The sequence below is a fragment of the Coturnix japonica genome, chromosome 24 (assembly GCF_054131305.1).
Source record: "Coturnix japonica strain WE chromosome 24, WE-NBRP24, whole genome shotgun sequence".
Classification (NCBI taxonomy): Eukaryota; Metazoa; Chordata; class Aves; order Galliformes; family Phasianidae; genus Coturnix; species Coturnix japonica.
The window spans coordinates 8,229,928-8,473,720 of NC_140686.1; the positions used below are offsets into that span (position 1 = coordinate 8,229,928).

Here is a 243,793-nt window from a genome sequence, read left to right on the forward strand (position 1 = left end):
ATCCGCCCCGTTCATGGTGCGGGCGGCAGGGGGGGATGCAGCCCCACAGAAACACACGGAGGTTCCGATTTGGGGCGGTTCGTTCCTATAGGGTGGGGGCGGGGGATGCGGGGACGGATGGATGGATGGGGGTGACGGGGGGTGCGGGGGGCGGAGACACCGGGATGGGGAGAGGGATGGGAGGGGGGGGGAATGGGGAGGGGGGGGAGAGAGAGAGAAGGGGGGGGAGAAAAAAACAGGGGAAAAAGGGGAGAAAATGGGAAAATTGAGAAAAAGAAAATGAGAAAATGGGAAAAAGAGGGAAAAAATGGGGAAAAGAAAGGAAAAAGGATAAAGAGAACTGGGGAAATGAAAGGAGAAAGAGAAACCCAGGCAGGACAGCAGCACCTCAAATACAGCAATGGGAAACTCCATCAATAGGGGAACATCCATCAATGGGAACATCCATCAATGGGAACATCCAACAGCGGGAACCTCCATCAATGGGAATCTCCATCAGTGGGAACATCCATCAATGGGGGATCCTCGATCAATGGGGGAACCTCCAACAGTGGGAATCTCTATCAATGGGAACCTGCATCAATGGGAACGTTCAACAGTGGGGGAACCTCTTTCAATGGGAACCTCCATCAATGGGAACATCCATCAATGGGAACATCCATCAGTAGGAACATCCATAAATGGGGGAACCTCCATCAATGGGAACGTCCATCAATGGGAACATCCATCAGTAGGAACCTCCATAAATGGGGGAACCTCCATCAATGGGAACGTCCATCAATGGGGGAACCTCAACATTGGGAACCTCCAACAGTGGGAATCTCTATCAATGGAGGAATCTCCATCAATGGGAACATTCAACAGTGGGGGAACCTCTTTCAATGGGGACATCCATCAATGGGAACATCCATCAATGGGGACATCCATCAATGGGGGAACCTCCAACAGTGGGAATCTCTATCAATGGGAACCTGCATCAATGGGAACCTCCACTGCAGAGAAAACCCAGTGACAGGAGAAACGTCCATAACAGGGAAACCTCCATCATGGGGAAACCCCAGTTATGGGGAAACCGATGGAGGAACGTCCATCGTGGTGAGAGCCCGTTGTGAAGAAACCTCCGAGATGGGGAACCGGCATGATGGGGAACCTCCATCAATGGGAACATCATCAATGGGAACCTCCATCAATGGGAACATCCATCAATGGGAACCTCCATCAATGGGAACCTCCATCAATGGGAACCTCCATCAATGGGAACATCCATCAATGGGAACCTCCATCAATGGGAACCTCCATCAACGGGAACATCCATCAATGGGAACCTCCATCAATGGGAACCTCCATCAACGGGAACATCCATCAATGGGGGAAGCTCCGTGATGGGGATCCTCCATCAGCAGGGCAGGCTCCATCAGGGATCAAATCCCCACTGTAGGACAAACCTTCACTGGGGAGGAACCTCCCTCAGTGGGGAACCCTCCATAGAACCACAGAATTACCCAGGTTGGAAAAGACCTCGGAGATCATCGGGAGGATGTTCCCATCACGGGGCAGCCCCTGTCACAAAGGAAACCCCCATTGTGGGGGATCCTGTGCAGAGGGGCGGCCCCTATAGGGCAGCATCAGCAGGGGGCTCCTCCTCGCACACTCGCTGCTCTTTCCCCCCCCAGCCGCTCTCCCCCCTGCCGCACCCCGCGCTCCCGCTGCCGTCCCGCGCCTCTTGAGCAATAACGCTGGGATTAATAAAGCCGCCGAGCCCGCCCCTAATGGACTCCAGCTGCAAAAACATTCCCCGCATTCAGAGGCTGCTCTGTCTCCGGAGCTGCCGAGCGCTGCTCAGCCCCGGCCGAATTCCTGCCCCGGCCCCCGCGCCCTCCGCCCCGCGGGACAGCTGGGCAGGAAGAGCCGGCAGGGATGGGGGGGGGGGATGGGGAGGGGGGGGGATGGGGGGGGTGCTGGGTGCTGCAGCACTGATGGGTGCGGGGAGGGGGTGGGGTGCTGGGCCATCCAGCCCATGTCCAACTGTACAGTGCCCATGAATCCTGTGTCCATCCAGCCCATGTCCACCCAGTGCCGACCCATCCATCCATAGCCACCCACCCACCTGTGTCCATCTGTCCATATCCAGCCATCCATATCCAGCCATCCATATCCAGCCATCCATATGCATCCATCCATATCCATCCATCCATATCCATCCATCCCATGTCCATCCATCCATATCCATCCATCCCATATCCATCCATCCATCCATCCATCCATCCATCCATCCATCCATCCATATCCATCCATATCCAGCCATCCATCTATATCCATCCATCCCATATCCATCCATCCATCCCATGTCCACCCAGTGCCTACCCATCCACCTATAGCCATCCATCCACCTGTCCATCCATCCATCCCTGTCCACCCATCCATCCATATCCATCCATCCCATATCCATCCATCCCATATCCATCCATCTCATATCCATACATCTATATTCATCCATCCCATGTCCATCCATCCATATCCATCCATCCCACATTCATCCATCCATATCCATCCATCCATCCCATGTCGACTCAATGCCTACCCATCCATCTATAGCCATCCGTCCACCCGTGTCCATCCATCCCATGTCCATCCATCCCATGTCCATCCATCCCATATCCATCCATCCATATCCATCCATATCTATCTATCCATCCATATCTATCCATCCCATATCCACCCATCCCATGTCCATCCATCCTTATCCATCCATCTCATATCCATCCATCCATATTCATCCATCCAACCCACATCCATCCATCCATCCACCCATCCATATCCATCCATCCCATATCCATCCATCCCATATCCATCCATCCCATATCCATCCATCTGTCCCACCTCCCCCATGTCTATCACCCCATACCTGCCTGTCCCACGCCCCCCGTTCCAATCCATCCCACCACTCCTGGACACACAGGATGGAGGTGACACGCTGAGCCCCCGCCCCTGCCCACCCACCCCACGTCCACCCACACAGCCCCCCATAACAGCCCGCCCCGCTCCCCTGCCCGGCCACATCCCGCCCAGCCGCCCCGGCAGCACTGAGCGCCCGCTCTGAACGCGGGGTCCCTCCGGGAGCCCCCATCCCGTATTCTCACACGTCCCGCCCCGCTCACAGCGCTGGGGGGGGGGATTGATGCGAAACCCCACCGGACCCCACCGTGTTTCCCCCCCGTAGCACGTCACGCAGCGGGGCACAGAGCTCGGCCCCTCACGGTGGGGCCCCTCCAGCTCCGACAGCTCCGACCCGCCGGGACGCCCGGCCCCCCCCCCCCCTCCCCCTCAGCTCATCGCTGGAAAATCCAGCCGGATCCAAGGAGCTTTTCCTTTCCAAACTGCTGGAGACGCGCGGCGCTGCCGTAACCCCTTCGGCTCCTTCCTGCCCCGAACCCCGCTCGGTTTATACCGGCGCCGTGTGAGCTGCCGCCTGTCCCGGGGCCGGGGATGGAAGGTCACAGTCCGGCTGAGCCGCACAGCGCAGCTCAGCACGAAGTTCTGTCCCGGCCCCAACACGGCGATGAGTCACAGCACGGCCCCATCCCGCACACCGACAGCACGGCCCCATCCCGCACACCGACAGCACGGCCCCCATCCCGCACACCGACAGCACGGCCCCCATCCCGCACACCGACAGCACGGCCCCATCCCGCACACCGACAGCACGACTCGCACCCAGCCGGGATCCCCCGCTCGTCCCCCGGCTCCCGCAGCCCCAACAGCCCCAACAGCCCTAATAACAGCCCTAATAACAGCCCTAATAACAGCCCTAACAAACAGCCCCGATCCTGCCCCAAACGCAGCTCTTTCCTCGGGGCCGACGCTGCGCCCCGCGGCGCGGATTCCTGGGCTGCAATGAGGGCTGGTCCTGGTCTCCTTTCTCTCCCCCCATCTTTCTGCTCACGCTCTTTGTTTGCAGCAGGACGGGCCGCTCAGCCCCCAGCGCCGTCCCAGCGCCGTCCCAGCGCCGTCCCAGCGCCCTGCTCGACGTGATGGAAATAAAACAGAGCGGCGCGGAGCACAGCGGAGCTTGTTTCACTCTCTGTATTTAAGGCGCAGCTGCCGGGTCGGGTCCGACGCGTCGTTCCGGCGGCAGAGCGGCCCCGAACGCGGCCGGGATCCGGGAGGAGCCGGGAAACGCAGCGGCACAAACGGCGCTTCCTCCTCCCTCGGGTCCCCGCTCCGTCCCACCGGCACTGCGGGAACGGGCCGGCACCGCACCCGGCTCCCCGCTTTGGGATCCGCTTCCCCTCTTTTTAAATAGAAATATATAATTAAATTTACAAGTGCTATTTACAGGTTTAATTACAAAACAACCAACAATAATAACTCGAGAGAGAGAGAGAGAGAGAGAGAAAGAGAGAAAGAAAGAGCTGGGGGGGTGCAGGGCAGCCCTCGTCCTGCAGGGCCGGGCTCACACCGTGGTCTCTCCCTGCCGGCTGTTGGTCAGCCTGGTGTAGAACTTCCTCCACGAGTGCAGCGTTTTGCCCGACCAGATCCAGAAGCCCGACGTGATGCCCACGATCAGGGTCATGAGGTACTTGATCATGTAGACGGTGAAGTCCGGCGTCATGCGGGGCGTGAAGTGCAGCGGGCAGGGGATGGCCAGGCTCTTGCAGTGCTGGCTGATCCAGCTGCGCTCCCAGTGCTGGCGGAAGGCCTGCTCGTAGAAGTAGCAGGCGATGACGATGGTGGCCGGCACGGTGTAGAGCACGCTGAACACCCCGATGCGAACCATCAGCCGCTCCAGCTTCTCCGTCTTGGTGCCGCCGTGCTTCATGATGGTGCGGATGCGGAACAGGGAGACGAAGCCGGCCAGCAGGAAGGAGGTGCCGATGAAGAGGTAGACGAAGAGCGGCGCCAGCACGAAGCCCCGCAGCGGGTCGATGCCGTTGAGCCCCACGAAGCAGACGCCGCTCAGCAGGTCGCCGTCGATCTGCCCCATGGCCAGGATGGTGATGGTCTTGACGGCCGGCACGGCCCAGGCGGCCAGGTGGAAGTACTGCGAGTTGGCCTCGATGGCCTCGTGGCCCCACTTCATGCCGGCGGCCAGGAACCAGGTGAGGGACAGGATGACCCACCAGATGGAGCTGGCCATGCTGAAGAAGTAGAGCATCATGAAGAGGATGGTGCAGCCCTCCTTCTTGGTGCCCTGCACCACCGTGCGGTAGCCGTCCTCCTGGAAGCGCTCGTTGCACACCACGCGCTCCTGCAGCACGAAGCCGGCGATGTAGGCCACCGACACCATGGTGTAGCAGCCCGACAGGAAGATGATGGGCCGCTCGGGGTAGCGGAAGCGCTGCATGTCCACCAGGTACGTGGTGACGGTGAAGAAGGTGGAGGCGCAGCACAGCACCGACCAGACCAGGATCCAGACGCGGGCGAAGCGGATCTCGTCCTCGTTGAAGAACATGTGGCCGTCGGGCCGGGAGGGCTCGCAGGGCGCCGCACAGTCCTTCTCGCCCAGGAACTTGTAGTTGAGGTAGCCGGGCACCTTGAGCGCCCGCGGGCAGTGGAAGGGCCGCTCCGGGGTGGCGTAGCGCGGCGCTCCGGGGGTGCCGTGAGCGGCGGGCGGCGCGATGCTGGTGAGCAGGGAGGCCGAGGAGCCGCCGTCCTCCGAGTGGTTCTGCCCCACGCAGATCTGCTCGGCTCCGTGACGGGGGAAGTTCTCGCAGCGCAGCCGCTCCGGCCACTGGAAGCCGAACTTGTTCATCAGCGCCTCGCAGCCCTGCCGGGCGCGCTCGCAGATGGAGCGGCAGGGCGGGATGGCCTGCTCCAGCACCGTGCACACCGGGGCGTACATGGAGCACAGGAAGAACTTGAGCTCCAGCGAGCACTGCACCTTCACCAGCGGGTAGAACTGGTGCACCTCCAGCCCCGCGTCCTCCTGGTTGGTGTGGCCCAGCAGGTTGGGCATGATGGTCTGGTTGTAGGCGATGTCGGTGCACAGCGGGATGGAGATGGGCTGGCAGAAGCCGTGGTCGGGCACGGAGATGCCCTTCTCTCCGTGCGGCTGCCCCCGGCTCGGCGCGGCGCTCAGCCCGGCCAGCAGCACGGCCAGGGCGGGCAGCGCGCCGGGGGGGGCCCGCATGGCGCCGGGGGGGTCCGCGCTCCGCCCCGCGCCCCTGTGCTCGCCGAGCCCCGCTCCCAGCGCGGCCCTATCGCGCCCTATCGCGGCCCTATCGCGCCCTATCGCGCGGTATCGCGCCGTATCGCGCCCGGAGCCGCCGCCGCGCTCCCACCCGCCGCCTTTGTGCGGGGCGCCGCCGCGGCCCCGCCGGGAGGAGCGGCCCCCCCCGCCCCGCCCCCCGCCCCGCCAATCGCAGCCCGACCCGCGCACGCCCCGCCCCCCCCTGCGGGCCCCCCCGACCCCCCCCAACCCCCCACCCCGCCCCGGGGGCTCCGCGCCCCTCCCCGACCCCCCCAGAAAAACTTTTCGGCGCTGCCCAACTTCTCCCCGTCCCTCCCCCGCATCCCCGGCCGGACCCTCCCGGGCGGAGCTTTGGGCACCGAGCGACTTTTACGGCGACTTTCTCGAGTGCCCCCCCCCCCTTTTATCCCTCTCCCCCCGCACAGCACCGCTCGGAGCCCCGCTGTGCACGGACCCCCCCGTACGGAACCGCTCCGTGGGACGGGGACACCCCGAGCCCAAAGCGGAGCTGTGCGGGGTGCTGACGTCGGGGGGGGATGCTCAGCCCCGGGGGGGCACGGCGGCCCTTGGCGGCAGCTCTGCCCCCCGCCCCCTCCCCGTTGCCGTCAGCTCGGCTGTAGCCGCGCGCAGCAGCCCCGCTCGAAGGGCCCCAGCGCCTTTCACGGCGTAATTGAAACCATCGCGCGGCTGCGGGGCGGGGGGAGGGGCGGGGGGGCGGCGGGCAGAGCGGAACCCCGCGGCCCCGCCCGGGACCCCCGGTGCTGTCCCCGCGGCGGGGGCGGTTGGGACCCGGCCGGGCCGGGCCGGCTCTCGGGGTCCGCTCTCGGGACGGGCAGCCCGCAGCCCCAACCCGCACCGGCGCTGGGGTTGAGCCGCGTTGGGATGGGGGGGAGCATCCGTGTCTGTGCCCCCCTCCCTCCTCCCGGCGCCGGGGGCAGCTCCGGGCACGCGCGGGGACGGACCGAGCCCCCACGGGGACCGCGGGGCGTGGGGACAGCGGGACGTGCCGGCTGAGCGCGGGGTGACCCGGAGCGGGGGTGGAAACCGCGATGGGCAGCGCCGGGAGCTGCGGGACGGCGGGGGGACGGGGAGCTGCGGCGGGAGCCCCGGGGCTCGGGAAGGGCCCCCCGGCCCCGGCTTTGTTTCACACTTAAGAGCCGCTAATTAAAAGCAGGAGCTCGCGGGGCCGCCGGGGGGAGGAAGGGGGGGGGGGGCGGGGGGACATCGGAGCCGACACGTGTCCTGCGTGAGCTGCACACACACGTGTGACCGCCTACGGGGCGGCACCGGGACCCCGAGGGGGGTCGGTGGGGATAAAGGGGGGCGGGGGGAAGGGGGGGCTGCCCTCGGCGCACGGTGACCCCGTGCCGGGGGGGGCTCCCCGAGCGTGTCGGACACGGCCCCGGCAGCGGCCGGCATTGAGCGGAGCGGCGCAATGAAAGGGCGGCTTAAGGGCGTCCCGCTGCGCCACGCGGGGCTGCGCCGTCGGCTGGGCCGCGTGCCGCCGTGCGGGAACGGCCGGGGGGGCTGCGGGGGGAGCGACGTGCGGGGGGAGCCGTGGGGCGGCGGGGCGATGGGGAGATGGGGAGGTGCGGCCGTGGGGAGATGGGGCCGTGGGGCGATGGGGCGATGGGGCCGTGGGGCCTCAGTCCCCGGCCACGCGCCGCCGGGCGCAGCTGTCGCTGTCAGTGCGCGGTATTTTTAGAGCGGGTGAGCGGCGGGGGGGGCTGCGACCCCGTGTGCGGAGCTTTGCGCTCACAGCCGCCCCGCACAGACCGGATCTGTCGGCCCGGGGTCCGTCTGCGGGGCCGAGCGGGGCCCCCGGAGCTGCCGTCCCAACACCCCCCCAAACTTCGGGGTGTCGGCGCCGTGCGAGCTGGGAGCCCCGCGGTACAGCCCGGCCCGCATTACAGCCCTGTCCACATTACAGCCCTGTCCCCATTACAGCCCTGTCCGCAGTACAGCCCTGTCCACATTACAGCCCGGTCCGTATTACAGCCCTGTCCACATTACAGCCCGGTCCCCATTACAGCCCTGTCCCCATTACAGCCCGGTCCGTTCCAGCCGTGCCGGGGGTCCGTGCCAGCGCCATGTGACGGGCGGTGCCGGCAGTGCCGCTATTTATACCTGTCCCCTGTCAGTGCTCAGCGCTGCGTGACCCCGCCGGGACCCCCCGTCCTCTTCCCGGGGGGGCAAACAGCCCCCGGGGCTCACGGAGCGCCTGGCACCGTAAGGGCGGCCCGCAGCAAGATGAGCCCGTGCCCTGTAATGGCATAAACCCACCTGGAGCACAAGGCTCAGGGCTGTGCCCATAGGGGACACTGAGCCATCCCTGTGTCCATAGGGGACACTGAGCCATCCCTGTGTCCATAGGGGACACTGAGCCATCCCTGTGCCCATAGGGGACACTGAGCCATCCCTGTGCCCATAGGGGACACTGAGCCATCCCTGTGTCCATAGGGGACACTGAGCCATCCCTGTGCCCATAGGGGACACTGAGCCATCCCTGTGCCCATAGGGGACACTGAGCCATCCCTGTGTCCATAGGGGACACTGAGCCATCCCTGTGTCCATAGGGGACACTGAGCCATCCCTATGCCCAAAGGGGACACTGAGCCATCCCTGTGCCCATAGGGGACACTGAGCCATCCCTGTGGCTGCTGGAGGCACAGACTGACCCCTGTGCCAGGGCTGGCACTGCAGTGTCCCCATGCCCAATGGTGGCACGGAGCTGTGCCCAATGGGGACACTGTGCCCTTACCCAGTGTGGACACAGAGCTGTGCCCAGCAGGAACATTGAGCAGTTCCCATTTGTGACCCTAGTGCTGGGGCAGAGCCTACAGCCTGGCAAGTACCAGCATCCAGAGAGCATCCCCATGGGGCACAGCACGCCCCCATGGGGCACAACACAACACATCCCTATAGGGCCCAACACAACACACCCCCATGGGGTACAACACAACACACCCCCATGGGGTACAACACACCACATCCCATAGGGTACAACACACAACACCCCCATAGGGCACAACAGAGCACAGACCCATGGGGCACACCACATCCCATAGGGCACAACACATCCCTATGAGGCACAACACACCACAGCCCCATAGGGCACAACACACCATATCCCATAGGGCACAACACACTCCCATGGGGCACAACACACCACATCCCTATAGGGCCCAACACAACACACCCCCATGGTGTACAACACAAAACCCCATAGGGCACAACACAACACAACCCCCATGGGGTACAACACACTCCAATAGGGCACAACATACCACATCCCCATGGGGCACAACACACAACATCCCCATAAGGCACAACACAACACATCCCCATAGGGCACAACACAACACATCCCATAGGGCACAACACAACACAACCCCCATGGGGCACAACACAACACATCCCCATAAGGCACAACACAACACATCCCATAGGGCACAACACACAACACCCCCATAGGGCACAACACAGCCCCATAGGGCACAACACAACCACATAGGGCACAACACAACCCCATAGGCACAACACAGCACAGACCCATGGGGCACAACACACCACATCCAATAGGGCAAAACACAACCACATAGGGTACAACACAACACACCCCCATGGGGCACAGCAGGGGCTGCTCCTTGCTGCCCCCCAACCACCCCCTCCCCACACAGAGCAGAGGGGCCCAGGCAGCTGCAGGAAGGGGCCCCACGCACCGGGCAGCAGCACAGACCCCTGATCACACACGTGTGTAAAACACACGGAGCTTGGGGGGCTGTGCTGTGTTATAGGGCTGTGCTGTGTTATGGGGCTGTGCTGTGTTATGGGGCTGTGCTGTGTTATGGGGGCTGTGCTGTGTTATGGGGCTGTGCTGTGCTATGGGGCTGTGCTGTGTTATGGGGCTGTGCTGTGTTATGGGGCTGTGCTGTGTTATGGGGGCTGTGCTGTGTTATGGGGCTGTGCTGTGCTATGGGGCTGTGCTGTGTTATGGGGCTGTGCTGTGTTATGGGGGCTGTGCTGTGTTATGGGGGCTGTGCTGTGTTATGGGGCTGTGCTGTGTTATGGGGGGGCTGTGCTGTGTTATGGGGCTGTGCTGTGCTATGGGGGGGCTGTGCTGTGCTATGGGGCTGTGCTGTGCTATGGGGCTGTGCTGTGTTATGGGGGCTGTGCTGTGTTATGGGGCTGTGCTGTGCTATGGGGGCTGTGCTGTGTTATGGGGCTGTGCTGTGTTATGGGGGCTGTGCTGTGTTATGGGGCTGTGCTGTGTTATGGGGCTGTGCTGTGTTATGGGGCTGTGCTGTGTTATGGGGCTGTGCTATACCCTGTGCCCCTGTAGGGCCCAACACATCCCTCACCCCACAGCTGCTTTGCCTGGCCCTGTCCTGGCAGCCCCACACATGGTAGCAGGCTGGGGGCCACGTTGTGCTGGGGGTTCCATGGGGTGGGTGGGGGTCCCACAACACTGTGGGGGTCCCAAGGAGTGGGTGGGAGTCCGAAGGTGTGGGGGTCCCACAGTACTATGGGGATCCAGTGGTGTGGGTGGGGGTCCCATGATGTGGGTGGGGGTCCCGCAGCGCCCCCCGGTGCCCGGCACGCAGCGCTGCCCGCAGCACGAGCGCCCTCTGGTGGGCGGACTCACGGGCGGACGCGTTGTGTGCGGGGAGCAGCGCGGTCCATATAGGGCCCGGTGCTCCTCAGTACCTTTAGCAGGTCCATATAGGGCCCGGTGCTCCTCAGTACCTTTATCAGGTCCATATAGGGCCCGGTGCTCCTCAGTACCTTTATCAGGTCCATATAGGGCCCGGTGCTCCTCAGTACCTTTATCAGGTCCATATAGGGCCCGGTGCTCCTCAATACCTTTATCAGGTCCATATAGGGCCTGCTGCTCCTCAATACCTTTAGCAGGTCCATATAGGGCCCGGTGCTCCTCAGTACCTTTAGCAGGTCCATATAGGGCCCGGTGCTCCTCAATACCTTTATCAGGTCCATATAGGGCCCGGTGCTCCTCAATACCTTTATCAGGGTCTATATAGGGCCCAGTGCTCCTCAATACCTTTATCAGGTCCATATAGGGCCCGGTGCTCCTCAATACCTTTAGCAGGTCCATATAGGGCCCAGTGCTCCTCAGTACCTTTAGCAGGTCCATATAGGGCCCGGTGCTCCTCAATACCTTTAGCAGGTCCATATAGGGCCTGGTGCTCCTCAATACCTTTAGCAGGTCCATATAGGGCCCTGTTCTCCTCAGTACCTTTATCAGGTCCATATAGGGCCCGGTGCTCCTCAGTACCTTTAGCAGGTCCATATAGTGCCCGGTGCTCCTCAGTACCTTTAGCAGGTCCATATAGGGCCCTGTTCTCCTCAGTACCTTTATCAGGTCCATATAGTGCCCGGTGCTCCTCAATACCTTTAGCAGGTCCATATAGGGCCCACACTGCAGGCCCCACAGGGACGGCCGGGCCGCGGAGAGGCAGCAGAGCAGGCCGGATCGCCCTCAGCGCCATGGAGGGCCCTGCCTGCGGTACGCCGAGGCCCTGCAGATGCTCTGTATCGTACAGATGCTCTGTATATCATTTAGATGCTGTGTATATCATTTAGATGCTCTGTATAATGCCGTATAAGTCTCTGTGTTGGGGGTCGGCTGTTCGGCCCGGAGCTGCGCCGTGAAGGCCGCGACCCCCCCAGTCACCGCCATCACCACAGCGCCTCAGGAGAGGACTGCAGGCCCCTCACAGCGAGCTCGCCCTCCTATTGGCTCGCACTGCCATCACTCAAGAGATCGGCGCGGTTCCATTGGCTCTCCCGAGAGGGCGGGAAGCTTAGCGCCCTCCCCGTGCCCCCTGGGTCGCGGCCTCGTTCCAGCCGGCTGTGCGCATGCGCGAGGCACGCAGCTTCAGCGCTCGGGCCCGATGCGCGCTGCGCATGCGCAGAGCTGAGGGGAGGGGGGAGGAGGAGGAGGAGCGGGGGGGGGCGGTGCGGGGCCGGGCCGCAAAATGGCCGACAGGTTCTCCCGCTTCAACGAGGACAGGGACTTCCAGGTAACGGCTGCGGAGCCCCGGGGCGGCACTGCGGGTCGGGGGGGGTCGGGTTGGGGTTGGGTTGGCGTTGGGTTGGGGTGGAGGTGCCGTTGGATGCGGCCGCCCGCAGCTCTTGGGGCCGGACGGGTGTTAGGCCTTGGGAGCGGGTGGGCCCGGTGCGTTGTGTGGGGGGTGATGGAACCGACGGGACCGGGCGGGGAGCAACGGGTCCGTGTGTGAGGAACGGGGGGAAACGGCGACTGTAGAGCGGGATGGGAGCGGGGATGGGGGGGAAAGGCCGCGGGGCGGGGGGAGCTGGGGGTGGGAACGGGCTGGAGGGGACGGCAATGGGAAACGGCTGGGAGAGGGGAGAGGGGAGATGGGCTGAGAGCTGGGAGGAGCCGATGGATGGGAACATGGACGGGGTGGAACGGGGGGGGGGGGGGAACCGGCACGGGGGGTGGAACTGCGGGGGTTAAAGGACCCTCCGAACCAAGGCGGCCCGTGAGCGCTGCCGGCCAGAGCAGGAACCCGATGGGTTCAATGAGAGCGAGTGGGGCGCTGCACCTGCACGGAACGAGCACGGCGATGCGGGAGGGGCCGGGAAGGACCAGGGGGGCACGGAGCTGCGGGGTGTGCGGTGGGACCGGAGGGGAGGGGAGTGATCCTTCATTATGCTCTGCAATGGGGAGGGCACATCGGGGATGTCAGCTACTGTTATGGGCTGCGAGGCTGAGATCGTCTGGAGACACAGCGATGGGGGCTGCAAGGCAATGGGGTCTGCAAGGCAATGGGGGCTGCAGGGCGATGGGGGCTGCAGGGCGATGGGGGCTGTGAGCATCTCCTGCTGGGGAACAATGAGCAACCTGGGGCCGTTGAGCCCGGAGAACAGAAGGCTGGGAGGGGAGCTGGGCGCTGCTGGATACACCCTGAGCCCCACAGTGTGAGCACGGATCCCTGCTGCAGCCCCACACATGGGGTCAGTTATTAAACACCTTGTGATTAGCGCCGACACGATGTGGTTCTGCCTGTGTGTTCCTGTTCCGGGCAGGCAGATGTTGGGTTTGGATTCTTCTGGTGGTGATTTGCTTTTGAAGCTCACATTGGGAGCACTGCAGAGTGTGGAAATGGGCGGCTGTGGGCCGTGTATTGCACAACGTGTGCGCACGTGGGCTCTGCTCTCCTTGTTTTCGTCCCTTTGCAGGGCAGCGTGGCTTCACAGCCAGCAATGGGAGCAGCAGAACCTGCTCCTGTGTCACTGTGTGATGTCAGAGGGAAGGGAGACAATGTCAGACAATGGCTGAGCGCTGCCCTGCTGTGCTGTGCTGAGTGCAGGGTGAGGGCTGGGCTGGGCACGGCGCTCTGCTGTGCTTGTGTGGGTCAGCCCAGGGCCTGCCTTGTGCTGTAATAAGCTGAGTCCTCTGTGCTATTATATCTGCGAGTTCCCGAGTGAGAGGAGGGGTTTATTTTGTGTACGGAGCTTTCCTTTGGGGGAAGAGACCCAGAGAGAGACGGAGCACGGAGGGCAGCAGTGATGAATTATAGAGGAGCTGCTCAGGTGTCTGCATGGAGCCCTGCTGCTGTGGGTCGCTGTGCTGGGGGGGCCCTGCTGTTCCTTCCTCTCTGTTGGTTGCTCCTGGAGGTTCGTTCTGACTCTGTTTCCCTGTGTTCAGACCGAGGTTGCTGGAGATGGAGCCCAGGAGCTGCTGTGCTCAGCGTGGCACCAACACGGTCATGGATGCAAAGCACCGCTCAGAGCTGGGGGACAATCTGGTTCTGTTGGTGTGAAGTCGTTGCTTTCCATGCAGGTTCCCTTTGTGGGGTGTTTAGAAAAGCTTTTTCATCCCATTTATAGCACCTTCATTGCAGGCTGTGGTGGGTGGGATTGCTTGGTCGTTAGGCCGGGCTCTGCCATTGAGCTCGGATGGGGCTGGGGTGCAGAGGAGCCGCGTTGTTTGCAGTCCGCTCGTGGTCTGGTGATCTCAGTGGAGCCAAAGGACACAGAGCAACGAGAAGGGAGAGAAACAAAAGGTCAGGAGTGCAGCGAGCGGGTCAGGGATCCGGCTGTGGGGAGGAGAAGCAGATGCCTTTGGATTAATGATGCGGTGAAAGGAAGCGAAAACAGCCCTTGGAGCTGCTCTGCTGCTGTCCCGTGTTTCTTAGAGCTGGGGGGGGGGGGTCTGGGTTGTGGGGGGCTGGGCAGCACGGAGCTGTAGGGAGCTGTTTGGGTTCCTGGCTGCTGCAGGGAGGTGGGTACAGGTCGGGGCTGAGGGCTGCACGTGGCTCTGTGCGTTAGGGTGAAACCAGCAGCAAAGCAGGAGGGGTCTGGGGGGGGGCAGAGCTGGGTCTGGGGGGGGGCAGAGCTGGGTCTGGGGGGGGGCAGAGCTGGGTCTGGGGGGGGGCAGAGCTGGGTCTGGGGGGGGCAGAGCTGGGTTGGGGGGCAGAGGGGTCAGCTGGGGGATGGGGGAGGTGTGACTGCAGCCAGAGCAGCACAGCGGGGCTGCTTTGCCTGCCGCTGTCTGATGCTGTAGCGGTATCGTGCTGTGTCTGTGTGCTGCTCTCCTGGTGGCACTGAGCCTCGTTGTCCAGCTGTGCTGCTGCAGCTCTGTGCTGGCTGTGTGAGCAGAGCAGCACGCAGCGCATGCTAGGAGCTGCATTGGGGTCCGTGCAGGGCTCTGTGCCCCACATTGCACCAGCACAGGTCCCTGTTGGGGTTTGTCACGGCGATGTGTAGCTGTGCTGGCCTGCAGGCAGCTCTGTGTGTTCACAGCACTGTGTGCACTTGGGTTCTGCTGTTTGGCTGCACAGAGCTGGAGGTGCAGGAACGTGCCCAGCACGGCCCGGTGCTGCTGTTGGAGCTGGGGGGGCTGTGGAGCCTCAGAGCTGCCCGCCCTGCAATTAAGGGCCCTTCTGTCAAAAGCTGCCCATTGAAATTCCCATCCGCCGGTAATTGCTTTTGTTGTATCACTGGAGAGGTTTGCTCTTGAAGCACTCGGATGTAATTGCTGTGTTGCTGTGTTTTTCTGCCCTGTGGTTTCGTTCAGAGGTGTGCGGTGCCCGCAGGGCTGGAGGATCCTGGTGCATTGAGCTCAGCAGTGAGGGTTTGACTGTGCCCGTGTTAGTGCAGGCTGCCCAGCTCCCATCGCACCCTGTGCTGTATTACCTCCCTTCTCGGAACCTGGCGTTGTCCAGCAGAGCTGAGGGCAGGATGGAGCCCCGTGGGAGCACATTGCTCCAGGACGCATCGTATCCCGTGCATTGATGGATGCTGGAGGAGCCCCGCGGAGCTGTGCAGTGTGGGAGCAGGGCTCTGTGCATCGGCCTTGCTTTGGAGCTGCTCCATGGCACACAGCTGTGTGCTGCACCTCCCCAAGGAGCCACACGCTGCCCATGGCTGTGCTGGAATGCTGTAAGAGAAGAGTTGTGCAGGGCAGGACTGTGGCACCATGGATGTGCTGCTGGGCTGTGCCCTGCCTGGCTCCTCACATCACTGCTGGCTCTATGGGCCTCTTTGGCCCCTTCCTTTGTTAGTGGTGGCCGTGAGCAGGGCTGTGTGTGCACAGCAGCCGGAGCAGAGGCTCCTTTTGGTGCTCAGCAGCCCTGATTTGTGATGGTTTTGTTTCACCTTTGTTCCGGGTTGTTCCCTTCACTCAGAGCTTTGCTCTGCACAGTGGTGCAGGTCGGAGCTCTGGCATTACCTTCTCAGTGCTCCCAGCCGTGTCCTGCAGGATCGCGGTGTGTTCTCACTACATTCGGGGTTTAATTCATGGTTAGATCGGAGCATCTTCCCCTGCTGCATTGTCTCAGTGCAGGGGGCACAAAATGGCTCCGTTTAAGCGCCGGGTCGGAGCGCAGCACACAGCAGATGGAGCCGCCCCCATCCAGCTCCGGGAGGGATGCAAATACATCAAGTCCAGCCCTATGGATAGCAATGGGAGTGCTGGCTCTCACACAAGCTGAGTTTGCTTCTGGGGCTGCTTTGCAATCGACTTGGATGAGGTTCAGCCTTTGGCATCGCTTCCGGGAGGGGACTCTTTTGTTTTTGTTAGCAAGGCCTGCAATGGGCCAGGCAGGCTTTGGAGCTGAGCCTCAGTGCCTTCCGATGGAGCCTCGGTGCCTTCCGATGGAGCCTCGGTGCCTTCCGATGGAGCCTCGGTGCCTTCCGATGGAGCCTCAGTGCCTTCCAATGGAGCCTCAGTGCCTTCCAATGGAGCAGGCAGGGAGGTTGGGTGGCCCCAGAGGTGACCCTGCTGGCAGGCAGCGCTGGCTGCAGGCAGCAAGTCGTGCTGGGAAGTCAGAAAGGAGAAAAGCCAGCACAGTTTGTAGTGCTGATCTGAATGCTCTGCAGATTGCGTCCCTGGGTGTGACATTCTGCTGTGAGGGGCTGCAGGACAGCCGGTGTTTGGGTACGAGCACCAAATCCTGTTCTCTTGGCTCTGGGTGTCCAGGGACTGTGGGGGCTGCCCTGTGCTCTGCCGGCTGCACTCAGCTGGCAGCAACATCTCACGTTGGATCTGTGCATTCCTTGCAGCAGAAGGAAGGCAGCAGAGTGCTGCTGTGCTCAGCGGTGGCGCTGCGAGCTCCTGCTCGGGCTGGTGGCAGCGCTGGGCTGGGAGGGGCTGGGGGCACTGGTGGGTGTGGGGCAGCCCTGGCTGTGATGCTGGTGCAGCGCTGGTTGCTGGGGATGCAGCGTGAACATCTGTGAGCAAAAGCAGCTGCCGTGTTTGTGGTGTCAGGAATTTACAGCTTCGGACAGGCCATAATGGAGGTGGTTGTCCTGAAATGGCTGCTGCTTCCATCCCGCTTTGTGCACAGTGCAGTGGGATGGGAGAGCTGCAGCCTGCTGTGTTGTGCTGCTGTGCCGGTACCGGGCCGTGGTGCTGTGCTGGTTCCCAGCTGTCGGTTATTTATTGTGCTGGCAAAACATACCAAATGAACTCATGCCCAAACCTGGATCACAAAATGAGAGCTGTGGGTTGAGTCCATATTCTGTGCTATAGAGCTGACTGTCCTCTTCTCACCCAGGGCAACCACTTTGACCAGTATGAAGAAGGGCACCTGGAGATAGAGCAGGCGTCCCTGGACAAGCCCATCGAATCGGTAAGGCTGAGCTCCCAGCACCAGCACCCACCTGCCCCGTGCTGGGCCCCGGGCGCGTTGCTGTGGGCAGGAGGGGGCTCCTGAGGGGGCTGCCATGGCAGGGCGAGCTGCATGCGGAGCTTGTGTGTGCCAGGGCTGCCAGCAGCACCCCCCGGCTGTAGGTACCGCTGCCACTGAGTTCGGTGCTCCTTCAGAACTGCCTTCATGCACTCAGAGCCGGTGGGATTTTTAATGTTTTTGCCAGTCAGTTTAGTTGTCACACAGACCCGAAGGGATAGTGGAGCAGGGAGCATTCCGATCCTCTTCAGTCTTTGTTTTTTGGCTCCTGATGGGTTGGGGTGGCAGGATGGCACCTGGCAGCACGGCTGTGTCAGGGTAGCAGCACAGCTTCCCTATGGGGCACGGCTGTGTCAGGGTAGCAGCACAGCTTCCCTATTGAACACGGCTGTGTCAGGGTAGCAGCACAGCTTCCCCACGGTGCCGGAGCTGTGTTGAGGATTTCCAAGTGTTGCTTTTGTGGCTTGTTTTTTTCCCCTTCCTCACGTGCAGAGCACGGGCAGCACATGGGGCAGCTCAGCTCTGGGGACTTTTCCCTTTTCCAGCTTTTTGGAGCTTTTTCAGTCCCGTCTGTGCCCGCTGTGGCCGCAGGGCTGTGCTCAGCTGCAGGCGTCCAGCTTCAGCCCTGCAGCCTCAGCAGCAGCAGAGGAGGAGACGTGGTGAAGGCAGATCCCCTCAAACCTTCCCACTCCCACTTAGCAAAGGAAGCTGCTGAAGTTCCTCCGTGCCCACTTAGAAGCCGTTGGGTGTTAGCAGAGCTCGGTGTGTCCTCCTGGTGTGTAGGTGCTGTTGTGTGTGTGTTTGTGTGCGTGTTGGGATGTTTACCAGAATTTACACAACTTGGGGTGTTCGACGTTTTTCTTCCGCAGCAGTTGGTCCATAGTAGCTAAGCAGCCCCGGTCTGGTTTGTATTGCACGGTCTGCCTTTTTTAATTTCTTCTCTAGGGTTTCCTTTCCCCTTTCTGATTTCTGTTCTTCTGGTCCAGTGAACACTGCATATAGTACCTCCTGTCCTCTGTGCTGGCATGATGCTAGATCTAGGCATGGCAGTAATCGATGACGCATGAGATAATGCTGCAGAGATGGGAGCTTGTATTCAGCGTTGTCCTGAATACCTCCGTCGTGCATCGTGGCCTGGGGGTCTCATTGAACTGCTGAGATAGAGCTGAAGGAAGCGCTCATGACACAGCACTGACAGAGCGGAGCAGATGAGCAGCCTGCAGTGCAGGGAGCAGCCGAGCTTTGGAGCTCTGAGCACAGCTGGGGGCAGGAGGGATCCCACTGCACCCCCGGGAGCTGCTGCCTGCACAGGGAGCACATGGAGCATGTGGGGCACCTGCAGGCACAGCCCTTTGTCACCCAGGGTTTGGTGAGCGAGGAGCTGCAGCAGTAAGGACACAATGGAATGGCAGCTGGTATTTAAGGGCTGTGCTGGGAGTGGGAGGTGGGCTGGGCGGCCATTGAGGGTCCCTTCCAACTGCAGCAGTTCTGGGGCTCTGTGCTGCTGTCTGATTCACAGCTCGGGGTAGCTTTAATGCTCAGTTTGGCCTTGTGCTTAAACTGTGCTCCATGCGAGGGCAGAGGACAAGGCAGAGGGTGCTGGGCCCAGTGCTGCACACCAGCACCTGCTGCTGCTCTGTGCCTTCACGGCTGTGCCCTTGGCCTTGTGAGCAGGCCTGGCTCTGCAGGGTGCCCTCACACACAGCACACCTCCATCTTCATGTTGTCTTCATTCAGAACGCTGCTGGTTCTTGGGAGACAACCTGCAGGTGGGAAACAAGAATAACCCTTCAGGTTTCCTGCTGCCAGTGGAAGTGTTTCCCACCCTCTTAATGACCCACGTGCTGTAGGTAGTGAGTTATGGCTGGGGAGGGGGGGGTTCCCCCCACCAAACACAGAGCACACCCAGAGCAATGGGGAGATCCATCTCTGCAGCATTATCTGTTGAGAGGTGCTGACCGTACTGCTACAGCATGCAACTCGGAGGTGGCTGGAAACACGAGGTCTGGGAGTCTACAGATCCTTACAACGCTGAGACACCTCCTCAATGTGCTCGCGGCCTTTGGTTCCGTGCAGCCCTGCTTTGTCTGGGCCGCAGACCGGTGTGAGTCCCAGCACAGCACACACATGGCAGCAGGGCCCGAGCTGGGAGATGCGCTCAGCCTCAGCCAGGAGCTGCTTCCCATTCTCAAATTGAAAGTATTTCCTATCAATGGAATAACTCCTTGCAGCTGCATGAGCCTCCCCCACAAGTGACAGCGCCCTTTGTGCTGCTCTGACAGACCCTGGCAGTGTCAGCACGGCCAATGCTGCCTGTCCATAGCTGCAGAGCCCTCGTGCAGCATCTCAGCTCACAGCGGGGCCGTGTTGGCTGTGACACACTCAGTGTGTGCTGAGCTCAGGTGCTCAGAGGGCAGCAGTGACCTGTGGCACCTCTCATAGAGCCCGTATTTCCCCATTGTGGAAGGTGGCTCTCCTTGTCCCCATCCCAGCGCTGGGGTGAGCATCCATCCAGCAGCACGCTGCCCTCCATGCTGCCCCCTGCTCACACGGAGCCGAGCTGCCCGGCCGTGCCCCGCAGGCTGCAGCGCCCGCTGCCTTTGGTTGCACCCTGTACAGATCTGTGGACTCCACTGGTTCCAAAGTGTAACTGGGAGAGCTGCTGGTTTGACATTTAGCAGCAGCCACGTGTGGACAGTGCTATAAATAACGTGCTTCTTGAAGCTGAATGGTGTAGCATTACTATTTGGCTTTTCTCTCTGGTCTTCATTGTGTCATCTGTAGTGAGCTCTAGGTTTTGTTTTGGGACTCTTTTCAACCTCTCGTTTGCATGGGTTCACCCCGTAGCATCCACCCCTCGCTTCTGGTCCCCGCATACACAGTCAGCACAGCTTACAGCCCACTCAAGAGGCTCATGGCTCCCTGAGCTGTACGGAGAGGATCCGAGCGCTGTGGGCCGTGTGCTCACATGGCAGCCCTGCACCGGGCACGGCTGGTTCCGGTTCTGTCTCCATGCAGCCCCATCTGCTCCCAGCCGAGCCTGTCCCGCCTCCAGCAGCACCGAACCCGTCCAGTTCCCAACAGATGGTTCTGCTGGTGCCTTTCCCTGTGCTGGGGGCAGGGCTGTGCTGTCACACGGGGTCACGGAGCTGGGTTCCAGGTGGGCTGGGCGGCCAGACCGAGCACGGAGCTCACACCTGTGTGCAAAGTTCCCATCCACACATGGAAACAAAGGCCCCAGCGCTCCTCACCTGCACAGATATCACTGCCAGCGGTGGGACACCAGCCCCAAAGCAGCAGAGTGAGCACGTGGAGCTGCCCTGTGCCCAGCAGCTGTGCACAACTCAATATGGAGGATCTCAGCTCTCTATGCCAGCAGGAGCTCACGGTGAGAGGGGCACCGTGCCCACGTGGGAGCCCACCCTGCACACAGCTGGGTGCTGTGGGTGCTGAGCACAACGTGGGGCAGCACAGGAGAGGCCCCACTGAGCAGCCCCCATCCCGGCCCAGCAGGGCGGCCATGCTCTTGAGTGGCGCTGTAAGAGCGGTGCTAATGTGTACAACCCTCTAAATGGTTCCTCCCTGCCCTTAACATCCGTCCCCCCTCACTGTGTCGGTCACAACACGCCGCTCTTGAATCTCCCAGCTGGTCTTGACTTGTTGACTTTCTTTTCTGCTTTCACTCTTCTTTAATAAATACATGACTTGCGAGCAGTGAATTGAAAACAAAGCAAAAGAAAAAAAAAAAAAACGACCATTAGTGATGGGACAGTTTCTTACTTTGTGTTACATTTAACTGTTCTTTTGACAGCCCAGTTTTTAAAGCCAGGTTCGTATGGAAATGCTTTCACTCCACTTGCACTGCTTTTGGAATAGCGTACCGCTCCATCTGTCGTTCCCTTGGTGCCTCGCCGTGCAGTCAGCACAATGTCTCATCCCCGCTCTGTGCCCCGGTGCTGCTCCCCATGGGGTGCTGGGTGCCCCCATTCAAAGCCAACCCTCCATTGCTGCAGTGCTTCCCCAGCCGATCGGCTCCATCCGGGCAGATGAGACATTATGCTTATTGTCCCCCTCCATGCACTAATGGTTCCTCGCTGTTAATTACCGCTAGGCCTGTTTCATTCTAACACCTTAGTGTTCCGGTTAGTTTCCATGTGAGATGCATCACCCAGTCTGTGCTTGAGCTCATTTGATTTAACGGATTTCTTTATTTTGGTTTTACTAACCTCACTGTTTTTTCAGTTGAATATTGGCTGCATGCTGGTTTATATCTCTATATCCATATCTAAAACCCAATCAAGTGTAGCCTGGATTGTGCTCTGATTGCGTTTGGTTTTAGTGGTGGGCAGTGCTGCACTGACAGCTCTGGGTTCTCTAAATCCTGACACGCAAACCAAGCGACTAAACGCAGCGTAGGCCTCCGCCAGCCTCCTAACGGTGCTGTCTAGGTGATGGATTCGATTGTCTCGTAGCCTGATTTGATGCTTTTTACTCTCAATTTTGACCGTACACCTCGTTCTCCCCCATTGCTTTCTGTTCTTTTTGGTTGTCGTGGTTGTTTTCCCTTCCCCGTGACACACACGTTGCCCCACACACCATCAGGCAGCGGCCGAGCCCGGCCCTGCAGCAATTCCAGCCAGCAATTTTTGCCATTGGTCTCTCCCTTTCCTCGGGCACACGTTGCCTCCTCAGTAGCATTTTTTTTGCATGCGTATCTATGTAGAAAATCTCTCGTTCATCACATGTTGCAGCGGCGGCGGGCAGGATCAATTACTGGAATATTTTTGGTTTGTTCTCTCTGTTCTGTCTGTCAGGATAATATCGGACACCGCTTACTGCAGAAGCATGGCTGGAAGCTGGGCCAGGGTCTGGGCAAGTCGCTGCAGGGTAAGTGCTGCCGTGGGCTCCCACAGACACCTCCAATGTCCGCTCTACGTGACCTGATTTCCATCGCCGTGGCCAAACGGAGGCACTGCTGCGTTTCTCGTGGGGATGGAGCAGCTCTGGAGCATGTGGGGCCTCAATAGGGCCATGTGGGGCTGCAATGGGGCTGTGTGGGGCCACAGTGGGGCTGTGTGGGGCAATGTGGGGCTGTGTGCCCACAGCCTGCTGGCAGCTGGGGCCGCCCGGCTCCTCGCTGTTCCCTTAGCTGTAGTCTGAAGAGCTGGTGCCCTGTGAGCAGCCCTCCTGCCCCCAGCAGCCCTGCAGAGTGTGTCTGTGCTGTGTGGGGCTGCTGGAGGGCTGGGGGGCTGTGTGTGCCCTGGGGATGCACTCAGCTCTCCAGCTGAAGCACTCTGACCTTTCGGACAGGGCTGCACTGGTGGTTGATGCTTCTTGCTGGGTTCCATTTGGAGTTCTGCAGTTCATGCATGGCCTTCCTACTGTCCCGGTGCCTCCTGGAGCTCGGGGCTGTAGCTGTTGCCCCTCAGCATTGTGCAGTGGTGTTGCAGTGTTCCTCACTGCTTCCTCCTCTGGGTGTCCCTTTGTTGCTGTGTGTGGGAAAGCTGGGCCCAGCACAACAGCTGCCATGACCCCCGGGCTCTGTGGGGGTGAGGGGCAGCTGTGGGGTCTTGCTGCTGTGCCCTTCTGCTTCACAGCATAGAGTGGGTTGTGTTGGGGGGCCTTGATGGTCACCTAGTTCCAGCCCTGCTGCAGCAGGATGCTGAGGAGCTCCCTGCTGGCACTGAGCAGCGTGCAGCACCGCTGGGCATCGCTCTGCGGGTGCTTCATTCATTGTGCTGTGGCTTTGCTGCCTGAATCGTCTCCAAACCCATCTACAAACTGAAGAGAGGAAGCCGTGGCACCAGTTTGATCTGTGATCCAGGAGTCTGAGGGCACCTGGTGTGTGCTGAGGGCAGGGGAGCAGAGCAGGAAGATCTTCCTTCTATTTGTATTCATCCGAACATCCAGTGGAGGTGGAGAGGTGAGGACACAGAGCTGCTGTGCTGTGAGCACCGTGCTGGAGCCTGCAGGATGTCTGATAGCACACAGCTCACAGCCCTTTGGATTGCTGCAAACCAGAATACTTTACCTGGCATCCTGTATTTGGCAGCAGTGCTTTGCAGCCAGCCCTCAGAGCTCAACTTGGTTTGCATGCATTGAGGTCACCCCCACCTCCTTTCCATGTAGCTGACCTGAACAAAGCAGCTGCTGACTTGCAGCGTTACGAAGCCATTCCCCATAGCTGGGGCTCCCTCCCTCATTTCAATGCACCTGGAGTCACACTGCAGCACAGTGCCTTGGCAGTGAGGGGTTGTGCACCCGCAGCGGGGCTGGCTGCAGGAGGGGCAGCTATGGGAGAGACCTGCTGGTTTCCTTCCATCCCAGCAGGGAGCACTGAGCAGACGAGCTGTGCTTGGCAGTGCTGGGCCATGTCCCTTCCATAGCTCTCTCTCAGGAGCTATTTGCCCCCATTGCCCCCCCGTGGTTTCTCAGCCCACCTGCCGGGTCTCTGGGGCCGTATCACAGAGGTGAAGCACATCCCGGTGCTGTGTGTGACCCTGCGGGGTGCTGGGGGTGATCCAGCAGGGCTGGCTGGGCTCAATGGCTCAGGGCTCACATTGCAGAGGTGTCAGCGCTGGCTCCGGCAGCAGCTTCCAAATGGCCGGCAGCGCATCCAGCCCCTTGTTCCTCCATTTGGTGAATGCTCTGATCTCACAGAGATGTTTGAGGCCCTGGGAACACTGAGAAAAACAGCACGAGGGAATGAGGAGTTGTGTGTTCATTGCCGGGCTCTGAAGCTCTGTGATGTGTGAGGATGCTCTGTGCTCTGTGATGTGCGTGGAAGAAAAGGAGAAGAACGGGCTGCACCATTAGTAAGTATTGGGAGGTTTGGCAGCCACGTGCAAGAAATGGATGGAAACACGATGTTATCTGCAAAGCCTGCAGTGAGTGCAGGGATCTGAGCTGGGCACAGACAGACTGTGCTGCTGAGTGGAGCATGGGGCAGGGCAGAGGGTTGGGCAGCAGAGGGGGATCCACACGCAGGGTGCAGGGCAGCACGGTGCCCCTGCTGTGTGTGCAGCCCCTTCATACCGATGAAGCTCCCGGTGCAGTTTGTGCACAGTTGGGATCTGCTCCCTGGGGCTCTGCTTCTCTCTGGGCGTTCCAGGCCTGGTCTGAAGCTCGTGTTTGTCTGTGACCCTTCCAGAAGCAGAGATAAACAGGATGAGCTCAGCAGTGCTGCTCCCAGAGGCCGCGGGATGAGAGGCCGCCTTGTTCTGTGCTGCCTTGTTCTGCTGTGCTGCCTTGTTCTGCTGTGCTGCCTTGTTTTCCATCAGCTCAGGGCTGGGAAGGATCGTTGCTGTGGGCCAGCAGGGAGCGTGCCAGGGCTGCCTGTCAGCTGCACTCACTGCTCTCCTTGTGATGAGCTGCAGCCGGATCTGCAGCTCCGTGCACAGCAGGCCCAGCAGAGCTTGCACAACCCTTGTGAAAGGTGGCTCTGTAAGTGGGGATGGTGCTGAGTGCCGTCCTGCCCCACTGTGTGCTCCTATGGGGTGCTCCTATGGGGCGCTGCTCCCCTGTTGCTGTGCTGCACGCACTGTGCAGCCAGGGCTGCGCTGCTCCATGTGCTCGGTTATGGGGCGCAGTGTGGGGCACCGCGGCTGCTCCTCGGTGGCCGCTGTGCTGCACTGTGGTTGTGCTGAGCCCAGGGATGCACACAGGGGTCCTGCTGTGCTCCCCACGTCCCCCCAGGTTTGGTTGTGCCACCCCACAGCACACGGTGCCGGCCCGGCCCCATGGCGCGGTGATGGGGTGGAGGGGTTTGGAAGCCGCCCGCTGCGGTGTCCCACCTCCCTGCCTGTTTCCTGCCCCAGTGGTTTGTGCCTAACAAATGGTGTTTCTTTTTTACAGCGTTATGATCCTGGACTTGTTGTGGTGATGGTAAACTTAGCAGTGGTAATTTTTAATTTTCAGACTGAATTCCTCCTTTGTCATCAGTGCACCAATTTGTTAGGCTTACTTTCTCTGTTGTAGCCATCATCCTTCTGCTTGGTCTTTCATTTTCCTTTCCTTTCTTTCCGCACACGTGTCTGATCCTCGTTCATTTGAAGGGTATCTCTAAGAAGGGACGTTTCTGTTTGTGTTAGAACTGCCCCAATCAGTTCCAAAGTCCAATTTCTAATACTGTCCAATTGATTCTCCCCACTGTGGGCACCAGCACTTGCTACTGCAATTTACCAAGCGATGTTGGAGCAGCTCTGCCGGCCTTACAAGGCTAAAGCAGCTCCGTGCTGTTTGTATGCGGGGCTTTGCCGGGCTCCCTGAGCTCTCTGTTATTGGAGAAATGAACCCAAATCGGACCCAAATCGAAGCTGTGCTGCAGAGCGGGGGCACGCGTGGCCCCAGCCGTTGTAAAGCGACGCTGTGCTTAGGAAGCCATTTATCAGCTGGCTTTAATTTGGTCCTTTGGCTAAAAATGGCGCTCACTGCTTCCTGCCTTATACCATTGGGCCAAGGAGAAACGCTTCCAAATGGGGAATAAAGCAGCCAAAAGGCGAGCGGGATCCCAAGGCACCGCTCTGCAATGGGTTAATGACCCACGTGGGATCGATATCCACTGAATATCCATTGTGCAGCCACAAGCAGAGCCATTGCAGCATGGGGCTGAGCCCGTGCCCTGCACCCATCCCTGCCACCCCAGCCCTCGGTGCCCTGCAGCGCTGTGGGCCGGGGGGGCGCGCGGATCTCAGAGCCCAAAGGTATAAGTGTGTTTATGTGTGTAACAGCGGGTTCAGCCCGGGGCTGCAGGGGCTGTTCTGTCACCCAGGTGCCACTCGGAGCAGGTAAGTGCTGGGTTTACATCGCTGGGATGTAACGTGTCCAAAAGGGTCCAAAGATCCAAATCAGTTGAACTCTAAAGCTGTGGTAGGAAAGTGCTTGCGTGCCCCATTTTGCTTTGTTTGGCTGGTTATGAGCGGATTAAAGATACGTTGAAAAATAATAATAATAATAATAATAATAATAAAACCCCAACCCCGACAAAATCCGCAGCATAGTTTGATCAGTTCCAAGTCAATTCTCTTCGCTGGCGGCTCCTGCCACAGCCTGCAGCCATGGGCACATGGGGGGAAAGGGGGGAAAGGGGGAAATGGGGTCTGTGCTCTGAGATGAACTGAGTGGGGGCACAGCGGGGACTGGGGGAACTGGAAGCACAGGGACACACATAGAGACACACACACACTCATGCAGACATATAGACACACACATAAACACACACAGTCACACACATGGACACATATAGACACACAGACACACACACATAGACACACAGACACATAGACACACACACACACACAGACACACTCATGCAGACATAGACGCAGACACACACATGGACACACACGCTCGCATAGACACACAGAGACACATAGACACACATCGACACACTCATGCAGACATATGGACACACACATGGACACACACACCTACACACACACAGACATACACACTCATACAGTCACACACACAGACTCAGACACACACACATTCACGTAGACACACAGACACATAGACACATACATAGACACACTCATGCAGACACAGACAAATGCACACATAGACACACACAGACACACAAAGACACACACTCATAAAGTCTCACACAGACTCAGACACTCATACACACACACACACACACACTTATACATACCCACTCATACACACACACACTCACATAGACACACAGAGACACAGACACACATAGACACACTCATGCAGACATGGACACACACAGAGACACAGACACACACATAGACACACACATACTCACATAGACACACACAGTCACACACACAGACTCACACTCACACTCATACACACAGACACACTCATACACAATCACACACACACATACACTCACACATATACTCATACACACACACATACCCACTCACACACACAGACACGCACACACACACACACACGCACACTTATGCACTCACACACACACACACACATATTCATACACACCCACTTATACACACACACACACACACATTCATACACACCCACTCATACACACACACACACACACACATTCATACACACCCACTCATACACACACATACACACACCCACTCATACACACACATTCATACACACCCACTCATACACACACACACACACATACACACACACTCATACACACACACACACACACTCACTCACACTCACTGGTTGGGTGCTGATCTCGAGGCAGTTTCTCAGCGCTGCCCATGGTGCAGAGCTGCTCCATGCTGTGTGCGGCCCGGCTGGCTGCAGGCTGTGGGAAGGGCCGGTGTTTGGTTCACTGTAGCTTTCTGGTCTCTGCACTCCAAGGCAAGATCTCTAACCACCCAAACCCAATGTGTCGAGCGAGCCGTGGGCACGGAGCAGCCGCTGACCAACTGTGTGTGTTCCTGTTGCAGGGAGGACGGATCCCATCCCAATTGTCGTCAAGTATGATGTCATGGGCATGGGGCGCATGGAGATGGAGGTGAGGCTGATGTGTGGGGCAGGATGGGGCTGGGGCTCAACGTCCCTCTGAAGGTCTGTGGGACAAACGGCTGCTTTTCATGGGGTTCATTTCATGTCTTCTCTGTTTTAAACAGCTGGACTACGCCGAGGATGCCACTGAGCGGAGGCGAGTGCTGGAAGTGGAGAAGGAAGACACCGAGGAGCTGAGGCAGAAATACAAGGTACAGAGCTGGATGCTGGAACCTCAGCAGGAACCCACTGCTCTCATTCCCTGCTGTCACTGGGGTGGTTCATGTATTAACAAGAGGCTGCTCACACGCTGCCTGTGTCTCTGTTTTGTGCTGCAGTGAGCATCGAGGTGTGCTTTGGTTCTGCACCCAGCACTGCTGGCTCTGCTGCCTTGTGAGCACTGAGAGCAGTGGTGGCTTCCTGCTGTATTTGTTCACTCACTGCTGTAATGATTGTACTGGTAATGACCGCTGTAATGATTGTATTGGTAATGGCTGCTGTAATGATTGATCCCTCTGGGGCTGAGTGATGGTACAGAAACCTTCTGGCACGTTTCAGGGCTGCCATGGCCGTTACCAGCAGAGTGAGGCAGCTCAGTGCATCCCAGAGGAGCTGTGGATCTGCTGCCCACAACTGCTCCGTCATCCCCTGCCCCCTTTGGGCACTGATAACTGAGGGCTGCGGTCGCTGCTCCACCACAGGATGAGCAGCAGATCCTGCCTGGGTGCAGGAACAGCCACAGCCAGCAGGGCAGCACAGTGACCATCCTGCTTGGCTCCTTTCCTTAACTGCCTTCGTGGGGACCTGCGGCAGCCCCACACCCCCATGTACAGCCCCACATACAGCCCCACATCCGCATGCACAGCCCCACACCCCCACATGCAGCCCCACACTGCCATGCGCAGCCCCACACCCTCATACACAGCCCCACACCCCCATGCACAGCCCCACACCGCCATGCACAGCCCCATGCACAACCCCACACCCCCACGTGCTGGCAGTTCTTAGTTAACACGGGCTCTCTGCAGTAGATGGACACAGGAGCTTATATCCTTTATTTCAAAGCTGAGTTGTTGTAAGGCAGTAACACCCACCTGCTGGCAGCTGGATGCTTTAGGCTTTTCCCCCCTGGGTGCTGCAGTCTCTTTGCACAGCTCTGGCCCTGCAGAGCACACCATGGCAGTGCTGTTCATTGCCACTGAGGCACTAAACCAGGAGATTCACCGTGTTCTTTGGACACAACCTCATCACATCAGAGGCAGAAAGCTTCCTACGTGCATTTCTCTCTCCATCTCCTCCTGTCTATGGCAGGAATGTCCCTTCACTTGGTGTCTGTGAGCACCTCCTGCCTCCAAGGAGTCATTCCAGCTGCTCTCTGGGATGTTCAACGTGTGACTTGTCTTCATGTTACAGGATTATGTGGACAAGGAGAAGGCGATCGCCAAAGCTTTGGAGGAGCTCAGGGCCAACTTCTACTGTGAGCTGTGCGATAAGCAGTACCAGAAGCACCAGGAGTTTGACAACCACATCAACTCGTACGACCACGCTCACAAGCAGGTAAATGGAGCCCAGCACTCAGTGCTGCTCGCTCCGTGCTCCCTGCAGCCGCCTCCTTTGCACTTCACACTCTGGATTCCCCCCATGTGCTCGTTGTAATCACACCCCAGGAGCAGCCCTGTGTCCAGCCTTGTGCCCCCATCCCTTTGGAAACAACCAAACAACAAGCACACAAACAGGAGGGAGCAGCAGCCGCTGCTGGTGGGAGGCTCCGTGTTGGGTGATGGGAGGTGCAGGATGCTGGTAAAGGGGGGTTGAGCTCCTCCTGACCTGGGTGTGGATGGCTCCTGCTTCATGTCTGCTTTAACAGCAGCACGGCTTTGGAGTCTGGTCATCTGCTGCATTTCAGAGCGTTGGGAGACCAGGAAATGAGGGATGGATGAAAAGGGGGAGAGTCCAAAGTCTGTGAAGTTGTGTTCTGAATCTGCAGCGCTGCCTGCTGCCCCCAGCTGGGATGAAGCACAGCAGAGCTCACTGTGCTGCAGTGGGTAACAGGGGTCTGTGTTGGCCTCGTCCCTTTGGCCACATGGAGCAGGGTGTGATCTCACAGCAGGGAGCTGCACTGTGCTCAGATGGGGGTAACAGTGCTCAGAGGAAACGTGGTGCTCCTGGTGACAGGTGTGAGCACTGTGATGGTTGGAGCATTGATGGTTGGAGCATTGATGGTTGGAGCATTGATGGTTGGAACATCGATGGTTGGAGCATTGATGGTTGGAGCATTGATGGTTGGAGCACTGATGGTTGGAGCACTGATGGTTGGAGCATTGATGGTTGGAGCATTGATGGTTGGAGCATTGATGGTTGGAGCAGTGATGGTTGGAGCACTGATGGTTGGAGCATTGATGGTTGGAGCACTGATGGTTGGAGCATTGATGGCTGCTGGAGGAGTTGCTGGATCTGACCAAATGGAAGCGAAGCAGCAGCTTTAAAATGGGAGTGTAGCATTACAGGGCGTGGATTTGTAACGTGGATCTGGTGGTTCCAAATAGATTCAGCTGGGGCTGTTAACAGATGTCCAGCAGGGTGATGTGTGTGAGCTGCGATGTGCTGTGCTCTGGTCATGGCCTGCTCCTGCTTAACGGGGTGGGAGATTATGGGGTTGGTATGAGGTGAAGGAGGAGAAACAAACTGTCCCTCGGTGGTGTAGGAGGTTCAGGTGTGTCTGTGTGATGGCAGCACCCCAGTCACTGTGTTATGGAGGGGCCTGCAGGCTGGGGGGGTCAGCTGGACCTGCGGGGAGGTGGGCGCCATGGGGATCCCATAGGTCACCCAGTGTTCCTTCCTAGTTGTGCAGGGATTAAACAAAGAGAAGATGCTGCTTTGCTCATGGAAAGGGCTTGTCCAGCTCCTGGTGGCGCTGTGCTGTGTCTGGACGCAGCAGCACCCAGAGGTGAGGGAGGTGAATGGGCCGTAGTGGGGCTGTGCCACCCGCTGTGTGAGCTGGAGCCGCCCCTTCCTGGCACTGTGGGGCTGGGGGTGCTGCTCAGCAATGTCCCGCTGCCCCACAGACAGCTCTGCCCCCACATCCCCGTCTTCCCCCCAGTTATAAAGATGCTGTCTTGTATTCCAGGAAAGAACTCGGGATTATTGCGAAACAGGGACCATAGGTAAGTGAGTCCTGATCCCTGTGGGTTCGTTTGGACCAACCTCCGTTGCTCCCACACCGAGCAGTGCTGGGGAGCTGCTGCTCCTCTGCTTCCCAACACGCTGCTCTGGGGGCACTGGGTGCTGCCTGAGCCCCCTCTGCACCACGGCTGGGTCTGAAAAGCAGCAATCGGAGGGAAAAGGGGCAGAGGGGCAAAGGGAAGGAACTGCGAGGTGACCCCACAGCTGTGGGAGTCTCTCCTGCTGCTGCTGCTGTTGGGGTCTTTGTCTGTAGGATCCATTTCTGGTGCTGAGAGCTGTAGGGAAGCAGCGCTGTGCTGCCAGCACCGTCACCGGCAGAGTGAGTTCTGCTTTGTGCAGAGCTTTGTGAGCACTCACAGGGGCAGGAGCTGGGAGCACCTGCACCAAACCTGGTGTCCAGGACAGCAGCAGTGTCTGCTCACAGCATGGGCCACGTGTCAGCATCGTGGGGCTGAATGAGGGCTGTGGAGTCTTAGCAGGGAAGAAGTGGCATAAAGCCCCAGCTCCCTGCTGCTTCCTCTGCTGCTTCCTCTGCTCCTCTCACTTGGTTTGTGACTGTGCAAACACCCATGGCCAGGAGTGAGCCGTGCTTGTGTTTGCACTGTGTGAAGGTACCAGGCAGAGGTTGCCATCACTGGGGCTTGTGCTGCAGTTCCCTCCCAGAAGCAGCAAAGAGTGAGGGGTATGGGGTGAGAAATGCCTTTATGTAGTGAGGGGTATGGAGTGGGAAATGCTTTTATTTAATGAGGGATATGGAGTGAGAAGTGCTTTCCTTTAGTGATGTTGGCAGAGGTGTGGAGGAGTGATGCTGTGCTGGCTGTGCTGCCCTGTGAGCTGCTCCCACTGCAGCCTGCACTGACAGCTCAAGGCAGCTCAGCAGGGTGGGCTGCAGCTCTGAGCAGTGCAGGAGCACAAGGAGCGGCTTTATTCCCTCTGCACTCCATCCTCTTACACAGTCTCCTTTCCTTTCCACCTGTTGCTGAGATGAACTGTTGGCTGTTGGGCCTGAACCTGCAAAGTGATGTGCATTGAGCAGTGACGCCGCTGTGATAGCAGCCCAGCAGCAAGCTGTGGTGTGTGCTCAGCCCTTCCCTGTTTCTGCCCCTTTACACCCATGATACCCCTGCAGTGCTGTGTGAGCTGGGGAGGAGCTGCATGGTCACAGCGCTGTGTGCAGCACAGCCCAGCCCAGCAGCACCACATCCACACTGAGAGCTGAGCAGCCGCAGGTCAGAGCCTGCTCCTTTCAGCTCAGCTGTTCTCCTGGTGAGACCTGGGCTCCTGGGAGATTCATTGCAGAGGAGGCTGGAAGTGCTGTTTTTAAAAGCAGCCAAGGGCTCGGGGTGGCAGAGCTGTGCCCAGTGCCGCGCTGTGTCCATGGGCTCCTCAGCTGAAGCAGCTGCAGCGTGTCCTGCTGTGCTCAGCCACACTCTGTGCCTCAGAGCCAGTCTGCCTCCTCAGGGACGTGGTGCCTTCCAGGAGAGATGGCTCTGCTCCTCAAACCCTGCAGCAGCACCAGGGGGTGCATTGGGGTGGATAGGAGAGGGCAGCCCTGACGTATTGGGGGTGGTTAGAAACACAGCCCTGATGCATTGGGGTGGTTAGAAACACAGCCCTGATGCACTGGGGGCGGTTAGAAACACAGCCCTGATGCTGCTGAAGGGACAGGAGTGCTGAGTGCTGCTGAGCACAGGGTGTGATGCTCCATGGCGCAGGGCTCTGCTCTGCAGGCAGCACTGCAATGCTGTGCCGCGGTGCTGGTCCTGGATGGGGCTGTGGGTGAAGGGCAGCACATGGTGCGATCCCAGGAGTGATGGGATCTGGGGGATGAGAACAGTGAACGCTCAGCCCGGATTAGGGGGAGTTTCTTGAGGGTCAGTCTGTGTTAAATGCGGTTTAGCTGCATGCGTTCCTCCATGTTCTCCCTGCTGTAAGGCTGCACCTGCTGCTCCTCTGGCTGCATCAGGGACAGCAGTGGGCATGGCTGCAGTTAACAGCTCTGCTGCTCCTTGCACTGAGTCGCTGCTTCCAGGTACGCGCTGGGAGCAGTCAGTGAAGGAACGAGACATTCCTTGTTCCATCTGTTCCACGGGTGCTGTCCCATGGAGGCAATGCAGTGCAGTGCAGCTGTTGAGATTCTGCATCTCCACGTTGCCCAGCGAGGTCCTTGTGCCCCCTGCTGCAGTGCAGGTCCCAGCTCAGCGTGGTGCAGCCGGGCATGCTGTGTCCGTGCAGCGCAGTGAGAAATGCTCAGTGCTGCGTGCAGCGCAGCAGGCTCCTGTCTGCAGTCACATGGCAGCGAGCTGCTGCCTCGTGCTTTGTGCTGGGAGCTGCAGCTGGAGGGCAGTGCTCGGTGCCAGTCCTGCTCGGAGAGAGGTCAGCACCCCCTGCCCGCAGCCTGTCTGCAGCACAGCATTGCTCAGCTCATGGTCTGCAGCACAGCACTGCTCAGCTCATTGCAGCACAGCATTGCTCAGCTCATTGCAGCACAGCATTGCTCAGTTCATTGTCTGCAGCACAGCACTGCTCAGCTAATCCTGTCTGCAGCACAGCACTGCTCAGTTCATTGCAGCACAGCATTGCTTAGCTCATGGTCTGTAGCGCAGCACTGCTCAGCTCATTGCAGCACAGCACTGCTCAGCTCATCCTGTCTGCAGCACAGCATTGCTTAGCTCATTGTCTGCAGCACAGCACTGCTCAGTTCATTCTGCAGCACAGCACTGCTCAGCTCATTGCAGCACAGCACTGCTCAGTTCATTGCAGCACAGCACTGCTCAGCTAATCCTGTCTGCAGCACAGCACTGCTCAGTTCATTGCAGCACAGCACTGCTCAGTTCATTCTGCAGCACAGCACTGCTCAGTTCATTCTGCAGCACAGCACTGCTCAGCTAATCCTGTCTGCAGCACAGCACTGCTCAGCTCATTGCAGCACAGCACTGCTCAGCTCATTGTCTGCAGCACAGCACTGCTCAGTTCATTGCAGCACAGCACTGCTCAGCCCATTCCTCTGCAAGGAATCCACCACCCCACACCCTGCAGACCCTGCAGCCCTCGCTCTGTCACTGGGTGGGATCATTTTGTGTGTGTGTGTGTGTGTGTGTATATACACCCCATGTATCAGCCCCATGGCTGTGCTGCCTGGCTCCCGCTCGTAGCTTGCAGCCATTGCACCAGCAGCTCCCTCATAACACTTGCTTCCTGTTTCTTCTCTCTTCCACCCTCGTTATATCTTCACTTTCTTTTTCTCTTTGTGACGGGACACTGTCAGACGATGTATTGAAAGCAAACCCTTCTAATTTCGGAACCCAGATCACACGAGTGAGTTCCTTTCGGCCGCTGTCTGTAGCTGTTTTCTTTGTCTGTCCTTCCCTCTGGTTTTGGTGAAGCTCAGCCATGTTTAGTGACTGCAATTAGGTGAGAGAATCCTCTGTCTTGTCCAATATCCCCTTTTCACAAAGCAATGTTCTCTTTACATTGGCCTTGCTAATTCCCAGGGCTGGCACACTGGGTTCGCCAGCTCCGTCCTGCTCTGATGCTGTTGGTCTTTGAGACCCTTTGTGAAATAGCTGACAGGTGGGAAACATCAACACTTATACATGGTGAAATTGGGCCTTTTGAGAGATCGTACACAGAAACCCTGAACAGAACAGAGGGGATCTGAGTGCTTAGGGTGGCAGGTGTCTTTCTTGGCAGCTTTCTTTATGTTCTGAATAGTGCCCAGCTTGGGAGCTGTTGCCCACGTTGGAGGCAGAGCAGCGGCCTCCTCTGTCCCACTGCTTCCAACCAGGACCTGCTTCAATTGTTCAGTTGCTGTTAAAATGGTGCAGCCGGGTCCCCTCCGTGATGGCTGACGTTCCTTGGCTCTGGGTTCCTTGTTGGGGGTCTCAGGGGCTCGTAGTGTTCCTGCCCCGCAGCCCTGGCATTGACCTGCAGCCTTTGTTTCCCTGATGACCTGGGAGCTGCAGCCCGGAGCACGGGGCGCTGTTTGTGCTGTGTTGGATTGTTTCTTTGCTCACTGGGATCACTTGCATGGGGTTTTTGGCACCTTCTCCAATGTAACCTGTACATTGCTTTTGTATGACGTAACACCCGGGTGATTTCCACACCAGCTCCCTCTCCGTCCCCCACCCGTGCGCTGTTCGTGCTCTACGTTTGCAGCCCTTTCTTTTTATTATCGCTTCTGTTTTTTTCCCTTCCAGAATTTGCTTGTTGCTTTGAAAGCAGCTGCTCTGTGCCATTAAGGAGAGCAGGTTGTGCTGGCTGGGAGCACGTGGGCAGGCATGAAGCCGTAGCCCAGCTGACCGGCTGCTGCTCTCCTCTCCTCTCTGCTGCTGGGGCGGCATCGTGCCCGGTGCCGTGTTGGGGGCTGATATTGTTCCTCTAATCCCTGCCCGCTTTCTTTTGTCCCAGAGGTTGAAGGATCTCAAGCAAAGGGAGTTTGCTCGTAACGTCTCCTCGAGGTCACGGAAGGATGAGAGGAAGCAGGAGAGGGCCCTGCGGCGCCTGCACGAGCTGGCTGAGCAGCGGAGGCAGCCGGAGTGGTGAGTGGGGCTGTCCTGCTTGGGCTGCTCTGAGTGATGGAGAGCTGAGGTTCAGCGCTGTGCTGAGCTACTGGCAGGAGGGAATGTGCTGAGTTTTTGCTCCTTTGTGTTACCCAGCAGCCATTATTGCCTGCTGTCGTGTGATGGTGTCAAAGCATTCAGATGAGTGTATGGCATGGGAGTACCTGGGAGAGGTGAAGTGTGACTTTGGATGTACGAGGACAGGCTGAGAGAGGTGGGGCTGTTCAACCTGGAGAAGTGAAGGCTCTGGGGAGACCTTACAGCCCTTCCAGGACCCAAAGGGAGCCTGCAGGAAAGCTGGGGAGGGACTTTTTAGAAGGGCATGTAGAGACAGGACCAGGGGAAATTACTTTAAAGTGGGTGAGTGTGGGTTTAGACCAGATATTAGAAAGAAGTTCTTAACTGTGAGGGCGGTGCAACACTGGAACATGTTGCCCTGTGAGGTGTGTGGGTGCCCCCTGGAAGCACTGAAGGTTGGATGGGGCTGTGAGCAACTTGGTGTAGAGGCAGGTGGGTCCATAGCAGGGGGTTGGAACCAGGTGATCTTAAGGGTCCCTTGAGCCCAAACATGCAGCCATCAACATTTTCTCTTGTTCCCGCAGCGCTCCGGGAAGCGGCCCCATGTTCAGAACCACCACCGTGGCTGTGGATGAGGAAGGTGGGGACGACGACGACGCTGCGGCCAACAGCAGCTCGTTCACCCCGTCGTGGGGTGCAGGAGGGGAGATGGGCACAGACAGGGGCTTCCTAAATGTGGGGCAGGTTGGTGGCAGCGCCGTGCCAGGCCAGGCACCGCTGCAGGCAGCACAAGCCGTCAGCTTTGGCATGAAGGGTGCACTGGGAACCCCGCTGCAGAAGATCGGTGTGTCCTTCTCCTTTGCCAAGAAGACTCCAGTGAAGCTGGAGACCATCGCGTCGGTGTTCAAGGACCACGTGGATGAATCGAGTTCTGCCGATGGAGCAAAAGCTGATGAGAAAGGGTCCTCGGATGGAGGGGGGCTGCAGAAAGCCGGAGAGGGAGAAAGCACCAACAGCTCGGATGGCAAGGGAGAGGATGACGACCACGACAAGGACAGTGGGTCTCTGGCCACCACGCTGTCTAAGCTGAAAAAGATGCGGCGAGAGGACGGGCCGACGGCAGTTGAACCAGAATATTACCATTATATCCCCCCGGCCCACTGCAAAGTAAAGCCCAACTTCCAGTTCCTGCTCTTCATGAAGTCCACAGAACAAACGGAAGCTGAAAACGTGAACAAAAAAAATGCAAATGAAATGAGAAAGGGAAATTCCCCCAAACCCAAACCCAGCAAACATGCAGAGAAGGCGGCTGAGAGCGCAGTGCAGCCCAAGGAGCAGAGCGCACCTGAAAGCAGTGTGCAACAGGGCAAGGCAGAGCAGAAGGAAGAGATAGAGGATGTGAGTGCACAGGAGAACAAGGACCTGGCAGAGAGCAGCCTGCCTGAGCCAGGAGTGCCCGGCGATGCCGCCCAGCCTGCCCCGAGCTGTAGGGATGTCCCAGAGGGGCCCAGGCCGCCCCCGGGGCCCTTCATTCCGGTTCTGAGTAAGGACGAGAGCACCACTCTGCAGTGGCCTTCGGAGCTGATGATATTTACCAAGGCAGAGCCGTCTGTTTCCTACAGCTGCAATCCTCTGTACTTTGATTTCAAGCTCTCCCGCAACAAAGATGCCAAAGGGAAAGGGGCTGAGAAGTGCAAGGATACAGGTGGGATGTGCAGGGAGAACATCCAGAGCGCAGAGCTCGGGGAGGGGAGCAAAGCCAAGGAGCCCGACAGCGTAACCGACAGCTCCGGGGGAGCAGAGAGCAGATCGATGTGCCAGGGCCGGCAGGAGGGCAGCCTGCAGGACAGGGACGAGGAGGAGGGTGAAGGTGATGAGAGCGGGAGGAGTGGGAGCGGCCGGGGTAAAACCGGGAAATCCCACAAACACAAAAAGAAAAAGAAGCACAAAAAGTCCAGCAGACACAAACGGAAACACAAGGAGGAGCCCGAGGAGAAGAGCCGCAGAACTGACATGGGAGAGGAGAAACCCAGGAAGAGGAGGCGGCACCGGCACAAAAAGGTGAAGTCTTCCCTTTGTAGCGAGTCGGGGCGGGCGCTGCGGGCTGAGCTGCCCGAGGACTGTGGCCATGGCCCAAAGAAGCAGCAGCGCAGCTCGCAGGACTCGCAGCGGAAATCACTGTCGGCAGAGGAGGGCAGCAGCAGCGGCAGGAAGGACGACAGCGGCGCCTCGTGCCCCGAGCGCGGCCCCAAGAAGCGCAGGGCTGCACGACGCCGCTGCCTACAGCGCCGCAGCCGCAGGAGCAGCGCGGACGAGGAGGACAGTGACGAGGGCTCTGGGGGGAAGCGCTCGCGGGACAGCGACGACTACGGGTCGGGCAGCGAGCGCTCGCGGAGCCGCTCTGCATCGGGGCGCGGGCACTCGTCGCGGCGATCATACTCCAGCAGCTCTGATGCCTCGAGTGAGCGCAGCCGCTACAGCCGCCGCAGGAGCTACAGCGACAGCTACAGCGACTACAGCCAACGGTCACGGTGCTCCAAGCGCTCACAGGACTCGGAGGATGATTCTGACTACAACAGGTCGAAGCGACGCAAGTACTCGTCATCGGAAGATTACAGCTCCAGTAGGAGCCGCTCCAGGAGCCGCAGCAGGAGATCGAGGACGCGCAGCCGGGGCCGCACACGGAGCAGCAGCTGCAGCCGCAGCCGCAGCAAGAGGAGGAGCCGCAGCATGACGGGGCGCAGCTGGAAGCGCAGCCGCAGCTACAGCCGCGGGCGCAGCACCAGGAGCCACTCGCAGCGCTCGGTGTCCAGGAAGGGCTCGAGGGGCCACGACAGCCCCGAGGAGAGGAGGTCAGGCAGGAGGGACTTCATCAGGTCCAAGATCTACCGCTCCCAGTCGCCGCATTACTTCCGAGCAGTGCGGGGCGAAGGGGCCGTGAAGAAGGAGGATGGCAAAGCGGAGGAGAGCAGGGGGTCCCAGAACAGCAGCTCGGGCACCAGCCGCACATCGGAGGGGGACTGCAGCCCCGAGGAGAGGAACTCGGTTACCGCCAAACTGCTGCTGGAGAAGGTGCAGTCCCGCAAGGTGGAGAAGAAGCCCTGTGTCACTGATGAGGTGCTGCCGGGGGCCGGCAAGGTGGGCATCAAGCTGAAGGACCCCCCGCAGGGCTACTTCGGCCCCAAGCTGCCGCCTTCCCTGGGCAACAAACCCGTGCTGCCCTTAATCGGGAAACTGCCGACGGTGCGGAAACCCAATGCCAGGAGGTACGAGGAGAGCGCGGAGCGCGGCGAGGAGCTGTCGGACTCGGACGGGGTGGAGGACGCGGTGCCGGGTGGGCAACCATTGCCGGGGGACCCGACCGTGGAGGAGCCAAAGCGGGAGGAGGAGCTGCCCGCTGTGCCCATGGAGGCGCCGGCGCTGCCCGAGTGCTTTGGCTCCGGGGACCTGGTGCTGCCGCACGCCTTCCTGGCTGCCCCGGGTGATGCTGAAGCACTGGAGCCCATGGATGGCAGCGGGCAGCCCGTGCCCGTGGAGGCTGCCATGATGCCGCTGGTCCCCGACGTGGAGCACTTCCCCGGGTACGTGCCGCAGGGCGCCGAGCCCGGCATGGAGGGGGAGCGCGACGGCGGGGAGGACTCATCGCTGGCACCGCTGGAGAGTCAGCCCATCACCTTCACACCCGAGGAGATGGAGAAGTACAGCAAGCTGCAGCAGGCGGCGCAGCAGCACATCCAGCAGCAGCTCCTGGCCAAGCAGGTCAAGGCTTTCCCCGCGTCGGCCGCTCTGGCCCCGGCGGCTCCTGCCCTGCAGCCCATACACATCCCGCAGCCCGCGGCCGCCTCGGCCACGTCCATCACCACGGTGCAGCACGCCATCCTGCAGCACCACGCCGCCGCTGCTGCCGCTGCCATCGGCATCCACCCACACCCCCACCCGCAGCCCCTGGCCCAGGTGCACCACATCCCGCAGCCCCACCTGGCGCCCATCTCCCTGTCCCACCTCACCCACTCCATCATCCCGGGTCACCCCGCCACCTTCCTCACCAGCCACCCCATCCACATCATCCCGGCCTCCGCCATCCATCCCGCTCCCTTCACCTTCCACCCCGTTCCCCATGCTCTCTACCCGACGCTCCTCGCCCCACGTCCCGCTGCCGCCGCCGCCGCCACCGCGCTGCACCTGCACCCCCTGCTGCACCCCATCTTCTCAGGGCAGGACCTGCAGCACCCCCCGAGTCACGGCACATGAAGGGCGGCCGTGGGGGGAACGGTGTCTGTTGTGCTCGGGGTGAAGCTGAGCAGGTGGAAGCTGAGGATGGGATTCACGTTCACCTCGAGCAGCCAAAGAAACACGGAGGGGTCGCACGTGTGGGGCGCTGTGACGGGACCGACAATGGGACGTTGTGGGACCCCCATGGGCTCAATGCATCGACTGGTGGCACCCCCAGAGGCCTCTGATGGGGCAGTGTTCAGTGGGCTCCAGTGGGACGCTGCAGTGGGACCTGTCTCCAATTGGGCTCTGGGGGGTCCCTAGAGGACATGGAATGGGCTCCAGTGGGACACCGGGTGGCTCCTGCGGTGGGCTGTGAGATGACATCGGGTTGGACCCCAGGGGGACCCCAATGGGCTCCAGTTGGACTTCAGTGGGACACCCAGTGAGCTCCAATGGGACTCCACTGGGATCCAATGGGACATCCAATGGGACTTCATGGGCTTCAGTGGGACCCCACTGGGATGTCCAATGGGCTGCAGTGAGGTTCCCTATAGGTCCCCAGTGGGACATGGATGGGTCCCCAATGGGACATGGATGGGTCCCCAATGGGACATGGGTGGGTTCCCAATGGACATGGGTGGGTTCCCAATGGGGCCAGCAGTTCACCACACTCCTCCCGTATGACTCTGGGTCTCCACGACCCCCATGTGTTGGAGGGGCTCCTCCTGGGCGGGATCCGGCCCCATTGCTGCCATGGGGTGGGGGTGGCAGCAGGGCTCTGCTGTGCCCGGCCCCATTAATTTATAGGATATCTCTATTTTTGTTTAACGTACAGAATTGCACTGAGGGCGGATGGGGGGGGTATGGGGGGGGTCGGGGTGTTGGGGACCCACAGCTCGTTAACGTCCTGCTGCTTAATGAGCGCTGCCGGCCTGTATTTAACTGTGTCACATAAGAGAGATATAAATATATATATATGCTGTACAACTCCGGGGGGGGAGAGGGGGGGCTTTCTAATAAAGCGACGGTTTGTGGAACAGCAGCTGTGGGTCTGGGGGGGGGGATCTTTGGGGGGGGTCCTTGTGTGGAGAACTGCTGGGGGGAGGGGGGGGGAAGGTCCTGGAAGGGGGGAGGGAGGGAGAGATCTTTGGGGAGGGGGGGTCCTCCTTGTGAGAGCTGAGGGTGGGGGGGGGGTCCTGGAAGGGAGGGAGGGTGGGGGAGAGATCTCTGGGGGAGGGGGTCCTGGAATGGGGCAGACCTTGTTGAAGGGGGGGGGGGGGTCCTGGAAGGAGTGAGATCCTGGGGGGGGGCGGGATGTTTTGGGGGGGTCCTCCTTGGAGCTTGGAACTGCTGGTGGCTCTGGGTGCTGCGGGGAGGGGGGACGTTGTAGAGGGCGGGGATGGTGGGGATGGTGGTGTTGGTCAGCGCTTCCGTCTGGTCGCAGCGATAGCGCTGTGGGGCCGATGTGGGGCCGATGTGGGGCTGACGGGCGGATGTTCCCCCCGCTTCGCCCCGTCGGGTCGCTCCGTTCGCCGTGTCCGCGGGCACAGCCGGGCTCGGCGCCGTCGGGGCAGCGATGTGGGTCGCGCTGCTGCTGCTGCTGCTCCTGGGGGCGACGCTCGGGACCCCCGGACCTGAACTGCTGCACCCGCAGCCCGACACCTACCACGGCCCGAGAGGGAGCTACTTCGGATTCGCCATGGACTTCCATGAGGAGGGGGGAAGGTGGGGGGGGCGTGAGGGTGGGGGGCTGCGGGGATGGGATGGGGGGATATAGGGAGGGGATGGGGAGATATAGGGAGGGATGGGGGGCACGGAGGACGTGGGGGGTGATGGGGGTGATGGGAGGCGGCCGGGCCGAGTCGTGCCCCGCCCCCACCCGTTGCCCCCCGCAGGGTCAGCGTGGCCGTGGGCGCCCCACGCGCCAACACGTCGCAGCCCGTCCGTGAGCCCGGAGCCGTGTTCCTGTGCCGGTACCCGCCGGGACACGGCGCGTGTCGGGTGATGGAGTTCGACAGCGACGGTGGGCGGACAACACGGGGGGTCACTGCGTGTCACTGCGTGTCATCACATGTCACTGCGTGTCACTGAGTGTCACTGCGTGTCACTGCATGTATGTCACTGTGTGTCACTGCGTGTCACTGCATGTCATCACATGTCACTGTGTGTCACTGCGTGTCACTGCGTGTATGTCACTGCATGTCACTGCGTGTCACTGCGTGTCATCACATGTCACTGCGTGTCACTGCGTGTCACTGCGTGTCACTGCATGTCATCACATGTCACTGTGTGTCATCACATGTCACTGCGTGTCATCCCATGTCACCCTATGCCATCCCATGTCACCTTATGTCAACCCCCATGTCACCCTGTGTCACCCTGTGTCACTCCATGTCAACCCCTGTGTCACTGCATGCCACCCCATGTCACCCTATGTCAACTCCTATACCACCCCATGCCACTCTATGCCACCCTATGCCACCCCATGTCACCCCACATCACCCTATGTCAACCCCTGTGTCGTCCCACATCACCCCACATCACCCCATCCCCACCGTCCCTGCACTGTGGTTCTGTCCCTGTGCCCCCCCATCCCACTGACACCACGGGTGGGAGTTGAGCCCCTTATCCCCCCCCCACCCCCCAACCCCCCCACTCTGACAGCGGGCTGTCCCCCCCCATTACCCCCATCACCCCTATTACCCCCCATCACCCCTATTACCCCCCATCACCCCCATCTCCCCCCGCAGGTGACCAGCATGAGCTCCATCCCGGGCTGGAGCTGCGGCTGCACAAAGCCGGGCAGTGGATGGGGGCGGCGCTGCTCAGCCGGGCCGGGACGCTGCTGGTGGGTGCTGGGGGGGGGAAGGTGGGCGCCCACCACCCCCATATAACCCCCATATCCCCCATATCCCCCCTATATCAACCCATATCCCTCCATATCTCCCCTACCCCCCCCATATCCCTCCTATATCATCCCATATATCCTCCCCATATCCCCCCTATCCCCCCATATCCTCTCTATATCAACCCATAACCCCCTATTCCCCCCATATCCCCCTATATCCCTCCATATCCCACCCTATCCCTCCCCATATTCCCCCATATCCCCTCTATATCACCCCATATACCCCTTTTCCCCCATACCCCTCCATTAACCCCCATATCCCCCCCATATTCCCCCATATCCCCTCTATATCAACCCATATCCCCCCTATATCCCCCTATATCACCCCATATTCCCCCGTATCCCCCCATATCCCCCATATTCCCCCGTATCCCCCCATATCCCCCATATTCCCCTGTATTCCCCCATATCCTCCCATGTCCTCTCTATATCTCCCCTTATCCCCCCCTATCCCCCTGATATCACGCCATATTCCCCCCTATTCTCCCTTATCCCCCCATATCCCCCCTATATCACCCCATATCCCCCCATATCCCCCCTATATCTCCCCTTATCCCCCCCTTTCCCTCACATCCCCCCATATCCCCCCTATATCACCCCATATCCCCCCATATCCCCTCTATATCCCCCCTATATCCCCCCCTATCCCTCCCTATCCCCCATATCCCCCATATATCCCCCCATATCACCCCATATCCCCCCTATATCCCCTCCTATCCCCCCCTATCCCCCATATATCCCCTCATATCCCCCCATACCCCCCATACCCCCCATATCCCCCCAGGCCTGTGCCCCATTGCAGCACTGGAACGCAGTTTCGGGTCCCGTGGAGTCGTTCCTGACCCCGGTGGGTTCGTGCTACGTGGGCAGCGCGGGGCTGCGGCGCCGGGCGTGGATCGCGCCGTGTCGCGATGTGCGAATGGCCGCCTCGTATCGCGACAGCCAGTACGGTGAGGGGGGGGGGGGGTTAATGGGGGGTTAATGGGGGGGGGCTCCACAGTGCGGGGCTGAGCTCCATGTGCCCGCAGTGCTCGATCAGCGCTACTGCCAGATCGGCTTCAGCGCCGCCGTCACCGCGGTGAGAGAGGGGGGGTCCGACGGGGGGGGACTGTGGGGGGGGGGGTCTTATTGGGGGGGTCTTATAGGAAGGGTCCTATGGGAGGGTCTCACTTGGGGGGTTCTATGGGGGGGGGTTCTATGGGAGGAGTCCTATAACTGGGGTCCTATGGGGGGGTCCTATGGGGGGGGTCTGTGGGGAGGGGTCTTATAGGAAGGGTCCTATGGGAGGGTCTCATTGGGGGGGCCCTATGGGGGGGGGTTCTATGGGAGGAGTCCTATAATTGGGGTCCTATGGGGGGGATCTTATTGGGGGGGTCTTATAGGAAGGGTCCTATGGGAGGGTCTTACTGGGGGGGTCCTATGGGGGGGGGTTCTATGAGAGGAGTCCTATAATTGGGGTCCTATGGGGGGGGTCCTCTGGGGGGGGTCTGTGGGGAGGAGTCTTATAGGAAGGGGTCCTATGGGAGGGTCTCACTGGGGGGGTCCTATGGGGGAACCTGAAGGGTCCTATGGGGGGTTAATTGGGGGGCTCTTATTGGGGGAGGTCCTATGGGGGCTCCTATGGGGAACCCTGATGGGGGTCCATGCGGGATCCTATGGGGGGAGGTCCGTGGGGGGGGGCTATGCAGGGTTCCTATGGGGGACCCTAAGGGGGGTCCTATGGGAGGTCCATGGAGGGGTTCGTTGTGGGGGTCTTATTTGGGGGGATCCTATATGGGGGGTCTTACGGGGGGGATCCTATGGGGGACCCTGATGGGGGTCCTATAGGGGGGCCCTATGGGGGGGTCCATGGTGTGGGCTCTTATGGGAGGGGGTCCGTGGCAGGTGGTTCCTATGGGGGGGATCCATGAGGGGTCCATGGGGGAGAACTATGGGGGGAATCTGTTGGGGAAGTCCTATGGGGGGGGTCTTATAGGGGACCCTGAGGGGGGCCCATGGGGGTCCATGGAGAGGTCCTATGGGGGTAGGTCCATGGGGGGGTCCATGGGGGTGGTCATATTGGGGGGGGTCCTATAGGGGGGTCCTACGGGGAGGTGTCCTATGGTTCCTATGGGGGACCCTGATGGGGGTCCTATGGGGGTCAATGGGGGGGTCCATAGGGGGGTGGTCCGTGGGGGGGTCTTATGTGGGACCCTGAAGGGGCTCCTATGGGAAGGACACAGGGGGGTGTCCTATATGGGGACATATAGGGGGGATCCATGGGGGATCCATGGGGGGTCCATGGGGGGGTCTTATGGGGGACCCTGAGGGGGGTCCTATGGAGGGGTCGGTGGGGGGGGTCTTATTGGGGGGGTCCTATAGGGGGGTCCTATGTGGGGGTCATGGCGGGGTTCTATAGGTGCTCTATGAGGGGCGTCCCCACATCTGTAGGGATGGGGGTGGGGCTGGGATGACCTGGGGGTGGTTAGTGGGATGTCCCTATGGGGCAATCCATGGGGAGGTTAATGGGATGTCCCTATGGGGTGCTCCATGGGGTGGTTAATGGGATGTCCCTATGGGGCAATCCATGGGGTGGTTAATGGGATGTCCCTATGGGGCAATCCATGGGGTGGTTAATGGGATGTCCCTATGGGGCAATCCATGGGGTGGTTAATGGGATGTCCCTATGGGGCAATCCATGGGGTGGTTAATGGGATGTCCCTATGGGGCAATCCATGGGGTGGTTAATGGGATGTCCCTATGGGGCAATCCATGGGGTGGTTAATGGGATGTCCCTATGGGGTGCTCCATGGGGTGGTTAATGGGATGTCCCTATGGGGCAATCCATGGGGCGGTTAATGGGATGTCCCTATGGGGCAATCCATGGGGTGGCTGTGGGGGTTTCTCTCTGGGTGCTCCATGGTGGTTTGGGACACCGCTATGGGGCGGCTGTGGGGCAGCCCGGCTCACATCTCCCCACAGGACGGCACGGTGGCGCTGGGTGCTCCGGGGGGGTATTACTTCAGGGGTGAGTGCAGCAGCAGTGTGACAGCAGGGGGATAATGGGGGCAAGGGGGGGTGATGGGGGGCAGAGGGGGCAAGGGGGGACACAGCGGGTGTCAGTGGGTGTCAATGGATGTCAACGGGTCTCAATGAATGTCAGTGGATGTCAATGAATGTGAATGAGTGTGAATGGGTGTGAATGGGTGTCAGTGGGTGTCAGTGGGTGTCAGTGGGTGTCAATGGGTCTCAATGGGTGTCAATGGGTGTCAATGGATGTCAATGGATGTCAATGGATGTCAATGGATGTCAGTGGGTCTCAATGGGTGTCAGTGGGTGTCAATGGGTGTCAATGGATGTCAGTGGATGTCAATGGGTGTCAATGGGTGTCAATGGATGTCAGTGGGTGTCAGTGGGTGTCAATGGATGTCAATGAATGTCAATGGATGTCAATGGGTGTCAGTGGGTGTCAATGAATGTCGGTGAATGTCAGTGGGTGTCAATGGGTGTCAATGAATGTCAGTGGGTGTCAATGGGTGTCAATGAATGTCAATGGGTGTCAGTGGGTGTCAGTGGGTGTCAATGGGTGTCAATGGATGTCAATGGGTGTCAATGGGTGTCAATGAATGTCAATGGGTGTCAGTGGGTGTCAATGGGTGTCAATGGGTGTCAATGGGTGTCAGCGAATGTCAATGGGTGTCAATGGGTGTCAATGGATGTCAATGGATGTCAATGGATGTCAATGGGTCTCAATGAATGTCAATGGATGTCAATGGATGTCAATGGGTGTCAATGGGTCTCAATGGATGTCAATGGATGTCAATGGGTGTCAATGGATGTCAATGGGTGTCAATGGGTGTCAATGGGTCTCAATGGATGTCAATGGATGTCAATGGGTGTCAATGGGTGTCAGCGAATGTCAATGGGTGTCAATGGATGTCAATGGGTGTCAATGGGTGTCAATGGATGTCAATGGGTGTCAATGGGTGTCAATGGATGTCAATGGATGTCAATGGGTGTCAATGGGTGTCAGCGAATGTCAATGGGTGTCAATGGATGTCAATGGGTGTCAATGGGTGTCAATGGATGTCAATGGGTGTCAATGGATGTCAATGGGTGTCAGTGGGTGTCAGTGGATGTCAATGGGTGTCAGTGGATGTCAATGGATGTCAATGGGTGTCAATGGGTGTCAATGGGTGTCAATGGGTGTCAATGGATGTCAGTGGATGTCAATGGGTGTCAATGGGTGTCAATGGATGTCAATGGATGTCAATGGATGTCAATGGGTGTCAATGGATGTCAATGGATGTCAATGAGTGTCAATGGGTGTCAATGGGTGTCAATGGATGTCAGTGGGTGTCAATGGGTCTCAATGGGTGTCCCTGTGTCCCTGTGTCCCTGTGTCCCTGCCCCCCAGGTCTGCTGTACGTGGTTGACCTCGATTCCATCCTGTCCCGTTTCCCCAACGTTTCCCTGCTCTGGGCTCACAGTCCGGGTCGCCCCACAGCGGAGCAGCCAGACCCACAGTTCTACGACGCGTATCGGGGTGAGCAGCCCGGCCCCACAGCGACGGGGCGGCACTTGGGGGGCAGCACTTGTGGGGCAGAGGGCTCATGGTGCCCGTGTCCCCATAGGTTACTCTGTGGCCGTGGGAGAGTTCGACGACAACCCCAAAACCAAAGGTTTGGTGCCCGTGTTCCCCCCCAGCCCCACGTTCCTGCCGTGTGACCCACGGCCCCGTCTGCCCCATAACCCCGTGGGTGCTCAGGGCCGTCCCGCCCCACAGAATTCGTGGTGGGGGTCCCCAATAAGAGCAACACGCTGGGAGAGGTGAGCGGGCGCTGTGGGGCCGGGGGGTGTCCTGCAATGGGGCTGGGGGTGTCCTGCAATGGGGCTGGGGGTGTCCTGCAGTGGGGATGAGGGGTGTCCTGCAATGGGGTTGGGGGTGTCCTGCAGTGGGGCTGGGGGTGTCCTGCAGTGGGGCTGGGGGGTGTCCTGCAATGGGGCTGGGGGTGTCCTGATGTGGGGCTGGGGGTGTCCTGCAGTGGGGCTGGGAGGTGTCCTACAATGGGGCTGGGGGTGTCCTGCAGTGGGGCTGGGGGTGTCCTGCAATGGGGCTGGGGGTGTCCTGATGTGGGGCTGGGGGTGTCCTGCAGTGGGGCTGGGAGGTGTCCTACAATGGGGCTGGGGGTGTCCTGCAGTGGGGCTGGGGGTGTCCTGCAATGGGGCTGGGGGTGTCCTGCAGTGGGGATGGGGGTGTCCTGCAGTGGGGCTGGGGGTGTCCTGCAATAGGGCTGGGGGTGTCTTACAATGGGGCTGGGGGTGTCCTGCAGTGGGGCTGGGGGGTGTCCTGCAATGGGGTTGGGGGTGTCCTGATGTGGGGCTGGGGGTGTCCTGCAATGGGGCTGGGGGTGTCCTGCTGTGGGGATGGGGGTGTCCTGCAGTGGGGCTGGGGGTGCCCTGCAATAGGGCTGGGGGTGTCCTGCAATGGGGCTGGGGGTGTCCTGCAGTGGGGATGGGGGTATCCTGCAGTGGGGCTGGGGGTGCCCTGCAATAGGGCTGGGGGTGTCCTGCAATGGGGCTGGGGGTGTCCTGCAATGGGGCTGGTTGCCCCATGGGGACATCAGGGACCGACGCCGCTATGGGGCAGGTGGAGATCTTCAGTGCGGGGCTGTCACTGCGCCGGCTGCACGGCATCCCCGGTGAGCAGGTACTGCCCCACATGTGCTGCCCCACAGCGCCCCATCAGCCCCACTGAGCACACGGTGCCACCCCCGCCCCATTGACAACCCCCCCCCCCACAGGTGGCCTCCTACTTCGGGCACACGGTGGCTGTGACCGACATCAACGGGGATGGGTGAGGATCAATGTGTGGGGCAGCACCCACAGCCTGATGAGCCCAGAGGGGGGTTGTGGGGCCTTGGATGTGGGGTTATGGGGTTATGGGTTATGGGGCCTTGGATGTATGGGGTTATGGGGCTGTGTGGTTATGGGGCAGTGCAGTTATGGGGTGGTGCAGTTATGGGGTGGAGCAGTTATGGGGCGGTGCGGTTATGAGGCAGTGCAGTTATGGGGCATTGGATGTATGGGGTTATGGGGCTGTGAGGTTTTGGGGCCTTGGATATGGGGTTATGGGGCAGTGCAGTTATGGGGCAGTGCGGTTGTGGGGCTGTGCAGTTATGGGGCAGTGCAGTTATGGGGCCTTGGATGTATGGGGTTATGGGGCTGTGAGGTTTGGGGGCTTGGGTGTATGGGGTTATGGGGCTGTGTGGTTATGGGGCAGTGCAGTTATGGGGCGATGTGGTTATGGGGCCTTGGATGTATGGGGTTGTAGGGCCTTGGATGTGGGGTTATGGGGCTGTAGAGTTATGGGGCCTTGGATGTGGGGTTATGGGGCTGTAGAGTTATGGGGCCTTGGATGTATGTGGTTATGGGGCGGTGCGGTTATGGGGCCTTAGATGTATGGGGTTATGGGGCAGTGTGGTTATGGGGCCTTGGATGTATGTGGTTATGGGGCTGTGCAGTTATGGGGTGGTGCAGTTATGGGGCCTTGGATGTATGTGGTTATGGGGCTGTGTGGTTATGGGGCCTTGGATGTATGTGGTTATGGGGCAGGAGGGACGACGTCCTGGTGGGGGCTCCGCTGTTCGTGGAGCGCCGCTCGGCCGGGAAGCAGCGCGAGGTGGGGCGGCTCTACGTCTACATGGGCGGCTCCGGGCGGTGGTGGCAGCGCCCCCTGCAGGTGGTGACGGGAACTGAACCCTATGGGCGGTTCGCCGCCGCCATCGCCCCGATGGGGGATTTGGACGGGGACGGATGTGGAGGTAACGGCCCCATAGACCCCATAGACCCCATAGACCCCATAGGTCCCATAGATCCCATAGATCCCATAGACCCCATAGACCCCATAGATCCCATAGACCCCATAGGTCCCATAGACCCCATAGACCACATAGACCCCATAGATCCCATAGATCCCATAGATCCCATAGACCCCATAGACCCCATAGACACCATAGACCCCATAGATCCCATAGACCCCATAGACCCCATAGATCCCATAGACCCCATAGATCCCATAGACCCCATAGACCCCATAGATCCCATAGACCCCATAGATCCCATAGACCCCATAGATCCTGTGGAGCTGCATCACCCCCCTGTGCCACCCCACAGCCCCTCATTATCCCCTCCCAGTGCCACCCCATTACCCCTCATCCCACCCCATTGTCACCCCATTGCCTCCTGACCCATAAGCTTGTCACCCCATAGAGCCCCAATGTCCCCTTCCATTCGCTGCTCTGGCATCCCATTGCCCCCTATTGCCCCTACCAGTGTGACCCACCCCAACACCCCAACACCCCATAACCGCATCACCCTATAACCCCATCACCCCATAACCCCTTAGCCCCATCACCTCAATGCCCCATAGCCTCATCACCCCATAACCCCATCACTCCATAACCCCATCATCACCCCATCACCCTATTACCCCATCACCCCATAACCTCATCACTGTATCACCCCATAACTCCATAACCTCATCACCCTATGACCCCATAACCCCATCATCACCCCATCATGCCCATAACCCCATAGCCCCGTAACCCTATAACCCCATCACCCCATCGTCACCCTACAACCCCCTCACCCTATAACCCCATAGCCCCATAACCCTATAACCCCATAACCCCCTCACCCCATAACCCCAGCTCTGCATCACCCTATAACCCCATCACCCCATTCTCCCCCCAGACGTTGCTGTTGGGGTCCCGTTTGGGGGCAGTGGGTCGGTTCTGATCTTCCTGGGCCGTGGCTCCGGTCTGACCCCGATCCCATCCCAGCGGCTGCTCAGCCCCTTCCCTGGTCCGGCCGCGTTCGGTTTCTCACTTCGGGCCGGTTCCGACATTGACGGTAACGGGCACCCAGGTACCGGACCCACATACAGGACCGCGGCCGAGCCGCCCCACTGCGACCCGGTTCGGCCGCCCCTCCGACCCCACTGTGTGCCCCATAGATCTGCTGGTCGGAGCCTACGGGGTGTCCAAGCTGGCCGTGTACCGGTGGGTGCCGCTATGGGGTGGGGTTGGCGCTGCCCCATAGCGATGGGGCTGACACAACGCCATGTAGGACGAGGCCCGTTGTGATGGTCCGGGCGCAGCTCAACGTCCCCACAGCGATGGACCCACAAGTGACAGAGTGCAGCCTGAACGGGACCCACAGCAGGGTGACGTGGTGAGGGGGACAGCTATGGGGTCAGCAATATGGGGTCAGCAATATGGGGTGAGCAATATGGGGTCAGTGCTATGGGGTCAGTGCTATGGGGTCAGCAATATGGGGTCAGCAATATGGGGTCAGCAGTATGGGGTCAGTGCTATGGGGACAGTGCTATGGGGTCAGCAATATGGGGTCAGCAGTATGGGGTCAGCAGTATGGGGTCAGTGCTATGGGGTCAGTGCTATGGGGACAGTGTTATGGGGTCAGCAGTATGGGGTCAGTGCTATGGGGTCAGCAATATGCAGTCAGCAATATGGGGTCAGCAATATGGGGTCAGTGCCATGGGGTCAGTGCTATGGGGACAGTGTTATGGGGTCACTGCTATGGGGTCAGCAATATGGGGTCAGTGCTATGGGGACAGTGCTATGGGGACAGTGCTATGGGGTCACTGCTATGGGGTCACTGCTATGGGGCAGCACTATGGGGGCACAGCTATGGGGACAACACTATAGGGGCAGTGATATGGGGTTAGTGCTATGGGGACACTGCTATGGGGACAGTGCTATGGGGTCAGTGCTATGGGGTCAGCGCTATGGGGACAGTGCTATGGGGTCAGTGCTATGGGGCAGCACTATGGGGACAGAAGTATGGGGTCACCTCTATGGGGATGGCACTATGGGGTCAGTGCTATGGGGTCAGAACTATGGGGACAGAGTTATGGGGTCACTGCTATGGGGATGGCACTATGGGGACAGTGCTATGGGGTCACTGTTATAGGGACAGCACTATGGGGACACGCTATGGGGTCAGCTCTATAGGAACACCACAATAGGGACACCACTATGGGGCACCATTGGGGCACCATCTTGGGGACGCTGACATGGGGACACTATGGGGACACCGTGGAGACACCGTGGGGACATGGATATGAGGGGACATCACCACTGGGGCTCTCTATGGGGACACCATGGGGACAGTGTGGGGACATGGGGACACCCCTATGGGGACACTGGGAAACCACAGGGACATGGGGATGGGGACCCCACTTGAGGACATGGAGACACTATAGGGACATGGGGGCCCCCTTTGGGGACATGGGGACACTGTGGGGACATGGGGAGCCCCTATGGGGATATAGGACACTATAGGGACATGGGGACCCCCTTTAGGAACATGGAGACCCCACCTTTGGGTACATGGGGACACAATGGGGACATGGGGACACTGTGGGTACATGGGACCCCCTTTATCCCCCTTTGTCCCCCTTTATCCCCCTTTGTCCCCCTTTATCCCCCTTTGTCCCCCTTTGTCCCCCTTTATCCCCCTTTGTCCCCCTTTATCCCCCTTTGTCCCCCTTTGTCCCCCTTTATCCCCCTTTGTCCCCCTTTGTCCCCCTTTATCCCCCTTTGTCCCCCTTTATCCCCCTTTGTCCCCCTTTATCCCCCTTTGTCCCCCTTTATCCCCCTTTATCCCCCTTTGTCCCCCTTTATCCCGCAGTTTCCCGGTGCAGTTCTGTGTCTCGGTGTCGGGACGTCGCATCCCCGAGAACGTCAGTGAGTGCGGGGACATGGGGGGGTCCGATGGGGGGGGGTCACGATGAGCTGCCCCTATGGGGGGTCACTATGTGGGGAGCCCTATGGGGGTCACTATGGGGTGTCCCTATGGGGGTCACTATGGGGGGTCAGTATGGGGGTCACTATGGGGGGTCACTATGGGGTGTCCCTATGGGAGGGTCACTATGGGGGGGTCTCGATTGGGGTAGGCTCCCTATGCAGGGGCTCCTATGGGGGGGGTTCACTATGGGGTGTCCTTATTGGGGTGTCCCTATGGGGGGGTCACTGTGGGTGGGGTCCTTCTGGGGGGGGATCACTATGGGATGTGCCCTATGGAGGATCCCTAAGGAGGGTCCCTATGGGGCAGCCCATGTCCCCCCTCCATGTCCCCTCTGTCCCCTCTGTCCCCAGCGCTGCGGGCTGAGCTGCTGTTGGACCGGCGGAAGCAGCGCGGGCCCCGCCGGGTTCTGCTGGTTCGGAACCGCCGGGCGGAATGGGAGCAACGGGTGGAGCTGAGAGCGAGCGAACCGGAGTGTGAGCGGATGGAGGCGTATCTCAGGGTATGGGGGAACGGGTATGGGGGGAAATGGATATAGGGTGGGGACATTGAGTGTGGGGTGGGGACGTTGGATATAGGGTGGGGATATCGGGTATGGGGTGGTCACATTGAGTATGGGGTGGGGACACCAGGTGTGGGGTGGGGATATTGGATATGGCATGGGGACATCAAATATGGGGTGGTGACATCAGGTTTGGGGTGGGGACATTGAGGATGGGATGGGGAAGCTGGATGTGGGGTGGCGGCATTGGATATGGGGTGGTGACATTGGCTATGGGGTGGGGATATTGAGTGTGGGGTGGGGATATTGGCTATGGGGTGGGGATGCTGGCTGTGGGGTGGTGACATTGAGTGTGAGATGGTGACGTTGGATATGGGGTGGGGACATCGGGTATGGGGTGTTGACATTGGATATGGGGTGGGGATTCTGGGTGTCGGATGGGGACATTGGGTGTGGGGTGGGAACATCAGATATGGGGTGGGGACATTGAGTATGGGGTGGGGACACTGGCTGTGGGGTAGTGACAATGAGTGTGAGATGGTGATGTTGGATATGGGGTGGTGACATTGGGTATGGGATGGGGACATCAGGTTTGGGATGGTGACATGGGGTGTGAGACAGTGACAGTGAGTACGGGGTGGGGACATTATGGGGTGGTGACATTAAATATGGGGTGGTGACACTGGGTATGGGATGGGGATGCTGGGTTTAGGATGGTGGCGCTGGACATGGGGCAGTGACATTGAGTGTGAGATGGTGGCACTGGGTATGGGGTGGTGACACTGGTTGTGGGGTGAGGACATCAGATATGGGGTGGTGACACTGGGTATGGGATGGTGGCATCGCATGTGGGATGGTGACATCGGGTTTGAGACCATGACGCTGCCTACGTGGCGGTGACATCAGCTATGGGGTGATGACATCAGCTATGGGACGGTGATGTCAGCTATGGGGCGGTGACATCATCTATGGGGTGGTGATGTCATCTATGGGGTGGTGACATCATCTATGGGGCGGTGATGTCATCTATGGGGTGATGACGTCAGCTATGGGGTGGTGACATCATCTATGGGGTGGTGATGTCATCTATGGGGTGGTGATGTCATCTATGGGGTGGTGATGTCATCTATGGGGTGGTGATGTCACCTATGGGGTGATGACGTCAGCTATGGGGTGATGACATCATCTATGGGGCAGTGATGTCATCTATGGGGCAGTGATGTCATCTATGGGGTGGTGACATCATCTATGGGGCAGTGACCCCCTGTGCTCCGTGCCCCCTCGCGGTGCCCGCAGGATCCCAGTGATTTCATGGACAAGTTGAGCCCCATCGTCACCAGCCTCAGCCTGGAGCTGCAGCCCCCTCCCCACGGGCTGGGGGCGGTGCTCTATGGGGACACACACGTGCAGGCGCAGGTGGGTTGGGGGGCAGCGGGTCCATGCGGTGACCCCATATTCCCCCATATCCCCCCATTATCCCCCCATTATCCCCCCATATCCCCCCATATCCCCCCATATCTCCCCATATCCCCCCATATCCCCCCATATCCCCCCATATCCCCCCATATCCCCCCATATCTCCCCATATCCCCCCATATCCCCCCATTATCCCCCCATATCCCCCCATATCACCCCATATCCCCCCATTATCCCCCCATATCGCCCCATATCCCCCCATTATCCCCCCATATCCCCCCATATCCCCTCATTATCCCCCCATATCCCCCCATATCCCCCCATTATCCCCCCTTATCCCCCCATATCCCCCCATTATCCCCCTGCCCATCCCGTCCATGTCCCCCCTCATCCCCCCCAGACCCACCTGATCCTGGAGGATTGTGGCGATGACAACGTCTGTGTCCCCGACCTGCTCCTCTTTGCCAACGCGTGAGACCCCCCCCACCCCCCGACCCCCACCCATGGGTGCCCCCCCCCCCACCCCAAAGCCCCCCCCCCCCAATGACCCCTCTGTCCCCCCCGACCCCGCTGCCCCCAGGTCGGACTCTCGGCTGCGGATCGGGGCCGACAACGCGCTGACTCTGCGGGTCGGGGCCGTCAATAATGGGGAGGGGGCGTTCCAGGCCGAGCTGTGGCTGCAGCTCCCGGCAGGAACCTTCTACCAGCGGGCGGACAGCGGGAACCAGGTGGGGGCGATATGGGGGGAGGTATGGGGGGGATATGGGGGGGATATGGGGGGATATGGGGGGGATATGGGGGGATATGGGGGGGATATGGGGGGGATATGGGGGGATATGGGGGGATATGGGGATGGTATGGGGGGGATATGGGGGGGATATGGGGGGGATATTGGATGTGGGGCGGTGATATTGGCTGTGGGATGGGGGTGGTGGGGTTGGACAATGATGTTGGGTTTGGGGTGGTGAGGTCAGGATGGTGGGGTTTATGGAGTCTATGGGATCTATGGGGTCTATGGTGTCTATAGGGTCTATGGGATCTATGGGATCTATGGTGTCTATGGGGTCTATGGGATCTATGGAGTCTATGGTGTCTATGGGATCTATGGGGTCTATGGGGTCTATGAGATCTATGGGGTCTCTGGGTTCTGTGGGGTCTATGCGATCTATGGGATTTATGGAATTTATGGGGTCTATAGGGCCTATGGGGTCTATGGGATCTATGGGGGCTATGGAGTCTATGGGATCTATGGGGTCTATAGGGTCTATGGGGTCTATGGGATCTATGGGATCTATGGGGGCTATGGGGTCTATGGGGTCTATGGGATCTATGGGATCTATGGGGGCTATGGGGTCTATGGGATCTATGGGGTCTATGGGGTCTATGGGATCTATGGGGTTATGGGGTTATGGGGTGAGGGATGATGGCACTGAGTACGGGATGGTGACATTCAATATGGGGTGATGACATCGAATATGGGATGGTGGCATTGAATATGGGATGGCTTTTGGATGGTGACATCATACATGGGACAGTGGCATTGAGTATGAGACAGTGACATCGACTATGGGGTGGTGGCATTTAATACGGGCTGGTGACATTGGGTTTGGGATGGTGACACTGACTATGTCCTGGTGACACTGTCTGTGGCTGTGGGCCCTGTGGGACTCGATGTCACCCCATGTCACCTAATGGGGACGGCAGAAGCTGAGCTGCAACCCCAGGAAGGAGAACGGGACCCACGTGGTGCTGTGTGAGATGGGGAACCCCATGAAGGCGGGAGCACGGGTGGGTGGCAGCAACCCCAATGTCCATTGTGTCCATTGTGTCCATTGTGTCCATTGTGTCCATTGTGTCCATTGTGTCCATTGTGTCCCTTACGTCCCTTATTTCCCTTATGTCCCCTGTGTCCCTTATGTCCTTTATGTCCCGTACATCCCTTATGTCCCCCTGTGTCCCCTCAGGTCTCTGTGGCTGTGGAGCTCAGTGTCACTGGTTTGGAGGATGCGGGTGATGCGCTCACGTCCATCTGCAGCTCAGGAGGTGACACCGTCCCATTGTCCCCATATTATCCCCATTCTATCCCCATTCTATCCCCATACTATCCCCATTCTGTCCCCATTCTGTCCCCATTCTATCCCCATTCTATCCCCATTCTATCCCCATACTATCCCCATTCCATCCCCATTCTATCCCCACACTGTCCCCATTCTATCCCCATACTATACCCCATTCCATCCCCATTCTATCCCCATTCTATCCCATACAAACACCATTCTATCTCCATTCTATCCCCATACTATCCCCATTCTATCCCCATTCTATCCCCATACTATCCCCATACTATCCCCATTCTATCCCCATTCTATCCCCATTCTATCTCCATTCTATCCCCATTCTATCCCCATTCTATCCCCATACTATCCCCATTCTATCCCCATTCTATCCCCATTCTATCTCCATTCTATCCCCATTCTATCCCCATTCTATCCCCATTCTGTCCCCATATTGTCTCCATTCTATCCCCATTCTATCCCCATTCTATCCCCATACTATCCCCATACTATCCCCATACTATCCCCATTCTATCCCCATTCTATCCCCATTCTATCCCCATACTATCCCCATTCTATCCCCATTCTATCCCCATACTATCCCCATTCTATCCCCATTCTATCCCCATACTATCCCCATTCTATCCCCATTCTATCCCCATACTATCCCCATTCTATCCCCATACTATCCCCATACTATCCCCATACTATCCCCATTCTATCCCCATACTGTCCCCATTCTATCCCCATACTATCCCCATATTGTCTCCATTCTATCCCCATTCTATCCCCATTCTATTCCCATACTGTCCCCACACTGTCCCCATTCTATCCCCATTCTATCCCCATTCTGTCCCCATACTATCCCCATTCTATCCCCATTCTATCCCCATTCTATCCCCATACTATCCCCATACTATCCCCATTCTATCCCCATTCTATCCCCATACTATACCCATTCTATCCCCATTCTATCCCCATACTATCCCCATACTATCCCCATACTATCCCCATTCTATCCCCATACTGTCCCCATTCTATCCCCATACTATCCCCATATTGTCTCCATTCTATCCCCATTCTATCCCCATTCTATTCCCATACTGTCCCCACACTGTCCCCATTCTATCCCCATTCTATCCCCATTCTGTCCCCATATTGTCTCCATTCTATCCCCATTCTATCCCCATTCTATCCCCATTCTATCCCCATACTATCCCCATACTGTCCCCATACTATCCCCATACTATCCCCATTCTATCCCCATACTATCCCCATTCTATCCCCATTCTATCCCCATACTATTCCCACACTATCCCCATTCTATCCCCATTCTATCCCTATTCTATCCCTATTCTATCCCCATACTATCCCCATTCTATCCCCATTCTATCCCCACACTGTCCCCATTCTATCCCCATTCTGTCCCCATATTGTCCCCATATTGTCCCCATTCTATCCCCATTCTCTCCCCATTCTCTCCCCATTCTCTCCCCATACTGTCCCCATTGCAGACCCACTCACTGCTCATTCCCTGCAGTCAGAACAGCCTCCCCGTCACTGTGGCCGTCTCGGTCCCCGTGGAGGCGCACGCGGAGCTGGAGCTGCGGGGGTGAGGCCGGGGGCTGCGGGGCCGGGGGGGACCCCAAACATCCCCAAACATCCCCAACATGTCCCCGTGTGCCCCCAGCATGTCGCTGCCCGCCACCGCGCTGCTGCCCACCGAATGGAGCCAGGATGGGGACGACAACCAGACGGAGCATCGCGGGGTGCAGGTGGAGCATGTCTACCAGGTACGGGATGGAACCAGGGGGGATGGGGGGGACACGACCCCAAAGCGGCTCCGAGCGCCACCGTGTCCACCCCACAGCTGCACAACAAGGGACCGGGCACCGTCACCAACGTCACCATGAACATCCGCGTCCCCGTCGTTGTCGGTGGCCGCGTGTGGATCCACGTGGTGGAGATCGGAACCGAGGGAGGGATCGAGTGTGGGACGAACCCGGAACCGGACAATGTGAGGGTGACACCAGGGGACAGGGGTGGGATGGAGTGGGGGAAACCGGGATGAGCGGGGCCCACTGCCACAGGAGGAGGGGACACAACCAGAACCAACACAACCAGAACCAGAACCAACAGAACCAGAACCAGAACCAGAACTACAACCAGAACCAACACAACCAGAACCAGAACCACAACCCCACGATGTGGGGCGACACAACGGGACGCAGCGATGGGATGAGGAGGGGAGCGTCAGTGTGGTGAGAGGGGGGCGGTGGGGGGGGGGGAACATGTGACATATGACATATAACATATGACATGTGATATATGACATATGACATGTGATATATGACATACATGTGCCCATAGCACTGCGGCAATACCAGCTGCGTGGCGGTGCGGTGCCATGCGGGGATCATGGCGCAGGGGCAGCGCGTGTTGGTGGCCGTCCATGTGCTGCTCCGGATGGACCCCCGAGCGGCAGGTAACGGCACCGCGGGGACACGGGGACACCATGGGGTCACCACCAGCCCCATAGTGTCCCCTTGGTGTCATTCTGTGTCCCCATCATGTCCTCATAGTGTCCCCATGCTGTCACCACCATGTCCCCATAGTGTCCCCATGGTGTCCTCATTCTGACCCCATAGTGTCCCCATGATGTCACTGCTGTGTCCCACAGTGTCCCCATCATGTTCTCATGGTGTCCCCATGGTGTCATTCTGTGTCCCCATGATGTCCTTGTAGTGTCTCCACGGTGTCCCTATGGTGTCCCCATCATGTCCCCATGGTGTCCTTGTGGTGTCCCCATAGTGTCCCCATGGCATCTTCACACTGTGTCCCCATGGTGTCCTCACACTGACCCCATGCTGTCCCCATGGTGTCACTGCTGTGTCCCCACAGTGTCCCCATCATGTCCCCATAGTGTCCCCATGGTGTCATTCTGTGTCCCCATCACATCCCCATAGTGTCACTGCTGTGTCCTCAAAGTGCCACCATCGTGTCCCCATGGTGTCACTGCCATGTCTCCGTTATGTCCTTGTGGTGTCCCCATATTGTCCCCATCATGTCCTCATATTGTCCCCATGGTATCACTGCCATGTCTCCATTATGTCCTTGTGGTGCCCCCACAGTGTCCCCATGGTGTCCCCATGGTGCCCTCATAGTATCACGCCCATGGGGACGTCCCCATCCCCACATGTCCCCCCATGTCTCCAGCAGGACGCCCCCCCCCAGCAGCTCTCCATCCCCTCGTGGGGCTCCTTCAAGGTCTCAGCCATGCCGTACCACGTCCAGCCCCACACGCTGCCCCACGGCGCTGCCACGGTACGGACATACAGACATACGGACATACAGACATACAGACATACGGACATACAGACATACAGACATACGGACATACAGACATACGGACATACGGACATACAGACATACAGACATACGGACATACAGACATACGGACATACGGACATACGGACATACAGACATACGGACATACGGACATACGGACATACGGACATACGGACATACAGACATACGGACATACGGACATACAGACATACGGACATACGGACATACGGACATACGGACATACAGACATACGGACATACAGACATACAGACATACGGACATACGGACATACGGACATACGGACATACAGACATACAGACATACAGACATACGGACATACGGACATACAGACATACGGACATACAGACATACGGACATACAGACATACGGACATACGGACATACAGACATACGGACATACAGACATACGGACATACAGACATACGGACATACGGACATACAGACATACGGACATACAGACATACAGACATATGGACATGGACGGTGCTGCCCCTGGTGGTCCCCGCTGTCCTCGCGGTGGTGGCACCATCCCCATGTCCCCCACGTCCCCCACGTCCCCCATGTCCCCCCCAGGCTGTCACCGAGGTGCTGCTGTCTGTACCCGTGGCCATCCCGGTGTGGTGGGTGGTGCTGGGGGTCCTGGCAGGGATTGTCCTGCTCAGCCTCCTCGTAATGCTGATGGGGAAGGTGAGTGTTGGATGGGATGGATGGGATGGGATGGGATGGGATGGATGGATGGGATGGGATGGGATGGGATGGATGGGATGGGATGGGATGGGATGGGATGGGATGGGATGGGATGGGATGGGATGGGATGGGATGGGATGGATGGGATGGATGGGATGGGATGGGATGGGATGGATGGGATGGGATGGGATGGGATGGATTAGATGGGATGTGGTGGATGGGATGGGATGGATGGGATGGATTAGATGGGATGTGGTGGATGGGGTGGGATGGATGGGATGGGATGGGATGGGATGGGATGGGGTGGGATGGGATGGGGTGGATGGGATGGGATGGGATGGGGTGGGATGGGATGGGATGGATGGGATGGGATGCGATGGGATGGGATGGGATGGGATGGGATGGGATGGGATGGGATGGGATGGGATGGGATGGGATGGGATGGGATGGATGGGATGGGATGGGATGGGATGGGATGGGATGGGATGGGATGGGATGGGATGGGATGGATGGGATGGGATGGGAATGGGACATCACTGGGACACCCCGCAATGGGACCCAATGGGCGCTGTGGGGTCACCGCGTCCCCTCCTGCAGGTGGGATTCTTCAAGAGGACGCGGCCACCAGCAGAGGGGGACATTGGGGAGGGGGCAGCGGGACAGGGACAGAGCCCAGAGCAGGGGGGGGAGCAGGGGTAGAGGTGGGACCCCACACCCTGCCCTCCCCCCACCTCCCCATGTCCCAGTCCCCCTCCATGTACCCCCATGTGGCTTCCCAATGTCCCCAGCACCCCACACCTGCCCCACTGTCCCCATCCCTGCCCCACTGTCCCTATAGCCCCCCTCTCCCCCTCCAGTGCCCCTGTCCCGTTGTCCTCAACACCCATAGGATCCCATTGTCCCCATAGTCCTGCCCCAATGTCCCCACTCCTGCCCCACTGTCCCTCGCACCCCACACTTGTGTTTTCCCATTGTCTCCATCCCAATGTCCCCAGAACCCCACACCTGCCCTATGTCCCCATTCCCCCCCCTCCCCAAATGTCCTTGCACCACTGTCCCCAACACCAACAGGTGTCCCTGTATTCCAACCCCAATATCTCCATCCCTGCCCCATTGTCCCCATTCCCACCCCATTGTCCCCAACACCTGTGGGTTCCCGATGTCCCCATAGCTCTGCCCCACTGTCCCACCCCCATCAGGTTCCTATGGGTCGCCCCCCCTCCTTGCCCCTACAGTAAATCTCAGCAGTGCACTCTGGTGATGCCTGGTATTGTGGGGTCACTATGGGGAGTCCTTATGGGGGGTCCCTATGGGTTGGGGTCACTATGGGGTGTCCCTATGGGGGTATCCCTATGGGGCTGTGTCCCTATGGAGGGTCCCTATGGGGTGGATGCCTATTAGGGTGTTTTACTGGGGTGTCCTTATAGAAGGGTCACTATGAGTGTGTCCCTTTGGGGGGTCCTTATGAGGGGTCCCTAAGGGGTGATGCCTACTGGGGTGTGTCTATAGGGGGCACCCCTAGTGAGGGGGTCTCTATGAGGAGGCCCCGTGGGGGGGCTGTATGGGGCCTATTGGGGTGTCTCAATGAAGGTGTCCATATGGGGGTGTCTCTATGGGAAAGCCCTATGTGGGATGCCCATATGGAGGGGTCCCTATGGGGGGATGATTGTTAGGGTGCATCTGTGGGGCTGTAATTATGGAGGGGTCCCTGGGGGGGGGAGTTACTATGGGGGGCCCCTGGGGGAAGACCTTATGGGTGTCCCTATGGGGTGTCCCAATGCAGGGTCCATATGGGAAGGGTGCCTGAGAAGGGTTCACTATAGGGGTGTCCCCCTTGGGGGGGTCCCTATGTGTGGGGGGGTCCCAATGGAGAAGGTCTGTTTGTGGGGGGTTACTATGAGGGGGGGTTCGCTATGGGGCATCCCTATGGGTATTCATTATGGGGGGTCCCTAAGAGGGGGTTTCTATGGGTGAGAGTCACGATGAGGTGCCCCTATGGGGGGTCACTATGTGGGGAGCCCTATGGGGGGGTCAGTATGGGGTGTCCCTATGGGAGGGTCCCTTTGGGGGGGTCTCGATTGGGGTAGGCTCCCTATGCAGGGGCTCCTATGGGGGGGGTTCACTATGGGGTGTCCCTATGGGGGGGTCACTATGGGTGGGGGTCCTTCTGGGGGGGGATCACTATGGGATGTCCCCTATGGAGGATTCCTATGCAGGAAACCCTAAGGAGGGTCTCTATGGGGGCAGCCCTTATGGGTGTCCGTCCCTATAGGGAGGTCCTTAAGAGGGGGGGCCTCACTGTGGGTTGTGTCTATGAGGGGGGGGCCTATAGGGCTTCCCTATGGGGGGTCCCTAAGAGGGGAGGGGCTCATTATGGGGTGTCCCTATGGGGGTGTCCCCATGGGGGGAATGTGACCCCTATGGGTGGGGGTCCCTTTGGAGGGGTCCCTATGGAGGTTCACTATGGAAGGTCCCTAAGGGGGGTTCATTATGGGTCCCTATGGGTGTTCTCTATGGGTGGGGACCACCATGGGGTGTCCCTATGGAGGGAGCGTTCCTAGGGGGAGACCCTATGGAGGGTCCCCATGGACCACGGTCACTATGAGGTGTCCCTACAGGAGCGTCCCTATGGGGGGAGCCCTCTGGGGGGGGTTCCTATGGGTGGGGGTTACTATGGGGGGTCAATATGGGTGGGAGTCACTATGGGTTGTCCTTATGGGGTGTCCCTATGGGGGTCCCTATGGGGGGGGGTCCCTATGTGGGGTCCCTATGGGTGGGGGTCACTATGGGGTGTCCCTATTTGGGGTCCCTATGGGTGGGGTTCCCTATGGAGGGTCCCTATGTGGGGTCCCTATGTGGGGTTCCTGTGGGGGTCCCTATGGGTGGGGGTCCCTATGGCTGATCCCTAAGGGGGATCCCAATGGGTGGGGATCACTAGGGGTGGTCCCTGTGGGGGATCCCTATGGGTGGGGGTCACTATGTGGGGTCTCTGTGGGTGGGGGTCACTATGGAGGATCCCTACGGGGGGTCCCTATTTGGGTGGGGATCATTATGGGGTGTCCCTATTTGGGGTCCTTATGGGATGGGTTCCCTATGAAGGGTCCCTATGGGGGCCCCTATGGGCGGGGATCACTATGGGTGGGGTTCCCTATGGGGGGTCCCTATGGGTGAGGGTCACTATGGGTGGGGTTCCCTATTGGGGGTCACTATGGGGGGACCCTATGTGTGGGGTTCACTATGGTTTGTCCTTATGGGGTGTCCCTATGGGGGGTCCCTATGGATGGGGGTCACTATGGGGTGTCCCTGTGTGGGGTCCCTGTGGGTGGGGGTCACTATGGGGGTTCCCTATGTGGGGTCCCTATGTGTGGGGTTCCCCATGGGGGGTCCCTATGGGGGATCCCTATGGGTGGGGGTCCCTGTGTGGGGTCCCTACGGGTGGGGGCCACTATGGGGGATCCCTGTGTGTGTCCCTATGTGTGTCCCTATGGGGGGGTCCCTATGGGTGGGGGTCCCTATGTGTGTCCCTATGTGTGTCCCTATGGGGTCCTTTATGGCCGCTCCCTCGGGGGTTTTCTCCCTGTAGGGGGCGCGCGTTGCGCGTTCACGCACGAGCTGCTCGTTGCGCGGCGGTGCCGCCAGGCGGAGCCCGACCCTCCCGATATGGGGGGGGGGGTTGGGGGGCTGTGGGGGGTTCGGGGCGGTGCGGGGCGGTGCGGGGCGGCCATGGAGCCGTAGCGGAGCCGTGCGGGCACGATGCGGCCCCGCCGCCCCCCCCCCATCATCATCCTCCTCCTCCTGTCGGCTGCGGGCGGGCGGGGGGCGATGGGTGAGTGCTTTGTGTGCGGGGGGGGGCGGGGGGCGCCCGTATGTGAGCGCTGCGGGGATGGGGCGGGTCCCCTGTAGGTGCGGGGTGCGGGGGGAGGGAGCGGGGCTGGGGGGGGGGGATACGGGGTCCGTGGGATGATGGGCGGGGGGCGATGGGGGGGGCGTGGGATCTGGGGAGGGGGCTGCGGGGGGGGATGGAGGGGGGGTCCCGGGGTAGGGGTGGGGTGGGGGGGGTCCATAGGCCGCGGGGTGGGCGGGGGGGGATGGGTGGGGAGGGGGCGATGGGGCGGGGTACAGGGGGGGATGGGCGGGGGGCTCTGAGGGTGAACGGGGGGCAGCGGTGGGTGGGGGGCGCACGGTCGGTGCTTTGGGGGGGGGGCGAGGGGGGCGGGGCCCACGGGGGCGGTTTGGCCGCGGGTCCCGTTGGGGGGGGATGGGGGGGGCCCCACCACGACCCCTCCCCGCCCCCCCGCGCTGTTTGTGTGTGTGGGGTCCCCACTTTTGTGCCGCTGCACAACACGTGCTGCCCCCTCCCCCCCCCTCACCCCCCCCGTGACGTCGCGGTGCCACCTGTCCCCACCCGCGGGAACATCCGCGCCCCACAGCGACAGCTGCCCCACAGCCGGGACCCCCCCAAAGCGCATCGCTTCCCTCCGCCCACCCCACGTGTGGGGCCGCCCCACAGCGGGGGGTGATGGGGGGGGGGCGGGGGGTCCCGATGTCACTCGGGGTGGGGGGGTGGGGGGGTGATGGTCGTTGCCATGGTGACGGCGATGGGATGCGCGATTCCAACGAGGATCCGACGGCGGGGGGGGGGGCGGGGTGGGATCCCCCCCCTGTGCCCACCCTGCCCCATAGACGGGGGGGGGCACTGCGACCCGCGGGGGGGGGGAGATGGGGCTGAACCCCACTATGGGGCACCTGGGGGAGGGGGGAGTGACACTGTGGGGTGGGTGCCCTGACCCTATGACAGGGTACCAGTGCCTCACTGGGGTGGGTCCACAACCTTACTGGGATGGGGCCGCCACTTATTGGGGTGGTGGCCAGGACCCCACTGGGTGGGTTCCAAACCCCACTGGGATGGTGCCATGTCATACTGGGATGGGTCCCGCTCATCCTGGTAGGGTGGCGCCCATGACCCCATAAGAAGGTTCCCGTGACCCCATAAGAAGGTGCCCAGGACCTTTATGGGATGGTCCCACCACTTGTAGGAATGGGTCCCACCAGCTCATTGGGGGGGATCCCAATGTTGGGATGGTGCCTGTGACCCCATAAGACCTTATTGGGATGGGTCCCACCACATGTAGGGATGGTGCCCATGGCCTTAGTGGGGTGGATCCCACCCTGTGTTGGATTGATCCCCACCACCCCATAAGATGGTGCCCAGGACCTTACTGGGATGGTCCCCATGGCCTTAGTGGGGTGGATCCCACCCCATGCTGGATTGATCCCCACCACCCCATAAGATGGTGCCCAGGACCTTACTAGGATGGTGCCCATGGACTTACTGGGATGGATCCCACCCCATGGGACCCCATTGGTCCCCACCACCCCATAAGATGGTCCCATGGCCTTACAGGGACGTTCCCCCCCCACCTTCCTGCACCCCATTGCACTGTATGGGATGGAGCCCACAGCCCCATAGTGTGGTGACCCTACAGGGATGTGTCCCCCCCCAACCCCCCCCTGTCCCCACAGACGTCCTGCTGAAGGTCCATGTGTATGAGGGCGGCTCTCTGACCCCGCTGCCCCAGACCAGCCTGGAGGTGCTGGGACCCCGCGGCTCTTTGGCCTCCGGTAGCACCGACCCCGATGGCCGCGGGGTGCTGCCCCTGTCCTACAGCCTGGGCACCTGGGTGCTGGTCACCGCCACCCGAAGGGGCTTCGTCACCGCCACGGTGCCATGGAGGGTCACCAAACTGCCCTGTGAGTGGGGGCTGCCGGCCCTGGGGGGGGATATGGGGGTGAAATGGGACCCCGTCCCTTATGGGGTGGGCACAAACGCCTCCTTTGGGGTCCCAGTCCTTGATACTGGGGGCACAGGGAGCTTTTGTGGGGCTCCAGTTTCTCAGTGGGGTGCTCAGAGGTGTCCCACTGCTTTGCTGGGGGATTCTGACCCCTTCATGGGGGACACATAACGGCCCCATCCCCTTCCTGGGGGGTCCCAGTCCTTCACTGGGGGCTTAGAGCCCTTCTGGGCAGCCCAACCCCTTACTGGGGTGACTGGGAGCCCCCAGTCCCTTACTGGGGGGCTCTGGTCCCTTACTGGGGACTCACAGCCTTTATGGGGGGCGGCCCAACCCCTTCTTTAGGGGGTTAAATCCCCCACTGGGGGGTCAGAGCCCATTTGGGGGATTTCAGGCCCTTCCTGGAGGCTCCCAGTGCTTTACTGGGGAGGCTGGTCCCTTTTAGGGGATCCAATCCCCTTCCTGGGGGGTTCTGATCCTTTTGTAAGGAGCCTTTTTGGGGTCCCCCAACCCCCTGCTGAGGTGCTCGGGGTCCTCCCAGTCCCAGTCCCATACTGGGAGACCCTGATTGCTTACTGGGGGGCTTAGAGCTGTTGTGAGATCCTTTACTGGGTGGCTCTGATCCCTTATAGGGAACCCCATAATATTTCTAGGGGGTCCCATTCCCATACTGGGGGGCTCTGATCCCTCACTGGGGGGCTTAGAGCCCTTCTGGGGATCCCAGCCCCTTACTGGTGTGCTCTGGGGCCTCCCAGTCCCATACTGGGGGGCTGTGATCCCTTACTGGGGGGCTGTGATCCCTTACTGGGGGGCTCTGTGCCCTTGTAGGGGCTCTGAGGGTTCAGGTCCTTTTTGGGGGATCCCAGCCTCTTATTGGGGTGCTCGGGGTCTTTCCAGTCCCTTACTGGGGGGCTCTGATCCCTTACTGGGGGGCTTAGAGCTGTGAGAGCACCCAACCCCTGTTCTGGGGGTTCCCAATCCCGTACTTGGGGGTCAGAGCCCCTTTAAGGACCCCAGCTCCTCACTGGGGGACCCCGATCCCTTAGTGGGACCCCTCTCCCATAGCAGACAGTGACGTGTTACATGGGGGGGGTGTTGGTGGCACTGACGTCCCCGGGGGGGTCACCCTGGGCTCAGCGCCAGACCCTGCCCTGGGGCAGCCATGTCACTGCGGGGGGGGGACGGCATCAATGGGGTCACCTTGCTGTGGGGTGGGACGTGTGGAGAGCTCGGGGGGGGCTGGAAGGGGGGTGTGAGGGTGCAGGGGGTTGGGGTGGGCAGGTTGGGGTGGGCAGGTTGGGGTGCCAATGGGTGTCAGTGCCATGGGACCCCCCTCACTGTGCCCCCCCCCGCAGTGTACGCCTCCATCAGCCTGTACCTGCAGCCCGAGCGCCCGGCCACCCTCATCCTGTACGAGGACCTGGTGCAGATCCTGCTGGGCCCCCCCGGTGAGTGGGGGCCAAAGGGTCCGACAGGCACATGTGGGGTCAGCAGCTTCCTATTACCATAGCCTGACCATGGGTGCCATATAGTTGACTATAGGACCACCACCCCTGGGTGCCATAGAGTCGACCATGGGGCCACCGGCCCATAACACACTCAGATGTCCCATAGATTCCCATGGGGCCACCACCCCTGGGTGCCATGTAGTTGATTATAGGACTGCCACCCCTGGGTACCCTACAACTTGCTGTGGGTCCATCAGCTCATAGCATGCTCAGATGTCCCATTGATTCCTGTGGGGCCACCACCCCTTGGTGCCATATAGTTAACTATAGGACCGCCATCCCTGGGTGCCCTATAAGTGACTATGGGACTGCCAACCCCTAACACAATCAGGTGTCCCATAGCTTGCCATGGGGCCTCCACACCTGGATGCCCTATGTTTGGCCATAGGGCCACCAACCCTGGGTGACATTCAGTTTGCTATGGGATCACCAGCCCATACCATGCTCAGATGCCCCATAGATCCCCGTAGGGTCACCACTCCTGGGTGCCATATAGTTAACTATGGGACCACCAGCCCCTGCATGCCATATAGTTGACTATAGGACTGCCACTCTTGGGTGCCCTACAGTTAACTATGGGACCAACAACCCCTAACTCAGATGCCCCATAGATTCCCATGGGGCCACCACCCCTGGATGCCATATAGTTAACTATAGGACCTCCACCCCTGGGTGCCCTATAGCTGACTATGGGATCACCAACCCCTAGCATGCTCAGATGTCCCATTGATTCCCATGGGGCCACCATCCCTGGGTACCCTACAACTTGCCATGGGTCCACCAACCCCCCACCACACTCAAATGTCCCATAACTTGCCATGGGGCCACCACCTCTGTGTGCCATATAGTTGACTATAGAACCACCACCTCTGTGTGCCATATAGTTAACCATGGGACCACCAGCCCATACCACACTCAGCTGTCCCATAGCTTGCCCCATGTTCCCTATAGCCGACTATGTTCCCCCCCTTGGTCCCGTCCTGCCGCCCACACGGCACCGCCCGGTTCCGTTTGTGTCCCGCAGGGTCCCGTGCTCAGCCCTGGGCCCAGTTCCAGCGCCGCTCAGCCCGGCTGCCCCGCAGCTCCACGTACAGCCAGCTCTGGGCATCGCTCACCGCCGCCACCGCCCCCACTGAGCTCCGGGCATTCCCTGCCTTCCTGGGCACCGACAGCAGCGGTACGGGACGGGGGATATGGGGGGGTATGGGGGGATATGGGGGAGATGGGGGATATGGGGGCATATAGGGACATGGGGGATATGGGGGGATATGGGGACATGGGGGGGCATGGGGGACACGGGGGGGTATGGGGGGATATGGGGGGACATGGGGGACATGGGGGGATATGGGGACATGGGGGATATGGAGGGGTATGAGGGATATGGGGACATGGGAGGACATGGGGGGATATGGGGACATGGGGGGGTATGGGGGAGATGGGGGGACGGGGGGACATGGGGGGATATGGGGGGATATGGGGGATATGGAGGGATATGGGGGGACATGGGGGGGATATGGGGGGATATGGGGGATATGGAGGGATATGGGGGGACATGGGAACATGGGGGACATGGGGGGTTCTGAGGTCATGGGGGGTCATGGGGGATATGGGGACATGGGGGATATGGGGGGGTATGAGGGATATGGGGACATGGGGGGACATGGGGGGATATGGGGACATGGGAGGGTATGGGAGAGATGGGGGGACGGGGGACATGGGAGGACATGGGGGGATATGGGGGATATGGAGGGATATGGGGGGACATGGGAACATGGGGGACATGGGGGGTTCTGAGGTCATGGGGGGTCATGGGGGATATGGGGACATGGGGGATATGGGGGGGTATGAGGGATATGGGGACATGGGGGGACATGGGGGGATATGGGGGGATATGGGGGATATGGAGGGATATGGGGGGACATGGGGGGGATATGGGGGGGATATGGGGGATATGGAGGGATATGGGGGGACATGGGAACATGGGGGGTCATGGGGGATATGGGGACATGGGGGGGTATGGGGGGATATGGGGGGACAAGGGGGGATATGGGGACATGGGGGATATGGGGGGGTATGAGGGATATGGGGACATGGGGGGACAGGAGGACATGGGAGGACATGGGGGGATATGGGGGGACATGGGGGGGATATGGGGGGATATGGGGGATATGGAGGGATATGGGGGGACATGGGAACATGGGGGACATGGGGGGTTCTGAGGTCATGGGGGGACATGGGGGGATATGGGGACATGGGGGTATGGAGGAACATGGGGACATGGGGGGGTATGGGGGGATATGGGGGTATGGGGGGATATGAGGGGGTTGGGGGTGAATGGCGGGTCGGTTCCGCTGACCCGCGGTGCTCCCTGCAGCCAATGGCAGCTGGTTGGAGCTGTCGGCCGTGGCCGCTCTCGGTGTCCGTCTGTTCACTGGGAACGGTACCGAGGTTCTCCTGTCCGGCCCGGCCCATCTCTCGGTTCCGCTCCGCTCCGACAGCGGCGCTGTGGCGTCCAGCAGCGTCCCCGCGTGGAGGTTTGAGCCCAAAAGCGGTGAGTGGGGCCACGGGGGGTCGTGGTGGTTGTGGGCAATGTGAGTGGGGGGCGTTGGGTTGGGGGTGGGATCGTGGCCGTGCTGGAGCTGAGGGTCTCCCCGTTTCCCCTCTAGGGCTGTGGGTCCGCAATGGGACGGGGCTGATCCGCAGGGAGGGCCAGCAGCTCTACTGGACCTTCGTAGCCCCCCAGTTGGGTTACTGGGCAGCGGCCGTGCCATCCCCTAGTGCAGGTAGGACCCGCTATGGGGCTATGGGGGCTATGGGGGCTATGGGGCTATGGGGCTATGGGGCTATGGGGGCTATGGGGGCTATGGGGGCTATGGGGCTATGGGGACTATGTGGGCTATGGGGGCTATGGGGGCTATGGGGGCTATGGGGGCTATGGGGCTATGGGGGCTATGGGGCTATGGGGACTATGTGGGCTATGTGGGCTATGGGGGCTATGGGGGCTATGGGGGCTATGGGGGCTATGGGGCTATGGGGGCTATGGGGCTATGGGGGCTATGGGGGCTATGGGGCTATGGGGGCTATGGGGGCTATGCGGGCTTTGGGGCTATAGGGCTATGGGGGCTATGGGGGTTATGGGGCTATGGGGCTATGGGGCTATGGGGGCTATGGGGCTATGGGGGCTATGGGGGCTATGGGGGCTATGGGGCTGTGGGGGCTATGGGGCTATGTGGGCTATGGGGCTATGGGGGCTATGGGGCTATGTGGGCTATGGGGCTATGGGGGCATGGGGGCTATGGGGCTATGGGGGCTATGGGGCTATGGGGGCTATGGGGGCTATGGGATTATGGGGCTATGGGGCTATGGGGGCTATGGGGGCATGGGGGCTATGGGGCTATGGGGGCTATGGGGCTATGGGGGCTATGGGGGCTATGGGATTATGGGGCTATGGGGCTATGGGGGCTATGGGGCTATGGGGGCATGGGGGCTATGGGGCTATGGGGCTATGGGGGCTATGGGGGCTATGCGGGCTATGGGGCTATGGGGCTATGGGGGCTATGGGGCTATGGGGGCTATGGGGCTATGGGGCTATGGGGGCTATGGGGCTATGGGGGGATGGAGCAGTGCTGTCTGTGGGCTCTGTCCTTTCACCCCCTGCTGTCCCGCAGCGCTGCTGCCCGTGGCCGCGGGCATGAAGGACATCACGGCGTATCACACCATCTTCCTGCTCACCATCCTGGGCGCGCTGGCGCTGCTGGTGCTCACCCTGCTCTGCCTCCTCATCTACTACTGCAGGTGGGCAGGGGCTGCACGGCATCAAGGGGGCTGGGGGTGTGGGGACCACCACTGCTTGGCACCCATAGGCACCCCATAGCTGGGTATGGGCTCCATCACTGCTTGGCATTCAGACACCCCATAGCTGGTTATGGGTTCCACTACTTGGCATCACAGACAAGACACCCCATTGTTGGTTATGGGTTCCACCACCTCCTGGCACCCACAGACACCCCATAACTTGCCATGGGGCCACCAACCCTGTCCATCCTACAGTTGACTATGGGACCACCAACACATACTGCCCTCAGATGCCCTATAGCTGGCTATGGGACCACCAACCATGGGTGTCCTATAGTTGGCTATGGGACCACCAACCATGGGTGTCCTATAGTTGGCTATGGGACCACCAACCATGGGTGTCCTATAGTTGGCTATGGGACCACCAACCCTGGGTGTCCTATAGTTGGCTATAGGGCCACCAGCCACACGTGCCCTGCAGTTGACTATGGGGTCTCCTAACCCCAGATGTCCTATAAGTGGCTATGGGACCACCAGGCCTGGGTGCACTATAGTGGATTGTGGGGGCACCAAACCCAAATGTCCTATGGTTGGCTATGGGGTCATCAGCTGTGGGTGCCCTATAGCTGACTATGGGACCACTACCCCAGGTGCCCTATAGCTGACTATGGGGCCACCAGCCATTGGTGCCCTACAGGTGACTATGGGGCCACCGACCTTTAATGTCTCACAGTTCACTATGGAGTCTATCAAGACTGAATGTCCTATAGTTGACTATGGGGTCTACTACCCTTGGGTGCCCTATAGCAGACTATGAGACCACCAGACCCAGGTGCCCTATAGCTGACTACAGGGCCACTACCCCCAGGTCCCCTATAACAGACTATAGGACCACCATCCCCCGGGTGCCTTATAGCTATGGGACTACCATCCCTGGGTTCCCTATAGCAGACTATGGGACCACCAGCCCCGGGTGTCCTATAGCAGACTATGGGACCACAGACCCTGGGTTCCCTATAGCATACTATAGGACCACCACCCCCAGGTCTCCTATAACATACTATGGGACCACCACCCCCGGGTGCCCTATATCTGACTATGGGACCCCCACCCCCCATGTTCCCTATATCCAACTCTGCCCCCCCACCCCCGTCACCGCATCCCGTGCTCACGCTCCCCGTGTCCCGCTCGGTCCCTACAGACGCCGCTGCCTGAAGCCGCGGCAGCAGCACCGCAAACTGCCGCTGTCGGGGACGCTGGACGCCTCCAAACGGGACCAGGCCACGTCCATGTCGCAGCTGAACCTCATCTGCAGCCACATGGAGACGGCGTCCTCGGGGGGGGACACGGCGGCGCACAGCCCCGTGCTCAAGTTCGACGGCTCCCGCGAGGATTTCTTCGCTCCGGTCCCGTCCTCCGCCCCACCATCGTCCTCCAACGCGGCCCCGCGTCGCTGCCACCAACGGGAGGATTTCACCCCCAACGAGGGTCCCCCCGCCGCCCCACACGGGGCCGAAGTGCCGCCGTCCGACCCGCTGCCACCGCCGCCACCGCCGCCACCGCGGCCACCGTCACTCGGAGCTCCCATGGGGCCGACAATGGGGCCGTCAATGGGGCCGTCCATGGGTCCATCAATGGGGCCGTCAATGGGTCCATCAATGGGTCCATCAATGGGGCCGTCGATGGGGCCGTCCATGGGTCCGCCGGGCCCGCTGATCCTGTGCGGGGCTCTGGAGGGTCCCCAGGAGGACTCCGTGTACCGCGGCGTGGTGCCCACCCTGCTCATCCCCGCCCGCTACATGCGCCTGGACGGGGCGGCCGAGGGCAGCCCGCAGCTGGAAGCCCCCAACGCGGCGGCTGCGGGCGGAGCCCCCCAGGCCGGGCCCCCCCCCCAGGGCGGCGGCGGCGGCCCCGTGGCCATCCCGGTGCTGCTGAACGAGTCTGCGGTGGCGCAGCTGAACGGGGAGCTGCAGGCGCTGGCCGAGCAGAAGCTGGTCGCCCCCCGCGCCTGGTTCGTGTCCCTGGACGGTCGCGCGTCCCACGTCCGCCATTCGTACATCGACCTGCAGGGCGGAGAACGAGGCCCCCCCCCGCCCCGAGCGCGGCCGCCCCCGCCCCGCGGCCCCCCGTCACCCGAGGACAGCGCCCTGGCCCCGCTGCTCGGGGGTCCCCCCGTGGGGCGCCGCGGGGCGGGGGGCGGCGGCAGCGGGTGCAGCAGCGCGTCCGAACCCCCCCGGGACTCGCCCAGCAGCCCCGAGGACGAGGTGGGAGACGGGGGAGAGGGCGGCGACGACGGGGGGGACCGTAAGAGCCCCTGGCAGAGGAGGGAGGAGCGGCCGCTCATGGTCTTCAACGTCAAGTAAGTGCGGGCCGGACCCGCAGCCCCACACAGCCCCACACAACCCATCCCTGCGCCCATCCCGGTCTCCACCCCCCCCCATCTCCATCACCATCATCGCCATCTCCATCCCATCTCCACCCCCATTTCTATCGCCATCCACCCCCAGCTCCACCCCCATCTGTTTCTGCCCCCACCTCATCTCCATCGTTCCCATCCCCATCATTACCCCCATCCCATCAATTCCATCCCAGTCCTCATCTCTGTCTCCAGATCCCCGTCAGTCTCCATCCCCGTCCTCTTTACCCTCCATCTCCACTCATACCCACCCCCCCATCTCCATCCATCCCCATCTCCATCCATCCCAGTCCCCTCCTCTACCCCAGTCCATTTTCACTCCCATCCCATCCCGTCCCCATTCCCATCCCCCTTTTTCCTATTCTCCATTCCCATCCCTGTGTCTCTTTTCTCCACCCCATCCCAATTTCCATCCACCAGCTCCATCCCCACCTTCAGCTCCATCCATCCCCATCCCCATCCATCCCCATCCCAACCATCCCCATCCATCCCCATCCCTTCCCACCTCCACCCCGTCCCTATTTCCCCCATCCCTGCCCCTATTTCCAACACAACCCCCATCTCCATCCCCATCTCACCCCATCCCCATCCATATCCCCACCCCCCCCTCCACATCTCCCCCCTATTCCTACCCCCACCCCTTCCCCATCCCATCCCTTTCCCCCTCCCACCCCACATCCCTGCCCCATGGACGCCCCAAGTCCCCCTGTCCCCACAACCATCCAGCCCAGGGTGGGGGGTGGCAGTGGGTGGGTCAGGGCTGGGACCCCCCCCCCCCCATTCCCCATTATTAACACGATCCCATTTGTGTCCCCACAGGACGGGGGGGTCCGGCACTGCCCCCCGAGCCGGCGGTGCCTCCAAGCTGCCATAGGGATTTGGGGTTTGGAGCTGCCATAGGGATGGGGTTTGGTGGGGGGGGGGAGAGAACAGACCTCCCCCAGACCCCACTGTGGATTTTAGATACCATTAATATATGAAATCCCATTGACACGTGGCCGCCTCCTCCTCTTCCTCACCACCCCCCCCCCATAGAACCGTGTGGGGTTTCCTTCTTTCTTTGCCCTCCAAAGCCTTTATTGGGGTGGGGGGGTCCCCCTCTTCTCGCAGCTCTGTGCTGCGATGTCGCAGGTGTAGCCCTGGGGGCAGCAGTGCTGGTGGTCCTTGCAGCACACGGCCTAAGGGGGGGGGAAGGAAGGACGTGTTATAGGGTGTCACCCCACTGCCACCACCCCACTGCCCCCCCACTGCCCTGCTCGGGGTGTGCCCCCATTGCCACCCCAGGTGCCCCCCAGGAATGGGGGTGGTGGTCAGGACGGGCTGCTGCATCCCCTCCTGTCCCCAAAGACCCCCATGGATCTGCCTGACCCCAACCCCCCCCCAACATCCCCCCCCCAGTGCTACTCTGACCCCAAACCCCCACCACCCCATTCCCCCCCATAGATCTGCCTGACCCCAACCCCCCCCCACCCCAACATCCCCCCCAGTGCTACTCTAACCCCAACCCCCCCCACCCTATTCCCCCCATAGATCTGCCTGACCCCAACCCCCCCCCAGACACCCTGACCCCCAACCCCCTCCCCCAACATCCCTCCCCCCCCCAAGTTCTACTCTGACCCCTAAATCCCCACACCCTATTCCCCCCATAGATCTGCCTGACCCCAAACCCCCCCATCCCAACACCCCCCCCCCCCCCAGTGCCACCCTGACCCCAAACTCCCACCACCCCCTTCCCCCATAGATCTGCCTGACCCCCCCCCCCCCCCACCCCAGTATCCCCCCCAGTGCTACTCTAACCCCAAACCCCCCCACCCTATCAACCCTCCCCTTCCATGTGCCACCCCGACCCCAAACCCCACCACCCCATTCCCCCCCATAGATCTGCCTGACCCCCCCCCCCCCAGACACCCTGACCCCAAACCCCCTCCCCCAACATCCCTCCCCCCCCCAAGTTCTACTCTGACCCCAAACTCCCCACACCCTATTCCCCCCATAGATCTGCCTAATCCCAAACCCCCCCATCCCAACACCTGCCCCCCCAGTGCTACTCTGACCCCAAACTCCCACCACCCCATTCCCCCCCATGGATCTGCCTGACCCCAACCCCCCCCAGACACCCTGACCCCAACCCCCCCTCCCAACATCCCCACCCCCAATGCTACTCTGATCCCAACCCCCCCACCCCATTCCCCCCCTGTTCCCCCCCCCCCCATACCTGCTCCAGGGGGCAGCAGCCCCACGTTCCCCCGCTCATCCTGCAGCACGTGCTCCCATCGGGGCAGCTGGTTTTGTCGTCACATCTCACGCCCCCCCCCCGGCCCCCCATTGCCGGGCTCTTCTCCAGCCATGGCTGGCGGACCCCCCCCTGCAGGCACGTCCCCCCCTGGGGGTCGCAGACGTAGCCCTGGGGGCAGCAGTGGATGTGGTCGGGGCAGCACACGGCCTGGGGGGGGGGGGGGAGAGGAATAAGTGGGTTTCAGCACTGACCCCATAGCGGTGGGGCTGCCCCGAGTCCTTTAGAGGTATAGGGGACAACGACCCCATCCATGGAGGATATGGGGACATCTTGTCCCAGCACGGAGACAGGAGACACTCAACCCCACCCCATATAGGACGTGGGTTCGATGGCTCTCATCCCATTGTGGGGACATTGTCCTTGCCCCATTATGGCTCTGGGGACACCCAGCCTCATCCCATGGAAGATGTGGGGACATCCACCCCTGTCCCAACATGGGGACACCCAACCTCAGCCCTGGAGGACATGGGGACAGTCCCAGCATGGGGACATCGACCCTTGTCCCATCACGGCTCTGGGGACACCCAACCCCATCCCACGCAGGACATGGGGACAAATGGCCTTGTCTCACTATGGGGACAAGGGGACACCCAACCCCATTCCATGCAGGATATGGGGACAACTGGCCTTGTCCTATCATGGGGACACCCAACCCCATCCCATACAGGGTACAGCCATATCTGCCCTTATCCCATCATGGGGATGACCGCCCTTGTCCCATCATGGCTCTGGGGACACCCAACCCCATCCCATGGAAGATATGGGGACATTTGGCCTTGTCCCACTATAGGGACAAAGGGACACCCAGCCCCATCTCATACAGGACATGGGGACACCCAACCTCATCCCATGCAGGATACGGGGACAACTGGCCTCATCCCATCATGGGGACACCTCTTTGTGTCCCATCATAGGGGCACGCAACCCCATCCCACGCAGGACATGGGGACAAATGGCCTTGTCTCACTATGGGGACAAGGGGACACCCAACCCCATTCCATGCAGGATATGGGGACAATTGGCCTTGTCTTATCATGGGGACACCCAACCTCATCCCATGGAAGACATGGGGACAATTGGCCTTGTCCCATCATGGGGACAATGGGACACCCAACCCTATTCCATGTAGGATATGGGGACAAATGGCCCTATCCCATCACGGGGACACCTCTCTGTGTCCCATTGTGGTTCTGGGGACACCCAACCTCATCCCATGGGAGACATGGGGACACCTGGCCTTGTCTCACTATGGGGACAAGGGGACACCCAACCCCATTCCATGCAGGATATGGGGACAATTGGCTTTGTCCTGTCATGGGGACACCCAACCTCATCCCATGGAAGACACGGGGACAATTGGCCTTGTCCCATCATGGGGACAATGGGACACCCAACCCCATTCCATGCAGGATATGGGGACAACTGGCCTTGTCCTATCATGGGGACACCCAACCCCATCCCATACAGGACATGGGGCCACATCCCTTGTCCCCAACACCCCACATCCCCCATCACCTGCTCCAGGGGGCAGCAGCCCCACTGCCCCGTGCTCAGCCTGCAGCACGTGTCCCCATCGGGGCAGCTCATCTCATCGTCGCACTTCACGTCACCAACAGAGGCCGACACCTTCATGGCAGCCGCCGACGTCCCCTTCATCGCGTCCATCCCCATTTGGGGCCGTGGGGCTCCTGGTGCCCCCACACCGTGTGTCCCGTCCCCCCCCGAGGTGCACGTGGAGCTCTGCAGGTCACACGTGGTGCCTTGGGGACAGCAGTGCAACCCATCACTGCAGCACACGGCCTATGGGACAGCGCGGCCGGGACGTTATGGGGGGAATGGGGACATATGGGACCGTTATGGGGTGGGGATGGGGACACGTGGGGACACACTCACGTTCTGCAGGGGGCAGCAGCCATAAGGCCCCGATGGCAAACGGCAGCACGTGGCACCGTCGGGACACGAGGAGCTGTTGTCGGGACACGGCACACGGTGCAGAGCTGTGGGGTGGGGGGCAGTGTCACCCCATGGGGACATGGGGGACATGGGGGTCACTGTCACCCCATGGGGGCATGGGGGGTGTTGGGGGTCATTGTCACCCCATGGGGACATGGGGGGTGTTGGGGGCAGTGTCACCCCATGGGGATATGGGGGACATGGGGGTCACTGTCACCCCATGGGGACATGGGGATGTGGGGGGTCACTGTCACCCCATGGGGACATGGGGGACATGGGGGTCATTGTCACCCCATAGGAACATGGGGGGTGTTGAGGTTATTGTCACCCCATGAGGACATGGGGGGTCATTGTCACCCCATGGGGATATGGGGGACATGGGGGTCACTGTCACCCCACAGGGACATGGGGGACATGGGGGTCATTGTCACCCCATAGGGACATGGGGGGTGTTGGGGGCAGTGTCACCCCATGGGGACATGGGGAGGGAGGCAGGGCTGGGACATTGGGGTGTAGGGACAGGGATGTGTCATATCCAGTGCTTGGACATGAGGGGACAGGGACAGGATGTATTCAGTGCCATGGGGACATAATGGGGACATGGTGTAATGGGGACATGGGGACATAATGGGGACATGGGGACATAATGGGGACATGGGGACATGCCATACTCAGTGCCATAATACAGGGACATGGGGACACAGAAATGCCATACCCACTGCTGGGACAGACAGACATGGGGCCATGGGGACACAGGAGGTGACATGGGGACACATGGGGACACAGGAGGTGGTGGCACTGAGGGGCTGCAGGGCACAGTGTGGGGACATGGGGATATGGGGACAGGGACATGTCAAACCTAATGCTGGGACATGAGGAGATGGGGACACAGGGACAGGGATGTGCCATTACCCACTGCAGGGACATGGGGATGTGGGGACATGGGGACAATGCCATACACAGTGCAGGGCCATGGGGACATGGGGATGTGGGGACAGGGCTGTGCCATACCCAATAAAGGGATATGGGAAATGGGGATACGGGGATATAGGGATATGGGGATATAGGGATATGGGGATACGGGGATATGGGGATATGGGGATATAGGGATATGGGGATATGGGGATATAGGGATATAGGGATATGGGGATATGGGGATATAGGGATACGGGGATATCAGGATATGGGGATATGGGGATATAGGGATATGGGGATATGGGGATGCGGGGATATGGGGATATGGGGATATAGGGATATGGGGATATAGGGATATGGGGATACAGGGATATGGGGATATAGGGATATAGGGATACAGGGACATGTGCACAGTGGTGCTGTACCCGCTGCAGGGACGTGTTGCTGCCGTTGATTTGTGGCCCCACTTTGGCTCTTCCACGCCGGGAACTTGGTGGCCATGGGGCCGTCGTCCCCCGTGGGTGACACACAACGTCCGCGTTCCACGTCGCAGCTGGTGCCGTGGGGGCAGCAGTGCTCCTGGTCCGCACAGCACACGGCCTGCGGGACCAACAGCACACACACAACCAACAGCCCATCACGTCACCCCACATCACCTCACCCCCACTGTATCACCCCCAGCCCCAACATCACCCCATCCCCACCATGTCCCCCCCATCCCACTACGTCCATCCACCCCCACCATCACCCCTCATCCCACTCTGACCCCCAACCCCCCCGTCATCCCCATCCCACCATATCAGCCCCATACCCCCCATGTCCCCCAGCCCCACCGTGTCATATGGGGTGTTGGGATCATTAACACCCCATGGGAACATGGGGGACATTGTCACCCCATGGGGATATGGGGGATGTGGGGGGTCACTGTCACCCCATGGGGACATATGGGGTGTTGGGATCATTGTCACCCCATGGGGACATGGGGGTCATTGTCACCCCCCCATCCCCACCATCACCCCCATCCCCACCCCCATCTCACCGTGTCCCCCCCGTCCCCTCGCTGCCCCACACCCCCCGTACCCCTGGCATGGGGCAGCAGCCCCACGTTCCCGTTGTGGTGACGCAGCAGGTGGCGTTTTGGGGACACTCGGAGCTGCCGTCAGGACACTGTAGGGCCGTCACCGCGCTCCCAATGAGGGTCAGCCACAGCCACAGCCCCAGCGCCGCCATCATGGCTGGGGGGAAACCTACGGGTGGCACAGACCCCCCCATTCTGTGCATTGGGCCTCGGTTTCCCCATTCCCGAAGCTCTGCCCCACCCCACAGCTCCTCCAGCCCCACAGCATCCCCAACCCCACTGCACCCCCTGCCCCACAGCTCCCCTGACCCCACAGCTCCATTGACCCCACAGCTCCTCCAGCCCCACAGCACCCCCAACCCCACACTGCCACCCGCCCCACAGCTCCCCTGACCCCACAGCTCCTCCAGCCCCATAGCGCTCCTGACCCCCAGCCATAGCTGCCCCCCCTGTCCCATAGCTGCTGCTCCCACTCCTCAGCTCGTTCCATCCCATAAGATCCTCCACCCCACAGCTGCCCTCGCCCCACAGCATCCCTGAACCCATAGGTCCCTCCCACCCCACAGCTCCCCCCACCCCATAGCCCCCTCCACCCCACAGCAACCCTGCCCCCATAGCTCCTCTTACCCCATAGCACCCTCCACCCCATTAGCAACCCTGCCCCCATAGCTCCCCTCACCCCATAGCTTCCCCCACCCCATAGCCCCTCCAACCCCATAGCTCCTCTGACCCCATAGCCCCTCTAACCCCATAGCATCCCCACCCGCATAGCACCCCTCACCCCATAGCTCCTCCAACCCCATAGCACCCCCTGATCCCACAACACCTCACAGCTCCCCTTACCTCATAACATCCCATAGCAGCCCCTCACCCCATAGCTCCTGTGACCCCATAGCACCCTCCACCCCAAAACACCCCTTATGCCATAAGCTGCCCCCACTCCCCAGCTCCTCTGATCCCACAGCTCCCCCCACCCCACAGCTCCCCCTACCTCATGAGACTCCCCCACCCCATAGCTCCCTTGATCCCACAGCTCCCCCAACCCACAGCCCCCTGATCCCATAACATCCCCCACCCCACAGCCCCCATTACCCCATAAGATCCCCCACCCCACAACACCTTTTCACCCCACAGCTCCTTTAACCCCATAGCTCTCCAGACTCCATAACGCCCCCCCACCCCATAGCTCCCTTGACCCCATAGCTCCTCCAGCCCCATAACACCCCCCACCCCACATCTGCCCCCAACCCCATAACAAACCCCCCCCACCCCACAGCACCCCTCACTTTTAGGGCCCTGTGGGTGCCACCACCCAAGTAAAACCGGTCTGGTTTGGGGCAAAGTCCAACAGATGGGGGTTGGGGGCGGCCCTAAAGGCAAAGGGAGCGACCCTAAAAGCCAAAGGGGCCCTATAAGAGAATAGGGGGGTATGAAAGCTGGGGGGGGGGGCTAAGAGCACAAAGGGGGCTGTAAGGGGGCTGTGCTATAAGGCACAATGGGGGACCGGCCCTATATGATAAGGGGGGGCCCTAAAGGCAAAGGAGGGTCCTATGGGGGGGGGATAAGAGCCAAAGGGGGGACCCTAAAAGCCAATGGGGGGGGGGGGAGCTATGGGGCGGGGGTCCCGCCCCCCCAGCACCTCCCCCCCCCAGTTCCAACAGCCCCATGTCCCCCATTTAATCCCATTCCCCCCATTTAATCCCATTCCCCCCATTTAATCCCATTACCCCCCATTGCCCCCCATTATCTCCCCCCATTCTTCCCCCCCCCCCCGCACCGTGCACGCTCCCGACGCTCTCCTCCCTCCACGCCCCGCCCCTCCCTCCCCATTGGCTCCACTCGCCCTCCTGCTCCACTCCCATTGGCCACAATCTCTCGGTGGGCGGGAACAACAGGTCACGCTCCTCCTATCACGTGCCGCAAAGCCACATGACCGCCCCCCCCATAAAAGTCTATAGAAGTCCCCCATTCATTGAATCCTTATTTGAGGGGGGTCCTATAGAGCCCCCCCTCATTGGGTCTGGATTTGGGGCTGGGGGGGTCCTATAAGAGCCCCCTCGGTCTGGATTTGGGGGGTGGGAGGTCCTATAGAGCCCACCCCATTAGGTCTGGATTTGGGGGGTCCTATAAGAGCCCCCCCTCACTGAATCCAGATTGGAAGGGTCTTAGAAGAGCCCCCTCCTCATTAGGGCTGGATCTGGGGGATGAGGGGGGTCCTATAAAAGTCCCCCATTCATTGAATCCAGATTGGAGGGGGGTTCTATAAGAGCCCCCCCTCATTAAGTCTGGATTTGGGGCTGGGGGGCTCCTATAAGAGTCCTACATTCATTGAATCCAGATCTGGGAGGGGGGATCCCATAAGAGCCCCCCCTCGTTTGGTCTGGATTAGGGGATGGGGGGTCCTATAAGAGCCCCCCATTCATTGAAAACATAGTTGAGGGTGGTCCTATAGAGCCCCCCCTCAGTTGGTCTGGATTTGAGGGGTCCTATAAGAGCCCCCCCCCCCATTTAGTCTGGATTTGGGGGGTGGGGGGTCCCATAAGAGCCCCCCATCATTGAATCGAGATTTGAGGAGTCCTATAGAGCCCACCCCATTAGGTCTGGATTTGGGGGGTCCTATAAGAGCTCCCCCTCAGTTGGTCTGGATTTGGGGGTGGGGATGTCCTAAAAGAGTCCTCCATTCATTGAATTGAAATCTGGGGGGGGTCCTATAAGACCCCCCTCATTTGGTCTGGGTTAGTTGGATGGGGGGGTCCTATAAGAGTCCTGCATTCATTGAATCGATACCTGGGGGGTCCTATACAAGCCCCCCCTCATTGAATCCAGCTTGGAGGGGTCCTATAAGAGCCCCCCATTCATTGAATTGAGATTTGAGGGGTCCTATAAGAGCCCCCCCTCAGTTGGTCTGGATTTGGGGGCCTGGGGGGTCCTATAAGAGCCCCCCATTCATTGAAAACATATTTGAGGGGGGTCCTATAGGAGCCCCTTCACTGAATCCACTTTGGAGGGGTCCTATAAGAGCCTCCCCTTGTTTGGTCTGGATTAGGTGGATGGGGGGGTCCTATAAGAGCCCGTCTCAGTCTGGATATGGGGGGCAGGGGGTCCTATAAGAGCCCCCCTCATTGAATCCACTTTGGAGGTCCTGTATGACACGACAGCATCCCCCCCCCCCGTGTCCCCATAGCCACAACCACAGGCAATGGAGTCAATGGAGTCAATGGAGTCAATGAAGCCAATGGAGTCAATGGAGTCATGCCCGTTTATTGTCTCTGCTCATATCGCGGACTGTTCCTGCCGGTGCGGTTCGGTTCCGGTCCCGTTCCGTTCCGGTTCTGCCGCCATGGCTGCGTGTCTCAGCGCCTCCATGTGCTGCTCGGCCGCAGCCAACGATCGATCCACCCAGTCGCGGTCCCCGGGCTGTGGGCACGCGCTGCGCGTCACCAGCACCAGGTGAGTGACAGACAGCAGCAGCGCCGCCGCCCTATGGGAGGGGGGCATCAGGTTTGGGGTCCATAAGAGGCTCCTATAGGATCCTATAGGATCCCAACCCGACCCAGAGCATCCCCCCATCCGCGGTGTCACCTGGCGTCCAGCAGCTTGGGGTCCAGCGGGGGGTACATGGACCGGACCACGTCGTCCACCCTGTGGGGCGCAGGGATGGATGGGGGTGATGGGGGGTCGTACATGGGGATCCCCCCCACACACACCCCATACTCACCTCGGGCTGATGCGTTTGGCCGCCACAATGACATCACTGAGGCTGGATGGGGATTTGACACGAGAGCCCGAACCCATGGTCATGGCAACCAGCTTCTCGGTCAGAGTGTGGCAGATCTGGGGGGAGCAGGGGGGGATGGGGGGCAGCAAGAGTGGGGACAACAACTATAGGGACAGCAAGAGTGGGGACACAACCATGGGGAGAACAACCATTGGACTTTGGGATCATGGAGACACTGGGGACACCAACCATGGGGACACCAACAGTGGGGACAACAACCAACCATAGGGACATTGGGACCATAGAGATATTGGGGACACCAACCATGGGGACGTTAACCATAGAGACTTTGGGGACACCAACTATGGGGACACCAACTGTGGGGACTTTGGGACCATGGGGACAACAACCACAGGGACATTAACCATGGGGACTTTGGGACTGTGAAGACATTGGGGACATCAACCATCAACAGTGGAGAGACCAACCATAGGAACCTGGGGACCATTGAGACATTGGGGGCACCAACTATAGGGACACTAACCATGGGGACTTTGGGACCATGGAGATACTGGGGACATCGACCATGGGGAGAAACCAACCATGGGGGCACCAACAGTGGGGACATCAATTGTGGGGACACCAACCACGGGGACTTTGGGACCATGGAGATATTGGGGACATCGACCATGGGGGACACCAACTATAGTGACACCAACCTTGGGGACACAACCATGGGGACTTTGGGACCATGGGGACATTGGGGACATCAACTACAGGGACACTGAGAGTACCAACATTTGGGACACTGGGGACACCAACACTAGTGATATGGGGACCACGAGGACATTGAGACCATGGAGACACTGGGGACACTAACAAGAGGGACAGTGGGGACATGAATGGGGTCATTGGGACCATGGGGAAATTGGGGACACCAACAATAGGGACAGTGGGATCACGGGGATATGGGGGACACCAGCCATGGGGATTCTGGGGACACCAACCATGGGAACGTAGGGGCCACCAACTACAGGGACACTGGGGACACCAACTATGGGGACATCAGAGACAGGGACCACGAGGACATCGGGGACACCAGCCATGGGGACACTGGGACACTCACCTTCAGGATGGCGATGCAGTGTGACACCAGACCCCTGTGGATGGAGGAGGGGTGGATGGGGCAGAGCCCACCCTCGCCGCCATGGGGCAGCGGTGACAATATGGGGACGGGTGACACGGTGCTTACGAGGCGTCCTGGATCCAGTCCTCGTTCTCCAGGATGGCCTCGATGTGGGGGTTGGTGATGACCACGTCGTCCAGCTCCAGCTCCGACGGCTCCGACTGCGTCTCCATGGCCCCAATGAGATCCACAATGGGTCTGGGGGGGACATAGGGGGCGTTGGGGACATCTCAGTGCCACCTCTGCATCCCCAATGGGGATCTTCCAATCCCAGTGATGGAATGTGTGACGCGTCCCCAATGTTGTCACCAATCCATGGGGTCTGCGCCATCCCAATGGGGTCCACACCAGGAGGAAAGGGGACAAGGATATGGGGTCAAGGACATGGGGACAAGGATATGGGGTCAAGGACATGGGGTCAAGGACATGGGGTCAAGGACATGGGGACACGGACATGGGGACACAGATATGGGGACAAGGATATGGGGACATGGACATGCCCAATGGGGCTCCTTCCAACCCAATGCCATCATGCATGACATATCTCCAACACCATCCCCAGCCCATGGGGTCCATGCACCACCAATGGGGAGACACCAAGGGACACGAGGACAAGGATGTGGGGACAAGGATATGGGGACAAGGACATGGGGATAAGAATATGGGAACAAAGACATGGGGACAGGGACATGGGGATAAGGACATAGGGACAAGGACATGGGGACAAGGACATGGGGACAAGGACATACCCAATGGGGCTCCATCCAACCCAATGCCATCATGCATGACATTCCCAACGCCATCCCCAACCCATGGGGTCCATGCACCACCCATGGGGACACACCAAGGGACACGGGGACACAGAAATGGGGACATGGACATGGGGACATCCTGGTGCCACCTCTCTGATCCCAATGGGGCTCCGTCCAACCCAATGCCATCATGCATGACATTCCCAACGCCATCCCCAACCCATGGAGTCCATGCACCACCCATAGGGACACACCGAAGGACATAGGGGCAGGGCCATGGGGACAAGGACATGGGGACAAGGACGTGCCCAATGGGGCTCCTTCCAACCCAATGCCATAATACATAACACATCCCCAACCCATAGGGTCCATGCACTGCCCATGGGGACACACCAAGGGACACTAGGACAAGGACATGGGGACAAGGCCATGGGGCAGGGCCATGGGTTCAAGCTCACTTGGTGTCGTAGGGGTGCAGCAGGTCTTTGGGGCGGCAGTAGCGCTGCCTGCACACCACCACCAGCGCCACGAAGGACGCCAGGAAGATGGTGGCCAAAACCCCAATGGCCACGATCACCACCGTCTCCATGGCTCGGCCCCGCCGCGTTCAGGCGCTGCGCTCCATCTCTGTGCCTGCAATGGGGTGGGGACCCCCAGAGAACGGCCCTGTGGGGCTCTGGGGATCCCAAGGATGGTTCAGACAGGGAACCTGAGAGCTGCTCCTATGGGGGTCCCAGTGGGAAGCTGGGGGGCACCAAGACCAGTTCCTATGGGGATCTGGGGAACCCCAAGACCAGTTTGTATGGGGAAATCCGAAGCCTGTCTATATGGGGATCTGGAGGACCCCAAGATTGGTCCCTATGGGGACCCCCAGAGCCCGTCCCTATGGGGCTTTGGGGATCCCAAGATGAGTTCCTACAGAGGACTCAAAACCTGTCCCTATGGGAATCTGGGGGATCCCAGACTGGGTTCCTATGGGAAATTCCATCCCCGTGGAGCTCTGGATGACCCCAGTGCAGGTCACAATAAGACCTATAAGAGTCCATATAAAACCAATAAGAGCCCATCCCAATGGGGATCTGGGGACCCCTCGACTGGTTCTTGTGGGAAACCCCAAAGCCTGGTCCCTATAGGGACCCCCAAAGACCATCCCAATGGAACTCTGGAGGACCTCAAGACCAGCCCCACAAAGCCAGTCCCTATGGGGCTCTGAGGATCCCCAAGATCAGTGTGTGTGGGAACCCCAAATCCCACCTGTATGGGGCTCTGGATGACCCCAAGACCAGTTCCTATGGAGACCCCCAGAGCACATCACTACGGGGCTTTGGAAGACCCCAAGAGTGATTCCTATTGGGAATCCCAAATCTCATCCCTATGGGAACCCCCAAAGCCCATCCTTATGTGGCTCTGGAGGACCCCAAAACTGGTCCCTATGGGGCTGCGGATGATCCCAATGCAGGTGTCTATGGGGAACCCCTAAGCTTGATCCTTATTGGGAACTTTAAAGCGTGGTCCCTATGGGGCTTTGGTGGGTCACTGAGCCTGACCCTTATGGGGAACCCCACAGCCAGTCCCCATAGGGACCAGCAAATCCCATCCCTATGGGGTCTGGGGACCCTAAGAATGATTCCTATGGGGAACCCCAGAGCCTGGTCCCTATGGGGAGCCCCAAAGCCCATCTCTATGGGGAGCCCCAAAGCCCATCCCCTATGGGGCTCTGGAGGACCCCAAGTCCGGTTCCCATGGGAAAGCAGGATCCCTAAACCTCCATCTCTTTAGGGGACACCCCAATCCCGGTCCCTACAGACTTACAGGGATGCCCGGAGCCCAGTCCCTATGGGGCTGTGCTATGGGGCTGTGCTATGGGGCTCTGCTATGGGGCTGTGCTATGGGGCCCGGCCCCTACCTGCGTGCAGCCGGATCTGTGGGGATCAGGGAATGGGATCGGGGCCACTTCCGCAGCGCGGCTGCGACCTTTGCACCATGAGTAATGCGGGGGGGGGGACCCACACATCCCGGCCCCACAGCCCCACAGCCCCCAACCCCTTTTTCCCCCCTTCTTTCCCTTATCCCCCCTATCCCCCCCCCCACCTTTTGTCCTCCATTTTCCCTTTTTTCCCCTCATTTTTCCCTCCTCCCCCTCCCCCCCATCCCACCGATCTGTACCACTCCGCCCCATCCCCACCGCCCCCCCCTTCAAGCAGATTTGCGGCCCCAAAGCCGATCCCGCCCCATAACCCCACAGTGCCCCCAACCTGTGTGTGTGTGTATAGGGGGGGTGAGGGGTCCCCTCCCTGCCCCGATCCTAAACCCAATCCCACCCCCCCTCCCCCAAACCTGGAGCTGCGCACCGGGGGCGCACAGTGGGGTCTGTGGGATCTATGGGGCGGTGTGGGGCGGTGTAGGGCCGGCCTCCCCCCGCAGGCACCGCCCCCATAGCCGAGCACAGGGGCCTCCGGGGGAACCACGGGGTCCCAAAGAGTCTCCGCTGTGTCCCAAAGCGGCCCCACTCCCTGCCCCATAAGTGACCCCATAGAATCATAAAGTACCCAAAGAGCCCCCAAAAGCCCCAATTTGCCTCCAAAGCGCCTCCAAACGCCCCCTCCTCCATCCCAATTCAGTCACAGGGATCCCATTGTGCCCCAAAGTGCCCCCAAATGTCCCCTACCCCATCCCAGTGTCCCCATTGACTCACTGGGTTCCCATTGTGGCCCTAAATACCCCTAAGTGTCCCCATTGACTCACAGCGTCCCCAAGTGTCCCCTGTCTCACCCCACTGAATCACAAAGACTTCCCATTGTGGACCAAAGTGCCCCAAAGAGCCTCAAAAGTTACCAAAGAACCCCAATGTGACCCCAAAGTGTCCCCAAATGTCCCCTACAGCCCCAAAGTGTCCACAAAGTGTCCCCATGACATCCCAGAGCCCCCACTGTGACTCAGAGCACCCCAAAGTGTCCCCATGACACCCCATTGTGTCCCCATTGATTCACAAAGTGCCCCCAAATGTCTCCTACCCCATCTCAATGTGTCCCCATTGAATCAGACCCCATTGAATCAGACCCCATTGAATCAGACCCCACTGTGCCCCAAAGTGTCCCCACTGTGTCCCCAAACATCCCATACCCCATCCCTAAGTGTCCCCATTGAAACACAGGGGTCCCATTGAGCCCCTAAGTGTCCCCATGTCATCCCAAACCACCCCATTACGTCCCCAAGTGTCCCCGTGACACCCCACAGTGCCCCAGTTGTGCCCCAAACCACCCCTGCTGTCACCTGTCCCCATGGGGTCCCACAGCATCCCAATGTCCCTCATGAACGTGTATCCCCACCAGAGTCCCCATGACCCTGATGGTGTCCCTCATGTTCCCATTAGGGTCCCCATTAGAGTCCCCATGTTCCTGATGGTGTCCCCAAGTCCCCATTGGGGCTCTGAGTGTCCTTGATGGCATCCCCACTTCCTTGATGATGTCCCCCACGTCCCCATTAGTGTCCCCATTAGGGACTCCAATAGGGTTCCCATTAGGGTCCCCATTAGGGTTTCCATTAGGGTCCCCATTAGGGTCTCCAATAGGGTTCCCATTAGGGTCCCCATTAGGGTCTCCAATAGGGTTCCCATTAGGGTTCCCATTAGAGTTTCCATTAGGGTCCCCATTAGGGTCTCCAATAGTGTCCCCATTAGGGTCCCCATTAGGGTCTCCAATAGGGTTCCCATTAGGGTCCCCATTAGGGTTTCCATTAGGGTCCCCATTAGTGTCCCCAATAGGGTCCCCAATAGGGTCCCCATTACGGTTCCCATGAGGGTCCCCAATAGGGTTCCCATTAGGGTCCCCAATAGGGTCCCCATTACGGTTCCCATTAGGGTCCCCATTAGGGTCTCCAATAGGGTTCCCATTAGGGTCCCCAATAGGGTCCCCATTACGGTTCCCATTAGGGTCCCCATTAGGGTCTCCAATAGGGTTCCCATTAGGGTCCCCAATAGGGTCCCCATTACGGTTCCCATTAGGGTCCCCATTAGGGTCTCCAATAGGGTTCCCATTAGGGTCCCCAATAGGGTCCCCATTACGGTTCCCATTAGGGTCCCCATTAGGGTCTCCAATAGGGTTCCCATTAGGGCTCCCATTAGAGTTTCCATTAGTGTCCCCATTAGGGTCTCCAATAGGGTTCCCATTAGGGTCCCCATTAGGGTTTCCATTAGGGTCCTCATTAGGATCTCCAATAGTGTCCCCATTAGTGTCCCCAATAGGGTCCCCAATAGGGTCCCCATTACGGTTCCCATTAGGGTCCCCATTAGGGTCTCCAATAGGGTCCCCATTAGGGTTTCCATTAGGGTTCCCATTAGGGTTCTCATTAGGGTTCCCATTAGGGTCCCAATGTTCCTGATGGTGTCCCCATGTCCCCACTGTTGCCCCCTTTCCCCCAGTGGTGTCCCCATGTCCCAGCTGATGTCCCTATATCTGTGATGATGACGTCCCCATGTCTCTCGTGGTGTCCCCATGTCACCGATCCACCCTCACATCCTTAACAATCTCTTTATTGAGGAGCACCGCTCCTGCCCACGTATCCCCACACCCCACCCTGGGTGTCCCCCCCCCCGGAGGGTCCATGTCACCGTCCCCAGCGGTGCCCCCAACCCTCGTGCCACCTTCAGGTGCTGCCCCCCACAGTCTGATGTCCCTGAGTCCTTATGGTACCCCATGGTGTCCCCACAGTGTCCCTATGGTGTCTCCATGGCGGCCCCATGATTTCCCTGCAGTGTCCCCATGATGTTCTCATGGTGTCCCCATTGTGTCTTCATCGTGTCCCCATGGTGTCCCCATGGTATTCTCATGGTGTCTCCATGATGTCCCTACAATGTCCCCATGGTGTCCTCATGGTATCCTTATTATGTCCATGCTATGTTCTCATGGTGTCTTCGTGGTGTCCCTGTGATGTTCCTGTGGTGTCCTTATGGTGTCCCCATGGTGTCCCTGTGATATCCTCATGGTGTCCCATGATATTCTTGTGGTGTCTCCATGATGTCCCTGCAATGTCCTTATGGTGTCCTTTGGGTGTCCCTGTTATGTTCTTACGGTGCCCTTGTGGTGTCCCTGCGATGTCCTCATGGTGTCCCCATGATGTCCTTATTGTCTCCCAGCTATGTTCTCATGGTGTCCTTATGGTGTTCCCATCATGTCCCTGCCATGTCCCCATGGTGTCCCTATGGTGTTCTTACGGTGTCCTCATGGTGTTCCCATGGTGTCCTTATGGTGTCCCTGCGATGTCCTTATGGTGTCCCCATTGTGTCCTCATGGTGTCCCTGTGATGCTCCTGTGGAGTCCTTATGGTGTCCCCATGGTGTTCTTGGGATGTCCTCATGGTGTCCCCATGGGGTCACCATGGTGTCCTTATGGTGTCCCCACGGTGTCCTCATGGTGACCCCATCGTGTCCCTGCTATGTTCTCATGATGTCCTCATGGTGTCCCCATGGTGTTCTTGGGATGTCCTTATGGTGTCCCCATGGTGTCCTTATGGTGCCCCCATGTCACCCTCACTGTGTCCCCGTGTTGTCCCCCATCACACTCTACCCCTCGGGGAAGATGTGTCCGTACTGGTTGAGGATGAGCTCCACCACCTGGTTCTGGAACACCATGTGCACGGCCATGCTGCCCTCCTCGCTCGGTGCCCGCAGCAACGTGGGGCCGAAGACGATGGCGATGCTCTGCACCGACATGCGGTTCTCCTCCTTGAACTCAATCACCCTACGGTGGGATAAGGGACGATGTGACACGAGGCTCTGCAGGACCTTGTGATCCCCAATAGAGGGAACCCCTATAGCCCATCCCTATGGGGCTCTAGAGGACCCCAAACCAGTTCCTATAGAGATACCCAAACCAGTTTCAGTGGTAATCTGGGGGATTAATAGAGTGGTTCCTATTGGGATCCCCAAATCCCATCCCTATGGGAACCCCTAAAACCCATCCCTATGGGACTCTGGAAGACCTCAAGACTGGTTCCTCTGGGGGATTCCAAAGCCTGGTTATTACTGGGCTCTGGAGGACCCCAAGATCTGTTCCTATGGGGAACCCAACACTATTCCCTATGGGGCTCTGCAGGACCCCAAGACCCATTCCTATGGAGATCCCCAAACCAGTCCCTAGTGGGACCCTGAAGGACCCCAAGATCTGTTCCTGTGGGGATATGAGGAACCCCACAACCCATCCCTATGAGGATCTGGGCAACACCAAGACCTGTTCCCACAGGGAACCCCAAAACCAGACCCTGTGTGGGTTTGGGTAAACCCAGAGGCTGGGCCATATGGGGCTACAGGGTCCATGAAACTTCATCTCTGCCTACACAGACCCCCAGACGCCTTTAGATTGGACCCATCCCCACAACGTGGCCCCATCCCCCTCCTGCCTTTGGGGTTCTGGTGGCCCCATAGTGAGTCACACGGTGTCACCTGCAGAGGTGCCCGAAGAGAACCTTCATGGTGTCGTGGTTGGCGGGCGGCAGCGAGCGCACCAGGTCCCGGATACAGCGTCCCTTCTGCAGCGGGTCCTGCATCTCTGCAAGGGGACAGGGTGCAACGGGGGGCAGTGATGGCACCCCTGGTGTCCCCATCCCCATCCCCATCCCCATCCCATCCCATCCCATCCATCCCATCCCATCCCATCCCATCCCATCCCATCCCATCCCATCCCATCCCATCCCTCACTGATGGCAGCGATGAACTTGTCGAAGTGTCCGAATGGGACAAGCGGCTCCGGCAGCTCCCTGAAGAACAGCTTTAAGGCACCAGTGATGACATGGACGTCCTCCCAGCGCCCGTCATCCAGGTCCAGGTGCTCCTCTGTGGGGATACGGGGACACCTCAGACATGGGACACCCATGGGTGGCATCCAGCCCTATGGGCCGATATGGGGACGGTACCGTGGTCCACTTTGTAGCGCAGCTTCTGGATGGTGGCCAGGTTGCCGCTGACCCGGTAGAGCCCGTCAATGTCCAGCCCTGAGGGGTGACAACTGCGCGTCATCCAGGTGACACTGGCACCAGCACGTGGTGCTTTATAGCACGGTCATACCAACACATGGCTCCAACCCAATGAATTCGGGGACACCCAATGGGATCCTCTATCCTCAGAGCTGGGATTTCCCTGCTGAGAACATCCCCACCCCATCCCGTGTCCCCAGGGCTGTCCACACATGGTCATGGGTGGCACCAGTGTGGGGTCATCCAGCCAATGGCACCAATTAGTGCGACTGTGCCACCTGCACAACCCCAACCCAACGGCTTGTAGGGAAGATCCGATGGGAAGACCCTTCAAACTTGGGCTTTCCTGATTGAGAGAAGCGATGCCACCCCATCCCCATGGCCCCATATCTCCACGTCCCTACGTCTCCATATTTCCACATCCCTATATCTCCACATCCCCATATCCCTACATCCCCGCATCCCCATGTCCCCATATCCCCACGTCCCCGCATCCCCATGTCCCCATGCCCCCATATCTCCACATCCCCACATCCCTACATCCCCATATCTCCACATCCCCACGTCCCTACATCCCCATATCTCCACAGCCCCACACCCCCACGTCCCCATATTCTCACATTCCCAGGTCCCCATATCTCCATGTCCCCGCATCCCCACATCCCTGCATCCCCATGTCCCCATATCTCCACATCTCCGCATCCCTATGTCCCCATATCGCCACGTTCCCCATATCTCCATGTCCCCATATCTCCATATCCCCATATCCCCACGTCCCCATGCTGTCACCTCTCCTCTCCACGCTGTGGATGCACTGCAGCACAAAGCGCGGCACGGTGCCGTGCTCCCGCTCACACAACACCTGCAGCGAGCACCCAAAGACCTGATCTGGGGGGCAAAAAAAAAGAGGGTGAGGTGGGCAGGGGTGGGGGGTGAGAACAGGGGACCCCCAGCACCTCCCACCTTTGATGTATCCGCGCTCACGCAGGGACTGCAGCGTCGGCCGCCGCTGGAGGAACTTGCGGAGTTTATTGCGCACTCGGTTGGAGTCACTGTCAGCTGGGATGGGAGCTGTGGGGCAGGGGAAGGAGGGTCACCCATAGGGACAGCATGGGGCTGCGGGGACATCAATGGGGCTGTGGGGACATCAATGGGGCTGTGGGGACATGGGCTGTATGGCACAGCAATGCTCACCCGCCGCCCTCCTCTCCTCGCCCCCCAGCTTCTCCCTTGAGCCGAACTCCGTCCCGCTCTCAGAATCCTCCTCCGTGGGGACATCAGAGCCCTGCTGGGATGTGGGTCAGTGGGGGGATATGGGGCCATAAAGCTGTGATGGGGGATATATGGGGTGGCTGCTCCTCACCATCAGGACAATGCTGTCGTTAATGGCCCGGTGCCACGTGGCCACGATCTGCTCCGAGTCGTGTTGGATGAGGAACTCGGAGCCGTCCCGTGTCCTCAGCTGGGGGTTGGGGGGTGGTTGGGGGGTGACGGGGTGACCCCCCCATGGGGTGACCCCCCCCCGGCCCCACGCCACCCCCCCGCTCACCTCCAGCACGTGTTTCTTGCTGGATCTCTCCTTGCTGGCCCAGCCGATGGCGGCCCCGCGCAGCTCCACCGTGTGCTCGGGGGTGCTGATGGTGCTGGTTGTGGGGTGTCGCTGTGTGTGGGGACACTGGGTCACCCCAGGAACCACCCGGGGCTGTTCTGCACCCTAAATGTGGCCATTAAGGGCAGCGCCGCCCCCAGGCTGAGCGCAATAGGGCACCTCTGTCCCCACCGTATTGGCAATGAGGGGACCCTCCAGTTGTGGGGTCACCATTGACTCCCTGTGTCACCATCCAAAGATCATTGTCACCTTATGGGACAGCCCTGCGATGAGCCTGTGGGGTCTATGGGGTGAGGGTCTGCTGCTGACAGCCCCTTGTGCCCCTGTGTGGGGTGTTATGGGGACGGACCCACCCCAAATCCCGGCTCTGGCTGCATCCCCCTCCAACCCAACCCATCAATGCTGGAGACCCCAATGCACATCCCCACCATGGGGACAGCGTGTCACCCTGTGCTGGCCCCATAAGCGCTGTGGGGTGTCGCAAGACCCCGGTGTCACTTCTGCATTCGGGGCAGGCTGGGGGCTGGGACAGGCATCGCTTCCTCCCACAGATGGGGCTTGTGACAGCAAGGCATGGGGCACAGCACCCACACAGCACCCACACGGCACCTGCATGGCTTATATATACTGCCATGTCCCACAGTGCCACCACATCCAGCCCTATACAAGACCTGTCCTCGTCCCACGGCTCCCAACTCCACCCCATAGATCCTGGCCTTACCCCACTGGTCCTGACCCCACACTGTAGGTTCTCACTCTCTCCCGTTGAGTTCTGCTCTTGTCCCATGAGTCTTGACCCCACTCTACATGTCCTGACCCCACACCATTGGTTTTCATCCTCTCCTATTGGGAGCTACACTTGTCCCTTGGGTTGATTCCATCCTATGGGTCCTGGCCCCCTCCCATGGGTTCTGACCCACCCCATGGGTCCTGACCCCATCCCACAGCCTTGCTCCTATCTATTGTGTTCTTGCCCCCTCCTGCTGGGTGCTGTCCTCATCCCATGGGTCCTGATCCCACCCCACACATTCCTGCCCTCTCCTGCTGTTTTCTGCTCTTGCCCCACAAGTTCTGACCCCATCCCTTGAGTGCTGCTCCCACCCCATGGATCCTGACCCCATCCCATGTGTTCTCTCCCTCTCCATTTGGGTGCTTCCATCCATTTGGGACCCCATGGCGCTCACCAGAGCACCCGCGGACGAGTGCTTGGAGTCCTTGAAGAAGGTCAGGATTCCGCCCTCCAGCACCGTCCAGGACGAGCTCCAGTTCTTCCTGGGGACACGGGGAGGTGGTGGTGGGGGTCTCAGTGTGGGTCTCAGTGTGGGTCTCAGTGTGGGTCACAGTGTGGGTCACAGTGGGGGTCTCAGTGTGGGTCACAGTGGGGGTCTCATCCTTTGCAGGGATGTGGGGACGCACTCACCGTATCCGCTTCCCTCTGTCCATCGTCTTGGTCCTGTTGAGCACCCCGGCCTTGTCGAGGTTTTTGAGCTGGAGGTGAAGGCTCAGGTTCAGCTCTGCCCATCCCCACAGCCCGCAGAGCCCCCCGTGTCCCCCCGATGTCCCCATGGCCGCTCACCTTCTCCTCGCGGAGCCCTGGTGATAGCGGGCTGCCACCGGGCCATGCCAACAACCCGCTGTCCTGGCTGGAGCTGCTGCTGGCGCGATGGTGGAGACCTGCCAGGACCTGGGAGGACCACCAGCCATCGTCCCCATCATCATCATCATCACCCCCATCCCATCATCACCCCATCCCTACACTTCTTCTTTTCCCCATCCCCACCCTCACCCTTAACTTTCATCTTCATCCTTGTCCTCATCCCCATCTCTATCCCCACCTTCATCCCCATCCTCATCACCTTGCCTGTCCCTATCCTTACTCCCATCCCCATTTTCACCCCTACCCAAATCTTCATCTTCATCCCTGCCCTCCTCCCCATCCCCATCCCAACCTCATCTTCATCCCCATCCCCTCATCACACCCATCCCTATCCTTATCACTGTCCCCATTTTCATCCCCATCCATCCTCATCCTCATCCCTATTCGCATTGCCATCCCCATCCTCACCTCCATCCCCACCTTCATCCTCATCCCCCTCCATTTTCACACCCCTCCCCATCCTTGTATCAATCCCTGTCCTTATTCCTAGCCCCATTTTCACCCCCAGCTCCACCCCACCTTCATCCCAACTCTTGTCCCCATCCCCATCCTTCTCCCCCCCCCCATCCCTACTCCCATTCCCAGCCCCATACCGTCTCACTGCTGAGCTGCTCATGGTCCCCAGTGGCTCCGTACCACCGTGGTGACACCGTGAGCTCTGGGTGCTGCCGTGGGGCTGGGTACGGAGCTGCCCCCCATTGGTAGGACCCGGGGGGTGAGCAGCCGTCATCAGGGTCCACCTCCAACTCGTCTGGGGACAGCTCGGGGTAACCAGGGTAATCTGCTTCGGGGGTGGGCGGCTGTGGGGTGGTGAAGGTGAGCAGGAGTGTCCCCATTGCATCCCCATCGTGTCCACATTGCATCCCCATCGTGTCCCCATTGCATCCCCATCGTGTCCCCATTGCATCCCCATTGTGTCTCCATTGCGTCCCCATTGTGTCCCCATTGCATCCCCATCGTGTCCCCATTGCGTCCCCATTGTGTCCCCATCATGTCCCCACTGCATCCCCATCACATCCCCACTGTGTCCCCATTGCATTCCCATCGTGTCCCCATTGCATCCCCATCGTGTCCCCATTGCGTCCCCATTGTGTCCCCATCATGTCCCCACTGCATCCCCATCACATCCCCACTGTGTCCCCATTGCATTCCCATCGTGTCCCCATTGCATCCCCATCATGTCTCCATTGCGTCCCCATTGTGTCCCCATCATGTCCCCACTGCATCCCCATCACATCCCCACTGTGTCCCCATTGCATTCCCATCGTGTCCCCATTGCATCCCCATCATGTCTCCATTGCGTCCCCATTGTGTTCCCATCATGTCCCCACTGCATCCCCATCACATCCCCATCACATCCCCATTGTGTCCCCACTGCATCCCCATTGTGTCTCCATCTTGCGTCCCTCATTGTGTCCCTATAGTGTCCCCACTGTGTCCCCATTGTGTCCCCATCACATCCCCATCATGTCCCCAGTGTGTCCCCAATGTATCTTCATTGCATCCCCATTGTATCCTAATCGTGTTCCCATTGTAATCTGAGTCCCCATTGTATCCTCATTAAAAATACCCACTGTGTCCCCATTGTGTATCCATTGTGTCCCTATTGTGTGCCCATCACGTCCCCACTATGTCCCCATTATACCTCTACCGTGTCCCCACTGTGTCCCCATTGCACCCCCACTGTGTCCCCCCTGCATTCCCATTGTACCCCCACTTTGTCCCCATTGTGTCCCCACTTTGTCCCCATCCCATCCCCACCGTGTCCCCACTGTGTCCCTCCTCTGCCCCCATGTGCCCCCATTGCACCCTATGGGTCTCACCCTGTGCTCCATGGGACTGTAGGGTGTCATCCCCGTCTCCATCTCCCGGGGGTCTTCTCCCACACAATGTGGGTCCCACAGCCCCCCACCTGTCACCGCCCCATAGCGCAGCTCCCTCCCACTGCCCTGCTGCCCCCAGGCTGGGGGGGACGCGCTGGGGCTCACAGTGTCCTCATCCCTCCCATAGGGGCAGTCCCAGGTTGTCTCCCCGGTGCTGGGGTTGTAATAGAACAAATGTCCCGACTCGGCGTCGCGGTGGGTCTCCCAGTCTGTGCTATGGGGCGGGCTGTGGGGCGGGCTGTGGGGCTGTGGGGCTGAGCTGCACACTGCGGCCTCCCGCTGCAGCTCCTGAAGGTTGAGGTAGATGTGGGTTGAGGGATCGTCCGGCTCCTGGGGGGACACAAAGGGGGCTGAGAAATGGGGACCCCAACATCAGCACCCAATGTCAACACCCAACACTGGCATCCCAACATCTGGACCCCAACACCAGCACCCTACATCAGCCACTCTACATTGACACCAAACATCAGCACCCAAAACAACACCCAACATCGGCACCCAACATCAACCACCCTACATCGACACCCCAACACCAGCACCCCAACACCAGCACCCCAACAGCTGCATCCCAACATTAGTACCCCAACATCAGCACCGAACATCAACACCCAACAGCGGCACCCAAAACAATACCCAACACTGGCACCCGACATCAGCATCCCTACATCGGGACCCCAACATCAACACCCAACATCAGCCACCCTACATCGACACCCAACATAGGCACCCCAACATCAGCACCCTATATCTGCATCCCAACACTGGCACCCTACATCAGTCACCCTACATCGGCTCCCAACATCAGCATCCCAACATCAGCATCCCAACATCAGCCACCCAACACTGACACCCCAACACTGGCACCCCAACATCAACATCCAACATTGGCACCCCAACAACAGCACCCCAAGAGCTGCATCCCAACATCAGCCACCCAACATCGGCATCCCTACATCTGCATCCCAACACTGGCACCCGATATCAGCCACCCTACACTGGCATCCCAACATCTGGATCCCAACACCAGCACCCTACATCAGCACCCAAAACAACACCCAACATCGGCACCCCAACATCAACCACCCAACACCAGCCACCCTACATCAGCGCCCAAAACAACACCCAAAATCAGCACCCCAACATCGGCCACCCCGACACCAGCACCCTACATCAGCCACTCTACATTGACACCCAACATCAGCACCCAACATCAGCACCCCAACAGCTGCACCCCAACATCAGCCACCCAAAACACACCCAATGTTGGCACCCCAACATCAGCACCCTACATCTGCATCCCAACACCAGCATCCAACATCAGCCACCCTACATCTGGACCCCAACATCTGGGCCCCAACACCAGCACCCAACATCAGCACCACAACATTGGCACCCCAACACCAGCACCCTACATCGACACCCTACATCAGCACCCAACATCAACCATACTCCATCAACACCCAGCATCAACACCCAAAACAACACTCAACATCAGCCACCCCAACACCAGCACCCAACATCAGCCACCCTACATCGGCACCCTAAATCAGAACCCCAACATCAGCCATCCTACACTGACACCCTACATCTGCATCCCAACACCACCACCCAACACTGGCACCCTATATCAGCCACCCTACATTGGCATCCCAACATCTGGACCCCAACACCAGCATCCCAACACTGACACCCTACATCAGCCCCCCAACATTGGCCACCATACATCGACACCCAACATCAATCATCCTACACTACCATCCAACATCAGCCACCCAAAACAACACTCAACATCGGAACCTCAACATCAGCACCCAACACCAGCCATCCTACATCAACACCCAACATCAGCACCCCAACATCAGCACCCTACATCTGGACCCCAACATCAGCACCCCAACATCGGCCACCCTGACACCAGCACCCAACATCAGCACCCCAACAACATCACCCCAACAGCTGCATCCCAACATCAACACCCAACATCAACCACCCACCACCGGCATCCTACATCAGCCACCCAACATCAGTATCCAACATCAGCAGCCAAAACAAGACCCAACATCAGCACCCCAAAATCAGCCACCCAACATTGACAGCCCAACACTGGCACCCAACATCAGCACCCAACATCGGCATCCCAACGTCTGGACCCCAATACCAGCACCCTACATCAGCCATCCTACATTGACACCCCAACATCAACCATCCTACATCTGCCCCCCAACATCTGCCCCCACGTACCCCAATATCTGCCCCCAACATTCACATCCAGCCGAGCTCCAACATCTGCCCCCCAACATCTGCCCCCAGCCCCAGGACCACATCAGCCCCCAACACGGACACCCCAACACCTGCCCCCCTTCATGTGCCCCCCATCATCAGCCCCCCAACAACATTACGGCAACATCAGCCCCATAGATCCACCCCAACATCTGCCCCTACAACACCAGCCCCATAGATCCACCCCAACATCTGCCCCTACAACACCAGCCCCATAGATCCACCCCAACATCTGCCCCTACAACACCAGCCTCATAGATCCACCCAACTTCTGCCCCCCAACATCAGCCCCATAGATCCACCCCAACATCTGCCCCCCAACATCAGCCCCATAGATCCACCCCAATATCTGCCCCTATAACACCAGCCCCATAGATCCACCCCAACATCTGCCCCTACATCAGGCCCATAGATCCACCCCAACAGCTGCCCCTACAACATCAGCCTCATAGATCCACCCCAACATCTGCCCCTACAACATCAGCCCCATAGATCCACCCCAAAGCTGCCCCTACAACACCAGCCCCATAGATCCACCCCAACAGCTGTCCCACAACACCAGCCCCCCAGCACTGGTCCCCACCATGGATACCCCAACATGGGTCCCCCCCCCCCACAAATCTGCCCCCCAACAGCGATACCCCAATACCTGCACCCAAACTCACTGGCATCCCATATGTGCCCCCCAACAAACATCTGCCCCCAACATCTGCCCCCCAGCATCAGAACCCCAAAATGAGCCCCCTATATCATCCCCCCAACACCATCATCCCATAACGCATCCCAACCCCAGCCCCACTCCAACCATCTGGCCCCACATCTGCCCCCCAACATCTGCACCCCTTAATGCTCCCCATTACCAGCCCCCCAACGTCACCATCCACCCCATCCATCCCAACATCTGCCCCCAACACCCGCCCCCCATTGACCCCCAACGTCTGACCCCACTCCCTGCGCCCCCCAACCTCTTCCCCCCCCCGATCCCCCCGCCCCACACCCCACACACAAACTGAGCCGACGGCGCCGTCACCGCACCCCAAAATAACCACCTGCTTCCGCCCAGACGTGTGGGGCTGCATGTGGGGCTGCCTATGGGGCTGCATGTGGGGCTGCCTATGGGGCTGCCTATGGGGCTGCTTATGGGGCTGCATGTGGGGCTGCCTATGGGGCTGCATGTGGGGCTGCCTATGGGGCTGCATGTGGGGCTGCCTGTAGGGCTGCTTATGGGGCCGACCCACCCTGAGCCCCACACCGCGGATGGGACCCCCGGATCCGTCCCCCAGCTCCATACACCCCAACTTTCTCCTCTTCCCCATTTTGCCCCATTGCATCCTACAACCCTCAAACCGGCCCCACAGTTTCCTACCCCCCCCCCAACCCCCCCCCTATGGGTCACAACAGCCCGAGGGGCTCTGAGGGGTCTCCCGGCCCCATAACAGTGGGACACAGCCCCATAGGGTGCGTGACCCCGAGCAGGAAGAGGCAGCCGCTGTTACCCTTTGCTCCTTTACAACCTACAAAGGTAATGGGGACAAAGTCTCAGCGCTGCAGCCCCGCAGCCCCATATCGCCCCACATCGCCCCATAGCTCCACACAGCCCCACACAGCCCCATATCGCCCCATAGCCCCGCAGCCCCATAGCGCCCCGCAGCCCCATATCGCCCCACACCGCCCCATAGCTCCACACAGCCCCATATCGCCCCACATCGCCCCATAGCGCTGCCCCCACCCCCCCGCCCGCCCCATACCTCGCCCCGGTGCATCGGCCACCCCGCACGGCTACGGGATCGCTGCAGCATCCCGGCTCTATGGGGTCAGGATGATCCAATGGGATCCGAAATGTTGGGACCCCCCCAATGGGCGCAGTGGGGGGATGCTGCGCTATGGGGAGCGCTATGGGGAGCGCTATGGGGAGCGCTATGGGGAGCGCTATGGGGAGCGCTATGGGGAGCGCTATGGGGAGCGCTATGGGGCCGGGTGGCTCCGCCGTGCGCTTCCTGTCGGCGTTATGGGGCGGAAGAGCAGCGCTGCCCCAATGCGGAATCACCTCGTGGGGGGGGCTGTGCATATAGGGCTGTGCTATGGGGCTGTGCATGTGGGGCTGTGCATGTGGGGCTGTGCATATAGGGCTGTGTATGTGGGGCTGTGCATATAAGGCTGTGTATGTGGGGCTGGGAAACATCCCATAGGGTTTATCCCACCTGGGCAATGCCTGCACCCCAAAGGTGCTTGGGAAAGGTGAGGAAAGCACAGCGACAGCAAAACCCCACAGCTCTGCCCCATAGCACAGCACGGCCCCATAGCACAGTGCAGCCCCATAGCACAGCCCCATAGCACAGCACCGCCCCATAGCACAGCCCCATAGCACAGCACAGCCCCATAACACAGCACAGCCCCCATAGCACAGCACAGCCCCATAGCACAGTGCAGCCCCATTAGCACAGCCCCATTAGCACAGCCCCATTAGCACAGCTCTGCCCCATAGCAGCTTATGGGATGAGCAACAGAGAAAACCCCAATGGCAAATCTTAAGGCAACAGGGACGGGATGAGAGTGTGGGGCTGAACATGGGGGGTTTGAATGTCCTGTGGTGTGGGGTTGGATTTAGGGTCGGCTTTAGGGTTAGGGTCGGGTTTAGGGTTGGGGTCGGGTTTAGGGTTGGGGTCGGGATCCTGATGGTGACATTGGTCCCCCCCATAAGTCCACGAGTGACCCCAAAAGAGTTGCTGTGCCATGGGGAGGCCATGGGACCCCACTGCCCCCGCTGTGCCCCACAGAAGGGCCGCCCCGACTGTCGGATGCCCCATAGATCGGGGATCAGCCCCACACCCACCCCACACAACGGACCCCCCCGAAGGGCCCCTCTTCACTTACCTGGTGGGCGCTGCTCGCTGTGGGGTGGGACCCACCTGCTCCCCTCCCTCCCCAGGTGCCACCCGCCCCACAAGGGCGGAGCTGCCGCCGTTTCCCTGTTAACCCTTTTCTGCCTCTTTTCGCCCCATAACAGCGCCGGGATGGAGGGACCCCATGGCCCCATTGTGCAGTGTCACATAGGGGGTAACGCACCCAGCAGCCGGCCCCACAGCCTGCCCCACTGCACCGCCACTGTGGGGTCCTCAGAGCCCGACAGGGGTAACTGGGGGGTGATGGCAGTGGGGGGACGGGGCTGATCCTACAGCCCCACATCCAGCACCCATTGCAGGCACTGCCCGTCCCCACGGCCCCTATTGGCACATCCAACCCCAAAATGGGGGGGAGGCCCCAGCCCCAAATCCCCCTGTGACCCAAATCCCCCAGTGACTGTTGGGGGTGGAGGGACCAAAACCCCACAGGGATGGGGACAAAGAAAACCCAGAGGGATGGGGATGCAGGGACCCTAAAGGGATGGAGAGACCAAAACCCCATAGGGATGGGGACACAGGGACCCCATAGGGATGGGGACTGCAGGCCCTGGGAGCCCCCATCCCTGTCCCACCCCATAGGGAACGGGGACACCAGAACCCACAGGGATGGGACACAAAACGGTCTGTGGGCACCGAACTGTGGGGTGCCCAGTCCCTGCCCCACTGCCACCCCCAGGGATGGCATAGTGTGCCCCATAGATGCCCATCCCCTATAGCCAGCCCCATAGGGGACACTGATGGGACCCAGGGATGGCATAGTGTGCCCCATAGATGCCCATCCCCTATACCAGCCCCATAGGGGACACTGATGGGACCCAGGGATGGCACACTGTGCCCCATAGATGCCCATCCCCTACAACCAGCCCCATAGGGGACACTGATGGGACCCAGGGATGGCATAGTGTGCCCCATAGATGCCCATCCCCTACAGCCAGCCCCATAGGGGACACTGATGGGACCCAGGGATGGCATAGTGTGCCCCATAGATGCCCATCCCCTACAGCCAGCCCCATAGGGGACACTGATGGGACCCAGGGATGGCACACTGTGCCCCATAGATGCCCATCCCCTATAACCAGCCCCATAGGGGACACTTATGGGATGCCACATACCTGCGCGTCCCGCCGTCCCTTCGCGTTCTCCCTGTGCTGTGGGTGCCCATAGGGCGCCATGTCATGGTACAGCGGCTGTGGGGCGGCCATGGGGGGCAGCTCCTTGACGTACTGAGCTGGGACGTAGAAGGGCCTCGTGTCGCCATCCCTGCGGACGTGCCACCAGTGCTGGTTGGTGCGGCCCAGCAGCACGTAGCGCTCGTTGGGTTGGATGGACACCACGGAGCCGTCCTTGGCGCGATACTCGAAGCCGTATTCCACCAACACATAAACCTCCTCCGCCTCCATGTTGGCCCTATGGGGCACAACGGGGCCCGTCCCGCCTCGCCCCGCGATGGGGCCCCGTAGCCCAACCTATTTCCTCCTCCCTTGAGGGAGGGATGGGGCCATGGCGGCCACGGGATGCGGCGGTTCCTGAGGCAGGAAGGGCCCAACCCAGCGGCACCGGGGTCTGTGGGGAGGGAGGGGGGGACTATGGGGTCCTCTGTGGGGTTGGGACCCTCTTGGTGCCCCATCATGGCTGCGGGGTGGAGCTGTTGGGAGGGGGATGTTGTTATGGGGTTTGTTTGCTTGTGGGCTCCTCTGCCTTGCGATCTGTGGGGTGGTGGGCATTGATTGTGGGGGTCCCCAATGGGGTTTGTCTCTTTGTGGGGTGCTACTATGGGGTGGGCAGGAGCACCCCCAGACCCACTGCTGGGAAGGGAGAGGTAGGGGGAGGTAGTTGCTATGGGGCAGGGGCACTCATCGTAGAGGTCCCCAATGGGGTCTGTCCCCTCTTGGTGCCCCATCATGGCTGTGGGTTGCCTTGGGATCTATGGGGTGGTGGGTGTCGATCGTGGGGGTCCCCATTGGGGTTTGTCTTTTTGTGGGGTGGGGAACATTGATCCCAAAGCTCCTCAATGGGGTTTGTCCCTTCCGTAGGTCCCATATGGCTCCAGGCATGGGGTGGTGCTATGGGGTGTTGCTATGGGGTGCTGCTATGGGGTGCTGCTATGGGGTGCTGCTATGGGGTGGGCAGGAGCACCCCCAGACCCACTGCTGGGAAGGGAGAGGTAGGGGGATGTAGTTTCTATGGGGCAGGGGCACTCATCATGGAGGGCCCCAATGGGGTCTGTCCCCTCTTGGTGCCCCATAGCGGCCCCATGTGTGGGGTGCTGCTGTGGGGCAGCAGATATTGGATCCTGGGGGTCTGTGGTGGGGCTGGTCCTCTGCTGGGGTCCCACTATGACCCACATGGTGCTGTGGGGCGGATGGATGGAGGGACCCCCACCCCACAGCTGGGAAGGAGAGGGGTGTGACACTGGTCCTAGGGGGCTCCAATGGGGTCTGTCCCATCACCCCATCATGGCCCCTAGAGTGGGGTGGTGGGCTGCGATCCCAAGGGTCTCCAATGGGGTCCCAAGTGTGGGGTGGCGCTATGGGGTAAATGGGGTCAGACCCATGGCTGGGGGGTGGGAACACGGCACTGAAGGGCTCATGGCGCTGATCCTGGGGGTCCCCAATGGGCTCTGACCCCCCATGGGGTCCCAATACAACCCAATGTGTGGGGTGCTGACCCCACTATGGGGCAGGGAGGGACGGCGGCCCCAAATAAACCTCATGACACTGAAGGGACAGGAAAATAAAACTCTCTTAATGGCCCCAAAAGGGGCCGGGGGGGTTAAAAGGGCGGCAGAGCAGCTCTGCCCCACAAGGCACAACGTCACCGTCCATACAAAACCCCACAACCCCAAAACAGCCCCGAGCTCACCCAGCCCCACAACCTGGGTCCCACTGACAGCGCTGGGATGGCAGCTGGCCCCATAGCCAGCCCCACAGCCCACCCCATAGCACGGCCTGAGAGCCCCATGGAGCCGCATGGGGGACATTGGGGTGATGGCAGTGGGGAACAGCACCAACCCCAGTGGGTGGCATTGCACAGCCCCGCGGCCCATTGGCACATTGACCCCTAAGTGTGGGGAGCCCCCATCCCCTGTGCCCCAAAGGGATGGAGACCAAAACCCCAAAGGGGACATAGAAACCCCATAGGGATGGGGACATAGAAACCCCATAGGGATGGGGACATAGAAACCCCAAAGGGTACACAGAAACCCCATAGGGATGGGGACTGCAGCACTGGGGAGCCCCTGCCCCATATCCCCCATGGATGGGGACACCAAAACCCCCCCCCATATCACCGCATCCCATCAGTGGGGCAGCAGGGGGTGGCTGCAGCCCCACAGCCCCAGCTCAGCCCCATTGCTCGCCCACCCCCCGTTGGCTGTAGGGTCCGACGTCTGGTTGTGCACCACGTGCAGCCTTTGGGTTTTTGACCCCATAAGGTCCTTTAGGGTCCGTGTGGACGTCATCCCCCACAGCCTCTATGGGGTGGGCCCCACATTTCCTTCCTCCTCCTCCTCCTGTCGCTGTCGGTACCGCTGGCGGCGCTCACAGCGTGGGCAGGACGCGGCGCTGACCCAACAGTCCCGATGGAAAACAGCCCTGCAGTCCTTGCACCTGGAAAACAACCCCAAACCCATAGGGAACAAAGCACAGAAGGGGGATGGACACCCCCACCCCAGGCTGCCCCCAAAGCCCCAGCGACCCATGGAGCCCCCATGGATATAGAGCCCACCTGGATTTGAAGCCCACCTGGGAATGGAGACCCTATGGATATAGAGCCCACCTGGACATGGAGCCCACCTGGGAGTGGAGCCCATCTGGATTTGAAGCCCACCTGGAAATCATGGAGCCCACATAGAAATGGAGCCCCCATGGAAATAATGGAGCCCACCTGGATATAGAGCCCACCTGGGAATGGAGACCCTATGGATATAGAGCCCACCTGGAAATAATGGAGCCCACCTGGATTTGGAGCCCACCTGGAAGTGGAGTCCATCTGGAAGGGGAAGATGGCGGCTCCGCGGGCGCAGATCTGGCAGATGAAGCCCCTCTGTGTGCACAGGTCGCAGCTGTAGACGTGGTGAGACGCAAACTGGATCGCGGAGAGCAGGAAGGGCTCGAAGGTGCCGTCGGAAATCTGTGGGGCACGGCTGGGTTATTATGGGCCTCAATGGGGGCAAATGGTCCTGCAGTGCTTGGAGCATGAGGTCCCCCTCCAAGGCATCCCATCACACCCCAATCCCATCCCAACCCACCCCAACCAATCCCATCCCATCACACCCCAACCCGCTCCAACCTAACCCACCCCAACCCAATCCCACCCAAATCCCACTCAAGCCCACCCATCTCAGTCCCATCCCAATCCCTCCCACCACGGCACCATCCCAACTGATCCCATCCACACACCATTCAACCCACCCCAATCCATTCCATCCCAACGCCATCCTACCTCAACGCCATCCCAAAAGATCCCATCCCAACCCCATTCCACCCCAACACCATCCCACGCCATCCCCACTCAACCCACTCCATTCAACCCATCCCACTTCAACCCAACCTCATTCAACTCCATCCATCCCATCCCGAGCCCATCCCAGCCCACCCCAACACAACCCCATCCAACAACCCATCCCATTCCCACCTATTCCAGTCCCACTCAACCCACCCCATCCCACTCCAATCCAATCCCTCCACTCCACGCATCCCATCCCAACCCCATCCCAACCTACCCCAATCCCAACCGCACCAATCCCATCCCATCCCATCCCACCCCATCCCAACGCAACCCCATCCAACAACCCATCCCATTCCCACTCAACCCACCCCATCCCACTCCAATCCAATCCCTCAACTCCACCCATTCCATCCCAACCCCATCCCAGTTCAACACAGACCCATTCCAACCTACCCCAATCCCATCCCTACCAATCCCATCCCATCCCATCCCAACCCCATCCCATCCCATCCCAACAAACCCCATCCCAACCAATCCCGACCCAACCAATCCCATCCCAACCAACCCCATCCCATTCCAATCCAACCAATTCAATCCCAACCTAACCAATCCCATCCCAACCCCACCAATCCCATCCCATTTCAACCCATCCCATCCCACCCCCATGATTTCAGCCCCAAAGCCACAGTGATAACAGGAAACAAAGAGAAGAGGAACGCAGTGGTGTGAAACCCACATCTGCAGAAGGGCCCCATTCCATCAGCCCCCCATTCCATCAGCCCCCCACGGACACACGTCTTGGGGCGCTCACCTGCTGCAGGTCGGCCACGCTGAACTTGTGGGGGCACTCCAGGAGGTAATTCCTGTCATCGAGGCTGTAAATAAGCACAGAGAGGAGCTGGGTGGGGGCTTCCCACATCCCGGAGGGGTGAGGAAGAGCCCGCGGGGTGATGAAGGCTCCTGGGGAGCGTCAAGCTGACGCCGCGCCAAGTCAAGGCATCGCAGATCCTGCCATTGAAAATTGTTTGGGAGCATTTCAAAAAGGGGAAAAAGAAACGCTCTCATCTGTTTGCCCAGGTGTTTCCTGTTCAGCCCCAGCCAGGAAAGAGCTTCCTCCGGCCCATCCCCCTGCGCCGCCCCACGGACACATGGGGAGCTTCCTCCAGCAGATTCCATGGGGGGGAGAACAGCCTATATCCCATAGGAACGGCTGGTAGAGCCTGGGGGGGTCAGGGGCAGCGTGGTTTGGTGGGGGCAGGATGGGGGGGCACGGCTTCCATCTGACAGCGCGGATGTGGGGAGGAAGGTCTGTGATCTATGAGGTCTCCCTTCTGACCCAACCATGCCCCAATTCTATCGCTCTCCCATCTTTTAGGTCCCTTCCAACCCAATTTCACCAAGATTCCATAATTCTGCAATCTTTAAGGTCCCTTCCAACCCAACCATTCTCTGATTCCATCGCTCTCCCATCTTTAGGTCCCTTCCAACCCAACTGCACCATGATAATTCTGCAGTCTTTAAGGACCCTTCCAATCCAACCGTGCCCTGGTTCCATCGCTCTCCCATCTTTCAGGTCCCTTCCAACCCAACTTCACCATGATTCCATAATTCTACAATCTTTAAGGTCCCTTCTGATCCAACCACGCCATGACCCCACAGTTCTCCAACCTCTGAGGTCCCCTTTAACCCCACAATGGCAGCAATGGTGACAGATGAAGCGAGGCAGCCCCCAGCACCAGGCCCTCGTGTTGCTCACCGCTTGCTCAGCTCCTTCAGTGCCCCACTGCGACACACACTCAAATAATCCCCCAACAGCTTCAGCTGCTCCCGGCTCTGGCGGATGCGCCTCATCCTCTCCACGTGGTCATAAAGGCTCTCGTTGACCAACTTGAGATCAATCAGCGGCTGCTTACGGATCTGGGTGAGGAACTTCAGCGCCTGACGGCAAACCTACGGCACACAGAGGGTGAGGGGTCACACAGAGGGACCCCCAGGTCCCCCCCCAGGCATGGATCCATCCTGCTCACCCCTCTCTTGCTCAGGTCCCAGTTGTGGATGAGGCGGGAGGGGATGACCAGCTCGTCGTCCCGGTGGCAGCTGTCGCAGTAGTAGAGCCCGGAGTAGGAGCAGAGTTTGGGTTTGGCAAAGGAGAAGCCGATCTGCCTGGAGCAGCCTTTGGGGAGCAGAGAATAGAAGGTAAGAGGGGACCCCTGGAGCTGGGGGGAGATGTGGGGTGAGACATGGGGCAGGAAAACCTGGGAGGGGGGTGGATGAGCGGTAAAGCATGTGCCAGGGGGCTTGGGGTTCAGTTAGACCATGACAGACCAACGTCACACACGAGGCATCGTGACCGTTCCTGAACCCATCTCACTTTTAATCCATTATTTAGATGATCTTTAAGGCCCCTTCCAACCCAATCTTACTCAACACAACTCAACCCAACTCAGCCATTCCATGGCTCTATGATCCTTAAGGTCCCTTCCGACCCAACCCTACTCAACCCAACCCAACCCAACCACTCCATGGCTCTACAATCCTTAAGGACCCTTCGAACCCAACCCTACTCAACCCAACCCAACCCAACCACTCCATGGCTCTACAATCCTTAAGGACCCTTCCAACCCAACCCTACTCAATCCAACCTCAATTCCATGGCTCTATGATCTTTGAGGTCCCTTCCAACCCATCCATGCTGTGATTCCATGGCTCTGTGATCTTTGAGGTCCCTACCAAACTGTGCCTCTATGGATTTAAAGTGTTTATTCCCCCCTGCCCTTCATTTAGGACATCACAGCAGCACAATGTACTCCCCCCTGCCCACCCCATCACCGGGGATGGGAGAAGCAAACACTGAGATGTGCAGCCCCAGGAGAACCTGGCTGAGCTCCTGGGGACGAGCTGCAGCGCTCTGACAGCTGCTCCATCCCAATAGGGTCATGGGGACAGGAAAACTCCGGGTTCTATTTTTAATGGCTTCACTTCTCTAAAACCACCAATGCAGCGTCGGTGGGTCGGTGTCTGCTCCAGGGAGAGCCAGGGCCACCCCATCACCCTCCAGAAAGCTGCAGCATCCACTTAATTGCAACCTGGAGTGCTCTGCTAATGTTTTATGGAGCTCAGGTGGTGAATATCAAACAAAGAAGCCCAATGTTTCTTGTCCTATCCCAGCACAATGGGAAAGCTCTGCTGTCCTCATGGGTGTCAGGGCTGGAAGGAAGCAGAGACCTGAGCAAAGAAATGGGGAAGGGGGGGATGGGTGTCCTCGTCTTCTGCTCCCCTGTGTTGGGAGGTGGAAGGACACGGCCTGGGGGGAAGGCAGAGAGCGAGCAATGGGAAATATGGAACAAAACAGATGAAGAACCTGCTGGAGGGGATGAGAAACAAGGCTGGAGCGAGAGAAAAGCTGAAGGTTAATGACCTCAGCGAGGTACAGAACAAATTACAGCTCCCATAGAGGTCAGTGGGTGTTCTGCTATTAAAGCAAGAGGAGGTGGAAGGTTGAGTGAACGCTGCACCAACCAGATGTCACACCCAGAGCAGCCCTACAGGAAAAACTGCCCTGCTGCAATGCATTGCCTTCGAGCACGCCTTCCTTGGGGCTGGGGGCACCATGGGGGTCCAGCAGCTCCACCTGAGGTCGCTTAGAGCCCATCTATTGCCCACCCTGCATAGCAAGCAGGCAGCAACACAGCAGAGCGTGGTTTGATGCACCCCAGCAGAGCGTGGTTTGATGCAATGGGGGGATGGGGATGGAGATTTGGTGCTGGGGGATTCTCCTTGTGCCAAGGACACCATGAAATCTGGCCCTGCAGCCCAACAGAAGGGCACCACCATTAACCTGAAGCTGCGTTCCTCCCTGTAAACCAGCCCCATCTACCTGCGCAGATGAAGCTCTGCGAGTCCAAGCCCTTCTCCACGGGGATGGCCACCAGGTACTGCAGCAAGAAGCCGTTCTCCTTCACCGTGCTCTTCAGCAGCACCTGGGAATGGCCGTCCAAGCTGCCGCCCAGGGTCAGCGCCTCCTCGGCTGCCTCCAGGTAGGAGCCCAGCACGGCTCTCACCAGCTCCCTCCACGCTGCCGCCTCCTGCGCGCTCTCAGCCTGCAGTTTGAGCACAGCTTTGGAGGTGATCACCTTGAAGAAGGAGGGTCCCCCCAGGCTGGTGTCGGGGAGGATGTCCTGGATGGTCTCTATGCCGTAGCTGTTGCTTAAGATTTTCTCGTTGTTCCTCACTTTAAAGCACTTTAAGGTCTCCAGCGAGAGGGAAAAGATAAAAGGGACCCACATCTTATCGACGTCCGCGTATAGAACAGACTCTTTGATGGCATCCAGCTCTGGTTTATGGGGTAGGGTCCAATCCAAGCCGTTCCCCGCTGTCTCACACTGGGGCAGAGCGCAGGGCTCGCAGCCATCCCCGCCGTCCTCATTGCACTCCAGTGTCTCCCATTCCTCCTCCTCCAGCTGCGGGCGGCACTTGCGCAGCGCCTCACGGATGCGATCCAGCCAGTCCTCAGCCTCATCCCTGCACGGAGCCCTCAAGAACAGCTTCTTCCCCAGGAAAACCAGCTCGAATCTCCCATCCGAATGCGTCAGTGCCAGCGACTCGCAGCGCAGCAGGGAGAAGCTCTCAACGCAGATCCGGTCCTCGTGGTCCAGGAAGAGCCGCAGCTCCAGCGGCGACAGCTCGCAGGAGAACTCCTTCCAGATGCCCATGGCACCGCGGCGCTCCAGGGTGCCCAGCTTCAGGAGACCCCGGAAAGGGTTGGAGAGACCTGGGGGGGAAAAGGGATGGATTAGTGGGACCTGGAGTGGGGAGGGAGGAGGGACAGGAAGGGGCTCAGGGTGTGAGCAGAGGGACTGAGGGTTTGGTGGGAGGTGGATGGGGATCCCAATGGGAGATGGATGGGGATCCCAGAGGGAGATGGATGAGGAACCCAATGGGAGATGGATGGGGATCCCAATGGGACATGGATGAAAATCCCAATGGGAGATGGATGAGGATCTCAATGGGAGATGGATGGGGATCCCAGTGGGACATGGATGAAAATCCCTATGGGACATGGATGAGGATCCCAATGGGAGATGGATGGGGATCCCAGTGGGAGATGGGATGGGGATCCCAGTGGGAGATGGGATGGGGATCCTCGTGGGAGATGGATGGGGAACAGATCTCAGTGGGAGATGGATGGGGAACAGATCTCAGTGGGAGATGGATGGGGATCCCAATGGGAGATGGATGGAGAACAGATCCCAGTGGGAGATGGATGGGGATCCCAGTGGAATATGAGACAGAGAGTGGACCCTGGTGGAGTATGAGATGGGGATCCCAGTGGAATATAGTAAAGGGATCCTGGTGGAATATGGAAGAGGACCCCAATGGAATAAGGGATGGGGCAGGAGTTTGGAGGACTGGCTTGCTGCACCCCATTGTGATCCATACACATTTTGGAGGCTAAGGAGGGTGTAAAGGAAATCTGTGCCGTGTGGGGCAGCCGCACCCAGAGCATCACGTCCCCTCTCACGTGTCCCAGCATTGCCCCATAGGCTCAGCATTGCCCCATAGGCTCAGCAGTGCCACACTGAGCACCAGCTGTGGGCCTTTCAACTCAGCAACGAGCTGCTCTGAAATGGGTGACAGCTCCGACGCCCCACCGGACCCACAGCGGGGCTATGGGGCACACGCACCCATCTGCCGGCGGTGCACGACGCTGAATCCCTTCTGCTCCCTCTCTGGGGACAGCCTGGGGCCCTGCAGGGACGGCCCTTCCAGATCCAAAGCACTGAGCAGCCCCGAGGTTGGGCCCCCCCCGGCCCCATCGGGCACGAAGCCATTGGGATCAGCCGGGATGTCATCGCTGTCTCCTGCTGAAGGTCTGTAGAAATCGTCTTCCGAGATCCAACTCTTCCTATTCTGTGATAAAAGAGATGCAACAGAATGAAACAGCCACCAACCAACTCAGACACATCCACTGCGACCCCGTGTACACACAGCTGGGCTGCAGGGCAGGGACACAAAGTGGGGGACATGGGGGGGAAGGACTTGGGGTGGATGGATGAGCCTGGAGATCTCAATGATTCTACATATGGGCACAGTGGGATGGGTTGGAACTGAGAGCACAAAACCACACTCGGGTTGGTTCTCTCCCCCTATAACCACCGAGGGGCTCAGGAGAGGAGCTCAGTAACGTTGGCTCCCATTAGGACTGACCCCCCTTTGCCTCCCAAGGGCGTTTTATCCCAACTATGAACAAAAACACGATGGGAATCGGCAGCAAAGAGAAGAGCAGGAGGTGCTGAAGGCCCTGTTTACTCTGGGCTGAGGAATGCAGGTTGCTGTGTGAGTCATGCCCAGAGCTGGAGGGGGGTTTCCTGTTGACACGTATGTTATCCATAGATTAGTCAGGCTGGGCCCAGGCCAGGAGGAAGCGGAGGAGACTGGGAAGGAGCCAAAGGAACATGGACACAAGGGAGAGATGCTGGGGGGGGGGTGGGAAATGCATCCCCAGCACTCGTTGTAATGGGGGCTGTGGGCTCAGACCCAGGACGGCTCAGTGGGATCTGGATGCTGAGAATGGATTTGGGCATTATTTACAGCAGAAATGCTGCTGGCAGCTCTGCAGATGAATGCTGGGAGTCCAGAGACGCTGCCACCCCCTTCACCCCCCCATTAAAGCAGGATGGATAACATGAGGATTGTGGCTGTGACACCTACCGGGCAGCCCGGCAGCGGGGAGCAGAGGGGTTTGGCAGCGGGGCTGAGCAGCACGCAGCCTTCCTTCCCCTCATCCAGGCTCCTTGGGGTCGGGATGCTGCCCTCATCATTGGGGACAGTGCAGTCATCAGGTGCTGGTGGGGAGGGCAGAGGGTCCTGGGGGGGCGGTGGGGAGCAGCCCAGCACGGCCGGGAGGAGCCGCTCCGATGGGGCACCACTCGGCTCAGCCTTCCTGAACTCAGACAGAACCCTGGGAAGAGAAGAGCAGTGAGAAGAAAGGGGGGGTGCACCCTCAGAGACCCCCCAAAGGATGCCAGTCCTAACCAGGTGAGGGGGCTTTAATTAGCCAACAGGGTGAGCTAATGAGCCCAGCTGCTGCCAATGGAGCTGTTTGCAGGCATTGCCATGGCCCCAGCTCAGAGCAATGTCACACACGAGGCATTGTGACCGTTCCTGAACCCATCTCACTTTTAATCCATTATTTGGTTGATCTTTAAGGCCCCTTCCAACCCAATCTTACTGAACCCAACTCAACCCAACTCAGCCATTCCATGGCTCTATGATCCTTACGGTCCCTTCTGACCCAACCCTACTCAACCCAACCCAACCATTCCATGGTTCTATGATCCTTAAGGTCCCTTCCAACCCAACCCTACTCAACCCAACCCAACCCTACTCAACCCAACCCAACCATTCCATGGCTCTACGATCCTTACGGTCCCTTCCAACCAAGCCTACTCAACCCAACCCAACCCAACCACTCCATGGCTCTACAATCCTAATGTCCCTTCCAACCCAACCCTACTCAATCCAACCCAATCCTACACAACCCAACCCAACCACTCTATGACTCTACAATCCTTAAGGTCCCTTCCAACCCAACCCTATTGAACCCAACTCAACCATTTCATGGCTCTACGATCCTTAGGCTCCCTTCCAACCCAACCCTACTCAATCCAACCTCAATTCCATGGCTCTGATCTTTGAGGTCCCTCTGTGAGCAGACATTCCCACGGCCCCAGCTCAGAGCAAACCAGGGTCAGGCTGAGGATTGAGTCACGGGTTCTACATTGGGATTATCATCCCTGCCCAGAGCCCGGAGCAGGTGACACTGCGAGGGATGGGGAGAGCAGAGCTCTGAGCCATGGGAAACAGCCACATTCAAGTGCTCCAAAGCTCCTAACGAGCCTGTGCTGAGCTCCAGCCCAAAGATACAGCCACGCTGCTTCTTTCTGCCTTTCCAAGAGGAAAATGTTGTTAAATAGAGAGAAAACCAGAGGTGAGGAGGGGACTCACTCTTGCAGTGACCTGTCCAGGTCCTCGGCCGTGGCCGTGCCCAGGTCGGAGTCGCAGGACAGCGGCTCGTCGGCGCTGCGGGCGCAGTGGGGCTGGGTGCTGTCGGAGCCCAGGCTGGAGGACAACTGCGATGAACCCGTGGTGTTCAAGCTCAACGAGGACGATGTCCGCGTGGGTTTATCACCAGCCTTACCAATGGGCAGCGCCGGGGGCTGGATCTCAATCTCATCAGAGCCCGAAGATTGAGAGATGGAGCCCAGAGATGCTTTTCTCTGCGGTTCGGCCGCTGGGGGCTCCAGCAACTCGGACACGGGGCACAGCCCTGATAGGGACAGGGGGGTGACGGTCCATTCATTGAGCACGGCCGACTTATAGGACAGCTGGAAGGTGAGGGACGACAGGCCCTGCAGGTAGCTCAGCAGGAACTCGCACTCCTCGGCGTCCAGGAGCAGCGCTGGGGGCTGGTAGAAGTCGGGCAGTCGGGAGCGCTCGCGCAGCAGCAGCTTTAGGTAACATTCCACCAAACCATCGTTCAGAGCCAACCTCAGCCAGGCCCGGCAGCGACCCACGTCCGTGGTGATGAAAATGAGCTGCTCCAGCTCCGAGATGATGTTCCTGTTTGGAGGGAGAGAGGAAGGAGAGAAGAGTGAGGGTGTGAGGGACACGCTCCCATAGCGCTGCGTTATGGGCTGTGGTTTCCTATGGGGTAAAACATCAGCTCCTGAACTGACCCTACATTAAATCTATCGGGTTCAGCCACTGCTGGGTGCTGCCCTATTGGCTGGAGGTGTCTCCCCTGCTTTCACGTGGGGAAGGGAGCAGAAAACCCATTGGAGTCACCCATTGGAGTCACCCATTGGAGTCACCCACTGGAGTCACCCATTGGTGTCACCCATCAGTGCCCACCATGCATCTGAGTGCTGCAGAAATAGGAGCACAGGGGTGTTGAGTGAAGCTCCCCATCCACCCTCACCGCCCTCATTTTGGCTGCTTTTCCCCCAAAAAACCCCAGCTCCCAGCTGGGAACAACAGGGCAGGTTGGTTGGCTTTGATGGGCAGAGGAGAAACACCTCGAGGGGGCACAGCACCAAAGGACCCTCATCATCCACCCTATTCACTCCCGAGCAGCTGATGGGGCTGGGGGGGGGACCTCAGACCTCTGTGTGTATGGGGTATCAATGGGGAGGGGGTGACACCACCATGTGCCCCCCAGCAGCACCGTGTTCCCCTTCACACACCTTCCAGGTCCCAACACACTCTTAGATCACACAGCCGCAGGGTGCAGAGCTTGGGCAGCTCCACGGCAGCCATACAAACCTCCTTTAACCCCACTCTATATTCACTTCTGAGCAGCTGATGGGGCTGGGGGGGATCTCACACCTCTGTGTGTATGGGGTATCAATGGGGAGGGGGTGACACCACCATGTGACCCCCAGCAGCACCGTGTTCTCTTTCAGGTCCCAACACTCTGAGATCACACAGTGCAGAGCGTGGGCAGCTCCGTATCAGCCATACAAACCCCCTTTAACCTCCTTTAAAAGGGCAGCAAGACGAACATGGGACGCACCGGTGTGTGATGCTCTTCAGCAGCGCCCAGAACACGGGCTGGGGCAGCAGCAGCCGCCCTCCTGCTTTCTTCCCTTTGGCTCCTGCCTCCGTCCTGATGTGCTTCGCCTTCAGCCCGTGCACAAAAACAGCCTCCAGGGCGCAGCACAACGTGTTGGCGTTGCTGTCATCGCTGGTCACCACCGCGTCCGACGAGACGTATTGCTTCTGCAGCGCCTTGATGGAGCTCACCAGCTGCTTCTTGATCAGCTGCAGGGGCAGGAGGTAGGGGAAGGGATAAGGGATGAAATGGGGGGACACCGAGCAAACAACGGGGATGCAAGAAAGTGGGATGCTGAGCTGCAAGATGTAGGGCTGCATGGAAGTGGGGTGCAAGCAACTGGGAAGGTGGGCTGCAAGATATGGGGACACCTGGCTGTAAGCAAGTGGGAAGCTGGGATGCAAACAGGGATGGGGGGCTGCAAACAACCGGGATGCTGGGCTGAAAGCAATCAAGACCCAAATCTGCAAGGAACCAGGATGCTGAGCTGCAAGGTATGGGGACACTGAGCTGTAAGTAACTGGGAAACTGAGCCTCAAGCAACTGGGAAGCTGGGCTGCAAACAGGGATGGTGGGCTGCAAGCAATCAGGACCCAAATCTGCAAGCAACCAGGATGCTGAGCTGCAAGATATGGGGACACTGAGCCTCAAGCAATTGGGTAGCTGGGCTGCAAGCAACCAGGAAGCTGAGCTGTAACATATGGGGGAACTGGGCTGTGAGCAACTGGGATACAGGGCTGCAAGCGATGGGAAGTCAAGCTGCAAGCAACTGGGATGCTGGGCTCAAGGTTTGGGGATGCCGAGCTGCAAGCAATGGGCCAGCAGGATGCAAGCAATGCTGTCAGGCCATGGGATGCTGGGCTGCAAGAAATGTGGGGCCAAGAGTCCACCTGGCTCTTGTAAATGATCACGGCTGCTCCCCCCACAGCTGCTATGGGGCGCAGTGGGTTCCTGGGGCAGTGCCCACATCACACAGGGTCTGCAGGTCCCACATGCAGCTGCAAAGGGCTGGAAGCAGCAGGTCCCAGCAGTGCACGGGGTCCTCAGTGTGTGCAGGAGGAGCAGAGCCCAGCTCACCTGGACGGCTGCCTTGGGGTCATCGCTGTGGCTCGGATGCATCTCAGCTGCTGCTCCCACCCGTGGTCACATGTCACCTGTGGGTCACACAACATCAGTTGGATGGGGGGCACTTTGGGGGGGGGGAGATGCTGCAGCTCTGCCCCATTGAAACCACACAGAGCAGCCGGGCTGTGGCTGGAGCTGTGGGAGCAAAGGGCAGATGTGGGGGTGTCCCAAACCCTGAGTGAGAACCTCAAACCACGGGGAAGAGCCTCAGACTCAAAGGAAGGACCCACAGATCCCAGGCAACAACTGCAGACCCCAAGTGAGGGCTCCAGACCCCAAATAAGAGCCTCAGATCCCAAGCAAGAGCCTAAGACCCCAAGCAAGGGACTCAGATCCCAAGTAAGAACCTCAAACCCCAAGGAAAAGCCTCAGATCCCAAGTAAGGAACCCCAGATCCCAAGCAAGGATCCCCAGATCCCAAGCAAGGGCTCCAGATCCCAAGCAAGGGACCCAGATCCCAAGTAAGAACCTCAGATCCCAAACAAGGGCCCCAGACCCCAAGCAGAAACCCCAAATCCAAAGGCAAAACCCCAAATCCCAGCAGCCCCAACAGCCCCAGCTGCCCCCCAACAACCAGCCCCACGTTGCTCAGAGTTCACCAGACGATCTTATAGGAAAAGAAACCAGCTCTGCTCATCACGAGGTTTCCCACTCGCGGTTGCAACATCGACCGACGGCAGAGCTTTGCAGAACCCACAACCCACAGAGCCCTGCTGCAAGGCCATAACAGCAATGCAGCCAGCAATGCAACCAGCAATGCAGCTGGACAGCAATGCGGCCGGACAGCAATGCGGCCAGCAATGCAGCCAGGCAACAATGCAGCCGGACAGCAATGCAGCTGGATAGCAATGCAGCCAGGCAGCAATGCAGCCAGCAATGCCCCCCTTGCTGTCCCTATGAGCAGCGATGCAGCTCTGCCCTTGTTGACGTGGGATGGAGCCTGGAGCTCCCAGCAGCACAAACCAGCCCGACCTGTCTGCTCCAGCTCAGCCCTGGGACGTGGGGCTGCTCCTCCCCATGGCAGCCCCATAGCTCCACTCCATGCACCCCATGTGGGGCGGAGCTGGGAGCTCACAGCAGCGCTGCCCCCCCACCCTGAGAGCAACAGGAGAAATAAAACAGAAAGCAAAGAGTGACGTTATTACCTGGTGGGGCTGCAGAGCTGGGGCTGCTCAGTGCGGGGCTGTGCAGCTCTGTGCTGTCCCACGGTTACAAACAGCTCCTGAGCATCACAGCTGGAAAACATGAGTGGTGCCGTGAGTCAGGGCTGCAAAGGGAACAGCTCATGTTCCAGGAACGAGCACAGCAAAACTCAGCAACAACAGGATGGGATGGGATGGATGGGATGGATGGGATGGGAATGGGATGGGATGGGATGGATGGGATGGATGGGATGGGATGGGATGGATGGGATGGGATGGGGTGGATGGGATGGATGGGATGGGATGGGATGGATGGGATGGGATGGGATGGGATGGGATGGGATGGGATGGGATGGGATGGGATGGATGGGATGGATGGGATGGGATGGGATGGATGGGATGGGATGGGATGGGATGGGATGGGATGGGATGGGATGGATGGGATGGGATGGGATGGATGGGATGGGATGGATGGGATGGGATGGATGGGATGGGATGGATGGGATGGGATGGGATGGATGGGATGGGATGGATGGGATGGAGGAGAGCTCAGCCTGCCCCACAGATCCCACAACACCCCACAGCTGTGGGGCAGCAGCTCCGATCCCAGCCCCATCCAGCAGTTGATGCAACAGGTGTCAAAGTGCTGCAGGAGCGTCACCTCCCCCTGTTATGGGGCTGAGTCCTGCCCTGTTATGGGGCTGAGTCCTGCCCTGTTATGGGGCCGAGTCCTGCCCTGTTGTGGGGCTGAGTCCTGCCCTGTTATGGGGCTGAGTCCTGCCCTGTTATGGGGCTGAGTCCTGCCCTGTTATGGGGCTGAGTCCTGCCCTGTTGTGGGGCCGAGTCCTGCCCTGTTGTGGGCCTGAGTCCTGCCCTGTTATGGGGCCGAGTCCTGCCCTGTTGTGGGGCTGAGTCCTGCCCCATAACAGCCGGGTGTTCCATGTCCTCTGGTTACAGGGGATCCATAGGGCCCAGAGCAGCCCCACTATGAGCTATGAGTCCATAGGGCCTATAGCAGCCCCATAGTGACTAATGGGTCCATAGGGCCTATAGCAGCCCCATAGTGACTAATGGGTCCATAGGGCCTATAGCAGCCCCACTGCGGCCCAGCACCCACCGGACCCCATTAGCCCCACAGCGGGCAATGGCCCCACATATCCCCGGCCCCACATCGCCCCATTCCATCCCATCCCCCCCCCTCTCACCGCCTCCACGACCCGGCCGGGAAACCCGGAAGTAGCGGCCGTAAGCTCCGCCTCGTCGTGACGTCATCACGCAAAGGGGCGGTGCCAACAGAGGCCACGCCCACTAGGGTTGGGGGCGGGGCTTAGAGAGATGGCGCGCTCTTGGGGGGCGGGAAAAGGGCACGTGGGTGAGAGATGGGAGTAAATAGAGCTGAGTGTGTAGGGACACATGGACACCATAGAGAGCACCCTATAGAACAGAACACCCTATAGACCACCCCATAGCACACCCTATAAAGCACCCTATAGAACACCCCATAGAATACCCCATAGAATACCCTATAGAACACCCCATAGAATACCCTATACAACACACTATAGCACACCCTATAAACCACCCCATAGACCACCCTATAGCACACCCCATAGAACAGAACACCCTATAGACCACCCCATAGCACACCCCATAGCACACACTATAGACCACCCCATAGACCACCCTATAGAACACCCCATAGAACACCCCATAGCAGACCCTATTGCACACCCCATAGACCACCCCATAGAACACCCTATAGTACACCCTATAGACCACCCCATAGAACAGAACACCTTATAGAGCACCCCATAGAGCACCCCATAGAACACCCTACAGATCACCCTATAGCACACCCCATAGAACACCCTATAGAAAACCCTATAGAACACCATATAGCACACCCTATTGCACACCCTATAGACCACCCCAAAGACCACCCCATAGCACACCCCATAGACCACCCCATAGAAGACCCTATAGCACACCCTATAGAGCACCCTATAGAACACACACCCCATAGACCACCCCATAGAACACCCTACAGAACACCCCATAGCACACCCCATAGCACACCCCATAGCACACCCTATAGCACACCCTATAGCACACCCTATAGCACACCCCATAGCACACCCTATAGAACACCCTATAGAACACACACCCTATATTATTATTATAGCACACCCTATAGCACACCCTATAGACCCCCTTACAGATCCCCCCATATCACACACACCCCATAGAACACCCAATATCCTTTAATATCAAACCCAGCGGCTCCATCCACCCCATAACTCAGCACATCCCCCCCCACTGATCCCCATGGCCCCTCCCTCCATTCCGGGGCTCTATGGGGTGGATCCATCGGAGCTGTGGGATCACGGAGCCCTTTTGCTGCCTTTGGGGTTGGCTGTGGCCGCCGTCCCGTCCCGTTTTGGCCCGGCCCCATTGAGCAGCTCTTCATCCTCCTCCTCCTCGTCCCCCGGTTCCCGGTACAGCTGCTGGATCGATTCCTTCTGCAGCTCATTCAGGGGCAGGTAAAGATCCCGCAGCCACTGGGGATCGTCCTTACTGCGATCGGAGCCCTGAGAGCAGTGGGGAATGGGGACGGCTCAGTGTGGGGCGGCTATGGGGCGGCTATGGGGTGGCTATGGGGCGGCTATGGGTCAGCTATGTGTCAGCTATGTGTCAGCTATGGGTCAGCTATGGGGCAGCCATGGGCAGCTATGGGGCGGCTATGGGGCGGCTATGGATCAGCTATGGGGCAGCTATGGGGCAGCCATGGGGCAGCCATGGGCAGCTATGGGGCGGCTATGGAGCGGCTATGGGTCAGCTATGGGTCAGCTATGGGGCGGCTATGGGGCAGCTATTGGGCAGCTATGGGGCGGCTATGGGGCAGCTATGGGGCAGCTATGGGGCAGCTATAAGTCAGCTATGGGGCAGCTATGGGTCAACTATGGGTCAGCTATGGGGCGGCTATGGGGCGGCTATGGGGCAGCTATGGGTCAGCTATGGGGCAGAGCACACTGCCATCACCTGTGCCCCATTCCTGCTCCGTTGCCGTGGTAGCAGCATCCAAAGTAACCTGAAACTAAGGGAGAAAAAAGGATAAATAGGCCCAGAATGTGGGCACGGGGTCAGTATGGGATGGAGGGGGGAAGGAGTTAATTATGAGTTAATTATGGGTTAATTATCGGTTCATTAATTACCGTTTCCATCGGGACTTGCTGGTGCTGCGGGGCTGGGGCTGCTGCTGTGGGGCTGTGGGTGTGGGGCAGCAGACCTGGAGGAGAGAGGAGTCCCAAGGTCAGGATGCGATGCTGAAATGGGGCTGATGTGTGGGGATGTGAGCAGCAATGGGGCAGAGCAGAGCATGGCAGGAGGGGCTGTGGGGCTGGAGCCATGGGGAGATGTGGGGCTGGGGGGATGTGGGGCTGGGGAGATGTGGGGCTGGGGGGATGTGGGGCTGGGGAGATGTGGGGCTGGGGGAGGCTGTGATGCCAGCCCTGAAGGAGATGGGGAAGGAAAGCTCAGCTCCAAATGGGGCACGGCCAAGTGAGCTGTGCAGTGTGGGCTGCCAGCCCCACATCCCCATTGATCCCATTGATCCCATTGATCCCATTGATCCCATGGCCGCTGTGGGGCACACAGACACACCTCGATGAGGCAGATGGTTGTGATATACGCCATGATGATGAGAGACACCAGCACAGCCAGGAGGATCCTCCGGCTGGAGCCACGAGCTGCTGGGACCTGGGACAGAGACAGGGGGAAAATGACAGGGACAGAGCAGCCGGCCCCATTGCCAGCCCCATAGGATCCTATTGCCAGCCCTATAGGATCCCATTGTCACCCCTATAGGATCCCACTGCCAGCCCCACATGATCCCATTACCACCCCTATAGGATCCCATTACCACTCCATAAAGGATCCCATTGCCAGCCCTACAAGATCCCATTGTCACACCTGCAGGATCCCATTCCCCCCCCCTACAGCATCCCACTGCCACCCCATAGGATCCCATTTTCCCCCTACAGGATCCCATTACCACCCCTATAGGATCCCATTGCCACCCCATACAGGATCCCAATGCCAGCCCCATATAATCCCATTACCAGCCCATACAGGATCCCATTCCCCCTCACAGGATCCCATTGCCACCCCTATAGGATTCCATTGCCACCCCATACTGGATCCCATTGCCACCCCATAGGATCTCATTGCCACCTCCATAGGATCCCATTACCACCCCATACAGGATCCCATTTTCCCCCTACAGGATCCCATTACCACCCCTATAGGATCCCATTGCCACCCCATACAGGATCCCACTGCCAGCCCCACAGGATCCCATTACCACCCCCATAGGATCTCATCCCCCCCCTACAGGATCCCATTGCCACCCCTATAGGATCCCATTTCCCCCCTATAGGATCCCATTGCCACCCCTATAGAATCCCATTTCCCTCCTATAGGATCCCATTGCCACCCCTATAGGATCCCATTGCCACCTCCATAGGATCCCATTACCACCCCTATAGGATCCCATTTCCCCCCCACAGGATCCCATTACCACCCCATACAGGATCCCATTTCCCCCCTATAGGATCCCACTGCCACCCCATAGGATCCCATTTCCCCCCTATAGGATCCCATTACCACCCCATACAGGATCCCATTTCCCCCCTATAGGATCCCACTGCCACCCCATAGGATCCCATTTCCCCCCCACAGGATCCCATTACCACCCCATATAGGATCCCATTTCCCCCCTATAGGATCCCACTGCCACTCCATAGGATCTCATTGCCCCGCTACAGGATCCCATTGCCATCCCCCACATGACCCCATTCCACCCCTACATCATCCCACTCCCCCCCCACCCCCACCCCTGTTGCTGTACCTGCCCGGTCCCGTTGTTGCTCGCTGTGTCCGTCCCGTTGCCCGTCATGTCACACTCCGTGTCTCTGTGTCTGTCCGTGTCTCTGTGTCTGTCCGTGTCTCTGTGTCTGTCCGTCCCCATGAGCTGCACCACGCTCTGTGTGTGTCTCAGCACGGTGCTGCACTGCGCCTGCAGCTGCTGCTCCCTGCAGTCCTTCCTCACGGCTCGTGCCACGCGGGCGATGAAGCCCCTGATGGCCCCATTGGGGACCATGGGGCGCAGCCGCTGCTCCACTTGGCTTTCAAACAGCTCATCCTCATCCTCATCCTCATCCTCATCCTCAGTGCTGCCCCTATTGCTGGGCTCTATGGGGCCGTGGGCTCTCTTTCCTTGTAGGGCCTTGTGTCCTGGCAGCCGCGCTGTGATGCTTTGCTGCCCCATGGATGGGGGATGGAGGTTCCCCACCCCGTACCCACTGTTCCATCCCATCTCCTGCCCGTGTTGGTGCTGATGGGGGCTCATCGTATTGGGGTCGCTGTCGGCCCTATTGGTGCTATGGGGGCTGGCGCTCAGTGTCAGGGTGTCGGTGTCGCCATGGCTGGGGTGGAGGTGCAGCATTGAGCCGTGCTGTGCTGCGCTGCGCAGCGCTGATGGCAGCTCTGAACGGGGCGCCATGACGGCTGCAAAGAGCAGAGCAGGGCACAGGGTTGGGGGGGATCCTATAGGGGGGAATGGGATCCTATAGAGGGGAATGGGATCCGATGGGGCAATGGGATCCTATGGGAGTGGCAATGGGATCCGATGGGGCAATGGGATCCTATAGGGGTGGTAATGGGATCCTATGGGGGAATGGGATCCAATGGGGGAATGGGATCCGATGGGGGAATGGGATCCTATAGGGGTGGTAATGGGATCCTATGGGGTGGCAGTGGAATCCTATAGGGGTGGCAATGGGCTCATGTGGGGCTGGCAATGGGATCCTATGGGGGAATGGGATCCTATAGGGGTGGCAATATCCTATAGGGGTGGCAGTGGGATCATGTGGGGCTGGTAATGGGATCCTGTAGGGGTGGCAATGGGATCCTATACGGGTGGCAGTGGGATCCTATGGGAGTAACAATTGGATCCTGTAGGGGGGGAAAGGGATCCTACAGGGGTGGTAATGGGACCCTATGGGAGTGGCAATGGGATCCTATGGAGTGGTAATGGGATCCTATAGGGGTGGCCATAGGATCCTATAGGGGTGGCAGTGGGATCCTATGGGAGTAACAGTTGGATCCTGTAGGGGGGCAATGGGATCCTGTAGGGGGGGAATGGGATCCTATAGGGGTGGCAGTGGGATCCTATGGGAGTAACAGTTGGATCCTGTAGGGGGGCAATGGGATCCTGTAGGGGGGGAATGGGATCCTATAGGGGTGGCAATATCCTATAGGGGTGGCAGTGGGATCATGTGGGGCTGGCAATGGGATCCTATGGGAGTGGCAATGGGATCCTGTAGGGGGGGAATGGGATCCTATGGAGGTGGCAATGGGATCCTGTAGGGGTAGCAATATCCTATAGGGGTGGCAGTGGGATCTTGTGGGGGTGGTAATGGGATCCTGTGGGGTGGCAGGGGATTCTGTAAGGGGGGGAATGGGATCCTGTAGGGGTAGCAATGGGATCATGCAGGGGGGGAATGGGATCCTATGGGGGTGGCAATGGGATCCTGTAGGGGGGGAATGGGATCCTGTAGGGGGAATGGTATCCTATAGAGCTGGCAATGGGTTCCTATAGGGGTGGCAATGGAATCCTATGGGAGTGGCAATGAGGATCCTGTAGGGGGGGAATTGGATCCTATGGAGGCGGCAATGGGATCCTATAGGGGTGCCAATGGGATCCTATAGGGGTAGCAATGGGATCATGCAGGGGGGGAATGGGATCCTATGGGGGTCGCAGTTGGATCCTGTAGGGATGGCAATGGGGGTCCCGAGGAGCCCACCCCAATGTGACGCGATGCAGGAGCTCACCGCAGTGCAGGTTGCGGGCACACAGCTCCGTGCTGTGGATGCTCCTGCACAGCGTCCCCGCAGCTCGGCCGTCCTGGCACAGGCAGCAGGCAGCAGCTCGGGGCAGTTTGCTGCACAGAAAGGGGAGAAAAATTGCACTGCTCCGTGTGCATCAGCTCAGAGCTTTGGGAAAGCAATGCACGGGGATTCTGGTTGTCAGTGGGCGAGTCTGGGGTCCTCAATAGGAAACGCTTGTGGTTTTTGGGGCATTCTGTGTCTGCTTTCCTAAGTGGGATGGGATGTCTGTTTGCTGGGCCTGGTGTTACTCACAGCATCTCCAAATGCATTGGGGTCCGGAGGACTTTGAGCGTTTCCAGCTGTGATACACGTGTTGCTCCCAGGTCACTGCAAAGGGATTGGGAAAGCACATAGGATTTGCAAGGCATGTTATGGGACAGAGCTCAGGTCCTTGTGGGACAGAGCCCAGGTCCTTGTGCTGCTCCCACTTCTGCTAATGAGACAGTAGTGTTCATAACCTCAGTGCTTTCACTTGCTCCCAATCACGGGACTGAAGCAGAAGGGTTTTTTCTCCCCCCCCTCCCACTCCAACCCATTTGTTTCCCAGCTCTCTGGTTGCTTTGCTGTGCTGAGGACACCCCAGAGCTCTGTGTTCACCCGCTCAGATTGAGTCGATGCTCACAGGTTGATGAGCGCTGGAAGATGGAAGAACGAGGCATCATCGATCACAGACAGCGGGTTGTGGCTCAGGATCCTGGATAACAACAACAAATCAAAGTGAATTAACACCAGGTCTGTGCCCAGCATCTCCATCAGCCATTCCTCCATCCTCCATCCTCCATCCTCCATCCTCCATTCCTCCATCCTCCATCCTCCATTCCTCCATCCTCCATTCCTCCATCCTCCATCCTCCATCCTCCATCCTCCATCCTCCATTCCTCCATTCCTCCATCCTCCATTCCTCTATCCTCCATCCTCCATTCCTCCATCCTCCATTCCTGCATCCTCCATCCTCCATTCCTCCATCCTCCATTCCTCCATCCTCCATTCCTCCATTCCTCCATCCTCCATCCTCCATTCCTCCATCCTCCATCCTCCATCCTCCATTCCTCTATCCTCCATCCTCCATTCCTCCATCCTCCATTCCTCCATCCTCCATTCCTCCATTCCTCCATCCTCCATTCCTCCATCCTCCATCCTCCATTCCTCCATCCTCCATCCTCCATCCTCCATTCCTCCATCCTCCATCCTCCATTCCTCCATCCTCCATTCCTCCATTCCTCCATTCCTCCATCCTCCATCCTCCATCAGCCATTCCTCCTCCTCTTTGCCAGCCTTCATGATTCCAAATCAGAGAGCTGATTTTGATCTCTCTGATGCCAACCTACATTGAAACCCCCTTTCCAAACTCCTTTATCCCATATGGGGGGGGTGAGGATGAGGATCCAACCTCATCATGGATTCAGCCAAAGCATTTTGAGCCCAAACTGCCCAAAGATTTTCCTTTCAAGTGAAGAATAAACAGAGATTTCAGCCTGGAGATGAAGAACTGATGTGTGAGTTAGGGCCTGGGCTAAAGGTGTATATGGGAACAGATAGGAGCCCCAAAATGCAGCAGGTCCTGATCTTTATGTCCCTTTCTTTATGTCTATGAGGCTTTGGTGGGCAAAACACCCTGAATTCCTTTAGGCCTGGATAGAAATTGTGTCCCTACCCATGGAATGGCTCCTGGGCTGTGGGTTACATCACGTTTCTGCAGGCACCAAAGGAACAAAGCATCCCTTTGCGGGTGAATTTGAGCACCTTAAATGCAGATATGCAATGCTCTCTCCCCCCTGGTGCCACTGTGGAGCTTCATTCTCATTCATCTCCAGGGCTTAAAGAACTTACACCTCCTTTAGAAACTGCATCCCATGCCATGCCTGGAAAGCGTCCTTCTGGATCTGAGCCATCAGGTTCCCACTGAGGTTCCTGGGGAGAAAGAAATGGACCCATTGTGTCCTACAGGAGCAGAGCAGCACTGATCTATAGGAAACATGCAAATCCCAGGCAGGACGGGGAGGAAACTGCTGCTTTCTCATACATTCAATGAAAGGAAATGAACTGCACGTGTGCTTCATCTATTTGCATCCCAGGTTGTAGTGAGCCCTCAATTAAACCATGGCTGTGTTTGGTCAGCATTGGATCCACACCGACCCCATCAGCTCAGCTTGTTGTTAGCAGAAGAAACTGCCCCTATTCCCCATTTAAAGCACATTTCCCAGCACACGGAAGGTTCTAAATGCATAAAGAAATCGTTACCACTCACAGGAGCTGCAAGAAAGGAAGTGGCTCAAAAGCACGTTCCTCAATGGACAGGATTTTATTGCCGGATAAATCCCTGTTAAAATTAGAACACCAAAGGTTGGTTACGTTTGCTTTCCTTTGCTTTGACAGCACACGGCTCTGATTTCACATAGTGTTTATGTGTAACCTGCCATAACCTGGAGGTGACTTTCATCTCCATTTCAGGGCTCCATTTTCCCCTCTAACAGATTCTTTAGCAGCTGAGGAAGCACTTGCATGGACCACAACCAAGTGTGTGCCCCTCTGGATGCACCCCATAGATACAACCTCTATGTAAGGTTCTCTGTCATGGGCTGTGGGCATGGGAAGGGACACAGGCAGCCAGGGGGACTGCAGGAATACAGCAAGGAAGCTGAGAGCGTGTCCTGGGAGTGATCAGCACAGGGCTCTGTCTGGACTGCAGTTTTCCATCTGAACCTGAGCAGAAGCGAAGTGGGACAGAACCAGCCTGGACAGAACCAGCCTGGACAGAACCAGCCTGGACAGAACCAGCCTGCACGTACAGATGCTTCAGCAGCAGCAAACCCTCCAGCGAATGGCTCTTCACCACCTTCAAATCATTGTCCCGGAGGGTTCTGCAACAAAACAAACATTTACTGCTATATCAGAGGGAGCAGGCATTGCCCCCACAGCTACCGAAGCCAATTGCAGCCTGATTGTTAATTAATTAAGGCACAGGGTTGGCCCTGTTAGACTGGCACCGTTAGCATTGCCTGTATCTCACAGCATTTCGACCCCTCCTGGAAGTTATGGGGCTTCTCATCCCTCCTTGCTGAGCAGCTCAGCTCTGAACTCACATGGAAATGCTTTGTGTGCTCCTGCTTGTGTTCCTCATACCCTCAGCTTAGAGAAACAGTGTCTGGATTGAAACTATCTCAACTCCTGACATTTAAAGTGAATACTTACATGTACTCAGCCCACGGGTACTCCCTCCATGTCTCTTTTTCAATGGAAGAAATAGAGTTGTTGCTGAAATCTCTGCAAACAAATGAGCGGCACGTGACTGTGATTGCTAAAAGGGCTGCAAAAAGGAGCCTGCAGAAAGACTGCTGGTAAATGATACAATTGTTGAGGACGGAAAAGTCTTCTAAGCTCATTTTCCTACCACCAATATTGCCACTAAACCACATGCCTCATTGCCACTCCTCCTCTTTCCATGGGCCCTTCCATGGCTGATGACTCCCTCCCACCCGCCCTGTGCAGTCTGTGCTGATACATCCCCACTCTTTCCGAGAAGAAACGTTTCCTCACATCCAACCTGACCCTCCCCTGCCACAACTCGAGGCCACCACCATCTCTCGTCCAATTGCCCCGTCTCAGAGCTGCTTCTATCATTACCACGAGGATTTCAGTCAGTCCTTTAATGACGTTATGCGTAAATTCCTCTTTCCCATTCCTTCTCAATGGGAATGGGGGTCCTCCAAGGTGAGCCCTGTTCCCCTTCAAACTACTCACAGTATAGACAGGGCCCAGCGGCGGGTGGCCCGAGGCACTGCGTCCATGGAGGCTTGGCTGCAGTCTAGCAACCAACTGTGACAGCGGCAGGAAGATGGGCACAGGGCTATGGGCTGCCCTGGGGACAGAGCTGCCGCCAACAGGAGCACCAGGAAGAAGAGGAATGGATGGTGCAGTTGGGGTAGAACCATGGTGTTGCCACCATGGTCGCCAGGCAACCAGGCTGCAGGCCTCGGGTCTGTGCAGGCCTCAGGTGTGTGTAGGCCTCGGGCCTGTATAGGCCTCAGGTGTGTGTAGGCCTTGGGCCTGTATAGGCCTCAGGTGTGTATAGGCCTTGGGCCTGTATAGGCCTCAGGTGCGTGTAGGCCTTGGGCCTGTATAGGCCTCAGGTGTGTGTAGGCCTTGGGCCTGTGTAGGCCTCAGGTGTGTGTAGGCCTCGGGCCTGTATAGGCCTCAGGTGCGTGTAGGCCTCGGGCCTGTATAGGCCTCAGGTGTGTATAGGCCTTGTGCATGTGTAGGCCTCAGGTGGCTGTAGGCCTCAATTGAGTGTAGGCATCAGGTTTGGAAAGGCCTCAGGTGGGTGTAGGCCTCAGATATGTGTGGGCCTTGGGTGTGTGTAGGCCTCGGGTGTGTGTAGGCCTCAGATATGTTTAGGCCTTGGGTGTGTGTAGGCCTCAGGTGTGTGCAGAACTTGGATGTGTGAAGGCCTCATGTGTGTGTAGATGTGTGTAGGCCTTGGGTATGTGTAAGCCTTGGATGGCTGTAGGCCTTGGGTATGTGTAAGCCTTGGATGGCTGTAGGCCTTGGGTTTGTGTAGGCCTCGGGTGGGTGTAGGCCTTGAGCATACGTAGGCCTCAGGTGTGTTTAGGTGTGTAGGCTTTGGATGTATATGGGCCTCGGGCTTGTGTAGGCCTTGCTGCACCTCATGGCTCCCATGTGTGGCTTTGGGTCATTTGGGTGGTTCTGTCCTTCTTTGAGTGTCACTGTCCCTCTAATAAAGCACATAGGAATGATCTTGCTGTGTATATTGTGTCCTTGAGGTGAAGGCAGCCCCGCAACCATGGGATGCCCACGCTGGGATGGGATCTTTCCATTGGGCTGCTGCTTGGAAGATTCATTATTAAATGTGCCCATAGGACACAGGATTTAACTTCATGTCAGCCCAACTATTTCCAACTTGAGAGCCCTGCAGATCAGTGGAGGTGGGTGGACATCCCTATTGAATTCACTGCCCCAAAGACTCACACAGCACACAGAGTTACAAAAAAACCCAAAGAAATGTATTTCATTTAATGAAAAACGAGTTCTAAGTTAAAAAGAATCTTTGCTTTACATGATAATGTCCCAGCTGTTCAATACATCAACACATAGGTTTATCTAAGAGATAAGAGGAGCATTAAGTACCACAGCTACTCCTGCTGGTGTAACATCTCATTCCACCTCTGCCTTCCTCCTGCTGATCACAACCAACCCAAACTGCACGCTCCTGCTTGTCCTGTGCACATCTGTTCTGCTGCCTAAATAATAACCACGTTAGGTAAAGCTGGCTTCCATATATAGCTGACCTGGATAGGCTGACAGGAAAACGCTTTATCTACAGAAACAGAACATATTTTTGGGCTTAATTTTAGTAACTGTAGGTCTGTCACCCATTTCTTTCACTGTTCTTCTGTATAAATAAAACGTTGGATATGAGGTAGATGCCATTGCACAGCTTTAGGCTTTCAGTCCTAATCAAGCTTTTGGAAGTGATCTGAAGACAGACCTGCACTAATTAAACGGCATCTCCCACACAGGGAGCTCATTCATCATCCAGACTCAGGTCAGACACAACTTCTTCTTCGAGGTCAAATGGTTCCAAACGCAATTCATTGACCTGGGAAGAGAAATCCAAGCATTCATTTCATCTCAACAGATAAAACAAACCGGGTGGACATCGGCTGCTTCAGACACAAAAACCCTCCTGTTTGAGTAGGAAAGGATGATGGTTCCTCTGGACAGTGGGTGACTCAGCCCCATCAAACACAGTGACACCAACGTGTGTCACAAGGTTCATCAGCCACTTCCTTCTTGCAGAACCGCAGGAGGAATTGGACACTGCACTGTGTGTTGCTGACACATCACGTGAGAGTGATGCTTGCTTTCCAAAGAGCACAGCCTTGGTGAGCTGAGGGTCGTTCAGAATCCATCCCACTGAGATGAATGACAACCAATGCACTCTATCTGTGTGCCTTCGTTGGGTGCACGCTAAGGGCTCCAACAATGACCTGCAGGGATTTCATCTGAGCTTTTAGCAGCCATTCCCTGCGGTTGGGATGAGTTTATGGAGCACATTTCTAGCTTTTTCAATTAAAAAATTACTTGATTAAACCTACTGTCACCTCACTGGGATTCCCACTGTGCAAGTGCTGAATATCAGCTGCTGTTACCTGAACCAGCCCCTCCAGCTCCTCCTCTGTTAGGGAGTCTATGGGCTCCTCTGCAGTGGGGTTGTACTCCACAGCCACTTTACCACTCTCTGAAACAGGACACACAACAGACAGAGGCAACGTTACTTAGTGAGACTAAACCCACCCTCAGCTTCAATGGGGCAGCTCTGCTTCATTACTTCATTCAGGACAGAGCTGAAGGGTTTGTCACGTTAATTGTAAGGTACAGAGGAAAAGAGACGTGGTCGCTGCATTGTGTAATGCTGCTTCTTTGTCTTCTCTTGCAGAAAACCAACAGGTTCTGATTAAATGGGCTGGAAACTGAGAATGAGGATACAGAATGTGTTTATTACTGGGCTGCGTGTATGTGATGGGCCAGAAGGCAAAAAGAACTGCAAAACATCTGCGTCCACAGACCCACCTTTGAAAGGAATGCTTTAAAGAGCCCCGGGGAGGAAGCTGGCAGGTTAATTAAATGCTGCTGTATTTAACCATGTTCCTGCTCAGATGGTTTGCTGTGTCAATACCGGAGGTGGTGCTCAGCATGGAAGCCTTTCCTTTGTGTAAGTGAGGATGGTGGCACTGACCTCATCACATGAGGGGCCTGTCCTGAAGGTGAATGTGTTACAGGCTGCCGTACTCAGTTATCACGTCATTCAGTGTCATCTGAAAGCTCAGCAAACACCACATGTGAAATCCAGCAGTTTCTGGGTCAGCACAGAACCAGCCTCCTTGACTGTCATCTCTAATAGAAGCCCCAATAGTAGACAGCAAAAGGGCAGGGAGTGCTCGTTTAACCCCAAACCAGCCCTTACCTAAAACCACAAGGAGAATCTTCTGGAAGGCACTGGACAAAGCTCTGCCCGCTGCCAGCTTCTGAACTCTTCTCGTGGCTGTGACCAACTCCAGCGGATCTACACCCATCAAACAACACGTTAATGAAGATGGCAGCCTGCAGACGAAGCCCATCATCCCAGCATGGAGCTGGGAGACAAAAATCAAACAAGCCAATACGAACCTTCACCATTTTCCAGGTCTGCCTCACCCAGCCCAACTCCCCGGCTCTGCACCCCATGCTTGGGCAGCGTCACTTCCACAGCACACAGGTACCTGACGGATGGTTTCTTTCCCACTTCCTCATTCTCATCATCAAAGCCGGACACGTTCTGCAGCTGTTGGGAAGGCCACAAGTCATTGTTTGAGATTAAAAGAGGAAGGGGGTGTTGTGACCGATCAGCCACAGCAAAGCACAGAGCTTTATGGAGGCACAGTGGGGCTGCAGACTGTTCTGACCCTGTTTCAGAGATGTTTCATAGTCTCAGACACCTCAGGAGCTCAGCATACAAATACAAGCTCTGGCGCTGCTTTATTCACTGCATGAAAACCTGCTGCCCTCATGTGTGCAAACAGAAGCCCAGCCAATGCCTTCACCCACTCCTCAAGCTTTCAAAGTAAGTCCAAATTGCAGTTCCTGAAGCTGACCTCATTATTTACTGACTGCAGGACAATTCTGTTCACTTCACCAACTGCTTTTGTTCAGAGTATGGGACTGAATGAAGGGAATATGGAATATGGGAGAACGAGGGGAAGGCTGGTGGGTGAGCAACAAGGATGTGGCATGGAGGGACACAATTCAGTGGGCATAGTGGTGATGAGTTGATGGCTTTATGATCTCAGTGGTCTTTCGAGACCTTAATGGCTCCATAAGCTGCCATGCTGGCGATGGGCTGATGATCTCAGTGCTCTTTTCCAACCTCAAAGATTCTCTGGTTCTAAGGGGCTCCTTACTGTGATGATGCGGCTGGACCAGCCGTTAAAGCCAAGGTAGTGGTTGGCCAACTCCTGGCACTTGTTGCTGTTGAGAGCAAGGACCTGCTGCTGGAATCCCTTCTGCTTGGTGCAAACACAAACCTGCTCAGGAAAGAAGTTAACACAGGGAGCATCACTCAGATCAACAGATACACCCAGAGTTTCTACCCTAATACTAAAGGTCCCGGTGCCCATTGGTGGCACAGCGTGGCCCTCCTCCTTACCTTCAATGGAGAGCTCTGAAACAGCGTTTGCCCATTGCAGGCCTGCTGGGCTCTGCTGGCATCTGCAGCTGAGTAGAACTTGATGATGGCGTAGCAGCCAGGCCCGGCCACTGCAGCATTGCTGTGCGCTCGCACTGAGTACAGCAACCCGAACTTTGAGAACACTGCAAACAGGGAATGCTTTGGGGAAAAAAACCACCAAAACACCACCAACAAACAAAGCAAGAGAGAAAAAAAGTGCATTTTATAGAACATCTGTGTGTACCACAGGGGCTGACCAGCTCCGACCCCCCTGCTCTATGTGGGCACACTGCTCTGCTGATGCTCTTACACTCTAGGTGCAGGTTGGCACAGTTTTATTGCAGCTCTCAGCCACGTTGCTGCTCTCCCAGCAGCTTTGCTTTGCAGACCAGAGGGGCACAAATCTCCCTCGGGATCACCCAAAATGCCTCAAGGGGAAGTTAAAGCGTGATCAAAACAATAAGAGGCAATGAGAGGTGGGGGTGAGGGTAAGAATTACATTCACATGAAGGGAATGCAATGGGAGAACCGATCAGAATCAGGGCCTTGTCTCTAAGGGTCCCAGCAGGTCCCAGCCTCACCCTTTAGCACCAGGGGGGCCCTGCTCCCCAGACACAGCTCTAACCCCATCCCAGGCCCTTCCCCAGGCTCCTGATCCCATCCCCAGGTTCTGATCCTCATCCCCATCCCCATCCCTGCCCTCAGCCCCATTCCCAGTCCCAATCCCAACCCACATCTCATCCCCAGGCCCAGTCTCAGGCCCAGGCCCCAAACTCATTCCCATCCCCATCCCCAGGCCCTGACCCCATCCTCAGACCACAACCCCAACCCCAGGCCCAACTCCTGGCCCAACCCCAATCCCAGGTCCCGGCCCTAACACCATCCTCAGACCCCAATCCCAGACCCAGGCCCAGACCCCATCTTCAGACCTCAATCCCAGGCCCAAACCCTGACCCCATCCTCAGACCCCAGGCCCTGACCCTATTTCCAGCTCCTGACAACCCCAGGCTTCGTTCCCCATCCCCCATCCCCAACCCCAACCCCAATCTCAAACCCAGCCCCAAACCTCGCCCCCATCCTCATGCCCAGGTCCCGACCCCTGCTCCAGGCTCAGGCCTCGACCCCCATCCCCATCCCCATCCCCATGCCTCAGCCTCAGCCTCAGCCTCAGCCTCAACCCCAACCCCGACCCCGACCCCGACCCCGACCCCGACCCCATTCCCACCTCCAGGCCCGGCTTGGGCTCCAGCCCCCACACCAGCAATGTCTGCCCGCTCCCCGTAGGCACCAGGAACTGCAGCACCTCCGCCATGGCCTGTCCCCACCTCCTCCCTCCCCTTTGCCCACCTCCTCCCTCCCCTTTGCCCACCTCCTCCCTCCCCTTTGCCCACCTCCTCCCTCCCCTTTCCCCACCTCCTCCCTCCCCTTTCCCCACCTCCTCCCTCCCCTTTTCCCGCCCCCAACCCTCCCCTTATCCCCATCCATCCGGCAGCGTGCACAGCTCAGCGTTGTAGGCTTTATTCCTCATGTATTTAATGACAGGGGTGAGATAAGAGGGGTGGGATAAGGGGGGAGATGTGCCCGTCAGCCATGGCGCAGACACGGGGGCTTCATATGGTGCAGTTGCTCTCCCCGAAGCGCCGGCACTTCATCACCTTCAGGTAGGTCTCCACTTTGTGCAGGTCCTTCTTGAAGCAGGACAGCAGCCCGTAGTTCTTCAGCAGGGCGTCCTCGTTACGAAGGTGGATGTCGAACTTGTCGTAGGTGGGTCTGAGGAGCTGCGGACCCCGCGGGCTGCGGTCCTCAACCTCCTGCAGGGGAAGAGGGCTGTGGGTGGGGGCTGCTGGCAAAGCAGTGCTGGCTTTGCTTTTGATTTAATAGTGAATAAAGGTCTGAGCCAGCCTTGGGCATCCTGGGGGTGTGATCTGCACCTGCTGCTCACCCCGCATGGATTGGAAGTGTTTGGGGTAAGTAAATGGCAGTGGGAGGGATGGGGGTGTTCTGAGTGTCGGTTCTCAGCACCCACAGTCATATCAATGGACAGCAAAGTCTGGATGTGGTAAATGCACATGGAGCTGCAGCTGGAGTGGCATGGAGTCACAGCGTGCTTGGGTTGGAAGGGACCTTCAAGGTCATAGAACCATGGAATCGTGGTGTGGTTGGGTTGGAAGGGACCTTAAGGATCACAGAAGCATGGAATCATGGCACCATTGGGTTGGAAGGGACCTCAAGGATTGTAGGACTGTGGAATCATAGCGTAGTTTGGTTGGAAGGGACCTTAAAAGTTCATAGAACCATGGGATCATGGTGTGGTTGGGTTGCAAGGGACCTTCAGGTTCATAGAACCATGGAATCATGGCATGGTTGGGTTGGAAGGGACCTCAAGGATTGCAGGGCTGCAGAATCACAGCGTAGTTGGGTTGGAAGGGACCTTAAAGTTCATAGTACCATGGAATCATGGCATAATTGGGTTGGAAGGGACCTCAAAGCCCACCAGTTCCACCCCCTGCCGTGGGCTGGGTTTCTGACAAAAAGCAACGTCATTCGAAATAACAGAGTGAAACTTCATCATAGTCATTAAGGTTGGAAAGACCTCCAAGATCCCGAAGCTCAACCCCAACCCACCCCACCATCCCCATAACCACGTCCCTCAGTGCCACGTGCCATACACAGACCTACCCTCATCAGGGCTTGGATCCCTTCTTCCAGGTCCTTTAGTTTCTCAAACACTCTGTCTGAGGTGCCGAAAACCAAATTGTTGGTGAACACCTTGCTGAGGTATTGCACGGGGGTCAGCCAGGACTGGATGAGAACCAATGAAAACCGAAGCAGCTCCATGTCCTGAAATGACAAAAGGAATTCAGAGCTGCGCAGTGAGGAGGCAGCTCTCCTTCTCAGGTGTGATACCACATGGAAACCCTCGTAAAGCAATGCAGTGCAGTGAACTTACCGACTTCTGCTGGGCGTCATCCTTCCCCGTGGGAGCTGGGATAGTTTCTGAGTAACAAAAAGCAGCCTGGGAGTTTTTGTTGGTGTATCTCTGGTCCTCTGGGATGTAGGTACGTTCCTGCGGAGACACCCCGAATACATTCAGGTTGTGTGATAAGAGCACGGGCCCTTTCCTCTCTCTTTCCTGGCTGGTTGCTCTTTGCATGAAGGAAATGTGGGACATGATGTGCATCTCAACCCCTACTGGACCTACAGGTCTGCTCTCAGTGGGGCAGAGGGTTGAGGTGAGCACGAAACTCGCGGACAGGAGGAGGTGACCCCTTGCAGGAGGAGGCAGGGAGCTGCAGGGAGCACAGCCTGGTCGGTCATCATCTGTCCTACCCCATTAAAGACCCTTTTTCCCCCTCAGGAGACACTGAGAGCTGCGTAGTCTCTGCTGGAAGGAATTTATGCAGGGTGGGAAGACATGGTGCGGCCCTGGAAGCATCAAGCTAAGGGGATGGCCAACACTTACAAGCTAAGGGGATGGGCAACACTTACAAGCTAAATAGATGGCCAACACTTACAAACTAAGGAGATGGCCAACACTTACAAGCTAAGGGGATGGGCAACACTTACAAGCTAAGGAGGTGGCCAACACTTACAAGGTAAGGGGATGGCCAACACTTACAAGCTAAGGAGGTGGCCAACACTTACAAGGTAAGGGGATGGCCAACACTTACAAGCTAAAGAGATGGCCAACACTTACAAACTAAGGAGGTGACCAACACTTACAAACTCTTTGTATGTCTCGGCAGCCAGGAGGTGGAGGTGCTGAGCCCTTAGCACAGCGTTGGCAAACAGGTTGGAGAGGGGCATGGCAGGGAAGGTGGCCGCAGCTCCCCATGGCAGTCCCAGCGTGACCACAGTGAGGAGGAGAGGAGAAAACCACGAGCCTGCAGCGGAGCAGAGAGGAGAGGAGAGGGGTTACCTGTGCTTTGGTGGCACCTGGTTATCAGGGTTGTGTCCATCCACAGTGCAGCCCTCCACAAAACCCCATCCCCTCTCATTGGATGTGCCCCCAAGGCTTGTGCTGCTCCCAGAGTCATCGTTGCTCCATGAAAATGGGAGTCTTTCCCTTTATTTTCCCCATGGTTTTGGGGAGCAAACAGGACGGAGAGCACTGGGTGAGGACTGGGAGCAGCTCAGCTGAGCCTCTGTTTGCACTGTGCTGCCTTCATTGGGATGAGAAGTGGTTGTGTTACCTGCACTGCTGCTCCCTGGGACACACATGTAGGATCTGGAGGTCACTGTCAAGCTGGAAGGTTATTAACCCTCGACATCCAGCTCACATGAGTGTCCACTTATAAAGTTAAGCTCAATGGAGGTGAACATCAGTGGAGGAGTGCCCTGGAGCCTGCAGGACTTGGGGACAAGTGCAGGGGGTTGGAAAGTAAATGGTCTTTGAAGTGCTTTTCAAGCCAGGCCGTTCTATGAGTCTATGATCAGACATCACCCCGATCCCTGTTTAAAGCCTCGGAATTGAGTTTTAATGTTCCTGGCTTCATATGTGAGAGCAATAACTATTACAACTCTGCTTTGCCTTGTTCTTTGTATTCCGCAGCTCGTTCCTGCCCCTTACCAAGGTGAAGCTCAGGGTTACCTGAGTCAGCTCATGGTTTATAGCCACGCTGTAGGGAGAGATTTCCTTTGTCATTGATCTGTTTGAATTCAGAGCTGACACTGTGTTTTCAGCCCACCTCAGCACCACCCCTCCATCACATCCCCTCACCCAAAGCATGCAGCAGTATTGGCACATCCAACTGAGATAAAGCAAAGTACCTGGAGCCATTCCTGCCGGGAGAGTTGCTCGGGTGTCTCTTGAATGTTTCCTCCTTTCATCGAGTGATGCTGGCAGGTGAGACCCCCCTTATATAGCTGGGGGTCTGTTTAAAATGGATGTGGGTGATCACGATCGCTGCCACCTCTCCATATCCCCTCCTTGCATAAATGCAGGTGTGTTCGCCATGGTGCCACCTCATTGTAGTCATTTATACGGAGATGGAAAGGTTGGGGAGGATGTTTGCCTGCGGATAAAATTCATGCTGAACTTTTTTTCTTCATATTCTGCCATTTATGGCAAACAGAGGGTTTGTCACCATTGAAAGACCCATCCCAAATCTGTTCTGTGCTTACGTGGAGGAAGTTCTCACACTGGTTTTCCTACCTGGTTTTGCTGCCCCATGGTTAACAAGGCTGGTAGGGCAGTGCAGGGCTGAGAGCAGGTGGGATGGTTTCCCATGTAGATGGCTTAGAGCAGGATGGATATTGTCCTAAGACAGGCAGTGCTTGCTTGGATCCACCTGCCCACTGCAGAACCCAATGGCAGAGCTCTGGGGGGTGAAGCTGTGGGATCTGGCCGTCACAGTGAACCCAGGGGCCTTCTGCTCTTGCTTGATATGAATGAGAAAAGAACTGGCAGTAGGAATGAGAGAGACCTCAGCATTAAGCAGAGGACTGGTGTGGAAAGGGGGAAGAGAAGAAGAGCAGAAGTCCCAGCACACCAACCCCTGAACCACACGAGGTAGAACCTCCAGGAGGGCTTTCACTCCCCATAGGGCACTAACAGCACTTTGCCCCATTTGTGGGTCCGACCTGCCCCTGGTTTGGCTCTGATTTCCAAGAGCATCATCACCGCAGCACGGGGTGTGAGAGCTTGTTAATAAACGAGCTGTTCCGAGAAGCCCCGCCGTGTTTGCGCGTGTAAATGTCAGTCCCTAGAGGAGAGGGAACAGTGGGTCCTGCAGCTATCAGGTATCCGGTCACCCAATAGCCAGCAACATCTGGGGGTGTTTTTCTGCTCCAGATCCTGTTTAAATATGTCCGTGTTTGTCAGAGAGGAGCGGGGCAGCAGGCAATGATGCCACATCCTTGCAGCCAGGAGATGCCATGTTCCAGGCCATGCACTGCCCCATAGGGCTGCTTTTTAATGCTTTTTTGCATGCAGTGGGGCAGAAGGCGATGCGTGGCTGAGATTGCTTCCCACTGGCACAATGGCAGCTGCGTAAGCAGCGCTCAGACGTCAGCTTGGCATCCTTCTGCCTTTCACAAGCCCACATGTGCAACCCAAGGGGTCATGTCAGAAGGCAGCATGATGCTCAGTAACCTCCAGAATGCAGTTCTTATTTGCAAAAGGGAATCCTTCCCCTTCTTTCCTTTCCTTTCCTTTCCTTTCCTTTCCTTTCCTTTCCTTTCCTTTCCTTTCCTTTCCTTTCCTTTCCTTTCCTTTCCTTTCCTTTCCTTTCCTTTCCTTTCCTTTCCTTTCCTTTCCTTTCCTTTCCTTTCCTTTCCTTTCCTTTCCTTGCCTTGCCTTGCCTTGCCTTGCCTTGCCTTGCCTTGCCTTGCCTTGCCTTGCCTTGCCTTGCCTTGCCTTGCCTTGCCTTGCCTTGCCTTGCCTTGCCTTGCCTTGCCTTGCCTTGCCTTGCCTTGCCTTGCCTTGCCTTGCCTTGCCTTGCCTTGCCTTGCCTTGCCTTGCCTTGCCTTGCCTTCCCTTCCCTTCCCTTCCCTTCCCTTCCCTTCCCTTCCCTTCCCTTCCCTTCCCTTCCCTTCCCTTCCCTTCCCTTCCCTTCCCTTCCCTTCCCTTCCCTTCCCTTCCCTTCCCTTCCCTTCCCTTCCCTTCCCCGTATATACACACTGACTGCACTTGAAATACAGACCCATTTCAATATAACACTAAACCCAAACCCCTCTCCCTTCATCCTAGAAGCTCATCGAAGCCCTTCAAATAACACAGAAATGCAGGAGTGTTTCTTTGCTTCTATCATTTCAAAGGCAGCGGAGGCGCCTTGCAATGAGCAGCAGAGCAGAACCGGGGGCACTGAAACTGCTCTTGTCACCAGTGGTTTCCTCCCCAGGTGCAGCCTGCAGGTCCGTGTGTCTGCCTGGCTCTGCTCTGTTGGGTGGGTTGTTTACCCAGAGCAGAGGAAGCAGCTGGTTGCTGGGATGGATGAAATGCTCTCCTTCCTCTTCCATTTCATCATTAGAAACAGGGCATGGAGGGGTGAGCTCCATTCATCCTATAACCCTTCCCAGCTTAGGAACCGGGGCTCGCTTCTCCCTGCTGAGCAGCCCTGTTTGCTCTCAGTGTGCCCTCCATTCTTTGCAGGCTGTTTGCAGCAGCACAGCCCCATCTGCTCCTCCTCAGGGCCAAGGCACAATGAGCAACATGGTGCAGCTGCTCAGCGAGGGACCCTCAGCCCATTGCCACCCCCCAACACCCCCATCAGGATCAGACATGGTACAACACAGCTGGTGAGGTGTGCAAGGTGGGAATTCACCCATCACCTTTATTGAACTTTATTGACTTTATTGACTTGAAAGAGCAGTTGGACGTTCGTGTCCCGCTATTTATACCCTTCCCATTGGTTCTGAGTGTCCCTCAACCACGGGGACATCCCTGTGACAGCTCCTACCTGGAGAGGATCAAGCTCTATGTGCCCTTGTCTCCCAGGTCTTTCCTTAGTCTTTGGGATAAAACAAGGCAATTCTGGAGGGTCCTCCATCTCAGACAGCAACCAGTATGGCCGACTTCCATCTTGGCCAACTGGACATGTCTATGTCTTGAGAGGTAACACAACGGCCCCAGTTCTACCAGCCCCATGGTGCTGCTCCTCTACCAGGGGCACAGGGCTGGTGGTGGGGTCTCACAGCCCAGCAGGGTCCTTGCAGCATGGGGAGGGATTGTATGTGTCCATAGGGTCACCAGCATAGCACCTTGGTGGCATTAATTGTGCCACAGCTCAGCACTGCGGTGTGGGGCTGCTGGGCTCTGAGGTTGGTTCCTAATATCTACATAGGGTTTTGGGGTTCAGCAGTGGGGCAGGAAGGACAGCAGCCAGGGCAGGACGGTCTTACTGGGCACAGGTGACCAAGTGAGAGCTGAGGGGCAGCAGGACCTGAGCTCTGTACAAGGCAGCTGAAGGTGGTGGCACCAGGTCCTTGAAGGTGGCACCAGGTCCTTGAAGGTCCATGGTGACACCAGTGTGGTGCTGCCGTGGGGTGGTGCTGCTGGTGCCATCCTGGTGGTGGGTACAACACCCCTCACTCCTCTCCTGGGTGCTCCCCCACTGTCCATTTGGCCTTCATGTCCCGGAAAGGAGTGATGTCCTCATAGGTGGCAATCTGCTCCACCTCCAGGCCCTGCACCAAGAAGGAGGAGGTTGGGACACAGGGAACCCCGAGAGGGTTCGGACCCACATCCCTGGAGTGTTCCCCCAGAGAAGAGGGCAGCTGGGATGGGAGGAGGCAGTAATAGGTGGGTGAATGTGCATAGAGCTTGGCCGTATCAGCAGCTCTTTATGGCCAACGTGCATCAAGCACTGGGGATGGATGCGCCCCACGTGCCCTACAAGGGCTGGTGGCAGACACCTGGGCGGGCACAGCTGGCTGGACCAAGGGTCGGGCTGGTTTTGTAGGGGTATTTCTATCACTCATGCAGCATTACCTCATAGGTGTGGTCTTCATCGGGGATTTCCTTTCTGTCACCCTATGGAGAAGGAAGTCACAGGCTGAGCATCGCCAGCACAGCATGTTGTGGGGTCCCCCAGCCCCAGCCCCAAAAACAGGCCCTACAGCTGCCACAGATAGTCCCATATGCCCCATGAAATGCTCCCATTCAATGGCCCCAAACACCATCTCTGCCCTCGCTGCCCTGCCCAGGACATGGGGCACTGCTGGTAGGATGGCGGTGACAAAACCAACACAGTCCCATTACTGGAGTTGCTGTCACTCACCTTTTCTAGGAAGAGGAGCATGGGGACGCTGATGAAGATGACCAGCAGGATGGTCTGGATGATGATGATGGTGTCCTTCAGCGTGTTCCTGCTCTGGATCTGCTGGATGCTGCTGCGACCTGGGAGCAGCAGCACAGGGAAAAACCCAAGTCCCCTCTTTGTGCTGGGATCCCAATGAGTGGGAACACAGAGAGGAGGGGACTGGGACAGTGTCCCTTGGGAGAGACATTGCAATGCAATGGGACTGGCTTCAGGGGCCATGGGGTGTCCATAGCCTATAGCCTATGGGATGTCCATCCCAACATGGGATGTCCTGAGCAAGACCAGGAGCAGGAAGAAGTGATTTATGTGACGAACATGGTGTCTGTGGGATGGGGGCAGACAACAAGCAAAGAACCACCTGCTGTGTGATGGAGAACCCACTGCTGTATCTGAAACACATGTGGACAAGCCCATGTAGGACAAACCCATGTAAACCAACCAATGTAGGACAAATCCAAGTAGACCAACCCATGTAGGCCATTCCATATAGGATGGCACATACCGTGTGTCCAGCACAAGGAGAGCTGGGTGTACAGGAGGGTGATATAAGGCTTACAGAGCTGGGAATAAGGTGAAAAAGAGGAGAAACAAGTGAAATGCTGGAAGTGATGGGGTCCCACTCACTCACGACTCTGAGCTCCGTCCCACACAAGTATGGCTGCCTCTTCTCCTCCGTCAGGTTCTTGCTGTCGCACACGTAGACCCCGTTGTCCTCGTAGCTGACCTTGAAGATGGTGAAGTTGATGTAGTTTTCTGTGTTCTGGATGCTGAAGCGGTCGGAGCTCTGATCCAACACCTGGAACTCCTCCTTATCCACCGGTGCTTTGTACCAACGCATGTTGTGGGGCTGACGGGTGTAGCAGATGAACTGGACGGGCATGTTCTTCTTGGCAGCCATGAAACGTGGGTGCTGCCATATCCCAGAGCATCCGCTTTCTGTGGGGGACATGGATGGACAGGGCAAGCCAACAAGCTTTGAGTGCAGCCTTAGTTTTCTATGGGAACGGCTTCAATGGGGTGGTTTCTTGGTGCTCCCACCCCTCCCTGTTGGTACTTGGTTAGGCTCAGTGTGCTCCCAGATAACAGCCCAATTATCAGAGGGGCAGAGCAGATCCAGCTGTGCAGATGTGGGGCTGGGGATGTGCCATGGAGGACGGCACAGCCTGGGGGGGGCTTTGGGGCAGCCCCATGGATGGGAGACCCCACGGGTAGAACCTGACAGGTTGGAGGTGTTACCTGTGCTGTTACTGGTGCTGTTCCCATCTGTTGGGATCCCACCTGCAGGACAGGAGAAGGTGCCTGAGACAGCGGACAAGAGCCCGTGTAGGACAAACCCATGTAGGACAAACCCATGTAGGAAAAAACCATGTAGGACAAAACCATGTAGGACAGACCCATGTAGGACAAAACCATGTAGGACAAACCCATGTAGGACAAAACCATGTAGGACAGACCCATGTAGGACAAAACCATGTAGGACAAACCCATGTAGGACAGACCCATGTAGGACAAAACCATGTAGGACAAAACCATGTAGGACAGACCCATGTGGAGAAACCTTCATAATACAAAGACTCGTAAGACAAGTCAGTGTAGAGCAAACCCATGTATGACAAGCCCATGTGGACAAACCCAAATGGGATGACATGTACTGTGCATGCCCACCCCACATAGGACAGCATGCTTTGGAGCATCAACCAGGACACTGGAGTACAGATCCCTTTACATCCACCCCATCTCCTGAATTTCCTCTAGGTAAGCAGCTTTCTGGTTGACATCCCACCCCAAAACCTGTCTTTGCTTCTAAACCTGGGGACCCCCAGCACCGCGAGCACCCCGGTTGCTTTTGCTGCAGCTGGGCAGGAAGCACAGCTCTGTTTATTGCATCGCTTCAGTGCCCACCTCCATCTGCTCACTGCCAAACCCCACTGATTCCTCACTGTGCACCCCACAGAGCCTCCAAAGTCCGTGTTGCATTGGGTCCCCCAAAGCCACCCTGAGAGCCATAGTGAAACCTGGTGACCCCAAATCCATGCAGGGCTCAGGCCGGCACCCAGCAGATGCTCTATAAGGGGAAGACCCCCAAGGAAAGACCCCCAGCCTGAAGATGGGGTGGGAGCTGCTGCAGAGTTTGGGAGTGAGCAAGAGGGGGAGGAAGGGACAGGAGCCATGTCCTGGGTTGTAATGCTGGTTCTGCAGGGATGGAAAGCCCAAACAATTCCACCCCCAAAGCCTTTTTGCTGCCATTTCTCCTCTTCTTGGTGCTCAAGCCTGTAAGTAAAGGGAGGTGGCTTGGCTGTAGCTTTAGCAGTGTGTTGGCCTGATTTCTTCCCATACTCTGAGGGTCATAAATGGTGAAAAATCCCACGTTTTTGTGCCCCTTAGCCATGAAGGCTCCCAGCTGCCCCCCAGCTTCCGTCGCCACCCCTCCATCACCCACGGGCTGCCTACATGCACAACCACAAAGTTTAAAGCAGATCCATTTGGATGCAGTTGGCTGAATGGAATCTCTTGGTGCACAGAGCACAGGGACGCGTGGCACCCTGTGCTCCTCCTCACTGCTCCGACCCTCTGCAGCACAGAGCCCTCATCGATGCCTACCTGCAGCCACGGCCATCAGCCAGAGGTTGGCCTGGAGCACCCACAGCCTCGTGCAGAAATCTCCCATCTTCTCACTGCGGGCAGCAGGGCAGCATCCAGGTACCGACCTTAACACCGCGGTGCTCCGACCTCCGCACCCAAAAATGGCGCAGTGCCGCTCTACGCACGGCGCTGCCTTTCCTGCTCATGTAAATGGGCTGTGGTGGGGACTTTCCTTTGGGGGGGTGGCTTTGAATGCAGCGCAGACAGTGGGCTGGCTGTCCCTGGGCTTGGCAGTGCCAACACTGGGCTTGCAAAGCTGTGTGGGGGTGAGAGTTTGCGCTGTACCCACAGGGAGCCCGAGTGAGGCAGGATTTGGGAATGGGCTGCCTGGGGAGGTGGGGAAATCACCATCCCTGGAGGTGATCCACAACCATGGAGATGTGGCACCGGGGGACGTGGTGGGGACAGGTTGGGGTTGGACTTGGAGATCTTGGAGGCCTTCTCCAGCCTGAATGATTCTACATGTGGGCACAGTGTGATGGGTTGGGGGTGGAATTGAGGATCTTGGAGCTCTTTTCCAACCTTAATGATTCAGTGAATGAGCCGTGGTGGGATGGGTGCAGCTCTAGTCCAGTCCCACCCCATCCCCACTGTGGAATCACTCAGGTTGGAAAAGACCTCCAAGATCATCAAATCCAACCATCTTTTCCATCCCTATAGTGGGGACGGTGGGGACAGACTGGGGTTGGACTTGGGGGTCTTGGAGGTCATTTCCAACCTTCACAGTTCTGTGATTCTATTTGGGGACATGGTTTGGTGGACCTGGTGGAGGTGGTTGATGCTTGGGCTTGGAGATATCAGGAGTCTTTTCAGTCTTAAAGATTTTGTGATCGTGTTGTTCTATGGGTGCACGTGGTGGGGATGGGTTGGTGATTGGGCTTGGTGGTCTTGGAGGTTTTCTCCATCATTAATGGTTCTACCGTTGGACCCCAGGGCTGCACCTCGCCCCTTGGCTCTGACTCGGCCCTGTGGTTCCCCATCACTGTGGCACAGTGTATCTCCAAGCACCATGCTCTGTGAGTGAGCACTGGGCCATAACTCCCTGCAAAAAGCACCTTGGGGTCCTTCTGTCAGCCAGGCTGGTCCCCAGAGCCCAGCTTTGCCTCCTGGGGGCCTCCCCAAACCCTCACCTCCTGCAGGTCGTTTCCTTTGTGTTTCTGAGCATGCGGCGCTGCTGGGAGCCAGCCTGTGTGCAAGGGAGCAGAAATAAAGGTTACATGAGAAACTGTGGCCTCATGGGGGGAAAGAGATGATGGGAGAAGTGCCTCCTCCATGCAGAGCAGCCCAGCATTTGATACAAGAACACAGCCACGGTGTCCCAGGAAGACAGAAGCAGTGGAGATGCCCCCAGGGTGGGATGAGCTGCGCTGTGAGCTGTGCAGAGCTGCTGCTGGGCAGCTGCACCCTTCCTCAGCCCATTCCTATTCATGGTGGCTTGGGTTTCACTGCTGTCCTCCCCTGTTGTTGTGTGGGGAGAAGGATGCTGGCTCACACCACCCCTCCCTGCAGCCCTCTGCCTGCGTGGGGACCCTGCTTGGATTACACTGGCCCCTGCGTGAGTTGTTCCAGCAAAGACAAAATAGCACTGAGGCCTTGCCATGTCCCATGGGGACCTCTGTGGGTCCTAGGGATGACTCAGCCTTCACCACACACAGGTGCAGGAACATCCTTCACCTCCTCCCTGTGATGCTGAGCTGTTGCCAGGTAGCCAGTGGGGCAGGTTCAGCTTCGCCCACAGATTCCAGTATGAGGCAACTCAAAGCAGTCTGCACCTTTTCTTCACCAACCCTTCTCCTTGGCTGGACCCATGGCAGCATCTCCTACAGCCCCTACAGGGTTAGGAGGAGGCACCCAGCAGAACCATGGTCCCATTCATGTGATGCTTTGGGAGTTGTGGGGGGGATTTCAGTCCACAGCTGTTGGACAGTGCCATATTGAAGTCCAGGCATGTCCAGAAGGTCCCCAAATCCCACTTCACCTTGGCTGGACCAACAGCTGCATCTTCTATAGCCCCTATGGGGCTGGCAGGAGGCACCCAGCAGCCCATAGTTGCATCCACAAGCAGTTCTGGGGTTGCTGGGGGGGTTTCAGCCCATAGATTCTGGACAGATCCCCATTGGGGTCCAGACCCATCCAGGAGGTCTCTGGACCCCCAGGAGGGGGTGTTTATAAGCCGAGGAGGTGATTTCCCCCTCCCAGCTGTATGGAAAGCACTTCCTCCTCTAACACACACCAACGCATTCGGTATCGTAATAAGAGACCGTTCACGATTGTTTATTTTAAGAAATGTACAAAGAAAAAATGGCTTCAGCTGACACAAACTCTGCTCTTTGGCATTTTCCCGTCACCGACGACATGTACATACAAGCAGCATTCATTGTGAACCTCAACCCGGGCTGGAAAGCACCCGGCCGAACGCATGGGGACCCACCAAGCTCTATGGGGTGCCACAGGGCATCCGCAATGGCTGGGAGCCAAAACCAGCCCGAGGAAGAAGAAAGAATAATAATAATTAATAATAATTATTAATAATTAATAATAATAAAAAACAGAAAAAAAAGGAAAAAAAAAAAAGACAGACCCTTTGGCTTCACGCAGCAGCCCTTATTTTAAGTGGAAGAGGTTTTGGTTCGTGGTTGTTTTGACTTATGGGGCCCCATTGGAGCAACTCAATGCAAAGACCATTCCCCAGACCCCAGGGATGCGTCCCATTAACTAACACTAATTTCCGCTCACTGTGGGGCTCAAAGTGCTTTTGTTACAGGGAATCCCCAGCAGAGACCATCTCTGCCCATTGCTTTCCTGCCACGAAATCTGGATGGAACGGGAAAAAAAAACAGGAGTATGAATAGTTTACATTCAAACGGCAGAGACGTGAATCATTCATGACTTCGATGCATGTTCTGAGCCCTTTAACACCTGATATTTAACCCTGAGAACGTACCTGCGGATGCAAACAAATGTTTAAGACATCATTGCACTTTCTTTGTATAGAACAAAAAACGAATCCATCGAGCTTATGTAAAGATCCCAAAGAAAGGTGCGACTTTAAGACTTTGAAGGCTTTTTGTTCATGTAAGTCTTTCTGTAGTTGTTCTTGATGTTGTTTCACTTGGCTCATCTTTCACCCGCTGCCCTCTGGGGGGGATAATAGGCAAGAAATAGTGAACTAACATTAATGAACAATTACCTGAAGTAAAAGGACAGCCGTACTTGTTTGTTAATGTCTGAAAAACGTCGTTACCATGATTAGATCATTTAAAAACTAAACTGTTTCTCACCAACAATAGACAGATTTCACATGTCAGTCCCATAAGAAAAATAGCCAACTCTTTGCCAGTGCAGTGAGCTATTAAGAAGGATCTGGAGGAGATCCTGCTCGGAAGATTGAAGGTGTCAGCTTGAAACATCCGAAATCAGCTCAACATCTAAGACCTACCGATGTGAACATGGAAGGTTTCTTGAAGAGGAGACACAATCAGAGCCTTTTCAGATGCCAGGAAATGGGAGTCGCTCTGTTATACCAGTGACTCCTTCACAATGCGTTGCCCACTTGGTGGCTTTGATTCTACGGGAGCACTTTGAGTCTCTGAGCTCGGGACGGGTGCGAGATCAATAGCAGCGCCCATCTCCGCATCGGTCCCACTGTTCCCATACATCTCGTGCATTTTGGTTGCAATCAGACCTTCCTTCTCAGGGGCATCCCCCATCAGTGCCTCCTCGTCCTTGCTGTGTCGGTACATGTAGGACGCCTGCTTGACCGAGCGCCTCAGCAGGTACCTCCGGAACGCCCGCTGGATTTTTGTTGCACACACCTCCTCGTGTTTCCTCTTCAGAGTGGTGGTGATGGGTTCATAGGAGACCTTTGAGGGGTTGGCAGCCATGAACTTCTCCTCCATGGTGTCCTTCAAGGCGTCCATCTCTCCTGAGTCCCCCAGCACTTCCTTCGTCAGGGCAAAGAGGATATCCAGGCAGTGGATTTTGTCCCCAGCGACCATCGGTAAATCCATGGTGATCAGCTTGATCTTGTTTGGCTTGGGGATCCTGAGTGGCTCCTGTAGGGTGTCCACAAAGTCAGACAAGGTGCTGTACGCAATGAACTGGGTGGCATCCGGGTCAAACTTCTCCCAGATTTCATAAAACATCTCAAAATCGTCTTCGCAGAGCGGCTCGCTGCTCTCCTCCGTGGCCACATTGAAGTTCTCCAGGATGATGGCGATGTACATGTTGACCACGATGAGGAAGGAGATGATGATGTAGCTGCAGAAGAAGAAGATGCCTATGGATGGATTGCCGCAGTTGCCCTTTATTGAGCTGCCAGGGTTCTCCAGGTTGGGGTCGCAGTCGGGGGGGCCGCTGTTTAGGATCGGGCTGAGCAGCCCATCCCATCCGGCCGACGTGGTGATCTGGAAGAGGCAGATGATGCTGTTCCCAAAAGTCTCAAAGTTGAAGATGTCATCAATCCCCGCCTCCTTCTTTACGTAGGCAAAGTTGGACATCCCGAAGATGGAGTAGATGAACATGACGAGGAAGAGCAGGAGGCCAATGTTGAACAGGGCAGGGAGGGACATCATGAGAGCGAAGAGCAGCGTCCGGATGCCTTTAGCTCCCCGGATCAGCCGGAGGACGCGGCCGATCCTTGCCAGCCTGATGACCCTGAAGAGCGTGGGTGACACGAAGTACTTCTCTATGATGTCAGAGAGGACAATACCTGTGAAAGGATGAAGAAGAGGTGAATTTGGCTCTGCACGTGCGATAGGAAGGTGAGGTGGCACAGGGTTCCACTTGCCCACATGACTCCTACTCTTCATTATCCAGTGGAACCCTCAGCGCTTACCTGCGATGGAGAGGATGACCACCACAAAGTCAAAGATGTTCCAGCCAATGGTGAAGTAGTAGTAGCGCAAGGCGAACATCTTTAGCACACACTCTCCAGTGAAGATGACGATGAAGACCAGGTTGATTTTGTAGAGGATGTCAGTTTTGGTCTCGCTTTGATCGTCTGTTTCGACCATCATGGTCACCATGTTAAGACAAATCAGGATCATGATGGTTATGTCAAACACTTGCTTGGTAACAAAGTCAAACACCATCCCTTGAAACTTGTTCTGCCATAGGGGTGATGGTGGAGAGCCAGACGTGAGGTGGGAATGCGGGACACACACACACACAAAACAAAGACACAACAGAAAAAGAAGAAGGAACCAGATTTAGGAGCGTGCAGGAAGATGTGGGAGGAGGATACCCAGAACCTGAAGCCATTGTGGGCGGGAGGTGTGGACACAGGAGATAGATAGTTATTTCCAATGTGTATCCATCAGAGCAGCAATGAACCCATGGGAAAATACCTCACTTGAGCTGGGAAAGCTCAAATCATGGCTGTGCATGTATTGGGTGGACCAGTTTCCTTTCTAGGAGCAACAGAAGCTGAGCTTTCCCCAAGTCTGACTCCTTGGGGAGAAAATCCTCAGCCCCTACGAAAGTGACCCCCCCCCCATTGCTCTGCAGGTCCAGGACTGAAGAACAGATCCAAATGAAGCTGCCAGATATGAACCTTTTCTGATATCCCAACTCTTAGCAAGGTCCTTTCCAAGGAGCCAAGAATTGTCTCTTTGTGGTGGAAGAGCTCAAACCCCAAACTCTCCCTGTTCACTGTGGGATAGTTGGTGGCTCACTGCATGCCATGGGGATCACCCCAACGTACCGAGGGCCTGGGGATGGGCTTCTGGGGTTTCTTGGAGCCGAGCTTCTTCATGGCATTATAGTATTTCTTCTGCTCTTCTGTCATGAAGATGTCTTTGCCTCCAAAGTATAAAGGAAATCACCACTATTAGACTTAGGAACTCGCCTCTTCCTTCCAAAAAACACACCACATTACACACCCTCCGCCCACCCATTTGTCCCATGCTCTTTGCTTCTTTGTTCCATCTTTCCCTGATGCATGGAAAGATGATGAGAAAGGGTCACAGTGGGGAAAATAAAGGTCATTGCTGCTCCCCTTTGTCCTGGACCAGACCCAGAAAATACTTATCTTTTTCTTCTGCTGGTTGAAGTTGTCGATGATGACACCGATGAAGAGGTTGAGGGTGAAGAAGGCTCCAAAGATGATGAAGATGACGAAGTAGATGTACATGTAGAGGTTGATCTCATACACTGGCTGCTCTTCAATCTGATTGGGTGAGATGGGAAATGTGTCCCCAGGTGTCCAAGGGTCACCATACCCAGACTGAGCTGGGGTGGATGATGGAAAACGTTTGGCAGATGTGGGATGGGAGCAGGGACCAGCTGGGGTACCAACTGTAGGGCTGGGGGGTAGCAAGATGCCTAATGCATCATTTAATTCTGCTCCATATTTCAGCTGGAGCATCCCAAGGTACCACAACTCCCAGTTTCAAGGGGAGCTCTTGGCAGGGCAGATCACTTTTTCTCCCCAAACAGCTTTCTGCCTGGGTGTTTGGCAGCTGAAGCTGGTGTGTGGGGCAGACCCCAATGGGGCATGGGCAAATCTGTGCTTCTGTAGGGAAGCGGGGGCGATGTCCCTTCTGCTGCAGCATCCCATGGCCATGGTCTGGTACAGGGACACATTTTGGGATGGATCAAGTGAGTGGAAGCAGCCTGGTGCTAAGATGTCCCTCACCTCACGTGAGTCCACAGCAGCGTACATGATGTCCATCCAACCTTTGAAGGTCGCCTGTGGGGATTAGGAGAGAAGAGCAAGCTCAACAGGAGGTGTACGGGGCTATGAAGGGAGTGGAAATCAATGGAGACACTCCTGGGGCTTAGGTTGGGGTTCAGATGACAGAGGGAAATCTCTCATGGAGATGGTGGTGAGGAACAGCTGCCCGGAAAAGCTGTGGATGCCCCATCCCTGGAGGTGTTCAAGGTCAGGTTGGATACGGCCCTGGGCAACCTGATCTGGTGGTTGGCAACACGGCTCAAGGCAATGGGGTTGGAACTGAATGATTTTTGAGGTCTCTTCCAACCCAGCCATTCTCCCTCCCATCCCGGTCATTCTATGGTCGTGTGATTCTGTACCACTGAGGTAGGGGCTTATTGCAACCTTTATAGGCTCCTGCAGCTGATTTGTTAAGCAAAAAGCCTGAACATCTGATTTCCTGAGTTGGAGGAAACAACAAGCCTTGAAGAGGAAGCTGAGTTTATAGCTGGTTGATCAGTTTGGGTTCTGCTTTAGTTCTGCAACCACTGGTTCCCCTGGATCCAGTGGGAGTAACCCAATAACAGAGCCCACACCTATATTTGTATTAATGCTGTGGTGAGCAGTTCCCCTTCTGCTCGCCTTGCTCAGCTGCGGTGAGTTCGATGGAAGCATGGCTGCATTCACCCATGGCCAACGCTCACATGGGCTTTTTTCCAGTCGTCATCTTCCCCAGGCCAAACTCTTGCAGCCTATGACTGTAGCAGACTCCACTCTAGCAAGAACATCTCCATGCAGGGAGGCTGCAAAGGGGTGATAGGAGTCTTGATTTTGGGAAGGCTGAGACAGGTTGAGCAGGTGGGAGGCCCAAGTTGCTCTATCCCTGGCTCACAGCATCTTCCTTTAACAAATAATGGTGCTTAAAACTCTTTCTCCTCCTTGCTCCTGCCTGCCGTGCTCTGTAGGAGCTCCAATGTTGGTGTTTTGTGTGCTCTTCCCCAACAGTTCCCTTGCTACACTTAATTTTCCCCTCCCATCTTCTATCTTGCCCCATACTTCTGCAAGCCTGCAGGGTTTTTGGGTTAAATTAAATCTTGAAGCAGCCAAGAACCCTGATCTGGACTTCAGAGTTGCATCTCCTTTTAGCCTTGAGACCGTTCACCCCATGCTATGACATTGCGCTGTGATCAGTACGTACCACCTGCAGCAAGGACAGGTATCCCAAGCCCACGTTGTCGAAGTTGACTTTGACGTTGACCCATCTGACCTCGTTGGTGTAGAGCAGAGCCATGCAGTCGCTCTTGTTGTTCACCACGCTGATGTCAAAGAGTTCCCCCGTGGTGGTGTTGACGCATCGGTAGTACTTCCCCGCGAAGAGGTTCACCCCCATGATACTGAATATCAGCCAGAAGATGAGGCAGACCAGCAGGACGTTCATAATGGAGGGGATGGCACCCAGCAATGCGTTTACCACCACCTGCAAGGAGACACAACCATAGCATCACAAAAAAACCTCGAACTGGATCATTGAGTCCTGGCTCCACACTGCACCATCTGAACCGAAACCCTTCCCTTCGGCTGTGTTCAGTCCCACTGATCTGAAGGCCTCTGAAAACCACAAGGGATGGGTTCCAAATGGAGGTCACCAGCAAGGCACCAGCTCTGCACTTACCCTCATGCCTTCAAATCTGGACAGGGCACGCAGAGGTCTCAGTGCTCTCAGTGTCCGCAGAGATTTGATGGCTCCCAGCTCGGAGTATCCCAACCAGTTGGCTGTCAGGCTGACAAGGGAGACCTGGAAGGAGCAGCCCGAGGAATGAGTAGCATCTCAGGTGGAAAAAATCAGAGTGTGATGCCCTTCTTCTCTCTTCCCAGCATGTGGGTATTGTGTTGTCTTGGGATGCAGGGAATGGCTTTGAGTCTTTGGTTCTGTGGTGACGGGGCTGCCACCAGAATGTCACTACTTTTTGGGTAGGAGGGTGGAAGTGATGTGGAACACAGAAATATTGGGCAGGTAAATGTTTGCTTTGTGAGAAACCCCGTGTCCCTTCACACCTCTGCTGGGTTCTAATACAGCACAGAGTGCTTGGTGCATCCATAAAGCATCAAAAGGGTTTGAAAGGGTTCCTGCAGCCTGGAAAAGGGGTGGCCCTCCCTCCCAACCACCATGAGTCTAAGCCCTCATTCCCATACAAGAAAGGGCTGGTTAGCAACAACTACCACAACCCCCTACATCTTCAGGGATGACACTGTAGGTGCTCATTCAGCACCACTTACATCGACAATGAGGAAGTCCAGCCAGCACCACGCATTGGTGAAGTACACCTTGAAGCCATAGGCCACCCACTTGAGCAGCATCTCAATGACAAAGATGTAGGAGAAGACCTTATCAGCGTACTCCAGGATAGTGCGGATCACCTTCCTCTGCTCTATGTAGATGTCCTCAAAAGCCTGGAAGAGGCATGGAACTACATGACAGTCATTCTTCCATTAGACCCACTGCACAGCTTGGTGCATGACCATGGCTACATCATCCCTACTTTGCTGGGGCAACTTGAAAAGTGGAGGCTGAGGAGGGTTGTATGAGGTTCTATCAATGCAGGGCACCTGGAGGATGCTTAGATTGCCTTGCATAGAGCAAGCATGGCCCAAAAGGAGTTTTAACTAAAACAACTGGCTTGCGGCTGCTAAAGAGCAAAGGGGATGGGGAACAGGGAGGGATGGGACCTACCAGCGCCCCGCTGCTGAGGAGGATCATGAAGACGATGAAGGTCTCGAACCAGTCGTGCTCCACGATGAGGAAGCAGGTTTTCCGGATGTTCCACCAGATCTTCCCTCTGTCGCTGGTGATGTCCACATGGAGACAGGGAAACCTCTTGACGCAGCCTGGGGGTGGAGACAGAACCTGGGTCGACTCCCCACCTCTGTTTGTTGGCATTTGAATCCCGTTATGAGAGATGTCCGCTCCTGGGAACCATCTCCATGGAAACGGGAGAATTTGGAGTCTTTGAACACCCCTCTCCAGGGTGCTCGTAACTCTCACCTTCAGTGAAGCACTCCTCCGGCTCATTGCTCTCTTCAGCCTCTTCGGCCACCTCCTCTTCCTCGGGCTGAGGTGGTTTGTAGTCCACGGTGCTGCACAGGGACGAGGCGTTGTCACTGGAAAGGGGGTTCTGCAACAGGAGAGGGGGATTCGGGATGGTCAGGGTGGTGATGCGGGGCCAGGAGATGCTCCACAGGAGATGAGTTGGGAACAAACGTTTCATAGGGAATGCTCATGTATGGCTTTGAAATTTACTACCAATGGGGCTGAACCCAATGGAAAGGTCCCATCAAGACTTGAAAAGAACAGACCTACTGGATCCTCTGGTGTGGAAACAACCACACAGCGCCCTGTGTTGGCCACTGGATCTTTTGTTTTTGACCATCTTGACCATCCATTGACCGTGACCATCCATTAATGGCCTCAAGTTGCACCAGGACAAGTTTAGGTTGGATATTAGGAAGAACTTCTTTACAGAAAGGGTAGTTAGGTACTGGAATAGGCGCCCCAGGGAGGTGGTTGAATCGCCATCCCTGGTTGTGTTTAAGAGCCGTTTGGATGTGGTGCTCAGGGATATGATTTAGTGGAGGGTGTTTAGAGTTAGGGTACTGGTTAGGCTGTGGTTGGACTTGATGATCTTCAAAGTCTTTTCCAGCCTGGGTAATTCTATGATTCTATGATTCTATCTCCAGCCAATGTGCCTCATTACCAGGGCAGGCATCAGCCCTTCTCCTGATAGGGGCAAAACACAAAAGAAATTAGAAAGCTGAGGGGGATGGGGGGTGCTTTTAAGGAGATACTGCCAGTAATTAATCCTCTGGTGTTTCTGATTCCATTTCTACACTTTTCCTCTTAATCACGGCAATATTCCTAAAGCTTTCCAGCTCTTGGCTGGTTCCCAAAACCACAAGTCCCTACTCACAGTAGATTTAAATCCAGCACAAAGAGAAAGGAGATATTTGGCACTGGGGCTTTATGTGAGTAGGACGGAGCTGTCATCTGCCATTGAGGTTTTATGATGGACTGATCCACCCAAGTGCTGGTGCGATGGCAGGAGCATTGCCCAAAGGGTTGGGAGCCCTTTGCTTGGAGGCTGCTCTCAATCTCTTTCCAGCCCTGAGAAAAGCCATTGGATGATGAGAGCTGCAAACCTCAGGGCATCACCCATATGTGGAGTTGGATGTAAAGCCTTTGCTTTACATCTGGGTTTGGAGGGGCTACTGTCCTCATCCTGCCTCCCATCCCATCTCCACCCCCTGGGCTGCTCTGTACCTCTGTGTGCCCTAATGAATGCACTTCTAATCACCCTATGGCATAATTAGACCAGCCTGGTTTGCCACTGTGGCACTCTGCTGGCTCGCAGGGCTTGTAGGCTGAGGTTCACCCCAGTTCAGAACCCATGTCCCAAATAGCTCTCCCTGCATCACTCAGCTTGGCTGCCTTCCCAGACACCACTCAGCAAGGCTGGAGGGGCTGATAATGAGAGAAAAGCCTGGCACGCCCCTGGGACTGTTTTACCTCTTAATTATCTCTTATTTCTCTTTTTTTTCTTCTGGCTTTTAAAGAAGGAGAAGCAAATCTCCAGACCTGCCCATCCCAAATGGGAGCAACCAGATCTTGGATGGGGTTCTCATGGGGAAGAATGAATGCAGGATGGTGTTGGCTTGCATGGAAGGAGATCGCCCTGCCCTGAGGTTGGTGGTACAAAAAGGAGTTGCTCCATCCTCCTGTAGGCCAGGGAAGACCCCAAGGTGGGGGTAATATGGGGCATCATCACTGCCTACAGCCCCACGGATCACTGGGTGAAGACATTGCTTTGGGGGCAGTCCCTGCTGGGTCCTTGGGAGGAGAGGAGGGGCAGGGGGATTAGGAGAGCTCAGCTGGGAGCCAGGCAAGCTGTGACCCTGGGGAAGGACAGATGGAAACCACCTGCCTCCAGGACACACGGTGGGCAGAGCCACCAGGAAGCTGGGAAACAAGGCTGTAAAGCCAGGAGCCCCACAGCACCCTGTGCCCAGAGCAGATTTGGTGGCGTGGTCTCAGCAAGCAGCTGCTGTTAAAAGGGAAGAGCGTTTGTCAGCATTTTCTGAGCAGCCCATCCAGAGAAATCTCCCAGCTCGTCGTTGTCACCGTGTTCCCAGCACAAGACTTTGGCTCCATCTGGAGCTAATCAATGGCATGAGAACTCAGCAAGCAAACAGCAGACTTCTCAGAGCTGCTATCAATTAGCACCTCGTTTCTAATTACTAGGCAGGAATCTCATGCAATGGCTGCCAGCCCATCCCGTCCTGTTGGGAGGATGATCCTCCATCCTGTTGGCCATAATTGATGGAATTTCTCCACTCAATTCAGCACAGATAAGGGGATGAGCAAGGAACTGAGGGCCTTGGGTCTGGACATGTGCTCCCTTGGTATCTAGGTGGGCATTAGCATCACATCCCTGCTCTCCCTTCCTGAACACATGCAATCCCACAGCCCTACATTTCCCCATATCCTTGATATGGTGCAACCCCATTGCTAGCAGCAATGTCCCATCACACCACCATCCTCCTTAGTCTACCTGCCGTTGTTTTTCTGCATTTCTCATCTCCTCTCCCTCTCATTCTTGCAGATCAGTGTCCCACGAGCCCTGACCTGATGCAGTTGATATCAGTTGTCTCATTTGCTTTGGATCCAAGATGCATTGCTTCATGTTCGCTCGTGCTAAGCCCCTCCATCTGGTTCCGTGCCCTCCCTCCCCCACGCTGCTTTTGGAGGCATTAGCAGTAGATCCAATGTTAGTGCCATCAGCAGATTTCCTGGCATCAAGTTGCTCTGGGACATCTTTAACCCCAAAAGGAGTGCACTGACCCTGCAGTGCAGGCGTTGGCAAAAACCTCCACTTGGACCCCAATCTCATGCTAGGAAACAGAGAGCCATTTCTTGCTGAAACACCCCAAGTTTGGTCCATGGAGAAGCTAAAAGTCACCCCAGATGGTGTCGTTCAGAGGCTGAAGCCCTTCAACCCACCTTGGCATCCTCAGTGTCAGACTGAGTGCTCGTCTCCTCATAGAGGTCGGACTCCTCCGAGGCGATGGGGACCTGCACGGTCAGGTTGGGATTGTTGATGAAATTCATGTGGTCCAACTCATCCATCAACAAATATTCCTTCCCTGCGACTCCGTCCATGTAATCCGGCTTGGGATCAGGGCTGCTATCCACGTGGTTCAGCACAGAGTTGTCCCCTTTGCTGGGCTCCTGCTCTTCCTCCGGGGCCACCTTTTTGCCCTTCCACAGCCTCCGCAGCAGCATGAGGACAGAAGACTTGAGGAAGTCGATGCCCCTGGTGATCCGGCCGATGGCGATCTGCAGGTTGTTCATCTCACCATCATCATCAGAGGCCGCCAGGCTGTCGGCACTAAAGGAGCTCAGCAGCAAAGCCAAGAACAGGTTGAGCACCTGGAAGGGACAAAGTCAACAGCAATGGGGACATCCATAACTGGAGCCATGGAGAAGTTCCCTTCACTGAGTGTGCTGCAAACAAAACTCATCCCTTGAGATTTTTCTCACATTTCTATTTCTTTTTAATACAGTGGGAAGTAAAGACCCCACAGGACTTTCTCAAGCCATGGCATTTCTAAACCATGCCTGGTTTTGTTCCTCCACCCATCCTGCTTTGTGGTACCACTTGAACTCCAGCATCATAAACTTAATTATCCCCAATAGAAACCCATAAAGCCAATGGCATCTCCAACACGGCTCTGTGTCCTGCATCCCAGTTTGGACCAAGAGGGTTAGGGGATATTTGGACCCCCTCTGCCCAGCCAGGGCCTGGCCCCACTCCTTCTGCCTTTCCTCTGTGACCCCACATGGCTACAACACAAGTTAAGGTGGTAACCTTTGGGGTTTCTCAGTGTGGACTTTACTCATCCCCACACAGCCCAGTTTGCAGCTGCTTGTGGGATCCACCTGGCTGAGCAGCCAACATCGAGCTGTGATCGTTCTCATACCCCACATCTGGTCCCACTGCAGCTGCCATCCCACCCTGCACCCTCAGATGGGGATAAATGAGTGAGGAATGGAGTCAGCTGCTGGGTTCTCAGCTGGTTTTGGGGTGCAGGTGGTAAGGAAGGGGTCCTGCAGGGTTGTGCTGGGTTGTGTTGGATTGGATTGGGTTGTTTTGTGTTGTGTTGGTTTGTGTTGGGTCAGGTTATGTTGTTTCATGTTGGGTTGGTTTGTGTTGTGTCGGGGTTGTGCTGTGTTGTGTTGTGTGTTGTTCCATGTTGTGCTCTGTCACGTTGTTTCGTGGTATTGTGTTGGGTTGGGTTGTGTCGTGTCATGTTGTCTCATGTTGTGTTGTGTTGTGTTATGTTGTGTTGGGTTGTGTTGGGTTATAGTGTGCTGTATTGTGTTGTGTTGTGTTGGATTGGGTTATAGTGTGCTGTATTGTATTGGATTGGGTTGTGTTGTGTTGGGTTATAGTGTGCTGTATTGTGTTGTGTTGTGTTGGGTTGGGTTATAGTGTGCTGTATTGGGTTGTGTTTGTTTATAGCATGCTGTACTGTGTTGTGTTGTGTTGTGTTATAGTGTGCTGTATTGTGTTGTGTTGGGTTATAGTGTGCTGTATTGTGTTGTGTTGTGTTGTGTTGTGTTGGATTGGGTTATAGTGTGCTGTATTGTATTGGATTGGGTTGTGTTGTGTTAGGTTATAGTGTGCTGTATTGTGTTGTGTTGGGTTGTATTGTGTTGGGTTATAGTGTGCTGTATTGTATTGTGTTGTGTTGTGTTGTGTTATAGTGCGCTGTATTGGGTTGTGTTGGTTTATAGCGTGCTGTATTGTGTTGGGTTGTGTTGGGTTGGGTTATAGTGTGCTGTACTGTGATGGGTTATGTTGGGTTGTGTTATAGTGTGCTGTATTGTGTTGTGCTGTATTATGTTGTGATGGTTTGTGTTGTGTTGGTTTATATTGTGTCCTGCTGGGTTGTGCCATGTTGTGTTGGTGCAGGGCAGGTTCTGCTTTCCATCCCGCAGCCCTTCAGCTGCCAGGTGCTGGCTTCCCTCCATCCCCCAGCATCAGTTTCTCACAGCTCCACACGTGGGCAGAGCTGGCTGCTGGCTGGTGTCGGGGCACGAGCTAATTGTTCTCCTGCTAATCCCTGCTGCAGGGATGCCCCTGATGTATTGCAGTTGGCTCAGCAGCACTTTGGTGAAGGAAGCTGCTCTACACTTGCTGATGGCTCTGTAGGTCGGTGTTCTTCTTGGACCTGAGGCTCTGTCTGCCTCTGCTGAGCTGTGCACACCATGCCAATGGCCCTGGGGTGGTTTGATCCCTGCAGGAGCACTGCAGCTGCTGTCACACAGGCACTGGTGTCCCGTCAGACCAACACTGATCTCTGGAGAAAAGAAGCCTTGTGGAGCATTCTCTGATCCCAAGGTAGTGGGGCTGACCCCAGAGTCACCCAGGTGCTGGCAGTGGGCAAGTGGGACCCCTCTGTGCCAGCCCCACACCAGTGTGGGCCATGGGTTCATTGGGGCAGGAGCGCAGGTCTGCATTTGATCCCTTCTCTTTGGGGAAGCAGAGACTGACCACAGAGTCAGTGAATATTCTGAATTGGAAGGGATGCAAAGGGAGCACAGAGTCCAGCTGGTGGCTCCAATGCAGGAGGTTCAGATCTCGGATGTAGCTGAAGTCTTGCACCTCTGGGCATCCCCAAAGGGGATGGTGGGCCAGGGGGCTGCAGGGGAACAGACCCCACATGGACACAGCAGCATCCCTTTGGAGGACCTCCTGTTTAGCCCCAGCATCTCCCTTTCCTACCCTAGGGCAGTGCAATGTGTTTTATCTGCCTCTGGTGAGATATGGCACTTGGGGACACAGTTATGGGCATGGTGGGCTGGGTTTGGGGATCTTGAAGGTCTTTCCAACCTTAATGATTCCTATCAAACTTCTGGAGGTCTCCAGCAGCTCAGAGCCACATCCTTAACCTCACCCCTTCTTACTGCACTCCATAGGGCAGAATTTCACTTGTGCAGAAGTCAGCTCTCTGGTTGTGCACGCCACGCACGACCTCTTTCCATCTCAATCCCACTATGCCGTGTCCAAAACGTGCCTGGACCCCGGGGCAACCCCAGTGCTGATGCTTGGCACTGTGCACCCCACAGCATGCCAGGAACTGGGAGCTGGGCTCTGTGTAGGGCATGGAGCTCCAGCAGGACCCAGGAATGCTGTGCGAAGCGGCTGCAGGGCCAAGCCCACAGCTGTTGGTGTTTGTGCCTTTTTGTGCCAGCACTGCGTCTGAGAAGGGAATTAGCTGCTATTCAAGGTCACTGCTGTTTTCACATGGCTCATGCCATATGACTTAAACCTCATCTTTAAATAAATCCCCAGTATCCCATCACTGTAATGCTCACGTTAGGTACCAATTACAGCTAATAGCCTCTGTCGGTGCTGCCTTTTTGGACAGGCCTCCATTGCTGTGTCACCCAGTGGGTTTCCTCCCTTCTCCCTTAGTAACTCCAAAGGGAAATGCTCAAAGTGCCATTAATGTTACAGGACGAGCTGCTCTGCCCTATTGCTCCGGAGAGAAAAAGGGCTGACTAAGAAAGACTCAGCACCCCACATAAACAGCGCAACACCCAGATCCCAACTTTCTAACCCCAAAACAGGGATGCTCCATGCTAATCTGAGCCCTGGGGCGGTCTGTGTTCTGCTTTCACCCGTACGGGGCCGGAGCAGCCATGCGCCATGCGGGGCAACACGTCAGCAGCTCCAAGCCAGATAGTTTTTCAAAGCAAATTCCAAAGGGCTTACACAACCCTGGCAAGTAATAGGAGCGATCCAGGGAGCTGCTGCGCTTCCCTCCCCTGCCTTGCTCCTTAAGAAGGGAGAGCGGGGCCCAGGCTGCTGGGAAAACAAGCTCCAGAGCCGCCAGCAAACGGGTTACCAAGTTTAGAAAGGATTCTGTGCTCGCCTGGAACTCGCAGGCAGTGGTGAGCAGGTCAGGTTAGCAGGGGGCGAATGGGGCCCACCGGTTTCTGTGCCTCAGTTTCCCCTTCTGCTTCTGCTCTGGCTTTAGCTGAAGATCCCTCAGATAGAAATCTGATATAATCCTACTTTGTTAAGATTTGAGTACGCAGCACAGGAGGGAGATTCTGTACAGATCCAACATGACCAGCCCTATAAGGGTCAACCTATCAATGAGCTGAGATGCACAGCATCAAACAGAATGCAATGGGTGGAGGTGGGGAGATGTCCAGCCCCATGATATTCTCCACCCACAAGACCAACCCTATAGGGGATGGCTCTATGGGTGAGCTTCACTTCACAGCTTCAACTACAGCACAGTGAGTGGGGAGGGGGACATACCCACCCATGCCACCCTCCTCCCTTGTCCTGCAGCCACTCACCACCAGGTTCCCGATGACCATGACCATCATGAAGACGATGAGGCACATGGTCTGTCCAGCCACCTCCATGCAGTCCCACATGGTCTCGATCCACTCGCCACAGAGGATGCGGAAGACAATGAGGAAGGAGTGGAAGAAGTCATGCATGTGCCAGCGGGGCAGCGTGCAGTCCAGGGAGATCTTGCAGACACACTCCATGTAGCTCTTCCCAAAGAGCTGCATCCCCACCACGGCGAAGATGAAGACGATGATGGCCAGCACCAGTGTCAAGTTCCCAAGCGCGCCCACTGAGTTGCCAATGATCTTGATGAGCATGTTGAGGGTGGGCCAAGACTTGGCCAGTTTGAAGACCCTCAGCTGTAGGAGCAAGGAGGTAAAGTGAGAATTGATGGGAGCTTTCACTGCCACAGGGGTTGGGATTGGACTCTCACGTGGCAGTTTTAGGATGGATTAAGCACCCAACAGCTTTGCAAAGAGACACATTCCTCAATACTTGGCTCAAATGGTGGTGTCATCCCAGAGGTTGGCACTGGGTGATCTTTGAGGTCCCTTCCAACCCTTGTCATTCTACAGTTCTGTCCTCAATCAGGGACAAGCTGGTGGCTGCCATGAATGTCCTTGAATGAGCCATTTCCCACCCCATTTGGGTGGTGATTTCACCCCAAACCCACAGACTTAATGCCCATTCCACATACCAAGCGGAAGGAGCGCAGCACAGAGAGCCCCTGCACGTTGGCCAACCCCAGCTCCACCAGGCTCAATGTGACAATGATGCTGTCAAAGATGTTCCAGCCCTGCTGGAAATACTCATAGGGATCCAGAGCGATGAGCTTCAGCACCATCTCTGCTGTGAAGATCCCCGTGAAGACCTGTGGGGAACATGGCAGTCTTGGTTTGCTTGTAAGTCATTGCCAAGCTTCTATGTGGGGTGGGTGGCACCTCGTTTTGGGGGAAATACCCAAATTAAAATGAGGTACTTTCCCCATATTGAGCATTTTGTCCCATTGGGTTCGGCTCTTATTGGGAACCACCTCCCAGTTTGGATGGTGGGGAGCAGTGGTGACCGCTTATGGATGGAGATTAAAAGCAGAATTCTAATTGGCAAAGGAATCCCCTCCTATCACAGCGATTCCATAAACCAGAATGATACAGGACTGCGAAAAAGCTGAGCCAGCTCCTACACATCACTTTCCCTGGGACCACAACAGCCCTGAGCATTATCACATTACTCCAGGGCGGTGTCAGCGATGTGACAATTAGTGTCCTCAGTTGAATTGCATGGCATGGCATGCACAGGGGGCAGATTTCACCCTGTATGTTGGTCACAGGGTGGGTTCTACCACCAGCATCCCAGGAGCTGCCCTTATGTCATCCCATTGTGTGCATCAGTACTTCTTCTGCCCCTCCCAGCCCCATTGGGTTCCCCATCCCTTTGGCTCTGTACACATCCAGAAATCACTGCTGTCCCCGGGGAGAAGCTGGAGCTGTTGTTGTTTTTTTTTTTGGAGTGTGACCATGCTTTGAGCAACAGCCCATTAATCCCCTTTTATTTCCTGAATGAAACCAGAGACAAAGCAGCTATGTGCTAAGCATGTGTCATCAGCGTGCCTGCGCACAGAGAGGTCCCAGCAGGTGCTGGAGCAGGGCAAGGTGGTAGGAGGGAAGATGCAGCCCTCCCTCTTCTCTTTCCCAGTCCACAGATGGGTTTGCTAAAGAAACCAGGAGCTTCTTGGCCTTGTCCTACCAGCAGATTGCATGCAGCTGAAAGCTGGTGGTTATTTGGAGGCTGTGGCTTAAAGCAAGGAGGGATGGGGTGGTGGTCTCTGCCTACCAGGTTCCCCACAGTCAGCACGTTCTCAAACTCCTCCGTCATGGGGTAGTGCTCCATGGCCATGAACAGCGTGTTGAGCACGATGCAGATAGTGATGCCCAGGTCCACAAAGGGATCCATCACCACCAGCTTGACAAACTCCTTCAGCTTCAGCCATGGGTAGCAGCAGTCCCACACCAGGAACGTGTGGGCAAATTTGTACCACCAGGACGGGCACTTCTGGTGAGCTTCCTCCAGCTCTGAGGGCAGGAAGGAAAACTGACATCAGCGTGAGTGTCCCCTGTCCTCCCTTGGGTGGGAAAACCCATTCCTGGGAGCTCCCACCCCTTGGATGATGCCCTGGGCAGCATGATGGGGTGGAGGGCTCTGGGGGCCTGGGGGGGCTTTGAGGTCTCTTCCAACCCAACTGTGCTGTGATACTCAGGTTATCCAATTTTTAAGGTCCCTTTGAACCCAACCACGCTGTGATTCCCTGACTCTACGATCTTTAAGGTCCCTTCCAACCCAACCATTCTGTGATTCCCTGACTCTACGATCTTTAAGGTCCTTTCCAACCCAACCATTTTGTGATTCCCTGACTCTACGATCTTTAAGGTCCCTTCCAACCCAACCATGATGTGATTCCCTGACTCTACGATCTTTAAGGTCCTTTCCAACCCAGCCATGATGTGATTCCCTGACTCTACGATTTTTAAGGTCTCTTCCAACCCAAGCCCAAAATGCAACCAGGCCATACCTTCCATGGTGTTGGAGATGACGCTGATGGCGCTCCCCACCCTCTTCTCAAGCCCTGGCCCATCTGGGTTGCCCACAGTGAGATGGTTGGAGTCTGATTTCTCCGGCTCATTGGCTGGGTTGAACTAGAGGAGAGGAGGACACAGAGGTGAACAAGTATTGAACGCACTTAGAGGCTGAGAAGACAAAAGGGTCTTGGTCTAGAGACCTTGGGTGCAACATAGAGCTGCAGGAAGGTTGGTAGGACCAGCGGGCACTTCTAAAGGATGTGGGGGGTTGTGTTGGGTCACAGCAGGGGCAGAGCACGTACTTCGATCACCGTGGCAGAGCGTTGCAGCACAACCTTGGGGACCACCTGCCCATTGCAGTCCTTTGCCTTGTCCTGGTCGCTGTTCAGATCCGAGTCGCTCTTCTTCCCGGCCGCGCTGCTGTGCAGGGAACTGCTGCTGGATTGCCTGTCCTGCAACTGCAGCAACCACATCTCCATCACTGCAGTCTGAACTTCCCAAATCCTCATATGTTTTGAATTTGGCCGGGGTGAATAATTCACAAGGATATAAATATGGGTGGGACAGCGGTCGGATTGGATGATCTTAGTGGTCTTTTCCAACCCTAATGACTCTGAGTGGGCACGGTGGTGATGTGTTGGGGTTGGACACGATGATCTTAGAGGGCTTTTCCAACCTTAATGACCCTATAATTCCATGTTTCTACGTAAAACCTCTGATTTTTGTCTTGTGGTGAATGTTAATCTTTGGAATACGCCTTCATTCCAAATGAGAAAGAGAAGCATCGTCATATGCCCAAACTCTTACAAGGACACCACAACTCAGGCAAGATGCTGGGCTCTTCTATTTTTCAGCATTGGCCAGAAGCAAATGGTTTGCTAATTCATTTAACTTTGCTGCAACCGCCCTGTCTCCCTTGTGTGCTTCTTTCCTTCCCTAATTGCAACCTGCACATGCAGGCGCTCTGCCAGGCTTCCTGCTCTTGATGTGCTGTACAGGGACCGATCATTCTGATGCCTGCCTTGTTCCTCACCTCCTTCTTTCAATCTGATCTGCACGTTGTGTGCTGCACCTCTCTGCTGCCTCCCAGTGCTCCCTGTGTTGGTCTTTAGATGTGGAAATTAAATCTTTTTGGCCTATTTTTTTCCATGCATACGTCAAATTCTGGATTCAGCTGATGACCTCAAGTAGTTACTCAGTTCTTATTTTTACTTGGTTGAGAACAAGCAAGACTTATTTCATACGACTGGGAATATCACTACGTGTGTCTCTGCCTCTCTCTTTCTCCCGTCATCCTAACTCACTGAGACCTTCTTCCTTCCCACCAACCTGCTTCTCCTGCTCCTCCTGCTGCTTCTTCAGCTGCTCCATGAGCTGCTGGAACTCCTCCTCCTTCTGCTGCGCCTCCAGCATCGTGGCATCGTTTTGCTCTGCGTAGGCCATGGCCACCACGGCCAGGATGAGGTTGATGAGGTAGAAGGAACCCAGGAATATCACCACCACGAAGAAGATCATGTATGTTTTCCCTGCTGCACGCAGCGTCTGTGGGAAGAGGAAGCACGAGCCGTCACACCTCCTTGGCACAGTGTGATGCTTCCAAACAAACATATATATTATAGTGTTGGTCAAGTCTGGCACTGTCTGCCTACTGGTCATGGGAGGAAGATGAGACTTTGCTCCCATCTCCCCAAGTGGTTCTTGTTGCTCAGCTGACCTTCCTGCAGCTCGTGGCTTTGGGTTGGGGATGGGATGAACGGGCTGAGATCTTGGCCAGCTCAACTGCATTCCCCATGCCAGATGGAGGCCCAAGGTGGGACTGGTAACTCATCATGGCCTTGCACTGCTGTATCTCAGGTCCCACCCTTGGGGCACACTCTAATTTCAGATTAGGGAATAATCTTCTCCAGAGGACACACACAGCTTTCAGTCTTGCTTTTCTGACCTAACCAGCTCTGGACTCAGGGGTTGAACCCATTACCTACAGGAAAACTGGAATTTCATGCAAATTCTGCCCATAGAACATCCAGGAGGAGAGTTTTCCCTCTTTACCCTCTCCATAAACTCAAGCCAGAGCTGCACTAAATATTTCTATAATTCCCTGGTTTCCATTATACCCCACACTGAGTGAGAGCATGCCCCATCCATGCCTTGTCCCTCAGCCATGGGTCAAAGCCCAATGAGTTTCCAATCCAGTGTCTTTTTACAAGGCCAAGTGCAGCATTGAAATGGTAGAACTCCAAAGTAAGCAGTGAATACACCAAATATGAAATAGAAGCCATAGCCACTAAGCAAGGGGCTCAGCCATGTACCCACCTGCCGTTGTCCCATTGGCACCTACCAGCTGGAAGAGGTTCTCCCAGAAGTCCTGTGTCATGAGGCGGAATAAGGAGAGGAAAGCCCAGCTGAAGGTGTCGTAGCTGGTGTAGCCATAGTTGGGGTTCCTGCCTGCCTTCATGCACTCATACCCTTCTGGGCACCTCCTGTCAAAGGGCAGATGGCATCAGTCCCTGTCATCACCCCTCGTGTGCCCATAGAATGGTTGGGGGTTGGGAAGGAACCCTCAAAGATCCATTTTTCTGGGGTATCTTTCAGTAGATCCTGATCACACAAAGCCCCTTCCCACCCAACTCTGGACGCTTCTCATAGTAGGAGCTTCCAGTGATGGAAAATCAGTTCCAGTTGTTCCACCCCATGGTGGGAATGCCTGGCAGGAGAACACCCAATTGGGTGCAGATGGGATGATGCCCTGGCCAGCGTGATGGGGTGGGGGGCTTTGGGGACCTGGGGGACTTTGAAAGTCTCTTCCAACCCAGTTGTGCTGTGATACTTGGGTTATCCAATTTTTAAGGCCCCTTCGCTGAGATAAACCATGTCAGGAGTCAGGTTTGATGGCAGCATCACCAGCACCAAGGGCTAAGGGATGGTTGGGCTGCACGGTGGTCCTGCATGGACCCACCCAGAGGGGGCTGCTACACTCACCCAGCATCACTGCTGTTCCCACAGAGCAGGGCATCAAGCGCTCCCTCCAGGAAGTAGAAATTTGCTTCACAGTTGGGGAAAAAAAGCAGAAAATAGGAAAAATAAACAAACACGGATATAGATTTTTAAAGCTCTTGGCAGTTCTCGCTGTCAGAGTAACTGTCCCACATCCCAGGGCTGGGCTCTCTCCTCCCTGTTGGCTTCACTCTCTGCATTGCAATGCTTGTCTCCAGCTCAGAGAGCTCGTGGCATTGCTTCACATGCCCAGCTGGGTGGCTGTGAGCCCACCGAGGGCTGGGGATGGCCAAGTGGGTCAGGTCTCATGGTAAGGTGGGATAGCAGGGTTTATCCTAAAGCACAGGGGTGGTGGGGGTCCAAAAACTCGGGCAAAGGGCCCACAGCCATCATCCTCCTCCTGCTGCTCAGGTGATACGCATTTAGCCTGGCCCCGAGAGCTGCCAGCCCGAATACACGCCTGCAGCGTGCTGTTGCTATTTGTGCTGCACTCATTGGATCCCATATATTGAATTTTGCACCCCTGCAACGAAGCCTTCCTGTAACCGATGCTTACTTCCCCAACAGGGTGAAGCAGCTCAGCCCAGATGTAACCCGACCGTCTCCTGAGCTCTGAGTGCCCAAAATGGGTCATGAAACTTCTCCTTAGAGACAGTCCCTGGAGCGCAGCTTGCTCTAGGCCAGTCTGCATTCGATCTGTGACCCCGAATGGATTTTTCCAACACAATATTGCTTTTGGATGCTGCCTCCTGCTTTGGGCTTTTGTGTTTGGTCTGGTTAGTGCTCAGATTGATTGCACAAGGTGATGAACAATCTGACAATCTGCCCCAAAGGCAGAGCCTGTGTCTGGGGCTGAGCTTTCCCCAGGTTTGGGGGCCAAGAGTGTGTCAATGGAAGGAAAAATAAAGAAGAAAGCCACAATTACTCAGAAATCTCTAAGAAAACATCAATTAAAGGCAAATGGAAGCCTCCCTGGCGGATTTGATGCTATATTTACAATTTCATGTCACGTTAAAAAAAATAAAATGAGCCAAACAAGAATAAACTACCACACTTTTGGGGGCATTTTTCCATCTGCCCACCCCCTGAGCACGCACAACTCCTGCTTCACCCTATAGCCTTGCAAAACCCAAATCCTATTGAAGCACCTCAATGGGAAGACCCACAGGAATGAACCATCTTGGTTAGACAAGGAGGAAGAATGGGGTAAATTGAAAACCATGGTGATGTGCCAGTGCAGAAGGGGAGCAGTGAGTCCTTACCTTCATCGTTGATGTAGGCTTCGAAATCGAAGGTGCTGTTGCTGGTGAAGTTGCCGTCGGTGAAGTTGCCGTAGAGCGTTGTGTTGGCCAACGTGGCGTTGTCCAAACCAAAGTCCCCCATCAGGGTGTCATTGAGGGGCGGCCACCGCACGCATTTGTGCCGGAGGTTCCCCATGAAGAGCTGGAGGCCGATGAGGGCGAAGACGCTCAGGCAGAAGACAGTGAGGATCATGACATCCGAGAGCTTCTTCACCGACTGGATCAGCGCTCCGACAATCGTCTTCAGCCCTGGGAGGGAGTCAGCCCTACTGATCTACCTGCTCATGAGCTGATCATAGAGGATGTGCTGCAGTGCTTCCCAAAGCTACAGAGTTAGTAGAAACACGGGTACCCCCAGTTTCACCCTATGGACTCAGATCTCACACATCAATGGGTAACATCCCCTTTGCAGCAGGGCAGTCACCTGTCTCCATGCCTTGACCTGGGCATTGCAACTCAGAGCCCATCCTTGCTGGCAGCCAGCCATTCCTTTTGTCTGCATGTTTTCCTTCCAAACACTAAAGTGCTTTTTCAGCCCCAAACTGCTGAGCAGACCACATGACATAGCGGCAATCCGCCAACCCGACCGGATGATGCCGTGCACTGCTCATGGCTTTGGCTGCACAAGAAACCCCCATGACCCCAAACCCCGACATGTGCTGTCCCTACAGGCAGCCAGGAGCCAGCTGGTCCCTTCCAGAGCAACCCTCCGGCATTCGATCAGAGGGGATGGAAGTGACAGTTTGCATTAAGCACCGGGATTAACTCGCTTCCTCTGCAGACGGCGGCGGACTTTTGAGGAGGAATTGTCTGTGCGGGTGATGGGTGACACCGGGACATCCTGACATTGAGCTTCAGGCAGCTCAGAGCAATGTGCATGGAGGCACATCCCGCAAGACAAGGGGGTTTTTTAGCCCCTTTGTTCCCCAAACTATTTAGGTTAAAATCCCCGTTCTCCCAGGGCTTGTCTATGTTGGGAAAACGATTAGGACCACCTTTCAGAAACAGCTTATTTTTGCAGCTGCTATTTCTGCAGAGCCTCATGGGGAGGAGGGTGGAGGGATGGGGGGGTTGGGGGGGAAGCCATGCCAGGAATAAGAGCCCTGGGATTAAGAAGGAAATGCACTTTTTGCAGAGTGCAACTTTTAGCTTGTTTGATTAAAGCAACTCAAATAGGAAGCCCAAAGGTCTGGAAGATGCAGGGACATAAAATGAGTGGGATGATAAATTACCGTTGTAATTTTATCTCATGCTCCTTCAGGGCTCTGACCTGTTGTTTCTGCGTCCACGTGGGGTCTTGAAATGGTATCAGATTTGGGAAGCAACCCCTCAGAGCTATTTGGTAACGTGCCCCTAATGCAGCGTGATGGATATTTGGGGCTGGCCGCTCACACTAAGAGCCATTAAATATCCCAATCCTGATAAGTAGAATGCTCAGCAATGGGGAGAAAGCTGCATTTATGGCTCCAAGGATCGTGTTAACTGGGGCCATAAACCCAAGGAAGCATCCCCAAGAAGCCCTAAAAACGCCATGTCTGGCTGGAAGGAAGCTTTTGCTGATTAAATAATGAGAGATCACAGCTAATTGCCCCACCTGGTATCACTGTGATGGTTTTCAAGGCACGGAGGACACGGAAGGTTCTGAGGGCAGAGATGTTCCCCAGGTCCACAAACTCAGTGATGTAGCTGCAGGACGGCAGAGGAGAAGGTGTGAAGGTCACCTCACACTGTCCCTGAGGTCCCCGAGGTCCCCAGGGTCCCACTGCACTCACGCCATGGAGATGACCATGAAGTCCAGCCAGTTCCACGGGTCACGCAGGAATGTAAAGTCATCGATGCAGAAACCTCTCGACAGTATCTTAATGAGGGACTCGAAGGTGTATATTCCAGTGAAGGCGTATCTGAAATGAGAATGGTGACTCAGGGGATGCTCAGTGGGGCAGGTTCTCCTATCACCTCCACTCAACAGAGTGAGCTGGGACATCTCACCAGCTGTGGTGACAATCCTGCATGGCCATCTCTGACTGCTGTCACTATCAGCACTATTTTCTCTTTAAACCTTTCTGAGCCCTATTGTACAGAACTGCAAAGAAAAAAAAATGATGTGTTTTTTCCTTTCCCTTCAGATTTTGGACAACTCTGAAGCACTTCTTCTCTGCAATGTCTGATGCAGAGCATGGATGTTCCTTCTTAAACAGGGACATCTAGGATGGAGAGGGCCACCATCACCTCTCAAGGACACTTCTGCTCCTCTAAAGGGTGTCTGGATCCCAACAGCTCTGTCCCAGCCTTGGTCCCATCCCATCCCATCCCATCCCATCCCATCCCATCCCATCCCATCCCATCCCTTCAGTCTGGGATGCCCCCCACCCCAATGTCCAGCAGGAACTTACTCCACGTTCTTGGACCACGCCGGGGGGTTGCTCATCGTCATAAACACACAGTTGGTTAAAATCGTGATCATGATGAACATGCTGAATAATTTACAACCTGGTCAAGGAGAATTGCTGTGGCTGCTGTCTACACTCCCCCCTTCTTATGGGTAGAAAGCCAAGAACTTCTTGGTTTGGAAGGCTTGGGCCTCATCTTAGGAAGCTCCACCGTATATAGGTGTCCTCCTTGTTCCAACCAAAATGATTCTAGGACAGATCTTGGTGATTGCCACCAAGGTGCCCCAAACCTTTGGGCTCCCATTCCTTGGGAAGGGACAAAAGCTTTTAGCTCTGGACCCTGGTCATGGTGGCGACCAACCCAATGAGAATTACTTATGACAGCAACAAAAAACACCCCCAGCCCTCCCCCCCTCCCCTCCCAGCATCAGGACTGAAGCAAGGATATGAATGGATGAGCACTTTGATGGCTCCTCTCCGGATGGGGTGGAAGGGCCCCAGCAGGTAGAGCGCAGGAGTAGCTGAGAAGCGGAAGATGGACTTCCCTTTGTTGAGGACTATGAACGTCTGCAGAGAAAAGAGAGGTGAGACACAGAATGGCACAACTCCATGGATAAAGTGATGCCTTCATAAGTGCGTATTTTGAATCTCTGAAGGCTGGAGAACCGTTCAGGGAAGGGATGCTCTGCTTCAGAGGAGAAGGAAACAGAGCAATGTGGGGCTGTGGCTCACCCAGGTGGGCTCAGATGGCACCCAGAGGCACGGATGGAAGGAGGAGGGGTCCACGCTCTGGGTTTTTTGGTGTCTTGCACCTAACACCCACAGGTCAAGCACTGTCCCTCACCTTCTTATCCTTGTAGAAAGGGTCCAGATCCTCCAGGGGGGTCCCGATGAGCTCTAAGGGGGGATCTCCATAGATAAGGGGCAGGTTCTTGCCGGCTTCCAGGTCACTGCTGGGCTTGAGCTCCTCTTCCTCGGGCATCTCCACCTGCTGCTTCTTTAACTTAAGTGCCTCTGCCTCGGCGATGCGCTGCTCGATGGCAGCCAACGAGGCGGGGGTGAAAGGGCGCAGGTTTTCAGGGCCCGGGATGTACGGCAGGCCAGCCATGCTCTCATTCTGCTTGCGGGACGCCTGCGCCCGACCTGCTGGGGAGAGCAGGGCTCAGAAATTGGTGCAGGATGGGAACAATGGGGGCTGTTACGAGGTTGGGATTTGAAGACGGGTGGTAGCCAATGGGGGCAATGAGGGCATTTAGGAGCTTGGTGATGGAAAGTTCTTGGTGGGCTTTTGCAGTTGGCTTTCTTCCGAGCCAGCAGCTCCAGAACCATTGAAATCACAAGGAAAATGCTTGGGTTGCATGTTGTATCCAAATGGACACATCTGGGTTGCACAGCACCCTGCTTCCCCCTTCCCCTCCCAAACCCAACCAAAAAACACCATCCCTCTGCCTTTCTCCTGGGCTCTGCACCAGCTGGCTCATTAGACATGTAATTTCACAACCAAAGTTGCTCAACAAAATCAAACACCTTCAGCAGCAGTGGCACCGCTCCAGCTCTTGGCAATATAATTGCAAAGGATCAAAGCTTTCCTCTTAACACTCAAGTAAGAGGTTCCTAGGCCAGAAGACCTCAGTTCTGGTGGTCGGTGGTCATTTCCCATCACCCATCCCATTGGTAGGAATGTGGGGTGCCCTACAGCACTACAGCTCTGCTCTGGAGGAGCCCTGATGCTTTGGGGAGGGTAAGGAAAAGAGTTGTGTGTACCCCCGCCCCAAGATGAGCATCCCACTGACCAGCAGCGCTCTGAGCATCGCCCCCTCTGCACTCCAATGCTTTATGCAGTGCTATGGGGCAGCTGACCCTGAAAGAGCTTTAGGATCAATACTCCTCATACCCCAACCCCGAACCGCCCTGCTGGATGCAGAGAGCTGGAAACCCTTTGTAATTAAGGAGAACATTTATAGGTTCATTGGGAACAGACCCTTGGAGCAGTGTCAGTGTGTTCCTACAGTGATTACAAAACCCAGCGATAAAAGCAAAGGCGAAGGGAGGTATTGATTTTGCATTGCTGCAGATGGCTGCACTTTAGGAACTGCCCTTTGCTGTTGCTGAACTGCATCTCATTGTGCAAAATGGATTTCCTTCTGCCAAAAGCTGCTGATCCCTGCAGAGGTGTCGCAGCACCGGGGCACTTTGTGATCAGCCTTGACCCAGTGGTGCTGTAATGCAGCTTAATGCTGCTGGTAGAAGGATGGACCTATAGCAAACCCTACAAGTGCACAGGGTGCTGCACAACCCATAGAACCCACAGCACAGCCTTATCCGCAGCGTGCAGTGCCGGTGGAGGCGGCCCAGCCTCCAGCTGCTGCCAGCCATCATGCTCGGGGTCGGGTTTCTGCAGCCCCATGACTCTGCTCATTCCTCCCTGCTGGGAGCCGGGGCAGGAGGGGAACGTGTGTGCACGGCCCCAGCTTTGCTTTCAACCCTAAGTTTGCTTTTTACTGGGCTGCACACATTGCACTGCCATAGGGTAGGAAAGGGAGACGCTGGGGCTAAACAGGAGGTCCTCCAAAGGGATGCTGCTGTGTCCATTTGGGGTCTGTTCCCCTGCAGCCCCCTGGCCCACCATCCCCTTTGGGGATGCCCAGAGGTGCAAAACTTCAGCTACATCCGAGATCTGAACCTCCTGCATTGGAGCCATCAGCTGGACTCCGTGCTCCCTTTGCATCCCTTCCAATTCAGAATATTCACTGACTCTGTGGTCAATCTCTGCTTCCCCAAAGAGAAGGGATCAAATGCAGACCTGCTCTCCTGCCCCAATGAACCCATGGCCCACACTGGTGTGGGGCTGGCACAGAGGGGTCCCACTTGCCCACTGCCAGCCCCTGGCACCTGGGTGACTCTGGGGTCAGCCCCACTACCTTGGGATCAGAGAATGCTCCACAAGGCTTCTTTTCTCCAGAGATCAGTGTTGGTCTGACGGGACACCAGTGCCTGTGTGACAGCAGCTGCAGTGCTCCTGCAGGGATCAAACCACCCCAGTGCCGTTGGCATGGTGTGCACAGCTCAGCAGAGGCAGATAGAGCCTCAGGTCCAAGAAGAACACCGACCTACAGAGCCATCAGCAAGTGTAGAGCAGCTTCCTTCACCAAAGCGCTGCTGAGCCAACTGCAATACATCAGGGGCATCCCTGCAGCAGGGATTAGCAGGAGAACAATTAGCTCGTGCCCCGACACCAGCCAGCAGCCAGCTCTGCCCACGTGTGGAGCTGTGAGAAACTGATGCTGGGGGATGGAGGGAAGCCAGCACCTGGCAGCTGAAGGGCTGCGGGATGGAAAGCAGAACCTGCCCTGCACCAACACAACATGGCACAACCCAACAGGACACAATATAAACCAACACAACACAAACTATCACAACATAATACAGCACAACACAATACAGCACACTATAACACAACACAACATAACCCAACACAAACCATCACAACATAACACAGCACAACACAACACAATACAGCACACTATAACACAACACAACATAACCCATCACAGTACAGCACACTATAACCCAACACAACCCAATACAGCGCACTATAACACAACACAACACAACACAACACAACACAACACAACACAACACAACACAACACAATACAGCACACTATAACCCAACACAACCCAATACAGCGCACTATAACACAACACAACACAACACAACACAACCCAATACAGCGCACTATAACACAACACAACACAATACAACACAACACAACACAACACAACACAGCACACTATAACCCAACACAACACAATCCAACACAATACAGCACACTATAACACAACCCAACCCAATACAGCACACTATAACCCAACACAACCCAACCCAATACAGCACACTATAACCCAACACAACACAACACAATACAGCACACTATAACCCAACACAACATAACCCAGCACAACCCTGCAGGACCCCTTCCTTATTTCTTTCACCCCAAATCCAGCTGAGAACCCAGGAGCTGACTCCATCCCTCGCTCATTTATCCCCATCTGAGGGTGTGGGGTGAGGTGGCAGCTGCATTGGGGAGCTGATATGGGGTTCAGGGATGATCAGAAAGCAGCAGTGGGCAGAGAGGGTCCAAATATCACCAAAGCCTCTTGGTCCTGGCTGGGAAGCAGGACACAGCGCTGTGGTGGTGATGCCATTGGCTGCCATAGGTTTTATTTGTGGGTATTTAAGGTTATGAAGGTACATGAATACAAGGTGGTGACACAGCTCTTTGCTGATGGTTAGAGGAAAGATAATCCTCCAGGTATTGTTTTATGGATGCTGTGGCTTGAGCAAGTCCTGTTTTGTTTTTCACCCCCAAAAAAAGCACCCAAAAAGCCAACAAAAAAGGGAAAATGGGGAACAATCTCAACGCAGGGAGAAGAGAGCTCTGCTGGAAGGTTTAACAGTGCACAGACCAGAGCCCAGAGCTGGGTGAGTGTTTGTGGGATTCCAGGAGTTTCCAGCAGCAACTGGGACAAACAGAGCAGCTCGGCTGGGTGAAATGGGCCCATTTATAAACAACTCGATGTCCCATTCGGTAAGATGATAACGTTCTATTTCAGAGCCTGGTGTTTGCTAACCCCAGATATACGGCCATGCCTCAATGCTTGGCTACGCATTACAAAGCCGACCTGGGGAGATACACAGTGACTCCAAGTTTTGTGATCAAATGCCTCCCCTGACCCCAACTGGGGGGGATGCAGCCCCATCTCAGCTCCCCATGTCCTCACTCTGTCTGTAGGCTGCTCTCCTTTAAGGGGAGGCTTTTTAGGGTCTGGAAATCCCTGCAGGCGATGCTGCCCTCCCAGTGCTGCTGGGTGGTTTGGTGCATTCCGGAATGCAGGAATGCAGGATGCTTCCAGGCAGCATCTGTCATGCTGGGAGCTGTGCAGCAACATGGGAGAGCTGCCTTTGGCAAGCAATGCCACGCTCCTTATTGTCACCACGGTCCTTCTGCTCGGTGGGGACCAACAGGGGTCACCCACTGGATGCACAGCAGCACCCGCATGGCTGGGATGGATGCATGGCTTGATGCAAAAGAACACGCTGGGTTTTCAGGTGGGATTTTTGCTGCCTTGGGGTAGGGGCTGCCCCTGCTGTGGGGCTCTGAGCAATGGGTGCCAATGGGGTGATGGGCCCCAGTTCCATGCCGTGGGTCCCTATGCTCCCCAGCTTGCTCTGCATGGCCAACTCCGTGGTGCTGCCCACCAGCATCCCTCTGCCCTTCCCCATTTGGGACTCACACACACCACCAACCCCCCAAACACAGACATTGCTGCTCCCCTCACACACCAATCACACCAAGCTTCTGCTTTCTGTCTTGCTCAGGGGAACACACAGCACTTCTCCCCTCTGCCTGCCCTGTACCCGTGAGCTGTGTGGAAATTAACTCCATGATATCCATTAATTGCTACCATCCCATATGGGGTACGGGCGCTTTAATGCCCCCACGGTACCTCGATGTACTCGGAGCTGGGGGTGGCACACATAGGCTGCAAGCTGCGAAGTCCTGGGATGCTCTCCTGCCCGCAGATGGAAATAGGAGGTTGCAACATCCCCCAGCAACTGACACTAACCCCGTCCTGCCCAGGCTGGGAGCGGGATGTCAGCTCGTCCCATAATGGGTGACAATGGGTTCACAGTGCTGGCAATGGGAGATGGAGATCACATAGGGTTTGCCATACTGTGGTCCCTGCAGCACCTCATCCTAAAGGATACCGATTTCCCCCTATCGGATACCACTGGACCCAAATTAGACCCACGCTGGACCCTCACGCCCTTATTTCTTGCATTATTCCTCTGCCATCACCCACCCCAAAGCAACTTCTCCCTTCATACCTCAACTCCAGCAGTCTTCCCACAGGAACACACAGCCGCTGCACTGGGACCCTTTGCCCTGGGAGTGGAAAATGCTCTCCAAATATCAGCACAACTTAATCCCGTGGGACTCAATTGCCCAATTCCCATTAAAGTGCCCGTTATTACATCAGGGATTTTCCAGGAACAGCTCAGAGCATCACTCCGCCACCCACACTTGTAGGGTTGCTTGTAGGGTCTCCATACAACCAAGGACACGCATCCAACCTTCCCACTGGTGTTATGCAAGTGATGCTCAGTGATATCCACTATTATTTTGCAACATGTCCCCATATGTTGGACACATCATGGTGTGGGCAGAGGATGGATTGCTTGTGTCCCATGGGACAGTGGCTGTCACCAGGGATGGGGGGTCACCGTGGCGTCTTGCCCCATAAAACAGCCATGGGGATGCTCCATGCACCAGGAGTGGGGGTTCTCACCCCAAATCAGAGCTGAATCCCACCCCATTCCTCTGCTCTGTGCAGAATGGGGACATAGAGGTACGTCCCTATGGGGACAGCGCCTTCGGAAAGGGGACACTGCTCAGCACTGCAGACCTTTCCTGCAACCTTGGCTTGGCCCAGGCCGGGTTTATATTTAGATCCCCTTATATTTAGGAAGAGAAGCCAGGAGAAAGGCGACTTGGGACTTTTCAGCCACCCCAACCCTCAAAGCCACCGGACGGTCGGTGTCACCACAGCCACCGCGTCCCATTGCCCTTCAGAGAACTGCCAGCCCCCATCCCCATCTGTTTATGGCCCGGGGTGGGGGGGCAAAAGCAATAAACCCCACAACACCGACCTCCTGCTGTGGTGCTCCATGGCACAACCCCAAGAAGAAAGAGGAACCCAGGGCCATCAGAGCCCCCTTTCCCAGCAGCCTGGTGCTGTCCCAGTGCTGGACCCGGCTCTTACCGTTGGGTGGGAAAAGCGAAATCCCAAAGAGAGACCTTTCGGGGCCAGAATTTCCCTCTCCTTCGGCTCCTTTGGCTCCGCGAGCGCCTGTTGGCAGCGCAGCTGCTGCTGCTGTCAGATGGTCATGAGTGAAACCTGAGGACACGCGGATCCTTCAGGTACCCTCGGCCGACTCAGCTGCGGCATTCGTCCCCCGCGGCGCCAATCAAGGGGGTGGCAGCGCCCGGCCCCATTAGCACAGACCCCAGGGTCCATCAGCTCCAATGTGCCCCAAGAAAGGACCCGGGACCACATCCCTGTGTGATGTGATGCTGCACTCATCCTGCTTCAGCACCTTGTGTCCCCATGTCCAGCGCTGTGCCGGACCCCAAAGTCATATCCAGCCCAGGGATGGCGTGAGGAGGTGTCCTGGTGTGTGCCCTGCTTTTCCCCATGGTGTTTTTGGGTGCTGTTTGCATGTTTTGGGGTGCAGAAGGGCCATACCCATCTCATAGGGTTGGTCCATTCTGGGGTGCAGCAACCACCTGTCCTGGTCTGTAGGCTCCATGCCACCCTTCTGCTGCCTCTCTGGCCCCATATACCCCACAGAGATCTTCCCCAAGCCAATGAGCACCCACCACCAAGGGAAGAACTCCAGCTTTGCACTCCAAGTGAGCAAAGAGCAGCCCCAGTGCATCTGCAGGTATAGGGCAGGGATGGGAACGTCCCCATTATGGTTGTAGGGACCTTCATCGTGATGGATCCCAGCCCTATCACCCCTAGGAAGTCCCTATAATCTTGTTTTGCTTTGCACATAGCCTAGAGCAAACCCTATGGGGAGCATGCAATGATGGGAGCACTGGGATGTGCCCCTGGGGGCTGTGGGCACCGTGGGGTGGGCACAGAATGAGGGTCTGTGGGTACCCGGGGGTACCCATGATGCTGAAGTGGGTGCAAAACCCAGCAGCAAAAGCACCTTTGGGGTGGCAGAATGGGATTCAGAGCCAAGCACTGCCTATGGGATCTATATGAAGCACATCCCAGAGTGGGGATGGAGATGGGGGTGAAGCTCTGCAGGCACCCAGCAGCGAACCCCTTACCTTCCTCTGGTGGTGCCGGGCGGGCACAGTCCTTTGGTGCCGGCGGTGCCGGGACAGCCGTGGGGCCGCTGTGGCTTTGGGGTTGTCCCGTGGATCCACTGTCACCGCCTGCGGCGTAGGGCCGCAGTGCCACCCACCGGCCCCAAGCAAAACACCCCCCAAGGCAAAACACCGCCCCGGCTGCATCTCCAGGGAGTGATGGATTCAGGGTCATAGGGGGCTATGCCGCCCCATATAGGCTGCTATAGGGCACTGTGCATGTAGGGGTGCAGCAGAGCTTTGTGTGTCACACTGTGTGCCCCCCATGCCCACCACGAGCTGCTGCCTTGCAAGCATTGGATTGAATGCCAAGCAAGCCCTATAACAGGGGATTATAACAGCTTTAGCCTCACTGCCAGCAGAAAATAAATGCAAAGCCAATGACTTGCAAAGCTTTACGTCCATGGTGACATCCCCATTGAGCATCCCCATCCCCAGTGCAGTTTGTGGTCTCCTCTCCCCGCCCAAACCAGCCTCCATAGCGAGCAGAGATATTTGTGCACCCATTGGGGGGGCTCATGGAGCATCCTCCAGCTCACCCCACATCGGGTCCAGGTTCTGCTGCCCCTTTGTGAGACCAGGTGGGATGTCAGGAGGTCGGGTCGCCTGGGATGAGGCCAATCTGTGGGTTTTATTTAAGGAAGGGCACTTGGCCATGGGGAGAAATTACAACCTAGAAAGCCTGAGAAGCTCTGCTGAGATCAGGTGGCTCAGCAAAGCCAGGAGAGGTTTGGGAAGGGGCATCCGATGCCTTCCTAACCAGGGCAGCAGATGGGGTGTTGTGAGCAGAATGGGCTGCAGTGGCGGCTTCTCCCCGCTCAGGTTGGCTGCTGGGGGCTGTGTTGGCATCTTCTCATAAGGGAATGCATTTCTTATGTAAAAGAAGGGGGAAAAAAACAACATTGGTGGATCCCTCCGGTGCTGAGGTCACCCCAGCTGTGAATCTGGTGCCAAATGAAAAATGGCAGGAGTCCTTCAAGCTGGTCCTCAGCTCTCAGCTGGTGCAGATATGGGGAGATGGGCAGCTGAAGCCTCAGGATATGCATCCCATCCCACCTGCACCCCATACCACTCCATTCTATCCCATCCCATCCCATCCCATCCCATCCCATCCCATCCCATCCCACCCAATACCACTTCATCTCATCCCATCCCATTCCAACTTACCCCTTCCTATCCCATCCCATCCCATCCCATCCCACCCCATCCCATCCCACCCCCACCCCATCCCACTCCATTCTATCCCATCTCATACCTTCCCATCCCACCCCACCCCATCCCATCCCATCCCATCCCATCCCATCCCATCCCATCCCATCCCATCCCATCCCATCCCACCCCATCCCATCCCATCCCATCCCATCCCATCCCACCTCATTTCATCCAGCCCCCTCCAAACCCATCCCAACCCATCCAATCCCATCCCACTCCATCCCAAGCCCCCACACCATACAGGCAGAGCCAGGCACTGAAGGTGCAGGAGCCAGAACCTACAAATCCCCCTTTGTTTCTATGGCCACCATCCTTAGGGAGGAATGTCCCCTGACTGCCATCCTCATCACGCCGTGAAGTCTTGGGTTGCCATGTTGAAGACGTTGCTCTCCATGGATGTCTGCCACTTGCCCCAGTTTCTCTTGATCTCAGCCTGGACCTGAAGTGACACCAGGATTGGTGCTGGCAGTTGGGGCACCCATGGGGTGGGAGCTGCACTGCTCCATGAGGGGCTTGGGTGCCAGTGAGGGGGGTCCCTTGTGTGTTGGATGCCCACCTCCCCATTCAGGAAGCAATAGAGCAGAGCCACCAGGAAACCCTGGAAAAAGAAATAGTCAGAAACAGCAAATTTTACCCAAAAAAGGGGCACCCTACTCCGTGGGGTGGGATGGGATGGGGTAAGAAGGGATGGAGATAGGGACAGGATAGGGATGGAATACGTTAGGAAGAGATAGGATAGGATAGGATAGGATAGGATAGGATAGGATAGGATAGGATAGGATAGGATAGGATAGGATAGGATAGGGTTAAGAAGGGAGGGGATGGGATGGAGGTGGGAAGGGATAGGAATAGGAAGGTATGGAGCTGGTATAGGAAAGCTTAGGGATGGAAATGGAGATAGGGATGGAATGGGTGGGGTGAGAATAGGATGGAGTGGGTTAGGAAGGGATTGGGATGGGATAGGAAAGGATATAATAGGGTAGGATGGTATGATATGGGAAGGGATGGGATAGGGAGTGATGGGATGGGATAGAAGGGATGAGGATGGGAAAGGATGGTATGGGAAAGAGTGGGGATGGCAAGGGATGGGGCTGGGAAAGCATATGGTGGGATGGGGTGGGATTTCAGCTTCCCATCACTTCCCATCACCCCACATCTGCACCTGGTAGGAACCGAGGACCAGCTCAAAGTACAGCCGGGCGTCCACCCCGATGTGCTCAGGGAAGAGTGCGAACACCACGTAGTGCACCCCAAAGAGGGGGATGAGGAGCAGCGTGGACTTGGTCAGCCTCCTGTGGGGAGAACAACATCAGCAGGGCTGGAGTTCAATGATTTTGGGGATCTTGGTGGCCCTGGGTCCTCCTTTGTGCTCCTCCAAAGAGCCCTGTATCCCCCCAACAACCCAGTTGCCCTCACATGTATTGCTGCTTGTGGTTCTTGCTGATGTCTGGGGATCGGATCTTCTGTGCCAACATCCTGGTGACGTTGAGGAAGATGAGGAAGTTCACCTGCCATGGAAGCTTGTCTCAGCCCTGCACGAATGGGGTCCCACAATGGGATGCTTGGGGTGGGGACGTGCTCACAAATATGGCCAGGAGGATGGGAGCCTTGATCACCCACCAGTAGGGGCTGCTGTAGTCATCCCAGCACCTGTGGGAGAGGAGAACAAACCTGTTTTTAGCTCAGGTCTCATTCTCCTGTCCTGTTTGCACAGGGGTCTTTAGGCCCCACCAGAAAATAGACACAGCATTAAAATAAATCATTGCCTCATTCCTCCCATCTTGAGCTTCCCTAGCAAGTGGGCTGTCCCCTTGGCTTGCATAGGGGGCACGTGGGCAAGAGGAAGAGGGGAGGAGGCTGCCCTTACCCATGGTCGTCGTACTGCAGCCTGGTGAACACCCACACACACACCGTCAACACGGGGACACCTGTATAGGGACACAGTGTCACCCCATGGCTCTGGCACCTCCCTCCAACCCTTATCCACAACCCCACATCCTGAGGCTCTGGAGATAACAGCAGGGTGACAGTTTTTCCAGGACTTTGAAAGGGATGACGGCCACCGATGGTGATGTGTCACCTCTTGGTCCATTCCTACATCTAACCCAGCTCCTGGGGTGGACTCTGGGAGCCCCTGGAGGGGTTGAGATCCCAAGGCTCACCCCATCCAATGAGGATATACCACCAGATGTAGCTCCGGTCAGAGGTGAAGGTGAGCAGCAGCAGGGTCTGCAGGTACATGCCCTCCACCAGCAGCCAGAAGAAGTTGGCCAACACTGAGTACTGCACAAAGGCAATGGATGCTTTGCACTTCACCTGTGAGGATGAGGAAGAGGAAAGGTTCAGTGGTGCTGAGACCCAAACAGAGAGAACTCTGAGGGCAAGAACACTGTGTCTACAGACAAGCCTATGAAGAGAGATGCTGTTGTGAACCTCCTGATGTCTACCCAAGCCTGTTTTGAAGATATTTTTGATCTAGTGGTTAGTTACCCTGCCCATGACAGAGAGGTTGGAAAGAGGTGATCTGTGAGGTCCTTTCCAACCCAACCATTCTATGATTCTATGACTCTGTATTCACTGCTTCTATGTTTCTTATTTTTGTTTCTTATTTATTATGTCTGCTGCTCTGGACCTCACCGTTGACATGGTGCAGTGGTCAACAGACTCATCAGAGAAGAGGACGGCGTCCTTGATGAGCACAGAAGCCCCACGTAGGATGAAGGAGGTGAAGAAGTGGATGTGGATGGAGTTCCTGGTACAGTGCAGCTTCCTATGGATGGAAGAGACATGCTATGTCCATGGGGAGAAAGGGAAGTTGGAGGGTTTTAAGTCATCCATGGGGCATCTCTGGGAGGGAGGATCTGGACATCTCCCAACTCTGCTCATGGGTTGTCCTCCAGCCTTACCTGAAGCAGGAGAAGATTCCAATGGCCATGAACAGGGCTGCCAAGGATGTGGAGTAGCCGCAGGTGTAGAGCACCTTCATGGTGATGAAGTAACCTCTCTGGAAGGAAAAATACCAGCTAAAGGAGGCGGTATGTGTTGGGAACTCCATCCGCATCGGGTTGCTCTAGGTTTGTTCCATCACCCAGCCAAGCTCTGGATGTACTAAGCACCAAGGATGAGGCCCCTGGTAGACCCGGAGGCACCCACTTGCCTTGGCCTCAGTGTTGTTGCTGCTCCCAACAGGCTCCAGCTCACAGGCGCTGTAGTAGGGTGGGCTGGGGGGACTCCATCCCACCTCAGTGCAGTTCCTGTGGATCAGCACTGCAGGGAGAAGAGCCACGTGCTGGTCTCAGCTTCTCCATCAGCATCCCCAGAATGTCCACTTGTACAACCAACATTGTGATGGTGCCCAAATGCTGACACCCAGCCAGGAGCTTGGTGGGCACCATGGGAGCACCATGGCACAACCCATCCCTATGTGCTGTGCCAACCAGGGCAGCAGTTGTGTCTACTGTTGGAGAAATGGGGTTGGGGACTGCCCTGCTGCCACCCAATTGGGGAAGGTAAGCACTCTGCTCAAGAGGGAGAGCATCCTCTGGGTGGCAAGAGGGCTTGGGGATGTTCCTGATAGTCATCATCCCATCCACCCATCCCTTGTGTTGTGGTATGCCATGAGGTTTTGGAGGGGTTGGAGCAGTGGGACCAAGGGTTGGGATGTTACAGGATGAGCACCCACATTCATATCTCTGCACCTTGGGACTTCTTGAAGATGTGGGGGACATCAGGACAAGCAACAGCGTAGGACTGACCCACAGGCATGGCTGGCCAGCAGCTCACTCCATCCCACGCTGTCCGGCAGCCTATGGAGAGACAGGATGGGATGATCTGAGGATGTGGCCACCAAAGTGCCACCTCCAAGAGTCCTGTTTTAATGGAAGGTGATGGGGGGATCCGGGGGATCAGGAGGAGCCAGCAGTTTTCTGTCTATGTGGGATGAACTTGGTCATCTCCCATCGACCAGGAGCAGTGTGGCCAGCAGAGACGCTCCATCCTCTAAGAACCTGCAAAGATCTTCCACAAAGACCGAGGAGGGGACAAAACAGAGAGAGGGGAGGATGGGGACATGCAAAGAGCAGACACAGCTTGGGGACATCGCCCTGGAAGAAGAAAGCAATAAGCACCATGAGAGTTTAGCTGGAGAGCAATTATCCACACTTCTCTCCTCTCTCCTGCCCCACGTCAGTGTTTCAATGACTCCCAAATTGCCTTGGAAACGAGCAGGCGAGACCCAGACATCACACATCCAGGACAGCTCTTCTCACACACGGATGTGATTAACCTTGCAGGTATACATTATTAACCTGGAGCCACTTCTATTCCCAGCCAAGGAGTGTGGGCTCAGACACATCTAATTAGTTTCCTCTGAATTCTACAAGGTATCCAGCCAGGATGGAGAGATCTGCAGGGCTGGCCTTGCAGCACTGAGGGATGTCTGCACTTCTGCAGGAGAATGGAGCATGGGATTGTTAATGCAAGGGGTTGCTTTATTTTGGGGGAGCACCTGGATACATCAGTGAGTTGTCCTGTAAGTGCATCCATCTCCTGTTAGGCCGGTCAGGGAATAAAGTCCTTGGGATGGGGAGGTTCCTCTACCCACTCAGTTTCTCTCTCCTGAGCTGCTGCAACTCAAAATCCCACCTCACTTATCATTGTGTGAAATAGGAATGACCTCCCCAAGCAGAAGAAGTGAAGAGGAAAGGAGCGTTTCCTGTTTTCTGATGGGATTCTTCTCAGCATTCCCATGGGCTCACCATAGGCAGAGGTTGTTGGTTGGTGCCCTATTTCTGTCTGCTCTCCGTGGTACCTGGACACCTCTCTATATATCTCTATATATATGGTTATCTCCATCCAAACAGCTCACAGCAGACTTCCAGAGCAGGAATCTCATGATAAAACACTGACTTTAATTATACATTTGTGCCTCTTGGTTATTTTCCTTCCCCTGGCTGCAGAACGGACCATTTCCAACCAATGTGGCTTTCCTGTGCTAAGCAGGACGCACTTTATCCCTGCACTCTTACTTGTACAATTATGCAACCTTAACGTGCATTTATTGAGGTGCTTCATTTCTACATTCGCATTATCTGAGACCCACTGAATGACTCATTTCTTATTCACTGGGTGATAATTTTTACCCAGGATTTGAGGCGAGCTGCGTCGGGGGATGGAAATTGAACGTGGTTAAACAAAATGTCCAAAAGCAGCACTTTAAAAGTGGTTAATTTATTATTATTATCATTACTTCCCCCCCCCACTCCCCATATTTCCAATTAGTTAATCTGCTTAAAAGTCCCGGATATGTAAAAAATGAGTTGCTCAGAACGTGTTCTGTGTTAAAACTGAGTGAATTAGGGAAGGGAAAGGGGTGACGTGTGCTGTGCAATGGTGGTGAGGAAGGGGCAGATGGGGGCACAGTGCCCTGCATGGCAGGGTTAGGGTTAGGGTTAGGGTTAGGACCACATGCCATAACTATGAGGTTCTCATCCCCGATGGCTGTTTGCACACTGTAGTCCCACAGGTCTCAATCCCCTCTCCCTTCTTCCTTATGCTCTCCAAGGATGCTGCCACCCCATCACCACTGACCACCACCAGCAAACCCTCTTTCACAGCAAACCCTCTATCCACGCATGTGGGGGTTCTCACCTCGCTGCCCATTGGGGGGCTGTGTTTGGCTCTCACTCCTGATGGCCTCCAGGCACTCATTCTCTCGCTCTTGGAAGTAGAGGATGATGGAGCAGTCGGGATGCGTCGCTCTCACCTGACAGGGGGATGCATGGGGTGACCCCAGCCCAAACCACCCCATTTAATAGCAGCTGCCCACAGCCCAGCCCTGACATTTCCCCAGCTTTCAGCTGTTTGCTTTGTACACATCATCAAGAACCGCAATTAACTCTAATTCCCTCCTAAAAGCTTCAGGGCACCACACAGGCGGCAAAAACAGAAGGGCAGGCCCCACCCGCAGAACCGCAATGAGAGATGGAGACCTACTGAGACGTGGCCCATCCTCACTGAACCCTGAAATGATGAGCGCTCCTCAAACCCAAATGCACCTTTGGAGCCAATCCACCACCGTGCCTCAGTTTCTCCCCCTTCCCTTCCCTTCCCTTCCCTTCCCTTCCCTTCCCTTCCCTTCCCTTCCCTTCCCTTCCCTTCCCTTCCCTTCCCTTCCCTTCCCTTCCCTTCCCTTCCCTTCCCTTCCTTTTTCCCTTCCCTTCCCTTCCTTTTTCCCTTCCCTTCCCTTCCCTTCCCTTCCCTTCCCTTTTTCCCTTCCCTTTTTCCCTTCCTTTCCCTTCCCTTTTTCCCTTCCTTTCCCTTCCCTTTTTCCCCTCCTTTCCCTTCCCTTTTCCCTTTTCCCTTTCCCTTCCTTTCCCTTCCTTTCCCTTCCTTTCCCTTCCTTTCCCTTCCCTTCCCTTCCCTTCCCTTCCCTTCCCTTCCCTTCCCTTCCCTTCCCTTCCCTTCCCTTCCCTTCCCTTCCCTTCCCTTCCCTTTTTCCCTTCCCTTTTTCCCTTTCCCTTTCTTTCCCTTTCCCTCCCTTCCTCCCCCAGTCCCCTCTCCCAAACCCCCACATCACCAACACACACACACAGCAGCACTGTTGCCACCCCACAGCACTCTGTAGAGTTTTCCTCCCCAAGGACACTGAAGCACCTCGTCCCATACTGAGCTGGTGTCACAGCCCTGGGGTGGGATGGACGTGCATGGGACCCCTGAGCCCATGGGCTCACCCCACCAGGACTGTGGCTGCTACACTCTCCATTGCCACAGGTAGGGACCACCAACCACCCCCTGTCCCCCCACAACGTCCCCCCTGGGGTCACACTTACCTGCAGCACTGGCAGCATGAGCAGCAGCAGCACGCAGGAGCCGGAGTTCAGCCTTGGGCATCCCATGGTGGGAGGCAGCCCCGTTACACCCCCCTCAGTCCCCAATGGGCTGGGGATGGCCCCGCTCCTCCCGCATTGACCTGGGCATGGGGTCCCGGCTCCAGGAGTAACCCTGCTCCCCTCACCCTTCTCAGTCCCAGCCCTGTTCTTCCCCCACTTCCCTCCAAATCACTTTCTCGTTGCGGATGCTCAGACCCTTAGAGTGTCCCTGACCCTCCCCCCGTGCTCCCCACCCCCCTCTATCCCTGCTCTTCCCACAGCTCCGTCTCTCAGACAGACCGAATGTCACAGCCCAGGCGATGTGCAGACTCCGCCCCCCGCCCCCCCTCCCCATACACAGGGCTGAACACACAGCTCACCCGGCCTGGCACTGCCCACCACCCCATTATCGGCGCCCTTTGGGGTCTTTCCTCCCTCTCCCCCCCCAAAGGTGGACATGCACAGTGGGGATGCAGAGTCCTTTTGCTTGCTGCTTGGATGCTGCTAAGCTGGAAACCCAATATCCAAAGGGTGTGAGAAGCGAGGGGCAGGCAGGGATGATGCAGAGGGGGGTAAGGAAGGTGGGGATCCCAAAGGGGATGCTGTGATGCTGTGATGCTGGGCAACACATGGCCTGACTCATGCATGCACACAGAACAGGGGTGGTCCTGGAAGTCCTTGTCATGCAGGGGCACCCCAAATTCCCTTTCCAATTGCCCCTGCTAACACAGAAGGGCTGGTTGTATGGCAGGCAGGATGACCCAAACTCTGCCCCATCTGTGTGAGATCAAAGCCCTTTGATGGGCTGCCTCGTCCTCCAGAAACCCCATAGAGGTGCACTGTAATCTCAGCTGATGGTAATGAGTGCCAAACCAGAGCAGAATGGGTTGTACAAAGCACCCAATGCAGTTCAGAGGAGTAACAGAAATACTGCTAAAAATGCAAAGAAAGCAACCAGGTCCTTAATATTTAAAGCCATTTGGTTGGTGCTATTAGGAGTGACCGATGCTGCTCTTGCAGGCACAGCTCTGATCCCACAGTTCTATTGACACAAAGAGCCTCCGGGACCCGGACAGCCTCATTAACATCTCAGTTTCCAGTGAAATGCAAACATCCAATTTCAATCATTTAATTCTCCAACAGCATGGAAACAAGCAATGGGGGGTGGGGGTGGGGGGGCACTGAAAGCAAATTAAATGGTTCTGGGTGCAAATAAGCCCATGCTGTGCTGGCAGAGTGGGATAGAGGGGAACTTGGGGGGTGGGGGTCCCCAAGACACCCATGTGTCCCCATAGAACAGACTTCTCTGGTGCCACCTTGTGGCATCCAGTTTGAGAGGTGATTGGCTTTGATCAATGGGAAATCAGCTCCTGTGCTTTGGTGATGCAGCAGTGCCGTGCATGGCCAGCACTGGATCACCATGGGACTGCCATAGGACTGCCATGGGACAACCTTGGGACCAGTGTGAGACTGCCATGGGACCAGAGGGCTTCACACCCCTGCTGTCTGTGTTTTGGGGTCTCTCTGGATAGGATGTGATGAGGGACTTTGTGGGGCCCATACAAGACCACGGCCCAAAGCAGAGCTGCAGGTGGAGCCCACCCTAAGCCACAGATGGGGCTGAGGTCTGGGCTGTGGGCTTGATGTAAGGTGAAGGTTTGGTTTTATAGTGCAAGAAATCCCAGTTGTTCCCCAATAAATGCCCAAGGCTGAGCCCCAGCTTCTGCTTTGTGTTGAGATGCATTGGGGCTGGGAGTTGCAATGGACCTACAGTGGGTTGACACTGGGTTTGGCTCAACAACACCCTCAAAGGGGACTGGGATGCTATGGGAGGTCTTAGGGAATTCCCACTGTATCCCCTTGTCCCACCATGGCAAAAGGTTTGCTGCAGGGCTCGAGTCCTTCTTGCAGACAAGAACAAGATGAGCGCTGGCACGATGGACACGCAGGCTGCGCTCAGAGCACGCGGGGCTCTGCCAGAAGCAAGGGGTAATCAGCACAGTAATCAAATGTGCAAATAATGGGGATTTGGGAGCTGTAACAAAAGGCAGTGAAACAATCCAGAGGGGGCTTGGAGAAATTAGGAACATGGAGTAAAGTGTAATCAAGTGGAAAATAGCCCCTGTAGAGCCAAGGGCTGGAGTCTTAGCAGCTGACTTTGCTCCTGCCATATGGAGGTGTCTCTGGTTTGGGGGCTTTGATAGGTTCTGTTCCCACTTCATGAGCTGAGCTGGCTCTGGGCTGAAGGAAATGTTCCCAGATCAGTGCTAGGGGACAGTGAGAGCTTTGGGTTGAATGCTGATGAGATGATCAGATGGAAGGGCAGTGGAAGAGCTCACGGGGGCAGAGGAAAGATACCAGAGGACAGCGGGAGGATGGGGAAAATATTCCATTGCAGTGGGTTTGAATGCTAGAGGACTTATGGCCATCCATGGGGACCAAGTCCAAAGTAGTGCCTGAGCAATTGCCCCTATTGCACCATGCCTTGGTCATGGATGGGGTCAGAGTGGCCAGCTGTAGGGTGGGCAGGTCTTCATCCTCCATCCATGGAGACCCCACAGCTGCATGGACACACACATGTTGGAGGGCTATGGGACATCCATGGGGCAGGTGGACCTTCATCTTCCATCACTGAAGACCCCATGGCCACAGGGTGCTAAACCCCTTCCCCACATCCCTCCAAGTGCTCCCACATAGAAACCTGTCCCAGATGCAGGTGACACCCAGCCCCATGGGGACACACTGCTGCCTCTGTCAGCTTTCAGTGGGACCTTTCAACACACCCCAGTCAGCAATCCAGGTGCATGTGAACTCATACAGCCCCCATCCCCACCCTCTGGGTGGCTTTTCTCTATCACCCACCCAGGGATCAGAGCTGTCTCCCCCCACCCACATTGGGTGGCCCCGAGGAAGACCATGGGGCTGTGGGATTTTAGGGAAGACCCCCAAAACCACATGGCCAAAGCCATGGGATGCTGCTGGTGTGTCCATGGTGGGGCCAGGTCCTGGCATCAGAGCACCCCAAACACTGGGACCAGGGCACAGGGCTGGGAAGAACACACAGCACCAGTGCCCTGCAGAGACAGAAACACCTTTAAGGGGGCACAAACCACCCCTTAGTGCCACCCCTTTTGTGGGTGGGGTGTCCTGGGGACATAAGCAAGGAGAAGCAACCTGGGATTGCACCTCGAGCAGCCCAACCCACTGGGATGGTTTGTTTGCCCCCAGCAGCTATAGCAATGAGCAGGAGCTGCAGGTGTATTGCTGCTCATCCAGCCATGGAGCCTGGGGCAGCAGGGAATGCCAGCAGGGTATGGGGGGACCCTGCAGAAGGAACCTATGTCATCCCACATAGGGTGAGCCCCAAGGAGCAGCCCAGGGGATGTTGGGGATAAATGGGGTGGGTGGGAGGTGAGGGGATGGGGTCAGGGTTTGGGGTGGGTGGTGGGGTTTGGTTTGCAATCTGCTTTTTGCAAGGTGTAAATGCTCCGTGCATAACCCTGAGCAGGTTCCATGGGGCTGTGTGTGTGCATAGGGACACCCCTTGGCAAGAGGGGCCTGGTGTGAGCTGCCCCCTCCTCCAGACCCCCATCCTTGGGGCTTTTCTCCCCCTCCTCTCTTTCAGCTCCCACCTGTGTTGGTGTCCCCGCAGCCACTGACCATCATCCAGCAGCTTCCCATGGCCACAGCCCATCCCACAGGACCCCCACAGCTACGGGGAGGTGCGTGACCACAGCCCTACAGTGAAACCATCCTCGTGTCTTCCTGCCTCCAAACACAGGGACTGAAGGGCGAGATCCACATCACTCACATACAAAACCAGTGGGGTCCTGGGGACCACCCACCAATGGCTTTGCAGGCACTTGGAGGGGGGGATTTCGTGCCTGCAGCAGATGGGGTTGTTTTAATGGGGGTGTTTTAATTGAGATGTCTTAATGAGGATGTCTTAATGGGGGTGTCTTAATGGGGATGCACCAAGGAAGCTTTGCCAAGCCCTGTGTGCTGCCAGGACTGCAGCAATCCTCCAAATGGGCGGAAAGTCTACAGACTCCAGCCCCACTAATCACCTTTTGTGAGCAGCCGGACCAGATGTTTAATCCCATTTGCCAATTGGGAAAGGCAAAATGATCTCTATTTTAAAGATTTACCCGAGCAAAATAATTCTTAAATGCCACCTAGGGCTTCCAAATTGGGATGTGGGGCTGGGTTGGCTCCCAGTGCTTGGCATAAGGACAAACCTTGGTGCTATCCTAAGGGATGCATCCGCACCACTCATCCCTTCCCCTCGCTCTAATCCCTCTCTGACGCAGAGACCCTTTGCTCCCCGGCAGATTTATTGGAGCTGATGATGATTCAGAACTCCCAAATGCACCAGGTGGTGATGAACAGCCTGGCAGTGTCAGCAATGGTGTCCTTTGGGTATGGGCCATCTCCAGCCACTGCCCAGGTATGGGGTGGGACCCAGAGGTGCCTTCTGCCTTCTGATCTCCCTGGGGTTTTAGAGCTGTTTGGGTCAGTTTGACCCCCAGCGTGGAGTGTATCTGATTCTGTTCCTCCTCATAGACACTTGCTGTGCCTTTGCAGCCTGGAGAGGAGGAGGAAGAGGAGGCCATGGTGTTCCACCACCACTACATCCCTTATCCCAGTTCTGCTCCCCTTTGGGCCTGGCCACTCCAGTACCAGGCTATGGGGCCAGCAGCCGTGCGGCACCTGGGCACAGCCACAGAGAACAGGGATGTGTGAGTAGCAAGGGGAGCTCTTGCACAACCAGTGGGACATGGGACAACACCAGGCAGGCACTCACTCCTGTCCTCATCCCTCTCCATCAGCCCTGTGCCACCTCCTCCACCCCCCAGTGCTACAGGGACCGTCGGTGCCAGCGTCCCACCAGCATCAGGTATGACCTTTTCCCTGTGTCTTCATCAGGAGGTGATGCACAGACCTCCCTACATGTCCAGCTTAAGGCTGAGCCCTCCCCACTCCCTCTATCCAACCTCAGTCCGTGCTTTCCCCCTACAGAGTACTATGACATGTTGGAGGAGCGGCTCTGAGCACCCTGCAGCCCAAAGGGGGCTCCTCCTGCACATCCTCATCCTCCAACCCAGGAGATCTTGCAGGGTGCCCCATGGTACCCGCAGTTTTGGGGAGGGAGGTGATGTACCTGGCAAAATGTGCTATTCTGGGGGTGTGGATATGTTATTGCTTTGGTGCACGGATGCATAAGTTTGGTGTATGGGGTGGGGTCGTGCAAAGCCAGGTGTCCCCAATCTCCACCAGTCCCTCCAGCTCTCAATGCAGCACATTGCCTGTAATTAATTTGCTTTGTTAAGAAAGCACCCTGCTGACACTAATTAAGCATCTGTCATTAATCCAGGCCGCTGGCCCTGAGCCTGAATGTGAGGCTTCCTCCAAGCAAAGGCGGTGAGGGAGGGGGGCTGTGTGTTCATTGGGGTGCCCATGGGGTCTATGAGGTGCCCATGGGGGCTGTGGGTGCAAATGGGAGATGTAATGGAGACCATCCAAAAGCTGAGCTGAGTGTGGGGTGAAACTATGCCAATGTGCAACGCTTTGTGTATCCATACAGACAAAATGAGGAGGAAGAGAGGAGTCACCGGGGGATGTCCCAATCTTGAATATGGGAATAATAAGAGGAAGGGAGGGAGGATAGTGCAATGGGGATTGCGACACAGGCAGTGGAAGTGAGCCCTGGAGCCCTCTCTGGGTGACACCGGGTTGAGCAGCACAGAAATAACCCATGGCCAGGGCACAAAACCAGGGTTACCATAAGTGGGGAGGAGGGATGGGGGAAGGGGCTCTGGAGGACGTGGAGTAGGGCAGTTCTGCTGAAGGTTCATCACTGTCAGAGAGCAGCTGGGATGCTGGCTGTGACCCAAGGGCCAAAGGAACCAGTGGGTCTGGGTGAGAGTGCATGGATGAGGCAGTGGGGCTGTGATTCCCCCACACACCCCTCCCAGGTAAGAGGTGTTGGTGAAAAACCATTGCAGTGCTTCATGGCCCAGCAGGATGCGTATCAGCTGTGACTCCTCAGGTGACCCAGGGTCTCTGGCGTTGACTCACCCCTTCTCTCCACCCTCACCTGCTGTGCCTGCCTGCCAGCCCTACAAGCCTCTGTATGGGGCAGCTCCTTCCCTGGACCAGCCCCGAACGCCCACACAACACTCTGCTGATCCACCGGCTTCACCTGCCCTGCTCCCGGCAACCCTACTCTCCACCCCAGCTCTGGGGACGCAGGCTGAGCTCCCCAACATCCCCACACCCCACATAGCACAATGGACGTGGCCCTTCTCCACGGGCTGCTGCTCCTCCTCATCCTCCCCGTGCTGCTTTACCGATACTGTGCCACCTTCCACTACTTCTGCAAAGTGACTTTCTTCAACCTCTGGGTCTTGGCCATGGCGACTCTCCTCTCCCCCTTCGCTGCAATTCGGGGACGCTGCGTGGAGAATATGAAGTGAGTATGGATTGGGGGTTTATTGCTTCCAGCATGGAGGCATCTGGGGTTTGGTGGTGATGGGGTTTTGTGGTTGTATCCACAGCCAGGACTGCAGGTTGAGCCCTGGAGCTGCCATGAGTTCATGTGGTGCATCTGCATGCTGTGGTGGGATGTAGTGGTGATGTCCATGGTTAGCAATGGGCACACCATGGTGGGGCAGACAGTTGGGTCTGGGCTAGCTGGTCCCCATTGGATCAAGTAACATAAAGGGGAAAACTGGCCATTGCATCATTGGGTACAATGAGGGACTGGAAGGGTTTGCAGCACTCAGTATCAGGATATACGTGCATGCCCACATCTCTGTCAGTGCATCCCACTTTGAGAACAGGACTCCAGGATTTCCTGATGCCATCAGCTCAGTGTCCCAGAGAGGATGCCCCAGTGCTGCCCCATTGCTCAGCTAAGCTGGGGGTGGTGGTGGCCGTGATAGCATCTCTGAGCAACACGAGTTGCTTCCAGGGCTGACGCAACCCTGGTGCTGAATTCCTGGCTATGATAGCATAGTGGAGGGATGTAATTGTGTCAGGATGAAAGACGAGCCTGTGGAATTTCTAAGCTCAAGCCATCACGTGTCAGTGCAGGCAGATCCGGAGCTATTGGCAGGACTGCAGTCAGAGGTTTGGTGTTATCAGTCCTCTCGTGCAGCCATTCTCCCTCATTCTCTCCGTGCAGGAATGATGCACACACACGTGTATTCCCTCTTGCTTTGAGCCTTGCAAACGCTTCCGGCTCAGTGGAAATCCCTGTCATGACGCAGCTGTGACTCACAGTGCCTTGTCTCATCCCACCGTCACAGCACACCCAGCCCCATCTCCTCCTCCTCAGCCTCCAAATCACAACGCCTCCGGCTTGGAGCTGGTTCCTGCCATTAGACCTGGCTTTGGGGCATGCCACAAACCTCTTCTCTTCCCCACCTGGTGCTGAGCTCTTCCTGACCATCCTTTCCACATTAGGTTTGAAGCGTTCACTGCTGGATCTGAGACCCTTGGCACAGATGCTCTCCATTGCCATGAGTTGGAAAGTGCCCCATTTCAACGTCAAAAGTGTATTTATCTCCAGCATGGGTGCTGCAATCCCCGTTGCTCCATCCTCCCTCCATTCCTCTCGTTATTCTCATACTGAACGTCACCCTTCATCAGCTCTGCTCTCCTAATGTCACGCTTCCTGTCCAAGCCTTTCTGGATGGTGACGCGGCTCTTCCTCGTTCCCCATCCAGCTGATAAAACCTCCATCTCTTGATGAATTTAGGCCAAGTGAAGCAATTCTGAGTTGCTCTGATGAGCAAAGATGAGCTGGTTCTTGCCTCCCCTGCTCTTGTCATGACCCCCTCCCACCTCTCTGTGTCAATCTGCTCCCCACACGTGTCCCTCTGCCCTAGGCTCCTCTGTGCTGCGATCCGGCCCCTCAAGCACTTGTATGGCATCAAGATAGAGGTGTTGGGTGCCGAGCACCTGAATCTCAAGGAGCCCTATGTGATAGTTTGCAACCACCAAGCTTCCCTTGACCTCATGGGTATGTGCAGGGGAGGGGAGGGGTTCATCACCACGTGAGCAGCCTTTGGGGTCGAGCAGAGCTCAGGGCTATGGGTGCACTGCAGGGAAAGGGTTGGGACTCCATGATGCGGTTGGTGATGAGAACTGTGAGGGACGGGCTGATCCTTTCCTTCCCATCCATCCTCCAGGCATGGTGGAGGTCATCCCCAAGCGCTGTGTGCCCATCGCCAAGAAGGAGCTCCTGTACATGGGCACTGTGGGCTGGGCCTGCTGGCTCAGTGGCATCATCTTCATCGACCGCCAAAGGACAGGAGATGCCATCGATGTCATCTCCCAGACGGCCGAGACCATACGGCGTGAAAACGTGAGCAGGAGAAACTGGGCTGGGGGTAGACAGGGCTCAGGGAGGACCATGGGTGTCACGGTGGGGAGGTGTCCTGGGGTCAGTGCTTGCATCTCACCCTGTCCTGTGCAGCTCCGAGTGTGGATATTCCCAGAAGGCACCAGGAACCAGAGCAGATCCATGCTGCCCTTCAAGCGTGGGGCGTTCCACCTGGCTGTGCAGGCTCAGGTAAGGCATCAGGTTGGGGTGGCATACCCTGCTCATAGAACGTTCTCCATCATCTGCCCTTGACAAAGAGGATGCGGGCATTGGAGTCTTCTGGGATCCGCAGAGCCCAGGGAGGTGACAGGGACGTGGGGCATGGCAGGAGCTGGAGCCCTACTGGTGTTAACTGGGGAGGGGTCTGCATGACCCTCCATCTCCTGCAGGTTCCCATTTTCCCCATTGTGATTTCTCCATACTGGGACTTCTTCAGCTCCAAGGAGAAGAAATTCACCCCTGGTAAGTGGAGGACAATAAGCCCTTTTGCTGAGGTTGTGGGGATGGAGCAAGTGAGGGCTGGAGGTCTTTATGAAGGACACTGATGTGCACGGAGGCATCCAGTGGTGAAGGATGCTGGTGGGATGACCTGACCTCCCTGGCCTCTCCTCTCCATTTCCAGGGACGTTCACCATCCGAGTTCTCCCCAGGATAGAAACCCGTGGCCTGAGCCCAAAGGATGTCCCGGAGCTGACAGAAACTGTCCGTAAAACCATGGTTGATGTTTTCTCTGAGATGTCCTCAAATCCCTGCAGGGATTGGCCTGCGGAGCTTCCTCTTCTCCCAAGCACTGGGGCCACCAAGGGGACCGATGGCGTGTGGCACGACGAGGACACAACTGGGACCAGTGATTAGGCAGAGCCTAAGGGGACACCAGGGAGGTTGGGTATCTGGTGACAGGTAGAACATGCTGCACCCTTCTCCATCTCTTGTGGTGTGGTTCACCCATGGGCTCGTTGCACAAGGTCCTACCGATCGTGCTGTCCTCATGCATCCAGCCATGAGGAGGGGTCCAGAATGTGTGGTGAGCCTGTGGAGACTGGAGGGATGTGGGGAGGGGAAAAGTCCCACATTAGAAGAGCTTCCTCAGTGCAGAGCGATGAGATGAAGGTGAACAATAAAAGACTTCACAGCTGGTGTTTGTGCACGGTGCCATGCCTGAGCCTGGGGGGATGAGGGCAGGTGGGGGTGGCCATGCTGCATGTGGAGCATCTCTGAAGATAACGGGCAAACCATGGGCAAAAAGATACACGGTGCTTTGGTTCATCATTGCTGTTACTCAGAAATGTCTGGGAGAAATGCTGCAAAGCAGTGGAAATCATCTGTCCATGTGGATAGATGACGGGCAGTTGCTGGGTAACACTATTAGCAATGGTGAGCTGGAGCTCTCCAGGTCAGGAACCGTCACATGGGGATGGTCAGTGGCAGAGGGCACAGGGAGGACCTGATTTTTCATGCCTTCTGCCATGGGTTGTGTTTGGCTGCCTGGAGCCTTGAACCCATCGGGGTGTGGACTGGGTGGTTAAACATTGTCCCAGCTGGAGACCTCAGCTGCAGCAGGGAGGCAAGGGTGAACGGGAGAAGAGGAAGACTAAACTGGAGGCTCAGAGTTCACCTTTCCTCTGTGTTCTTGCCTTGAGTATGGGGTACAGAGCAGCCGTGACCTGCCTGCTTCTCTGTGTCCTGCACCTCATTGCTGGAGAAGCTGCACATCCGTAAGCTCTGTCCATGTCTGTCTGTCTGTCCATCCTGGGTGCAATGGTGGGCGGTCTTAGCTCGCTGCTGGTGCTCAGGGTCAGTCCTCATCATAAATGTGGTTGCTTGGTTGGGGTGGAAATGCTTGGGGTGCTGTGTTGTCCCTGTGAGGACAGAGGGATCAGTGCCTGTGGCTGCAGGGCACTGGGATTTGGTGGAGGTCCCTGCCCAGCTCCACTGTGGAGGTGTCCTCTGCCTAGGATATATATGGTGACATTCCCCTACGTGATCTACTACCCGCATGGAGGCAAGGTGCACATCCATCTTGTGAACCTGGATGAGCCAGCACGTGTCACCCTCAGCCTGAGGAGCAGCCATAGCATCCCCAACGTCACCCTGGAGTCGATGGGTAACAAGAGCCTCCAGCTGGACTGGCCTCTCTTCCCCAACGTGAGTGACCCCAGAAGGGGATGTCCTGTCCACCCTTAGGTCCCTCCATGGGGAGGGGACACAGGCTGTCCTGGGTGGGCAATGACCTGAAAAGCAATGGGATAAGGGAATATACAAAGAGCCTGTGAACTCTCCCCCATCATCTTCCCATGCACACCAGTCCCTGCTGCAGGCAGGGACAAGGAAGCAGTGATGATGGTACCCAATCCCACCATAACAACCCATTTCTTTGATTTCCCTGAGACAGATCACTACCCCAACTGAGGAGCTCGCATATGTGCACGTCACGATCCAAGGAAGTTCCCTGTCGGTCTCCAGGTATAGGAAGGTCCTCCTGAAAGCCCCAGGTCTGTGGACCACAATACAGATGGACAGGACTGCCTACAAGCCTGGACAAACTGGTAAAGATCTGGAGCTGTCAGAAGAGCTTGAGGACTCTTTGCATGGGATCTCCAGTTGAGTTCCCAGGTTGGGTCCCAGCCCCACAGCACTCACTCCTGCTCTGGGATTTGCTCTTTCCAGTGAAGTTTCGAATTCTCCGTTTGGATGAAGACTTCATGCCCAGTGACAGAAAGGTGAGATGGGATCAGGGTGTAGGGGGTGTGGAGGCAATAGGATCTCCATGCACCAAACACGTGGGGTCCCAACAGTAGTGTCACCATGATTGTGAAGGGGATGGGTGCAGGGAGATGGGCAGATACGGGTTGGACATCTCACGCTTTGGTGCTGAATGACAAAGTCTTCCTTTCTTCTTTTGCAGCTTCCCTCAGTGACTGTGCATGTGAGTGAGTCCTCACCCTGTGCCATTCCATATGTGTGTGCTGCTGGAGACCATGTGCAGGAACAGGAAAGACATCCCTGCTTCAGGGAAGTCACAAGGAGAGGCAAAAAGGGCACGGACTCCCCATTCACACCCCATCACCAGCCCCTCCATGGGCTCACATTGCCTGTCCCTGTGTGCAGGATCCCAGAGGGAACAGCATCGTGCAGTGGCAGGATGTGACCACACAGCAGGGCATCGTGGACCTGTCCCTCCTTTTGGCCAGGGACGCAGCCCTGGGCACGTACACCATTGAGACAGAGGAGAAGAATCACACCTTTGAAGTGACGAGACTCTGTGAGTTGTGGAGGAAAGCTTCTAGGAGCCATCATGGAGGATGGCAAGAAATGGGCATGGTTCCATTCTTGGTCACTCTTTATCAGGGAATCCCCGCTTCAGAGTGCTGCTCCAGCTGCCCTCCTTTGTGATGGAGATGGATGAGAAGATCCCGCTGCACGTCTGTGGGAGGTGAGTTGGGGAGCAGCTGAGGGACTGCTTGATCCCATACAGATAATCCCCATCTGTTCCATCCCCACAGGTACTCATCAGGGAAACCTTTCCAGGGCAAAGCTGAGGCCACCCTGTGCCATTTCCACAAATCTTATCTTAGATCCTCGAATGAATCTTCAAGATGTGTGATGCTTGAAGGACAGGTGAGGGCGGCAAGTGGAGACCCTGGGCTGTAGGTTGGGATGGAGGAGAACAACAGCTCCCAAGAGCTCTGTTTGACCTCACTCCCACTGATGACACCCAATGGCCACGGGGAGCTGCTAACAAAGAGCCACTCTCCTTCAGGTGAAGAGGAATGGCTGCTTCTCCACCCAGGTGTCCACAGCTTTATTCAACCTGACCAGCTCTGACCATGTGAGGCGGCTCTTTGCCAACGCATCTCTGACGGATGAGGACACAGGTAAGCACAGCCGGGTGCACCTGGGCTGTCTGTCCTTCTGTCCCTCCTCCTCCACTCCCATTATGGAGCATTTCTTCAGGTCCTGAAGAAGGATCAGGAGTTTCTTCTCCGTCCAAATTCCTACCTCAGATCTTCCTCCATCTTTCACTTTCCGTTCCCTACTCTCTGCCTCTCCGAGACAGGTTAGCATCCTTTATCAGTGCCTGGAAAGCTGTTAGGATGATTATCTTATTCTTATCAGGTCTTTCTGACTTTGGTCCAGTTGCTATCTGCCTAGGTAGGGTTGTTCTGCACCTCTGATAAGATTGGGTAAAGATCCCAAGTTCATCACAGCACAGATGGCAGAACTTCAGCCCTTCCTATTGGCCTTCAGCCATTAAGAGGGACATTTTTGGGTCAGGATGTGTATTTCAGTAGTGCCCAGGTCCTGGATTTTGCTGGTTCTGTTCACGCTACAGCTCCTGTCACCCCTCTTGACAATTTATTATGCTTGAAATGTGGTTTTGCTCTGCACAGATCTTACCATAGATCGTAGCAACATAGAACAATGCAATAGAATCAAAGAATCATAAAGATTGGAAAAAAACCCTCCAAGATCACCCAGTCCTATTAATATTTTCCCACTACACCATGTCCCCATCACCTAAATGTTTCTTGACCTCCATGGGCAGACACACAACCTTCTCCCTGGGCAGACCTTTCCATTGCCTGACCTCTCTTTTGGAGAAGAAATTTGTCCTAATATCCAAACTGAAACCCTCTGGTGCGACTTGAGGCCATTCCCTCTCATCCTATCACTGTAACCAGGAGCAGAGGACAGTCCTCACTCACCACAAATGAGTACAGAGAGACAATCACCTCCTGCTCCTGCTGGCTGCACTATTCCTGATAGAAGCCAGGATGCTGTTGGCCTTCTTGGCAGCCTGGACACGCTGCTGGCTCATGTTCAGCTGAGCAACAATCAACATCCCCAGGTCTACTTCCTCCACAGCCTTCCAGCCATTCTGCCCCACACCTGTATTGCTGTATGGGGTCGTTGTACCAAAGTTTAGGACTCCGTGCTTGGTCTTATTGAAGCTTATCCCATTGGCCTCAGTCCTGCATCCAGGCTGTCCAGATCCCTCTGTTCCTACCCCCAAGCAGATCAATACCTCTTCCCAACTTGGTGTCATCTGCAAACTTAGTGAGGCTGCACTCAATCCCCTCATCCAGCTCATCAATAAAGATATTTAACACATCTGTCCCCATTACTGACCCCTGGGCAACAGCACCCATGACTGGTCACCAGCTGGATGTAACTCTACTCACCACCACTTGCTGGGTCCAACCAACTCTACTGAGAAAGGAGTGCACCTGTCCAAGCAGCAGGTTCTGGTTGTACTGGTTAGAATGGGGACTGGAGAGCAGGCACTGGCCCAGCTGCCCTGGAGGGAGTCACCAGGACAAAGTGCTGGGTGTCATCTCCTGCACTGCTCAGTGAGGATCTTCAGCTGTAGGCGTGAGCATGGAAAGCCATTGGGTCTTTTTATTTAGCTCAGGGTGACCCAGTGTGACCGTCTCCATCAGTTCATGTAGGCATCTACTGAAGGACCAACACATCTATTCTATTCTATTCTATTCTATTCTATTCTATTCTATTCTATTCTATTCTATTCTATTCTATTCTATTCTATTCTATTCTATTCTATTCTATTCTATTCTATTCTATTCTACTCTATTCTTGAGGATGTTCACAAAGACACAGGGGGAGGGCACACATGGGGGAAAGCAGAGATGGAAAACATGTCACCCAGAGCCTCTCTTTTTTTGTCCTCCTTTTTTTTCTGCAGGGAGAACAAAAACCATTACTAAAAGCTGTAAGATTTTTCCTGAAATGCCCCTAAATGCCTCCAAGAACACCAATGGATTCAATGAAAATGGGACGCCCTATGATGGAATGGTAATGGGGGCTCCTCATGCCCCACAGCCCCACTTTGCCACCCCCACCCCATGGCTCCAGCTCAGCCTGGGCATCTCACTTTGCTCTTAGTGCAGATGCTGCTGAAGGGAGCCAATGGGATCCCTTCTGCCTTCACCATCCCAGAAGAAGACCAAATAGCTCTAGGGTTCTTGTTCCCTTCCTATCCTCTTGCCATCCACTCCATCCCTTTGACCTTCCTTTCAACCAGCCCATGATGGCACACAACTCTTTTAGGGGGTCAGGGCAGAGCTGGATCACGTTTCATTGGAACGCTCCTGTAGGGATGCTGAGCTGCCTTTACCTTTGAGATCTCTGATTTCCATTCCTTGGGATGAGCTCAGGGGCACTCTGTCCTCGGGATGAGCTCAAGGGCTCTGTCTTTGTAGCCCAAAAGCCAAAGTGACAGTCACATCCCAGTTCCCTCCCATCAGGACAGCAGTAGATTCTTGAGGATCCGCAGGATGAAGGCGATTCCGCCCTGCATCCAGCCCCTGCAGATCCAGGTGGATTACAACTTCAGTATGGAGGTTCTGAAGATGAAGCCTGGAAGTAGCCTGGAAGTGTTCGTCCTGGTGAGTCTTCATCTGAAATAAGAATGTAATCTGAAATGAGAATAAAGCTGCTGGGCTTGCCAGGATGAAGCCATTTCCAGCAAGCCCTAGAGATGCACTGTTGGCTTTGGGGCTTGGTCTTGGTCTTCAACTGTTGGGTCTTGGAGTACCGTTTCCATTCGTCCTGCAGCACTGGTTGAGCCATTCTCATCTCCTCTTTTGCAGATCCTGGTCAAGGAGACCCTTGTGACCATCCTCAGGAAGGAGCTGTTTGTGGATGCAGGTGGGTCCCGCAGCAGGATGGGCAGTGCAGGGCTTTGCTGCTCACATCTGGACCTGATTTCCCTCTCTGTCTCAGCACTAAGTGGTTCCTTCTCCATCGAGCTGCCCGCTGCCCACAAGTTGGTGCCCACAGCTACAGTGTCGTGCTACACGGTTGTACCTGAAGGCTGGGTTTTGTTTGACTGGACTCTGCTGCATGTTCCCATGTGCTTCCCCAACCAGGTGTGTGGGGGCCTGCAGCCCATCTCCTGAATTCCACCTCACCCCTTGCTATTCACTCTCAGCCCATTTTTGGAGCATGGAGAGAAAGCCCTTGCTGGGAGCCTCTCCCCTTACCCAAGCCTTCCTTCTCCCTAGGTAAAGCTGTCCTTCCCAGAACAAAAGGTTCTGGCAGGCTTTCAGACCCAACTGAAGGTTCAGGCTGCTCCGGGCTCCTTGTGTGCCATCCACATTACAGATGAGCACACGTGGTATGCTGGTCTCAAGGCCACCACCAGCTCCAACACAGTGAGTATGGAGCAGTCTCTGTACTGGGCTGATGCATTTCCTTGGGGACTTCACTGGCATCACTGCCATGCCCAGGGAGGTGCAGGAGCAATGGATCAAGGCAAGAAGCAATGGGGTTGGAGCTGAGCCTTGAGTACTTCATGTATTCCTCATGTTCTTTGGTTTAGGTCTCCAGCTTACACCTCTATTCTGAAGTCAGCTTTTACTCTGAAGATGAAGGCCAGAAATTTATTGACTGTCCCTTTGGTAACCGGCCATCGTGTTCCATACCGCTTAACCCCTATGATGTGCCTAAGGAGTTAATAGTACTTAACCCCGATGATGTGCCTGAGGAGTTCATAGAACTTAACCCCAATGATGTGCCTAAGGAGTTCATCATCATTAGACGTAAACCCAAACGCCATAAGAATAGGAAGGGACGATCGTACTTTGACGATAGGAATTTGTGTGACCCAGACACGGTATGTGCTCCCAGCCCTGCCTTGTGCTCCTCTACCTCCCAGGGTGGGTCTGCCCCATACCCATGATCCATCCTCTTACATCCCCCATATGAGATGCACCAAACCCCACTACTTCAGCCTGAGACAGGCACATGCAATGCATCTGTCAGTCCAAGTATTGCAGCATTCGATGTGGATGGGGGTAAGGTCTGCTCCTCCATCTCAAACCTGGGCTTGGAGCGAATACAGAGGGATGGGAAGGACTTTGGGCACCTCTGGGCCTTCAGAGTGGTGTGATTCTCTCTTATCTATTATGATTCAGGATGCAGCCTTGAAAAGTGTCACCAACACTGGTCTGGATATGTGCTTATTGGATTTAATCCAAACACCAGGTGAGCAGAGAGGGTTCGCAGCAGCCTCCATGCTGCCCTGATCTTCCTTTTGGGCAGTGCTTTCATGCTGTGTCCACTAGGAAAGCCAGAGGTTGATGAGCACAGAATCTGGCTGGATCAAGCACAGCAGATGGAATTTCTGGGGACACGGCTGTGGAAACTGGTCCCTGTGGGGTGAGTATGGAGCCCTTATCACATTCTCTTCCCCACTGAGTGCAGCACCCAGGGCTCTGTTGTCCACGTATCCACTAAGACACATCCAGCCCCTTCCCTCCCACTCCAGCCCCATCCCCACAGACAGCCCATGGCAAAGTCCTCAGGGCAGGGGGTGCCATGGGAGATATGGGACATAACCACCCCCAATCTCACAATGACAGCTGGCCCCAAAGTCCAGCCCAGATGCCACCATTAGCAGGCCACCCTTGATGGCCTCTATGCTCTGTCCCATCACCTGCAGGGAGGATGGCTCTGCAGAGGTGACGGTGACGATGCCCGATGCCATCAAGGAGTGGAAGGCTGGGATGTTCTGCACTGCGCCCACAGGCGTGGGGCTGGCCCCCACTGCCACCCTCGTGACTTACAAGCCCTTCTCGGTGGAGATGGCTCTGCCCTATGCTGTCACCAGTGGAAAAAGCTTTGCTGTGGCTGCCACCATCTTCAACCACCTGCAGCGCTGCCTATGGGTGAGCAGGGTGGGCTGGGGACTGTGGGTCCAGGGGCTACAACCTGATGGAGGGATGATATTGTTGGTGTCTGCAGGTTCGAGTGATGCTGGAGGACTCAGAAAATCTGGAGGTGTTGGAGAGGGCAGATGAAGCAGGTGGTGGCTGTGTGTGTGGATACGAAGCCAGGACCTTCCAGTGGGATGTGCAAGCCATCAGTCCGAGTATGAGTGCATTTGCTGCTGGGTGCAGGGCTGGGGTCTTGGGGCTGTGTCACAGCTCTGTCCCTGTCTGTACCTGCAGGGAAGGTGAATGTCACCATCAGCGCCCAGGCCCTGAGCACAGAGGAACTGTGTGGATCTGAGGTGCCCGTGGTGCCAGCACAGAGGGATGTGGACACTGTGACAAAACTGCTGGTTGTGAAGGTGAATCTGGATGGTGCTCAGTTTGCTCCTCTTGTCACACCATGCATGGGGCTTCTCCTAGGACAGCCCAGCTCTCTCCATTTGGTCCTGAGCTTTCCTGGACAGGGAGACAGTGGGGATGGGGTCCATGTGGGCTCTGCTCTGGGTCCTGAGCTCTCCTGGCACATCAGTGGCTGGGAGGGCAATGAGGATGTGACCTAGACAGGTTGACTGTGTGAAGGAGGAGAGGTGTTTCTGGGATGGAGGTCGGGCTCACTCTGATCCTGGCCTCATACCTGCTGTATTTTAGCCTTCAGAGCATTGAAGATTGATGTGAATGGAAACTGCAGCTTCCTGGCTGTTCTGCTCCTGACTGCATCCAGGCAACTCTCGAGCCTCTGCCCATTCCTGCTGCTTCACCCCCTTTGCCTGACCGGAGCCTTCAGCAACGTGGTTGAGATGGGGAATCCACTTGAGGTCCCAGTTCCTACCTGTCAGTTCCATCACTCTGTGTACATCAGGGACTGATGGGAGACGTCTGCATTGCTGCCCACCAGGGTCACGTGGCTGCCCTTGAGCTGACAGCAGTGTAATTCCTGGAAAAGAAAAAAAAAAAAGGGCAAAAAAAAGCCCTGGGGATCAATGGAAGTTGAAATGAGCCAGGAGCAATGGCTGGCCATGCAGAGGATGGTCTGTGCTGCTCCTGTATGAGCCAGGCTGGAAAATTAAGACAAATATAAGAGAAGAAATAGAAGCAGCAAAAGGTTTTTTCTTGCAAAAAAGCTCCTTGTCTTCAGGCTCTTTCTCGGAATCCCTGGACGCAGCCACCCCCAAGGGCTGGCACTTTGTGCTTTGGGTTGCAGTGTTCCTGTCCTGTTGAACAGTACATTAAGGGGCTGTGGTTTGTTTGCATTCACTGTCTGCTTTGTTTTGCCAAATAAAAAGCTGGAACTAGAACCGGAAGAGTGTTTGTTGCATGGATGGCAACACCTGCATCCCCAGGTGACAAAACCTCCCTGTAATACTTCCCCAATGGGGACAGATGAGAGAAGCAGAGGGCCTCATATTGATCTCCCCATGACCTTGCTGCCTGGTTCCCTCCTTTATCCCACCTCCATGTCCCAGACAGCTTATGGGGTGGCCCTGAGCTCACTGTCAGATTGTGCTGTACTGGGTGCACCCGGTAGGACACTGACCCACACCCCCATCTGGGGGTGGATGGATGGGCTGGGGGCCAGTGTGCAGCCACACTCTCCCTTTGTTTCTGCAAGGACAGTGGGGAGCCCATGGAAAATGGCTCATCTCCATCCTGGCTTCCGGAGCTCCTGCCTGTTTGGGTGGGATAAAAGGAAGTTTGGCAGAAAAGCAGCTCAGATTCTATTGTTTGGGAAAACTGGAAAGATGTGGAAACAAAACCCTTCTGAGAAATTGCCACCCACTCACACAGTGTCATTTAGGGAACATGGCTCTGCTCCCTCCTATCATCACTTCCCAGCAAAGCAGTGTAGGCAGGTCCTGTCCCCTGCTCCGGAGCCTCTCCAGCCTACGGACACATCCCAGATTGCAAAAATCCATCATGGCCTTGAACCCAGGATGGCAAACATTGCTTTGGTTATATCTGCAGCTCTACACTGGCTGCTCATCCCAAGCCTTGTTTGCTCAGCTGGGAAAACTGAAGCTCTCATTTCAGAGCCTGCAGCAAAACAGACACGGGTCTACAGCTACTCAACAGCTACAGAAGGCTTCACCCATCCCAGACATTCATCAGCATGAAGTCGCCAGCAGCCCCGACCTGGCTGCTCCTTCTCATCCTCCAGCTCACAATTGGATCATCTGAAGCACTGTAAGCCCTTTTTGTGTCCATCTGTCTGTCTGTACCTGTTGGGAGGGCATTTAGAATGTAGGGATAAGGGACAGGGAGTTAGGAGATATGGTTTAGGGGTTTTCTGTAGGTATGGTAAAGGGAGGATGGTTAGACTAGATGATCTTATAGGTCCTTTCCAACATTATGATTCTATGGTTCTATGATTCTGGTCTTGACTCCTCAGCTGTTCAGAGTGGGAATGCTTGGGGCAGCGGGTTGTCCCTGCCCACAGGCATCAAGAACACGAAACCTAGAAGTTTTGGGGGCTGGTGGCTCTGGTTTATTGCTGGTGTCACCCCATGAGGACTCATTATGTGCTCCTGGCTGCCACACATGGGACATGAGAACATACTTAGGGACATGGTTTAGTTAGAGGGCAATATTGGCGGTAGGCAGATGGTTGGACCAGATGATCTAAGAAATCATTTCCAACACTGGTGACTCTGGGATTCTATGAGTGGACATGGTGAGGAGGGGTTGGGACTTGATGAGCTTAGAGTTTCTTTTCCCAACCTTAATGATTCTGTGACTCACTCTTCTCCTTCCCAGGTATTACGTGGTGACGTCCCCACCTGTGTTCTACTATCCATACTCAGCAACACTATGGGTCCATCTCAGCAATGTCCACCAGCCCACACAGGTGACCATCCAGCTGCAGAGAGCAGGGGGGGCTGGAAACATCACCCTGCTGGAGAGGAAGGTTGAGGAGCCTCAGCTGCTTTTGAATGTCACCTTCCCTGTGAGTGTTACCCCAGGATTCCCTGTGCATCCCATTGCCTCCAGCTCCACTGAGGAATGGATGGGAGCTGGGCTGATTTCCTTTTGGTAAGGGAAAATATCTGTACACCTTGACAGTCTTTTGGCATTTCCCCCCATTAGACTCCAGCACCCTCCAAGGGGAAGGAGGAAATTGCACATCTGCACGTCTCAATCGAAGGAGATTCCTTGAATACCACCAAGAAGAGCGTGATGCTGAGAGCCCTGGAGCCTGGGATCTTCATACAGACAGACAAGGCTGTCTACAAGCCTGGACAGCAAGGTGAGGGATGGGATGGAATCCAGCCCCACTGCAGGGCTCGGGGTGGTTTTCTATCCATCTTCTTTTGGCAATGAATCCATTGCTCACTCCTGCATTGTTCTTTGCAGTGAAATTTCGGATAGTCTCTTTGGATAAAGACCTCGTTGCCAGTGACAAGAAGGTGAGAGAAGGGTTGAGGACAGGGGGAGGTGGCCTTGTCCTTCTGTCTGAGTGGGGATCAGCCAGTGGGAATCCTGCCCCAGCCAACTGAGCTGCTGAGTACCCTGAGCTAGGAATGTGTTGTGTCATCCATCAAGGCAAGAAGGGAGGAAGCAGAACTGCACACGTGATGTGGCAGCGTTCCCAATTTCATTGAGAGATGTAAGAGCAGTGAGTAGGAAGCAGGGAAAGTGCTATTGATATCAATGTGATCACAGGATGCCGGAATTACAGGTTAGTTCAGTCAGGTGCTCCTGAGCAATCAATCATGTCATTGGAAGGGCAAAAGGTTCCCAGATGAAATGTCAAAGGCAAAGGTGCTGGGAGATGCCACCTCCCCATACAGTGCTGGCAGTGCTCAGCCCATCTCAAGCCATCCACAGGCTCATCATCAACCCCAAAACATGTCATGAGGATGGAATTTTACAGCATACCAAAAACAGAAGCATAGAACTTGGAAAAGACCTCTCAGATCTCTGAGTCTAAGCCAACCTGTCTGCCCACCAGCCATGTCCCTCAGCACCATGTTTCTTGAGCACCTCCAGGGACAGTGAACCCATAACTTCCTTAGCAGCTCCAATCCCTGATCACACTGTTGGAGAAGAAAATTTTTCTAGTATTGAACCTAAATAGCTCTCACTGTGCTTTGCCCATGGCTTCAGAGGTGTCCCCACCTTGCTGAGACCCATTAAATCCCCCCTCTAACCATCTCCTCTTTGCCTTCCAGCTACCCCTCGTCTTCCTGAAGGTCAGTGTGGGAGAGCTCCAAGGTGGGCACGGGAAAGGGGGCACAGCTGGGATAGGAGAAAGCTAAACTTTGTCTCACCATGCACAGGATCCCAGGGGGAACCGCATTGCACAGTGGCGAGATGTGAGCCCACAGCAGGGCATCGTGGACCTGTCCCTTCCATTGGCTGCAGAGCCAGCGTTGGGCACATATACCATTCACGTGGAGAGGAAGACTCACTCCTTCACTGTGGAGGAATATGGTGTGTGGGGATGGGAGGTGCATGGCGGGTGGGAGCCCCATCTTGGTGTATCCCCATGGCCACCTTGTGCTGGGAGTGATAACCCCACTCTCTTCTCCACCAGTGCTGCCCAAATTTGAGGTGACTATTGATCTTCCCCCCACCGTGTGGGAAAAGGATGAGAAGTTCCACCTGAAGATCTGTGGACGGTGAGCCCAAGTCATGGGAATATGGAGGGGATGGATAGAGGAAACTTCAACATCCTCATCACCCTCTGCCCCATAGATACACCTATGGGAAGCCTGTCCAGGGGAAGGTCCACGCTAGCTTGTGCCAGCCTTGGAGTTTCAGAGGGTACCCATTTGCTCTTGAGGAAAACAAGGATATCTGCACAGAGGTTGGAGGGCAGGTGAGCAAAGCTGGGAGCATGGGTGAGACTGGGACAGCCCATCTCAGTGCTGGTGAATGTGGTTGACTCCTTCCTTCTAGACCGAGAAGAATGGCTGCTTTTCAACAGAGGTCATGATGTCTTCCTTCAACCTGAACAACTACAGGCTGAGGAAGGAAGTCCACGTGAAGGCATCGTTGGTGGAGGAGGGGACAGGTAATGGTGCTGGTGGGAGTGTTTTTCCATTCATCCCTTGTGTACCCAAATGCACACAGTATGGAGGTATTGGTCTTTCCAAGGAAACCTGCGAGCAATGCTGTGATTTAGAGGTACAGGTGTGCAGGAATCAAGCTCAAGTTAATCTGCTCCCTGTGTCCCCAAGACACACTCATCTCCCTGCTCCTTTTCCACAGGGGTGGAGATGAACAACACCAAGACCTGCAAAATTCTGGAGAAAATCTTCACCGTCACCTTTGAAGACTCTGATGACTTCTATAAGCGTGGGCTGCCCTACACTGGGACGGTAATGGGGGTTCCTGGCAGCCCCACTCCCCTCCCCTGTCCTGCTGCTCCAGCCCAATGAATGCCCCCCACCTTTCCTCTCTACAGATGCAGCTGAAGAGAGCAGACGGCTCTGCCCTGGGGGGGCAGCAGCTTGTGGTCCTTGTTAACAATAAGGAAAGACACAGCTTCCTGACAGACGAATCTGGGAGAGCCTCCTTTGAGCTGGACACCTCTGGTTGGACCAATAAAGTCAGCCTGGTTGTAAGTAACTTGGGTCACCCCTTTGAGGCTTCTCACTTGGCTTTCCCCATTTTTACAAGGCTGGGAGCCTTCTCCAAGCCAAGCCCACGGCTTATATCAGTTCCCTCATCACTCAGGGTGAAGTCAACACGTCGACTTCCAGCCAGAATGGCTCCTCACCTCCCGCCTTCAACAGTGCTTATCTGAACCTCAGACCCTTCTTTTCCAAGAGCCAGAGCTTTCTGCACATCCGCAGGCTGGAGGGCAAGCTGTTCTGCAGCCAGTCTGAGCAGCTCCAGGTGGATTACATCCTCAACAAGGAGGCCCTGGGGAGCGAGCTGCAGAGCCTGGATGTGGTCTTCCTGGTGAGCCTTCACCTGGAGAGGAAAGGGCAGCTGGTGTAAGGGCATGGATTCCTTATCTACATGCAAGTGGCTGTGTCCCTGAGGGCCAGGCTATGGTTGTTCTCCCCTGGCTAGACTAATGGACCAATGTATGTCTACTTGCAAATAGGAGTCTTTGTTGGGGCTAAAGACAGGACAACCTCAAAACCAACCCAACGCTCTAGTCCTTAGACCCATCCTCCAACAGGGTATGGCTCTGACTTGGCCATTCCACCCTCCTCTTTTGCAGGTTATGGCCAAGGGGACCATCGCCAACATCCTCAGGAAGGAGCTGCCTTTGGGTGCAGGTGGGTCCTGCAGATGGATGGGCTGTGTAGGGCTTTGAGGTCTGTGCCTGGATCTGATTTCCCTCTTTGTCCCAGGATTGAAAGGCTCCTTCTCCATGGAGCTGCCCACCAGCCCTGAGCTGGCACCCACAGCCACAGTGCTGGGCTATGCAGTGCTCCCCAATGGCGAGATGCTGGCTGGCAGCACCAGACTCGATGTGCTCAACTGCCTCCCCAACAAGGTGAGCTGTGAAATCATTACACGATCCCATTGCCTCTCCCTGCTCCAAACACAATCACAGTGTCACACTCTTTCCAACCCACACCCCAATCCCCCAAACCTTCAGCTTGATTTTACCCATGCCATGCTGCTCCACACCTCCACATCCATGGATCTTTGTCATCTTTGTCCTTCCTCTGTGCACCCTCCAGGTGAAAATGGCCTTTTCCAAGGAACGGGCACTGCCTGGCTCAGCACTGAGGATGGAGCTGACGGCAGCCCCAGGCTCCCTATGTGCCATCCGTGCTGTGGATCGCAGTGTGCTGCTCCTGAAGCCTGAGGCTGAGCTCACCACGGCAGAGGTAGGCAGTTCCAAGGTGACTTTCCCCTTTAACACCATGGACGGGGCAGGATGGATGAGTAGATTATAATGGAGTAAATCATTCAACCCCCTCATGGGATGCGATGGTGGCTTATTATTTGTATTATTATTTGTGCTTAATGTATATCTTTATTCCCAGATCTACAAAGTGCTCCCCAGGTTTGATTACCCTGGAAGCATTCAAGAACTACCACCCTGTACCAGGTGGTACCATCACCGCATCTACTTCACCGATGTTATCGCAAGAGGTCCTGAAGGTGCTCGCCTTTCAAAGAGATCTATTTTAGGACCTTACTGGGATGATTTAGAGATAAACCCCTACAAGTTATTTCAGGTAAAGACTTGAGCCTTATGGCTAAAAGCCAGCCATGGTTTGTGCAGGGTGCCATGACCATCCACTGTTCAGGTGGGAATCATCATCCCACCTGCTTTGGAGATGGCCAACTTCTTTTCTTTTTCACAGAAAGCAGCACTGAAGCTTCTCACCAATGCGAAGACGATGCATGATTGTGAAGAGTTTTACAGGCCTTACATGCACGTTATGATGGGTACTCCAGGTCAGCATCCCGCCAGCATGCCTTGCAGACATTCAAAGCCTGATCTGATGGGGGACGGGCAGCCCATGGAATGGGAGGGGGCTGGTGGGCCTTTGAGGTCCCTTCCAACTCAGCCATGCTATGATCCCATGGCTGTATGATCTTTAAGATCCCTTCCAATCCAACCATGCCACGATTCCATGGTTCTTCTGATGTTTAAGGTCCTTTCCAGCCCAACCACAGTGTCATTCCACTTTAAGGTCCCTTTCAACCTAAGCCATTCTGTGATTCTATGTTGGCTCAGTTCTTGGTTGAGGGGATTTTGGCTGCTTTTGTCTGCCTTCTGTGGATGTCCAGCCCTGGGCCAGGCAGCAGAAACTCATGGAAACCTCATTTCTGTTCTATTATTTCTAGGCAGAGTCGCGGCCCGTGTCACAGAAGATATGGTGGATATGCGCATGCTGGAAAACAGGGTACAAACGATGCCAGTATTAGCTGCTGCACCAGCTGCTCCCAGCAATGAGGAAGAGACAGTAGCTCCCCGGACTCATTTCCCAGAAACATGGCTGTGGGACCTGGTACCTGTGGGGTGAGTGGAAATGGGGAGAGACCCCAGGATGGCTCCTTCTTGATGGAGAGAACCAGCCCAAATACCACCAGTCGGTGACACTTGTCAGCCTCTGGATGCTCTGTCCTGCAGGGAGGAAGGCACTGCAGAGATGGCGATGACGGTGCCCGATGCCATCACGGAATGGAAAGCTGAGATGTTCTGCACAGCACCCGTGGGCTTGGGGCTGGCCCCTGCCACAACCCTCACAGTCTTCAAGCCCTTCTTCGTGGATCTGGCGCTGCCCTATGCTGTGATCCGTGGTGAAGCCTTCTCTCTGGTTGCCACCGTCTTCAATTACCTGCGGCAGTGCCTACGGGTGAGTGCGGTGGGCAGGGGGCTGGGGGCTGTGCCCTGGTAGGTGGCTGATGTTGTAGGGGTCTGCAGGTCCAGGTGACACTGGCAGACTCGGTGGAGCTGGAGGTGTCAGCTGTTGAAGGGGTGACGTACAGCAGCTGCATCTGTGCGGATGAAGCCAAGACGTTCCGGTGGGATGTGAAGGCTACCAACCTGGGTATGGGTGCATGGATCCCCTGCCCTGACACTTGGAGACCACCTGACACAGCAGGGTGGACAAGGGATGGTGTCAGCACACATGATGCCACCTGCAGTGCTCTTCTCTGCTCCATTCATCCCTTCCCCGTCACCTCCCATCCCAACCCAGCCAGCCCCATTCAAAGCCCATGGGGCTGCAGTGCAGGCTGGGGGGCTCTATGATGACTGGATGTCCCATTGGCATTGCAGGGGAGGTGAACATCACTGTCAGCACCGAGGCCATAAGCTCTGAGGAGCTCTGTGGCAATGAGCAGCCTGTGGTTCCAGCCCAGGGACGTGTGGACACTGTGATAAAGCCATTACTGGTGCAGGTAGGTCAGGTCATGAGGGATGAATGAGGGATGGGGGCTGAGCAGACCTGTGGGTGCAATGGGAAGATCCCATCCCATCATGGGAGTGGGACAGCACCAAGTGTCACTGCAGGGATGGCCCTGGGGGACGTGGAGGTCACAGGACTGACCATGTGTTGCTTCCTACAGCCCGGTGGGATCCTGGTGGAGAAGGCACACAGCTCCCTGATCTGCCAGGAAGGTAGGAGCACCTGGTACCACTGCGGGGACATGGGGCTGCTGGCCATGCTGGCCAACAAGCTGCAGGAGCCATGGACATGAGTCTCCTGGCCCAAGCCTGTGGAGTCCATAGAGGGATGGAGCATCAAGGGGTGGGTGTGGGGCCATGTCCACTGCCACCCCCCATTACCATCAGCCTCCATCCTCACAGCCTCTGAAGAAGTGTCCCTGGAGCTTCCTGCCAACATCTTGGAGGGCTCCCAGCGAGCTCACGTCCTTGTGATGGGTAAGGGATGGAAACAAGGTGTAGAGCTCTCAGCTGGAGGTGACCTGATGTTGCTGGGATGGGCCGTGGGGGTGCAGGCTGATGATGATGATCCTCACCTGGTGCAGGTGACATCATGGGCAACGCGCTGCAGAACGTGGACCGCCTCCTGGCCATGCCCTATGGCTGCGGGGAGCAGAACATGGTGCGCTTTGCCCCCAACATCTACATCCAGCAGTACCTGGAGAAGAGCGGGCAGATGAACCCCGACATCCGCGCCAAGGCACAGAGCTTCCTGCAGAGCGGTCAGCGTCCTCCTCCTGCCTCCCTCCTCATTTCATACCTGCACCCAGGGGTGGGCATCCTCTAGGGTACCCCCAGAGTCAGATGTGACAGTGGCCATCCCCATCCCCACACAGGTTACCAACGAGAGCTGCTCTACAAACACAGTGACGGCTCCTACAGTGCTTTTGGGGAGAGAGATGACAGCGGCAACACCTGGTGAGGGTCTACATGGCACAGGGCAGCAAGATGCCATCCCCATCGCCTCCTCTTGCCACCAAATGCAATCCATCCCCATTCGCCCTTCATGCTCCCCCCTCCTCTGATGCCTTGTAGGTTGACAGCATTTGTCCTCAAGTCCTTTGGGCAAGCAAGAGCCTTCGTGGCCATCGAGGAGCGGCACATCACGGATGCTCTGCAGTGGTTGCAGAAGCAGCAGCAGGAGTCAGGATGCTTCCGCAGCGTGGGCAAGCTCTTCAATAACGCCCTGCAGGTGGGGATGGGGTGGGATGGGGGGACATGGGGACAACGCGGCTGGAGGTGGCATGGACAATGCTGACTCGCTGTCTCTTGGCAGGGTGGTGTATCAGATGAGCTCTCGCTGTCAGCTTATGTCACAGCTGCGCTGCTGGAGCTGGGGATGTCCCCAAAGGTGAGGATAAGCCTGTGGGGTTGGGGACAGGAGATGGGACATGGGACCAGCTCAGCAATGAGGTCTCAATGGAGGAGTCCATGCTGCTGTAACCAGGCAGAAGTCCTCCTCTGGGTTATGTCCATATCCCTGACTGCACAGTGTCCCCTTTTTCCACCACAGGACCCAGTGGTGATCTCAGCCCTGAAGTGCTTGGAGGCATCAAGCACTGACAACGTCTACACGGAGGCACTGATGGCTTATGTTTATGGGTTGGCAAAGCATGAGCAGCAGCAAGCCCGGCTGCAGTGCCTGCTGCAGCGTGGCACCAGCGCAGGTACTTCTGAACCACCCCATCCCATGTGGTGCCCCCAAGCTGGGATCTTGGGGCTGCCCACCTACCCTGGGCTGGGAACTGGGGACTTCCCTTTACCCTTTCTTCACAGACGGGCTGCTCTTCTGGAAGAGGAAGGACAAAGCTCTATCCACTGAGTCCCTCTGGGCCGAGGCTGCACCAGCAGAGGTGGAGATGACAGCCTATGTCCTCCTGGCATTCCTGACCCAGCCTCAAGTATCCCAAGCTGACATGGCCAGAGCTGCTCAGATCGTCCGCTGGCTCAGCAAACAGCAAAACCCCTATGGAGGCTTTGCTTCCACCCAGGTACCACCATGGGGTCTCCAAGCATGGGGCTGGGATGCCACCAAGCTATAACTTGTGGTGACCCCAACTCATTGCTTCTTGCCCAGGACACCGTGGTTGCCCTTCAAGCTTTGGCCAAGTATGCCACCCTGACATACAGCAACAACGGGGACTTAGCAGTGACGGTGACATCCCCAACAGGCTCCAAGCAGGACTTTGTGCTGGAAGCCAGCAACCGACTGGTGCTGCAGCAGGCAGCCCTGCATGAGCTACCAGGGCAGTACGGGGTGAAAACCCAGGGGCAGGGCTGTGCTCTGGTGCAGGTGGGTACAGCACAGGGTCCCTATGCACAGGTATCACCTTCCAGGTTGCCTTAACCCCATTCATTTCACTCCAGGTGACGCTGCGCTACAACATGCCACCACCTCCCAGCACAGGGACGTTCAATCTCAGTGTAGAAACAGAGCCCAAAACGTGCACAAGTGATGCCAGCACCCACTTCCGCCTCCTCCTGAGGGCACGGTATGGTTCGGGGTCACCCCAAGGGTTTGGTGGGGACCTGACAGCATCCAGCCTCAACATGAGGCTCTGCTTTTCCTTGTAGGTACACTGGAAATCGTGCTGCCACCAACATGGTTGTCATCGAAGCCAAGATGCCATCAGGATACATCCCAGACAAGAGCTCGGTGGTAGAGGTGAGAGGTCCCTGCTGTCCCTCTGCACATGGGGACGGAGGGGCACACACATGGTGCTGAGCCCTGTGCTCTCTATTCTGCAGCTGAAGAGGCAGAAACTGGTGAAGAAAGTGGAGGTGCAGAGCGACCAGGTGACCATTTACCTGGACCAGGTGAGATGGGTGACGATAGCACAGGGATGACATTGGGGTGTTGGGATGTGGCTGTGCCTCACCCTCGGGTCATCCCCCAGCTGACAAACGAGGAGGAGACCTTCAGCTTTGCAGCCACGCAGGACTTCCCAGTGAGGAACCTCCAGCCTGCTACTGTGACACTGTATGACTACTACGAGACGGGTGAGCCGCCCCTGGAGCCCCAAACCAGATGCTGATGAGCTTTGGCTCATTAATGGGAGCAGCTCATTGAGCCCATGTCCTTGCTCCTGCTGCAGGTGACCGCACAGATGCTGCCTACAGTGCCCCTTGCAGCTCAGGTAGGGGCTGAGGGGTCACCCCTTCATCAGGCCCCATAGAATGGGGGGATACAGGGACAGGAGCTGGGGGTGGGGGGAAGCAGAGGGGCTCTCCTTTCACACCACGTCTCTATTTTGTTTTGAAGAGGCTGACAAACAGGCAAAGGAGAATTTCTAGAGAAGCCCCACGTGGAGCAGGTGATCCCATCTGCCCACCTTGATTCCCTCAGCCAAGAACCAGGACAGCCCAAAGTCTCTGCTCCTACAGGGGGCAGCTCCACCAGCAGCACCACGCAGTTTGGCAGCATCTCCCCCCTGGTGCAGCTCCTGCCCTGCCACCATCCTGCTGAGGCACACTGTGGATGGGGACAACTCACTGCAATGCACCCCCTGCCCCAATTTTATGGGGACAGTGTGGTGCACCCCCCATGGGAGCAGTGCACAGAGCTCCTGGCCCCCTCCTCCCACTAACAGCGCAGGCGCCTGAGGATAACCCCACAACACATCTGAACACTGATCAATAGAGAAGAGGCCACAGTCCCTCCAGCCACTGCCCTGGGTCTAAATAAAGAGAATTTACTTAAGTGCACCTTTTCTGTCTGTCTACTTACTCTTAAATGTGCTGTATTCCCCCATTGGAGAGGATGATGGGGCTGGCTGGGGGGCTGTCCTGGTGGGGTGCTGGCTGTATGGTGAATCAGCACAGGTTCAGCCTCTGGCTCAGAGGTTAATTGAGATGTTAATTGAGATGTGCTGAGGTGACAAAAGGAGGATGGCAGCTCTTCAACTTGCCAAGATGCAGAACACAGCCCAGAGCACCCTCAGAACAGTTTATTTCTGTCATAAACAATGAGTTCTGTGAAGGCCAAAGACTGCTCAGCATCTACAGCCCCACATAGCTTTGGGATTTTAGCCATGGCCATTTTGTCACCAGCATGGGGACAGCAAGGGCTGGATGGATGCCCATGTCATTTCTGCAGTGAGCAGCATCCCAATAGAACCAGCACAAGTGACAAACGTGGAGGTGCAGCCTCACAGGCCATCACAGGCACAAGGCCAACCCTACAGGGCTGAGGTCAAATCAACCTCTCTGTGCCCCACAGCAGGACAGGAGGTGATGTCACATGAAGGCACTAACAGGAGCGTGGTGCTCAGTCCCAGCCCTTTCCCCACCCTGGTTGAGCTGGGAGGTGAAGGTGGGAGGGCAGGAGCCAGCTCTGCCCTGTGCCCCACAAACCAGGTCCCTCACTGGGGTTAGTCCCACATCACTTGCGGCGTTTCTTCTGCTCTTTGCGTTTCTGAGCCCTCACATCCTTCTTCATGCGGCTGTCGACAACCTTGAACTGCCCCTTGACACCAGGGGGGCGGCGCACCCGGGGTCCAACCCCCTTCTTAGCCACCAGGTAGGTGACCTGTCGCTTCTCCTTGCCCAGCCCGGCCTTCTTGTAGATGCTGCAGGAGGAAGGGAAAAATAAGACTGAGATCCACAGAGGGGGACCTGCTCTAGGAACTGCCTTTGGCACACGTCTATGGGCCAGTATCAGGTCCCCAAGATGGAGCTCTCCCACCCCTTGGCCTACCCCCATCATACCCAGCCCATAATACACATCCCCTACAAGGATGGGGCTTTGTGACCATGAAGGACCTGGGTCCCAACCACTCACCGCCGCAGCTGGGCCACCTTCTCCCTCTCTGAAATGTCCACCGTGCTCACCACGGCCTCCGCTCTCTTCTTCATCTGCTCCATTTTCTTCAGCATCTGCGGGGACAGCAAAGGGTCAGTGAAACCAGGGAGCAGAATGGGGAGCCAAGCACCCAGCCAGGAGCACAGCCCACACTCACCCTCCTCTTCTTTCGAGCTTTGGCTTCCGCCACCTTCTTGATGGGGCGGGCGTTGATTTGACGCCAGCGCTGCCGATATTCCTCCACTGTCTGCTTGTCCAGGGGGATCTGTTTGCGCCGGTGTTGCTTCTCCTCCTCTGTGAACCACTCTGGCAGTTCTCCTTCATCCTCATTGAAGGAATACCTGCAAGAAAAGGGAACCAAGTGAACTGTGGGGTCCCATCCAGGTCCCTTGATGCATCTTCTATGCCATAATTGTAGAATCATGGCATGGTTTGAGTTGGAAGGGACCCTTAAGATCATGTAGTTCCAACCCCCTGCTGTAGGCAGGGACACCTTCCTTTACACCAGGTTGCTCACAGCCCCATCCAGCTTTGAATGCTTCCAGTTAAGGGCATCAATAACCTTAATGGGAAACCTGTTTCAGTGTCCCACCGCCCTCACAGTAAAGCATTTCTTCCTAATACACAGACTAAACCTATGCTCAGGAAGAGAATGAATTCTGTTTCTCCTCCAGCACCAACCACAGCTGCACCAACCTGTTGAAGGAATCATCAATCAAGTCCCGTTTGGCCTTTTTGGAGGTGGCAATGATGGAGCCAAGTGCCAGGCCCTCAGCATCCAGGACACGTGCTTTCTTCACTGCAGCACACAGAGAGATTAAAGCTCAACCAACAGCCCCAAACCCAGAGAGCAACAAGCAGCCCTCCCACCCCATTGAGAAGGGCCTGACCCTCCTGTCACCTAAGAGATCTATATGACATCGCATGGAAAACACAGCACTCTCCACTCACCTGGGTCCTCAATGGGCACCACCTCGAAGCCACACGGCTCTACCAGGCCCCGCTTTCTCTGCACTGGTTTTGGTGGCCTGCAAGGAGGACAGGAGAGCAGTCAGTGTCCTGCTCTCCATGACTGCGGAGCTGCACCATATCCAGTCTGCCTCTCACCCCTCCTCGTCGCTGCTGCTGTCATCATCATCGCTGCTCTGCTCAGCCTCTGCTTCAGCAGTGTCAGCTGCTGTGTCTGCTGCAGCCCGAGGTTCATCCACAGCATCCTCCTGGGGTACCTTCTTCTTCTGCTCCTTCTTCTTTGTTTTGCCTGGGGAAAAGGAACCGGTGGGTGATAGAGGCAGGCCCCGCTGCAAGCCTATCCCATAAGAGCTGCAGCTTAATGCTGCGCTAGTTCTAACTCATTTGCAATGACATAGAAGGGAAAGCAACTTCTGAACATCTTTGTCCTGCTCTGAGCAGTGTCCACATCACAGTTTGACCTGATGCTCCAGGAAGGGACATAGGGCTGTCCCTCTGTGTCCCCATACCAACACAGCCCCCATATCAACGCAGCCCCCACTAACCTGTCTGGGACTCGTGCTGTCTTTCAGCCAACATCTGTGACTGTCCCAGCTCCAGGTCCTCATCTGCATCATCCTCAATGCCAGCAAAAGCGTCCTGGGGACAGGGAGCAGTAGTTAAGGGGACACAGTGGGAACTGCCCGTGTTCGTTTCATTTCTGACACGTCGAAACTCACCTTCCCAAACCACAGGCTGGTCTGCCGCTCCTGCAGCACTGACTTCTCCTCCAGGGGCACCAGTAGGGGATTCTCCTCCCCCTCCTCCTCCTCCTCCTCTTCCTCCACAGGCTTCACCCTGTGACAGCAGCAGAACCAGCACCAAAGGCCAGTCTCTATATTAGCTCTTAAAGGAGCTCCTGCCCCAGGACAGCCCAGCCCAGCTCTCACCTCTTCACACGCTGCTCTCGTCTCTCCCGCTCCAACCGGCGCTGACGGGCCTCAATCTCAACCAGCTCCTCTGGGTCCAGGTCGCTGGCCAGGGAAATATCATCATCCTCATCATCTGCATCTGAGACACAGATGTCGTCATCCCCAGGACTCATTTCCAGCAGGGCATCCGCCGACGCCATGTCTCCCCGGGACACCTCATTCAGCAGCTGCAATGTAAGGGATACAGGAATCAGGAGCTCAAGCCAGCCGGCCACGTGCCTATATCTGCCCCATTGCTGTGGCTATAGGAGCCTGGGCTGTCCCAGGCACACACCTGGGTCTTTTGGATAGTCTGAAGGGAGAACATGCTGGTATCGCCATCGTCAGCAATGGAGACACCAGGGAGGTCCATCTTCAGCTCTACGCGCTCACGCTGCTTCCGCTGTTCCTTCAGGATCTTCTTCTTCTTTCTGGAAGAAGAAATAACAAAAGGCCAAGGAATGAGGCTGCACTAGCAGCAGGTCATCCAATGCCACAACTCACACCTTATCTCTCTGAGGATGGAGAGCACAGCAGGAGTCACTCCACTGTGAGAGAGTCCAAGCTTCAGGGCAAAGAGAGCCCATGTCAGCTCGGAGAAGCAGAGGACCCCAAGAACCCCAGACCCAACCCCAAGAACTCCAGACCAAACCCCCTATGTACAGAGAGACAGACCCTGACACCACTGCCCAGAGCCCTCATGCTACTACAATGATCCCTCAACTCTCCTTGGCTGAACTGCTTTTACCTTTTTAGCTCTGCCAGCTCCTTAGCCTTCATCTCCGCCAACGCCAGCTCTACCTCCTCTTCCTCTTTCGCCATCTCATCAGCTGCAGCTTTTGCTGTCTTCTCCTCCTCCTCCCGGCCTTCCTCCTCTTCACCAGAGCTCAGGCTGCCAAAAGGAAGGAGGTCAGAGAACCTTTCCTGCTGGCAGCTCCTTCCTACACCAGCTCTGTTGCTCTTACTTGATATCCAGCTCCTTTGCTTGCTCTTTCAGCTTTTTGGTCAAGAATCGCCTCAGTTTTGTCCTCCAGTTCAACAAGGCTCTATGCAGGGAAAAAGCCTGTTAGAAGCACCCCATTAAACCCAGTGTAATGCCTCGTCTCTATCCCAGTCCCCCCCAGTACCTGAGCTCCTTGCGCCCCAGCACACGGATGTCCTTGCAGCACTGACGCAGCTCCTCCGTGGTGGAACTGTGATTCTCCAGCTCTCCATCCCCCAGCGTGATCTGCATGAACAGTGATGAGGCCGTGACTTCCGAGACCCAGCTTTCATCCTACCTCCCTTCCACAGGGAAAAGGGACCTGGGTCACCCAGCTGCCCCTCCTCACGGCTCTGTGCTCATGCAGATCTATCTCTGGGGCCACCAAAGCCTCTCACCTCGTTGGCCTTAGAGAGGAAGTCCACAGGGTTGGGAGCCTTGAGGAAGTCCATCAGGGTGAAGCGGTGGTAGAGAGTGGTGTCACCATCTGCATATCCTTCTGCCTACAGGAGGAAGGCACTGTTTAAGCTACAGCAAGGCACAAGGCAGCTTCAGCCATCTCCCAGATGTTATCAATTCAATGTCATTCATGTGTTGTTGCAGCAGCCTACATAAACGTGCCTACGCAATCCAGGAACAAGGACAGCCCCTACCTGCATGCTGAGAATGGGGACAGCTCTAGGATGCCTCCTACAGCCTCACCTAGCACACAGGTGATAACATAAGGGTTTGTGAAGCTCCATGTCCAGCTGAGGCTGCTTGGCAGAGTTTTCAGTGTTGTGTGTCCTAAAAGCACCTCAATGACTCACAAACCAACAGGCCAGCTATTGCAAAAGGGAGTTTTACTGACCCATTCTCAGCCTCACAACTTGTCATTTCTCCAGCACTGCACCACCATCTAAATGCATAAACCCCCCTAACAGTGGCTATTCCAGCACCTCATACCCCACACCTTTCTATTACACTCTCTTTAGCCCCAAGCCCTAACTCCTTTCATTTATTTGGCCACAAACAAACTGGTTGCCTGCCCAGCACTCTGCTACCACCTTCCTGCAGCTCTTCACCTGCCAGCAAGTCTGTTATAACCACCCAGCTCTGCTTTCCACAGACTTAGCAGCTAAAAACAAGCTTCTTTGTCCACCTATCCCATGAAGATCAGATTGCTGGCCAGGACAAGCAAGACTAGGGAAAGACGTAGAGCCAGAGGCTCTTTCCTTGGCTCTTAACATGGGACAGCCCCATGATAAGTAACTCTCAGCCCACCCCAACAAACAACTCCCCTCATACCTTTGGCTTTTTCTTGCTGATGAGCTCACTAACAGACTTAGCGTGAACCTCCACCTCCTTGAAGGCGTATTTCGGGTCAAAGAACTTGCTGTCAATTTTGTCTGGAGCCTGATAACCTGGAGTGAGAGAAATTAGAGACCAATGGGTGTCTCCAAGCCTCCATTTAATACAACAAGAAGCAACAAGAAGTCAGCACAGCCACTCACCCTGGCACACCACAAAGATCTCAGCAGACTCATTGCGTGAGGCTTGTGGTTTAGTAGCCTGGACTTTATGGAAGAACTGTTGGAAGATCCAGAGGAGAGGCTGGTAGTCCCGGGATCGAAAAACCTTGGTGATAAACCATCCACCTTTGCAGAGAAACTCACAGGCCAGTTTCAGAGCCATGAGAGTCAGGTTGGCTGCAGCGGTAGAGAAAAGCAGTCATCAGAGTTAGTGCTGTCCCCAACCAACCTGCTCCATGTCTCACAGTGCACATTGCTACGCCAGCTTCTCCAAGCATGCACCAGCTCTGGGTGACCCCCACCTTGCGAATAGGCATCATGCACCCAGCTGGCCCCCACGTTGGGTGCTCCATCATTCAGCACCACGTCCACCTTCCACGTCTGCAGCTCCTTGCGCAGAGCCTGAAGGACAGAACTCGTGTTAGTTCTGCTTGAGCCAACAAGTTACAAGTTGTTTTGCATAAGCCAGCAAGCAACCGCCCCAGTCTGCATCCATAGCTCCCTACACAGTGATCTGCTCAGCCCTGCTGCTGGTTTCACTCCTCATTGAGTCCTATTCATGCAGGGTGATACCCCCATCCCTTACAGAGCTGCAGTGATACTCAATGCAAAGGACACCAGTCCTCACCTGGCGGCATTTCTCAGTGGTGATGTCCTCCTGCAGCGTCACAACGTTGGGAATGGGCTTGATAGGAACCAGATCCACCCCTTGATATGAACAACACACATCAGTAATACACTCCATCCCATCCCAAGGCATCTCCCAACCCACCACCTCAATACTCACCAATGACCAAACTGGAGACTGGCATGAATTTGGAAGCCACCTGCAGCCTGTAAGGAACAGAGAAGCCCAAAGGCACTGAGAAGAGCCCTCAATCCCAATCAGTGCTGCCACAACAGCAAGCAAAGGGGCTGCGTTGCATTGCTTTGCATTGTGTTGCATTGCTTTGCATTGCTCTCCGTTGTTTTGCGTTGCATTGCATTGCTTTGTGTTGCATTGCGTTGCATTGCTTTGCTTTGTGTTACTTTGCATTGCATTGCTTTGCATTGAGTTGCTTTGCATTGCATTACTTTGCTTTGCATTGCTTTGCGTTGCATTGCGTTGTGTTGCATTGCTTTGCATCGCCTTGCATTGCATTGCTTTGCATTGCGTTGCATTGCTCTGCATTGCCTTGTATTGCATTGTGTTGCTTTGCACTGCGTTGCTTTGCATTGCTTTGTATTGCGTTGCATTGCTCTGCATTGTGTTGCTTTGCATTGCACTGCTCTGCATTGCGTTGCATTGCTCTCCATTGCATTGTATTGCTTTGCACCGTTGCATTGCTTTGCACTGCACTGTATTGCTTTGCATTGTTGCATTGTATTGCATTGCGTTGCATTGCTCGGCATTGCTTTGCTCTGCATTGCATTGCATTGTGTTGCTTTGCATTGCGTTGCTTTGCACTGCTTTGTATTGCTTTGCATTGTTGCATTGTGTTGCTTTGCATTGCATTGTGTTGCGTCGCTTTGCATTGCGTTGCACTGCATTGTATTGCTTTGCATTGTTGCATTGTATTGCAGTGCGTTGCATCGCTTTGCATTGCATTGCTTTGCATTTCATTGTATAGCTTTGCATTGTTGCATTGCATTGCTTTGCATTGCTTTGCTCTGCATTGCATTGCGTTGCGTCGCTTTGCATTGCATTGCTTTGCATTTCATTGTATTGCTTTGCATTGTTGCATTGTGTTGCGTTGCTTTGCATTGCATTGCATTGCATTGCATGGCTCTGTGTTGCCATGATCTCGCAGCCCATCAATGCACCCCGTGTCACTCACCACCCGCCCGGTGCCGCACACAGGTCGAGCAGCGCTCGCGCTTTCTGCAGGAACTGGAACTTCCTGTTGAGCTGCAGCAGTTTGAAGGCGGATCGGGAGCGGAACCCTATGGAGGGCAGATATGAGGGTCAGGAGCTGCCATAGCTCAGCCCAGCCGGGCCCATAGGATGCAATGCTCACCCGTCTCCTTGGCCAGGTGGTAGAACTTGTCCCTGCGGCTCTTCCCGACTTTGCTTTTCTTGCCCATGTTGCCGCTGCTTTAATGTCCGTTAACGGCAGCGAACTGCGCGGAGCCAAAGGGGGAAACAGCCCCGGCTGCCCCACGTGCTCACAACACCACCGTCCCGTCGTGCACCGCGCGGCACGCCTCACTTCCGCTTCCGTTCAGCTCTCGCCGCCATCTTGGGAGTGGAGCCCCGAACTGCTTTACAGCATCCTCTGCCAAGATAACAAACACAGATTGGTGGGTAAGTTGGCATGGCTGACTGCGTTCCATAGGGGTTGTTATATTCTGCTTTCGGTCTTTCTGCACACCATAAAATCAAGACTCTGTCATTGACCTTACCAATATGGCGGGCACGCTTCGTACTTCGCATGTGCACCGTGAACTATCGCGTTACCCATTGGCACCGCGGGACAAAACTACGCATGCGCAATCTGTAGGCTTCACAGTACGCATGCGCTGTCTGCTCACTCACGTCCAGGAAGTGACGCCATCGCGTCCTGCGCGCGGCGGAAGTGGAGCGGCGGCCATCTTTATTGCCGGCAATAGTGTTCCATAGGGGTTCGATGCCGGCAGAGAAGATGGCGGTGGACGGTCCCGAGCAGGTAGAGCCGGGCGGGCGGTGCTCACGGCCGGCTGGGGGGGTAAGGGTGAGGCGGGCTAGGCCGGCCTGGTGTCGGCTGTGGGGCTGTGTGGGGATAGGGCCGATCGCGGCCTACTGGGCGCTATGACTCGGCGGGACCCGGGGTGGGGGGGGGTGGGAGTGTGAGGGAAGGGGGGGGGGCGAGGCCTTGGGATGGGGCTGATCCGACCTTAACGTGTGCCCCGGTGGAGGCAACACCGGAGGCCCGGGTTCGAATCCCCCCTGTGGCGCAAGTGGTAGAAGTGCCGCTCTGCTACAGGCTCGAATCCCGGGGGTTGGACTCGATGATCTCTAAGGTCCCTTCCAACCCGCACGAGACTGTGATACTGTGATATGATAATGTTCTGCAGATGGAGATGGACGATGGGAAGGGCGGCACTGGGCTGCGGCAGTATTACCTGTCCAAGATCGAGGAGCTGCAGGTGAGCTGGGACACGGCTGTTATGAGGAAACACTGAGAGAGTTGGGTTTGTTCAGCCTGGACAAGAGAAGGTTGCGGTGTGACCTCACTGCAGCCTTTCAATACCTGAAGGGAACTTACTCTTCCCTTAAACTCTTGGAAAGGGCTGACAATAGCAGGACACGGGGAAATGGTTTTAAGTTAAAAGAGGGAAGATTTAGGTTGGATGTTAGGGGGAAGTTCTTCACTAGGAGAGTGGTTAGGCCCTAGAACAGGCTGCCCAGGGAGGTTGTGGATGCCCCGTCCTTGGAGGTGTTCAAGGCCAGGTTGGACGGGGCCCTGGGCAACCTGATCTATGGGGTCTCTATGGGGTCTCTATGGGGATCTATGAGGCCTATGGGGATCTGTGGGGTCTATGGGGCCTGTATGGGGATTTATGGGGTCTCTATGGGGTCTATGGGGTCTCTATGGGGATCTATGGGGTCTCTGTGGGGTCTATGGGGTCTCTATGGGGATCTATGGGGCCTGTATGGGTCTCTATGGGGATCTATGGGGTCTATGGGGTCTCTATGGGGTCTCTATGGGGATCCATGGGGTCTATGGTGTCTCTATGGGGATCTATGGAGTCTCCTGGGCAACCTGATGTAGTAAAGGTGTATGTTTGGTGGCCCTGCCAGGCAGGGGGGTTGGAACTACATGATCCTTGAGATCCCTTCCAACCCGGGTCATTCTGTGATTCTCTGTGACATTAAACATCGCCCATTTAAAGCCTTCTGCCATGGGTTGTGTGTCCTTAACCAGCTTCTGGCCTTGGGTACCTCCCACCCGCCGCCTCGGGGCTTTACAGCCCTCAGAGAAGATTGTTTCTTCATAACAACCGGTCTGAGTTTTCCTTCTTGTAGTTTAAGGTTCTTCCTCCTTCTCATGCCTTTATTAGACACCACAAAGTCAGTCTAACTCCTGCTTTTAAGCTCCTTACACATAGTGGAAGGCTGTAATGAGGTCTCCCCACAACCAAGGTGTTGTTTAGCTGTTCCCAGTAGGGTTTGGCTCATTATGTTGTGCTGGGAAGGGCCATGTTTCTCTCCTGCTATCTCCATGTATCTCCCAGGACAATAACTGCCTTTGTTTCTCATGCTGGAGCTGCTCACGGCTGCTGTGTGTGCTCTGAGCCATGTAGGATGCTGAGAACTTACCAAAGCTCCTTTCCTCCCGCAGCTCATAGTGAATGAGAAGAGCCAGAACCTGCGGCGCTTGCAAGCGCAGAGAAACGAGTTGAACGCTAAAGGTAAAGCTCAGTTCCTCTCAGCATCCTTAACCTGAGTTTCTATTGGCCAGCCCTGATGTGGGGGCACCCAGCTGGGGGGTGCTGCCCCCTCAGTGTGGGGCTTTGGGTCTCCCCGTTTGCCTGCTGATGTCCCATTCTCTCCACAGTGCGGCTGTTGAGGGAGGAGCTGCAGCTGCTGCAGGAGCAGGGCTCTTATGTGGGAGAGGTGGTGAGAGCTATGGACAAGAAGAAGGTGCTTGTGAAGGTATGGAGCTGAGTTACCATGGTGCAGGATGGATTGTCCCCTTGTCCCTGCAAGAGCACGAGCTCTGCAGAGGGTTTAGCAAGTAGAAAAGCATGAAGTGAGAGGTCTTTCTCTGAGGGTAGGAGGGCTGTGAGGTGTTTGGGTGGTGGCTGAGCTTTAGGGCCCCTTCCTGGTGTGGTTGGTGAGATGTGCAGCCAGGATTCTTGAAGGATAAAGTAAGTTTAGTGGTGTGAATTGCTGTGTTCCAGGTTCACCCAGAAGGGAAATTCGTGGTGGATGTTGACAAGAACATTGACATTAATGATGTGAGTGTTTAGGGGCTGTGGGAGGGGCATCGTGGCTCCTTTCTCCCCATTGATTGTCCCCTTCTCTGGTGTGGGGCCACATGGAAGGGCCCAACACTGAGCTCTCCCCTCTGCTCTCAGCGCAGGTGACCCCAAACTGCCGCGTGGCCCTACGCAACGACAGCTACACGCTGCACAAGATCCTGCCCAACAAAGTGGACCCTCTGGTGTCTCTGATGATGGTGGAGAAGGTCCCGGATTCCACTTACGAGATGATCGGAGGGTTGGACAAGCAGATAAAAGAGATCAAGGAAGTGATTGAGCTGCCAGTCAAGCACCCTGAGCTCTTTGAGGCGCTGGGGATTGCTCAGCCCAAGGTAAGTCCTATTTGGAGTTCACTATGTGTGGCTGCTTACCCAGCAGTGGTGCTGAGCCTCATCCCCTGGTGCTTTCAGGGTGTGCTGCTCTATGGACCCCCTGGCACTGGCAAGACCCTGCTGGCCAGAGCTGTGGCCCATCACACCGACTGCACCTTCATCCGCGTGTCAGGCTCCGAACTGGTGCAGAAATTCATTGGTGAAGGTAAAGCAGAGTGGCATGAAGCTGCTTCTTGTGCCAGTGTGACCTGTAGGAATCTGATGGTTCTGGATGCTCTTGGGACTGGCCTGTAGGGGATGAGTGTCTTCTGCATGGGGTGCTGGGCAGGCTGAGGGTGCACAATATGAGGCTTTGCTTCCTGCAGGTGCCCGCATGGTGCGGGAGCTGTTTGTGATGGCCCGGGAACACGCTCCCTCCATCATCTTCATGGATGAGATCGACTCCATCGGCTCCTCCCGCCTGGAGGGTGGCTCTGGTGGGGACAGCGAAGTGCAGCGCACGATGCTGGAGCTCCTCAACCAGCTCGATGGTTTTGAGGCCACCAAGAACATTAAGGTAGGGGGTGCTGGGGGACTGGTTGAAGCCTGAGCTGTCTGGGGATGGGGCAGTGCCCTGCTTGGCCCCATGATCATAGCGGGGTGACTATTGTGGTGACAGTGGCTGTTCTGCTGCAGGTGATCATGGCCACCAACCGGATCGACATCCTGGACTCAGCTCTGCTGCGCCCTGGTCGCATCGACAGGAAGATCGAGTTCCCCCCTCCCAATGAGGAGGTTGGTGGGTGGCCCCACAATTGGCCTGGGGTCTCTTTTGGTCCCCTGCTGTCCTCACCCTCTCCATAGGGAGACCACATTGTCCCTAGCCCTGTCAGGGTACGATTCCTGTGGCTTCTCCCCTTGTTTCAATGCTGTTGTTCCCCTTTCCAGGCCCGCCTGGATATCCTCAAAATCCACTCTAGGAAAATGAACCTGACGCGTGGCATCAACCTGAGGAAGATTGCAGAGCTGATGCCAGGGGCTTCAGGTGCAGAAGTGAAGGTGAGCTGGGTCCTGCAGCAGCCCTGGGCGGGGGGGGGGGTCCCATATGTGCTCTTTGTCTTCACTTGTTGGGAGCTCTGGGGTCATCTGAACCACCTCTGTCCTTACAGGGGGTGTGCACAGAAGCTGGCATGTATGCACTGAGGGAGAGGCGGGTGCACGTCACACAGGAGGACTTTGAAATGGCTGTTGCCAAGGTAAGTGCTGCAGAGGAGCTGCTGGCTGCTTCATCTCAGGTCCAGGAGGCAGAAATACTTGGCAGTGTTTGGCAGGACCTGGGGCTGAACAACAGTGCTAAGGGCAATAGGTTGGGGAGGGGATGGCCTGTCCTGAGGGGTGAAGAGCTCTAGTGCAGGGCTGAAGGTTGCTTTTAAAGGCAGTTTTTGGAGTTGAAGGTTAAAGGGAACTGTGTGTTGGGTACTAACTGTCCCTTCCTTATACCCAGGTGATGCAGAAGGACAGCGAGAAGAACATGTCCATCAAGAAGCTGTGGAAGTAAGGGTGAGCTGGGGCCTGTGTTGTCTAATAAAGTGCTGCTTTATCCACATCTATGCACTGATTTGGGTACAGGGGCTGCAGCACTTTTTTGCTGGAAGGAACCCCACCACACACACACGCACAGAACTGCTGCTAACTGGTTTTATTAGAAAATAATCCAAAACAGACAAAACGGTTACGCAAGAGGCAGAGCAGGCACCCCTGAGCCATAACACCCTAGGAATATGTAAACACACCCCCCCCCCCCCCTCTGCCTGCGACTGCCCAGAGGAAGCTGGGCTGCCCTACAAAGAAAACATAGGCATGGGGCCAGCAGGGTAAGGCACTTCAGTGGGGCTGGTGGGTGGTGCACTGTCCCCTCATCCCCAGTGCAGTGGCCCCACACTCAGCCCCTTGCCCCAAACATCTCCAGTTCTCAGAGCCCTGGGGAAGGGGAAAGGGGGGGAGAAGCTGCTGCCTGCAGGTTCCTGGGGACAGAGCTACCCCCCCATACCTCGTCTCAAACACAGGACAAGTGTAAAACAACAGGGGGGGTGGAGTAATCAACTGATTGTCAAGAACCCAACACTAAAAACTCAGTTACATACAAAAAGAACAGCTTGGGCTGGACGAGCCCACCGACAACACCACGAGTCACTGCATAGTTTGAGGTGATTGAGTGCAGGAAGAGGAACTCTAATATATTAATCAAATACAAACCCACTGTACAAAATGTTATTTTTTTTTTCCTTTTTCTTTTTTTTTTTCTTTTTTCTTTTTATAAAACCTGTTCACAAAAATAGTGCAAAAAAACATCGGGCACCAGCAGCAGGGCTGGCATTTGGAATGACAAACTTTGGTTAAAAGAGAGAGGGGGGCAGGGCTGAGCCTGCCCTCACGGTGGTAGGGGAGGGCTGGCAGGGCAGGCAGCAATGCCAGGAGGGGGCTTTGGCCAGAGGCAGGGCAAGGAGGGGATGGGGGCAGACAGCGTGCTGGCATCCATTGCTACAGGGAGAGGCAAACTGCAAGATGCAAAAGCAAGGACGTGTTAATGCAGCAGGATTTGGGGTAGGGAGAATTAGGGACCCTCTGCTGCTCTGCCTGTGGCGAGAGCTTCCTGGCTGAGGGGAGCCCAGGGGTACGAGAGGTTCCAAATCCCTCCAGGCACGTAGGGTTTGTGCAAGTGCTGTATTTGATTCCAGTAAGAAGTACCGACAGGCTCAGGCAGCAGGGAGAGGAGGAGGAACAGCTCCTGAGCCCTGCTGGCCTCTTAAGTGAGGCGGATCCCAAGCACTTGTTCCAGTTCCTGCCGACGCTGCTGGACCTGGAGGAGGCGAGGGAGGTCAGGCAGGGCTTGGGGCAGGCCCTGTCCCTCTCTGAGCACCAACTCCTTCCATACAAGCAGTCCCTGCTCCCTGTTTTCAGCCTCCCTGCTGCCATCTCAGCCCAGAGGAGCACCCCGCCAGCACAGCACAGAACCCACCTTGGCAAAGATGTGTCTGCCCACAGCCTCCTGGGCCCAGGGCTGTTGGTAAAACTCAGCTCGTCGCTCCTCCTCAGGATTCCCAATCACATCTGTTATGATCTAAGCAAAGCATAAGGGAGAGCATAAGGTGAGCGCTATGGCTGGCCCCTGCTCAGCCTCCCTGCCTCTCGCCCTGCCCTACCCTCGACATTTTTACCTTGAGGTCCCTCCTCTGTGATTTGATCCACTCCTGGATGAAATCCTGCGGGTTGTTGCTGAAGCTCAGCATGAAATCACGCTGTGTCTTCAGCTGGTTGATGGATTCGATGGTCTCATGGATCTGCAGAGATGACAGAAGGTGAGAGAGGCAGGTGGAACAACTACATGGGACCTGGAGTTCATGGAAGCCCCCAAACCAAGACACAGCTGGCACCAAACCCCCCCAGTTCAGATAGGGGGGAGCCCCTCACCTTGGCATCCAGTGAGGCGATCTCCTGCTGGTTGGTGGTGGAAGCCAAGAAGTTGCTCATCTGAGCTTTCAGGGGATCATCCACCTCCACGTCGATGTCGTAGCAGGCCGTCTTCTTCTGGTCATTGGGGTCCACGCTGGAAGGAGGCAGAGTGTTGAGGAGGAGGCAGATCAACCACCCTCAAAAGCAATACAAGGACTGCCCCAAGGAGCTCCTGAAGTTATTGGGCTGATTTTTCCCCTCCCAACAACCTCTGTACTCACTGCTGTTCTGAGATGGACATCTCACAGCACCTGCAGCCCTGCATCCTCATCAAAGAGTTACCACCCATTGCTCCATGCAGCCCAGCCCCCCCAAAGGGGGTATTGCCCAGCACTCCCACAGCCCTACCTGATGGTGTGGTTGATGATGATGGGATCCGGGTGCTGCAGGAGCCCTGCTAACTTCATGGGGATCTCAGAGAAGCGCATACGGACACAGTTGAAGATCTGGAGGGGTAAAAGCAGAGCATTTAGCTGCCAGTATCAGGGGCTCCTTCCACCCACCCACCTGAGCAGGAACAAGGTTTTGCTCAACCTTGCTTTGTGCATGCCAAGCTGATAGTTGCACAACAGAGCATGGGGAGGGGGACAGTGACCACTCCAAGCCAGGAACAAATGCTTTTCTTGGCTTTGAAGGATGGGGAATGGTGCTCTCCTCCCCAGCAGGGACCCACATAGAAACAAGAGGGCAAGGGCATCCCAGAGGGAGGTGAAGGAGAGCCGTGGACTCACCTGTCGGAAGTAGCGGTTGCAGTTGATGTACTCCTTCTCGTGGCTGTCCTGCAGCTTGTTGTGCTTGATGTACAGCCAGAGCGCCTGCATGATGCTGGCACGGGTCTGGGTGTGCACCCCCAGCAGGCGAGCCAGGCGAGGGTCCAGTTTGTATTGTGGTGGCTGCAGGGACATGCAGAATTAAGGGCATGTTTGGCATGTGGCCCTTCAGTGAGCACAGTGTCCTGCACAGCCCTCGTGCTGCTGCAGGCTGAGGGCTCATTCCTAGAGCTCCTCTCCACTGCTTTCTGTCCCTGTTCTGTATCACAGCACATTACCCAACTGCCTCCCTCATTCAAGACCCTCCCCAGCTTGTTTCAGCCCACTCAGCTGTGCTGGAGGGCAGCATGGCACTGCTAACGCCTTACCTGGTGATCCAGCATCAGCAGCAGGGTGCACTTCACATTGACATCGCCAGGACGCTTCACTTGGAAGCCATCAGTCTCCTGGGTCGTGGGCAGACGGTGCCACTAGGAATAAAGGGACACTGTTTAACTTGGTTTCACCAACACTGATGAGCTCCAGCCCAGCTGTAGGCAGTTCAGGTGGACTACGGGAGCACTGGATTGGGCTGAATGCTTGATTCCAATTGCTCAAACAGCTCCCAGAGTCACTGTGGGATCACAGTCCTGCTTCACCCACTATAGGGGCTCGATGCCACAGCAGCTCTCACAAACCATCCCACCTAATGGGGATTTACCTCCAACAAGGGGGTATCACCACAGGAATCAGTATTTGCCATAAGTACAGTCACAAAACTGAAGGAGCCTGGGGCTGCCCAAGCCATCCATCAGAGCAGATGCCTCCCAGCTCCACCCATGGACACGAGGGAGTTAAGAACCAACCCTGGGGCTATCATGGAGCAAGCAGCCTGCAGCTGGGAGCCATCCAGGTGAGAGGGGCTGGGCTGGCCTCACCGGGCTGCCAGCCAGCACCACTGAGCTGCAAACTGCAGCCTAGGAAGTACAGCAACGTGATCCTCGGGGATGGCTCAGCACTGCTGGGTAAGCAGGGCTACCTCCCATTGCACTGAACAGCTCTCATCCCTCCTGGGGTGCAGCCCCGCAGTGCAGCCAAGGACATCTCACCTCCACCAAATGGTTGTCTGGCCCGTACAGCTCTTTGTCCAGCTCGATGACGAGGCTCTTGAAAAAGGAGGAGAACTTCCTCTTCTGTTTGCTTGGCTGCAAAACATTGCGTGCGAGGCTTGGCCTTGATGCTGCCAACACCATGGAGGGCCCCAGCCCAAAACACCGCCTGCCTCCAGCAGCCAGGGAGAAAAAGGCTGCATCTATCCCAGCCAGGCTCTCAGCACAGAGCACCAGAGCTCTCAGCCCTCCTCCCACTGCCACGTTGATCCCTGCCCAGATCCTTACGTCCTCCAGCAGTTTGCCCTCCACGCGTAGCTCCCAAGAGGCCACACGCTCACCACCCTCCCCTTCTTCTTTGGCCGGGGTGAAAGTGTTGGAGATGTAAATCCTCAGCTTCCGCTTTTGCTGTGGAATAGGAAAACAAAGAGTGGGGATGCTTGGAGCGAGAGGATGGCTGCAAGCTCCCATTTCCTACCTCTACCCTCCCTCAGCTGCTTGCCCTCCTGGCCAGCCACGCACCGTCAGTGGTTTCTTGATGGCCTCTTGAATCTCCATCCTCTTCCGAGCGATGGTTTGGTCCAGCTTGCGCTCAAAGGCCAGGAGGTCCATGTAGGCCTGAGATTCTGGGACAAGCTCCCGGATCTATCAAATGATAAAAGTCAGTCCCTCATGTGCTGAAGGTGGTGCTGCATCCCATTTCAAGCCCAGCATCTTTACCAGCCCACAGAGCTGCACTGATTGGAGCTTGTCACTGTACCTGCTCCACATCACAGGCAGGGATTATAACCCTGCATTGTCAAGAGGAACCCCAAGAGAAAAGCTTGGGAATGACCAGAGGTCTGCATCGCAAGCCAGGGCTGCTCCCTGCTCACCCAAAGCCCTGCTTGTTTTAACTGTGCACATCCCTCTCTCTAACCTACAAGACTGAAACGTTCCAGGCATTTCATCCAATTCATCATGCAGCACGAGGTTCAATGAGATCGTCCTACCATGGGGGTTTCATCGTCAACTCCTTCCATGCACCAAAGTGACACTCACCCTCTGTGGCAGGACTTTGTCAGCCATCTTCCTCCTCTTCACCCTGCAATTAGAATGAAGTAAAAGAAATCATCCTGCAGCAACCTCAGGACACTGCAGATCTCATTGGCTGCCTGTCTTGGGGGACACAGCGTGGGGGCTCTTTTGGCCCCACCCAGGCCATGCATGGGGCCAGGCTTTGGGGAGTGCTGTGATGCCATGGGGATGGATCAGTTCAAGCCAGGTTCCAAGATCCTACTGCAGCAAACAACGTGATCCAAGGGGAAATGCCCCCATCAGCTACAGGACAGGCATTTCAGAACTGCAGGAAGGGAATGAAGAAAGGCTGTAAAAGCAACTAATAGCAGAAACCTTGGAAGCAAGTGGATAAGACACTGTACCCCAGGAACAGAGAGAAACACATGGGAAAATGCTCTCTTACTTGGCCCCATTTTTCACAGTTACGTTATAGCCCAGCATGCACAGGACAGTTCCTTTCCCTTGACAGTACCTAAAGCAACAGGGCAGCAAATGTGGCACTAAAATGTGGCACTACTGCTGCCATCCTGAGGCATCCCAGGATTTGGCCACTAAGGGCTGGTGCTGCCACCCTTATAATCCCCTTCCTTCCACAGCCAGTCAGGAGCAGGGAAGCTCAGCAGAGCTCTGTGCACAGCCCTGAGCTCCCCAGCACAGCTGATCCCACGCAGCCACAGCTTTATCCAGCTGCTGACGTCCCTGTTCAGTGGGCGAGGACCCATCAGCCTTGTGTCCTTAATCCCCAGCTTGCTCTGGAGCACAGAATGGATGCACAGCCCTGGCATAGAGACACTGGTCACTCCCTGCAAAGGGATCATAAAGCCATCAGCCTCACTGTGCAGCAAGGGCAGGGAACAGGACCAGAACATCCATTAGGACTGAGGGACCCTGAGGAATAACCTCCAGTAATCTAGAAGCCCTCACAGAAACAGGAACAGAGCAGAGGGATTAGCAGCATCATAAACAAGCGAGGAGCTGCTGGCAAAACCTCATGGCTCACAGAGACCATCCCAAGTAAACAGCCACAGATCTGGGGAGGATCCCTGCAACCTGCCAGAAGCTCTCTGCAGTTCTGCCTGTCTCCTTCCAGGGCTGGGAATTGAGTGTCCATCTATCTCTGTGCCTGCCCAGGACAGCACAAAGCCCCTGAGAACAGGGAATGGTTCTGACAAGCTGCTGCTTAAGCTAAAGCATTCAGCTGTTTGGTTAGCATTGGGGAGATCAGAGCATGGGGAAGCTGCATGCCAAGTGATGCACCCCAGCCTGACCCACCACCCCAGCACTGAGCCCTGGCTGCTTTCCCACCAGCTGCGGTGCCAACAACTGGGCCATGTTGTAGGTTTTAGTGGAGAAATGCAACCAGAAAACAGCAACCAGATGTAGAGAGTGAACCCCTCCGCTCCAGACTGGCTGAGGGTGCTCCTGTGTCAGCCCTTACCCTCTCCTCTGGGTGGCCATGGGTGGCTGGGACTGGGGAGCCAGCAGACGCTTCCTGAAGGGATCCATCATGGACTGTGGCAGGCCGGGTCGCAGTGGGGATGCTGCTCCATATGGGGGTGCTCCTGGAGGTCCCACTTGCAGCCCTGCCATGGGCATACGGCTGCCTGGTGGCATCCCGGGGCGCTGGCAGGGGAGAGAGAGACAAGAGAGGGGGGTGTTAAACATGGGCCCCTTAACCAGGGCAAGGACATCAGGAGGGTGGCCTTCATTCCTGATGGATGTAGTGCTGAATCCTTTCACTTCCAGGCACCTACACAGGGCGTTTACAACCCCCCCCCCCCGTGGGATGTTTAACTTCTGTTGCATGAATTCCAGCCTGGAGCAGTTCTTGTGGTCTCTATCTCCAGCATCAGCAGCTGACTCTGGGTCTGCCCCATGCACAGCCCTTGTGTGCTCAACAAAAGCTCCCAGCACCCCACTGCTGCTCAGCCCTACTTGCTCCAGCACGCTCTGCCTGCTCTCTGTTATTCTCTGATCCTCCAGCTCCCCCCTGGCAAGGAACTGGTGAAGCTGGGAAAGCCACCGAGCCAGCAGAACAGCATTTCTTCCCCTCTGCAGGTTCCCTGACATGCCAAGACAATTCCTGCAGCTCCCCTGCTGCCTTCTGACCCACATCCTGCAGACAGACACAGAGCTTCGGTGCACAGGAGCTAGCAAAGCCAACTCGTTATCCCAAAGGGGCCAGGAGTCCAGCAAGGAGAGCTCAGCCGCAGGCAATGCTGCAGGCTGACGAGCTTATCTGCATGTAGGCATTAATTCCAGTGCAAATCCCACATAAGATCACCAGCAGCAGCCAGCCTGGCCTCAGCAGCTTTTAAAGGCAGGCTCAGAGCCACACTGTGGGTGCTTGGAGCCAAAACCCACTCACCTCCTTCATTGGAATAGCCCAAAAGCCTATAAATGCAAACAACAGAATTGCTGAGGCTGCTGGACAATATATGAACAGCTCTTGCTCCACAGTCCATAGCCACGGGCATCCCTCCCAAGTGCCAAACCCAGCAGGAAACCCCCAAAATACACCAGCTTCAGCATGGAGGAGCATTCCACAGCTGGAAAGCCAAAGAGCAGCAGCCCAGGAGGTGGCAGGATGGGGACTGCAGGAGGAATTCATCAAGTACACGCACGAAACCCATTGCACAACCATCTGCTGCTTTCACCTTTGCTTGGCTTCCCTTTGAAGCTGCTCGCCAACCTGCCTGAGCTACGAGGCACACAAGCTTTTCCTAACAGCCCCCAGATGTTTTGCTCCCTTTGATCAGCCCCGTTTTTGGCAATGCCTCGCTGCAAACAGGGCTGCACAGGCTTTGTCTGCAGGGTTCTGCTCGCTGCAAGGCACTGCCTGGGGCTGTGCATGGCTACAGCAGGATGGGCGCTGCAGGAACCGTGTTGATTTGCCTGCAAGGGCTAATGGAGAACAAACGGGCAAGAAAAGAGGCTGTGACACTTGTGATTAGCAGCAAAGACATATGGAAACCCTCAGAACGGAGTCATTTCGCCTTTTTTCCCCTCCAATAGGAAAAAAGGGAAGGGGGAATCCTCCATGTGCATCTATTTCTCAGTTTGCCCTCAAGATTTGCAATGGAAAAGTGTCTGAGCAAAGCAAGGCAGCCTTTGCTGTGGCCATGCAGTCCTGCTAAGGGCAAACAGCCCCCTCGGCTCTGGACACGCAAACACAGCACAGCCATAAATCCCCAGCTAAGCCATTAAGCAGCATTACAGCCCCAGCAGGGTGAAGCCTCCAGCACCCTTGAGAAGCCCTGCAAATTGAGCAGGATGCAAAGAGGGCTTAAATTCAGGAAATTTTATTAGAGCAGCTCAAATGGTGACCTTCCTTATATCCTTCCTGGCTAACAGATATCCTCTCCCCTTCATTTGGGGCAGCACTGTGGTCCTACCCCTATCAGATGCTTCTTCATCCTCCCCTCTCTGCCCCACAACCTCCTCCTCTTCCTCCTCCCACCACCAACAGGGCGGACAAAGGGCAAAATCTCGCAAGCAGGAAAGAGCTGGATGGCATCCAGCCCTCCCCACAGAGAATGAGTAGAGCCATTTGGAAATGGGACAAAAAACAGCTTGTTTCTGTTCCCTGCCAAAGCTGGAAGAACGAATCGGGCTGGCCGCGGAGCAGAGGTTCATCCCAGGTCAGTGCACAGGCCTCTTGCATTTGGGGAGCTCTGTTTAGAGTCAGCTTCAATTGGAGCAAGCAGGGGCTGGAATGCTTCTTGATGGACAGTCTGCAGCATGACAGGAGCATTGCAGCGTGCCAAAGGCCTCTTCTTGAGGAAGGACAGGCCAGAAAGCAGATGCTGGTAGCAGAAAGGGGGAAATAAAGGAGGGTGGGGTGGTGAGCAGCCATAACATTGAAGGATAGATCTGCAAGAAGGGTGAAGATTACGCTGGAAGAAAAGCAGTAAGTCAGAAATCAGCCTCTCTCCAGAACCCAGCAGTGAGGGGGTGCTGCACAAACCTCCTGCACTGAGCTCACCCCTCCCACTGTGGCAATGCCAGGACCACGAGCAGGGTGTGAGCTCCCCAGCATGCAAGAAGGCTGCAATGCATTGAGCACCAGCAGCTCCCTGCTGGCTCCCCAAGCAGAGCCTTGAGGAAGGCTCATAAAACCCCCCAAACTGCATCGAGCTGTCCTGATGCAATGCCCCATTTCCACTCAGTTTGCTCTTGGCACCCACTAAATAATTGGGGAATGAAAACCCATGTGTGTGTCCTCACCCAAAAGGTGCCGGGGGGCAGCTCTTCCTGCCAGCCCCCCCTGTGCATCCCACATCACTTCCTGCTGTGGTGTGGGCTAAAGCAAACCCTGCCCCAACAACAGGAACCCAGCTCTGCACTGGGCTGCTCAGCCCCAACAAAAGCACTGCTTGGGATGAACTGAAACCCCTGCAGCACACCCCAAAACACTTGCATTGCAAACCCCATCCTGCAAGGGGAGGAGACAAAGTGAACATGAGCAGGAAGCTGTTGCTGCTGGTGAGGCGTCCGTCCTTCGCTGCAAGCTCTTGGATGCAGGCAGGCTGCTGCGATGCTCAGATCAGCTGCAATCCAGTGCTCCAGCAGCAGGAGCCTCAGCTACAAAACTTGGTGAGGAAGCATTAAATTAAAGAGCGGACAGCAAAGCAACAGGCAGCGAAGCCGAGCAGACTGAGGACACGTGCTGGCAACACGTCAAGCACCAGCTGAGATATCTGGGCTCAGGCAAACTTGCCCACGTGTGGCTTTGCAGCTGCAGATGATCCAGGTCATGGGCTGCAAGCAGTGCAGGCTGCAGCGCTCACACCAGGACCCAGCAGCCATGCTGACACTGAAGGGGAAAGGCCACATTAAGTGAAGTTTTCTCAGCAGCTTCCACACCGCAGGGACTTGGCAAGAGAACAGAAGGGATGCACGAGTTACAGCCTGGGACTTTCACCTCGTGCTGATGGCCATGGAGAGCACAGGGTAAGAGGGGGAAGGAGGTGTAAAACAAAGAGCAACCTAAGGAACAGAGGCTGCAGCAGGCAGAGAAAGAACTCAGGGGATTTATGCCTTAAACACAAGCAGGAACAAGGAAGAAAGGTGTTGGGTTCCTGCTTGAAAACGTGGCAGCCTCAAGTAATACAAAGGGGGAAGCAATGGGAAGAGTGGAAAACACTGCTCAGATGTGCAGGGAAAGGCTCTGAGGGTCCCTATGGAGGAAGACAGAGCAAAGGCCTCCAGCAGGAAGCTTTGGAGATGCTCCCACCGAGCAGAACCTCCATGAGCCTTAAGGAGAAACAAAGGGTGCCCTGAGCTCTGCTGCTGCCTGCTTCTATCCAGCACTGAGAGCACAGCATTGCTCTGCTTTGTGTCACGGCTTCATTCTGCTGGATGCTCAGCCTCTGATGAAACCTGCCTTGGAAACAGTCCCCCACTGGGAAGGGTGGGTCATGCAGCAATGCAAGCTGCAGATCCCTGCTGTGTGCTGCACTTCCAGCCTTGCTGCCGTCCCCAGGCCAACCATGGGACAAGCACCCAGCTCTCCTCTCCTAATGGGATCCAGCAGGTCTGTTTGGAAGCAGAAAGCTCCAACTCCTTCCATGCACAGCCACGCTTCCTCCAATATCACTTTGTTAGCAGTTGTTTGGCTTGCAACAGCCCTTCCGTCCCACGGAAATGGGATTCCTGCTTGTCAGCAAGTGCCAATGAAATGCTTTTAACGGGGCACTTCATTAACTCCACTTCTTCTTTTTTTTGCCACTGATCTACGCCAGCAAAGCGACAGCACAGGGCAACCTCAAGGCCATTCTGCACAGCCCCTCCTCCACTGCATCACAGAGCTGAGCCCATTCCCTACCACAGCATCAACCTGATAACTCGGGAAGGATCTCCCAAGCCTGAAACCTCCATTACAACAAACAGAGGGAACTCCTGATGGATTTATGCTAACCTGAGCCTTGGGATGGGGGTGGACACACCACCGTGCAGCTGATCGCCCATTGCATGAACACACTCCCACTCCTTTCTGCTCTGGAAACATCAGTGCTAGAGTGAGTTGTCCTCCCCATTTCCCTTCTTGAGCTGCTGGTGCATAGCCAGGCAGGCAAGGGATGTCAAAGGATTAACATACATTTAATAATCCACTGATTAAAGAGCCCCTAAGCACCCGCTGCCATACATGAGGGCTGCTGTGTTCTCCTAGCCAGCATAATGCAGCAGAAGGAGCCTGACTCACTGGTTACCCCCTGAGAAGTCCTGCGGGCACCGCAGTTTTGACCACTTGGTGGGGAGGAGCTGCTTTAAACAGGCCTGCAAATTGCAAAACAAAAGACAGACCGGATCGATCAGCCCCCAATCCCCTCCCTGTGCCAGCAAACTGCCGGCCAGACACGACAACAACGACTTGCATTACCCAAACACTGCAGCACTGCCATATGCTCCCAGTCTCACCCTACCCCATCCATACGCTCCCAACACCTGCCATGAGTGCAGTATTATGGCCAGCATGGGATAAGGGGGGGGGGTGAAAGCAAACATATGTGCCCCTGTTTACCCACAACAGAGCGATGCCCGCTGGGTTCTGCAACCTGGGAAGGTCGGGATGAAGCCTCCCTATAGCTCTGAGTCACATTACAGCCAATGCAGGGCCCTATTGGCCTGGCTGAGCTCATCTCAGTTTTCACTTCGGGGTTTTTCAGCTTCACGGGTTGTTTCTCCTCCTTTGATACAGCAGTTGGAAATTCCCCCCATGTGGATGACTGGATTTCTTCGGTTTGGAACTCAGAACTCATCGCAGAACGAGGCTTCTCCATAAACAACCCCACAACACGTGGGGGCTGAACCAACAGCAGAAAAGGCAGCAGAAAGAGAGCAGAGTCCACAGCTTCCAGCACTGCAGCGGGTCACATTTACTCCCCTTTATCCCCATTCCTTCCCTTTAACGTTCACCATCACAGCTCCATCTCCGGAGCTGGAAATGCACAAGGATGGCTGTGATGGACCCTCCTGGGCCAGGACCCCCACAGCACAGCCTGGGGGGGTACGGGACCACCTCCATAGGGCAGAACACTTCTCCGTTAACTTTTTAATGGGGGTGGGGGGCCAGGACAGCCGCCCCTATGGAGCCCCGCTCCCCCCCCACCGCCAGGGCCCCACGTTCAGGAAGCAGCGCCGCTTCCTCCGGGCCCAAAAGGCCTCTGAACCCCCACGGCCCCTTTGGAGGCCTCTAAGTAACCCCCCAATCCCACCTCCCACCTCCCATCCCCAATACAGAGCACAGAGCCGCCCCCCGCCCGCCCTCACCTGGTACTGCGCTCCCGAAGGCCCCATCGGACGATATCCCGGAGCGGCCCCGGAGGCCGGAGTCGGGTTGGGGCCTCTCATCATACCGGGTCCGGGCCCTGGAGGAGGAGGAGCGGCGGAGCCGGAGGGAGGCAGAGGGCTGAGAGGGAAAGCTCCACGGGCGGCCATGGCGGTGCTGGACCGGGCAGAACCGAACCGGGCCGGGCCTAAAGCTGGGGGGGCGGCCCGGCGCTGTTTACTCGGAAGCGGCGGCGCCCGGAGCGGAGGGAGCGCGCGGCGTGAGAAGCCACGCCCCCCACCCCCGATAAGCCACGCCCCCTCCCCCGATAAGCCACGCCCACTCCAATAAGCCACGCCCACTCCACTAAGCCACGCCCCTCCGCTAAACCACGCCCTCAGAGAAAAAAGCCACGCCCCCCGATAACCCACGCCCCGATAAGCCACACCCGTTCACGCCCTATCCTATAAGCCACGCCCTCCACTAAAGCCACACCCTTCACTAAGCCACGCCCCACCCAATAAGCCACGCCCCAAAGCAAAAGCCACGCCTCCGATAAGCCACACCCCGTTCACTAAGCCACGCCCCCTCCGATAAAACCACGCCCCTTCCACTAAGCCACGCCCCCAGAGCAAAGCCACGCCCCCCAATAAACCACGCCCATCCACTAAGCCAAGCTAACTCCAATAAGCCACGCCCCTTCCACTAAGCCACGCCCCCTTCAATAAGCTACGCCCCTTCCAATAATCCACGCCCCTCCGCTAAGCCACGCCCCCAGAGCAAAGCCACGCCCCCTCTGCCAAGCCACACCCCCTCAAAAGCCGCCACTAAGCCACGCCCCCTCCAATAAGCCACACCACTTCACTAAGCCACGCCCCTTCACTAAGCCACGCCCCCTCTGTGTGGCCACGCCCCTTAAACAAAGCCCCGCCCACTTGTGAGGCCCCGCCCCCATTGGCTGTATGTGTGCACATGTGTGTGATTGTGTGCACATATCTCTGCCAGCATGTGTGTGTTTGCATGTTTAGGGCCGTGTATGCATCTGATATGTGCATATGTGTGCACACGTGTGTGCATATGCGTGCCCACTCTGCAT

The 243,793-nt window shown here is 56.6% G+C and overlaps 22 protein-coding genes, 2 long non-coding RNA genes and 1 pseudogene across 55 annotated transcripts; 11 read left to right on the plus strand and 14 right to left on the minus strand.

Moving 5' to 3' along the window:
- Window positions 1-4,326: 4,326 nt before the first annotated feature.
- FZD2 (frizzled class receptor 2) lies at window positions 4,327-6,338 on the minus strand. The gene has a single exon (XM_015885512.2). It carries the CDS (start codon window positions 6,128-6,130, stop codon window positions 4,454-4,456), a length of 1,677 nt encoding a protein of 558 aa, XP_015740998.2. The 5' UTR covers window positions 6,131-6,338; the 3' UTR covers window positions 4,327-4,453.
- A 4,053-nt stretch (window positions 6,339-10,391) lies between these two features.
- On the minus strand, window positions 10,392-11,697 carry LOC146757274 (uncharacterized). Its single transcript, XM_085523649.1, has 2 exons — window positions 11,250-11,697; window positions 10,392-11,209 (listed from the first exon to the last, which is right to left on the minus strand). The coding sequence occupies exons 1-2, from the start codon at window positions 11,695-11,697 to the stop codon at window positions 10,548-10,550; spliced, it is 1,110 nt and encodes a 369-aa protein (XP_085379775.1). The 3' UTR covers window positions 10,392-10,547.
- Window positions 11,698-12,157: 460 nt separating this feature from the next.
- On the plus strand, window positions 12,158-40,849 carry GPATCH8 (G-patch domain containing 8). 10 transcript variants are annotated; one of them, XM_085523544.1, is made up of 11 exons: window positions 12,158-12,231; window positions 17,236-17,310; window positions 18,237-18,271; window positions 21,179-21,196; window positions 22,182-22,254; window positions 25,222-25,266; window positions 27,777-27,844; window positions 27,960-28,046; window positions 29,248-29,391; window positions 35,428-35,558; window positions 36,182-40,849. In XM_085523544.1, exons 7-11 carry the CDS (start codon window positions 27,818-27,820, stop codon window positions 39,846-39,848), a joined length of 4,056 nt encoding a protein of 1,351 aa, XP_085379670.1. In that variant the 5' UTR covers window positions 12,158-12,231; window positions 17,236-17,310; window positions 18,237-18,271; window positions 21,179-21,196; window positions 22,182-22,254; window positions 25,222-25,266; window positions 27,777-27,817; the 3' UTR covers window positions 39,849-40,849. The 10 variants fall into 10 exon arrangements, with proteins under 10 accessions (XP_085379670.1, XP_015740946.2, XP_085379671.1 ...); XM_015885460.3 differs by lacking the exon at window positions 25,222-25,266; XM_085523545.1 differs by lacking the exon at window positions 21,179-21,196.
- A 463-nt stretch (window positions 40,850-41,312) lies between these two features.
- LOC107325000 (integrin alpha-IIb) lies at window positions 41,313-75,058 on the plus strand. The gene is given in 38 exon segments (XM_085523762.1): window positions 41,313-41,537; window positions 41,708-41,835; window positions 42,563-42,660; window positions 43,505-43,670; window positions 43,749-43,798; window positions 45,682-45,727; window positions 47,117-47,245; window positions 47,334-47,381; window positions 47,486-47,529; window positions 48,350-48,409; window positions 48,504-48,556; window positions 49,315-49,523; window positions 50,455-50,628; window positions 50,717-50,762; window positions 50,830-50,934; window positions 52,414-52,469; window positions 52,881-53,029; window positions 54,326-54,445; window positions 54,846-54,916; window positions 55,026-55,173; window positions 56,150-56,233; window positions 56,410-56,467; window positions 56,470-56,488; window positions 58,040-58,111; window positions 58,190-58,292; window positions 58,370-58,516; window positions 58,590-58,760; window positions 58,870-58,984; window positions 59,719-59,823; window positions 60,441-60,554; window positions 66,078-66,305; window positions 67,702-67,794; window positions 68,879-69,031; window positions 70,229-70,405; window positions 70,521-70,637; window positions 71,523-71,649; window positions 72,851-74,008; window positions 74,885-75,058. Coding segments are annotated over 38 exon segments (5,145 nt in total). The 5' UTR covers window positions 41,313-41,388; the 3' UTR covers window positions 74,940-75,058.
- LOC146757275 (uncharacterized) lies at window positions 51,020-51,874 on the plus strand (annotated as a pseudogene).
- LOC146757276 (uncharacterized) lies at window positions 56,752-58,029 on the plus strand (the record flags this gene model as incomplete). Its single annotated transcript, XM_085523271.1, has 1 exon — window positions 56,752-58,029. A coding segment is annotated over one exon (1,278 nt), but the record flags the coding sequence as incomplete, so codon positions are not given.
- A 62-nt stretch (window positions 75,059-75,120) lies between the features above and the next one.
- On the minus strand, window positions 75,121-82,184 carry GRN (granulin precursor). Its single transcript, XM_085523763.1, has 7 exons — window positions 82,085-82,184; window positions 80,310-80,476; window positions 79,655-79,829; window positions 78,255-78,358; window positions 77,877-78,161; window positions 76,281-76,508; window positions 75,121-75,243 (listed from the first exon to the last, which is right to left on the minus strand). Exons 1-7 carry the CDS (start codon window positions 82,167-82,169, stop codon window positions 75,142-75,144), a joined length of 1,146 nt encoding a protein of 381 aa, XP_085379889.1. The 5' UTR covers window positions 82,170-82,184; the 3' UTR covers window positions 75,121-75,141.
- A 1,364-nt stretch (window positions 82,185-83,548) lies between these two features.
- On the minus strand, window positions 83,549-88,383 carry TMEM98 (transmembrane protein 98). 6 transcript variants are annotated; one of them, XM_085523766.1, is made up of 7 exons: window positions 88,315-88,383; window positions 86,422-86,639; window positions 85,278-85,409; window positions 85,152-85,185; window positions 84,026-84,141; window positions 83,890-83,949; window positions 83,549-83,788 (listed from the first exon to the last, which is right to left on the minus strand). In XM_085523766.1, exons 2-7 carry the CDS (start codon window positions 86,550-86,552, stop codon window positions 83,581-83,583), a joined length of 681 nt encoding a protein of 226 aa, XP_085379892.1. In that variant the 5' UTR covers window positions 86,553-86,639; window positions 88,315-88,383; the 3' UTR covers window positions 83,549-83,580. The 6 variants fall into 6 exon arrangements, with proteins under 6 accessions (XP_085379892.1, XP_085379894.1, XP_085379890.1 ...); XM_085523768.1 differs by having other exon boundaries at window positions 86,422-86,596; window positions 88,301-88,383; XM_085523764.1 differs by having other exon boundaries at window positions 88,301-88,383.
- Window positions 88,384-90,478: 2,095 nt separating this feature from the next.
- Window positions 90,479-104,769, minus strand: LOC107325049 (rho GTPase-activating protein 27). Of its 5 annotated transcripts, none has more exons than XM_015885539.2 (15): window positions 104,377-104,769; window positions 98,022-98,411; window positions 96,792-96,998; window positions 96,118-96,225; window positions 95,962-96,029; window positions 95,726-95,813; window positions 94,482-94,592; window positions 94,296-94,394; window positions 94,127-94,220; window positions 93,896-94,003; window positions 93,722-93,820; window positions 92,873-92,950; window positions 92,658-92,792; window positions 92,403-92,508; window positions 90,479-91,701 (listed from the first exon to the last, which is right to left on the minus strand). In XM_015885539.2, exons 1-15 carry the CDS (start codon window positions 104,662-104,664, stop codon window positions 91,524-91,526), a joined length of 2,157 nt encoding a protein of 718 aa, XP_015741025.2. In that variant the 5' UTR covers window positions 104,665-104,769; the 3' UTR covers window positions 90,479-91,523. The 5 variants fall into 5 exon arrangements, with proteins under 5 accessions (XP_015741025.2, XP_085379674.1, XP_015741023.2 ...); XM_085523548.1 differs by having other exon boundaries at window positions 94,127-94,217; window positions 104,377-104,768; XM_015885537.2 differs by lacking the exon at window positions 104,377-104,769 and adding an exon at window positions 103,236-103,579.
- Window positions 104,770-105,988: 1,219 nt separating this feature from the next.
- PLEKHM1 (pleckstrin homology and RUN domain containing M1) lies at window positions 105,989-120,886 on the minus strand. 2 transcript variants are annotated; one of them, XM_015885536.3, is made up of 13 exons: window positions 120,799-120,886; window positions 119,597-119,686; window positions 118,404-118,480; window positions 117,288-117,535; window positions 115,721-116,335; window positions 114,425-114,674; window positions 113,398-113,623; window positions 111,591-112,484; window positions 109,741-109,886; window positions 109,470-109,663; window positions 108,525-108,588; window positions 107,238-107,395; window positions 105,989-106,872 (listed from the first exon to the last, which is right to left on the minus strand). In XM_015885536.3, exons 3-13 carry the CDS (start codon window positions 118,443-118,445, stop codon window positions 106,737-106,739), a joined length of 2,973 nt encoding a protein of 990 aa, XP_015741022.2. In that variant the 5' UTR covers window positions 118,446-118,480; window positions 119,597-119,686; window positions 120,799-120,886; the 3' UTR covers window positions 105,989-106,736. The 2 variants fall into 2 exon arrangements, with proteins under 2 accessions (XP_015741022.2, XP_032296780.2); XM_032440889.2 differs by having other exon boundaries at window positions 119,597-119,718; window positions 120,799-120,858.
- Window positions 120,887-121,836: 950 nt separating this feature from the next.
- LOC107325053 (uncharacterized) lies at window positions 121,837-131,416 on the minus strand. Its single transcript, XM_015885545.3, has 14 exons — window positions 131,205-131,416; window positions 130,283-130,588; window positions 129,734-129,805; window positions 129,331-129,402; window positions 128,790-128,861; window positions 128,372-128,452; window positions 127,164-127,235; window positions 126,794-126,868; window positions 126,485-126,594; window positions 124,500-125,158; window positions 123,254-123,349; window positions 122,806-122,879; window positions 122,633-122,687; window positions 121,837-122,181 (listed from the first exon to the last, which is right to left on the minus strand). The coding sequence occupies exons 1-14, from the start codon at window positions 131,414-131,416 to the stop codon at window positions 121,975-121,977; spliced, it is 2,163 nt and encodes a 720-aa protein (XP_015741031.2). The 3' UTR covers window positions 121,837-121,974.
- A 124-nt stretch (window positions 131,417-131,540) lies between these two features.
- On the minus strand, window positions 131,541-136,101 carry RDM1 (RAD52 motif containing 1). Its single transcript, XM_015885546.3, is given in 8 exon segments — window positions 131,541-132,085; window positions 132,087-132,158; window positions 132,712-132,800; window positions 133,527-133,625; window positions 133,730-133,883; window positions 134,500-134,622; window positions 134,745-134,924; window positions 135,991-136,101. Coding segments are annotated over 8 exon segments (837 nt in total). The 5' UTR covers window positions 136,078-136,101; the 3' UTR covers window positions 131,541-132,052.
- Window positions 136,102-136,267: 166 nt separating this feature from the next.
- On the plus strand, window positions 136,268-139,596 carry LOC146757277 (uncharacterized). Its single transcript, XR_014937073.1, has 2 exons — window positions 136,268-137,998; window positions 138,124-139,596. It is a non-coding gene; the product is annotated as an uncharacterized LOC146757277 (long non-coding RNA).
- LOC107325039 (somatotropin) lies at window positions 136,268-139,600 on the minus strand. Its single transcript, XM_015885521.3, has 5 exons — window positions 139,536-139,600; window positions 138,489-138,649; window positions 137,716-137,832; window positions 137,445-137,606; window positions 136,268-136,576 (listed from the first exon to the last, which is right to left on the minus strand). Exons 1-5 carry the CDS (start codon window positions 139,543-139,545, stop codon window positions 136,376-136,378), a joined length of 651 nt encoding a protein of 216 aa, XP_015741007.2. The 5' UTR covers window positions 139,546-139,600; the 3' UTR covers window positions 136,268-136,375.
- Window positions 139,601-141,364: 1,764 nt separating this feature from the next.
- Window positions 141,365-158,884, plus strand: LOC107325052 (uncharacterized). 2 transcript variants are annotated; one of them, XR_014937072.1, is made up of 5 exons: window positions 141,366-142,018; window positions 143,204-145,282; window positions 145,913-146,227; window positions 157,434-157,562; window positions 158,480-158,884. It is a non-coding gene; the product is annotated as an uncharacterized LOC107325052 (long non-coding RNA). The 2 variants fall into 2 exon arrangements; XR_014937071.1 differs by having other exon boundaries at window positions 141,365-142,018; window positions 143,204-146,227.
- CD79B (CD79b molecule) lies at window positions 142,006-146,261 on the minus strand. Of its 2 annotated transcripts, XM_015885542.3 has the most exons (6): window positions 146,129-146,261; window positions 144,764-144,805; window positions 144,152-144,463; window positions 143,486-143,604; window positions 143,197-143,238; window positions 142,006-142,892 (listed from the first exon to the last, which is right to left on the minus strand). In XM_015885542.3, exons 1-6 carry the CDS (start codon window positions 146,193-146,195, stop codon window positions 142,794-142,796), a joined length of 681 nt encoding a protein of 226 aa, XP_015741028.2. In that variant the 5' UTR covers window positions 146,196-146,261; the 3' UTR covers window positions 142,006-142,793. The 2 variants fall into 2 exon arrangements, with proteins under 2 accessions (XP_015741028.2, XP_085379678.1); XM_085523552.1 differs by lacking the exons at window positions 142,006-142,892; window positions 143,197-143,238; window positions 143,486-143,604 and having other exon boundaries at window positions 143,736-144,463.
- On the minus strand, window positions 148,416-179,491 carry SCN4A (sodium voltage-gated channel alpha subunit 4). 3 transcript variants are annotated; one of them, XM_085523550.1, is made up of 27 exons: window positions 179,341-179,458; window positions 178,406-178,463; window positions 173,358-173,656; window positions 172,960-173,080; window positions 172,517-172,604; window positions 171,896-172,024; window positions 171,718-171,809; window positions 170,085-170,372; window positions 168,808-168,871; window positions 168,167-168,308; window positions 167,158-167,370; window positions 166,131-166,286; window positions 165,822-165,945; window positions 165,086-165,324; window positions 163,950-164,123; window positions 163,255-163,611; window positions 158,878-159,306; window positions 155,869-155,998; window positions 155,557-155,711; window positions 155,103-155,276; window positions 154,498-154,620; window positions 154,024-154,302; window positions 152,808-152,861; window positions 152,202-152,339; window positions 151,875-151,979; window positions 151,008-151,278; window positions 148,416-150,881 (listed from the first exon to the last, which is right to left on the minus strand). In XM_085523550.1, exons 3-27 carry the CDS (start codon window positions 173,619-173,621, stop codon window positions 149,689-149,691), a joined length of 5,502 nt encoding a protein of 1,833 aa, XP_085379676.1. In that variant the 5' UTR covers window positions 173,622-173,656; window positions 178,406-178,463; window positions 179,341-179,458; the 3' UTR covers window positions 148,416-149,688. The 3 variants fall into 3 exon arrangements, 2 of the variants coding, with proteins under 2 accessions (XP_085379676.1, XP_085379677.1); XR_014937070.1 differs by having other exon boundaries at window positions 150,743-150,881; window positions 151,008-151,172; XM_085523551.1 differs by lacking the exon at window positions 178,406-178,463 and having other exon boundaries at window positions 179,341-179,491.
- A 1,579-nt stretch (window positions 179,492-181,070) lies between these two features.
- LOC107325042 (vasoactive intestinal polypeptide receptor 1-like) lies at window positions 181,071-188,859 on the minus strand. Of its 5 annotated transcripts, none has more exons than XM_085523555.1 (14): window positions 188,501-188,859; window positions 187,320-187,434; window positions 185,369-185,476; window positions 184,828-184,937; window positions 184,577-184,674; window positions 184,308-184,440; window positions 183,833-183,986; window positions 183,538-183,598; window positions 183,291-183,320; window positions 183,087-183,178; window positions 182,833-182,962; window positions 182,227-182,268; window positions 181,953-182,109; window positions 181,071-181,329 (listed from the first exon to the last, which is right to left on the minus strand). In XM_085523555.1, the coding sequence occupies exons 1-10, from the start codon at window positions 188,564-188,566 to the stop codon at window positions 183,175-183,177; spliced, it is 879 nt and encodes a 292-aa protein (XP_085379681.1). In that variant the 5' UTR covers window positions 188,567-188,859; the 3' UTR covers window positions 181,071-181,329; window positions 181,953-182,109; window positions 182,227-182,268; window positions 182,833-182,962; window positions 183,087-183,174. The 5 variants fall into 5 exon arrangements, with proteins under 5 accessions (XP_085379681.1, XP_015741010.1, XP_032296812.1 ...); XM_015885524.3 differs by having other exon boundaries at window positions 183,254-183,320; XM_032440921.2 differs by having other exon boundaries at window positions 181,953-182,268; window positions 183,254-183,320.
- A 2,861-nt stretch (window positions 188,860-191,720) lies between these two features.
- On the plus strand, window positions 191,721-193,890 carry PRR29 (proline rich 29). Of its 3 annotated transcripts, none has more exons than XM_015885527.2 (6): window positions 191,721-191,895; window positions 192,165-192,261; window positions 192,871-192,986; window positions 193,124-193,278; window positions 193,369-193,436; window positions 193,559-193,890. In XM_015885527.2, exons 1-6 carry the CDS (start codon window positions 191,749-191,751, stop codon window positions 193,588-193,590), a joined length of 615 nt encoding a protein of 204 aa, XP_015741013.2. In that variant the 5' UTR covers window positions 191,721-191,748; the 3' UTR covers window positions 193,591-193,890. The 3 variants fall into 3 exon arrangements, with proteins under 3 accessions (XP_015741013.2, XP_015741012.2, XP_085379682.1); XM_015885526.3 differs by having other exon boundaries at window positions 191,724-191,895; window positions 193,103-193,278; XM_085523556.1 differs by lacking the exon at window positions 192,165-192,261 and having other exon boundaries at window positions 191,724-191,895; window positions 193,103-193,278.
- Window positions 193,891-193,981: 91 nt separating this feature from the next.
- Window positions 193,982-198,338, plus strand: LOC107325038 (1-acyl-sn-glycerol-3-phosphate acyltransferase alpha-like). 2 transcript variants are annotated; one of them, XM_015885520.3, is made up of 6 exons: window positions 193,982-195,011; window positions 196,432-196,565; window positions 196,735-196,910; window positions 197,022-197,117; window positions 197,318-197,390; window positions 197,551-198,338. In XM_015885520.3, the coding sequence occupies exons 1-6, from the start codon at window positions 194,830-194,832 to the stop codon at window positions 197,781-197,783; spliced, it is 894 nt and encodes a 297-aa protein (XP_015741006.1). In that variant the 5' UTR covers window positions 193,982-194,829; the 3' UTR covers window positions 197,784-198,338. The 2 variants fall into 2 exon arrangements, with proteins under 2 accessions (XP_015741006.1, XP_085379683.1); XM_085523557.1 differs by lacking the exon at window positions 196,432-196,565 and having other exon boundaries at window positions 194,883-195,011.
- Window positions 198,339-198,459: 121 nt separating this feature from the next.
- On the plus strand, window positions 198,460-206,958 carry LOC107325057 (alpha-2-macroglobulin-like protein 1). The gene is made up of 21 exons (XM_015885553.3): window positions 198,460-198,643; window positions 198,884-199,073; window positions 199,321-199,474; window positions 199,596-199,648; window positions 199,834-199,854; window positions 200,037-200,190; window positions 200,277-200,361; window positions 200,432-200,546; window positions 200,689-200,803; window positions 202,633-202,742; window positions 203,195-203,335; window positions 203,540-203,597; window positions 203,673-203,818; window positions 203,954-204,103; window positions 204,271-204,564; window positions 204,866-204,935; window positions 205,016-205,109; window positions 205,393-205,618; window positions 205,695-205,821; window positions 205,901-206,022; window positions 206,312-206,958. Exons 1-21 carry the CDS (start codon window positions 198,570-198,572, stop codon window positions 206,324-206,326), a joined length of 2,514 nt encoding a protein of 837 aa, XP_015741039.1. The 5' UTR covers window positions 198,460-198,569; the 3' UTR covers window positions 206,327-206,958.
- Window positions 206,959-207,643: 685 nt separating this feature from the next.
- LOC107325044 (alpha-2-macroglobulin-like protein 1) lies at window positions 207,644-218,234 on the plus strand. Its single transcript, XM_015885528.3, has 36 exons — window positions 207,644-207,844; window positions 208,415-208,604; window positions 208,745-208,904; window positions 209,012-209,064; window positions 209,830-209,850; window positions 209,938-210,091; window positions 210,195-210,279; window positions 210,356-210,479; window positions 210,560-210,674; window positions 210,872-210,981; window positions 211,068-211,223; window positions 211,340-211,567; window positions 211,836-211,893; window positions 211,969-212,114; window positions 212,305-212,454; window positions 212,614-212,808; window positions 212,938-213,031; window positions 213,425-213,599; window positions 213,711-213,936; window positions 214,005-214,131; window positions 214,362-214,483; window positions 214,652-214,703; window positions 214,893-214,967; window positions 215,075-215,251; window positions 215,366-215,447; window positions 215,565-215,721; window positions 215,806-215,880; window positions 216,043-216,196; window positions 216,306-216,520; window positions 216,607-216,822; window positions 216,897-217,021; window positions 217,104-217,194; window positions 217,278-217,346; window positions 217,427-217,529; window positions 217,625-217,666; window positions 217,792-218,234. The coding sequence occupies exons 1-36, from the start codon at window positions 207,771-207,773 to the stop codon at window positions 217,821-217,823; spliced, it is 4,428 nt and encodes a 1,475-aa protein (XP_015741014.1). The 5' UTR covers window positions 207,644-207,770; the 3' UTR covers window positions 217,824-218,234.
- A 227-nt stretch (window positions 218,235-218,461) lies between these two features.
- FTSJ3 (FtsJ RNA 2'-O-methyltransferase 3) lies at window positions 218,462-225,894 on the minus strand. The gene is made up of 21 exons (XM_015885529.3): window positions 225,740-225,894; window positions 225,560-225,665; window positions 224,530-224,576; window positions 224,371-224,450; window positions 224,045-224,144; window positions 223,725-223,919; window positions 223,519-223,634; window positions 222,630-222,734; window positions 222,377-222,477; window positions 222,215-222,295; window positions 221,998-222,141; window positions 221,545-221,680; window positions 221,229-221,437; window positions 221,019-221,136; window positions 220,845-220,938; window positions 220,438-220,588; window positions 220,282-220,358; window positions 220,027-220,129; window positions 219,488-219,671; window positions 219,310-219,404; window positions 218,462-219,097 (listed from the first exon to the last, which is right to left on the minus strand). The coding sequence occupies exons 1-21, from the start codon at window positions 225,804-225,806 to the stop codon at window positions 218,911-218,913; spliced, it is 2,496 nt and encodes an 831-aa protein (XP_015741015.1). The 5' UTR covers window positions 225,807-225,894; the 3' UTR covers window positions 218,462-218,910.
- Window positions 225,895-226,290: 396 nt separating this feature from the next.
- Window positions 226,291-230,603, plus strand: PSMC5 (proteasome 26S subunit, ATPase 5). 2 transcript variants are annotated; one of them, XM_085523558.1, is made up of 12 exons: window positions 226,291-226,387; window positions 226,685-226,847; window positions 228,044-228,113; window positions 228,260-228,357; window positions 228,606-228,662; window positions 228,788-229,018; window positions 229,097-229,223; window positions 229,384-229,574; window positions 229,694-229,792; window positions 229,946-230,056; window positions 230,167-230,253; window positions 230,502-230,603. In XM_085523558.1, exons 2-12 carry the CDS (start codon window positions 226,776-226,778, stop codon window positions 230,553-230,555), a joined length of 1,197 nt encoding a protein of 398 aa, XP_085379684.1. In that variant the 5' UTR covers window positions 226,291-226,387; window positions 226,685-226,775; the 3' UTR covers window positions 230,556-230,603. The 2 variants fall into 2 exon arrangements, with proteins under 2 accessions (XP_085379684.1, XP_015741018.1); XM_015885532.2 differs by having other exon boundaries at window positions 226,776-226,847.
- Window positions 230,604-230,681: 78 nt separating this feature from the next.
- Window positions 230,682-243,002, minus strand: SMARCD2 (SWI/SNF related BAF chromatin remodeling complex subunit D2). Its single transcript, XM_015885531.3, has 13 exons — window positions 242,700-243,002; window positions 236,866-237,050; window positions 235,410-235,452; window positions 234,891-235,013; window positions 234,657-234,776; window positions 234,369-234,464; window positions 233,649-233,750; window positions 233,242-233,403; window positions 232,859-232,956; window positions 232,469-232,604; window positions 232,216-232,338; window positions 232,017-232,118; window positions 230,682-231,857 (listed from the first exon to the last, which is right to left on the minus strand). The coding sequence occupies exons 1-13, from the start codon at window positions 242,865-242,867 to the stop codon at window positions 231,804-231,806; spliced, it is 1,512 nt and encodes a 503-aa protein (XP_015741017.1). The 5' UTR covers window positions 242,868-243,002; the 3' UTR covers window positions 230,682-231,803.
- Window positions 243,003-243,793: the final 791 nt, after the last annotated feature.

Coding starts and splice junctions, on each gene's coding strand:
- FZD2 (XM_015885512.2), bottom strand. CDS start 6,130: ATGCGGGCCCCCCCCGGCGCGCTGCCCGCCCTGGCCGTGCTGCTGGCC.
- LOC146757274 (XM_085523649.1), bottom strand. CDS start 11,697: ATGGCGCTGAGGGCGATCCGGCCTGCTCTGCTGCCTCTCCGCGGCCCG. Junction 11,210..11,249: donor CCTATATGGACCTGATAAAG/GTATTGAGGAGC, acceptor ACCCTGATAAAG/GTATTGAGGAGCACCGGGCC.
- GPATCH8 (XM_085523547.1), top strand. CDS start 12,187: ATGGCCGACAGGTTCTCCCGCTTCAACGAGGACAGGGACTTCCAG. Junction 12,232..17,235: donor ACGAGGACAGGGACTTCCAG/GTAACGGCTGCG, acceptor CTTCTCACCCAG/GGCAACCACTTTGACCAGTA. Junction 28,047..29,247: donor AGCTGAGGCAGAAATACAAG/GTACAGAGCTGG, acceptor TTCATGTTACAG/GATTATGTGGACAAGGAGAA.
- GRN (XM_085523763.1), bottom strand. CDS start 82,169: ATGGGAGTGGAGCAGGAGGGCGAGTGGAGCCAATGGGGAGGGAGGGGC. Junction 80,477..82,084: donor GAGCGTCGGGAGCGTGCACG/GTGCGGGGGGGG, acceptor TGCCACCCGTAG/GTTTCCCCCCAGCCATGATG. Junction 78,162..78,254: donor GCTGCTGCCCCCTGCAGAAC/GTGAGTGTGTCC, acceptor GCTGTCCCATAG/GCCGTGTGCTGCAGTGATGG.
- TMEM98 (XM_085523766.1), bottom strand. CDS start 86,552: ATGGAGACGGTGGTGATCGTGGCCATTGGGGTTTTGGCCACCATCTTC. Junction 85,186..85,277: donor GACTGGATCCAGGACGCCTC/GTAAGCACCGTG, acceptor CTCCATCCACAG/GGGTCTGGTGTCACACTGCA. Junction 84,142..85,151: donor ACTGCATCGCCATCCTGAAG/GTGAGTGTCCCA, acceptor TGCTCCCCCCAG/ATCTGCCACACTCTGACCGA.
- LOC107325049 (XM_015885537.2), bottom strand. CDS start 103,547: ATGTGGGGCTGTAGGATCAGCCCCGTCCCCCCACTGCCATCACCCCCC. Junction 96,226..96,791: donor AGCAGCTCAGCAGTGAGACG/GTATGGGGCTGG, acceptor TGGTCCTCCCAG/GTCCTGGCAGGTCTCCACCA. Junction 94,221..94,295: donor ACGACAGCATTGTCCTGATG/GTGAGGAGCAGC, acceptor CCCACATCCCAG/CAGGGCTCTGATGTCCCCAC.
- PLEKHM1 (XM_015885536.3), bottom strand. CDS start 118,445: ATGCATCCGAGCCACAGCGATGACCCCAAGGCAGCCGTCCAG. Junction 112,485..113,397: donor CGTGCACCGCCGGCAGATGG/GTGCGTGTGCCC, acceptor TTTCCCCCCCAG/GTCTCTCCAACCCTTTCCGG. Junction 106,873..107,237: donor CAGATGGACTCCACTTCCAG/GTGGGCTCCAAA, acceptor GTTGTTTTCCAG/GTGCAAGGACTGCAGGGCTG.
- LOC107325053 (XM_015885545.3), bottom strand. CDS start 131,416: ATGGGCACATTTAATAATGAATCTTCCAAGCAGCAGCCCAATGGAAAG. Junction 127,236..128,371: donor ATGCAGTTTCTAAAGGAGGT/GTAAGTTCTTTA, acceptor GTTGTTATCCAG/GATCCTGAGCCACAACCCGC. Junction 126,595..126,793: donor CCAATGCATTTGGAGATGCT/GTGAGTAACACC, acceptor CTTTCTGTGCAG/CAAACTGCCCCGAGCTGCTG.
- LOC107325039 (XM_015885521.3), bottom strand. Junction 137,833..138,488: donor CCGAGACATACAAAGAGTTT/GTAAGTGTTGGT, acceptor GTGTCTCCGCAG/GAACGTACCTACATCCCAGA. Junction 137,607..137,715: donor ATGACGCCCAGCAGAAGTCG/GTAAGTTCACTG, acceptor TTGTCATTTCAG/GACATGGAGCTGCTTCGGTT.
- CD79B (XM_085523552.1), bottom strand. CDS start 146,195: ATGGGAGATTTCTGCACGAGGCTGTGGGTGCTCCAGGCCAACCTCTGG. Junction 144,806..146,128: donor GCTGATGGCCGTGGCTGCAG/GTAGGCATCGAT, acceptor CCTGTCCTGCAG/GTGGGATCCCAACAGATGGG. Junction 144,464..144,763: donor CAGCACCAGTAACAGCACAG/GTAACACCTCCA, acceptor TGTCCCCCACAG/AAAGCGGATGCTCTGGGATA.
- SCN4A (XM_085523551.1), bottom strand. CDS start 173,621: ATGGCTGGCCTGCCGTACATCCCGGGCCCTGAAAACCTGCGCCCTTTC. Junction 155,712..155,868: donor GGAGGAGTGCTTCACTGAAG/GTGAGAGTTACG, acceptor CTCCACCCCCAG/GCTGCGTCAAGAGGTTTCCC. Junction 150,882..151,007: donor GGTCATCCTCTCCATCGCAG/GTAAGCGCTGAG, acceptor ATCCTTTCACAG/GTATTGTCCTCTCTGACATC.
- LOC107325042 (XM_032440921.2), bottom strand. CDS start 188,566: ATGGGATGCCCAAGGCTGAACTCCGGCTCCTGCGTGCTGCTGCTGCTC. Junction 187,435..188,500: donor TCATGCTGCCAGTGCTGCAG/GTAAGTGTGACC, acceptor TCCCCCTGTCAG/GTGAGAGCGACGCATCCCGA. Junction 182,963..183,086: donor AACCACAAGCAGCAATACAT/GTGAGGGCAACT, acceptor TTCTCCCCACAG/GAGGCTGACCAAGTCCACGC.
- PRR29 (XM_015885526.3), top strand. CDS start 191,749: ATGGTTTGTTTGCCCCCAGCAGCTATAGCAATGAGCAGGAGCTGCAGG. Junction 191,896..192,164: donor CCTATGTCATCCCACATAGG/GTGAGCCCCAAG, acceptor CCTCTCTTTCAG/CTCCCACCTGTGTTGGTGTC. Junction 192,987..193,102: donor CATCTCCAGCCACTGCCCAG/GTATGGGGTGGG, acceptor TCCTCCTCATAG/ACACTTGCTGTGCCTTTGCA.
- LOC107325038 (XM_015885520.3), top strand. CDS start 194,830: ATGGACGTGGCCCTTCTCCACGGGCTGCTGCTCCTCCTCATCCTCCCC. Junction 195,012..196,431: donor CGCTGCGTGGAGAATATGAA/GTGAGTATGGAT, acceptor CCTCTGCCCTAG/GCTCCTCTGTGCTGCGATCC. Junction 196,566..196,734: donor AGCTTCCCTTGACCTCATGG/GTATGTGCAGGG, acceptor TCCATCCTCCAG/GCATGGTGGAGGTCATCCCC.
- LOC107325057 (XM_015885553.3), top strand. CDS start 198,570: ATGGGGTACAGAGCAGCCGTGACCTGCCTGCTTCTCTGTGTCCTGCAC. Junction 200,362..200,431: donor CCGCTGCACGTCTGTGGGAG/GTGAGTTGGGGA, acceptor CCATCCCCACAG/GTACTCATCAGGGAAACCTT. Junction 205,822..205,900: donor TGTGCAAGCCATCAGTCCGA/GTATGAGTGCAT, acceptor CTGTACCTGCAG/GGAAGGTGAATGTCACCATC.
- LOC107325044 (XM_015885528.3), top strand. CDS start 207,771: ATGAAGTCGCCAGCAGCCCCGACCTGGCTGCTCCTTCTCATCCTCCAG. Junction 210,092..210,194: donor CTTCACTGTGGAGGAATATG/GTGTGTGGGGAT, acceptor CTTCTCCACCAG/TGCTGCCCAAATTTGAGGTG. Junction 214,704..214,892: donor CTCCCTGATCTGCCAGGAAG/GTAGGAGCACCT, acceptor CCATCCTCACAG/CCTCTGAAGAAGTGTCCCTG.
- FTSJ3 (XM_015885529.3), bottom strand. CDS start 225,806: ATGGGCAAGAAAAGCAAAGTCGGGAAGAGCCGCAGGGACAAGTTCTAC. Junction 224,577..225,559: donor TGTGCGGCACCGGGCGGGTG/GTGAGTGACACG, acceptor TGTTCCTTACAG/GCTGCAGGTGGCTTCCAAAT. Junction 219,098..219,309: donor AAGGTGGCCCAGCTGCGGCG/GTGAGTGGTTGG, acceptor TTCCTCCTGCAG/CATCTACAAGAAGGCCGGGC.
- PSMC5 (XM_015885532.2), top strand. CDS start 226,349: ATGCCGGCAGAGAAGATGGCGGTGGACGGTCCCGAGCAG. Junction 230,057..230,166: donor CTTCAGGTGCAGAAGTGAAG/GTGAGCTGGGTC, acceptor CTGTCCTTACAG/GGGGTGTGCACAGAAGCTGG. Junction 230,254..230,501: donor TTGAAATGGCTGTTGCCAAG/GTAAGTGCTGCA, acceptor CCTTATACCCAG/GTGATGCAGAAGGACAGCGA.
- SMARCD2 (XM_015885531.3), bottom strand. CDS start 242,867: ATGGCCGCCCGTGGAGCTTTCCCTCTCAGCCCTCTGCCTCCCTCCGGC. Junction 234,465..234,656: donor AGGGCAAACTGCTGGAGGAC/GTAAGGATCTGG, acceptor AATGTTTTGCAG/CCAAGCAAACAGAAGAGGAA. Junction 233,404..233,648: donor TGCTGATGCTGGATCACCAG/GTAAGGCGTTAG, acceptor ATGTCCCTGCAG/CCACCACAATACAAACTGGA.